General features: G+C 48.3%; 3 protein-coding genes, 1 long non-coding RNA gene and 1 other non-coding gene across 22 annotated transcripts; 2 read left to right on the top strand and 3 right to left on the bottom strand.

The window, feature by feature from the left end:
- Positions 1-14,342: 14,342 nt before the first annotated feature.
- TRNAG-CCC (transfer RNA glycine (anticodon CCC)) lies at positions 14,343-14,415 on the bottom strand. The gene has a single exon. It is a non-coding gene; the product is annotated as a tRNA-Gly (tRNA).
- Positions 14,416-81,194: 66,779 nt separating this feature from the next.
- SEMA4D (semaphorin 4D) lies at positions 81,195-204,431 on the top strand. Of its 10 annotated transcripts, XR_009008680.1 has the most exons (22): positions 81,195-81,371; positions 121,747-121,895; positions 122,029-122,184; positions 154,078-154,143; positions 166,262-166,628; positions 168,018-168,163; positions 171,046-171,108; positions 172,831-172,929; positions 176,408-176,501; positions 177,149-177,262; positions 178,072-178,223; positions 179,252-179,427; positions 179,510-179,666; positions 180,666-180,888; positions 181,665-181,780; positions 187,037-187,209; positions 187,298-187,341; positions 190,703-190,912; positions 198,558-198,767; positions 202,443-202,540; positions 202,922-203,180; positions 203,911-203,995. XR_009008680.1 is itself a non-coding variant. In XM_057548863.1 (21 exons), the coding sequence occupies exons 5-21, from the start codon at positions 166,523-166,525 to the stop codon at positions 202,943-202,945; spliced, it is 2,205 nt and encodes a 734-aa protein (XP_057404846.1). In that variant the 5' UTR covers positions 81,195-81,371; positions 121,747-121,895; positions 122,029-122,184; positions 154,078-154,143; positions 166,262-166,522; the 3' UTR covers positions 202,946-204,032. The 10 variants fall into 10 exon arrangements, 9 of the variants coding, with proteins under 9 accessions (XP_057404846.1, XP_057404845.1, XP_057404847.1 ...); XM_057548863.1 differs by having other exon boundaries at positions 202,922-204,032; XM_057548862.1 differs by lacking the exons at positions 202,443-202,540; positions 202,922-203,180 and having other exon boundaries at positions 203,911-204,431.
- A 990-nt stretch (positions 204,432-205,421) lies between these two features.
- SECISBP2 (SECIS binding protein 2) lies at positions 205,422-245,573 on the bottom strand. 9 transcript variants are annotated; one of them, XM_007193408.2, is made up of 17 exons: positions 245,438-245,573; positions 244,298-244,446; positions 238,871-239,120; positions 238,501-238,624; positions 236,992-237,221; positions 233,655-233,736; positions 231,869-232,074; positions 229,845-229,967; positions 228,449-228,538; positions 226,994-227,126; positions 219,126-219,292; positions 218,282-218,420; positions 216,526-216,649; positions 215,704-215,924; positions 207,340-207,494; positions 206,809-207,001; positions 205,422-206,357 (listed from the first exon to the last, which is right to left on the bottom strand). In XM_007193408.2, the coding sequence occupies exons 1-17, from the start codon at positions 245,471-245,473 to the stop codon at positions 206,254-206,256; spliced, it is 2,526 nt and encodes an 841-aa protein (XP_007193470.2). In that variant the 5' UTR covers positions 245,474-245,573; the 3' UTR covers positions 205,422-206,253. The 9 variants fall into 9 exon arrangements, with proteins under 9 accessions (XP_007193470.2, XP_007193472.2, XP_007193473.2 ...); XM_007193410.2 differs by having other exon boundaries at positions 231,869-231,960; XM_007193411.2 differs by having other exon boundaries at positions 231,869-231,957.
- Positions 245,574-247,569: 1,996 nt separating this feature from the next.
- CKS2 (CDC28 protein kinase regulatory subunit 2) lies at positions 247,570-252,878 on the bottom strand. Its single transcript, XM_007193407.2, has 3 exons — positions 252,690-252,878; positions 249,169-249,296; positions 247,570-247,901 (listed from the first exon to the last, which is right to left on the bottom strand). The coding sequence occupies exons 1-3, from the start codon at positions 252,746-252,748 to the stop codon at positions 247,849-247,851; spliced, it is 240 nt and encodes a 79-aa protein (XP_007193469.2). The 5' UTR covers positions 252,749-252,878; the 3' UTR covers positions 247,570-247,848.
- Positions 252,879-253,278: 400 nt separating this feature from the next.
- On the top strand, positions 253,279-256,938 carry LOC130708456 (uncharacterized). Its single transcript, XR_009008677.1, has 2 exons — positions 253,279-253,593; positions 256,592-256,938. It is a non-coding gene; the product is annotated as an uncharacterized LOC130708456 (long non-coding RNA).
- The last annotated feature ends 29,956 nt before the right edge of the window (positions 256,939-286,894 follow it).

Raw genomic sequence — 286,894 nt, 5'->3', positions numbered from 1 at the left:
AAATCTGGATGTCCAGCTTCTCTTGGAAAAGATGAAGATTTGGCCACCGTGTGCCTGCAGCCACAGCCCCCCCACCACCACCCCGGTAACCACAAGGTGGAGGGGGGCACTGGGACCCCGAGACTGAGCACTGCTGTTCAGTTCAGCAGAGGCCCCCCCATGCCCCTGCAAAGACACCCAGATGTTTTGTTCATGTATGCTACCTGCTTGTCCCCTTTGCATTTGCTATCTCTGAGAAGAAACTGAAGTTTGAACAGCAAAATATAGGGGCCAGGCTCTTAAAAGATGAGCTCAACTGGAGTGTGCACTGTTTGTGTCCCAGATTCTGCAGGACGTGTCTCTGATGTTGGAGCGATCTGCATTGGCCCCTTTCCAAGTGGTCCAGACCTTGCTCTCACTCCCCCGACACCCACCCCATCCAACCCCTTCTCTAGGCCTTCTTGAGTTTTAAGAAGAGTGTTAGGTTTCTTTCCTAAAAACTCATGGATGGTGGGGTGAACAGCAATAACTCAGTGACAATACTACGTTAACTCGGTGAAGAAACCAAACCTTGGTGCAAGACACAAACCTATTACTTAAAACCAGCAGCGTCATGGCAAATGCATCCCAACATCTAACGGGAAAGGTACGGTGCTGTCACCCTTGCGCCCACCCACTGCCATGCCCCGGTAGCGGTACAGCCCACCCCCCACCCCAGGTGAAATTTGAGAGCTGTAGATGTGGAGGCTTCAGATGACAGCTGGGACAGCAAGCAGAAAATGGAAAAAGGGAAATCCCCACATAGCACATGTGACATGTGTGGTCAGTCCCCGTGTGGAGAGGGCTTTCTGGAAGGAGCAGTTATTCTTGGGTGAGCAATTGCATAGCGTGCGTGAGAGTCACATTAGCTCAGTGAAATCCCTGAAATAACTGGGGGGGGGGGATCATTCATGCATTTGGTACTTTGTCTATCATGAGTAGGAAATGATCTGTGATACGTGTCACAGCCATAGTCAGTGACACTAGCTGAGAACCCTGACAAGCCACGTCTGTGCTGTCCTTCCAGGATTAGCCATGTGCCCAAGTCTTCTGAACCTCAGTTTCGCTCCCTATGAAATGAAGATCTGCCCTTTGCCCTTCGTGAACCTCAAAGGGCGTTTCTAAAGGTCACAACTGGTCACCATTTGGCTCACATTTGGGTTTTGTTTGGTGGGCAGTGTTCTAAAACGACTCACAAATTCAGGTCTGACTTGTTTGTTTGTGTAGGTGGGAGTGGATGACATGCACTTTCCATATCACTCTAGACATCTCCCAAATATCACATTAGGCCTGCTGACACATTTAGTCCCTGCCTGGCTCCAGTAGGCATTTGAGTTTGGGGTAAACTTTCACCAATATACAGCTAGCTGGAATGCTGTGGTCACCTTTCTGAAAACATTAACACGTAGCATATTATAGATTACTAGAGCCACCGAACTTCCTAACTGAAAGCCCTCCTTTATGTTCTGAAAGACAATTTAAAGTGCCTAAATACCCAGAAAGGGCAGTAAGATGTTGGAGGCTGCAGTTAGCAGAACAGAGCTCGAAGCCAGTTTTTGCTGCTTACTTTACTTTACTTTGACCTTAAGCAAAAAGTTAGTGAATGGTTTAAAGTGTTCCTGCTTGTCAACTCATTACATCTACTTTTCTTAAGTTCTCCTAAAGAACTGCATTCAAAAATGTATATTAGGGACTTCCCTGGTGGTCCAGTGGTAAAGAATCTGCCTTCCGATACAAGGGACGCGAGTTGGATCCCTGGTCAGAGAACTAAGATCCCACATGGCAAGGGGCAACTAGCCCCTTGTGCCACAACTACTGAGTTTGCACACCTGAACTAGAGAGCCTATGGGTGGCAAACTACAGAGCCCACACGCTCTGAAGCCCACGCGCCACAACCAGAGAAGAGAAAACCCGCACGCCACAACTAGAGAGAAACCCAAGTGCCACAACGAAGAGCCTGTGTGCCACAATGAAAAGATCCCACATGCCTCAATGAAGATCCCGTGTGCCTGCAACTAAGACCCGATGCAACCAAAATAAATAAATAAATAAATAATTTTTTTAGAAAGTGTTTATTACAAGGAAATGTTTATTGCAGTATTTCTTTTAATGGTGCAACTCAGGAGCTACAATAGAGGCTGAGTGTTAATTCACGGTGTAGGCGTAGAGGAAACATTACAAGACCATACATAAAGGTTTTGAAGAGTATTTCATGGCATGATAAAGCCTCAGATGGAACTGGGAAAAGCAAGATTCAGATTTGTGTGCTTCTGATTGTGCAGAAACATTTAGTGCACGTGACTATCGTTGTACAAAGAAATCAAAATAGAAATGGTGGTTATATCTCAAAGTAGTGATATTATAGATGATTTTTTTTTCTTCATGATGCTCTTCTGCAATTAGACATTCTGCAGTTCAGTTTTATATAATACAAATTCAAACTCCTCATGGATAATAACCTCATCAACCCGACTCCTGCTTCGGGCATCATTCCGAACGATTTTTGACCATATGGTAACAGATCAAGAAGCCAGCCATCCGCGGGGCTGTGCTTCTAGGGAGGGAGAGGCAGGAGCAAGACCTTTGACTCCTCAGCTACTCATCTTGCCATTTGACGCAGGTCTGTTCCCAGCTGAGTGAAAATGGTGATATTGCACTCAGAGGTTAACTCTGGAATGACTGGGATGGAGTTTCAGGCCACACACCGGAGGCACGCAGGAGGGCCCAGCAGGCAAATACCTGGGCAGGTGCCTTTCTGCAGACAGGCTGTTCACCAAGGTGTGCATCTTAGCAAGTAGCAGTGGATAAAGTTCTTTCACTCCTTCTTTGGCAAAAAAGTCTACTTTCCAGAAGGAATTACAGCAATAAATTAGGAAAATTATTTCCATTGTTCACATAATATATCAGGAATTCCAGAAGTTCAAAATATTTAAGTATCCTCAACCTATTTTGGACTCTTGTAGGTACAGTTCAATTATTCAGTGTTGAATGTCATTTATTTGAAAAGAGTGGGGCAACCCTTGAGTGTGTTCTTAGTAGTACTATTGATATTAAGGTTTTATTTACCTAACTTGTATAGGACTTGCTATGTGGCAGGCACTATTCCAAGCACTTTGAAAACATCATTTAAAACTCACTGTGACCCTCTTAGGGAGGTACTTTTGTCACTATTGTCGGCTGAAGAAGGCAGTGAGGTTAAGCCAGGAAGTGACAAAGATGGGCTACGACCCCAGAGGGGCTGGCTATGGAGCTCCTGCCCGTCACCAAGAGGGGTGAGACAAAATTCTCTGTAAAACCTTTTCTAGAGCCTTTGGGGAAAACCATTTGGTCCACGAAGGATAAGGATATCATCTAATGAAAAGAAGATTTCAAGAAAATATTTGGCTCGCCTTAGGCGCCCCTGTCTGACGGTGCCTGTGGTGGATTTCATGATTGCAGGGTGCCATCTGGTGGTCAAGGAGAATATAGCTGGATGCCCTGAAAAGGAGCCTCTTTACACCTTGATCTAAAGCCTTTGTGTTTCTAGGGAGCCTGCAGACTCTGGTCACACACTTCTGTTAATTTGCAGAAGCAGCGGCCCCATCAATGTGCAGCCTCTGAGAAGTCAGGCAGGTCTAGAGGATGCTCCTGTAGGCTTTGCTACCGGTAGAGATGCAGGGGGGGACACACAGAGACACACCAACAAAGGGGAAATCAGAGCCAACCACTGGGAACATTGTGTCAGCTGTAATACTCCTGCCCACCTTAAAGATGGTAAAACTGAGTTTCAGGGAGACTAATGGCATGCCCAAGATCAGACAGCTAATCACAGAGCTGGGATTCTGACTGCCCGCTGCCAGACCTCATGCAAACCTCCTGTTTATGCCACTGCACTGTGGGTAGAACCTGGGATCACCGCTAGACAGCTACTCTGAGACACAGCCCATGTAGCACTTAGCCATGCAGGGGGGGAAGCCCAGTGGCTCATATACCTGTTTTCCATTCAAATTAAAAATGCTCTGAATCTCCCCAGGTCCTCTGGTGTTCTGAACTCCCCTCATCAGCCACACGAAGTGAAATATATGGACTATTTTTTTTTCTTACCAACTCATAGGCAAATTTAAACTTGAAGGGACCTACAAGGTACCTTTCTCCAAAATAGTGCCAATTCTGAGCACGGACAGAACCCCACAAGACGTCCACCTCAGAAAAGGGTAGCTCCACGGACTGGTGCACTCCTGACTCATCCGCCTCCATCTGTGATCATACTTTTGGCAGTAATAGCAGTGCCAGCTCCTTCATCTCCAAAGGACTCAGCTCCAACCCAGACCTGCAGCATCAGCTTTCCCCAGGAGCTTGTCAGCAGTGCAGAGCCTCAGGCTGTGCCCAGCCCTCCAAACTGGAGAATCCTCATCTTAGTAAGATCAGGGTGATGCCTGTGGCATGCAGGTGTGTGATGCGCTGCTGGAGACACTGGCCAAGGGTGACGGACGTGAACCAGGCCAAGAGACGGGGTGGGAGAGGGGACTTACCTGCCCTCCAGGTGGCAGGAACACCAGGAGGGCACTGCAAGGTGGACAGAGCAGCACAGGCTGAGGACAGGAAGGACAGCTAAAATCAAGGAGCCATTCTGGACTGTAATGGGTTTGGGATATTTGAGGCACCCAGCAGAGGCCACAGTGGAGCAGTGGTGGACGTGGGACATCTGAACTGGATGCACAGCCTCGAGACTCATCAAGGCCACGGCCATTTGCCAAATGACCTCTGAATTGGAGAAAGGGGAAGGTGGCGAGTTGCTAGCCCCCCTCCCAAGTCCACTCCCCCTTATTCCACGGAATAACGTTTCTCCTTTGCAGGGGGTCTCCCGGGTGGACGTTGCATTCCCGATCTCCCTTGGTCACCAGACCCTGCTCTGGCCAACGGAATATGAACTTGCATGTCACTTGCTCAAACAGGAATTGCTTTCTATCAACGTCAGTTTTTTCCTCCCTGGGGCTGTGGTGCAAGAGGGGAGAGGGCAGCATTGGGACAGTCCTGGGTCCCCACCTGACCATGTAGACCCAGACTGTCATTGTGGAGAGAGACATAAGCTGTGTTCGGTCACTCTGTTTTGGAGATCTTTTTAAACTTTTTAAATTTTGACAAAACTTCAGACACAGGACAATTGCAAGCATAGCACAACAAAGCATTCCTGTGTATCCTTCACCCAGTTCCCCCATGTCACTATATTTGTTTCATCCTTTTCTCTCTTCCTCAAATATACATATTTTTCTGAACCACTTGAGGGTAAGCCTCGGGCACGCTGCCTCTTCACCACTGTATATGTCAATATTTCCTACAAACAAGGACATTCTCCTAATTCCATAAACCATAGCAAAACAATCCAAATCAGAAAACTAACGTTGGTAGAGTTGAAGCTACCGTCTAGTATACAGACCACAGTGCAATTTTGTTGATTGTCCCAGTGATGTCCTTTACAGCAAAGGAAGCCCAGGATCACAGCACCGTCCCTTGTCATGTCTCTTCAGTCTCCTTTAATCCGAAATCGCTCCTTAGTCTGTTTCATGACATGGATCTTATTTGACATCAAGGTCTTAAGAGTTCAACCCCTGATGCTGCAGACTGTCCCGGGACTTGGGTTTGTCTGCTGTTCCCTCATGATTCGATTCAGGGGATGCAGGTGGCAATGTCTTGTCCTCCTCCGGACAGGTATCGTTACGTGCTTTCATCGGTCTGTTCTTATCCATGGTCCCATATTGGTGGTCATTTGATCAAGGTGGAGTCTTCCATGTTTCTCCAACATAAAGTCACCATTTTACCCTTTGCAATTCATGAGTGCTCTGCAGGGAGATGTGGGGGGTCATTCAGCAGTTTAGACAGCACAGTAACTAGTGCAAATGAGGAAGCTCTGCTGACTCAGCAGCAAATCCAGGCTCCTTGGCCTGAGGACAGTCGTTAGGAATCTTATACATTCACATCCCTCCCTTGGTATTTTGGATAGGCAGGAAATATTTCCTAGTTTCCCTGGACTCCCATTAAACTTTAATATTAATTTTTTAATAACCCAGAAGGGAGCCTGGGTGGTGTACTTCCATTTTGCCAGAGAAGTCCACAGCAGGACGGGCATAGTTTCTGGACAAGAGGACTGGGAGCCGCTCTATCCCTTAGGATGCTTTCACCCTCCACAACAGGTGATGCAACCCCGAGGGACTGAATGGGGCTGCCCCGCCCAGCTGCTCCCTTTGTCCTGAAACCCTGTAGGGACTGAGCCCTCTTTTCCAACAGTCCCACCTGGAGACTCAGCCCCAGTGGGAGGAACATTCATGCTGGCCCAGGAAGCGAGGACAAATGAGGAAGAGGCCGGCAATGCTATCGTATCAGGTGGCTAAAGCCCAAACGCTGGCGCGGGGCCCAGGCTTCAGCCCCCGCTCCTCCACCATCCCCTCCCCACTCAGCTCCAGCAGCCTCTGCTGTTCTCCAACTCTCAGCACATTTTCAGGTCACCTCTGCTCCTGCTGTCCCCACCTCTCCCCTCCCACACCTCTCAGTGAGGCCTGGCACAGGCCAAGTCAGGACACTCTGCCCCAGGGGGAGGGGGTTTCCTGGCCTCTCTCCTTCCCTGATGGTAACGCCTCCATCATGGCGATGATGCGCTTGGCCTTTGACCTTCACACGTCCCTGGATCACATCCCACACCTAGGCATCTCCTCCTGCAAAGCCATCCAGCCCAAGTCCTGGTTGGAAGGGAAAATCTAGTGTCTTGCTCACCCTCGGGCACCCACACACACGTGCCTTCCAGGGCACAACACCAGCCTGCGTGACCATGTGTGCGCAACATGACTGTGTGGGTGTGTGTGACAGAGACAGAGACAGAGACAGAGAGACAGAGCTAATGCTCGCAACACAAAGCACATCAGCCCACCAGGAGGCCAGGCCACCTGCACTCAGTGCTCTGCCAAGCAGTCTGCAGGACACTGTTGGCTTCTGAAGTGCAGCCCCATTTGCGACCCCCAATAACCCAGAAACCCTGGGGTTGGGTGCAGAGAAGACCCTGTCCAGCAGCCGGCTGAGAGCAAGCCTCTGAGAAAGTTCGACTGTCCACCACATGGCCACTGCCCTCCCCAGCGCTCAGAAGCCAATATGGTCCAGGGCACTGGTCAGTTCCGAGCCCGGAGGCCCTCCCTGTTTCCATGGCGGGGGAGCATGGGCCCCTGAGTCCCACTGCTGACAGAGTTTCCACGGGCTGAACTCCGCAGGGTCAGAAAGCATTTCCTAAGGAAGATCCATGTGTCCCAGAACAATCCTCACTGGTCTTCCCCAGAGGCCAGCTCTGCTTTAACCCAGAGGACATGAGCAGGCAGGCAGTCCTGCCCACCTTGGCCATAATCATTAGTTGAGCACGTACTACGCTCAAGGCAGTGAGCTGGGGCTGGGGTTGGGCAGGACACGGGCTCTGACTGCAGGAAGTCCACGCCCAGCACCCCCAGCCCTGCTGATCATCACCACCTCCCTCTTCTTGCAACCCCTGACAGGAGCTCCCCAAAGCCAAGGAGGCAGGCATGGAAGGGGGTGAGGAAGAGGCTGGAAGAGGCACAGGTGTCAGGTGAGGGACAGGCCACACTGCTCCCGCAAACACAAACTCACAAAGTTGGATTCAACCTGGCAGGTCAAGGAGGGGACGTGTGAACGGGGGTGGGGGAGGGGTTCTGCCCTGCCCAGGGGAAAGATAAATCTCTGGATCAGCTTCTCAAACTAGTGCCTGATGGAACCCTCCCCGGGTAGAAGGGATGGTGGCAAGAGACATGCTCCATTTTTAAATAGGTTTGGGAAATGTGGGGTTAAAGGAAACCTGGTGCTGCCCTGCAGGATTTATCAAAGCTGTTACTCTATCACAGGGTATCTGGAATCTCCGAGAGGGAGGTGAGGGCCTGCCACAATGCCAGACTTACTTGACCGCAAACCCTTTGTTGTGGATCATACAACCAGGGTTCCATGAGGCACAGCATGGGGGTACAGGTCCCCAGTGTCTCCCAGCCCTGACACTGCAAGAGGTTTGTCCCCGGACGTCCCCATCACCTGGGAACTTGCTAGAAATGCAAATTCTCGACCCCACCTGGACCTCCTGAATCGGAAACTCTGGACATGGGATGGGCGATCTGTTACAGCAAACCCTCCAGGGGATTCTGATGCCGCTCCAGGCGGTGACACCCTTCTCATGGAAGCTGGGATCTGGCAGATGGGGAGGAGTTCTCCAAAAACAGTAACAAGGAGTAAATGAATTTTAGGGGCCTTTCCCTTGAGCTGATAGTAGGTGGCTGAGGGGCCCTGCCACTCTGCGGGGTGATGCACTGCCCACCCCCTGGTGCTGGGTCCCTGTGGCCACTTCCCTCCCTCATGCAGCCAGTCACTACCAGGACCAGGAAAGCCTGGGAGGGGTTCTTTGCGCACTGGACACCATGCAGGGATGGAGACTTTCCCTCCCTCAGGGTCAGGGTGGCAGACCTCAGTTCACATGGGCTCAACCAGCCTGGAGCTCAGCCTGAACCCCAGCTTCTGTCTGTGGCGTGAGGCTTGTGCAGAGAATGTGCCCAGTGAGAGGGGGAGCAGAGCCGACCTCACCCGGGCCCCCAGACACAGATGTCACCACCTCAACACCCCCTTCACCCCACGCAAAGCGCACGCTCTGATGGAACTTTTATTGCTGATAATTGGGCCAAACTAAGCAGAAGTAACATGGTGACCCCTGGCAGGCTGCTTCTGTCGGAGCTGCTCAGGTCACATCCAGGGGACAATCTGAGGCTAAGGCCAGCTGTCCACTCCCCATCCCCACGCCTCTCCCCCAGGCCAGGGGCTGGCTGCATGATCACCCCACAGCTCAACTAACAAGGGCAGGGGGACATTTTGCAGACTTCATGGATGTTAAAAACAAAGACCACTCTAACACCTTCTTGATCATTTCTTAAATCCCAGAGGTTTCCAACAAGGATTCCCTCCACCCTCAATCGTATGACTTATTTAGAAATTCTCCCCTTAACACAAGGGGTCTGATATTTGGAGAGCGTTTCTCATGATTTTGGTCTAAATATACACACATACAATTTCAAACAATAGCTTTCACTCAAATTTTTAGGAGCATGTTGGGAAGTACAATTTATACCCTGATGCCCACAGACATATTTGAACTCACCAAGGCAGGGACAGAAATAAAGGCAGGGGGAACACAGTGGTCCCACCACAACCTGCCCAGAGACCTCCACGACTACCGCCTTCAGCTTAGACCGGGTGGCTCCAAGCCTCAAGTCCAGCCAGCACATGGACCCTCCCAGGTGGTGACACTGCCACCCCAGCAGGACTTGGGATGCAGAGACCGAACAGCCTAGATGTCTGGGAATGGCAGAAAAGATAAATTTAAAATTGCACATTCCAGGTCATTTTTGTGAAAGCAGGGCAGTGCTCCAGAAACAGGTGGGCAGTTCTCACCACGAGTGAACTTCACATTCAAGGCTCTGGCCTCTGTGTGTGCTTAATTCGAGCCCCTGCCCCAGCAGCGAGGTCCTCTGGCCCCTGAGGGGCCGGCCAGGGGCACAGCCTCCATTCCGCCTGCGAACCGTGGGCAGAGCGGGTGGGTTGGCGGCAGGGTCCCCATGCCTCCCCTCCTCTGTAGGGGAACACCTGGACCTTGGATTTTGTCCACCGTGAATGGCATCACAGAATGTGTGCGACTGGACTAATTCCTGTAAAGTGGCAATGTTGATGGCATTCACGTCACATCCTCCTAAAGGTTTGGAGTCGTTCACCTGAATCCAACTGGAATAGACTCTCCCTGAGTCAAGAAGGTCCTTCTGTGATGATATTTCCTTTCTTTATGTCATTCACAGCAACAATAATAGAAATAATAATGTCAGCTGAGCACTTACATATCAGGTGCCGTGCTGACCGTTTTACATTCATACTCTCACTTAATATTGATAACAGTCCAGTAAGGTAGCACTCCTATCATTACCATACCAATCAATGGGGAAACTGAGGCTCATGGTGTTGTGTAATGTGCCCAGGGCCCCAGCAAGTAGTCAGGACTGAGCCCTGGCTTCTGACCCCAGAGCCCACCTCCCTTCTTTTTTTTTTAAATTGAAGTATAATTGACATATAACACTGTGTAAATTTGAGGTGTACAATGTGTTGGTATGATACATTTGTATGTTGCAATATGATTACTATAGTATCATTGGTTACCACCTCCATCTTGTCACATAATTATCATCTTCTTTTGTGTGTTGAGAACAGTCAGGATCTAGTCTCTTAGCAACTTTGATGTTTAAAAAAAAAAAAAAAAAGCCCACACTCCTACTTATCTTGGAGTATTGCCAGACTCTAAGTTGGAAGAACTCTTGTTTGAATGCATAATCAGAAGCGAGAGAAGCTGGGTGATCATTCGTTCATTCATCAAATAGTGTGAGAAGCTGGTTAGACATGTGTCAGTGAAAGGAAGGGCCACGGTGCTGTCATGAGCAGATCTAACACCACGGGGCTTGGGGATGGGGAGTTCATTTCTCTCTCAGACGAGCTCTGAGGGAAGCAGGCCAGTGGGACCAGGTTAGTCCTGGGTCATTTTCCACCATCCCCTGCAGCAGTAGTACCCAAAGTGGCTGGTCTGAAACTACATAAGAAACTTGCACCAAACATGAATCAACACCATGCTTCCTTCATGGAGAAAGTCCTGTTTACAAAGAAAGCATTACCTGAACTAAACAATGTACTTGGCAATGCAGTTGCTCTGCATTCTGGCACTAGCTCCTTCTCTCCTCGTGGGTGTAGCAGTTACAAACTAGTCCAAGGAGCATACTTTGTGTGGACCCCACGGCACCCCTGTCCACCTGGGATTGCCACACCCTCTGCCCAAGCTCACAGGTCACTTCTGCTCCTGTATTCTGTGGGTGCAAACTTAGACATATGTCACAGCTCACTGCAAGGCTGTGAAAGATGACCCACGTGCTGGATCAAAAGAGGTCACGTGGCCCAATGGACCTGTGTCCAGGTGGAGAAAAGTCCTGAGGATCCCTGTGTCTCTTACCTGTTCCTTTCTGCATGCTGGCCTGTGGCTTCCCGCTGCACATGGGTGTGGAGGACATTTCTGTTCTACTTTCCTTCTAGTCACCTAGGAAGATCACACTTCCTGCCACCTTGAAGTTAAGACCCTAAATCCAATGACTGGTGTCCTTGAAAGAAGAGGGAACTTTGGACACAGCCGCACAGAGGAAGAGCCCACGTAAAGACAGAGGAGAGATTGGAGTGATGCAGCCGCAAGCCAAGGAACACCAAGGCCTGCCAGGAGCACCAGAGCCTGGAACAGATTCCGTGCTGAGCCCCTAGAAGGAAGCAGACCCACCAACACCGTGATTTCAGACTCTGGCCTCTGGAACCTGAGAGAATAGATTCTTGTTGTTTAAGCGGCCCAGTCCATGGTACTTTGTTACAGCAGACCCAGTAAACTCGTACAATCCCTAAAGGACCTTGTGGTGGTTTTAAAACATGTCCAAAAATTCTAGACATGACTTCCAACAAAAGATGGAGCCCATTCCCCTCAGCTCAAACATGTGACTTGCATCTGAGGAGCAGGACATGGTAGAAGAGATGCCACGTGTCTTCTGAGGTCAGGTCATGATAGGTGTCCCTGAGGCCCCAGCCACCGTGCTCCGAGGAGGCCCACACCACAAGGGGAGGCCACACGTCCTGGCCAACAGCCCCAGCAGAAGTCCCAGCCGAAAGCCGGCGTCAGCCTCCAGATGTGGGAGTCGGGAATCGGAGATGACCAAGCCACAGTGACCGCCACCCCCTGAGGAGCCCTGAGAGGACGCACCCACTCGGCCAAGGAGCCCCAGACCACAGGGGTGGTGAGCAAAGCATTGCTATTGTTCCATAGCACTTGGCTTGGGGATATTTGTTATATGGCAGTGAAGACCTGAAGCAAGGACCCACCATGGAGAAGAGAACAGGAAGGACCACAGAATTACGATCATAACAGGTGCACGGGGGAAATGACAGGACATGCGGAAGAGCCCAGACTGGAGGGGAGAGGAGGCTGCCAGCCAACATCCAGCGTGCAGAAACACAATCCAAAGACAGACCCCCATTCTCAGAAACCCTACCACCTAGATCCAAGGGAAGGAAATGCTCTCCTAGTGGCCCCAGTAACATGGATGTCTCCTCTCTCACAAGGAGCCAGGAGTAAGAAAGAGCCTCCTGGGTGTCCCCACCTCCATCATGCCTAGGCCAGACTGGCCCAGGAGACAAGGCATGTCTGCCCCACAAAGCATGTATCAGGTGTGAGCTATGTGCTTCCAGGGCAGAATCAGGCCATCCACGCACAATGCACAGCACAGTGTGCTGGGTGATTTGTAGCCTGACCATCCTGGTGACCAACTCCTCCATGGGCAGAATATCCTATGAAGGTCTGCAGCTGGCCTGGGGCCCAGGGACATTTAAGCGTAGAGAGTAAAAGGCTGAGACACATACACTTATTTATTTGTCTCTGGAAATACTTTATGGCAGCTTACAAATAAACACACAGTTCTGTGCTGCAAGGTGAAACATAACTACAGTGAGAAATCCGAGGCAAAGGAAAGCAGAGAAAGACTGGTAGGTGGCGGCAGGGGCAGCCCAGTGACAAAGGACAGAAACAGGCCCAGAGGAAGAGCCAGGTAGCGTCTCCTGTATGCCTAAGTGCCAAACATGACATCGCACAGAAACACAGAGACAGAGAGACAGAGAGAGAAAGAACAACACAGACAGACTCTCCAAGAAAACCAGCCCTAAACCTCGACCCACCTCTTTCCCCAGGATCTCAGAAAACCATTCAAGGTTAAGTCCTACTGAAAAGGGACTGTCCCCCTGAGACAGGCCAGCTTGAAAGATGGATTTGATTCCATCTGGATTCCAGAGTGTTAGGGAGACTTTAGCAACATGTCTCAGCCTTGCTACACTCTTTTAAGTGAGATGAATTTCTCGTAACGTTTCCCAGAAAATGAGTCAACATGGAGTCCTGATTTTCAGGCGGTGTGTTATGGAATCCCAAATGCTTAAAGTCAATGTCACACAAAAAATAGTTTGATGGAGCAGCAAAATGACAGCCATACTTCTTACCACCCTGAGCTGGAGGTGTCCCTTAAAGCAGCGGTCCCCAAACCTTTCTGGCACCAGGAACCGGTTTCGTGGAAGACAATTTTTCCACGGACCGGGGTGGGGGGGGTGGGGAGGGGGATGGTTTCAGGATGATTCAAGTGCATTACATTCATTGTGCACTATATTTCTATTATTATTACATTGTCATATATAATGAAATAATTATACAACTCACCATAATGCTGACAGGAAGCGGAGCTCAGGCGGTAATGCAAACAATGGGGAGTGACTGCAAACACAGATGAAGCTTGGCTCACTCCCCCACCGCTCACATCCGGCTGTGCAGCTCGGTTCCGGTACCGGTCCGTGGCCAGGGGGTTGGGCTCCCCTGCCTAAAAAACATCCTTCATTTCTCAAGTAACAATCACCAGGATTAATGTTAAATGGGTCCAGATCCATCTTATTCCAGATCAGATTCATGGCAGGTGTTCAGGAAACGACCATGATTTCAATTGTTATTGTAAAGAGCATTATTTAAAAATCAATGTACTCCATTTAAAAAGCATCTTCTGTCCACTCTCACCACTTTGCTTCAACATTGGAGGTTGTTCGATTTTCTGGGGCTGCTGTAACAAATTACCGCAAACTCAGTGCCTTAAAACCACATATATATATTTTTAATATTTGTATATTTATTTATTATTTATTTATTTTGGCTGCGCCAGATCTTAGTTGAGGCATGCGGACTCTTAGTTGCGGGATGCATGAGGGATCTAGTTCCCTGAACAGGGATCGAACACGGGCACCCTGCATTAGGAGAGTGGAGTCTTACCCACATTTAGTTTTTAACTTTTTATTTTATATTGGAGTATAGTTGATTAACAATGTTGTGACAGTTTCAGGTGTACAGCAAAGTGATTCAGTTATACATACACATGTATCTATTCTTTTTCAAATTATTTTCCCATTTAGGTTGTTACATAATATTGAGCAGAGCTCCCTGTGCTATAGAGTAGGTCCTCCTTGTTGGTTATCCATTTTATTATTTTTTTTTTAATATGTATCTATTTACTTATTTGGCTGCGCCAAGTCTTAGTTGCGGCATGCAGGATCTTTAGTTGTGGCATGCAGGATCTTTTAGTTGCGGCATTCAGGATCTTTAGTTGCGGCACTTGGGATCTTCAGTTGTGGCACGTGGGATCTTTAGTTGTGTCATGTGGGATCTGTTCCCTGACCAGGGATCGAACCCAGGCCCCCTGCATTGGGAGTGCAGAGTCTTAACCACTGGACCACCAGGGAAGTCCCTGGTTATCCATTTTAAATATAGCCGTGTGTACATGTCAATCCCTTAAATATAGCAGTGTGTACATGTCAAACTCCCTAACTATCCCTTCCCCCGACCCTTCCCCCCACTGGTAACCATAAGTTCATTCTCTAAGTCTGTGAGTCTGTTTCTGTTTTGTAAATAAGTTTATTTTTATCATTTCTTTTTAGATCCCTCATATAAGCCATATCATACGATATTTCTCTTTCTCTGTCTGACTTACTTCACTCAGTATGACAATCTCTAGGTCCATCTATGTTGCTGCAAATGGCATTATTTCATTCTTTTTATATTTATTATCTTACAGTTCTGTAGAGTAGAAGTCTGACACAGATCTCACTGGGCTGAAATCAAGGTGTGGGCAGGGCTGGCTCCTTCTGGAGACTCTTGGGGAGAATCCATTTCCTTGCCTTTTCCAGCTTCTAGAACCTGCCCACATTCCTCAGCTCACCCCCCCTTCCTCCATCTTCAAAGCCAGCAACTGTGGCCCAGTCCCTCTCACCCCATCACTCTGACCTCCTCCTTGCCAATTTCTTCCCTTATCAGGACGCTTGTGGTTACACTGGGTTGACCTGTATAATCCAGAATAATCTCTTAAAGTCACTGGTTAGCAACCTCAATTCCATCCACAAACTTAATTGCCCTCGGCCATGTCAGCTAATTCATTCACAGATTTAAGGATTAGAACATGGACATTCTAATGCCATGATTCTGCCTACCACAGAGGTCCTTGAGAGAAAAACAAATAAAAGGCATATAGATTGGAAAGGAAGAAATAAAACCAGCTTTATCCACAAAGACATGAGACTCTGTGTAGAGAAATCTAAGGAATCTACCAAAAAAGCTGCTAAAACTAACACGTGAGCATAATGAGGTTGTAGGATACAAGGTCAATATACAAAAATCCATTGTATTTATATATACTAGAAGTACAATGTATTGGAAATTTTTGTATGCTAGAAATACAATGAAAAATTGGAAAATTAAAAAATTTTAAATCCCACTTACAATGATATCAAAGAATATGAAATACTTATTTCATATAAGTGTTTATATAAATTTATATAAGTTTATTATTAAATTAAAAGATGCACAAACTATAAAACAAACCTGAGAAAAATTAAAGAAAATTCAAATAAATGGAGAGATATATCATGCTCATGACTTGCTATTGTTATGCTGTCAAGTCTCCCCAAATTGATGGATAGATTTGGTGCAATCCCAAACAAAATCTCAGGAGTCTTTTTTGTAGAAATTGAGGAGCTAATTATAAAATGTATCTGAAAATGCGAAGGACCTAGAATGACCAACCCAATTTTGAAAAAGAAGAGCGGGTTTAGGACTCACACTCCTGATTTTAAGATGTACTATAAATGAACAATTACCCAGGCAGCATGGTAATAAGGTCTACGGGAAATAGACATATAGATCAATAGAAAAAAAAATACTTCAGAAATAGACCCACTCATACAAGGTCAATTAATTTTTGGCAAAGGTGCCAAGGCAATTCAATGGAAAAACTGTAATCTTTTCAACAAAAGGTGCTAAAACAATTGGCTATCCCCGTGCAAAAACAAAACAAAACGATTAAACTCAACCCCTACTTCACACCATATAGAAAGACTAATTTGAAATGACTCATAGATCTAAATGTAAAAGCGAAAACTATGAAACTTTTAGAAGAAAACAGAAGAAAATCTTGGTCTCCTGGGGTTAGGCAAAGATTTCTTAAACTGGACCCCTGAAGCATGAACCATATATTTTAAAACTAAGTAAAATAGACTTCAACATTGAGAATGTTTGCTCTTCAAAAGATACCATTAAGCTAAATGAAAAGGCAAACCATAGACTATGAGAAAATATTTACAAAACATATAAAAGATTTCTACCCAGAATATATGAAAAACTGTCACAATTCAATAATAAGAAGATAACCCACTTTTTTAAAAGGGCCAAAACAATTTGGACAGTTCACCAAAGAGTATCAGATGGCCAAGAAGCCCATGAAAAGATGCTCAACAACCTTAGACATTAGGGAAATGCGAAGTAAAACCACAATGAAATATAACTACACAGCCACCAGAATTGTAAAGACTGATGATGCCAAGTGTTGGTGACAATGTGGAGGGAGACACTGGAACTCTCCTGCACTGCTGGGGGGAATGTAAAACGGCACAGCCACTTTGGAAAAACCATTTGGAAGCAGCATCTTATCAAATTAAACATATATGAATTATCTGACTCAGGAATTCCTCTGCTATGTATTCATTAGAGAAAGGTGAAAGTATATGTCAACACAAAGACTTGTACGTGAAAGTTTATAGCAGTTTTATTCATAATATCCGAAAGCTAGAAACAACCCAAATGCTCATCAGATGGTGAATGGATACATAAATTGTCATATATCCGTACAATGAAATGCTGTTCCCCAGTAAAAAGGAACAAATTACAGAATCACTTGACAACATGGATGAATCCTAAAAGCACGATGCTACAGAAAAGAGGCCAGACACAACAGATCACACATTGCGTGCGTGAAACTACAGAAAAGGCAACCACTGACAAAAGCAGATCAGTGGTTTCCAGGGGCTGGTCAGGGAAGAGGGCTGTCTACAAAAACGTATGAGGGAACTTATCAGGGTAATGGAAATGTTCTATATAACAACTGTGGGGTGGTTACAAGACTCTATGTATTTGTTAGAACTCTGGATTGTGGACTGTATTGTAGACTAGATTGTGTGTAAATTATACCCCCCATAAAACTGACCAAATAAAGGGGGGAAAAGGTTTAAAAAATATTCTTAATTTAGGGTCAGTTTGGAGAAAGTTGAAAGGACACTCATTTGAGGATCATATTAAATTGAAAGGTTTAAACTTTAACAACAAATCAGTAGTTTAATGTTAGGGCATCAGAAAAACTGGGGGCACAGCACCATCTAATGGTAGAATTGTGTATTTAAAATATAGTCTGTTGAAAGATGTTAATGTTATACGTTGACTTGAAAAGGTCTAATTAAAAATGTTTCACTTAATGCCCAAAAGTAAATTTTATACCATTTAACATCTGCTAGTAGTAAAAAGTTGAGAAATCTAAAAATCTAATTTTGAGCGGCAACCGATATCATACTTCAAAGACATTCTCATTTTAGTTAGAAGCAAAACAAAATTGCCTGCTATCACTATTATTTAACATTTTTCTGGAAGTTTCAGCCGATGCAGAAGATTAAAAAAATAAATAAAACAGGAACAAGACATACAATTATTTAAAAGGAGAAAATAAAAGTATTACAATTAGAAGATAATGGAGTAATGTACTGAAAACTAAGAGAATCATCTTAAAATTCTTATAATGTATGAAGTGATGATATAAGAATAAAGAATAAAAAATTAATATCTCATCTTTTCTATAACACAACAATCACAGAATATAATTTATAATGGAGAAAGATTCCATTAATAGTAGCAGAAGTAACAGCAACAAAAATAGAGAAAATACCTATAGTTAATCCTAAAAGAAGTGTACAGTGCCTAAGGAAGAAAACTATCAACATTTACAGAATGGAGTACAAAAAATGTTTGTTATGGTGAGACATATATTATTTCTTGATGGAGAAACTTAGTAGAATATATATGTCCCTTCTCTTCAATTTATCTTATATGTTTTATAGAACTTCAGTCAAAATCATCACCATATTGTTTTTGGAACTTGTTCATATAGTTAAAGTTAATCCAAATACTACATATATACATATCCATAAACAACAGACCACAGTGTATTGCATGTTTTTTTTTCTTTGTATATTTGGCATCATATGGAATGCAACTTTTTGCAACTTGCTGTCCTGAGCACATAATTACCACTTTGAGATATATTCATGTCATTGTATGTGGTATTCTATCACAGGCACGTACCCCAGTTTATTCATGCTCCTGTGGGTGGACATTTACATTACCTACCCTTTTACGATTATAGATGGTGTGGCTCTTCTCCTGTCTACTGATGCACATGTGCACACATCTGAGAGCAGACTTGCCAGGTCACAGGCACGTGCCCATTTAGCCTCAGGGAGATGAGGAACTGCCCTCCAAAGGGTTAGTGTCCTCCCACTCCCAGCCATAGAATTATCTCCTCTTTAAAGTCTAGATATGCTCTATGGACTGAATTGTGTCTCCCAAAATTCATATGTTTCAAGCCCAATGGGATGGTTTTGTATGGAGCCTTTGGGAGGTGATTAGGTTTAGGTGATGTAATGAGGATGGAGTCCCACGATAGGATTAGTGTCCTAATAAGAAGAAACACCAGACAGCTTGCTTTCTCTCTCTTTTCCATGTGAGGACACAGTGAGAAAGCAGCCATCTGCAGCCTGGGAGAGGGCTCTCACCAAGAACTGAATCTGCCAACACCTTGATCTCAGACTTCCAGCATCCAGGACTGTAAGACAGTTAGTTTCTGTTGTTTAAGCCACTCAGTATTTCTTTATGGCAGCCTGAGAAGACTAATACAATATATCTCAGCTATGTAACTATGCATTTTGTTGGTAATGACTAAAATATTACTGCTTTAATTAATAAATTTTCCCAAAAATTTTTTCTTATTTCAGTCAGATACATAGTTTGCAAAATGTTGATTCCATAAATTTTAGATGGCAATGACATGCCCATATCAATATTATTATTTTTTAAATTCCATTAACTATATCATGTCTGAAAATGTTCAATTATTTTTAACTATGCAGTCAAAAATATTGCAGATTTTTAGGACAGGGATAAAGACGCAGATGTAGAGAATGGACTTGAGGACACGAGGAGGGGGAAGGGTAAGCTGGGACAAAGTGAGAGAGTGGCATGGACATATATACACTACCAAATGTAAAATAGATAGCTAGTGGGAAGCAGCTGCATAGCACAAGGAGATCAGCTTAATGCTTTTCGACCACCTAGAGGGGTGGGATAGGGAGGGTGGGAGGGAGACGCAAGAGGGAGGAGATATGGGGATATATGTATATGTATAGCTGATTCACTTTGTTATAAAGCAGAAACTAACACACCATTGTAAAGCAATTATATGCCACTAAAGATGTTAAAAGAAATATTGCAGATTTTTTATCGTATTTACTAAATATTTTTCATTTGCATTATCAATATCCTTCCATAATTTTTGTCCCCGAGTATATGTCAAATGTTTTATTGTATGTAACCAATTCATAATGTGCCTTTATGTTTTTGCATTGATGACTACAAATTTTCTTTCTTTGAACCATGAACTTACCAGTACATTACTGCCAATTCTGATAAAAATGTGTTTGATAATTTCAACTTTTAATGACTTTCAAGCAACAGTTGCACCCAACATTTATGACATTAAAAGCAAAAATAAGCCACTCATTCTTTTTAAATTAGCAAGCATTTCATGCCACAAAAAGATATTGTCTGTTTCACTGTAAGGTATTGCAGGCTATTAAATTTTTTGTACCAATTACAAATTTATTCCAAAACCCTTCACCAGAAATATGAATCTCTTCTCAATGCATCCAGAAACATCAAGTACTCCACCAGCTGCATTTTTTTTTCTTGGAAGGAGTCCTTCTAGGACCTTTCTCCTGCTGCCGCTCCCTCAGGGTGCCCACTCTGCAGCCTTGGTCCACAGGACCCTCAGGGCACCTCAGGTAACAGGTCATTGTGAACATTCCTTTACCTCTCTCTTACTTCCTGGACCTCCTGTTTTTCTCTTTCTTGACTTGTTCCTTCATTTTGCTGGAGCATATTCTCTAGTAGCTTCCTGAGAAAGGGTATCTGCAGAGCAAGTTCCTCAAGAACTCGCAGGACTGAAATGTCATTTTTCCGTCCTCCTCCTGACTGCTTGCCCTTCTGGGTCTAGGGTCTCTGTTGGACATCATTTCCCTGAAATCTCTGCAAGGCACTCCTTCACTGCCTGTGAGCCCCTGCCATATTGTTGGGCTTGGGTCCCATTCCTCCCCCTCACTGTAAGGTATTAGGATTGTTCTTGATCTCAGTGTTTGTTTGCATTTTGACATTCCAAGTTTTGTGCTTTGAGGAGGGTCTTTTTTCTTCCATTTTGCAGGGCACTCAGTGGGTCCTTTCAAACTGGAAACCCAAGTCCTTCTGTTCTAGGAATTTTAAGTGATTTCTGTGATAAATTCCTCTCTTTTCTCTCACCTCCACTAGTGGGGTTCCTTTGTTCAGATGTCAGATCTCCTGGAGTACTCTTCTAATATTCTTCATTTTTCTCTCCCATCTTCTTCCTAATTTTCTTTTCAAGTCTATTTTCTTGGAGATATCCCCTAGCCTCCTTCTATCACCTCCACTAAAACTCTTCATTTCTACGTTCATATTTTTTTAGTTTCCAAGACCTGTTTTTATGCTATGAACATTCCTTTTTGGTTTTTACCTGCTTTGATTTCTTAGGAGCGATATCTTCCTTTATTTCTTTAAGAATACAAATCATAGTTCTCAGGAAATTTTATTTTTATTTTTACATTGTTTGTCTTTTCTCCCAATTGTTCCAGCCCCCACCAACAGCCCCCTGTGCTCTTTCTATTTACTTTGGTTTCTGTTTCTTTTGTTGGAAGCTTTCTGTCTTCAAATGTTCATGGCCCTCTGACCTTAGAACAAGGTACAAAAACACTCACTGCAAAGTCAGGAGTAGGGGCAGGGACACTTACTCAGCTGGTGGGCTACTTGTGACTTTCAGTCACCTGGGCTATTTCATCATCTTTTTTCTTGGGCTGCTGGATTTTTCTGGAGAAGGTCATGGGGTCTCCTGCCTGGAGGGTATACCTCTGGCTGCCAACGTTCTTGTACTCTTGTGGAGAAAGGGGGCAGGTGAGATGACATTTCAGTATCAACCTCCCTCAGCGATGCCTGCATCTGAGTCCAGCCTCCCTCACCTGGTCCTCTGCAGGGAGCAAACTTTCAGACATTTCCAGAGCCAGGGAGGACGATCAACGAGCAGCAGGGCAGGAGGGCAGGACTAGAGGATTTAAATGGCTCCCCATACAAACTTTCTAACAACCCTGCTTCCCACTGCACCCACTTCCCCACATCAGCGGCGTCTGATGCCTCTGATTCCTAGTCCTTTCTGCATTCCAGTGTGTGAATTAGACCCGCTTCTCAGCTGGCTCCACATTGCTGAGCAAGAATTCAGCTTTCTCTGCACTTCAGTTACCCCCTTGTCCATCTTATCACCAGCATCCAAGATGCAGTAACTGCCATTTGCCTGCTTGTCTCTGTGTCCCTCAGGGTTATGCCTTCTGTCTAACCCTTTACAGTCTTTTTTTTTGGTCACGCCGTGCAGCTGTGGGATCCTAGTTCCCTGACCAGGGATAGAACCCATGCCCTCAGCAGTGAAAGCGCAGAGTCCTAACCACTGGACTCCCAGGGAATTCCCCTTTACAGTCTTTCTTAATTCTGGGGAGAAAACAGAGGTAAAAGTAAGTGCATCATCTTGTTTTCATACTTTGGATAACTTGCAATACCTTGTCATGAAATAGTTTGTTTTTCCTGAAATGAAAAGATACAGCTTGTTAATTTCAAGCAAAACAAGTGGCTTACTTTTGTTGTTGTGATACAGTTGTTGGATGCAATGTGACTCAAAAGTTATATGGTTAAAGGTGGAAAGTGTTAAACATTTATTTTATCAGAATGGGCAGTGAGAAATTTCCTGGCTCAGAGAGACAATTTGTAACCATCAATGAGAAAACATGTAATAACATTATGAATAAGTTACATATAATAAAGCATTTGGGGAAAAGCTAATCAAATAATATTCATAAATCATATTAACCTTTAACAACCACCATCACAATTTAAAAGTTTTGCTGTGTAGTTAAAAAAAATTTGACATTTTTAGACACAATACATTTAATAAGACAAAAGATCCTATTGATATGGGTATATCACTGCAATATAAATTTATGGAATCAGTTTGTTGCAAAATATATATCTGACTGAAAAAAGAAAACAATTTGGGGGAAAATATATAAATCAAAACTGTAAAATTTCAATTATAACCAATAAAACTTTAACCTTTTGGCAAAAAAATATGTCATTTTAATAATTTACTTAAAATATAAAATCTAAGATTTTCATGGTAAATTAATGGTTTTGTGACACTGTAAGGTATCTGAAACAATATAACAAACTTTATTGTCAGTGCTCATAAAATATGGTCTCAGAGTGAAATATTGCATCCATGTCTATTTGATCCCGTCTAGGCGGTGGAGTGCAGTATTGCAGGAAAAATATGGAGTTCCAACCAGCAGATAGAAAATACTAGGACGATTTGATCTGACATTAGCCATAATGCTGCATTCATTTATCTCTGAAAAATAAAATTTAAAAGTACTATAAATCAAATAATTGGCTTTAACTTTTCTCAATAAGCTTTATATTTACTACCATATAGCAAGGAAACCTTGCTATATGAGGATTAAATAACATATGTAGAAAAAGGGAGTTAAAATAATGTGAAATGGAAAACAATGTTGGGGTCTGCAGACTGACACTGCAAAGATAGTTCGGTGGCCCTCTCCAGCCTTTTGGATTCCCTCCTACAGGAATTGTGAAGTTGCAGTCATTGACTATCAGAACAGGAAAACTTTTCTAGAGATGTGGCTTTACTGGAAGAAAGTTCCAGTTGTTAGAACAAATGGATCACCCTGAGGAATGGTCAATGTGATCAAACATACAAAGCAGAATATATTCGTGAAAACACAGCACAGTCTATCAGAGCTCTGAAGGACCATGATATTCCAATCAAAACAAAGCAAAATGAAATATCATTTCAAAGAGAAAAACCATCTGGTGGTCTGAAAACATTACACGAAAATGTATGTGTTGTGTGATAACAGAAGTGAAAAGTACACTGAACCAAAAGTTCTTCCAAGTTACTGAGTCATAAAAGGTGGCCAAATGACAGACTGTGGGCTGAGGGTGAAGGAAAATTGATAAAATTAAGCCAACTAAATAAACCTTTCATTCCAATAAGCAATTCTCACTGATGTATTCGGTCATTTCTGAAGCGCAGTATTAGAGTTAAGCCTTACTGAATGTCATCACAGTTAATTCGGCAGAATCTGAGCAAAGTCCTATCCCAGGATCAATGCTGTGATGTCAGAAGATTCTCGGTGAGTGTGCCCTCGGGTACCCAAATGACTGTGAAGGTAGGCAATGGTCCTTAGAAGACTGTGCAGCTTTATCAATCCAACAAGGTGCAGACGTGGGACAGGTAGTGACAACCAGGGCAAACCAAAGACGGTACCAGTCATTTCAAAACTTCATTGGATTATGTGAACGTAATTAGAATCTTTTGCTAAATGTTTTGCACTACTGACTTTATCACTCCATAAACAATATATATATTGCTTAACGTTTATAGAGTTCAGTTTATTTAAAAGGTTAAAGACAGAATTTTTTAATTTTGAGTGTCTACATTGATTTATCCATCCTTCCACGTTGCCATGTCAGACTTCGTGAACACCTGACTTCTCCAGCCCTGAGTCCGCCAGCTCCATTTGCAGGTGGTTCCGGCCACCTGGACTTGTCTCCTCTCTTCACACCACGTGCTCTCCCTGGCCCTCGGGCTCTGCGATGCTGATTCCTCTCTCCGGCACACTTTACTGATTCTCACTCAACCTCCAGGCGTGATTTAGAAATCCGTCCCCTGCTGAGTCTGCCCTGACCCCGGGTCTGGGACAGACTGAGAGTTCACACCGTGCTCTTCTATTAGAGCCCAGTTGTGCTGGGTTTTCTTTCATATTGTCCATCTCTCCATCTGTTTGTCCTGGTTATGAGTGAGTCACCTGCATGGCCAGGTGGGAGCTCAATAAAGATTAACCAGTGTCTGTAGGTCTGTGCTGCTCAGTCAAGACACTGCCAGCCTGGGCACGGGACTGGGTGTGGAGGGACACCTCTCCCTCTGCCAGGTCCCGGAGGTCTTTCTGAACAAGCTCCATCCCATCCAGAATCACGGAAATGGTGCCAACTCTACCTCCAAGGACTGCTTCCTTCATCCTTCCAACTCAGGGAGACTGCCCTCTCATATCCCTTTGTTCCCTCTAGATACCCAAGCCTGACTTAGGGGTTCTTCTAGAAACTCCCATCTTCCTCACTGACCAGCTATGTTTGACTACCTAGGCCCAGTATGTGTCACTGCCCACATCTCTCCTGTACCTCTGTCTTAATCTGCTCAGGCTGTTCTAACAACATATCATAGACTGAGTGGTTTAAACAACAGAAATATATTTCTCACCATCCTGGAGTTTGTAAGTTTGAGATCGGGGGGAAGAGGGGGTGAGAAAACTCCCTGGGGTCGCTTTTCTAAGGGCACTAATCCCATTCATGAGGGCTCCATCCTCATGACCTAATCACCTCCCAAAGGCCCCACCTCCTAATACCATTACACTGGGGGTTAAGTTTCAACATATGAATTTGGGGGGACACGAAGTTTGAGACCATAGCACCCTCCCTTTCTGCTATCCTTCCTCACTTCACGGGGATTTGTGTAATTCCCATGGGCACCTTCTGCCTCTCCCAACTTGCTGCAGGATTCACTCTGGTGCTGAGTTACCTCCAAATGCTGCAAATCTGGTCAGGTCATGTGCTTGATTGTTCTCTGGCTGACTAGGTCAGGCTGGGAGTGTTATCCCCAGCATTCCCTTCCTGTGGTTGCAGGCTAGTATTCTTCACTGACTTCCTGAAAATCTGTGTGATCAGATAAGGTAATGGAGAGACTTGGAAGTACCAGAAAGTTCCAGCTTGCCCTACCTCTCCTCTGTTGCTGCTGATCACCAGACGCTTCATGGCAAACCCACATAGGAGCCACAAAGAGACAGTGGCATTGCATCTTCCTCTGTGGGCTCCTCTTCGAGGTCCCACTTTGGAATTGCCTGCAAGCCCCAACTTGTCCACCCATGCACACCTCCAGCAACCCCAGACCATGTAAGGTCTCATTCCCTGTTCCATAACTTGCATAGTCGGCTTGCATTCCTGACTCATTCTTGGCTAACACAGGTCATTCTGCTAACCACATGACAGCCAGACCAGAATACTTGAGGTTCCCTGAAGTACTTGTGCTTATAAGTATGCTTTCCTTGCTAACTGGAATTCTCAACCCCACCCCCTTGAACCTGGCTAACTCCTGCTCACCTCCATAACCCATCTTGAGAGCCAATGTCTCCTTGATATTTCCTCTGGGAGAAAATACTGTTGACCAAGAAGAGAATATCAATATGGCCCTTTGGTTGCAAGCAACAGAAATCGAATCCAACGAACTTAAAACAAACCAAAACCATTGGAAGACCATTTGGCAGATCATAGTCATGGAAAAGCTGGGCAGCCAGGCCTTGGGAAGCCTGGGGTGGTCAGTAGAAGCCACATAAGCCAGCTCTTTGGGACATTCTACAGGACGGCTCAGCTCTAACGCTTCCCCACTGTGTGTCAGCTCAAGATGCAAACTTCCGAGAGGGAATCTGACTGGCTATCTGGGGTCCTGTGTTCACCCCATAATTAGGAGGATCAGTGTGTCTGCCCCTATGGAGGGGACAGGGTGCTTCCCCTGCCCAAGGAAGGGTGGAAGAGATCATCAAATGTTTACCATAAAGAGAATGGCTTTGGAGGAGCTTCCTGAATTGACATTCCAACTCTGCCACATCTACCCCAAGAGAGCTTAGGTGAGCCCTTTTGCATTTCTGAGTTTCCTTTTCTGTTTAATACATGTGCAATGCCTGCCATGCGGAGTTAATGAGAGAAGCAGAGGGCGGCGTTACTTCTGCTTCTTGTGGTGGCCAGTGTGGTGCTCCATGGGCTGCAGCACAAGCTTGCCTTCCCATCAGCAGAGGGATGACTAATTAAGACAGCACTGCAGATGGGACTTCCCCGGTGGCCCAGTGGTAAAGAATCCGCCTTCCAATGCAGGGGACGCGGGTTTGATCCCTGGTCGAGGAACAAAGATCTCACATGCCACAGGGCAATTAAGCCCACACGCACTGCAACTATTGAGCTCCTGCGACACAACTGCAGAGCCCACGTGCCCTGGAGCCCCTGCACCACAACTAGAGAGAGAAATCTCACACGCCGCAACAACAATAACAACAAAAGATCCCACATGCCTCAACAAAGATCCTGCAGTGCCGCAAATAGGACCCGATGCAGCCAAAAAAAAAAAAAAAAATTTTTTTTTAAAGAAAAAAAAGACAGCACTGCAGAAAACTCAACCAGTAAAGAGAAGACTTGAGATTCATTTCCATATGCAAGAGAAGAGCTGGGGAAACATGAGAAAATGGGTGGATATGAAAATAATGGTTTTTATGTCAACCATTAATTAATTATAATTTGCTTAGCAATGTTATATGGTGTAAGAGATTTGATTTTATTGTATTGAATGGCTGGTCTCAGAATTATTTCATAATCTGTTCTCACCACTCCTATGCAATGTCTCTTGTTCCATCGGAGATGTTTTTAGTCACGTGTAACAGAAAACCAGAGCCAATGTGCCTAAACTAAGAGCAAGAACACATTGTTTCTCTGCACACAAAAGCCCAGGGCAGAGAGGCTTCAGGCCAGTGTGACAGGAGCTCTGCCCCACCTCCCTGGGACATCATGGCCCTGCCTCTCTCCATGGGTTACCTTCCTTCTCTAGATGCTGCCTCATTGGAGCAAAAAATATGGCAGTTGTGTTACCAGAGTCACAACCTCACATCAACCATCCAGAAGAAGCAGGTCTGTGTCACAGAATTTCCAAAACTCCCTGAGCTCCACTTGTGAACAGGGACCATGTCCACCTGTGAACAGTCACTGTGGTCCCTGGCACAAGATGAAATATTGACCTTGCCAAGAAGCAAGATGATGGTGGAATTAGCTTCCCCAGAATCACATGGATTGATGGTGGAAGGAGGGAGGGATGAATAGATGCTAAGGAAACAACAAGTAGGTGTGCACAAACACTCGGCTTCTCAGGTGAAATCTTGGAAACAGTAGCCATGTCCTCACCTGGGAGCTTGTTAGAATGTACCCCAGACCTGCTGACTCAGAACCTGCATTTGACAGGATGCCCAGACAGTGAGAGTGCAGCCCGGCCCTGGAGGGGACAGGAAGGTGCAGAGGTAGACCAGTTGACCGACATGAGAGTAGACGGTCAATCTTAACAGTACTAATTTGCAACAGGGGTGAAGGCAAGGTCATCAACCAAGAGAGATGTAAAGAAAAAAAAAGTAGGTCCCTGGAGGAAAGTAGAATGGTTTAGAAAACACTGGCAGGAGAAGGAGAGACAGCTGGCCAGGGCCACAGACATGGAGGACTCATCTGTACTAAGGACACATGGCAGTGAGGACTGTAATTTTGTCCCCAATCCATGAAGCTGGAGATTTCATCAAGCAATGCACACCATCTTAATTCCAGAAGTAGAAGCGGGGTTATTGGATGCAAGTTTGGGAAGGTTGCAGAGGAAAGGCAACACGGGCCTTAACTATGCTGGCAAAACCATGGTTAAAATTAGGCATCAATTCTGCAGGGAAAGAACTCACCAAGAACTCACAAACTAGAAGGGTCATTAGACCAAAGGGCTCAGCTATGTCAAGTAAAGATCTTCTAGATCTAAGGAAATGAGAGTGCTAGAACAGCAGGGGTAACACAAGACATGGTGCCTTGGATCTCACAGCTCAGAGAGGAAGCAGCTGTAGGCGATGAGGTTCAGCAGTTCAAGGGCACTGTTGGGGTGAATAAAGGCTTTCAGAATTAGGGAAGCCAAGGAACATTGAGGCCTGGGACTGGTCTTCAGCATCAGGGTGCAAAAACATAAGAGGGGACGCACTTTCCGGGATGGGCCTCCATTAACCAAGACTGAATGTTTCAGATGCTGGATGCAAAGTGGTGACCATGACAGCCCAGGTCCCTGACTTTGAGCAAGTCACTCAGCTTATGACCAGTAGCCTGAGTGGTACAGGTAGTGACCTGATCTACGGTTTATTTTTCATGGTGGAAAAGCTGTCCCCTTCCGAGTTCTCACATCATGGGACAATGCCACAAGAACGGTCCATTCAGGGCTCACATTTTGCACAGGTGTGTGTGAGTGTTTTGTGTGGTGTGTGTGTGTGTGTGTGCTAGCACACACACTTAAGCACATGTGTGTATAAAAGAAAGAGAACGAGTGAGCACGGGTGTGTTATGGGTGGGTGGGTAGGGGACAAGGTACTGCCACTGGGATAGGCCATCCCACCTGTTGTCTTCAAAGCTTGCTTCTAACTTCGCCTTCTGCATCGAGACGTAATATGGCATACATTAAATCAGGGCTGAACAATATCAGAAGAAAACAAGTCCACTAGTGGAAAACAAGAAAGTGCGCTGGTTGGGGGAGAGGATGCCAGCCTGGGCGTCAGTCCCCCTGAGGCCCACCCACCTCCCTCCCTTCCCACGGTTTAGTTCTGGGGACCGCAAATCCCTCTGTGCCTACACTCATGCCTGTGGGGTTCTGACACTCCCAACCAAATGGGCATGACTTCTACACAAGATACAAGAACAATAAACTGTCCGCTGCCTTATTTCAACATTGGGTAACATTGTGTCAGCCATGGATCTGATGTTAAATAGAATCTGATGTTAAATAAGGGAGCTCTCTGTACACTGACTGTTTTGGTTTTGGTTTTGGGTTTTGCTGCTAAATGTTCTCATTTAATTGTATTCCTTTCCAGAATCGTGCTGTGTTATCTATGCCAATTTTGATATAGTATTTGTAAGAGGTTAATATAAATACAATCACACACACAAAACTCAACAGAAAATGTTTCAAACTCGTTCTGATTTGAAAACTGTGGTCAGTGTGAAGGTATCCAAGAGAAATAACTGCCCCCAAATTAAACGACAATGTTGTTTACTATCATTTTCCTGAATTCTATGTATTGTAAGAGACAGCTAAGTATTCTTAAAATTAAATTTTTCAAAGAAAAACTTAAACTGCTCATATTCCCATCTTGGCACCAACGGTGTTTTCCTTAGGTTTTATACATCAGTTTTTCATGCTTGTAATCACGGTGTGCTTATCGTTTCACTGGAACTATGAGGGCATTTTGCCATGTTTGCCATGTTTTCATGGCCTTTGAAACTACCCTCTTTACTGTTCTCCAATACACTTGGGCTGCCCCCATTGTTGACTTTGCCAGCCAATTGAAATTGTTCCCCTGTCATAGAGAACGCCACAAAGAGCGTCTTCCTGCAGTTATTTTTTTCTTTCAGTTGTTTCCTTGGGATAACTTCCCAGGCACCACATTACTGGGTCAAACACTGTGAATGATTTCCATGGTCTAGATAACAGGCTTTCGAGCTGCCATGCCAACCGTGGCCCGGCCAAGCGTAAGAATGAGAAATTGGAGGAGAATCAAGTGCCCACAATGGAGAAGCAGCCAGATGAAATCTGGCAGAACCACACCCAGACCCCAATGAAACTCCTGAAAGAACACTGGAGTGGACTCTCTCAGTACGTGCAGATGTGCCCACTAGCAAGTCAAGGTTCTTATTTTGTTTTGTCTTTTTTTAAGAGCATCAAATGGGACTCCTACACCTGATTACAACTGAGTGAGTGAGGATGATGGTGTGTAAGCCCGTTGACAGCACTGAATAGGAATCCAGGGAATAGAACGAAAGTTTGGATTTTACAAGGCACTTTTTTTTTATGTTCAGCTTGTATTTCTACACTGATGCACCTGAGCCTCCTTTAAAGTTTCCTAGAATATTCGGCAGCCTAAGCCTTTCCTTGGAACCCCACAGCTGCACACCTGGGCAGCCCCACTCTGCAAGGGGACAGAGATTTCCCCCACCTCATCCTCCTGCGGTCAGCAGCCTAAAAGGAGCCGCTTAGCCAGCGGGCCATGTCTCCTCTAATTCCCAAATATTCCTAAATCCATCCATTTCTCTCCAACTGCACTGCACACCCCAGGTCAGGAAACCATTATTTATCCCCTGGACAACTGGGGCAACATGTCTACTGGTGTTTACACGCTCACGTTGGAGCCAGAGTGACAAATAACAAATAACAGACACAGATCTGATTGTGGCAGCTGCCTGCTCTAAATTCTTGATCAGCTACCCAGGGTGATCAGATATCAGGGATGGGGGGACTCTCTCTAAACTTATTTAGCAGGGTTCTTGCTAAAATTGGGCTAGAAAGGTCAAGGACAGAGCAGGGCAAGGCCCAGAGGAGACTGTCTAAAGTTTGCTCAAGGAGACAATCTGTCACAGATCAGCCAGAAGTCCCCTGAAGGTTCTGAGAAGGACAGGACTGCGAGAGGTGGAGGGTCCCTGGCCCCCGGCCACTTGTCATCCTCTCTGGGTCCCGTGGTCTCTGGTGTCCACTGGCCTGAGAAGCTATCTGATGTTCTGCCCTAGCTCTGAAAGCCAGACCCAGATCCAAGACATTTCAGCAGGAAGCTCCTTCTCCAGACTCCTTCAGCATCAACTCCAGGATGTGGGCGTCGTTTGGCAAACTGGGTTTTGTTCGGTAAGTGTGTCACAGGGGAGAATTGGTTTCCCAAGGCACGTGGACCCCTTCAGGCAGAATTCAGGGGCATTTGGGTGGACCCGCCTGCTCCCCTTTCTCCAAGCCCCTCCCATAGACACAATACCTCTCCTATGAGAAACGCCCCAAGTCCTGGTTCTTCAAGAAAAAAAAACTGGCCTCTGTTTACCACGCTTTGTCCCTTCTCAGGCCATTTAAAATAGCAACTCTCAGTGCCTGCACCTCTTCTGTTGCTATTTTTCTCCTTGACCCTCATTGCCTTCTATCGCTTTCCATAACCTGCTCCTTTATTCTGTGTACTGTCCCCGCACCTGTGAGAATGAGGGACCTGCAGGGCAGCCATCTGCCTGAAAGGCTCGGGGCTGCATCCCAAGATTCAGAAGACTGTCTGGCATAGGAGGTACCCAGTAGATATGTGTCCCATGGATAACTGCCCAAGGCCAGCTGCCACACTTGCAAGGTTTTCTCTAAACTGTTTGGCATTTCTGTGTTCCGTTTCTGCACTGAGTCAGCCTAATGTAAGTAGACGTATGTTTAGACATAGCTTCCCTCCCCTCTGCTTGTATGCAGGTCACCTTCCCTGTGACTTGAGTTCCTTCAGAATAGAAGGTTCTGTTGCCAAGGTCGACACAAATGGCCGTGCCAGTTCAGGCGGGTCACACAGTCCCTGAGTCTAGATTTCCTCATCTGAAGACCGAAGCAGCTACACCAGAGAACCCTCAACACCTGTCTGCTACTGTGAGGCTTTGATTCTGGAGGAAAGATTCCATAGAGCAAATGCCATGGGACACCTGGACCCTTCCAGCTGTGAGAAGTACTAGAATGTTTGTGCAGGAGACCAGGGGAAGGGGCTGGAGGGGGACGGACACAGGCAAGGAAGCCGGTTAAGACAGTAACTGCAGAGGACCCAGCTCCTCCAGGGCAGCAGGGCCAGAGAGAGCTCCTGGTGGTTACCAGGAGGTTACCTGGTTACCTGGTTAACCACCAGGTTACCTGGTGCTAAGAAAAGCCCACCTGCCCCTCCAGGTCTGGTATCTCCTCTGGCAGAGGACCGATGGGGATTGGCCGTTGGTCACACTGTCAGGGAAACTAATCGGGACTAATAAACTCCAGCTCCAAAGTCTTCAGGTTCAGCTCCCACATACATCCCTGTTACATTTTGCCCTGCTTTAAAATATCCTCTGTCATTTCAGAAACATCATTACGACTATGATTTTTAAAGTGTTGCTTGTAAAATTCCCTGGCACGTTGGAACAGGTCGTGAGGCCAGGCCAGAGTTACCGGGTCCTCCCCTGAAGTTAGGTGTGTGATGTCACCGAGGTCCCACTGATAAATGGCAGGAACAGTCAGTGAGTCCATTCTCCTGCTGCTACTACAACCCAGAGTACAGCCTGAATCTTGTCCTCACTAGAAGACAAAGGGCTGGGTGAGAGCTTGCGTGATGCACAGCGACCTCAACTAGTGGCTGAGCTGGGCCCCCTGCAGGGTCAGAACACCAGCACCAGGCCAGCCGCCCCTTCCTGCATCCAGATGACAAGCCCGCCTCCACCTGCCTCTCTGCTCACCAACCAGTGGGCTAAAAGCCACTGAACTTCCTTGGGGCTGGGGTGCAGACTGTGAGCCCTGGACTGCCCTTAGTCCCATATGCAAATCCATCCATCCTTCCAGAACCACCTCCTCCAGAAAGTAGACCCCAGGCCATCTCTTGTGTGACTGGTCCACACAGCATACAAGCTCCCTCTGAATAGCACCCATCCTGCAGGTTGCTTGTTTCCTTGGTCCTGTTTTTTAAACTAACATTAACTGAGCTCTTCTTATGTCCCAGACTCTAACAAAACATATCAAGTGTACTTTCTTGTTTAATCTTCTCATACCTATGAGAAGGCACTAGGGTCCTTACCTTACAGATGGGGAAACTGAGGCCTGGAGAGGAGAGAGATATGCCCCATCCTCTCACTGTTTAGTCAAGATTCAAACCCAAATCAGGACAGGAGGAGGAGAAGCAATCTCGAGAATAGGGGCAGGTGTTATGGGCCAGTGCTCAGCACACAAAGAGATGGCTATGGGCACACCTGGAGGTGTGAATCTATACAACAAAACAAAAAACAGCATTAAGAAATTTAAATAAGGCCTAAGTAAATGGAGGGATATACCATGTTTATGGACTGAAATTTTCAATATTGTAAAGATGTCAATTCTTTTAAAATTGATCAATAAATTCAATGTGATTCCAATCACAATTCCAACATTTGTGCGTGTATGAAACTTGACAGCTGATTCTAAAATTCATGGCAACAGAGCAGCCATGAAACTTGAAGGTGGAAGGACTTGTTCTACTGGACCTTGTTCTACTGAGATTTATTACAAAGGCTTGGGAATTAAGCCAGTGTGATATTAGCACAAGGATTAAAAGAAAACAGGCTGATGGAACAGACTAGAAAGCTCAGAATGACATAATACAAGTATGACCCTTGATTTCTGAGGACAATGGTACTGCAGCTCAGTGGAATCTTTCCAGTGAGTCGTACCAAGGCATTGGGATCAAATGTGAGCCCTGGTCTCTGCCTCACATGGTTGGGGGTGGATGGCTGAGAAGCTCTGTGTAAAAGGCCAAACAATGGAGCTTTACGAAGTAATACAGGCTGCCTTCAAGACCTCTGGTCAGCAGGGGCTTCTTAAACTGGACATAAAAAGCACTGGCCATCAAAGAAAATGCTGAACAACCTGGATTGCGTTGAAATTTAGAACTTTTGTTCATCAAAAAAGACCATTATAAAAACAAAAACAGGCAAGACTAAATGATAGTGTTTGAAGATGGTGCTGAGAGGGTAAGGAAAGTAAGGAAGTAATTATCATGAACATCTGAGCAGCCTGCGGGGGGAATAAGGAGATGGTGGTGGGCAGGGGGCGGGGTTGGGGAGTGGGGGGCCCTCAGAGGCAGGCCAAGTGCAGTTTCTTGAACCGGGTGATGGTCATGGGGTTTGGTTTTTCATAATTAATGACCGCATGGCTCATAAGTTTTCTGAACTTTTCTGAACTTGTATCATTTCACAATAGAAATATACAAAAATACATGTATAATATCTCGCTGTTTTAAAAATTCCACTGGCATGGATGAAGTGGTTTATTTTTTGAAATAGGTGGTAATGGTATGTGCGCTGTATTTTTAAAAGGAGAAAGTTCTTCATAGTCTATAAAATTCTTCCCCAAAGTATCCCAATGTCCCCCGCAGGAAGCTCTGGAAGGAAGGTGCTGTCACAGGCACGATCCTCAGAGAAACGCTGAGTGCAGGGCAATTGGGTTGGAGCACCCGTGGTGAAACACCTCTTGCCCCGTTTACGTCCATCTGCCTGGTCTCCACAAGGACTTCGCAGAAATGAAGATCAGCTGATGAAATTAATCATGCCCGTTCATGACTGCTCCACCCTGCACGCTGCAAGACTGCAGTGAGACGCTTCTCAGCAAGAAACAGTGACCAAGGGACAGTCATCCGTGCAGGGGATTCTTCACCCTCGTGCCTAATTCTTCCGGTCAGCGGGCACACAGTCTGTGGAGGAGGAACAACACAGAACAAAAAGTGCTAGTCCACACTGGAGAAACCCGGTGTTCTCAAGGACACTGTGACCGAGCACAGGCAAGGCATGCCCAGCGGGTGCAAGGAGCTGGCTGCAAGCTGGGTGCGCCCAGGTCAGCAGGCAGGCAGGGCGTCCCGGATCTCTGCATGGACACAGGCCTTCCAGGTCCTGTTGGAACAGCCCAGAGTTTCCTGGGGGGGCAGTGCCAAACCTGGGGTAAAGGTCACAGAGCAAAGTACTGAATGAAGAACCCCGCCACACACCCCAAATGATTAACGAGGAGAAAAGCCTTGCTCTGGCCCCAATGTCCAAAAGGACTTTAAGACTAGGAAACTTTCATGGTGTTTTCATCATCTCCAAAGCCCAAAGAAGTAAGCTCAAAGATCAAAGCCAAAATTTACTTGGCTCTGAATTCAAAATTTGCTTAGGAGTTGGGCAGGGGATGAGAAATAATTTTTTATGTATATATTTTAGGGGAACTGAACTTTCGTGGGTGTTACTATGACCTGAGATAAGAATGTATAAAGTAGGGAAGCGGCAGTCTGCATTCCCCTCACTATGGAAGGAAATGAAAACATAGTTACTCTTAAAGCATAACCTGAAAAAGACTGACAACTGTACCAATTTAAAATAGAAAAAAAGAAACAAATAGAAATGTTTTAAAAGGCATGCAGGAACAAGTGTTGATAGGGATGTAGAGCACCTGGGACCCTCATACACCACTGACGGGAAAGTAAAATGGCACAGACACTTTGGAAAACAGCTTGGCAGTTTCTTTAAAAAGTTAAACATCAACTTATCATATGACCCAGTAATTTCACTCCTAGGAACCTACCCCAGAGATATGAAAACGTTCGTCCACACAAAGATTTGTATGTCAACGGTCAGAGCAGCTAAATTCACAATAGCCAAAAGGTAGAAACAACCCAAATGTCCATCAGCTGATGAATGGACGAATAAAATCTGATATGTTCACACCATGGAGTATTACGCCATGACTAAAAGGAACAAACTAATGATTCATGGTACAACACAGATGAACCTAAAAACCATCATGCTACCTGAAAGAAGCCAGGTGCAAAAGACTACACAGTGTATGATAGCACTAATATGAAATGTCAGATCCCTAGAGACAGAAGGCAGATCCACGGTTGACTAGGGGAGCAGTGGCAGTGAAGTTTGACTGCAAATGGGCACAAGGGATGTTTTAGGAGTGCTGGAGCTGTTCCATTATGGGGATGACTGCATAACTCTAGAGAATACTAAAATTTATTGAATCATACACTTAAAGTGGGTGAATTTTATGGTATATAAATTATGCCTCAATCAAGCTGTCTTTCTGAAAAAAGAAGTAGAGTAAACCAATGAAAAAGGAATGGATTATTCAACAAATACTGAGGGGATATTTGTTAAGTAGTTAAGGAAAAGAAAACAACTTACATTTTGACTTGTACTGCACGCACCAAAAGACACCTAGTTTTATATTAGCCAAACCATAAAAACAATTAGGTGAAAAAAAATGGTTAATAGGTTACAAATTTCAATGTGAGAAAAAGCTCACTAGGTAGAAAAGCAATGGAAAAATCCATGAAGGATGAGAAATACTGTATTTGACTGTGGAAAAGGTTTATGCTTGTATGTAGACAAAAATATATCAAATGAAGTTGGGAGACAAATGACAAACCAAAAATATATTTTTGCTACAAACATGACAGGCTTCATTTCTCTAACATTTAAAAATAGGAATCAGTAAGAAAAATACTGACCATTCCAAGAAGAAAGTACCCCATCATCGGCACACTACCTCCACCCAGCATGTCCTGTGCTTCTGGCACAAACATTTGTTCAAAACCAGCCTCAGAAGAACACGGAGTTCCTGGTCACTGAGGGCTCTGACCACACCAAAGGCTGGGAGTGGGGACAGCGGGGTGACCTGTGTCACCGAGCTCTGAGTCAGCCACGATGTCCCATGCTCTCCCCGAAGACCCCCGGCCCTGGGAATTAAGGGCTCTGTACCACCAACATGCGAGAACCACCTCGTGGTAAGGAGGCACTTACCAAAAAGTGTAAGGTTTCAAGCCTTATCAGTGTTTTCGCTTTAGCTTAAGTTGTATACTATTCTGTCTAAAGACAGAGAAAGAGATGGGAGGGACAGATTCAATGTGCTGGGTGTTCATCTGGTTTAATACATTTGGGGAAAGAAGAGAGGATTAGAATATGTGGCGGAGGAAGGCAAGAACCCTGGGAAACTAACCGAAGCTGGCATGAAAGTCTTCACCACACTTTCAACTGTGTGCAAGAAAGCTCACGTTTCTTTATTTTCTCCAGACCCATTTAAATCTGGCTGTGAGCTATCATTCCATGGGCGATAAAAAATTCAGTCTCCCTCCCTTCAGGCACACTCCTTCCCTCCCCCTACACTGGGTGTGCCAAGGTCTCGGGGACTCACAGGCATGGATGTCCCTTCCCAGCATGCACCCAGCCTGGGATGCAGGCCAGCATCACCCTTTGGTGAAGATGGAAGCCATGTCTGCCTGGGGCACCATAAGGTTTTCCTCAGAGACCTTGTCACTCTGCAGGGTGCCGTCAGGATCTGGGGCATGGGTCTGCACTAAATCATGGCCCCAAAACCCTCCCTGCCCTCTCTCTTCTCCTGGACTCTCCCTCCTCCCATCAGTCCACCCAGCTTCAGCTGTTCAATGAGGGAAGGATTTAAAACACATACGCACATACACTGCCCCCCTCAACACACACACACGCTCTAAGCCACTAACTCCAAGTAGTGCCCAGTTTCCCCCTTGCAAAAGGTGATAAGGCAACATTAGGACTTGATGTTTTGCTTAGAACAGGGGCGAGGAAAATGGAAAGGGAACAAGTAAAAATCAGTATCTGATGGATGATCCTAGCATTGGCACTGCCTGAACTCCATGGCAGATTTCAATCCCAGAACCCCTATCCCCAAACCTAGAAAGGAAACAGCTGTTATTTGGTTACTTCATCCTGCACTTTATAAAGGGAAAAAAATGTGTGAGGCTCAGAGGAGAACCAAGGGTTTGATGGGAAAAGCTCCAGAAGAGCATCGATAGACTCCTTAATGTCCAAGAGGCTTAGTGTTGAGAGAAATGTCCGCTACCTTTGGTGTCTTATCTAATATCCAATTTACTTTCCTTAAGGGGGTTAACAATCCCTGTAGAGCAATGGTTCTCAAACATGAGCGTGCATCGGAACCCCTTGGGGGGTTCATTAAAACACACTTGCTGCCCCCGCCCCAGAGTTTCTGACTCAGCAGGTCTGGGGCAGAACCTGAGAATTTGGAGACCAGACTTTGAAAACAACTGCTCTAAACAAGCACGACTCTCACAGCTGGTAAACAACACATTCTAAGTTAAATCAGATGTCCCTAAAATTTGATTGCAAACTCAAACTCTCCTAAACATTTAATTAAAATCACAAGAGGACAGTATCAGTTGCTCTTGAATGTTTTAAACAAACAGCAGGTGAAACATTTCCACACGCATGATGATGATTACAAGTATAATCAGCACATGTAAATATTTACAGAAGTGGCAAATCCATGGATCTCAATTGGCCTTTTCACGATCTCTATTCCAATTCTGATTTCCACTTCTATTATTTCTATTCTCACTTCCTCCCAGGGGCACAATTTGACTCTGCCCACTGGAGAGATGGGTTGCAGTTTCAGAGCCTGAAGCTGGCAGAAGCTGCAGTTGCCTCCTGAAATTCAGTGACTCAGGACAAAAGAGGTAAGCGTTGGGTGCCTCTTCCCAAACAATCCTCCCTGAGCTGTTCATTACCTGGCTAGAAAGGCCCCTTTGTATAGTTATAGTTAGTGTGCTACAGCAGAAACAACCCTGACCAATTGGATTGGCGTTGAATTGTGTGCCCTGGTCTTTCCTCCTCTATCAGTTTCTTCCCAGCGTCTTAAGCAGCAGGGTGCTAGAGCCAGCTCCTACTCATCCCACGAGCCAGTGGCTGGATTTGCAGCCATCTCATGAGCTGGTTGTTAAATACAGCCATCGTGAAGAACTAGGTTATATAAACATAATTAAATTATATTAAAAACAAAGGTAATGGGGCTTCCCTGGGGGCACAGTGGTCAAGCATCCACCTGCCAGCGCAGGGGACGTGGGTTCGAGCCCTGGTCCGGGAAGATCCCACATGACATGGAGGAACTAAGCCCGTGCGCCACAGCTACTGAGCCTGCGCTCTAGAGCCTGCGAGCCACAACTGCTGAAGCCTGAGTGCCTAGAGCCCGTGCTCCGCAATAAGAGAAGCCACAGCAATGAGAAGCCCGTGCACCACAACAAAGAGTAGCCCCCGCTCACCGCAACTAGAGAAAAACCCTTGCGCAGCAATGAAGACCCAACGCAGCCAAAAATAAATAAATAATTTTTAAAAAATCAGTAGCCCCGAAAAAGTTATTAAAAGACAAAAAAAAAAAAAAGATTGGTTAAAGCCCATGAGGTCACATCAATGCCTTACAAATGTGGAGAAGGAGTGGGGGACCGGGGTCCTGTTTCTGGCCCATGAGTTGGGAGGTGGGAGGCCTTGGAGAAGACCCCCTTCACCAGCCTCCTTTCCCTCCAGGAGGGGATTCCATGTGCAACTCAGAGGGAAACTGGGTGTGGGGGAAGTGATGGGCTAGAAGGAGCAGGGTCCTTGATCACCACTGAGCACAGCACCAAGCCCTGGGATCACCACCTTCAGGGCTTCTTCTGACAGAAACTGAGTCAATTCCCTGAAGTGGAGATTGTTGTCACATTGTAGATGGAAGGGTGAAAGATTTGGGGCCCTGGGGATCCAGGAGCTGGGGCGGGGGAAGTAGGCAGACACAGCAGGGAGAAGGGCAGGGAAGGAGGAAATGTGTACTGGGCGGGATGTTGCATGTTGAGAGCTGGGCGCTCGCAGCATGGGCTGGGAAGCCCCAGTCTGTTCCTGGATGTGTACCCAGAAAACCCACACTGCTCACACAGGCAAGTGGCCCCCAAGGGCACTGGGGCTGAAGGACCCTGTGGGTGTTCACAGGGGTACAGACATCTGGGTTAGTGCACAGTGAAGGACAGAAACCTCTCAGGGACACACGGCCTGGTCGGAAGAGGCAGTGGTCTTTCTCCCTGCGGAAAGTATCTGACACCTCCCAGCCCAGGTCCTTTCCTCCAAGACATGTGGGGAAGACACACGGCTGCAATAGGAAGACGTCCTTCTCTTTTGCTCAGATCACTTAATAAATGCAGCTGATAAGCATTTGCCGTGGAGAAAACACACAGGTTGGGGAGTGTAGACCAGCAGGCTTGCTATTGGGGTACTGAAGGCTCACGCTAAAATGGAATTGTCGTTTCACTTAGGGTGGGTTTGTGCCCATTTCTTCCCCATCATCAAATGAGCTGGGAGCACACACATCAGACCAGACCAGTCAAGTCTTCTGTTACATCTTAACCGTAGTATTATTATTACTATTACTAAACGCAAGTTCAGGTACTCAATGCACAATGAGGCCAAACAAACCAAGACGCTGGAGTTTGGAGCAGAAAAAGGTTTATTGCAGGGTCGAGTAAGGCAAATGGGGGTGGGGTAGGGGGGTGGCTTGTGCTCAAAGTACCCCAAGCTCCCTGAAGGTTTTCTTGTCTTTTTTTTTTTTTTAATATTTATTTATGTATTTATTTATTTTTGGCTGCACTGGGTCTTTGTTGCGGCATGCGGGATCTTTAGTTGTGGCATGCGGGCTTCTTAGTTGTGGCATGCGGGCTTCTTAGTTGTGGCATGCATGCGGGATCTAGTTCCCCGATCAGGGATCAAACCTGGGCCCCCTGCATTGGGAGCACAGAGTCTTACCCACTGGACCACCAGGGAAGCCCCTCCCTGAAGGTTTTCAGCATATCATGTTTTAAAATTTTTATTTTATATTGGAGTTTAGTTGATTTACAATGTTGTGCTAGTTTCAGGTACAGCAAAGTGATTCAATTATATATAAACGTATATCTATTATTTTTCAGATTCTCAGCAAAGCATTTTTAAAGGCCAGGTGAGAGAAGGTGGGTGGCAGAGTATGTGATCAGCTCATGCACAGTTCTCTGACTGCTTGATGGTGAGGTAACAGGGCAGTGTCACAGGGGTTAACATTATCAATCCTTAGGCACCAGAAGGTCTGGGGGCTACGTGATCGTGATCATCAAGTAGTTAATTTCTTCCATTTGGTGGTGGTTTTTAGCATCTGAAAAACTCAGGAACTATGCATCAGATACTATTATCTAGGTACTTCAGACAGGAGCTAAAGCAGAGGATATGGGAGAGGGGTCTGTCCCCAGGAAGGCCCCATGGGGTCCTGCTCGGTAACATCACCATCATCATCATCATTATTATCCAGCACAGTCACACACATACATCCACACATTTTTACAGATACTGGGGAAGCAATAGTCATATGTAGCTATAATTTGGGAGAAGGACACCAAAACATAAGTCCAAGGTTTTCTCCATATCACAATCATGACATATTACATGTTACATATACTTTGTGAATTCCCTGAATCCTTCCTGGAAAGAAGCAGGTATCATAGTCTGGGTTCCTCCGAAAGCAGGACCTGAGACCTAGCCTTGAATGCATGCAGTCTTTTTGGAATGTGAGTCCAGGAAGCCCAGGGGGAACATGAGCCTGGGAAGGGAGAAAAGCCACCAAAGACCCATTCATGGGCAGGTCACCATCATGGATGATGGGGCTCGTTCCCACTGGGGACCCTCTGAGAAACCGTGTGGAGAGCACCCAGGATTGTCCTGTGTGTGTGATGAAGTGGATTGTTCCAGGGTCGCTAATGTCCCTGCACTTCCGTGTCCCACCTGCCTTCAGGGGACATTCCCCTGGATGCTGGGAATGCTCTCATGCAAGGAAGAGAGAGACATGTGCTGGAGACGGGACACTGCCCACCTGCTGCAGCTGCAGAACTCAGGTGGACCATGGGGATTCGGGGTGAGACACCGACAGCATCAGCACTGGGTTATATAAAAACCAACGAGGCACCAAATCAGTGGTCCTTTGAAACAGGCTGTTTGTTTCAAGGATGTAAATAATTGATCCCAGCCTTCTCTCATTGCCACAGTGAGCCACTCCAGAACTATCTGCTCACATTAATCCACCTGGTAGGAAGTAGGCAAAGTTTGTCTCAGGCAGCATCTGCTGCACAAGCAGGGGGTCTTCAGGCTGTCTGGGGAGATGAGCTCCAAGGGCAAAGTTAGCAGCAATCCTCTGCAGAGTGAAAAATGGAAAAGTTGACCTTCTCCAAGAGAACAAAAGCAACTCTATGCAACAACAAAAACAAAAAAGCTGCAGGCTCTCCCACCCACTGTCTCAAGGTTGAGAGATGTGAAGCATAGTTTCACAGTCTTAGAGAGTTAGGACAGACTTCAGTTAAACAGGGTAGGATCATCATTAGCTAGCTCCCTGGACACCCCTAAAATGACCAATAAGGTCAGGAAGATATAAACCTACATACACCCAACCAAGGACTTGTGTCCACATATACAAAGGACACTGACAAGCCAATAAGAAAAGAGCAGACAACATAACAGAAAAAAGGGGAAAAAATTTGGGTAGGCACTTCATAAAACAGGACAACTCGGTGCCCAGTAAGCAGTGAGGATTTAGAGCAACTAGAATGGTCTTGTGTTCCTGATGGGAATGTAAATTGGTTCAACCACTTTGGAAACCCCCGGGCATATCTACTGAAGATGAACATATGCACACTTTATGACACGTCCATTCCACTCTGGTGTATACTCAGAAACGTGATCATAGTCACCCAAAGACTTGTCCAGCGCAACACTATTCATAATAGCTAAAATAACCCTGTGTTGTATATTTGAATCTTGCTAAGAGAGTAGAGCTTAAAAGTCCTCGTCACAAGGAAAAAAAAACTTGTAACTATGTGTGGTGATGAATGTTTAAACTTAGGTGGTGATCATTTCACAATATATCCATACATCAAATTATGATGTTGCACACCTAAAACTGACACAATGCTTTATGTCAATTGTATCTTGATAAAAACAATAACTAAAAACTGAAACAATTCAAGTGTGCATCAACAGTAGAATGGTATATATATAATTGAATATGATAATACACTAGATCAATTATATCATAAATTATTTATAAACCATAAGATTTATGCACAATAAATAATATAAATTATATATCACATGGTATATATAGTATATATCATTTATTATATAGCTGATATCATATTATGTAATTATACACACAAATATATTTTTATACAATATATAATTTTTGTACAAGTATATTATATTTATTTATATATTTAAGTGATATTTGTATTATGCATACAGCATAGTCACACGATGGAAGGCTTTGCAGCAATAAGAATGGATAAACCCAACTGTTTGCATAACCACCTGGGGGAATCACACATGATGTTGAGTGCGAGGAGCCAGACCCAGGGACACACTGGGATTCCAGGGACAGGCCACACTAAGCTCTGTGACCACGTTCTCTTGCTGGGGGGTGACGTAAGGCTCATTCTCAGGAGAAATGAAACCAGAGAAATGAGGCAGGGGATTCTGGTCCTCCTTCCGAGTCTGTGGCTCTTAAAACTCTGTGCATCTCTCACCTTGGTGAAAATAAACATTAACTTTTAAAACACTGTGAACAAATCAGCTCAGGCAGTCAACACCGACTGTGGGATGCCAAAAGCAGGCGGCCTGAGCGGCCAGCAGGACCCAGGAGGACTCCGGCAGCCCCTGCCCCACAGGAGGCCAAGGGGAAGGCAGCCCTGGTGGCCGGACGCTGGGGTAGGACATTCTCCCAGCATGATGCTGCAGTGCTTGCGTCTCAGATGTTGTTCACCACCCTCATGGGGGGAGTGTTTCTGTCCTGTCCACTCAACCTCATTTCAAAGACCATGTGTGAACATCTGACCAAGACATACAAAGAGATGCACTTGTCAGCAAAGGTGGCACCTTGGGGTTTGAGGACACAAGGTGTATGTATACACAAGGGAAGGAGGAGCATTTAGCTCTCCCCAATACACACGTTCACACGCATGCATGTACAAGTACATGCACACACAGGCATTCACACACATGCACACAGACACACACTCACACATAAACAATGCACACATATATATGCACACACGCACACACAGAGGCATGCACACACATGCGCGTGCACACATAACACATGTACATGCACACCGACACACGTGCACACACACATGCACGTTTGCATGCATACACAAGCACATGCTCACACACAACACACATGCGCATGTACACACAACAGCACGCACGTGACACAGGTATGCACGCACATACACATATACACACTCCCCAGCTGCACCGTGCATGTGCTCTAAGGAGCAACATGATGGTAAGGGTTTGCAGTCACACGTGGCAGACCCAGGAGCAGGGCTGACACACTGGTAGACCCCAGAACCCACGTTGAGTGGGGCATCCTGTGGCACTGACCTTTTTTCAAAGACATCATCCTCCCCAGTTCACTGAGGGACTAGCCAAGGCTCCTGGAAGTGACAAGCTCAGATCTAACAGCTGTGAGGGGCAAGGGACCAGTATAGCATTTTCCTTGGCCTTCTCCCCTCCCGCTGTCTCCCTGGCCGCAGGTTCCAGGTCAAAGCCAGCCCTGTGGCCCATGCAAGGAGAAGCAGCAAGGGGAGTAGGGAGCCAGTGAAGTATCAGCAGGAGGAGAAGGTAATGAGGGCGAGCAGCCTGCGGGCATCACACCGTCCTGCCCGACCCACCGGACTCTCACTCCCTGGGGGTGCCTGCCTCCCTCGAGCGCACCAGCTTCCCTGAAAATCGGAAAGGCTGACCCTGCCCGGGAGAGGAGCTTGTCACTACCAAGTCCCTCCCTCTGCTGATAAGCTGCAGACAGCGGGTCCCTACACCTTCCCGGCTCACGACGGAAGCCCTGCCTCACCCCTCCCACACCCAGGGCCCACCTCTAAACATCTCGGCACACCTGTGAACATGCAGATGTTCGTGGAACCAAAGCCAAAATGGTCTCCTGCCCAGTCACTCAGCCATCTCTCGCTGACCTGCAGCCCCCCTGCCCCTGCGGGGTCTCAGCTCTGCTCTCTGTGGAAGGTTGAAGGAGAGTCTGTACCACACACCCACTGGCCGTCCCTTTTGGAAGGGACCTCACTGCCCAGCCTGACCACCTTGCAGCAAATACAGCATCATGGCCATCTCCTGGAAACGGTAGAGGTTCAGCAATTTGCCAAAAGACTGCAAAGGAGCGCGGTGCCCAGCTCTGCCTGCTAAGCCCACAGTTAGCCCCCGGGGACAGGGAAAGGGGCACGGCAGGCTATGGCAGCAACTAGAGGTCTTGGCTGGGCTTCTTGTAAAGGATATGGCTTTGCCTCAATTTAGAGGTGAACCTCTGCTCCCTACATTAATACAACATAAATGCTTTGTAAGAGTATTAAGCTAGGAGGGAACCCTGTGCCTGCAGCCTGGGCCCACCCAAGAGTGTGCACCTCTACGTGGAGCGGGGATGCTTTTATGGTTCTAAACGAGCAGGCGCTCAGAGGCGGCAGCAGGAAGCTGAGCACCGTCAACAGTGGCAAAGACTACTTCTGTGGACCTACTATGTTCAAGAAAGTGCTGGGTCCTGTGGGTGAGACAGGAAAACATGATTCCTGCTCCTGTGAGCTCAAAGTCTAGAAGGAGAGAAAAGGCAGTTCCCTGAAGTGTAAGACCACAGGGGAAGCACGTGACTAATGGCCCAGATCATGCGGTCACAGTTATTTGAGGTGTCTTGCCTCCTTGGGGCTCCCACCAGCTGCAGGGGAGGAGGTCAGTCCTGTCGGGGCCCCTGCAGCTACTTGCACAAGAGCCCTGTGTCTTAATGCCCACTGTTGTCTGAATTTAATAAGAAAGGCTTATTTTGTTCCAAATGGCCCCATCTCTTTTAATGACCACTCTTCAGAGGGCTCTGAGACTTTACTATGAACTATGGAATTTATAGTTTAAGGGAAAAAATAGGTGTCCATGTGGAACACTCAGCCTGTGGCTTATGAGTCAGTTTTTGTCTTGGACACAACCCACTACTATTCTAGGTAACAGGCAAAATTGTGTGTCTGAACTTCCTGTCCTCTTGTGGGTTATAAATGGCATGAGGGCACTGAAACACACTTGTGTGTTTTTGGAAGAGCGGGAATTGCATTTTATTTTCCTCAATATGATGAACGCCGTAACAAAGAGGAAACGGCCCAGAGTACCAGCCAGGGGAATTCTGTCATCGTGCATAACCCAACACCACTGTCTTTCCCATCCTGATCACAAATGGTATCTGTTTACAACAAAAAGTCCTGGGCTTTCCTTTTGCTTTGAAGACAGGAAACAAGAGGAACATCTGGATTATAGCTCAACACCCCACAGAGGTTTGTCTGCCATCTGCAATGCGGGGTCTTTTCCAAGGCTTTTTCCTGGTTTGGGGCCCCACTGCGGACAGTCACTGAATGTCGCTCTAACAGGCCAGGCAGAGGGCCTGCCGCCGTTCTCAGGGTGAAGCCCGGGCTCGGTGCCCAGCAACCTCAGCTCTCTCTGCACAGAAAGCCTACCCGGCTCGGCCTGATTGTCTCTTCAGAGTGTCTCTCCGGAAGCCCGGATGGGCAGGCACAGCCTGCAGGGTACTAGGCTTCCAGACAAGCCAGGACATATGGCAGTCAGAGCTCAGAAATGACCACGAAACTGAGATGAGCTCTCCCTGCCCTGCAGGCTACAGAGGCCAGTATGCCAGGCCAGGGGCCCAGCACTGGTGAGCCGGCTGTCCTGGGACAGCCCGTACCCACCCACCGATGAGAAGAAGTACAGATACTTCAGGGGGTTGTTACATGAGAAAACAGAGACAGCCCCAGGACTGGGCCTGGCCTAAGTCAGCATGCAGTAGGTGTCTCCCAAACTGCTTTTCTTAAATTGCTTTACTTATTTAAAACATAGAGAAACATACGTATAGATGTGTTACATACATATATATGTTCATTTTTTAAAAAGAAAAGCTAAAGTTAAATACAGATAAGCTGACATTAAAAAATAAAAAAGAAAGACGAGAGAAAAAGAAAAAGAAAGAGAAAGAAGAGAGAAAAAGAAAAAAGAGAAAGGAGAGAGAAAAAGAAAATTGTTGTATTTTCACCTCCCACATCTATTATTTCTAGAAATTTTGTCTACTTTCTTCCTGTCTTTACATGTAGACACACCTATATGTGTGAGGGGTGTGTGTGTATGTGTGTTTGTTTCTGTGTGTGTGTTTTACCTTCTGTATTTTCACATAAGGTCATGGACATCTTTTGATGCCATTACATTACATTCTTCAATGTTAGTTTAAATGCCTATGTAACCCCACCTAATACAGATGTGTCATAATTTATCCAACTAATACCCAATTCTGGTATTCCCTCTTCTTTTCCTATTGGTCCACTTTGAAACCATCTTTTGTTTTAACTTTTACTTTATATTGGAGTATCATTGATTAACAATGTTTTATTAATTTCAGGTGTACAGCAAAGTGATTCAGTCATACATATACAAGTATCTATTCTTTTTCAAATTCTTTTCCCATTTAGGTTATTACAGAGTATTGAGCAGAGTTCCCTGTGCTCTACAGTAGGTCCTTGTTGGTTATCTATTTTAAATATAGCAGTGTGTACATGACAATCACAAACTCCCAATCTATGCCTTCCCCCACCCTTCCCACTGGTAACCATAAATTCATTCTCTAAGTCTGTGAGTCTGTTTCTGTTTTGTAAATAAGTTCATCTGTATCATTTTTTTAGATTCCGCATATAAACCATATCATACAATGTTTGTCTTTGTCTGACTTACTTCACTTAGTATGATAAGAAACCATCTTTTTAAATCATCCTTTATCTGATGAAATCAAAGTCTGCCCTCATGCTTTTATCCAGAGTTCCTGGCTTTGTTTGCTTAGGACTTTTTGTTCATTCTACTATAATACCAAGTGAGCTAAGTAATCATCTACAAATCCCTCCATAAAGGGAGATGCGGGCCGGCATCCCTCTACTTACTGCACACTCACCAAGGCCTGTTTCGTGGGCACTTGGTGCATTTCTTAGAGCTCCTCCCTCGCCATCCTCTCCTCTCTGCCCCACGCTTGCCTGGACTTCTCTCCACCGCAGGTGTTCCCCGCCCCCTCGGGTCTCAGGCCTCCTCAAAAGCCTACATTTGAGTTCTTTGGAGTCACTTTATGACATCTTGGCGGCCACTGTCAGGACTTCCTTCCTGATGTGCTGACGGACACCTGGTGTCTCTTCCGATTCGCTAGTCACTTGAGGCCCCCTCGGCAGTGAGTGTGGGCATCCACGGGGCTGCATTCACTTTTCCCTCTGCAGACGCAGAATTTGGGGTCCCCAGGGGCTCAGGGGCTGCTGCCTGGAGCAGCAGCTCCTGGCTGCCATGAGGCACCGAGAACACATCTTCTGCCCACAAGGCTCACCTGAGCGCAACCTTCCAGGAACAAAAATGTGCCTGTTAGAAATGTAACAACTGTCAATAACGTGTAGAGATCACAGTGTGAAGACTGCAATTTTTATCTAAAATGAAAATTAAAACTATCATCCTCTTGATTAACTATTCTGCATTTATTTCCACCCTGAAACCCAATAAAACTCAGACATATACAGAGCCCTACATACAAACACACACACACACACACACACCCCTACACACACAGACTCGCACACCCATTGTGCTCATCCCAGGCCCTGCAGGAATGCACCTCACATGGTGTGAGCGATAGCGTGTAGACAGCACTATCTCGGCAACAGCCCTGACTCTCAGGAAATGGGGTTCCTCAGGCCCAACAAGCTGGAGGCTTCCTGGAGGAGGGGACGGGGCTGGCCCTGAGTGGGTGGGGAGAGAGTCACCATGTGCCGGCCGGAGAGGAGGGCAGTGGACACCGGGAACAGCATGAGACACTGGCCTGACAGAGGGGCGGGTGCTGGGGACCCCGGGAGCCTAATGGCCCACTGGAGACTGAGATCTGCGTGAAACGGAGCCCTAGAGATGTTTAAGCAGGAGTGTGCTGGGTAGAAGGCAATGTTTTCAATTTCCAATATTGTTTCTGGTATTGTCCATTTTAACTGTCATAAATCATAATCCGAGCAAGCATGTGCACAATTAAGTTAACATATGTCCATGTATGTCCTGTGAGCACTGGAAACACACACAGTGCTCACCGTCTACATGAGCAGGGCTTTGCTCTCACACCATCTTCATTAGCATCCCTTCCCTATTCCAAGCAAATAGCTTAATGATTCATGACAGGAACTTCCCAAAAGACCCATCAGCTCTTTGATAGAGAACATCCGCAGACAGTTTGCACACTGAGATTCTGGGAATCCTTCACTTTGCTGCCCCATGAATCCCAGACCCAATCCTAATGGAACCCACCGTAAATCAGGTGTCCGATTCTCATTAGATTCCTCCCTTGCCGCCCCTGGGCAATGCCCACGAAGCTCTGGGGGTGTGGACCTCCTTCCCCTCAGCAAGAAATCCAACTCTTCTCACCCACAGCTGGTGGCGGGGCCATCTGGGGGGTCTGGCATCCAACCCCTGCATGGAGATCGTGACTGGAATTATATCTTTACAAGTTGCTAGTTAATAAACATTACTTTTCAAATCATAACATAGATTAAACATTATTTTATTAATCATCAAACGTCCCCAAATGAGAATAAGGCAAGAAAAAGAGGACACTGAGTTCTAGAAGCCATTAAAGAACAGAGCTAAAAATGAAAACCAATATAGCAAAGGCACCAAAAATAAGGAAAAAAGGAGACCCAGTTAACTGGTAGAAAGCATTTCTTATCATTATCTCCCAAGCTATAAAGTGCAAGCGAGCTGGAGGCTGCTGTTAAGATTCCCTGGATTGAATCATTTCAAAGTCCTTGCTCTGCCCCTGAGTCTATTTCTCAATTTCCTCTCCATTGTCAGCTGTGTGGATTTTTCATTAAAACAACAGCTTCTGTTCATGGATGACCTGTTATGTGCTGTAATAACATCAACATGCCATTGCAGAGGTGGAGCTGTCACCTGGGCCATGGGAATCCTTTCCACGCCCCCCCCCTTCCAGGTATGAAACCATAGACACTCGCCACATTAGAGCTCAGCCTTGAGCATGTTGTATCCTTGACAGCACCAGATGCCACATCTTGTCAACCATCTGAGGTATTGCCACTACTTATCTGTCACTATGGCAACAGGAGAGCCCTGGGAGCAGCCTCAATCTCCCAAGCAGCAGAGGTGCCTCAGGCTACCTAGGCCAGCCAAGGGTTTGCAGGGCTTGGGATGCCACTGGCAGGCTGTGGAGCCATGGGCGAGTTCCCTGGTCTGGCCGGACCCCCTGTAATGAAGATGAGACAGTGTCACTCACATCATGAGCAAGGAAAGTGTCTGACTGGGGCCAACTTTAGTAGATGTCAGTGTCACCATCCAGGACTGCTGGGCATGGGGCCTCTTGGGGCCGACATAAAGGGGACCCACCTCCACCCTCGTGCAGGGCACTGAGGGAGGGGGCCACCGGGGTGATGGAGCAGCTCTGATATGGTAACTTTTGACTGACACTCTCGGGCTCTCTCACATCAGGTGGCCAATGGTGGCGCTGATAAAGAGAACATGCCCAGCACTCAGAGGGGGCCTGTTGTGAGCCGCACAGAAGATCCTGGTCAGGAATTCCGATTGTAAATGGCCACCTTTGTTACCAGCATTAATGCAAGCCATCCAGCACCATCTCTCTTCTTCTCCCTGCCCACTGAGATGGGTAACTGCCCCAGATAGCCCAGCACTCAGCTAGAAGGCTCTCACACACCTCAGAGGGGAGGTGTAATCATTTCCATTTTACAGACTAAAAAACTGAATCTCAGGGAGGTCAGACAGCTCTCAGGCCATTCGATGGCAGAAGCCAGATTCAAAGCCCATGCAGTTAGGACTGTCGGATTAAATACAGACCCCCCAGTTAAATTCGAATTTCAGACAAACAGCAAATAAACTTTACTGTAAGTACATCCTACATATTGCATGGGACAATATTTTTTTCCGCTATATCTGGAAACCCCATCGTGATTGACGTTGCTCCCACCGCATTTAAAACACATGGCTACTAATAGGCACATGAAAAGATGCTCAACATCACTAATTATTAGAGAAATGCAAATGAAAACTACAAGGTACCACCTCACACCAGTCAGAATGGCCGTTTTTAAAAAGTCTACAAATAACAAATGCTGGAGAGGGTGTGGAGAAAAGGGAACCCTCCTACACTGTTGGTGGGAATGTAAGTTGGTGCAGTCACTATGGAAAACAGTATGGAGGTTCCTCAGAAAACTAAAAATAGAATTACCATGTGATCCAGCAATCCCACCCCTGGGCATATATCCAGACAAAACTCTAATTCAAAAAGATACATGCACCCCTATGTTCATAGCAGCACTATTCACAATAGCCAAGACATGGAAGCAACCTAAATGTCCATCAACAGATGAATGGATAAAGATGTGGTATAGATACAAATATACAATGTAATATTACTCAGCCATAAAAAAGAATGAAATAATGCCATTTGCAGCAACATGGATGCAACTAGAGATTATCATTCTAAGTAAGTCAGAAAGAGAAAGACACATACCATATGATATCACCTATATGTGGAATCTAAAATATGACACAAATGGACCTATCTACAAAATAGAAACAGACTCACAGACATAGAGAACAGACTTGTGGTTGCTAAGGAGGAGGGATCGTGGGGGAGGGAGGGACTGGGAGTTTGGGATTAGCAGATGTAAGCTATTATATATAAGATGGATAAATAACAGGGTCCTGCTGTATAGCACGGGAAACTATATTCAATATCCTGTGATAAGCCATAATGGAAAAGAATACTAAAAAGAATGTATATATATGTAAACTGAATCACTTTGCTGTACAACAGAAATTAACACAGCACTGTAAATCAACTATACTTCAAAAAACATAAAGTGATAAAAAAAAAAATAGGTGGCTACTCATGGGCTAGGATGTCAGCACTGGTTGCTGTCTGGGTCGAGCTGTGTGTGCCGGAACCCCAGGCTGTCTGCACCCCCATGGAGGACAGGTCAAAGCTCCAGTCAGAAGCCGTGAGCCAGCCAGAGAACGGCCACCAGATATTGGTGTCCCCGTGCACAATGGCTACGAGCATCCCAGATCCAGGAGTGATGCAGGCTGACTCCTGACAGAGGGGAGGGTGCTATCCCCAGAGCTAACTGGAAAATGATTCCTCCGACTAGAGATGGTCCAGGCACGTCAGACACCTAGGCCTGCCTCATTCGGCTGGAAACACAGCCCCCAAAGACGAGCTGGACTGAACGCCTGGCATTGCGTGCATCCGTTCTTACCTTTCTAACCCTGACCATAGAAGCCAGGACGCATGGGGCAAGGATGGCTCCTATCCAGGAACTTGCAGAGAGGCCAGGGGCTCCAGGAGTAGCTTTCCTGTGCATGAATTCCTGACAGTTCCATTCCTAGCAAGAGAAAGTTCCTCACTGGCAGCGAACCCAGTCTAGGATGACCCCTGGTCATCCCATTCCCACAGAGACGCCCCAACCGGAGATGAGCAGATTTAAGTCAGACGCTCCAGGGGCAACCTATTCAGTGCAGAAAAGAGTCGGGACCGGGCTTGCAGGTCCCAGTGTCGGGGAGTGGCCTCACTGGCTGAGCCTTAGCCCCCTGGGAGCCTGGCGACCCTCTACCTATGTTCTGGAGGTGATGAAGGGTAGCTGCCTTGAGGGCTGGGGAGAAACAGGACAGTGATCCGACTGGTCATCCAACCTAACACTTGGAGACGGAATATTCACCCCGATAGAGCATCTCCAGTGAGGACCTGCAGACCAGAGACAGGGTGCTGCTTTGGACTTGGGGTGCAGGGAGGTGTAAGAGAGCTCCCTATTTATCGTAACAATGGACAGAGGCTGGGACTGGAGCTCATGTGCGGACACTGGACATTTTCTGCCCATTCTCAGAATCTGACCCTGAAATGCCTGGCAAGTCATCACACAAGGCTCCAAACAGTCCTGCCTGCCCCAGGTGGGGGTGAGAAGGACTGGTAATAGGATGGGCTGGAGGGCCAGTGTCAGCTGACCTCAGGCCACCAGCTACCCTGAAGACCGACAGAACCCCTGCTGCAACTTTCACCCTGTGCCCCGTCCTGCCAGGCTGGAGGAAGTCAGGACAGTGTCACAGGGGTGAGGAGCTAGCTAGAGGTGTTGGGCCTCAGTGTCTGCCGTTTGGATGCGTGCCTGGAGATCCACCAAACGATTTGACCAACTTAGAGCAAGATGGGATACAGGGGAAAGAATGGCCCTCGCAGATGGTGGTGGGGTGCAGAGGACACCAGGAGTGAGCCTGAGGTTGATGAGGGTGCCCCAGGAGCAGAGCAAGTCCCACAGACAGGGTGGCATTAACAGCAAGCAGGGGTGCTGCCTGGGGCTCACAGAGCTGTGCAGGCCGTGATGCTCTTCGACGTGGTGCTGCCGTGGGCCAGACCCAGATGAGGGCTTCTTCCTTCCTCGTCTCCCGACCTGGGCCTGAGCCTGGCCTCCTCACGCTGCTGACTGGATCAGAGCCCAACAATTGCCCAACCTCAGAAGCAGGACTTGCACGGGGAGGGGACGACCAGAGAATCAGCCCAAGGCAGAGTGGGCTCCCTGCCTGCCAAGGGTGGTGGCCAAGTGGGACACCCCAGGGTGGAAGGCTGGCCCTGCCTGCTGGGGGTGGAGGGTAGAGGTGGGAGGAGACAGGAAGAATGGTCCCCACATTTTCTGATCATGCACCACTGTCAGTGAAAAGATGAGAGCATAGATATCTGTGTATATTATTACATGTAACTGTAACATTACATGTATTTGTGTTTTACATACATTACAACACACACACAAAACCCTTTAATGGATGAAACAAAGCTGAAAAAATATTTTTGAATGTTCTGCTAAAAATGTTGGTCTTAACCACACTGGTTAGTACTCAGTTGACAATACACCTGTAGGGCAGTGTTTGCAGTAGTGACTCCAGGTGTAAATCCCTCTTTTACATAATTCTTGCTACTGTAATTTTGGGAGAGGCGCCCTGTGAGATCTAACAGACAGTAGATGTTTTCACGCTGTCAGCTGCCTTCTCTTACCCTGAAAAATCCTGAGTATAATCTTCACTCTGCAGTTTGGAGCCATCTGTCTCTTAGTGGGGGTGGGTGCAGTTGGATGAGATGATGAAGCCCTGGATCCCACTTAACTGGGCACCAGCGCCAGGGTGGGCACACACTCCCAGCGTCTGCACCAGGCAAGATTTTTATTCTGTAGATAAAAAGTGGAAATGGAAATGAAAAGTTTTCCATGTGAACCCCCAACTTTGGAGAGCCCAGACACAGCAGAGAGCAGCCACCCCCACATCTCCTTGGCCTGGGAGGTGAAGGCAGGCAGATGTGGAGTGCAAATTGCCTGCAGCCTCCTTATCACCTCATGGGAATGCTGGACAGTGAGCCCCCAAGGACTCCCACTGCAGACACGCCCCAATTTCAGCTCCAGCTCCCATGAGGTGAAGAGAGCATCAGTTCCCAAATCACTCGGCGGGCTGAGGGCTGATGTCTGCATGGTCGTCTGTGCCCAGGCTTCTGCTTCTGCAAAGCCATCTCTGTCTTCACTGAGCCCTCGGAGCTCACCACATGGTGTGTCCCCCTACCCACCCCGCATGGTGCTGCCCTCTGCTTGCACCCGCCCGCCATTCATACTCTTCTCCCTGTGCCCCTGCTCTCATCAGGAACAGCTTAGCCTTTCCATTTATTGTATTGGTTTGTGCATTTTGTTTAAACTCCTCAGGCTTCCATGCCCTGCCCCAAGGATCTCATCAAGGGATTTTCCTCTGGTTCCTCCCGTGGTTAGCTATTCCCCAGGATGGTCCCACTGGTTCTCATCTCCTGGTCCTCATGCTCTGTGCAGCACTGACCTGTGTCACCAGTAAGACACTGCAGATGTGACTGTGTGTGACCTCCAAAGCTAGGTCATGAAAGACGTTTTCTCTGTCTGGTAGCCTTTGGGATCCCTTGCTCTAGGGGAAGCCAGGCACAAACCATGAAAATGTTCAAACAGCCCTATGGAGAGGCCCGTGCAGAGAGAAACGGATGCCTCCAGCAAACAGCCAGCATCAACAGCCCAGCCATGTAAGGATCCACTTTGGAAGTGGGTCCTCCAGCCACAATCATACCTTCAGATGAGACCACAGCCTGAACCACCCAGCTAACTACTCCCAAATTCCTGACCCACAGAAACCAGAAGAGATTAAAAATGTTTATTGTTTTATGATTCAAAGTCTTGGAGTAGTTTGTTTTACAGCAATAGACAGCTGGGGGATTCTACCTACCTGATTAAGAGAAGGAAAATTTCATACTGTTACATACATACATATCTACATACATGTATATAGAGGTTTTTTAAATGGGATCATACTTCACCATATGTATTACTTAAGGTCTTAAATAAGTCTTGAAATCTGCACAGCTAAACAAGATAAAAGTGTATTTCATGGACACATCACCATCCATATGGGTGCTATTGTTTGGGGGTTCTCCTCCGAACACAGGTTCATGGACTCAAGTCCTTGCCCCTGGTGGCTGCATGTCTTCAACACAGGTGTCTCCAACTCAATGGGCAGATGAGGAGAGAGAAACCAGGGGAGGTCACATCCATTTCTTAACCCTGTGGACCAGAAGTGATACGGGTTGCATCCACTCATGTTCCATTGGTGAGAACTAGCCACTTGGCTAGATAGAAGTGGGTGCTGAGGAATGATGCCTTGGCTGGAAGCCCCTTCCCAGCAATAGCTCGATCCCATAGAATCTTTGTGGTCAGCTATCTATCTCTGTTGTGTTCCTTTACTCTTGTTTTTTTTTAATCAAAAAATTTGTTATAGGCTTTGTGGCAGACAGACTTTGAGATGACCTCCAGTGATCCCTGCCCACCTCCTGATATTCACATGCAATCCCTTCCCCTGGAATGTGGGGAGGACCTATGATTTGCTTCTAACCAACAAAATATGGCAAAAGTGATGAAATGTACATGATTATGTCACATTAGATTATAACATCAGTTTTACCAGCAAACACTCCCTAGCTGGCTTCAAGGAAGCAAGCGGTCATGTGGGGAAGATGGAGAATGGGAGCCCCTCAGTCTGACAATACAGAAGGAACTGAATGTTGCCAACAACCATGTGAGTGAGGAGGGAGGTCCTTCCTCAGTCGAGCCTCAGATGAGACGGCAGCCCCAGCTGACACCTTGATTTCAGAGCACCAGCTAAACTGTGCCCAGACTCCTGACCCATAGAAGCTGTGAAATAATAAATGTGTCTTGTTTCAAGCTACTAAGTTTGCAGTATATTGCTATGTAGCAATAGATTGCTAATGTAGGCATCTTTCTGTGTCTGGGCATATTTACACCCTTTTAAAGTTGTGTGTATCCCAGGGCAGTGGTACTATACTGCATTTAACTTGTCCCTGCACATAGAGATGAGCTCCATTATTTTCTGCCCTTGCACACAACATGCAGGGAAGGATCCTGTGTATCCTTGCAGCCCTGTGTGTGTGTGTGTGTGTGTGTGTGTGTGTCTGTGTGTGTCTGTGTGTGCGTGTGTGAATGACTCTTAGAAAGCTTCAATAATGGGTCTGCACTTGGACAATTTTGGTACATAAATGGCCAAATTGCCTCTGCAAAGGGGCATGATGGTGGTGGAGAGAGTTTCAACAATGAAGATGCTGAGAAGAACGTTCCAGTTGGAGGGACTTGGCGAGGCCAGGGGGCACATGGGGAGAGCCAGCATACCTCTAGAGAAATAACACTACCTCCGAGAGAATGAAGGAGAGGGGCCCAAAACTGCAGGTGCAGCCAAGTTTGATTCCGGAGCTCTTGAACACAGACCGACAAATTGGAAAATAAGACTGGAGGCTGTGAGGGATTCATGGAAGATTTCATCAAAGTTGGAAAATTAAAAGTTGACAGTTTTCCCTCTGGATCATCCTGGGTTCAGATTCACATTCCTGGAGTATTTTTTCCCCCTCAGGGGAAAAGCCCATGAACAGAACTTTTGACTTGATTTACCTTCATGTTCTCTTTGGAGGGATAATCTGGATGGATGAAAAGAAAATTATTGGGTGAAAACTCACAAAAGATTTAAGCAGGACATCCATACAGATGCATTCGGGAATTTCATGGAAGCCTTTTGGAACAGCAAAATTCCAGTCTTCTCTTCTTGGTTAAATCTTTCAGATGTTACCTGAGTGAAGTCAGCCAGTCCTGAGTCAAGGATTTCGAAACCCAAGACAGACTGGTCAACTCAGAAGCTTTGCCCCTGTCCCTGGCAGGTGAGCTGCTGGAGGTTTGCAGGCCTGTGCTGGTGGGATGTCTCCCTGTCACTGTTCCACGTGCTGCCCCCCGACTGGCTCTAAACTGTTATCCCTGCTCTTCCTCCACCTCCCCTCCCTCCTCCTATTAGTTGTGAAAGCTGAGAAACGGAAGAACCGGTTAAGCCTTTGGAACCAATCGCTTCCACTTACGTCTTCAGCTTCATCGGAAATTACAAATAATAAATCATTAATGATAATGTGTGGGTCAAAGGAAACACCTGACAAAAGACTACACAGGTTGTTGGTATGAATCATCAATAATAATCACAGTGTCTGGAGTTTCGGGGCCTGGAGCTGGGTCCTCCGAAACCAACGTGTTTAATGGCCCCACTCTCCATAAATGTTCACTCCCAAGCTTAGAAGGCACCACTCCATGAGGACAGATGGTTCAGAACCCCTCTCCCATCCCATGTGCGGCCTGCAGAGCAGACCAGCCTGCAAAGAGAATCAGCTGAGGAGAGACAAGTTCCAAAACCACAGGGGGTCCAACTTGTGCTCCGGCCACGTTTCTACTCTCATGGAATAACACCCACTATCCCGCCATCTTTCCTAATTCTCACTGTCTCTCATTCCTCTCTCTCTTTCCTTCTCTCTGTCCTTAACCTTCTTTTGAGTATTCCTACGGCAGTAAAGCTTGAGCCAGCAGTTCAGGCTGAGATAAAGTGGATGGGATATAGCACACTCACTGAATTTCAGGAGATTCGGGCTTTTTCTCCTCAATGCAAAATGATTATCTAGCTCCCTGGATTCATCTTGACTTTTTGCTGACATTAAGCGGACTGTTTAAATCTTTATTATTTTAAAATGACCAGTGTTGGAGAGGATATGTAGAAAAGGGAACCCTCATTCACTGTTGATGAGAATGTAAACTGGTGCAGCCACTGTGGAAAATAGTATGAAGGTTCCTTAGAAAACTAAAAATAGAGTACCATATGATCCCGCAATTCCACTTCTGAGTATTTAACCAAAGGAAGTGAAATCACTACCTAGAAGAGATATCGGCACCCCCATGTTCATTTCCCATTTTTCATAATGACCAAGACATGGAAACAACCTAAGTCTCCATCAAATATGTGATGTAAATATATACACAATGGAATGTTACTCAGCCATAATAAAGAAGGAGATCCTGCCATTGGCAACCACATGGATGGACCTGGAGGACTTTATGCTAAGTAAGATAAGCCAGGCACAGGGGGAAAAAAAACCTGCAGGAACTCATATGTGGAATCTAAAAAAGTTGAGTAAACAGCAGCAGAGAGTAGAATGGTGGTTACCTGGGGCTGGAGGCGGGGTGGGGATGGGGGGTCAGGGGGAGATGGGGTCAAAGGGTATGAAGCTGCAGTTATATAGGATGAGTAAGTCTGGAGATCTAATGTGTAACATGATGACCACAGTTAATAATAACATTTGAACACTGGAACTTTGCTAAGAGAGTGGGTTTTGCACCCAAAACAGTAACTATGTGAGGAGACGTGTTAATTAGCTTGACTGTACTACTCATTCCACAGTGTATATGTATATCGAATCATCTTAAATATATACAATTTTTGTTGTTGTACACCTACAGTTTTACTACAACTTTTGTTTAATTTTAAAAGTAAAATAAAATGTCCTTAGTTCACGTGGAGATTTCAGGGGCATAATGAAAAGCCCAAATGTCAGGCATGTGAGAATTGTGTCACCAACATACACTTCTATACATAAGACAGCCTAGAGATTAAATCTCGTACAAAATAGTGTCCCTGTCTGCCCTCCAGGGGCTCCAGGTAACCAGGAAGGTGTCGGTAAGCAGAAGAGGTAGGCTCTTCACCTCCCAGGATGAATCCCACCGTGCCCGAGCCTCTGCCCCGCTGGGCTGGGGGTAAGGCATCAGGAAGGAGCAGGGTGACTCAACTCCGTCTGTCCCGGAGACCCCGCCTCCAGTGGATCAAGTGCAGCCACGTCCCCGTTCTGACTTGTGCTGCTCTCACCACTCATCTCCACTCATATGAGGCGGCCAGGATGACGCTCGGTGAGAAGTCCGCCGCCCGGACCACCGCTGCGCTGGGAAGGTTGGGAACAGACCCCAAGGGGAGAGCGCCTAGAGGACTTCCTGACTCATGGGGGAGCCCCTGGGACACCCACGCAGTGCCTGCCTGAGCCCAGGGGAATATCAGGAGGGGACCCACCCAGCCATGCACAGAATCACGAAAAGTAAGAAATGACTGCTGTGTTCATCCAGGTATTTAGGTTTGTTTGTGACACAGCAATGAATGACACAAAGTCCAGTCCAGCGATTTAAGTTTGCCTGGCTTGAATGTACAGATCCTTCCAAGATTTTCTCTGCCAGCCCTGCCCTCTCCAAAGTAGCTTCTAGATGCTGGAAGGGCGGGCTGTGGGAGGAGGGGCCGGGTGCTCTGGCATCCAGAGATGGGTCTGTTTGCCCAGCTCCGTGAGGCTCAAGTTTACCCCACCCCCTACCCCTGACAGCCCGAGGTATCTTCTCTGCCCCGCAGCAGCCCCAGTGAGCCCCCTGCTTCACCCCCGCTACGTCCCGTCCCTGTGAGATGGCCTGAGAACTCTGGCTGGGGCTGGCTCTCTTCCCTTCCTGTTGTCTGGTGCACACAGCAAACCTCCCAGTTGCCCCTGTTACTCAGCTGGCGTCCCAGCCCAGCGCCTCTCCTGTGGGGCAGCCAAGACCACGACTGGAGCGGTGCCTCTCACTTACACACTGGGCCCTGGCTGGGCGTGCGGACATCCTCTCTCTCTATTTCTGTCTCTCTGTGTCTCTCTGACCCCCTGTCTTTGTCTATCTCTCTCTGTCGCTCTGCCTGTCTCTCTTTTTCTCTCCCTATGTGTCTCTGTCTTTGTCAATCTCTTTCTCTCTCTGTTTCTCTCTGTTTATCTCTCCGTGTGGTTTCTCGGCTTGGCGCCCTCAAAACCCAGACTTCTGACATGGAAGCTGCCAGAGCGAGGGTTCCGAGAGAAGCGGGCACAGCTGCCTGACCTCTTCCATCAGAGCCTCAGACGTCACCCAAGGCCACAGAGACTCCCGCAGCATCAAGGGGAGGGAGCACAGACCCCACTTCTCGGCTGGAGGATTGTCAAAGAATTTGCGGGCATGTTTTAAAACCACCAGACTGCCACCCTTCCAGCCGCCCCAGGGAGTCGTAGGGGTCCCCAGGAAGAGGAATCTCCATGAGACCCAAGATGCTGATGGTCCAAAAGCCCCACACATCTCCCACTCTTGGCCAGTCCTCTCACCCCAGGACGGAGCCGGACCTGAGAGGGTAAAACAAGTTTCAACAGATCCTCTCCTGCCTGCACATGGCTCTGTGATCTGCGGGGCAGCTTCCAACCTCCTCTTCTGTTGGGAGGTGACATCCTCCAGCTCCCCTCCCCACCCCGCTCTGCTGACAAACAAGATTTGCAGAGAGAGGAGTGAAAACCACATCAGTTTAAGTTAGTTGAAAAGGAACAAATATGTCTGTGTAAAGTAACACCTACTCAGGCTGAAATTTTGTAAAAATATTTCCCAAAAAGTGGTTTTTGCTACAAATATGAGAAAGGCCATCTCAGAGAGGCTGAAACAATAGTGGCATTTAGTGGTGTCACAGAAGAAAAAGCCAGAGCTGGTGCCCTAGCTCAATGATGCCATCTGAACCAGACACGTCCTGTCCTTCCATTTCATTCCCAGCACAATGGCTTTTAATCCTCATGCTAGTCACCTAGTTACAAAATAGCTCTCAGAGCTCCAGGCATTGCACCAGCATCCCAAACTGGAAGGAAGGGACAGGAGAAAAACCCTAATGAGACTCCAACTGATTTCTTTTTACCTCTCATCATGCAGAACAGGGTCCCATGCACCCCTTAGAACAATCAGTGGCAAAGGAAACAGGTTTTGCTGTGACTAGTTTAGACCAAAGGGGTGTGAGAAATCTACCTTCTCTGAGATCAAGGTCTCTCTGTCTGCTACCTAAATAAAAATTTGGGTTCTTCTGGTGGGAAAGGAAATGAGGAAGAGACACTGAGAAGGAAAAGTGTCTTCTATGGGGGTTCCCAGATATTTCAATGCTTCCTATTTCAGGCAGGGTGTATGTTTAGAGTTCCCAAATAAGGTCAAATCTTGATTGTCTTTGGAATTAGAGAAGGAAGAACATGAGTAGGTAACAGTAGCCCAACATTTGAATCCCTCAACCCACACATTCTTTTTGAGATCTAACAACATAAAGAAAGATAATGCAATGAGTTTCTACACAGTCACCACACCACAGAACCTTGCTGATGCGTTGCTATCTTCCCAGCCCCCCTCCAGCAGGTAAGATGAGTGCCAGGTGGATGGAGACAGGGCCACAGCAGGAGGAGAAGGAGGAGAAATGGCCCGGGGGATCGAACAGCTGCAAGAAGATATGCAACAGTTGAGAGTGTGTGGAATTACTGGTCTCTGAAGCTGGTCAAAACTGTCACTCACTGAGTCCATGAGTTTCATAGCATTGGATTCCATTTGACCTTGAGGAGAGTTTCACATCACATGGAGGTCATGAGTCCCTCCAGGATCTCTCCTCCTTCTTCAGAACCCAGTCTCACTCGACTGCCCGGCAAAGCCTGGCTGGTCTCCCCTTGGGCCTCATAGCCTGTTGTTGGTACCTCCCCTCTGGTACTGAGCCCCTGAGAAAGGGCCTTCATCTCATCAGCAAGGTCACCCACCAGGCACTTGGGAATGTGGTCGCCTCTCTAAAGATTCACAGTGCACTGGCCCAAAGTGTCCAGGCCTTGCTCTGGAGCCACTGGGTTTACCCCAGTTCAAGGTATCTGGACAGGGCAGACGTTCTCACAGCACCCGCTCTTCCGCCAGGAGAAAGCATCTACGCAAGGCAAAGCCAAACCACCTCCTGCAAGCAGGTTCTCATCCTCCACGGTGCAGCCACAGATGGGGTGCCAAGTCACCCACAAACTTGCCAAGTCCAAAAGCCCTCCTGCTCCCGTCCTGTTAATTCCCCATCATCCCTGCTCCTCTGCTCTCTGACCCTCCACCCTTGGGGAGTGGTCAGCCAACACAGACAACACTGAGTGCCTCACGTGTGCAGGCACCAACTCGGCACAATGCAGGACACAAACGCAGGTTAGAGACGCCGGCTTCTTCTCCCTGTCCTCTTCTCCCAGCTCATCTTACTGAGGATGGAGGTATCACCCGGGGCTAGTTCTCAGCCACTTGTTCTCTGAAAATGTGGGGTTTTTTTCCCCAGATCTTGCTTTGATCTGTTCATTCCCAGCAGTCACAATCATCGTACATCTTTCAGCTAGAATACTGGACATCTTAGCAGCATATCCAGAATCGCTACTTTTCTTTTTTATAAGTTTTCTCTCCTTATTGATATTCTTTATTTGGTGAGACATCCTTCTCATACTCCCCTTGTAGTCTCTAGACATAGCTTCCTTTAGTTCCTTAAGCATATTTTAAATAGCCAGCTTAAAATATCTGTCTAATAAGTTCAATGTCTGGGCTTCCTAATGAATAATTTCTATTGTTGACCTTGTGTATGAGCCTTCTTTTCTTGTTTCTTTGCATGCTTCCTGTTTTGTTGTTGTTGTAGTTGTTGCTGTTGAAAATGCATTTTAAATCATCTAATGTGGCAACTCTGGAACTCTGATTCTCCTCCCCTCCGTAGGGTTCATGTTGCCATTTGTTTGGTGACTTTTCTGAACTTTCTGTAAAAACTGTATTCTTTGTCATCTGTGGCCACAAATTCTCTGTTCCATTAGTTTCCCTTAGTCAGCTGATGACGGGACAGAGATTTCTTTAAACACCTGGAATAAATAAGCCCCCCAGTCTTTGCCAAGGGGCTACACACTTGAGAGCCAGCCTTCAACACTCAACTGGGCAGCTTACAACTTTGCCTTAGCCTTCACTTCCTGCTGGCACAGGGCCTCAGAGTCAGCCAGAGGTGAGAGCTGAGGGCCTCTCAGGTCATTTCTGAGCATGCACACAGCCCCAGGCATGTGCACAACCTTGCGTCTGCATAAAAACTACCCAATGTAGTTTAAAACAATACCAGTTTGTCTGCTGTATTTCACAATTTCCTGGGTCAGGAATTTGGGAGGACTCAGCCAGTAAGTATCAGATAGGGTGTCTCCTGAGGTTATAGGAAGATGTCAGCTGGGGCTGGAGTCATCTGCAGGCTCGAATGGGCCGGATGTCCCCGTGACTCATGCACCTGGCCGGCTGTTGATGCTGGCTGCCAGCTGGGCGCTCAGCAGGGCTGCTGAGCCAAGCTCCTCCATGTGGCTTCTCCCTGTGGCTTGGGTCTCCAGAGCATGGACACCCCAGAGGGCCCTGACTTCTTATTTGGGAGCTCGGACCCCAAGAATGAGGGCTTCCACAAAAGTGGAATGAACGCTTGGCTTTTTATGACTAGCCCGGGAAGTCACAGAGCACCACTACAGCCAATCTCTATCCATTAAAGCAGGCAGGAACCTGCCCGGATCCAAAGGGAGGGGACAGAGACACCCACCCTCCATGACGGGAGGCCTGCCAACAACTTGGTGCTACGTCTTCAAACGGCCCTGCATGGCAGACACCTCCCATCCTCGAGTTTCTTTGTTAGTGTTACCTGCCCAGAAAGGCCATCTCTGGATAGATCCCAGTCTGTTATTCTCTGTCTCCTTCCTGGTTTATTTCCATCCTGAAGCATGGCATCACTACATTCTCTTGCTTGCATCTGTTCACTTCTAGTTTTCTCCCCTATCATTTTTTTGTGGGGAGGAGGAGGTAGGACAGGGATCTTGTCTGCTTGTTCAGCCTTGTCCTCCCAGCCAGGAGCACAGTCAGTGCTCAGTAAAGATACGCAGAAGGCACGGAGGCCTATCCACTGAGGACATTTTTGAACTCAAGTCTGGCCCACACATAGCCCCCCTGAGGATTTCCCTGTCCACATGTGGAATCACTAAAAGTAATTGTGCAAATCCCAGCACAAGGATTGAGGCAGGACAGATATGCCTCACCCCTTATTATGCAGGCTCTTTACTCAGTGCAGGCTTGTATAGCAGGATTTGTCTTATATTTTACACAGAAAATAACCTAGTATTCTGTTTTTACCCTCCTGCCAATCCCATCCTCTCTGTCCCATTTTAGACCTCATATACGATGTCCCTGCTTTGGGAAAGGTATTTCCCTAGGTCTAGGGCCATCTGTTCCATCACATCCCCTGCTTCCAGAGCAAGAGACCCTCCCAGTTGGTCTGAAAACTTCCTCCCCCTTCTCACACAGTGCAGGGAGCTCTCCTGGGAAGCATACGGGGGCATGAGGACCGGAGCTGTGACCATCCACTGGTGAGGAAATGAGATTCACACCCAGAGGACAGGGGTCTTCTAGAGGCAGGACATAGAAAATAATTTTCTTCCAGACCAGCTGCAGACCGCAGAGCCGAGATGGCCTAGTTCTGGCAAAGGGGATAAAATCCATCCCTTTCCAATTTCCTGCTCAGCACCATGCTTCCCTGCTTCCCTGCTCCCCTGAGTTCAATGCTTCCGAGAAGACCAATTGCTTCCAAAACTGAACCCAAGGCCAGTTTTCACCCTCAAGTGGATTCAATTATTTCTGAACAGCTGATGATCTTGGGGACTCCTCCCCTCCCCCCACCCAGATGGAAGCTGGGTTAAGCTTCACTGAGACTCAACAAAGCACAAAAAGGAGGTGATTTCTCCACGAAAGGGTTCACTCCAGGCCCAGGTCACGCCATCCAAGCCTCACGTTGTGTACGGCCAGGTGGAGGTACAGCCACACCTCACCCTGGGGACAGGCGTGCCAGAGTCTTTTTCCATGTGGTCACTGTTTTCCCTTGTGGTATCCTCCATCTGAGACTCACAGTCTCATTCCAGAGGCCAACATTTTGTCACCACAAAGATCAAAGATCCATTACCATCTGGTCAGAAACAGGCAGCATTTTAGCGCTGTCAAGGGCAGGAAGACGTGTCCACAATTAGACAGTCATCAATGCCAACTCCCGAGGGCTGGCATCTCCACAGAGAAAGTGCATCCATCCTTCTAATCTCCAGAGTTTCAAAATTGTCCATGATGGATGGTGTCTTTGAGGCTAAACCTGTGAGCAAGCTGACAAAGAGAAGCCCCGGTTTGCACAGTCATGCACAGTGACATCCAAGAGCCACCAATGATTGTGCAGAGATCAGGTTCTTGGGGGTGGGGCTGAGCTGCATGGGGAGCCTGGGGGACATGGGCTCGGAGTGACGGCTCCCTCTGAGGGCCTGGGAGGCAGGTTCTCAGCAGGCAGCAAGCCCTTAGTTTTCTTCCTAAAGGTGTTTCGGCCTTCCAGTGACACAGCTAAGACCCAGGGAGGGTGTGAGGGGAAGTGTCTGTCTCTCCAAGGGGCTAGACAGGGCTTTACAACAAGTTATTCTTCCATCTGAGATGATTCTCAACTTTGGGAAGATCTGTTGGAGATGCTGTTGGAGAAGCGTTTGATGGCCAAGTCATGGGTGGACATGGGTGAGGATGGGGGAGAATTCTCTCTGGGTCGGATATGCCTTGGGTCCAGGCCAGGTGGGGAAGCTTAGGTGGTTTGCTATGCAGCCAAGCCCTTTCCTTGGGGGCAATCCCCCAACAAGGGGAGGATGGGCTGTGACTACAGCGACAGCCTGCAGCCCATGCCCCGAGGCCGGCAGAGAACAACCCTCAAGGTGGCAGTCCCTGTATGCAGACACTCCTGCCCAGGAGAAGGGTCAGCCTCTGTGGGACCTCCCTCAAACAGGTCAGCAGCCTGCACACAAGACTTCCAGCAAGTCTTGATCAGAACCCTGTACCAGAGCATCTCAGATTCAGCTCCACCCTTCGGCAGGGTTTCCCAGGCTGGCATGGTTCCTCCGTTGGAATTATGAGATCTCCTGTAGCCAAGTGTGTTTGGGAAATGCTGGGAGTATCCCAGTAGGCTTCACCCCCCAGAATGGTTGAAACTGGAGCAGGTGACAGCATGAGCACTGGCCAGGGCGGGGCAACGGAAACCGTGTATTGATGTGAAAGTCGTCTGGCCACCCCTGAAAGCATCTGGCAGATTCTTAAGAAAGGAAGCACTCACTTCACCTATGAGCAACAATCCCCTGCCCCCACCCCCACCCCCCAAGGAATTCAACCAGGATAAATGAAAATACAGGTAGCCTGGGATGAATTCACATTGGAGATGAAATCCCCTGCAGAGCCCACTTTCTTCCTCTCATTCCACAAGGGAGACGAAAGATGCCGAAAATGCAAAAAGGTTGTAAAGAGATGGTTCCCCACATCTCTGGCCAGCGCTCTCCCTTCTCCTGGTGCTCCTAGGATGCCCATCATCCCAGAGCCTTCTCAGACCTGGATGAAACCTGCTGTCAAAGAGAGAGGTGGTAAGATTCCAGCACACAGGCTCTTAGCCTTGAGGACATAAGCTCCTCATGGTGGGTGGTGACACCATCCGAGGGAGGAGGCCTTCCTGCCTTCCTAAAGCTCACTCCTGAGAAGCGGGAACCCTCAGTGAGACGGAGGGCCATTCCCTGGGCCCCTGGGCTCAGGCCATCTGGGCAGAATGGCCCCCGGCAGGCCCAGTCTTTCTCAGCACCGACGAAAGGAGGACAAGGAAGAATGTTCCAGTGAAGGGAATCTTGCTTCAGGAACCAGAAGGAGCAAGTCACAAGTAGCTGGAGCAGCAAACCCTCTGAAAGGCAGCACCTGGTGGGATTGCCATTCATTCCCTCATTTCACAAACAGCACATGCCTTTGGATATAAAGATGGGGCGGGGCAGGAAGAAAAGAGGGGACCTGATTCCAACTAGGGCTAGCTGCAGTTTCAGACAATTAAATGAAAGCAAGAGTTGGTAACTGTGCAATGAAAATAAACATGTAAAACATCTATGCCCCAAAAGTGTGCTTTTCACAGACCACAGGATGAATCTATTTTCTGCTCTGAAAGAATACATTACTACAAGTTGACATTTTTAAAGGGGAACACTACATGTGGTCCCATCATGGGGATCCTCTTGGCTTCCAGGACTATTTGGGGGTGGGGACCAACAGGGACCGCTCTCCAAAGCAGAATGGGCATCCCAGGGGTGGGGCAGGTACCTGAGCCCTACATCTCTCCTGGAAAATACATTTAGACTGATTGCTTCCTCCTCTCTGCACTGGATTTGTTCCAGAGCAAACTTTTGCTTCGTTCTGCATCTCTGCAATGAACAGAGATGGCTGCCTGCCGCATCCGTACTAAAAATCGTTGTGACTCTGGCCCTCTCGGCCTTAAGTCCATTAACACATCCACAGGGCGGCTTTGCAAACCACTTTACTTAATGAGAAAGGAGAACAGTTTTCTGCCTCATAGGAGTAGCTCCACACTGGAATGAGCCCACTCTCTGCCCATTTCTCATGAAATACATCCAAGAACAGGGAGTCTTCCTTCAAATCCAGGTGTGTGGCATTTATAGCCTGTGAAAGGTAATATAAGTACTTCAATGTTCTGTCTGAACTAAGAATATTTGTGGTTGAAGAGGAAAAGGCTACAGATGGGAAGGTTCTTTGTTAAATATTATTGTATTAGAGGGGAAGAATATTTTGAGGGTGTCGGAATTTAATCCTGCTTGAGTCTCACCCACCACTTTCATGTTACTCACTACAGGCATCGGAGGAAATAGCAATTTTTCTGAACTCAACATTATATACCAAGAATCCCAATACAGTATTGTATACCGAAACCCAGTCCGTATTAAGTCTGGCAGAAGCCAATTCATTTCAGAGAGCTCTTGGAATGTGACAGTTTGAACAGATTGGGGTAACAGATGGAAGAAATCACCATCTGATTTTGACATGATGCGGAGAAATAGAATTTGATGAACAATAATTAGAGAAGCCACATACAGCCAGAGAAGACTAGGTTTAAACAGTGAGTTCACTGTAAGCCAGATATGGGGAGGGGGAAGGGTAAGCTGGGACAAAGTGAGAGAGTGGCATGGACATACATACACTACCAAACGTAAAATAGATAGCTAGTGGGAAGCAACCTCATAGCACAGGGAGATCAACTCGGTGCTTTGTGACCACCTAGAGGGGTGGGATAGGGAGGGTGGGAGGGAGGGAGATGCAAGAGGGAGGGGATATGGGAACATATGTATATGTATAGCTGATTCACTTTGTTATAAAGCAAAACTAACACACCATTGTAAAGCAATTATACTCCAATAAAGATGTTAAAAAAAAAATGAAAAGGCTTAAGCATGGAATGGGAGAGAAACCTCTGAGAGGGCAGGGAAATGAATTCTGAAATAGAAAAGAACTATTGCAAAGGCTCACTGTCTTTCTAGAAGACTGTGTGCTAACGTGCAACATTTCACACCTGGTATCTTCTAAGGTTCTCAAAGAATCCCTGAGCTCAACATATTAACTGTTTCTCTAAAGTTTAAAACTCACCAAAGGATGCACAGTGTGCCTCGGGGTACATAGCTGAAGGGGGTACAGAAGGGGGCGTCACCATATTGGTAGCCTTTTTTGTCCTTCAGGTGGGTATTTGCTGTGTTCTTTTTCAGTGCTTTTTGTATGCTTGAAATATGTCATGGTAAAATTTAAATATTCGACTATGGAGTTCATCCCAGTGCATGGCCCACACATGTGCTCAGTTGAAACAATGCCATTAGTCATTATTAGGTTTGTACATTTTTTTTGGCCGTGCAGCTTGTGAGAGATCTTAGTTCCCCGACCAGGGATTGATCCCGGGCCCTCGGCAGTGAGACCACAGAGACCTAATCACTGGATTGCCAGGGAATTCCCTAGGTGTGTACCTTTAGGTGATTGTCCTGCTAACATAACTGAACTCCTGCAGACTCTCAGGAAAATCCTTTGTTTGGGTGTTTGTGGCTCCAGAATCTGGACAGAGCACAGAGGAGGAGGAAAGGAGCAAAGATGCACCCAGTGCAGTGCGTAAGCACATGAGTGAGGAGCAGCGGGAGGCGATGCTTCTCTAGACTTGTAGGAGCTCGGAGTCAGAGACATCTGAAAGCATGATGGAGGGTTGCAGCTAAATAAACAAAGCCCCAGTTTCACCTGGCAGGCAAATGCCTTGAGTCATTAAGTAGTATTAGGTACATTTAATTTATTTAATTACAAACACATGCGGCATGAGAGCGTCCATATTATACCTAAAGAGCACATGGAAACCAACAACATAAATACAAGTATCCTTGTACACATGAGTTTAAATTTTCTAGGTGATCAAATTGCTCCGGGGGTGCACATGGGGGAGGGTGTAGGGATCCTGTCAGGAATGCAGAACCACGGGGGTGACGTGTGCCAGGATTTCACCTTTCGCTGTGCAAGCTGAGAGTCCGAGGAAGGCCACTGTCTCAGAAGCCCAGGGAGGGGCAGGCCTTGGGAAGGACAGATGGATGTGAAGGGGAAGAGTGCAGACAAGCTGGAACCCACATCCCAGTATTGATCCACATCTTGCCCTTTCCGTCTCCAAGATGCCAGACTCAGCAATGTGGGTCATCTCAGAGCAAATCATGCACCCAGCCCAGGGGATGGAGAAGCTGAGGGAGGATCTGGCTGATGCTGGAGCAGCTGCAGGCCTGACCACTCCTCTCCCATCCCATCCCGGCAGCCACGCCAGCATCTGGTTGGCCCTGCCCCCCTCCCCTTCAAGCATACGATGTCTCCGTGATTTAATCCCTGCTTCCAAACAGTGTGGCCCACACTAACCCTGCACAATGTGGGGAAGCTTAGCTAAGGGGACTCCATAGCTGTCCATCACGTCACCCTATCCCACAGCCCGCTGGAGCCCAGCCTAAGGGCCATGTCCCATACTCATGCCACACCCACAGCTCTTGACCCGCACGATGCTCCCACACACAATTAGCTCCAGGAATCTTTCCCTGTGGCTAAAACAGACCTGCACCTTCGAAGGCAGAGGAAGGCCAAGCCAGCCGCCTAAATCAGTCAGCCCAGTCCTCATTCTTACAGATGAACAGACAACCAAGAATTACTGGGCACCTGGGAAAACCCACAATAATGAGAGAGAGGAACTGACTGACTGTGGAAAAACCCTGATAACTCAAGAACGGAAGAGAATGTCACAGAAATTCTAAGTAGATTCCTCAGACGTTGGAGAAGCTACTGAAATCATAAAAAGGAACAAACTGCTATTGAAATAATTAGGTATTTAGGAGAAGTGTAGTGGTGTCTGCAATTAGAAATGCATGTTTCAAAATGAGACGGATTAATGGCTGGATACCCAGATGAATGGATGTGTGGACACAGAGTGGTCACATGTCAGTGGTGGAATCTGTGGTAGGTATTCATGTGTTCGCCATCCAGTTCTTGAAACTTCTGTCTGTTTGGAAGTTTTCATATGAAAGTGTCGGGGAAGAAATGAGCAACCAGGAGCCTGGGAGAAGAGGTAACAATAGTTGAAAGGTGTCAGTAATGTTGGAACCTTGAAAATGGATGGATGAGTAGTGGTACCAACTTAACAGAGAGAGTAGGTCAAGACAGTTTTGGCATAGAACCCAGGAAAGTCTCTGGAATCAGAGACCTCTGAACGTGGAGGTGACCAATAACTGGAGAATTGGGCGAAAATCTAAGAAGAAGTGAGACTCCCACGTCCACTCCCCATTCTGTTACCTTCTGTCCTCTGCGATGCCAGGGACAGGGGAAGGCAGGGGCACAGAAGTAGAAATCTACCGTGGGGGACAAGAAAACCCTCTGGCCCTTCTCTGCCCCAGCCTGAGAACGGGCAGCGGGCTTATCCTCACCCTGTCCAGGCAGGAGATCAGAGGGCTCTTTCCCAAGGAAATGAACAGCCAGAGAGAAACGATTTCTTGGCACAGAAAGCCAGGGTCCCAGAGAAGTGAGTGGTGTGTCTGCCCAAGTACCCTGCAGTGAAGTTCTCAAAGGGCAGTCAGGAATCCCTGGGCTGAAAGAAAGAAAGAAACAAACCAACCCACGTAGGAAAAGGAACTCGGAGGAAATGGAGACAATCAGGTAGCGTTCAAAAGGTCCCCCCAAAACTAAAATTAAGACCTTCAGAGAAAAGATGATAGTGTATCCATGAAATAAAAACAAGATACTATAAAAAAAAAAGGAAACTTCAACAGTAAGAATGAGTTCTTGAGAATTAAAATTCACATAGCCAAAATGAAAAAGGTAACAGAAGGGTTTGAAGAAAAAGTGGAGGGAGAATCTAAAAGTAAAACAAAAGGCAGAAGGATGGATAGTAGAAGGAAGAAGTTAAGAAAATTAGAGAATCAATGCACGAAGATTAATATCTGAATCATAGGAGTTATAGAGAGAGGAGAATCAGAGGAAAGGAAATTAGTTAAGAATTAATTCATAGAGTTTTTCCAGAGGGATAAAACATGAAAAACACCCACGTCTAGGCATGTCATGAAATTTCAGAGAACCAGGGACAAAGAGCAGATTCCAACCAGTTCCAGAGAGAAACAGGCCACGACAGAGTTCTGAGAATCAAGATGGCCATCATCCATGGTACCAGGAGCTGCCATAGAAGCAAGCAAGGCCTTTCAAATGTCCAGCCTAGAATTCTGCTCTGACCACACGTCTCACTAAGGCCACTGGTGGGTAGGGGGATGCTCCAGCAAAAGGAAGGAGCCAGCTAAGAAAGCAAGATGTGGGCCAACTGCAGAGGGGAGCCAATCTGGGGGAGAGGCAGTCTGGACCAGCGACAGGAGGACCCGGGCCTGCTTCATGCCAAGATTGAGACAGACGGCAGCCGGCTCTGAGAAGCACATCTCCGGGAAGAAACGGGGGTCACAAGAAATGAGCAGCATCAAACTAATGGAACAGAAAATCTCTGTTATGCTGGAGGCGTGTGCTCAGAAGGAAAAAGCATCAAAAATTCTGGGAAAACAAAAAGGGGAAAACAGCAAGCTGAGCAGTGGCATGAATTGGAGGAACGAGTCAAGGGCAAGGGCAGGGTCTGCACCTCCTGGCCTCGGGGACTTTTCCCTTCGAGGTCAAGCCAGTGGCCCAGGACGACATTTCCCTCCCTGGAATGGTTCTATCCATCACTCATTCTTCGGGGAATGACAGCTACAGACTTGTGATCACATACATGTTCCTTCTGGTTATTCTGTTTTTTCAATCAACCTATATAGATCCCAATACAGAAAATTCAAAATGTAAAAAATAACCCCATGACAAGTGGATGGGGAAAAGAGAAGGTGGAGTAGTGGGAGGAGTGGGATGGGCATTTATTTCTCATTTCAATCAAATGAAACAGCTTAAAATGAGTGAGAAAAATAAACACTCAAGCCCAGCGTTTGACAATAAACAACTGATAGAAGACCTCAAATAGCACACATAGTTTTTAAATTTAGGGGGCAACAAGAGACGTGGGGGTAAGTGGGTGCAAAGTCATCTCTCATCCCAAGAAGCCATTAGCTACCGTCTAACGCTGATGAATCAGGAAACAGAAACATAGCACCTTCTGTTAGAGTTTACGGAGGTAATTAAGAGAATCCAAAAATGGTTTCTCTGGGGCTTGAAATAGGAAGCAGGGTGAGAATTTTCTTTAAAATGTACTTCTATGCGGTTGGATTAAACTGTTTTTACCCTGTCCATGTGTTACTTTGATAGCGGTTTACAATGAGTTTTAAAAGAATGAAGTAGGGCTGTATGTGTGCACATTGAAGGGTGTCCATGAGTGAATTGCAGAATGAAATTTAATTGTACAGTCCTATTTACAAATAAATAACAGAAAGCAAGAGAGAGAAATTCATACCAGACCTTTTAAAAGAATATGTACATATTTACATGTTTGTTTGAGGGGGAACAAGGCCTGGAAGAGAAAGCACCAAAGTGCTAAAATGATTGTGCTACAAAATGGGGGGAAAAGGAGGGCTGTCATCTCTTATTTTGTTTACTTCTATTTATTTTGACTCCTTTTGAGATGTTTGCATAATAACTTTAAAGCATAAATAGATGCAGTTCTACACCGTAGAGGGCTTTCTGCTGAAACTAGGTTGCACTAGCATCTCCTTCTAAATGTCTCATTTACTCTTGCATTTTGCCTCAATAATAGAGAATTTCGCCTTGATTTTGGTCAAAACTCAATCTTTGCAAACATACTCTCTTTCAAGATGATTTTGGTTCTGTCAAATAAAACACCACCAAGCACTTTGCAAGCAGGCATGAAATGCTGGCGTTGGGGAGGGCTGTCCTGTCTCTGGAGGGGAGCATGTGGACAGCCGGATGGTGGGGGCCAGGACGGTGGAGGGTTTGATGGTCTCATAAAGCTTAGACAACGGCCTGATTTGAAAACAGTTTTTATGTCTGTAATAAAAATGAAAATTCTTTTGATTTCTGCTAGCAATTCCGGAGTTCTTAGAGAAGGATCTTTCAGTTCAGCTTCTTCATATAATCTTTCAAAACTGGATCATAACGGGTAGGTTATTGTCATTTGTGGGCATGTGGTGTTTTCATTCAGAGTGGACTATTTCCTCTATCCTGCTGGGGAAATAAACAACACAGTATGCTCAGCATTCAGTGAGTGCCTCCAACAGATATGATGAAAGTGAATCTTGGAGCTGCTGTGAGAGGAATGCTGTCAATCTCCAGAAGGCCTAAGTAAACAGTCGTAGACAGAGAAACCACGGGGATAGATCAATGGCAATGAAGTCCTCGACTTTTCTCTTTGTAGACTAATTCTTTGTACCTTCTAAATCCCTGATTAATCAGAGGGGAGTCTGGATCACAGAGTTCCCTTTCCCCAGGGTAGTCAAGGTGGGCATGAAATTGAGGGGCCACCTGCAGTACTCGGGGCAGGCGGCTTACCCATCATGTGGTCTGAGCAGTGCCTGGTTTTGCACAAAACCTTCTGACACATCTGTGTGTAGAGAGGCACCACCAGGAAGTCCCAACACCAGGGTCCAAATCCTTCCTTAGAAGGACATAACCAGTGAAGAATGAACGAAACCGACCTGACCCGGTTTCCTGTCTGACAAATGAGGCCAACATACCCTGCCTGCATGTCTGTACTGGGAAGCCCGAGCCCTGGGGTGTCAGGAACACAACTCCGCCTGCCGGTGCCTCTGCCCATCAGGAATGCTCCAGTGGAGGTGGGACGCTCGCCCAACCCTCTAGCGAGAGCTGAGTGCACCACCATATTTAACTACATAACACTTTTCTTCCTTTTCCGCATTTTGTATTTTTGATTGAAGTATAACTTATGAACATAAAAGTACAGAAGTCCTCAGGGCAGAACTCAATGAATTTCGGCATATGTATATACTCGGCTGACCACCACCCAGGTCCAGATAGTGAATGTTTCCACCCCCTGTGGTATACAGACAGAACATATGGTGTGGGCTTTTTTGGGTCTGAGTTCTTTCTCTCAGAACTATATCGAAGAACCATGTCTTCATCCATTTCGTTGCGTGGAGTTCCTTCCTTTTTCACTGCTGAGTAGTATTTCATTGTGGGAGTATACCAGGATTCCTTTGTCTTTCTACTGTTCATGCTCACTCGGATCATTTCTAATTTGGAATTATAACAATAGAGCTGCTATGAGCATTTTTGCACGTGTGTTTTGGTGAACAAATCCGTTCAATTTTGTTGGGATTATACCCAGGAGAGGAATTGCTAGGTTACAGAGCATATGTACATTTAGCTTTTAGTCGCCCTGTGGAATATTTTTCCAAAGCAGCTATTTCATTTTACACCCCCACTAGCAATGCATGAGCGTTCCAGTTGCTCCACATCCTCACCAACGCTTGACGTTCTTGATTCTAGATATTCTAGTGGCTGAGTAGTGTTCCACTTACATTTTTTTATGGCACTAATTACACTAGAGTGTGTACGGCAGTTTCTAATTGTCCACCCATATCTAGTTCCCCTACCTTAATGTAGTAGACTTTCAGCTGGGCACACAGTCACTCAGTTAGCAACTACACGTCTAAACCTTCCTTGCAGCTACACGTGGTCCCAGGACTGAGTTCTGGTCGATGGTGTGGACAGGGGTGATCCGTGCCACTTCCTGGACTATTGAATTGCATGAGCATGCCCTTCCTCCCTCCAGTTGGATGGGATGGCAAAGCTGCCTACAGTCATGGTCTGGTCCTCTACCTCTGGCAATGTTACGTAAGAAGTAAATAACTCCTATCTTGGGGAAACCACTGTGTTTTATGTCTCTTTATTGCAGCAGGAAACGCTGTCCCCAGAAGAATGCTCTGTGATGACTCAGTTACCCTCTGACTCTAATACAGCTGGACGGTGTTTTTGTCTGTTCAGCAGCATCTGTCCACCAGGGTGCTGCTTCTCACCCAGCCCTGAGGTTCTGTGAGATTACTAACCACACCCCAGCAAGGACGTAGGCGGGTGGCTCAGGTCTGACCGCTGGTGGTTCTCCAGCCCTGTCCAGGGTTATAAGTTCATGGGATGGGCAGGAGACCCAACAAAGCCAACCAAAGTCCTTCCATGGGACGCGTAGTCTGGTGAGAAAGAATCTTTGTCATCATTTTGCACTGAGTCTGCCAGTGGCCTTGTGGCAGGAGAGTGAAACCAATACCCAAGCAGAACCAGAGTCAATCAGAGAGAAGAAGGAAAGGAGTCGGTGAAAGGACGAAGGCCACCAATGGTATCTCAGCCCCTGGATCTAGCTGTACCTGCAGTACCTTTAAATGTAAGTGAGCCTAGAGTTTGAGCTGAACTTGTGTCACTTGCAGCCAAGAGTTCTGTCTCCTTCATTAATGCAATAAACGTGTTTGAGGGCAATTTTATACAAGCATTGTGCTAGATGCAGGGGATCCAAAATTCCTTCCCTTTAAAATGGTAATTCTTAATCTGGATAGACTTTGGAGGACCCATACGGATGGAATCCACGGGAAAAAAAGAACTACGTTGCCTCCCCACCCCACTAATCTCTAACTGACATTAAGAAATTTAATTCAAATATCAATGCAGGCAACAGAATGCAGTCATGTTAGCCAAATGTGCAACCTGCCCCCAGCAGAAATCACAGATATTTTCACATCACGTCTCAAAATACTGGGCAGCTTTGTCACGACTTCAGAATTACTAGTTATCAGGCTTGCTGCTGGAACATGTTCCTCAGTGTGTAAATAACGAAGCAAATGGATCACATTTCGAGATATTTTGATAACCGGATTTCAGTATAATAGGTTTCCGTTCTAATCCTGTATTTTACTTTATGCATTTCAAAGCATATTCCGAAAAGAGGTCAAGAGTTCACTAAGCTCTAGGAGCTCAAAATGAAGACCAGACTAAAAGAGAAACACAGCAAGAAACAATTGTAGCAAAGCCTGGTGCAGGCGGTGATTGAGAGCCATGTAAGGTGACATCACAGCAGGAGGGGAGGCTCTGCTCTGCCCAGGGTGTGGGTGGGAGGGTGGGGTTGGAGAAATGATGCTCCAGCTGTAAGGCCTGATGGGCCTCTGCCAGAGGCCGCATGTCACAGGGAAGTGCTGTGGCTCGAGCAGCTGGTGGCGTAGGTGGCCCTTGGGGGTCGGGAAGGCGTTGCTGCTGCAGGTCAGTTGAGGACACCAGCTCTGGTTAAAGTTAATGGTCAGCCAGGGCAGCAGGCCAGCATCCTGTTCTGCGTCCCCGATTTCCACTCTCCCTTGTTCCAACTGGGGTAGCGCTCAGCGGCTTTCACCAACCCTGCTCTCAGGAATATTTACACTCCATGAATACGACAAAGGAAGCCTTGATCAACCACGCTTTTCATTTAGCAACAGGGAAAGTGCTGGGGAAGAGTGTGCATGAGGCCTAGATTACACCCCTTAACCAGAGCGAGTTAGTACTTAGTGATCTGACAGCTAAAATACTGCTCGAGGCACACAGAACAATGAGGACGGCTCCAAGGCCTTCATTTATATGCTGCTGCTGGAACGCAGCTTTCAAGAGATGAGTGCTCCTTGTTACGTGGGGGTCCCAGGACGGCAATGGCACAGGAAGATACTGGGGGCCCCGACCATTCCCTCTGCAGCTGAAGAAGGTGCTCTGATAATGAGGTGCCCAGTGGAGACCCGTGAGGACCCTTCCTCTTAGGGAGGCTGCCAGGAAATGGGCCTTCTCTGGAGTGGGGGAAGGAGCAGGGAGGGGTGGGGCGACAGTTATGCCATCAGCTGCCACAGCATGCTAACAGCGGAGGTCTGGTCCCATGCATCCCAGGAGCACTTTTCGGTCACATTCAAAGGGTGGGAATGTAAGCTGGGGCAGCCATTATGGAAAACAGTATGGAGGGTCCTCAGAAAACTAAAAATAGAGTTACCGTATGATCCAGCAATCCCACTGCTGGGCATTTACCCAGATGAAACTCTAATTCAAAAAGATACGCATACCCCTATGTTCATAGCAGCACTATTTACAATAGCCAAGACGTGGAAACAACCTAAATATCCACCGACAGGTGAACGGATAAAGACGATGTGGTACATATATACAATGGGACACTACTCAGCCATAAAAAAGAATGAAATAATGCCATTTGCAGCAACATGGATGCAACTAGAGGTTATCATACTAAGTGAAGTAAGTCAGAAAGAGAAAGACAAATACCGTATGATATCACTTATATGTGGAATCTAAAATGTGGCACAAATGAACCTGTCTCCGAAACAGAAACACACTCATAGACATAGAGAGCAGACTTGTGGTTGCCAAGGGGCAGGAGGTTGGGGGGGGATGGAGTGGGAAGTTGGGGTTAGCAGATGTAAGCTCTTATATATAGGATGGATAAACAACAAGGTCCTACTGTACAGCACAGGGAAATATATTCAGTATCCTATGATAAACCATAATGGAAAAGAATATAAAAAAGAATGTATATATATATATATATATATATATATGTATATATGTATAACTGAATCACTTTGCTGTACAGCAGAAATTAACACTACATTGTAAATCAACTATACCTCAATTTAAAAAAATAGTTCAGATATGTGAGGGGATAAAAGGACATAAAAGTTTAAGAGAGATTACTCCTTGGCGGTAAAACTGAGAAAGTAAATAAATAAATAAATTTTGGTGTTAAAGAAAACAAAACAAAAGACATTTCCCTGGGCCTGGAAGAAAGTGGGCAGAGGTTCCCCAGACATCACCTCAGCCCCCAGGGCCCGTTTCTCCGGGGGCCACAGCCCTTTGCTTTGCCAGCCCATGTGCTAAGCCCTTGTTCACAGGCTTGGGCTCTGGGGCTGTGTACCCTTGGCTGCAGGTGAAACGCATAGGGCCAGCTCTTCTAGAAAACATTTCCTCCTTTGCTCAAATACTCCCCGTGTTGGCAGTCTTTAAAACTGCTCCCAGCCAACCACACACAAGTTCCAGTGCGCACGGAGGAGCAGAGGTGGAGAAATGGGTGTTTCTCATGTCCCTTGGGCCATGGTGGAAGCCCAGTGTAGTGGTGCAGTCTAAACTGACACAGTTTCTTATTTTTTTTATTTTTAAACTGACACAGAGTTTCTTTTCATGTGGGATTTAAATATCACCTAGGCAGTCACTGTGCTCATCCACACGGAGATGCATCAACCTTCTGACAGGAAATGTAGAGAGACTTCACAAAACGTGACCTAAGTATCCAAACATTTGGCATTTCTGGGGAAGCTGGAAGACAAATTGGTGGAAAGGATGTCTTTGATGTGTTTCAGTTTAGTATTGGAGGCGGGCAGGGAGTGGGTCAAAAGTGACACAAGATTACCATCCCTGTGCACAGGGCTCCTTTGGTTATTCTTCTGAAGGAGTTTAAAATGTCCCATAATAGAATGTAAAACATCAACAAGAACGAAAAGACAAACTGGGTCAGTTTGTGTGATCCGGATGAGTCCCTCCCAGGTGCTGGGTGGTGGGAAAGTGCTGTCATCTCATTGAATCCACCCCTATCTCCTTTATACAAATGAGGAAACAGGCCAAGAGAGGTTTATTTTGATTGTCGAAGGTGCTGAAGCCGGAAGCATGGGCTCCGGGTCAGGCGTGCTCAGTCAGTCTCTTCTTTGCCTGGCCACCCTTTGCTTTGTCTGAAGAGGGAGCAGGCAGGGGTGCAGCTGCCTTATTAAAGACAGCGTGGCACGGTCTAACAGCTGAGAGAGGTTCCAGGGGTCAGCTCTTCTGCAGGCCCCCTCCAGCGGTTTACCGTGGTGGTCCCAGAACCTGTCTAGACGCTGGCCCTTTAGGACGTGCTCCTCTGGCAGGCAGATCTGCCAGGAAGCACTCACAAGTGGGAGGAAATCGACTCTCTAATCTAATTTCCACCCATCTGTCCTCGTTCTGCCCTTCATAACCCCGCAGGGTAATCCTTCTTCCCGGACAGCTTTGCAAATATTTGGATTCCACCATCCTGTGCTCCACACGTGGATCTTCCAGACTGAAGGCTCCCCATGTGTCAACTAATTCCATCCATATTACCAACAACTCCTACGGCCTGCTGGTGGCCGTCCTTAGACCCCAAGCAAGGGCACCGTGTTCTGGATGAGTCGGACTAGTGAAGAACACAGGAGAGTACTGCCCCAGGTCTGCAACACTGGCTTTTACCGATCCAAAGAACGGGTCCCTTCTTGGGGCCTAGGATGCCGTTAAAACAGCCCTGCCCTAATCTCTTCCCATCAAGTTTTAATCCAAATTAGATGGCGAACACAGATTCACAGACTTCTCCCACTGGAAGACAGCTTGGAAGGGACATCTCCCCCATGTCTTTCTCATACAGTAGCCAACGATGAATGTGGGCCACATGGTCCTGGGGGCTTTACCCAAGATTCTCTCCTCCGTGCTCAGCAACCCTTGGAGAGATACTCACCTTGGGAAGGGCGGGACAGGGTTCACAAGGTCACCCTGGAAGCATCAGAGCCAAGACTCAAACCGGAGTCTATCAGAGTCCAGATTCCAGGTCATGATCTCTACCTACAAAGGGTGAGGGGGTGAGCTCCTGGCAACCCCTAACTGCACCCTTGGCACTAGCTTCACCATCTTAGTTTTGCTGGCCCCGCTTCGGTGTACTGGCCCTAAGGCCTGCCTCTTGGACTGTCAGCATGGAAAGGTAACTGGCCCCTGAAGGGAGTGAGGCTCTCGGGCCTATTACTGATCATTTAGGAATCGCTTCATTTTAAAACACTCACCCTGGCTCTCAGTGGCTTCTGGGCATCAGGAAAGCGGCCTCAGGTGCCCTGGGAGTGTGCCTGCAGCCTGGAGATCTACGGCCAGGCCTCGCGACAGAGCTCCCTGACTCCTACACATGGGGAAATCCTGGCTCGTTCATTGGGAACTGTACCCCTTTCACTGGACAGCATCCCTCAGCAGGCCTACTGGCCAGGCCAGCCACCTTCCAGGCCTGTCACTTCTTTCTCCAGGGCAGAAAGGTTTGGAGCAGCCTTCGGAGGGTACCTAGGTCCTCAAACCTGTGGGTTAGTATAAATGTGTGTCACCAGGGGTGTAGCAAATGGTGAACACGAAACAGGCAGTTGGCATGGGGGCAAACAGAAGGGCTGCAGCAAATCCTAGATTGGTACCAGCCTGCTTTACCCTGGAAAAATAGCAGGAGGTTTGGTTTGGAATATTCTTATACAAATCAGATTTGCTTGGAAGCAAAGGAGCAAGTGTCCTGGGAGCCCACATGCTTTGTCCACACAGTGTGCAGGTCAGGTCCCCAACACAGCTGCACCAGGGCCTGGGGGTTCAAGAAATCCTGGAGATTTGGGGGAGCCTGGAAAGGGTGGGGTCAGGTCAGGCTCCCAGATGGGGCAAGCTGCTCCATTAGCAGGTGGTGAGGAGGGGTTAACTGGGCACTTCATCAGAACCTGTGTTGGACCCAGCAGAGAACTGGCCAGGACAGGGGCTAGCCTCTGGGAGCCTGGAGGGTAGGAGACGAAGGTGGGAGGTGGTGAGGGAAGAGGACAGAGGGAAAGTGTGGAGGTGGGAGGGAGGTGAGGTGGGAGGTGGGAGGTGGTAGGGGCCAGCGGGGGAGGTGGGCGGGGAGGAGCAGAGGAAGGTGAAGAAAGGGGCGGGAAAAGGGGAGGGACGGAGAGGGTAGGGGAGAGAGGAAGAGGGCGGGGAGCCGGGCGGGGAGTAGGAGGAGGCAGGGGAGAGGGGGAGGGACGAGAGAGGAGGCGGGAAGGGGAGGAGGGGAGCAGAGGAGGGGCCTGCGCACCGCCCCGTGCCCTCCCTCCCGCGCCGGCCTCCGCGCCCTCGCGCGCCGCAGCATCCCCGCGCCGCCTGGCCGCGCCGCCGCTCCGCTCCGGGCCTGAGAGCCGGCCGCCGCCGCCGCCGCCGCCGCCGTAGCTGTAGCCGTAGCCGCCATTCCTACGCCCGCGCTCTCTGGGCCGGGCACCGCTGGTCCGCGCGGCCAGGACGCACCGCGCCAGGTAAGGGCCGGCGAGCAGAGGGAGGGCGCGGGCCGGGCAGGTGCGTGGGGGCGGCGAGACCCTCCCCGGGCTGGTCCCCGGAGCCCTCCCGGAGCTCCCGCCCCGAAGCCCCGTGACTCCTTCCCGGACCCCCGGACCCTCACGGAGTCCCGTTCCCGGAGCTCCCTGACTCCTCCCCGGACCCCTCCCGGAGTCTCCTCCCTGGACCCCCAGGACCCCTCCCCTCCTCGGCTCACTCCCTGCCCCGGCGCGCAGGTGGCTCGGCGGCGCTGGGGCGGCGCTGGGGGCTCGGGGCGCGTGGCCAACCCTGCCCAGGGGCGGGGGCGGCGCGTTCGGCCAGGCCCGCCGCTCCTGTCCACCCGGCCCCCGCCCCACTCCGGCCGTTCGGGCCTGGCCAGGCCCCGCGGCTTCTATTTCTGTCTCTGAGGCCGCGGATCCTGGGCGCTGGACCCGGAGCCGCGCACTCAGACAGGTGGGGCAGGTCGGGGCCCTGGTGATGAATGCTGCAGGCCTCGGCTTCCTTTAGGGTTTTGGCTGCGTGATTCTAGAACAGCCAAGGAGAATCAGCAGCCTTAGCTCAGGGCTGCACCTGTTGCAGCCGCTTGGTGAGCTGCAGGAGGCTGAATCCACTGGGGTTTTGCCAATGCAAACATGGAAAGGAGAGTTGGGTCGTGGTGATCCTCTTCGTTTATTTGATTTAGTATTGGAGGTGGGGTGCATGGGAGTCTGGAGGTGAGCAGTTCACCTAAAATGAGGCCTAGGCCTCATTGTCAAGGGCAGGGACCTGCTTTCTGGAGCGTTTGCCATGCGAAGTTGTTCTGCTTTTGATTTGAAAACCTCCCCTTGTGTTAAGCACATCCAGGACTTGGGGACTGTGGCCAAGTGCCTGGCTCCCCTGTTCTGAGTCTATTCAAATCCAGTAGGCGCCACCGAGCGGAAGTTTCCTTTCCAAGGGGTAGAGTGACATCCGTGACCTGTCACCTCATATCTGCCCCAGGCCTGGGGCCTGCCTTCTGGCTGCCTGGGGGCCGTTATTTGGGAATGTTTACTGTGTCCCAGAAACAGACTGCCTCGGCCAGTGCTGAGGCCAGGATTCTGGTAGAGATAATGCCCCGATTGTCACTTGAACCGTTGGTGTCTGTGCATAACGTCTGCAAGAATAAAGAAGAATAAAGCAGGCCTGCTCTGAGTACTCCAGGCACCAGGTCCTACCAGGGATAAAACCTACAGGAATGAAGGAATGGTGAGGGACACGCTGGGGCATTTCTGTGGACGAGGACTGTCCCCCCCCACCCCCCAAGAGGCTGGACCTTCAGACTGAACAAAAAAGTGTTTGTAGTACAGCCAGCAGGTAAACCAACTAAAGAAATAAAAACTAATTGCTGGCACTGAGAGGCAGCCCTGCCCAGGTCCACTCTTGCACCGTGTTTCAGGACCCCGAGCTGGCATGGGAACTGGCTCCCTGTGATTGTTGGAAAATGCAACCTTTCAGAGACGCCTCCACTGGTAACCGGGGTGCTCTGGCAGGCTTGCTCAGGGTCCCGGCAGATGGTGCATCCACCCTGGCTCAGGAGTAGGGGGCAACGCCACACCACACAGCTGTCCAGCGGGTCTGGGGGCAGGGAGATGACCTTAATGACATCATTCACTCGTGATCTGTTCCCCTGTGGGTCATCCAAGGCGGGTTTCATCTCAAGTGCCTTCCCCACACCAGGCAGGGATGTCTAGGCCAGTGCTTGGGAGTGCACACTAATGGCTGGCTCCGAGTGACGGGGGGGGAGGACCATCCGCTTGTGCCAGCACATAGCAAAATCAATAATGTGTTGCAGAGATCAGTGGTTTTCTTGCTGGTCCTCTGTGCTTCTAGAGGGAGCCTGCCTCTCCCACACTGAGCATGGACAGGCCCAGGCTTCCCGCCCCTCCCTCTGGGTTCCGTTTCTGGTGGGGGGGATGGGGGGTTCGGCCTGGATGGTGGCCAGGAGCCTCTTCCTAACCCCTTGTTCTGTGTGATGAGCCTGGGGCCGGAGCTCTTGGGTTGGCAGTTTGGACCCATGTTCCCTCCCCACCACCAGGAGTCCCCAGTGTCCCTGGGTTAGGCCCCTGCTGCTGTGTAAATGAATTGGCTTTCTGATTGTTCCATAATTTACAGCAGCCTTCCCCTCATGCTAAGAAGTTGTTTGACCAGAAGAACTCCTGGGAAGGTGATGTGGCAGGTAGTGGCTCCCAGTGCCCCCAGTCCCCCATCCCCAGGCTCTTCTGAGAGTGATAGCAGTGGCCACTTAACTGTCCAGGCCTGCAGGGCGCTGTGGGGTGAAGCTGGCCATGTAAGAATACACAAACGAACTTGCCGTCAGTTGACTGTCGAGGGTGGTTGCTGGAAGAAAGACTACCGTCCTTCCTGGGGCTTGGCAGGTGCAGCCTCCCCAGCGCCACCTGTGCCACTGGGGCCCGTGGCCACTTGGGGATGTCTCGGGGCGTCACCCGAGAGCAGGCCGGTCGGGCAGGCTCCTCTGCACTGGAGACTCAGCACAACTCATGGCCATTTCAGCCTGCCTGCTGTCAAGAGGTGATGTGGGGAAGTGGAGATTTATTAAGAGGAAATAACTGTTGATTCAGTCAAGTGGAGACAGCGTGTAAGTGGGCCTCATCTGGAGCTGGGGGTGGCGTTTCTCGGTACGTCAACTAAGGTGATCTCTGGGATAGGCAAATTGGCTCATCCCAATTCCTTGGAGTGGCTCACTTTCCAGCTGCCTGACCCTTCCCGAGTGCATGAACGTTTACCTGGCAGGGTAGTACCTGGGCCAGGCATCACAGCAGCCCAGGTGTCGTTCCCCCATAACTGCCTTCCAGCGTGCCCTTGTGATCCTCCAGTGGGACAGGGTCCCTTATTTGCTGTGAAAGTCTCAAGATGCTGTCTATGAAAGTAGAGACTGCACCCCCACCCCCACCCCCCGCCCCGGTCGTTTCTGCATAGCAGCCGGGATTGCAGGCTTTGAACAAAATGCAGTCAACCTGCGTTTGACCCAAGAATCACTCCTTTCAAAAATTATGGTATTTATGAGACAGTTGGACATTTGTTGAGTGAATGATGATTTTAAAGGATAATTATATTCCTTAGTAACAGCATTGAGGTTACGTTGAAGCAATCTTTAGCCTTTAGTGATAGATACTGGAGTTATTTGCAGAGGAAATGATACAGCATTTGAGATCTGTTTCAGATTAGCACGGGTGGGGGTGGGGTGGGGTGGTGGAGAGGCAGGTTGTCCATGGTTGGATGGTTGTTGGCTCTGGGTGACCATACCTGAGAGTTCGTTATTCTGTTCAGGCCACTTCTGTGTATTTTTTTTTAGTTTCTTTTTTTTTTTAATTATTAGCACCTTTAATTATTATTTACTTATTTATTTATTTATTTATTTATTTGGCTGTGTTGGGTCTTCGTTTCTGTGCGAGGGCTTTCTCTAGCTGCGGCAAGCGGGGGCCACTCTTCATCGTGGTGCGGGGGCCACTCTTCATCGTGGTGCGCGGGCCTCTCACTATCGTGGCCTCTCTCGTTGTGGAGCACAGGCTCCAGACGCGCAGGCTCAGTAGTTGTGGCTCACGGGCCTAGTTGCTCCGCGGCATGTGGGATCTTCCCAGACCAGGGCTCGAACCCGTGTCCCCTGCATTAGCAGGCAGATTCTCAACCACTGCGCCACCAGGAAAGCCCACTTCTGTGTATTTTTGAAATTCTTTATCATAAAAAAGTTAATTATCTAAGAATCCCATTCCCCCCCCCCCCAGAATGCCATAGGATCCTTCACTTCATGAAATAGTTGAGGTTTACTTTAAAAGAAGTGCCTATGTATTAAGTGAAAACACTGCTCCTTAGTGTAGACTGTATGGAATGATCCCTTTTATGCATGTGTAGGTAATAAGGTGTAGAAGCATCTGGAAGGACAGATGCTGTGTACTGAACAGATGATGATGGAGTGCCACTGTGGATGAGTGGGGCAGGCACTGCTCCAGGCTCTCAGGACATAGCTCCAAGCAAGAGTGATGGTCCGGCTAGCAGCAGGGGTGGGAGGGAAGGATGTGTGTGTGCATGCGAGTGTGTGTGCTTGTGTGCTGAGGGAGGGTTGAGAAGGGGGAGGGTGGGAGGAGCAAGGGGAACCTATCCTTTCAACCCCATGTACTTCTGTGTGGTTTGTTTCTTTTACAGTGGGATTATTTTTGTAATGATAAAATGTATTTTTAAGAAGGGGTCTCCATTAGGAAATAGAATAGCCTATTTTAGGGCTTCCCTGGTGGCGCAGTGGTTGAGAATCTGCCTGCCAGTGCAGCGGACACGGGTTCGAGCCCTGGTCTGGGAAGATCCCACATGCCGCGGAGCAGCTAGGCCCGTGAGCCACAGCTACTGAGCCTGCGCGTCTGGAGCCGGTGCTCCGCAACAAAGAGAGGCCGCGATAGTGAGAGGCCCGCGCACCGCGATGAAGAGCGGCCCCCGCTCGCCGCAACTGGAGAAAGCCCTCGCACAGAAACGAAGACCCAACACAGCCATAAATAAATAAATAAACCCAAAGTTTTAAAATAGAATCATTTAAATTCAGTATAAAAAAAAAAAAGAATAGCCTATTTTAAATATTAAATTTCTGAATCTAAATTCTAAATGGATTTGACTGGTAGGAATTCATGTTCCTACACAACTTAATAACGGATGATGTGGCTTAAATGAGGCATTCAATGAATCGATAGTCACTGATGCTCCGAGTATGTGATCTGTGGGCCATGAAAAAGAGACATTGATACCCTGACCTCGGCAGTAGCGGAGACAAGACCCAAACCCTGAAAATTAAACAGCAGCATCATCTCTCAATGGGGGCAGTAAGCTGAGGGACCCTCCTGGGCCTGGGCCGTGGGATGGGGAAGGCCCGCAGCTCAGACCCACCATAGTCCTGTTTTAAGTGGAGAACCACATTCCCTTCCATGGGACTTGGCCCAGAAACAAAAGCAAAGACGGTCCAGGGCCTCCGTGGGTGGATTTCCACTGCTAGTTGGATGACCTGCCACTGTGGGGCTGTTCCACACATTTTTAGCAGTTGCTGTTTTTTCATTTAGTAGAGGGTATGTTAAGTCACTTTAATCTATACCAACAAAAAAGCATAAAAATCCTACATCCACAAAGTAAAAAAGTACAAGTTTTCTGGGATCCTAAGTTTTCTTTTTTTTTTTTCTTTCTATTTTCCTGTCCTATTGCAAGAAATTTGAGTTGCTTAAGCACCAGAATATAATCTGCTTTGATCTAGCATTTGGGTGTTGTTTGGCTCTGACGCGTGTTTTGATTTTGTTTGCAAGGACACTACGTTCCCGGGGGCCTGCCCTGAATAAGGGCCTCAGCTGGACCCCACTTTGTTCTCACCGTGTGTTTGGGAGTTTTGTTTGTCGTTGTTGTTTACTAGTATTTTCCGTGGCCGTGGGAGGGCACAGCCAGGCCTGAAGCAGAGTGGCTCTGCTCTGAGCCTGGGGTCTTGTCTGTGTGGCCGTGAGACGCCTGCCATCAGAACGGGCTGTAAATACACAGTCCATTTTCCCATTGAGATCAGACATGTTCCTGGCATCTTAGTGCTTCCCAGAGGGCTTAGGGATCTTGCCCAAGTAGAGCTGTGCTGTCCGGGCATTCAGGGCACACAGGAGGTCTGTGTGCTTTGTAGGTGAGGTCCCATCATTCATCTTTCTTGAGGTGAAGGAATTAGATACCTTTAAGCCGCCTTTCCACTCGCAGATTTGTCCACTTCATGGAGTCTCACCATTTCCCCCAACAAATGTTTATTGAGCTCCAATTGCAGCAAGAAACCAAGAGACAGAAGGCTCTCCCAACTTGGCACTTATGGTCAAGTAGCGGGTGATGGAAGGCTAAGGAGAAGAAATAAATCAGAATGTCATGCATTGGGGCCATAGTGCTATTGTGGGGTCCAGGTGCTCGAGGGAGCCAGCAGTTTGGGGGAGTGTGAGATTTGAAATCAGGTGGCTGGTGGGCTGACGGAGGAGGTGAGGAGTGACCCAGGGGGACATCCCAGCACACTGTAGGAAGACCAGAGGGCGGGTGAGGCTGGAGCGGAGGAGCAGCTCCATGCAGGTGGTGGGTCTGGCTAGATTCTGGTATGTTGTGAAGATGGAGCCAACAGAATGATTGGAGCAATAGAGGGGTCCAAGGTGACCCCAAGATTCTTGGCTCGGGCAACCTGAGGGATGGAGTGGGCATCATCCTGAGATGGACTCTCTGTGGGCAGAGCAGTTGTGGGGAATTCGGGAGGGCGGCTGGCTCTCCAGATAGTACCTGTGAGCTCCTTTGCTGTCCATGTGCTGGCGGTGAGGGGCTTTTCAGGCAAGTGAGGCTGGAGTTTGGGGGAGTGGCCTGGGCCCGGCAATCGACCTGGCTACTGCCGGCACACAGGTGTGATTTTTAAAGCTGAGTCAGCACAAGATGGCAGGAGAGTTGGATGGATGGAGGAGAGGAGAGGTCCAAGGTCAAGGGACCAAGAAGGAGTACCATCAGGGCAGGAGAAAGCCAGAGGTGTCGGGGACATCCGGGGCCATGGGCAGATCATGCATGGGGAGGAGGGGCTGCCTGGCCAAGGAGTCCAGTTAGGCGAGGACTGAGAATTATCCTTTTTTTTTTTTTTTTAATTAATTTATTTATTTATTTTTGTCTGTATTGGGTCTTCGGTTCGTGCGAGGGCTTTCTCCAGTTGCGGCAAGCGGGGGCCACTCTTCATCGCGGTGCGGGGACCGCTCTTCATCGCGGTGCGCGGGCCTTTCTCCATCGCGGCCCCTCCCGTTGCGGGGCACAGGCTCCAGACGCGCAGGCTCAGCAATCGTGGCTCACGGGCCCAGCTGCTCCGTGGCATGTGGGATCTTCCCAGACCAGGGCTCGAACCCGTGTCCCCTGCATTAGCAGGCAGATTCTCAACCACTGCGCCACCAGGGAAGCCCTGAGAATTATCCTTGGAGAATTGACCTTAGCAACATGGAGGTCATCAGTGTCCCGATGAGAGGTGTAGGGGAGTGGTGGGCCAGGAAAGGGGGAGAAGGAGAGCTCAGGACAGCAAGAGTCGGTAACTTTTTCGAGAATTTTGCTGTGAAGGGGGCGCTGAGAAATGGGGAGGAGCTGATGGGTGTAAGGATTTGAGAGAAGCCTTGTTTCAGGTTTCTGTCCTGAAGGGAAGGACGGAGTAGAGGGGAAGAGTGATGAAGAAAGTGGGCTGGGGCCCTTGCCCAAGTCCTCCGATAGGGACAGGTGGGAGGCCAGCTGTTCCCCCCGCAAGCAAACTTTCATTGGCTCTAGTGCCCCTCTGCTTGGCCCTGAGGTGTGCAGACAGGGGAGAGGAGCCAGGGCCTCAGAGAATGGTTATGGAAGCTTGTGACAGCAGAGCCTCTGAGTACGGCAGTGGGTGCCCAGGGGTGATGGAGCGCTCTTGGGTGGTGAGCACAGAAGGCCTGGAGAGCTGAGTTTGCTAGGCTCCTGGGCAAAGGGTGGATGCCCTCCTGGCTGAGAGGACACCTGTGCAGGGCAGGAGAAGGGCGAAGGGGGACCAGGTCCACTGGCCTGATGGGCCTGGCCAGGAACAGAGGCTGAAAGTGGGGCTGTGTCCTCACAGCCAGAATGTGAACATTTCCCTCCTGATGTTAGCCTGGCATTTCCTATACATAGGCCCCAGCCACTAGCGAGGATCTGCGTGTTATCTGCAACACTGCCTTAATTCCATATCCACTGAACGCTATGTGAATGAGAGAGAGAACCCGTCTGCAGGAGTGGTTCCTATGCCAGCGGCATCACATCCCCCGAACTTGCCACAAGTGCAGGTTTTCACCTCTACCCCAGACCCCCTGAATCAGAAGCTCTGTGTTTTAATAGGCCACCCAAGGCTGGGCTAAGCACAGCCTGCCCTTGTGGGCTGCACTCTGGAGGGCAGACAGGAGGACAGAGGCAGGGCTGTGGGCCTCACTCTGGATGTCCATTAGACTTGGGGTGTTTGCCTGTAGAAACAATGCTTCGTTAACCAGTTATTATTGAGGCATAATTTACGTACAATAAAAGGTCTACTGTTTTAAGTGCCCTGTTCAGTGAGTTTTGACAAAGGTACACAGTTATGCAACCGCCACCATAAACATGATGGAGGCCAGGAGTGGATGAACTCTGGCCTGCAGGTCAGGTGCACCTCACGCATTCATGCACCCACACCATCCCTGGCCACTATCAGCGGGAGTTGAGCAGTTGCAACAGAGATTGTTTAGCTGTGAGCCCTCCCCAAATTTCCTGTTGCCTCTTTGCATTCAGCCCTCCACCCAAGCAATCACTGATCTGCCGAAATTAGACTGTTATGAGATTTGTTTCTTTAAGAGTTTCAAAATGGAAGCATGTATTGTAGACTCTGTGTCTAGCTTCTTTCCCTTGGCACGTTTTTGAAATTTGGTACACGTGGGCGTACCATGGTTTATTAATTCATTCACCTGTTGGTGGATGTTTGGATTGCTTCCTGTTCGAGGTGGTTGTGAATAAAAGTGCTGTGAGCTACAACTCAACACAAAAGGATAAAGAACCAGTTGAAACATGAGCGAACGTATTATTATCTCCAAAGAAGGAAGACAAATGACAAATAAGCACATGAAAAGATGCTCAGCATCATTAGTCACTAGGGAAGTGCAAATCCAAACCTCAGTGAGATACCACTTCCGTCTCACCAGAATGGCTTTTATCAAAAAAAGAGGAAAATAATAAGTGTTGGTGAGCATATGGAGAAATTATAAATTTCATACATTGCTTTGAGAATGTAAAATGGTGGAGCAACTTTGGAAAATAGAGATTCCTCCAAAAGTTAAATGTAGAACTGTCATATGACCCAGCAATTCTACTCCTGGGTAAATACCCAAAAGAATTGAAAATAGATATTCAAACAAAAACTTGTATACCACTGTTCATAGCAGCACTGTTCACAATTTGGGAACCAACCCAAATGCCTATCAGTGGATGAATGAATAAATAAATGTGGTCCCTCCCGACAATGGAATATTACTTAGCTGGAAAAGGAATGAAGTACTGACATGTGCTGCAACATGGATGACCTTTGAAAACATTATGCTAAGTAAAAATAGTCAGACACAAAATGCACATGTTGTATGATTCCATTTATACGAAATGTCCAGATTAGGCAAATCTACAGAGTCAGAAAGCAGATTAGTGGTTGCCAGGGCTTGGGGCAGGGGAGAATGGGAGCGACTGCTTAATATGTATGGGCTTTCCTTTGGAGCTGATGCAAATGTTCTGGAACTAGATAGTGTTGATGGTTGCATACCCTTTAAAATGGTTAAAGTAGTAAATTTTATGTTATGTGTATTTTACCACTATAAAAAAGATATAAAAAATGCTATATTCATTCGTATGCACATCTGAGTGCAGACAGGTGTTCTCATTTCTCTTGAGTAACTATTTAACAGTAGAATTGTGGGGTTGTGTGGTAAGTGTATCTTTAACTTCATAAGAAACTGGCAAACTGTTTTCCAAAGTGGCTGTATCATTTTACAGCCCTACTGCTAACGTGCGAGCACAGTTATTTCACGTCCTTGCCAACACTTGCTGTTGTCAGTCTTTTTAATTTTAGCTATTCTAGTGGGAGTTGTTGTGCTGGATCATAGACATTTCTAGTTGAGTATCTTTTCCTGTATTTAGTAGCTATTTGTATTTATTCTTTTACGTTTTTGTTCAGATCTGCCGACTTTTAAATTGGGTTATTTGTCTTCATATATTTGAGTTCTAAGAGTTCTTTACATATTCTGGATTCAAGTTCTTTGTTAGATATTTGTATTGCAAATACTTTCTCTCAGTCTGTGGCTTACCTTTTTACTTTATTAATGATATCTCCTCGGGACTTCCCTGGTGGTCCAGTGGTTAAGAATCCGCCTTCCAATGCAGGGGACACAGGTTCGATCCCTGGTCAGGGAAGTAAGATCCCACATGCCGCGGGGCAGCTAAGCCTGCGTGCCGCAACTACAGAGCCCACACACTCTGGAGCCCGCACCACCACTAGAGAGAAGCCCGCATGCTGCAACAAAAGATCCTGCACATTGCAACTAAGACCCAACGCGGCCAAAAATTAAATAAGTAAATAAATAAATATTTAAAAAAATGATATCCCTCAAAGGGCATACATTTTTAGTTTTAAGTCCAGTTATATCAATTATTTTTAGTAGTTTAGGCTTTCTGTGTCCTATTTAAGAAACTTTGCCTCGCCCATAGTCATAAAGATTTTCTCCTGTGTTTTCTTCTGAAAACATTATGGTTTTATTTTTTATGTTTAGATCTGTTATCTATATTGAGTTACCTTTTAACTGGAAAGAGGTAAGAATTGAGGTTTATTGTTTTGAGTGTGGATAGCCAGTTGTTCCAGCACCATTTGTTAAAGAAACTATCCTTTCTCCACAGAATTATTGGCATCATGTTTGAAAAGTAATTGAGAATCTGTGTGGCTTTGTTTCAGGCTCAATTCTGGTCTGTTTTGGCTTATTCACCATTGGCCCTAGAACCACTCTGTATTCATGACTTGCTGTATAGTAATTCTGGAAGTCAGGTAGTGAGACTTCCAATTGTACTTCCTTTTCAAAATTGTGTTGTCTAGCCTAGATCCTTTGCATTTCCATATAAATTTAAAATCAGCTTACCAGTTCTACGAAAAAGCCTGCTTGGATTTTGACTGGGGTTGCATTAACTCCTTAGATCAACTTGGGTAATGTAGAAATTTTAACAGTATTGAGTCTCAGTCAATGATCATGGACTATCTTTCCGTCTGTGTTTGCCTTCCTTCATTTTTCTTAGCAGTGATTTGTAGTAGTCACTGTAGGTCTTATACATATTTTATCAAATTTATTCATAAGTATTTTATGGTTTTGAATGTTATAAATGGATTTAAACATTTTTTATTTTCTAATTGTTTATTATACTATAAAGAAATACAGTGGATTTTTATATTGTTTATTCTATCACCTTTCTAAATTTACTTATTTGTTTGAGTAGCTTTACTGTAGTCCTTCAAGATTTTTGCACAAAGATAATGACAGTTACAAATAGGGAGCATTTTACTTCTGTCTTTCCAATTCAAATGCTTTTTATTTCTTTTTCTTTTATTCCATTGTCTAGGATGTTTAACAGAAGTGGTGACAGTGGGCATTCTTACCTGTTCCCAATCTTAGGAACAAAGAACTTGTCTTTTCATTAAATATGATGTTAGGTGAAGATTTTATGTAGATGCCTTTTCTTTTTATTTATTTATTTATTTTTGGCTGTGTTGGGTCTTCATTACTGCACGCGGGCCTTCTCTAGTTGCAGCCAGCGGCGGCTACTCTTTGTTGTGGTGTGTGGTCTTCTCATTGCGGTGGCTTCTCTTGTTGTGGAGTACGGGCTCTAGGCACACGGGCTTCAGTAGTTGTGGCAGGCGGGCTCAGTAATTGTGGCACGTGGGCTTAGTTGCTCTGCAGCATGTGGGATCTTTCCGGACCAGGGCTCAAGCCTGTGTCCCCTGCATTGGCAGGCGGATTCTTAACCACTGCGCCACCAGGGAAGTCCAATGCCTTTTTTTTTTTTTTTTTTTGAGGTTAAGGAAGTTTTCTAGTTTGCATGGAGTTTTTATCAGGAGTGGATGTTGAATTTTGTTATATGCTTTTTTCTGTATCTGTTGAGATAATCTTATGGTTTTTCCTCTTTTTTTTCCTTAGTAAATATGGTGAATTACATGAGTTAATTTTTGAATGTTAAACAACCCTGCATTCCTGGCACAAACCCCAGCTGGTCATGATGTATTATCCTTTTTATGTACTGCTGGATTCAACTTGCTACAATTCTGTTAAGGTTACTTATAACTATATTCATGAGGAATATTGTATTCTTTTCCTGTAATACCTCTGTCTGGTTTCTGTATCAGGGTAATGTTGGTCCCACACAATGATTTGGGAAGTGTTCCCTCTTCATTTATTATTATTTTAAGAGTTTGTGGGCTTCCCTGATGGTGCAGTGGTTAAGAATCCGTCTGCCAGTGCAGGGGACACGGGTTCGAGCCCTGGTCCGGGAAGATCCCACACGCTGCGGAGCAGCTGAGCCCGTGCGCCACAACTACTGAGCCTGCGCTCTAGAGCCCATGAGCCCCAACTACTGAAGCCCGTGTGCCACAACTACTGAAGCCCGCGCACCACAACTACTGAAGCCCGCGTGCCTAGAGCCCATGCTCCGCAACAGGAGAAGCCACTGGAATGAGAAGCCCACACACTGCAATGAAGAGTAGCCCCTGCTTGCCGCAACTAGAGAAAGCCCACACGCAGCAATGAAGACCCAATGCAGCCAAAAATAATAAATAAATAAAATAAATAAATTTATTAAAAAAAAAGTTTGTGTAGAATTGGCATTGTTTCTTCCTTAAACATTTGATAGAATTTATTAGTGAAGCTATCCTGGATTTTCTTTATGGGGAGAGTTTTTAATTATGAATTCAGTTTATTGATATAGGGCTATTAAGACTTTTTAATTCTTCTTTTTAATAAATTTATTTATTTATTTTTGGCTGTGTTGGGTCTTCATTGCTGCAGGTGAGCAGGGGCTACTGTCCGTTGCAGCGCATGGGCTTCTCATTGCGGTGGCTTCTCTTGTTGCAGAGCACGGGCTCTAGGAGCACGGGCTTCAGTAGTTGTGGCACGTGGGCTCAGTAGTTGTGGCGCACAGGCTTAGTTGCTCCGCGGCATGTGGGATCTTCCCAGACCAGGGCTCGAACCCGTGTCTCCTGCATTGACAGGTGGATTCTTAACCACTGCGCCCCCAGGGAAGTCCCTCTATTTCTTTTTGAGTCAGTCCTGGTGATTTGTGTGTTTCAAGGAATCTGCCCATTTCACCTGAGTTGTCAAAGTTGTTGGCATAAGATTGTTTATAATATTCCTTTATTATCCTTTTAATGTCTCTGGATTTGCATGATGTTCCCTCTTTCATTTCTGAGCCTGGGATTCTTTAAGGAAAAAAAACAAAGCGAAACAAAACCCCAGTGTCTGTCCCCACACCTGCCCAGTTACATCAGAATCTTTTGGGGTGGGAGGGGGGGCATGGATCCATGGTTTTGACAACTGCTCAGGTAATTCTTGTGCAGCCAGAATTGAGAACCTTTGACGCAGAGGAAGGAGGGATTAATCTTTACTTACTGGTAGTCCAGGCAGGCCTCCCAGAAGGGGGAGAAGGAGGATCTGAGAGAGCAGAGGAGGATTTGGGTCCTGGGGTCTGAACACAGGGTTTGTTTGGAGAAGAGCAGGCCAGCAGCCTTGGCGGGGGCTTTAGGTTTGGTGTGGACCGTTGGGCCTGCAGGTGCAGAGGGCATTCTGTATGTGCCAGATCTTGGAGTAAGCGAGAAATGGGAAGGAAAGCAGCTGGCCAGGAGACAAGACCTGGAACACCAGACCACACAGCTTAGACTTCCTTCTCTGCAGGGTTTTTTTTTTTTTTTTTTTTTTTTAAAGATATTAGCCATGTGTTTCTTCTTTAGGTCTTTTTTTTTTTTAATTTATTTTTATATTTTTATTTTTGGCTGTGTTGGGTCTTTGTTGCTGTGCGAGGGCTTTCTCTAGTTGCGGCAAGCGGGGGCCACTCTTCATCGCGGTGCGCAGGCCTCTCACTATCGCGGCCTCTCGTTGCGGAGCGCAGGCTCAGTAGTTGTGGCTCACGGGCCCAGTTGCTCCGTGGCATGTGGGATCTTCCCAGACCAGGGCTCGAACCCGTGTCCCCCGCATTGGCAGGCAGATTCTCAACCACTGCGCCACCAGGGAAGCCCTGTTGTTTGTTTTTAAGTGAGATCTCCTGAGGTATAATTTGTGATCAGGAAAGTTCACCCATTTTAATGTCCTGTTCTATGAGTTTTGAAACATAGTCATGTAACGACCACCAAATCAAAATATGGAAAATTTGCACAATTCCACAGATTTCCTTGTGTCTCTCTGGAGTCAGGTCCTTCCCCCACCTCCCCCCACCCCACCCCCGCCACCCAGCATTCACAGATCTGTTTTCCGTCCTTGTAGACTCTTCCAGCATGTTGTATAAGTGGAGTGATACAGTGAGCACCCTTTGAGTCCAGCTTCTTTCACTCTGCCTAATTGTCCAAGGGTTTTAGCAGTAACTAATGCGATCAGATCCATGGTTAGTGGTGACTCTGGCACCTGTGGTTTATGAGCTGGAAAGGCGAGGATGGAGACAGGGAGGCCGTTATGGGAAAGAGTGACCTAGTGATATTTATGGTAAATGACCTGCCAAATGCCTTCTATACCTGTCTCATGGAATCCTCACCACGGCCCTATCAGCCCTGTTAGGACAGTTCTTCCCTCTTTTACAGGTGAGGATGTTGAGAATGGAGAGAATAAGAAATTTATGCACGGGGTCACTCAGCCAAGAAGTGGTGGGACCAAGATGTGAGCAAGGGGGCGGGGGCCTGAAGCCAGCAGCGAGGTGCAGTCTGCATACACAGCTCCTGATGCACTCACCGAGGGGTGGCCATTGGTCGAGGTGTTTTAAAAATTTTAAAGATGTGTGAACCCTCGGCCATGGCTGTTCAGTGTCTAGAAGTTTATCCTAAGGAGTCACGGATGTAAGGAATCATTTATTAGAAAGGGTGCCAGGTGTTGATAAACAGAAAACCCACATACCAGCTGAAAGCCACTGACAGATGGTCAGGGATGAGGAGATACAGTTAGGCTAACCCATCTCTAAAAATAGTAGTGTAAAATATGACTAATTTGATGGGGGATCAACATATCACATCAGGTGCTGAGAACCGTTCCTAAAGCAGTACGTACAGCGAGGACCTATAATTTGCCTAGAAAGCACTAGATAGACTGTGTCCAGAATAGGAGTCACGTGGTTAGTTGATGATGTGCATGTCTCCAGTTTTCTGCAGCAATAAAGGAAAAATACAGAGAAAAATGGAAAAACACAACTTCATATCACATGTGCGGATACACACACGTCATATGCCTTGAGAGTCTGACACGCGTTTCTTAGACTTGTTATACCTGCCTTGTTTAAAAAGCAGGTGGGAGTTCTGTTTGTTGTTACTTTTAAATGAAAAGCATACTGTGGGAAGCAGACCAGCCACGCTGGCCTTTCCAGACAGGGCGAGAGTAGCTGCTTGGGTGGGGGTGAGGGTGCGTGGCTGTCCTGAGCCACGCGCAAGGGGTGGGCCCGCCACTCTCCTCCGTGCCCGGCTCCAGCGAGAGCCCATCCTGACGGTCGGCATGGGGGTTGGCCGCGAGGTCCTGCCTAGGCCCTGGGTGTGGTGTGTGCGGCCTCAGCAAGGCCTGATCCGCTCGTGAGTGGGGTCAGCCGCACCGGTTCCTGGGGGCTGTGGGATTACAAAATGAGGTGACAAGTGAAACATCCCTCCTTGGCAGACTTTGCACCGGGATGCGCATGGAATTCAGTGTCATATTTAAAACCAAGCTTCAGAGAGGTTTCAGTGCTTGTCTAGCGTTGCTGAGAACATTTTCTTAGAATGTTAAAACCTCACGGCAATCAGGGAGCCTGGCAGCTTTCAGACCCTGAGGGCGGCTCACATTAAGACATGCATTTGTACTGTGAGGCAGCATACCTGCATACGTGTGTGTGCACACGTGCATACAGGCGCGCACACACACACACACACACACACACACATGCCCCGCTAAAACCAAAGTTTTCCTCAGCAGGGCACTCACCCCTGACCACGTATGATGCTCTCTGATATTTTGTTCAGTTGCATCTTATTGAAAACTGTGTTTTCACCCCCCACGTGGAAAAATACGAAACCGCATTTTGTCATCTGGCCCTAGGTGTGGCTGCGTGGACATTTTAAAATTTTGGCATTAAGCAAATGTGTGCGGGCTACGTATTATCATTTTATTTCCCACGTCAGCCAGTGGCTGTGGTGCCCTCATCCTTGGTTTCTGTGAGTCGGGGGCTGCGTGCAGGTTGGAGCCTGGAGTAGAGGCGATGCCCCCGCCTCTGCAGCAGCTGCCACGGGGCCACACACGGGTGCCAGGAAACTGGGTCAGAGCAGAGCTCCTGATCCACAGAAGTGGATCCTTGGCGGGGTCTTTGAAACCTGACGGACTGGCTTGCGTTTCAAATATGGGATCCCTCGGGCCTCCCTGGAAGCAGGGCGGCCTCCGTTATGTTTACGTCCCTTCCCACTTGATGGACAAGACCACCAAGGGAGCAGGGCTTGGTTTTCCCTGGCAAACCCGGGAGGGGGTGGGAACACGGTTTTTAAAATAGATGCTCAGTGCTTAGGGCCTGGAGATGCAGGTCCTCTCTGGTCTGCACTGATGGCTCTGTAGCTCCCTGAACCGGTGGGCATGGACTTTCTGTCCTGGGACGAAGGCACCACTTACAGTGAGCAGAAGGGACAGACGCCCGCTTCAGAAACAAGCGAGACCCAGAGCACGCTCGCTCTCCCCTCTCCCTGGGAGAGGAAGCAGCCTGTGTGCGCACCAGCCCTCTCCCAAGGCCCAGACTTCTGCTGAGATGTTTTATATCAGGACTATTTTCAGGCCTTGACTAGCATTTATGTTGCAGTCCCTAAAGACAGGAAAACACTTTGTCCAAACACAGCCCCTTTTGTTAACCATATCAGGTGTCAGCCTCTGCAGACCGCTGGCTGGGGGCTCGGGGAGCAGTGGCCTGGCTTCTGCCACCAGGGTGATTTTCATGAGCTTGGCAGCAGCTGTTAGCTGCACCGGCTGAGAATGGCTGGGTACTTCCCGGAGCAACCAGAGCCAGCCGGGTGCTTGTACCAGCCTGGCCTGTGCTTCTCTTTGCACTTTGGCTGTCCAATGCCTGTCTGTTGAGAGCTGAAGGAGGATGGGTCTGTTGGAAAGAAATGTGCTCCTAAGGCTGTGATGTCACAGTTGTCTTCTGCCCAGCAGAGTGACCTGTGTGTGGCCCTGGGCCTGCCCTCCTGTCCTGGGGCACCCTCTCTCCAGGAGAACAGCCCAAACAGCAGCGGCCGATAGACAGTGGCACTCACCCTCTGAATTCCAGGGTCAGAGTGAGCTTGTCGGGGTCAGGTCCCACCTGGGAGAGGCCACCTGCCTTCTGGCTGCCCTCTTTTCATGGCCGCCCATCACTGGCTGCTTGGCAGTGGGTTCCCTTGCCCAGCTCGGTGTGGCCTCTCTTCCTTTCCCACCTTGAAATGCAAGGGAAGGTCACCAACAAAACAGAAGCAGCAGCAGAACCGTCTGGCCTGCCCCTGCTTCTGTTTTCATCTTCCCGTTTTCCTTCTTCCTTCTTCAGTGAGATGTTTGCAGACTTTACAGTGATGCACACATGACCTTGCTTTGCTCACAAATGGAGCCCAGCTGTGTGGTGCCCAGAGCACCACCAGCCCCGCAGCCCTTGGGCCCTTCCGACACTCCTCCCCGAGGGTACTGTCCCCACTGATTGCAGCAGAGGTGCATTCTGGCTGGGTTTGGATTTGCATACACTGGGTTCTGGAGCACACCCATGGATGTCCCTCAGCTCCTGTGTGTGGCCGGCCTCGGGCCCTGCAGCACACCCAGGGTTCTTCCTTCTTCCCCGCCCTCCACCATTCCGTGGGGGCCGTGCACCACAGTTCACGTGCCTGCTATGCTGTTGGCTTGGTTTCTGGCTTGGGCCATTATGCATGTAGCTTGTGAACATTCTTGTCCCTTTATTCTCTGTTCAGGACGCCCCTGCTGCCATCTAGCCCCTTGGGGTCTCTCCTTGCCACCCTCTGCCTCTTCCCACCTGGCGGGCCCAGCAAGGCTGGGTGGAAACCTCCCTGGTCATTTTAACATGGTGGTCCTTCTCTGTTCCACCGTTCTGTCTCACTGCATTGTGCCCTCTCACTCTGCTGTGCTGCTGTTCACGCCTTCGGTGAGCAGGTGACGTGCTCTGCGTGTCCCAGGCGCTGTGTTTGCAGCAGGGGATGGGGATGTGGAGGGAGAGCGCATAGGACGTGGTGCCTCTGGCTGGACGACAGCGCATGGGCACGCTGACGGGGGGTGTGTCCCGCCAGGGAGGGAAGCTTGGGGGTGGGTGTTGACCACCAAGGATGGGCTTGAGGTCTCTAAGTCAGGAATGCTGAGTCGGAACTCAAGAACAGCAGTAAGCAGCCGAAGCTGAGTAGGGAGAAAAGCTGTGGCAGTGTAAGTAAAGTGCATGGCTGTAAATCCGTTAGCATTGCTGTCCCTGAGATGCTGTGTCTGTCTTCCCTGTGGGTGGCCTCTTGACTGCTTGGATCTTGGAGCCCTGAGATGCCAAGTAAGGGTCTGATGGCCTTGCAGCTGCCATGCTGTGAGGAAGCCCAACCCCCAAAGGCCACGTAGCACTGGGACTGTAGTGGGCAGTCCTGGTCTCTGCACCCTCATCGCTAGGACCCTGATGTGTGAGGGGATCGGCCGTCACATGATCACAGCCCTTGGCCATCAGGACTCCAGCCGCGGCCTCAGACGTTGGAGCACAGACAAGAGTCCCTGCTGGGGCCCGTTGGGACTCCCGGCCCACAGAACCGCTGAGCGTGGGGAAGTGTCTTGGGCCACCGAGTCCAGGGTGGTTTGTTACACTGCAGGGGTGGCTGGAACAGAGTGGTGGCTCCCCAGGGAGCGGGCAGGGCCTGGGGGTCGGGTGGGGTTCGCCCGGGACACAGGTGCTGGGTTGGAACCATAACGGGTACAGTAATGGTAATTACTTGAATTTCATCCTGCAGTTTTTCATCGTCTGTGTAGCAAGGAGGCCTTCTGCCTTCTCCGTAAACTGACCGTGAAGGAAAACGTGCTTACACTTCATAGACTCACGGTGTGCACGCGTGTTTCCTAGGGTCACCATAAGAAAGCTTCACAAAATGGGTGGCTCAGACAACAGGAATTTATCTTCTCCTAGTCCTGGAGGCCAGGAGTCCAAAATCAAGGTGTTGGCAGGGCTGTGCTCCTTCTGAAGGCTCTAGGATAGGACGCTTCCTGCCTCTTGCAGCTTCTCTTGGCTCCATGTGTCCCTTGGCTTGTGCCCACATCACTCCAAAGTCTGTCTCCATCTTCACGTGGCCTTCTTCCTTGTGTCTCTCCTCCATGTATCTCTTATAAGGACCTTTGTCAATGGATTTAGGGCCCACCTAGGTGACCCAGGATGATCTCATCTTAACTCCATGATCTGAATTATTGATACATCTGCAAGTATTTTTCCAAATAATGTCACATTCACAGGCTCTGAGTCAATGTTCTTTGCAAGCTACTGGAGCACATGAGAAGGCAAGAGAAATACTGTGTGGGGCTGGGAGGAGGCGGGTGGCCCTGCTGGGGTGGGGACTGGCCTGGTGGCTGGGTGCAGGGAGAGGGGGTGTGGACTGGGGCTGGCAGGCATTCACCTTCTCCAGGATATAGTTCAGCGAGGCTTTATCAGCAGGAAAATGGAAACTGCGGCTGCTTTCTGCATTCGTGGGAAGTTATAGAAACGAGAGTGTGGTGGAAACTTGCTGCTTTGTTAAATAATTTTGCATTGACTCAGAGGGGAAACAGGAAAGGGCCTTCTATCTTTTTATGTGGGTTTTTATCTCTGCTGCTGGAACCTTTTCTTTTAAGTAGCTTTTCTACGAAAATACCCGTTGAATCTTTAGTGTGAACAGGAAGTCAGATATGCTGACTAACTTTTCCTTTATTTTAATGGCGTTTTTATTGTTTTGAAAATGAAGAAAGCAAGCCAAGAGTAAAAGCGACCTCCTCGTGCCCAGGGTACATGCCACTGCCAGCTGCATTTCTGAGGTCTTCTCTGTGCCATTTACATACACACATATGTGCGTGCACACACCTGTACACATGCATATAGATGGTGGTTTCCCAAAGATGTGGTCACACCTTAGAGGGTTTTGCAACTCACTTTTTTCACTCAGCACTGTGGCATTGACACGCGTGCTCTGCATTGCACCGTGAGGCTGTGCATGCACGAGTCTCTGAGGACAGTGTACCCTGTGTCCCTTACCCCATGATGGAAATTTGGGTGTCTCTCTAGTCTGCCACATCCTTGACAATTTTTCTTGGTGTACTCCAGTGAGTATTTCTATAGGAGTCTTAGAATGGAAATGTTTGAGTCAAAGGGTGTATGCACTTTTAATTTTGACCGGAGTGGCTGGGCTGTCTGCCAGGACAGCGTTGTGCCCCCGAAGCTCACAAGAGTCTCTCTTCCCCCTCACCTCCCCGCCCCGGAGCATTACTGGTGTGTTTAGTCCTCACCAATGTGATCAGGAGAAGGGAAGGTCATGGGTCTCTGACCCCATTGCTTGTTTGTGGTTTATTAGTTGTTTGCATTTTCTCCTTGAAGCACCTGACTTTGGTCTTTATCCACTTTATTATTCACTTTAGTAGAAATTGAGCTGTTGCTCTTTTGCTAATTTTATTGATTTGGGGAATTTCTTTCATTTTAGAGTATTCTGGAAAATAAAAGCCTATTTAAAAGCATTTCATCCGTAAGCTTTTTTTTTTTTTTTTTTTTTTTTTTTTTTTTTTAATTTTATAGCTACTGTATTTATTTATTTATTTATTTTTGGCTGTGTTGGGTCTTCGGTTCGTGCGAGGGCTTTCTCTAGTTGCGGCAAGTGGGGGCCACTCTTCATCGCGGTGCAGGGACCGCTCTTCATCGCGGTGCGCGGGCCTTTCACCATCGCGGCCCCCCCCGTTGCGGGGCACAGGCTCCAGACGCGCAGGCTCAGTAGTTGTGGCTCACGGGCCCAGCTGCTCCGTGGCATGCGGGATCCTCCCAGACCAGGGCTCGAACCCGTGTCCCCTGCATTAGCAGGCAGATTCTCAACCACTGCACCACCAGGGAAGCCCCGTAAGCTTTTTAATAGATACAAATGAACTTTGATTGGAGACCCGTGGGACCATCGCCTGCTTCTGTGGTTCGTCTGGGGGGTGGGGGTGACCTGAGCGGTCCGAGCCTTTCATGTCCATTGCTCTGGGACAGGCATCAGTCTGCTTTGGCTGTGCCAGCCTGGCCACCTGCCTGCAGGACATGCAATGGCCCCCATGAATGGTGGGGCCCAAAAAAGAAATTGGTGATATTTGGAATTGGCTGTGTGTGTGTTCGTGTGCATGTGTGCCTGTGTGTGTGCATGTATTCCTGAAAAATAGTGCACAGCAGAACTGGAGGATTGCATTCCAAAAGGTTTTCATAGATTTAGGAGTCTCTGCTCACCAGGAGGCTTGTAGAACTAGTTTTCTATATATCATTTTGATTGTATTTTTAGCCAGATGATAAAACTCACCTCCCCACACCCCCTCCACGCTTCTTGCTTGTTTAGAATGACAATGCACAAGTGAAAATTCATCAAAATGTCATAAGTAATGCAGCATGTTTTCCTGGGAGGCAGTTATGCGCCCCAGACAGATGTTGGGCTGTGTGTCCTGTTCGCACACATGGCTTTTCACTGAACCCTTCATAGGGTGCCGTGTGCTCATAGAGGCTTTCTCTCCACAATAATGTTCTGCTCCAGAGCGGGGGTGGCCCAGGCTGGGTGGCATCTTGGACGCTGTGGCCCTGATTGTATCAGTCAAGGTTCTCCAGAGAAACAGAACTAGTGGTGTGCATGTGTGTGTGTGTGTGTGTGTGTGTGTGTGTGTGTGCATAGAGAGAGAGAGGTTTATTCTGAGGACTTGGCTTTTGTGACTGGGGAGGCTGGCAAGTCTGAAACCTGCAGGGAAGGCTGGAGACTCAGGCTGCCTGGAGGCAGAATCCCTCTTTCTTGGCGCAAGATCAGTGTTTTTTCTTCTAAGACCTTCAACAGATTGGATGAGGCCCACCCAGATTATGGAGGGTAATCTGCTTTACTCAAAAGTCTACCAATTTAAATGGTGATGTCATTCAAAAAATACCTTCACAGAAGCCTCTGGAATAATTTGGCCAAATATCTGGGCATCGTGGCCCAGCCAGGTTGACGTGTAAAATTAACCGTCCTGATCAACACCCCCAAGTGCCTCAACCCCATGGCGGGTTATAGATTAGGTGCATGAGCTTGTTTAGGGTGTACAAGGACGAGGGGTGACCTGCTCCCTGAGCAGGCAGGGGCTTGTGGCTCGTTCCCAGAGGCCACGGGGCCCAGTGCCAGCGCGGAGGAAGGTAACATTTCTTGCATCCTGATGGCGCTGGGAGCACAGCTCTGGCCTGGTGCAGGCTGAGCCCCATCCTTGCGGCCTTGGGGCCTCATTGGGACTGCTCCTTCATTCTGTCACCTCTGGCCCCATGTTTAGGCCTGAGTGACTCCTTAGGTGCCTCTGGGGAGGATACTTGTCATCCTCTTTCTATAAAATGCTTCATTTCCTGACATGGACACGGTGGAAGTATTTATTAGCTGAAAGGCTTGGTGCTCCGCATCCTGGTATTTTCTTTTTCCAGCAGAAACCCTTGTTTGGGTCATGGTCTGGCTGTCCTTTCCTGTCCTCCATGCCGCTGAAGTTGACCTGTCCGCCTGGCACGTTCTTATCAGGCCTCTTGGCTGTGTTGTTAATTGGACGATAAATAATCACAGTGAAACAGAAGAAAAGCAGTGTGGTCCCCAGGCAGGCTTGGCCTGGTCCTCCAGTTTCTGTAGGCTTGGAAATGACCTGCTTGGTGGATAAGGGAAGGGAGACCAACAGGAGCTCTGTAGGGTTCCCCAAATTGATGAAGGAAGATGGCTCTTCTCATTCTTTTCCATCGGGTGCACTGTTTGAGGCTAATGAATGAATGAATGCATGCATGCATGCATGGGAGAGTGGGCTGGTCCCAGAGGTGGAAGGGCTTAGGGTGGCAGGCGGGAGCCCGAGGGGCATGGGTGCCAGGGCTGTGACCCAGGGTTGGGCGGCAGGAGGGAACGTCACTTCTAGGCCTGGCACTCGGTGTGTCTGGTGGCTTCTCACACACCTCTGAGCCGGCTGAGGCCCAGAGAGGGACGTCACTAGGTTCCCGGGGACCCGCAACCTCTCCTGGTCTCTGGGTGCGTGGGGCACGGTGCGGGCACAACTGCCCCCAGGCCTCTGAAGGTTCCCACGAAGCGTCTTGTCTCGCCATTTGTTAGAAAAGCGCGGCCCACCCTGGCAGCCGGGGGGCATGCCTGAGCGTGTGGCTCTCCTGGTGCTCAGGGGCTGTCGGGCCTCGGTGGCGCCCGAGCCTGACCCTCTCCCAACCCGGGAGGCCAGCTGGGATGCCAGTTGGGATGCCGGAGAGCTGGCGCTGGAGACGCCTGGTGACAGCGGCGAGTGCTACAGCAGTGTTTCAGCTCTGTCTCCCCCTGCCCCCAGGTCCTAAGGCACCAGCTGTTCCTATCAGAAGCGCCTTCTGGAACTTCTTAGGGTGGCCCGGTGGGACGTCCAGGGGCTCCCCAGTGACAGACCTGAGACCAGATCTCTGGTCTTGACACACTGTGGAAAGGTTAGCCAGGAGGGATGTGTCAGTGAACAAACATTCTTTCTGACTTTTTTCTCTTCTTTGAGGGACACAGGTCTGTAGGTAGGGGCTTGGGAAACCAGCGGCTTGATCGTTTTTCATTTTTCAGCCCTGTCCTCAGTCAGGATGTTCTGGGAATCAAACTGGAAAGAGATGACGAAGTGTATGTAGTTTTTCAAAAATGGTCCATGTCTGCTGAAGCTTGTGTTCTGCAGGGAAGATGAACGGTTAGAGGCCTAACCACAGAGAAGGAAAGAGACGCTAATTTAAACACAGTTTACAGAAATTATTTACTTGGCTCTCTCATCTGTGTACACAAGGAATATTGCTAGAAACTAAGAACTTGGAAACACGCAGATAGATTTTTATTTTGTTTGTCCAGCCTAATCTTTGTGGTGTTCTTATCTGGATCAAAATGCCAATGATTTCTTGACTCCACCACCAACGTGGACTTTAAATGAGGGTTAATTACCATTCAGAAGCTTGTGATGCAAGCTTGTGAGCTGGGCGAATGAGTCAGGTTGTGTTTGTTTTTGGTGTTTATAGATGCCAGGTATCTAGAAGCTGCAGTGTGCATTTGGACATCATTGGGGTTCAGTCTGTTGGCAACCAGTGGGAGTGGTGGGAGGACCCTGCCCAGAAGCTGCAAAGTGGCTAGAACTTTTCTGAATCAGGAGCATGGGTCACACACTGCAGCTGCCGGGACCCAGAAATACTGCCATGGGGGTGTAACCCCCCTTCTTTCTCTGCCCTCTTCTCTTCGTGATCTCAAGGAGGAGATGAGGAACAGGGTCCAAACTTGTCACTGACTGATTGGGCCAGAGTCTCCATAGCCCTCTCTCTACACGCAGGTCTGTTTAAGGTTCTGGTCAGCTCAGGTATGGCTAAAAGTGCAAAATGCTTCTTCAGACGATCGATGTATTTTACCGACTTTTTGGTTGCCTCTCGTGGGAAGCAAAAGCATGATTCTTTGAAAGTCCAAAGGATTGGACAAGTTGACTCAGGGTCTCTGTCTGGTTTGTGATCACATTATGAACAGACCCTGTCCCATGTGTAACGGAGCCTGCGTGCATGGTTCATGCAGGGAAAGTCTGGAAGCCGCACGCCAGACCAAGCAGCACAAGTCTGCAGAGAGTGATCCGCAGTTAAAGCTTTAACCTCCTGCTTTTAGAACTCCCTTTTATTGTTTTATTTTCATACAAGTACACTTTTGTAAATCTACTTTTCTGATAAAGTTGTTTTAAAATAGAATTTACCGTTTTAACCACTTTTAGTGTGCAGTTCAGTGGCATTAGGTACGGTCACACTGTTGTGCAACCATCACCACCATCCACTTCAGAACTTTTTCATCTTCCCAAACGGAAACTCTGCGCAAATTCATTAAACACCAACTCCCTAGTCCCCCTCCCCCAGCTCCTGGTACCCACCATTCTACTTTCTGTCGCTATGAATTTCGCTACTCTAGGGACCTCAGACAAATAGAATTATGGAGTATTGTCCTTTTGTGTCTGGCTAAAAGTGAAGTGTTTTTAAAAACATTTGAATCAAATTAACGTAGTCCTTTTACTCTTTTTTCCTTCATATTTTAAATTATTTTATAGTAAAAATGATTATTTTGGTGTACAGTTCTGTGAGCTTTAATACATGTATAGATTTATGTAACCACTTCCACAATCAGGATTCAGAATAGTTCCATCCCCCCAAATTCTCCCCTGTACAGGCAGACCTCGGAGATATTGCAAGTTCCGTTCCAGATCACTGCAATAAAACGTATATTCCAGTAGAGCAAGTCACATGAAATTTTTGCTTTCCAGGTACATAAAGTTATGTTTACACTATACTGTAGTCTATTAAAAGTGTACAATCTCATTATGTCTAAGAAAAAAACAATGTATATGTACCTTAATTTAAAAATACTTTATTTGGGGGCTTCCCTGGTGGCGCAGTGGTTGAGAATCTGCCTGCCAGTAATGCAGGGGACACGGGTTCGAGCCCTGGTCTGGGAGGATCCCGCATGCCGCGGAGCGGCTGGGCCCGTGAGCCACAATTGCTGAACCTGCGCTTCTGGAGCCTGTGCTCCGCAACGGGAGAGGCCGCGATGGTGAGAGGCCCGCGCACCGCGATGAAGAGTGGCCCCCGCTTGCCGCAGCTGGAGGGGGCCTTCGCACAGAAACGAGGACCCAACACAGCCATAAATAAATAAACAAATACTTAAAAAAAAAAAAGAAAAAATACTTTATTTGTATCATTTTTTTAGATTCTGCATATAAGCAATATCATATGATATTTGTCTTTCTCTGTCTGACTTACTTCACTTAGTATGATAATCTCCAGGTCCATCCATGTTGCTGCAAATGTCATTATTTCATTCTTTTTAATGGCTGAGTAATATTCCATTGTATATATGTAGCACATCTTCTTTATCCATTCGTCCATCGACGGACATTTAGGTTGCTTCCATGTCTTGGCTATTGTAGACAGCGCTGTTACGAACATTGGGGTGCATATATCCTTTCAAACCATGTTTTCCTCTGAATGTATGCCCAGGAGTGGGATTGCTGGATCATACCGTAGCTCTATTTTTAGTTTCTTAAGGAACCTCCATATGGTTCTCGATAGTGGCTGTACCAATTTACATTCCCACCAACAGTGTAGGAGGGTTCCCTTTCTTCCACACCCTTTCCAGCATTTATTGTTTGTAGATTTTTTGATGATGGCCATTCTGATGGGTGTGAGGTGATACCTCATTGTAGTTTTGATTTGCATTTCTCTAATAATTAGTGATGTTGAGCATCTTTTCATGTGTCTCTTGGCCATCTGTATGTCTTCTTTGGAGAAATGTCTATTTAGGTCTTCTGCCTAACAAATGAACTTATTTACCAAACAGAAACAGACTTATTGACTTAGAGAACGAGCTTATGGTTACCGGAGGGAAGGGTGAGGAAAAGGGATCGATTGGGAATTTGGGATTGACATGTACACACTGCTATATTTAAAATAGATAACCAACAAGGATCTACTGTAGAGCACAGGGAACTCTGCTCAGTACTCTGTAATGACCTAAATGGGAAAAGAATTTGGAAAAGAATAGATACATGTATATGTATAACTGAATCACTTTGCTGTACACCTGAAACTAACACAACATTGTTAATCAACTATACTCCAATATAAAATAAAAATTAAAAATAAAATTAAACATTTTTTTAAAGGCAAAAAAAATACTTTATTGCTAAAAAATGCTATCATCTGAGCCTTCAGCGAGTTGTAGTAGTAACATCAGAGATCACTGATCATAGATCACCATAACAAATAGAATAATAATGGAAAAGTTTAAAATATTGTGAGAATTACCAAAACGTAACATAGAGACATAAAGTGAGCAAGTGCTGTTGGAAAAATGGTGCCAATATACTTGGGTCAATGCAGGGTTGCCACAAACCTTCAATTTGTAGAAAACACAGTATCTGCCAAGGGCAGTACTGGTAAAATGAGGTATGCCTGTATTATCCTTTATATTCACACCTCCCATCACCCCTGACCACATACAACTACTGACCTACTCTGTCCCTCTGGTTTACCTGTTCATGAACTTCCTATAAATGGAGCCATAGAGTGGGTGGCCTTTTGAGGTTGGCTTCCTTCTTAAGCATAACACCTTTGAGGCTCATTCAAGCTGTTGTGTGATCGACAGTTGATTTTTTTCTTGTCACTGAGTAGTAGTCCATTGTACGCTTGAATAGAGCTGCCATAAACATTCATGTGAGGGCTTTTCTGTGAGTGTATGGTTTCATTTACTTAGGATAAATACCCAAGAGTGGGATTTCTGGGCCATATGGTAAGTGTGTGTTTAACTTTATAAAAACTACCAAAATATTTTATGGAGTGTCTGTCCTGTTTTACATTCTCACCAACAACCTGTAAGAGTTCCAGTTGCTCCACATTCTCACCCATACTTGGTTTTGTTAGTAGGTTTTTTTTAATTGAAGTATAGTTGATGTACAATATTATATGTTACAGGTGTACAGTATAGAGATTGACAATTTTTAAAGGTTATACTCCATTTATAGTTCTTATAAAATATTGGCTATATTCCCCATGTTGTACAGTATATCCGTGTAGCTTATTTTATACCTGATAGTTTGTACCTCTTAGTGCCCTTTGTCTGTATTGCCCCTCCCCCCAACCCTCTCCCCACAGGTAACCACTAATTTGTTCTCTATATCTGTGAGTCTGTTTCTTTTTTGTTATAGTCACTAGTTTGTTGTATTTTTAGATTCTATGTGTAAGTGATATCACACAGTATCTGTTTTTCTCTGACTTATTTCACTTAGCATAATGCCTTCCAAGTCTATTTATGTTGCTGCAAATGGCAAAGTTTCATTCTTTTTATGACTGAGTAGTATTTCGTTGTATGTGTGTGTGTGTGTATATATATATATATTTATACCACATCTTCTTTATCCATTCATCTGTTGATGGACACTTAGGTTGCTTCCATAGCTTGGCTGTTGTAAATAATGCTGCTATGAATATTGGGGTGCATGTATCTTTTCGACTTAGTGATTTTGTTTTTTTCAGATATATACCCAGGAGCGGAATTGCTGGGTCATATGGTAGTTCTGTTTTTTAGTTTTTTGAGAAACCTCCATACTGTTTTCCACAGTTGCTGCACCATTTTTTTAGTCATTCTAATTTGCATACACTGTGTCTCCTTGTGGTTTTAATTTGCGTTTCCTAGTGACTAATGGCATTAATCATTTTCTCACGTACTTATTTGCCATCTCTATATCCTCCCTGGTGAAGTGTCTCTTATTTTATTGGGTTGGTTTTTTCTTCCTGTTGAGTTTTGGGAATTTTTCCTATGTTCTGAACACAAGTTCTTTGTCAGGTTTGGGGTTTTCAAATATTTTCTTCCAGTCCGTAACTTGTCTTTTAATTCTTGTAACAAAATCTTTCACAGAACAAAACGTTTTAATTGTGATGAAGTTCAACTTACCAATTTACCATCATTCATAGGGAGTACATGGAAAGATGATTCATTTTCTGTTACTGATCTCGTATCCTGTGGTTTTGCTCAACTCACTTGTTAGTCCTGAGAGCTTTTTTGTTGTTGTTGTAGAGTCTTTGGAATTTTCTACAGAGGCAATCATGCTGTCTGTGAAAAGGCCATTTTATTTCTTCCTTGCTAATCTGTATGCCTTTTATATCTTTTTCTCGCCTCATTCACTAGCCAGGCCTCCAGTGCAGTGTTGAATAGAGGCAGTGAGAGGGGACATCTGCCTTGTCCCTGGTCTTAGGGGAAAGCATTCAGTCTTTCATCACTGAGTATCATGTCAGCTATAGGTTTCTTCACAGATGTCCGTTAGTAGACTGTAGAGGTTCCCTTCTATTTCTAGTTTGCTGAGAGTTATGATTGGATGCTGATTTTTTTCAGATACTTTTTCTACATAAATTGATATGCTTGTGTGTTTTTCTTCTGTAGACTGTTAATATGGTAGATTACATTGATCGATTTTATATATTGAACCAGCCTTGCATTCTGGGATAAACTCCATTTGGTTGTGGTATACCATTTATATATATATATATATATATATATATATATATATATATATATATATGTGTGTATATATATATATATGTGTATATATATATATGTATGTATGTATGTATATATGTAGCTGGATTAAATTAGCTAATATTTTTTGAAGATTTTTGCATCTATGTTCATGTTGGTCTGCAATTTTCATGTGCTATTTTTGTCTGGTTTTGTTATCAGGGTAATGCTGGCCTCATTTAAGTTGGGAAATGTTTTTTCTTCTGTGTTCTGGAAGAGCTTATGTAGAATTGATGTTCTTTCTTAAATGTTTGGTAGAATTTGCTGGTAAAACCATCTGGGTCTGGAGATGTCTTTCTCAGAAGAGTTTTAAAGTATGAATTCTATTTTTTAAGTATTGTTCAGGTTATCTATTTCATCATGATGCGTTGTGGTAATTTGTGGTGGTTGAGAGATTGGATCATTCCCTTTAAGTTGTTGACTTTACTTGCAGAGTTGTTCGTGGTATTCCCTTATTATCCATTACTGTCTGTGAGGTCTGCAGCGATCACACCTCTCTCTCCTGGTACTGGGATTTGGGAATGTATTAGACCTAGTGTCTGAAATGCAGCCTTTGTTTGGAATGGGGCCAGCATCCTAGCTGAAGGCATTGCCCCCGTCTCCCTAGGCTGGATTCCCTGGGTTTCCATGGTATCTTTAGGGAGTAGCAAATGAGGTGTGTTCGGAGGAACTTTAAGGCTTTTGGGCAGCATTTGGTGCCCAGGGGTGGAAAGTTAATACACGGCACCCCAGTGACCTGCATGTCTTCTTGTGTTTCCAGAAGCATCAGTTTGCTGCCAGGGAGCAATTTCACACGGCGCGGCGGCGGGTGGGGGGGGGGTGGCGGGGGTGTGTGGAATCTCGCTAAAGGGTGGAAGAGATTCCCCCCTTGTTCATGGTGTTTAAGGGGATTGTTCCAAGTGGTGTGTCTGTAGTATTGACTAATTTATGTTTCATCTATTTCTAATCAAGGCCACAAACTGGGTTACCTTTTTTTTTGTTTTTTGGCTGCGTTGGGTCTTCGTTGCATTGACTTCTCTTGTTGCGGTGCATGGACTCTAGGCGCGCAAGCCCAGAGCACAGGCTCGGTAGCTGTGGCGCACAGGCTTAGTTGCTCTGAGGCATGTGGGATCTTCCCGGACCAGGGTTCGAACCTGTGTCCCTTGCATTGGCAGGTGGATTCTTAACCACTGTGCCCCCAGGGAAGCCCCTGGGTTGCTTTTAAAACCCTGGTAAATTAAGGCCAGTGTAGTGGTATGTTTTAGTTAGAGGTTTAAGTGGAGACTGTTTAGTGGTGGTCGTTTATTTGGCGGGGATGGAAGATAGTTGATAGCGTGTCCTTCTGTATGATACTTTGTCTTCCTTCATCAGGAATCCTAAAGTAAACATTTTTAGAATGACGAAAGCTGTGGGGTTTGGGCTGCTGTTACAAAATACCACAGACTGGGTGGCTTATAAGCAACTGACGTTTATTTCTCACAGCTCTGGAGGCTAGACATTTGAAATCAGGGTGCTGATGTTGTCGGTCGGGTAGGGCCTGGGTTCAGGTCTTGGACTTCTCACCGTGTTGTCCCAAGGTAAAATGGGCGAGGGACCGCGCTGGGGTCTCTCTTATACGGACACGAATCCCATTCATGAGGGCTCCACTTTGATGTCCTACTCACTTCCCAGAGGCCCCCCTCCTAATACCATCATGCCGGGGGTGGGGGTAGGATTTAACATATGAATTTGGGGTGGGGGGAGACGTAAACATTCCGACCGTAACAGTTTCTGACCCTGATATTGTGACATCTTCCTAAGTGAGAGAAAGGGTCATAGTTGTTTAGTAATTTGTCAAGCAAGATTAATTTTGCTTCATTTAATTAAAAAAAAGAAAAACTGTGTCACACTGGGCTTTAGAATAAGAGAGGCATTTATGAGCAATAGAAAGAAAATAGGTTTTTGCAAAAGCAGAAGGGTTTGGAAACCTGTGCAGGCCCTGGCGAGGTTAGGGGGCACAGAGTTTCCTAAATGATTGCAAGTCATTTGGAGGACCGGGCCTGGCACAGTGACCGCCCTGCTTTAGTCACTGTATCACAGTCCTGTGGCAGCTCAGTCTGTCCTTCTGCTGCGTGCCTGCTGCAGGCTGGTCAGGAAGTTCCAGGTGAGGGGCCGTGGCTTGGATACTAGCCACCAGGACAGCTTAGGTCTTTGGAGGGCTGTTTCCAAAAGTGGGGTGGGGAGCCTTTCAAGAATTGTAATTCTTCTAGGTGTGATTTTCCCCCTTACTATAAAAGTAGCACATGTACTGTAGGATGTACAGAAAGGAGGGGAATTAAAATCAGCCCCTCCTGCGAGAGAGTTTGGGTATAAACCCTTTTAGCCCCTGCAGCCCTAGTCTCCTTTGGGGCTGAATTGTGGGCACCACATGCCGGCGTGGTGCCTTGGGGGGCGTCCCACGTGAGATCCCAAGACCGTCTAGTTCTGAGGTCTCAGAAGATGGGCAGCTAGGCTGCGAGGGCGTGAAAGTACGCGGAGGCACGCTCTCCCACCCGTTCCCCGTGTCCTTGTGTCCTTGTCCGCACGTGGCGCCAGGAGGGAGGCAGGCGCCGGGGCACAGGTGGGGACATGGTGGGGAAGGAGTGCCCACTCCTTTTCACGGAGAGTGTTCAGCTTTGACAGCTGAGAGGGGGAGCCCCTGTTAATTCTTACCTGTACGATTAGCTCTGCAGATGAATCATCCTGTTTCTTTCCAGGAGTTTGGTGACATTTTAGTTTCTGTTCTGATTGCTTGTAAAAGAGTAACAAAACCCTCTTTGGGCCGTGTCTTCTGGAGCTTGTGGCTTAGAACCTAAGAGTTACATAGTAAGGAGAGGGCAGTGGAAGTGGAGCAGCATCCTTGCAGAAGGTTCCGGTAACAGGCGTGGTGTTCATGTGTCATCGTCATGTGAACCCAGCAAGGAAACCTCGCGTCCTGGCAGTTACCTCCTTTGGTGTCACATGAGAACTCACCTGAAAACGCCGACCATCAGGACTGCAGATGTTGCCATATACTGTCCGGGGACTGGATATGAGGGTGTTGATTAGTGCACACAAATTACAGTGAAAAGAGCACAGTTTGGCTGTCACCAAGGAACTCATGCATGCATGTGACCAACTCAGGCCTTGAGACGGATGTTTCTCAAGCGTGGCCTTGTGCAGACGGAAGCACATGCCCTCTCGACATGACACAGCATGTGTTCTGTACAGAAGGAACCTCACTGACTCCCTGGGCGGTCTCAAGGAAGCGTGTGCCCCAAGAACGGTCTCTCCTCTGACCTCTGAGGAATATGGTCTGCTTGGTATCAGCGTGTCTGAGCAGGTGTGTGCAGGCTGGAAGGGGACTTGGGGGGTGGGCAGACCTGGGGTAAACCTGTGTGGCTTGCTAGAGCGTGATTCTTTTCAAAGAAAGAGAAGGCCCCAGGTGCCCCCCTCTCTCTGACGTTAGGGGTTCTTAGAGATGTTCGAGAAACCCTGGAAAGAATTCTAGTTTGGCAGAAAGAAAAGGCATTTCTGAAAGTGGATTGGCGTCCCTGTTCCTTATTTTCAAGGCTGTGTGAGCACAGACCTAAGTGATCAGCATGTTTTTTCATTTGAGTAAGGGGGAATCTTTCATTCCTATCATTCAGCAATCTATGTGTCAGCTGCATTGGTACATGCCTCAGCTGGCTGCAGTTCCTTGCTGGGAATGTCCCACGCCTGGGAGGGGCTGCTGGGACACTGCTGGGTCTCTTGCTGGACGTGATGCTCCAGGACCTGCGTCCCTTACGCTGTCGGGACAAACCTCCTCCCTGCTCCCAGCTCCCCAGCTCTCCTCATCCCCCACTCCCCTCTGGAAATGCAGGAGTCCTTCTTGGTACCACTTCACCCTTCACCTCACTGTGTACCATTGCCGGGTCCTGAGCCCCCTTCCCTCCCAAACCTCACAGTTCTGCCCTCCCTTCTGTCCACCATGGACTTTGGAATGAGCATCCTTTGGATGGAACATTGGAGCCTGTGGGGTTTGTCTGTCTTGGTACAGCTCTGTAAGTTGTACGTAATTGACAGCCATGAAGACAGTCCTCGCCTGTAGACAGGCAAATGAATTCTGTCCAGTGGCAGGGCAGTTGACTTCCTCCCACGGAAAAATCCAGTCTTGTGCCTGTTGGAAGTTCATTTCCATATTTCTTTATTTTATTTATATATATATATATGTATTTTCTTTTAATTGAGCTGAAGTGCACATGACATAAAATTAACCACATTACAGTGAACAACTCAGTGGCATTTAGGACATTCACAGTGTGTGTAACCACCACCTGTATCTAGTTCTAAGACCTTTTCATCACCCCCTGCGTGATGAAAGTGGTACTTCACTGCTGCGTACCACTAAGCAGTCACCCCCTTTCCTCCTCCCTCGGCCTCCATATAATCTTGTGCCTTCTTTGAAGGCACTGTAATGTCTCCTTGGTTCCTCATGAATAATGAGTTAAATAACATTTTTAACATGTGGTCATTTTCTTAAATGACCTTTTAACAACCATCCGCCCTTGGCTGAGCTGCCAGCCCTTCTCACTGGGTGGTGCTGGTTTTCAGTCCTCCAGCGCCTCCTGTATGTCCTCCGTGGCATGCGGTGGGCTGGGATTTTTTTTTTTTTAGAATGAGAATCTGGTCATGGAGGGTAGGTGAGCACTTCACGTGTGGACTTCGCTGGTCTTGTCTGGGGCTCTTGGGTGATGTTTTGAAAAGAAGTCATCTTCCTGGGCTGGTGCTGTGTGCCCTGCCAGGTCAGTCAGCATGTATTGATTAATTATCACAAGTCCAGTGCTGTGTTGAGCAAGCCAGATGTTTACAGTTGTGGAGAGGGCATAGTGCCAAGAACAGAAATCCCATGCATTCGGAGCCAGGGGGCTTGCGTGCTAGGTGTCGTCATCAGCTGAGCAGAGAGCAGGACCCTTACCCCCTGAGCTCTCCGGGCCGCGTGGTAATGGCCAGGAGTTGGCCCAGCCTGTCCCTCAGGGGCTGAGGACTCCCTGGCACCCCATGTTCCCAGCAGACCTAAAGCACGGCCTCCACGTGTGAAGGTTGAACCCCTAACTGGCCCGAGTCTCAGTCAGTCTTCCTCGTGGGGCCCTCACTCTGGTGCGACCTCAGGTTTGAACTCGGCCCTCAGTGACCCTGGCTTTTCCCAGTCCCTTGGCCATGTGGGGAGGGACCTTTCCCTGCTGTCCAAAACCAACTGCAATAAGCAGGTGGTTGTGACCTTGAGCGGAAAGAGAAAGGTCCAGCCTTGATCGTGGGAACCCCCGGAGTAGTCCTGTTGAACAGAGACAAACCCCTGTCTGCAGAAGGGACTGGATTATTGGACAGAAGATGGCTGGTGTGAGCTCAAGATTTTCACCTCAAGAAGGCTGTTGGTGCTTTTGTAAATGGCCAAGGACAGCTTTCAGTTCAAGGTGTCGTTGGCTTGTTTTTGCTTTAAGTGATAGGCATTTGTTGTTTTCTGTTGGCTGATGTTTGGGGGCATTTTCACTCCTTCAAATTTAAGACATTGCATCATTGTACCAAAAAAAAAATCTATTTTGTAAAGGAAACACAGCTCTCGTGTTACACGGGTATCCGCGAGGAAGCAGCGTCTCCACAACCTATCCGACGGCTGCTTGTTGTTGCTCACATCAGTGTTGTCCCCCTCGGAGGTTGTCCCCCCCCTTCCCTCGGAGTCCCCCATTTCTCTCCTGAAACCAGCTTTGCGGGTTTTCCTATCGTAAATAACACATGGCTAACGCCGTTCGTTTCTGTGAGGAGTTGCGGCACGACACCAAAGTTTTGGAGGGACGTTAGTGAAATGTCCCAACATCTGTATTCATGAGAAATCAAGTTTCAAGTATTTACAGCACAGTGGTGCAGAGCGATTTCTAAGCGTTTCCCTTTGGCTACACAGAGAACGTTGCAGCCAGGGTGGCGTGTGCGTGTGTGATTTCAGCACCTCCCTCTGCAGTTTGGGTCTCAGTAGGCCCTGAGGGTTTCCCTTCCTAACCCAAACCGAGTTTAATCAGCTGCTAGGAAAAGCGGTTTGCTAAAACTCATCCTACCCTTCTGTTAAATCTGATCCATTAATTCATTTGTTGCTGAAGACACATGTTGACCCCAGAACTTTCTCCAGGGTTTGTACACTGTGGTTTTCTATCCATATGCCATTCTCCAGTGTAGGAGAAAAACTCAGGTGGATGCACTTTCTAAAGGTTTATTCTGATGGTTTTCCTCATGTGTCAACACACCTCAGGTAGGGCAGTGGGTATCACCATTTACCTCCTTGGTTGGCTGAGGAGGTTTGACTCAGAACCACAGCAATCTGCTCAAGGTCATGTGTCCAGAAAGACACGTATGCACACTCTGGTGCCAGTCTGGCCCTTTATATACTCTCATTTATTTAATCCTCTCTTTGGGGATGTTTTCAGTTTTAGGCTATCGAGAGGCTCCTGGATGAGAACTTCTGTGTGTGCGTACCTGTCCCTGGTTCTTATCGTTACCCGTAGCTAGCATTGACTTTTGTAAGGTTCCGGATGTTGCTTCTTGAAGAGGCTTCCTGTTGACGTTGGGGAGGGACTCATACCTCCTCACCACCATTGAGCCTTATCATTTTTTCTTTGTTAATTGTGTAGGGGGAGAATGGCATCTTGTGTTAATTTGTATTATTCTGATTACCAGTGAGATGAACACTTCATTTCACACATTTGGTTGCAACACGTTTAGAAGAGAATCTTTTGTGTTCAGGAGAGCCGTGACCAGTTCAGCAGTGACCGCCCCCCGCCCAGAGCATGAGGGCAAGCATTTGTTGGTGGTGGGAGTATTCCCGCCGGGAACTTCTCTCCCTGCAGGGGCCTGGGGAGCGGGGGTCCTGGATACACTGTGTGTCGTGCTTTGGATGGCCCCATGGGGCCCTGCCCACCTCCTGGAGGGGTGTCAGCTTAAGCAAAAGGTCCCGTGTGCTGTGTTTGATGTTTCCAAGGAAAGGCTGAGTTTTCCACAGCGAGTGGCACACTGGGTGTGCGTGAGTGGTGTGATTTTCCTTTGATGTTGCTTCCCCCTGTTTCTCTTGCCTGCCAGCCCCCAGGAACAGCTGTGACTTGAGGTCTCAGACACGCCCCTGAGTTGACTCCTCAACCAGTCCCTGTTTGTACCGTGACCCTGAACTGGTGGGACGTTATGGAACCCTATGAGTCTTCAGGAAGGTGGAAGTCAGAGGTCTCACCTGTCCATCAGACCCATGTGTTTTGGGCTTCAAGTCATTTGTAATCAGTTGTCACATGGAAAACAAAGCCAGACTTAGTAATAAGAGGCTTTATTAGGAAGGATTATCGTGGGGGAACCAGGGAGGCAGCTGTTGCAGTGGAGAGATGTGTGCCCATGACACGGGCGAGCATGCCAGGGATTGGCAAACTGGGATTTTCCTTGGTAGGGAGGTGTAGACAAGGCTATTAGGACCTGGGTGTGGGGATGAAGAGTGATGGGGTGGTAGATTGGAGGATGTGTCCCGCAAGGCCGGCCTGTTCTCAGGGCAGCCGTCCGAGTGCTCAGCCTCACGGTGGGTCGAGGGAGGCCTGGGGGAAGGAGAGAAGCTGAACCAGAGTCGGGTAACAAGTGTTTTGTTCCGATTTCTCTGTAGGGACAGGCTGTTCCGCCCATCACTGCAAGGCACAGAGTGGAATTCGGGGGCCCGTGCCTCACCTTGCCCTAGGCGAATGGGGCCCCCGTCTTATCTGAGTCATGTGCAGCGCGCCCTTCCAGGATCACAGAGGGATGGTGCGGTCTCCCCGCCGATCGCAGGGCCAGGTGCAATCAAGACGGTCAGGCTGAGCTCCGCAAGGAGTGGGTCTGTCGTGGCGGCAGACAGGTGGCTGCCTCGGCCGCGTGCTTCAGCCACCGGGGCGCTGAAACCTCAGTGGGGCCGCCCTGCCCCGCCCAGGCCTTTCCCGTGGGGACCTGCTTCCAGGGGAGGCGCATGTGAGCTGGGCTGTGATGGATGGGAAGGACCTACCGCACGCAGGAGCGGCTCTGGGGACAGGGGGCCGGGCGAGGGGGCGCTGGCCATCTACGGTGTTGGGCCCTTGAGCTGCTCGGTGGGGCTTGTTCGGGGGGTTGGGGTGCCTCCTGAGGGAGGGCAGGAGCGCTGTGGAAGGAAGGAGCCCCGGCAAGGGGCTTCCTCAGCATCCTGCTCCTCCTGGGCTCTGACTGGGGGGCGTTTAGTAGCCCCGCCCTGATACACGGTTATTAAAAACTCTCACAGATTCCACGACACTTTTGGTTTCTTCCTTTCTTTTTTCTTGCTTTGACTCTCCCCCTCTTCCTCCCCCCCCCCTTTTCTCTTCTTCTGATTTTGGTTTTTACGTTCGTCATTCACTTTAAAACTTAAGCATTGTTGAAATACTAAGCTTGAACACCAGCAGTTTCTCACCACATGATTCTGAATGAGGGGCCAGTTTGGGACCTTTGTTATCGCTCACACCATGGCTAGCAAGGCCTGACCCGCCCCCACTCCTTCTGCACCTCCAGGAGCTCATGCTCAGTGTCACGGGGCCAAGGGGAGTGGCGTGGACGGAATCGGGGTGCAGATGACGCTCTTTGCTCCCAGTTCACGCAGATGCCGCACCTGGTCCCTCCTGGCCGGGTGAGCCGCACCCCATGCCTGAGTCCCGGGGGCCTGTTGCGTGGCTGGGACATTTAGTCTGTGTGTAAGATAGGGGGTAAAGGGTTCTGGCTCACGGTTTGCCCTGCTCACGTGTCCCCTTTTCTCACTCTGTCTCAGACTCTGCCATCCCAGACGGTAGTAGGAAGCCGCATCCCAGTTGCTAAAGTGTTTGGTGACACCGATCGTCAGGTAGGGGATGAAATCCGCCTGCAGAGCGCGGTTCTTTCTAGAAGTGGCTCCTGCCCAGGTCTTGCCGTAGGTGTTCCTCCATCCGTGAGCGGCTTCGTCTGTTTGTTACGCTCCTGGTACCAGCTGGTGACTGGAGAGCAGGGGAGGGAAGCTGGTGTCAGAAAGCCCAGGCGGTTCTGCTGGAGGGTTCACAGTCTGTCTGGGAGCTGCGGCTGCAGAGGCCAGGGCAGGAGAAGGGCCGCTCGAGGCCGCGCTGCGGGAGCAGGTCCAGGAGGGGAAGGGCCAGGGCTGCAGAATGGGGTTGCCGCCCAGCGCTGGCATGAACGCTAGCTCCAAGCCTCTTCACTTTCCATCCATCACTGCCTTTGTTGCTGCTCCTCCCCTGCGGGGGCGTTGGCAACCCGGGACCTCCAGTCTCACACCCTGGCAGTCAGATCTAAACTGGATTTGAAGCTTTGGCACCCGCTGTGGCCCTGGAGGGCCATCTTCAGCTCAGGGTCCGCCTTGGGCACTTCTTGAGCTTTCGTCGCCTTTACTTGCTCTGATTAAGCCAGGAGAGAAGAGAGCTTCTGAGGGAGCGATTCTGTTTGTTTGGGCTGGGAGCCAGCAGCCTAAGAATCAGCTTCCAGAAGAGCTAACAAAGTGAGCAGGACCCATGCTGGCAGCTCTGGACCTGGCAGTGGAGGAGGGTGGTGGAAATGTCAGGTGCCAGTCCCGTCAGTCACACCCCGAGCTGGTGGGGGGGGGGGCTATGGCCACTTTAGACCCGCAGACGTCTGTGCATGTCCCGGAGAGAGACCTGGATTAAAAGTCTGTCCAGACATGCTTGCGTTAGAAGGAGTTTCCAGGAGTGACTTTTATTTTCAGTGTGTACACAAGACATTTAAGTACCACGTCCTCTCCAGACGCCCGTCCTGCTGATGGAATTGTTCTTGGAGGGAGCGTTCGGTGTTTGCTCCCCACGCTGCTGGCCCTGCCCGGATTCCCCGGCCCTGGGAACTGCCCCGCCCCCATGTTAGGAATCTCCCCTTGGCTTTACCTGTCACATTGTAAATAGACGGCTTACAAAAGATAATTGAAAAGGAACAGCTTAGGAAGATTAAAAAATACTCTAGAACTTGTGTTGAAGTGAAGAAAACAACTCATTTCTGGGATCAACTTTGCCACTTGGAAGGGGTTCGTACGGAAACGTCGTGCGGGTGGGTTCTCTGGGTGAGGATGGAGCAGGTATGTCCTTGTGTTGCTGCTGCGGGCCCGTCTGTCTCTGTGACGAGAGTCCCGGGGACGTGCGGTGAACCAAGGTCAGCCTCTGCGAGGAGCTGACCGCTGGGATTGTGTGTCCTCCCATGAGAACGCGGACCAGGTGGTCTGGGAGGCCTGGCTTCAAGGCGTGGGTCTGTTGGCGGTGCTGGGGCGCCTACCTTGGGGACGTCACCTGCCTGCGGGCTTCCCCCAAGCATGGAACAGGAGGCGCCGCGAGGAGCTCTGCGGCCTCCCAGGATAGGGTTCCTGTGGATGTCTGCAGGGTACAGTTTTATGTCTCATCCGTCACTTTTTCCCCCTTTGACTCAAACTCTTAAAACCTGGTGGTCCTGCTTATGGTGAGAACTTGAGTGCAGGAAGTGAATTACTCGGAGGGTTTTTGTTTTGGTGCTGCCTCGTCGTAAATCCCACATTTTTATTCTTACCAACAGCGCGCTGTGCGTGCTGCCTGGGTACCAGGGTGGCCCCCAGAGGCAGGGGGCTCCATGGGCATGAGATAGAGCACCTGCCCGTCGGAGGTGTGCTTTATTTTTAGCAAATGGCATTTAGTGTCTTGCAGAGCTGAGAGCAGGATGACTGTAGATGTAATTAAGTGACTCTGAAATGGGAGTTAATTACTTCTGCATGTGTCAGAGGGCCAGGGAGGGTCTCTCTGGTCCTCTGGCTGCAGCCCTGTGAGGCTGTCACCTGGACAAGCTCCCAGGACCAGCCCTCGAGGGCATCCAGGGTCCTGTGGGTGCTACTCTAACTAATGGTGAGTGGTCTGAGCTTTTAGTCTCTGAGACTGGCCTGAGGAACTGAAAGTTCATGACTCTTTAATGTAAAAATTACATGCAAGGAACTTTATCCTAACGCTGATCTGTGCATGGTATTAGCCCAAATGTGTCCTCTCAAGGCCTACAGAACAGACTATGTTACAGGAGCAACAGGTCACTGACAAGAAGGCATGTATAAAGCGGTGTGTCCAAAAGCTGCTGTAACAGGACGGAGGGCTTGAGCACCGCCCAGCTCAGGGGCTGCCCTGGTCAGTGTCTAGTGAGAGAGCACCCGTGGGTGCTGGTGCTCTGTCCTTCCTGCTAAGGACGGGGCTCCAGGGAACCAGGACCAGGGTGGGCAGAGGGCTGCGTCTAGGACCTCCCTCCATAGCTGTCCCCAACTCTGATCTTGTCGGGTCCATTCATAGTGACTGGAAGCTTCCACACCTCCAGCCACACCTGGGCCCGTGCTGTCCAGTGCTGTGGCCGACACCACACGGGGTGAGGAGCGCTCCACGGGTGGCCGGTCAGAGCCGAGCAGCGCTGTGGCTGTGGAGACCTAGCCTCGGAAGCAACGGTAGGATATCCTGTCCACGACCCTATTAATTATGTGTTGAAGCGATTGTGCTTTCGATGTGTATTGGGCTAAATAAAACATATTATTAAAACTAACTTCACCTATTTGTTTTTACTCTCAATGTGACCTGTAGGCACACCTGAAATCATGCACGTGGTCACGTGTGCGGCCCGCCTGGTGTTTCTGTGGGGGGCACAGATCTCGGCTGTTCTCTGATAACCCTCTGGGTTTGGGTTCCCGCTTCTGTCAAGGCCCAGCCCACAGGCTGGGAGGCACAGATTAGGAACAGGTAGGTGTATCAGGCGTTGAGAATACCTTGAAACCAGCTCTAAGTGCTATTGTTTTTGCATTTCTGCAGACAATTACACATAGACCGCTGGGCCTCATCCAAGAAATGGGTTCTGTGCTCAGATGGTGTTTCTCCTGCACGGGGAACCGAGCACTTGGCCTTGCTGAGCACGCTGCTCCCCTGAAAGGCTATCCCAGCTCCCTGTCATTCAGGCTGCGCCTTATCCGGACTCCCTGTTTTCCGGGCTCCCTGTTTTCTGGCTCCCCGTTGCCTGGGCTTTCGTCTCCCTGATTTCTGTGGATGAAGAAACGTGCAGTGCATCTGGCCTGATCTTCCACTTACAACTGTGGCCTGTGCGTGCTGGTTGGCGTGCCGAGCCTGTGTGTCTGCGATGGCTTTGATGAACTCCTGCCACTGATCTGGTGGGAGGAGGGACCACCGTTTAACCCTCTTCCGCCCCTGGAAGCCCCGCTGACAAGCTGGTGAATGTGGGCTGCTGTTTGAGTAGCTGCAGGGCACGTGGCCCGAGTCCTGGGAGAGACCCACAGGCCTTCCCACATCTGGCTGGGCTATTTATATCCCACAAAAGCCTGTTTTTCTCTGAAAAGAGTGAGCATGTGGTGATGCTGTCATGTGCATGGGTGAAGCCAGTGAAACAGCCTTTCAGTAATCTCCTTTCTGGTGCGTCTGACACGTTTTCACGGCATGCACAGGCTTCCGGGTTCCACATCTGCCCTGCCCTGTGGTGTTCGTGCACACTTGGAGTGCGGGCAAGCTGTGGCCCCCAGGGCGGCCCCGCGCCCATGGCAGGAGGGCACGGCTGGCCCAGGGTGTGGAGCCCCAGCTCTCCCTGATAGCCGGGGAGGGACAGGTTCCTCTGGGGCCCATCACTCGAACAGCATACTGAACTCCTGAGCTGTGCCCCACGTGCTCTAGGCACCGGGCTTTCCACAGTGGAGAGAGCTTTCTCGTGTTGGGGAGGATGGACCACAAAGAGGATCAGTAAGTCAGATATGGGGGGGTGGTGAGATGGTGGTGGGTGCAAAGAAGAGAAGTCAAGCGGAGAAGGGGCAGTTCGTTGAGAAAAGACAGGAGCTGGGCCTGGGTTTGGGGAGGAGTGTTCCAAGCAAAGGGGACAGCAGGTGCAAAGGTCCTGAGGCAGGAGTGTGCAGGAGGGACAGGTGAGAGGAGAAGAGGCAGGTAGATGGTGAGTTTATCTGTGCTCAGGGACGCTGAGATGGGAGCCCTGGGAGCCAAGGGTTTGGACAGGACCACAGGCCTCTAGGAAGAATGGACCCTGGAAGGTAGAACAGGGCACCCTGTTAGGAGGCTGTGAGGTGATCCAGGGAGAGACGTGGTGGCTTGGGCCAGAGTATAGCAGTAGGGGTGGGAGGATGGCCCGATTGGGCATTTATTTGGAGGTGGAGCTGAGGGGACTTGCTGCCAGGTTGGATCGGGGATGGGGTGGGGACCGAGGACACACCGAGGTTTTGGCTGAGCAACTGGAAGGATGGAGGGTCCACTTACAGGCCAGCTCCACCCGGGCTGTCTAGGAGGCATCCCTACCTTGGGAGACGGGGAGTGTGGCTTGGGGACACGTGAAGTTTGGAGGGGAGGAGGCCCTAGGAGCCTGCGCCTGGAGTTGGTGAGATGTCCAAGGAGTGGCCCCGAGGGGTAGTTCCCAGCTGAAGCTCAGCAGCGAGTTCTCCCAGAGAGCAGACTGCCTTGCCTGGAGATGTCCCTCAAGCAGGCGTCCATCGGTGAGGCTGGCCTGGGGGGGGACACGAGGGTGGGCCCCTGGGGTGAGATAGCCCTTGATGGGAGACTCGGACAGGTGGCTGTACGGGAAGGAAGAGGCTGTGGGTGGCACGCGGGGGTGTGGGTCTTGTCCAGCTGAGCCCCTCGGTGTGAGTGGCGGGGCCTTAAGCTGTCTGGAGGCGGGGAGAGAGCGGCAGGAATGTGGGTGAGGCAGACCCCCCCCTCCCCATCCCTGGCATGGCTGGCTCTGAGGACTCTGCCCAGCTTGGTTTGGAGAGGAGAAGGTGGGTTTGGAAAGGGGGTGTCTCTATCCTTCTATGTAAGCCCTGTACAGATACTCTTCATGCCTTCATTGCCTTGTTTTGCTGCCTCGTTGGAAAGACATGGCTCTCCAGGGTCTCGGATGGCCCATGCCTTTGAGTCAAAGGGGGCACTCATTTCTGCAGGAAAATGCCATGGGCAGCAAAGTGTCCTCACTAGAACCTGAGAGAGGCCCAGCTGTGTTCATTATGGAGACAAGATCGTGTGTGTTTGTCTTCTTGGCCATGTTTGGGGCGGGGGGGGGGGCGGTGGGTTAATTACCGACTGGTCAGTGTTCATGATGAACTTGGATCAGGCTCCAAGATGGCTTTTTTGGTTCTATGTAGTAGGCTGAAGAATGGCCCCCAAAGAAGTCAGATTCTAATCCCTGGAACTTCTGCGTGTTACCTTTTCTAGCGATGGGATCTTTGCAGATGTGATTCAGTTAAGAATCTTTGCAGGAGGAGGTGATCCTGGGTTATCTGATGGGCCCTAAATGCCATCACACGTGTCCTTATGAGAGGGAGGCAGGGGAGATGTGAAAGACTAGAGGAGAAGGTGATGTGAAGATGGAAGCAGAGATTAAGAGTGATGTGGGTGTGATGGCTGATTCTGTGTGTCAGCTTGACTGTACCATGGGTGCCCAGATACGTAGTCAAACCTGATCCTGGGCGTGTCTGGGTGGGATTAGCATTTGGATCTGTAGACAGACTAAAGCAGATTGTCCTCCCCCGTGTGGGAGGGCCTCATCCAATCAGTTGAGGGCCTGAATAGAGGAGAAAGGCGGAGTAAGGGAGAATTCCCTCTCTCTGCCAGGCTGTCTTTGAGCTGGGACATTGGTCTTCTCCTGTCTTCAGAGATGGAACTTGTCCCCTCGGCTCTCCTGGGTCCAGCTTGCTGACTGTAAATCTCAGGGCTCTCCAGCCTCCATGGTCATGTGATCAGATTCATTATAATAAATCTCTTTCTCTGTGTATACACATCCTATTGATTCTGTTTCTCTGGGGACTCTGACGAATACCGTGGCCACAAACGAAGGAATGCCACAAACCACCAAAAGCTGGGCGAGGCAAGGAAGGATTCTCCCTCAGAGTCTCCAGAGGGAGCGCGGCCCTGCTGACACTGTGATTTCAGCCCAGTGAAGCTGATTGCAGACTTCTGGCCTCCAGAACTGTGAGAGAATAGATTTCTGTTGTTCCAAGCCACCCGGTTTATGGTCATTTGTTAGAGCTGCCACAGGAAAAGAACACAGCCAGTGTAAACAGTGCTACCGTAAATACCCCAGCCACACGCATGGGGCTGTTATTCAGGCGTGGATTTCAGGGAGTGGCACTGCTGGGGCAGGGTGTGTGTCTCTTTGTTTCATAGATCGTGCCAGATAACTTTTCAGAAAGATCTAGCAGCCCGTCTCTTCCCTGCTTGGATGCGTGTATACCCTGATCCTGCGCGCGGTCTCGGCGGTGGGCATGAGCAGTCTTTTCGACTTTGTCAGTCTGAGAGGGGCAGAGCTGCAGCTTTGTTCCTTGACATGTGTCTCCTTGAATCTGGTGAGTTTAGGATCTTTGCTCAAAAGATCCCTCCGTCTGTGAAATGCCTGTTTGTGTTCTTTGCCCCTGTTTCTCTCAGGGTGTTTCCCCCTCCCTTATCCATTTGTAGGGGCTGTTTATTTGTTACAAATGGTGTTGATTTTCTGCCTAGAAAACATTTATTCCCAGTTCTGTTGTTTGCTAATTACTTTTATTAACGTGTCATTTGCCATCAAGATTAAATCATTTTATTGTCGAATATGTCTTTCTTTCCTTTTATGACTTCTAGGTACCCATGTTTGTTAGGAAGATTGCACAGTCTGTCTCTTGATTTCCTGGCAGGTATTTTATTGTTTTGTGTACAAATTCTGCTCTTGAGCGTGTCTAAAATGCTTTTGCATAATATAGAGTAAGATGCTTGAGGAAGGGGAGTCCGGTTTTATTTCCTTCCAGTGTACCAGCACTGATTATTCAGTAATCCATCCTTTGATCAATGAACTGAACTTCAGCTCTGTGGTATAGTATGGTCTCATGTAAACTGGTTCCCTTCAGGGATTCTCCATTCCATACCACTGGCCTGTTTGTCTTCCATTTTCCACCTTTACATTGGTAGCAGCTGTATGTACAGTGTGTTTCGATAGCTGATGAAGGAACTCCCCCCACCCCTTGCTGAGCTCTGTGTTCACAGTGAGATGTTACACGACTATTCTTATATATGCACTCATGACTGTGTGTCCACATTTACGTGCGTCTCATGGCTCCTGGGCAGAGGAAGATTTGGGTGGACACACGGTGGCTGTGCTGCCAGGGGCAGTGGGCACAAAGGTATGGTGGAGGTTGGAGGGAGGGCCAGGTGGAAAAGGACACAACGACCATCGCATTGCATAAAATTACCCCTCTGCGCGTGCAGAATTTTTAAAGATCATTAAACAAGTGAAATAGTAGTGTCCAAGGGAAAAGGCACTAAACAGAGAACAAGTTTATCATGGAGTGAAAAGATAATACATTGCACTGGCTCCACCATTGTGCCGGGGACTTGCCATGGTGTGGCTTTTCTCTGGGTGTGGGTGCTAGTACTCTGCACTTGGTGGGGCGTGTGTGTACGTGGCGGGGTGCATGTGCCCTTGGAGTGTGTGAATGCGGCTGTTCCCAGGTACCCCGTGTCTGACGGCTGCCCTCAGGAGCTCACACCTGGGCACTGACTCGGGCCCTCTGAGCAGCAGTGCTCTGTTTCCCCATGTGTCCTCTGTGTCCCCCAAACACCCTCTGTGCCCAAGCTCCCACTGTGCTGCCCAAGCTGGCCTGACTCTACCCACACTGGGAGCCTGGTGTGGTCAGGGTCTGTGCTGACCCTCTTGTGGCCCTAGCCCCGCCCACACTGCAGGTGGAGGTGTGCCTTGAGCTGCACGCACCTCACCCCACACAGGATGACAACAGACTCACATAAGGAAGCTGGGCTCAGCAGAAGAGGGGGTGAGGTGGGGCGGGGGGAGGGCGTAGGTGCTGCAGGCCTGGGGCTGTCCTGTCACTCTGCCTTGCCAAGGTCCTCCTCTGGCAGCTGCTGGTGGCCCAGCCTGCTCCTCGGGTGGCAGCCATGGGTGGGTGGGGTGCAGGATACACTGTGCAGGCGGGCTCATTTGTCTCCCAGACACCTGGGTGGCTGGAGGCTCTGCGGGAACGAGTGGACCGTGCACATCTGCTGCGCAGTCAGTGGAAGGTGAACCAGGAGGCTTCCTGTGGGTGGAGGGCCGGGAGCCGGCCCCGTGGGAAGGAGGGAGGAGGTTGGGGAGCAGTGGGCGCTGCTGCAGGGGTGGCGTCTGCCCGCTGTTAGCCATGCTCCTCCTGGGCGACTCGGGTCCTCTAGACTCGGGCTTCGCTGCTCGTGACAGGGTTTGCAGGCAGTCCTGGCACACCGAGGGGTGGGTGTTTGCCTGGTGCACTTGAACCAGGTCCCAGGGCTGATCCAGGGTCAGTGCCTGGTGGTCTGTCTGCTTCCTTACTGGGAAGGGGTGAGGAGGGCGGGCCAAGGACCCCGGCCATGCCAGGCAGTGTCTAGTGCTGATCCCCTCCAGGCCTGCGTGGATCATAAACCCCCACGAGTGGGTTTTGACACAAGAGCTCGAGGTGGGGAGGGTGGGTGTGTGGTGCTGATTCTTTGCCAGCTGTTGGGTGCCTGCAGAAGTGAAACTCATCTGTCTTTCCAAATTTCACCTTGGACTCCGTATTTCCAGCCAGCAGAGGAGGTGGCCCTGGCCGGGCAGTTTCTTCTGATGTTTCAGATCGCGCTGGCACTTGCCTCTCCTTGCTGCAAGCACCCCGCTCCGGAGATTCTGCAGGCACTTGGCTTCCTTATAACTCCTCCTGTGATGCTGTGACCAAGTAAGAAGTTCAGTGCTCCTTGCAGAGCTGTTTACATTTAATAGACACTGGGGAGCTTGAGAACATGAAGCCACTCCTTCTGCGCCGGTGGGGCTGTGGGTGGGTGCCGGGCAGCTCCTAGGCCTCCGTCCCACGGAGCCCCTCCCATTGCTGTGGCACTGACCATGACCCAGGCCACACAGGGGAAGTAAACCTAGTTGGGGCCCAGAGACTGTGGCCGGCAAGGGTGGGAAGGACGTGTGACGCGCTCCCGGTGGCCTGACCGGGGAGGGGGCATTAGTAACATGCGAGCTCGCCAGCCTCGCCTGTGACAGTCAACAAGTCCATACCTGCACGGTTCGGGCATGTGCACATCGAGCTGCGTGTCCAGTGGGGAAGAGAGGTGTTTAAACCCAGCTGTGGGGCGTGTGCCCCGGGAGGCACTGTTGGTCCCCCACGTCTGCCTCCTTCCTGCCCTGCTGGGTGATAGCCCCCCGCGTGAGGAAGTCACCCTACTGCCAGCCCCCAGCCCTTTGTCCCAGCGGTGGAGCTTGGTGATGCGTTGCTGATCAGAGGCCACAGTTTAATGGGATTTTAGTGCAGGTCCAGGTAGGAAAGCTGGAAACAGAAAGCACTGGCCTGGTGTGGAGGTGGAAATGGTGAGAGCGACCCAGGGGTTATGCCCACAGGAAGCAGCCTTGATGGCAGGTGGGCTGAGGGGACCAGGCATTTGGGACCCTACGGTCCTGAGAAGGAACCCCTAGTTCTGGGCGGGAGGTGATTTGTGCCCTCTCACTCTTCCTGCCTCTGGGCTCCCTTTGCCCCCTTCTCGTGGCCGGGGCATCCTGACACAGCCTGGCCCCAGGCACTGTGGCCAGAGCCCAGGGTCACCCTTTCAGTATCAGCATTCTGACCACATCTCTCTTCTGGCTTTGGCCCTGATATGCTGGGCCCTCGCCTCAGCACCTTTGGGTTGTCTACCTGGAAACTCATGTTTCCCCCAACTGGATGATGGCCCATCCGCCACTCATACCCCCAAAAGTCCCCAGGGTGGCCTGTCCATTGCACAGACCCCCCCTGAGAGTACCCAAGATGGCATGTCCACCGGGCAGACCCCCTGAGCGCCCCCATGATGGTCTGTCTATCATGGCCTCCTTTTTTTCTGGAAAATCAGGGACATGTTACCCAGAGGGTATTGGGCCACATTTGAAGGGTGTGGAGGATGCCCTGAGTGGCTGATATGTGGAAGGTGCCCGAGCAGAGGACAGGGCCAAAGGGGTCAGCGTGGCTGGGAACAGCAGTGTGTAGGGTGTGTGCAGGTGAGGGGCTATAGGAGAGAAGCCCCATGTCCTGGGTGGCCCACACAGGGAGGGTCGGGTCAGAGGGCAGGTGATGAACCACTGGGCCTCCGTTGTCTGTCTGGACTGTTCTTGGTGAGACTGAAGGCAGGCTGGTTTGTCCCTGGCGCTTTTCCTCACCCTAGCTGGCTCTTGGCAGCTGTGACCAAGGCCATGCACTGACTGCAGAATTATTATACGGAGCATTCTTGAGCCAAATAAGGTTGAATTCATGCTTAAAATTGATGCTAAGATGTGGTGAGCTTGAACATGGGTCAGCTGGTTTTCATTTGACCTAAATTTGTGCATTTGGTTCTTTGCTAACTTTTTGTAAAGGTGCAAGTACCTGTAAATAGGTTTATAAAAATAGACACTTCTCTTGCTGTTTACCATAAATTGAATTGACCCATTGATGCACTCTGGGGCCTGAGGTCTGCGGTGGGCTGCAAAGATCTTGAGATTGGTCTGCTGAGCTAGTGCTGATCATAGGAGCACCTTTTCAGTGGAAGCGGAATTAAATTTTGCATCTCGTTATTTGTGGAAGGCAAAGGCTGCCGTTTGAAACCCTTAGTCTCTTGTTTGGTACCTTAATTTTTTTGTGAACTCTTTAATCACAGAAGAAAAGTGTTTCCTCAAGTGTTTCTTTTTTTTTTTAAGATACAGATTTTATTTTTTAAAAAATTTTAATTAATTAATTAATTAATTAATTTGTGGCTGCATTGGGTCTTCGTTGCTGCACACGGGCTTTCTCTAGTTGCGGGGAGTGGGGGCTACTCTTCATTGTGGTGCACGGGCTTCTCATTGCGGTGGCTTCTCTTGTTACAGAGCACGGGCTCTAGGACACGCGGACTTCAGTAGTTGCAGCACACGGACTCAGTAGTTGTGGCTCGTGGGCTCTAGAGCGCAGGCTCAGTAGTTGTGGCTTGTGGGCTTTAGAGCGCAGGCTCAGTAGTTGTGGCGCTCGGGCTTAGTTGCTCTGTGGTATGTGGGATCTTCCCGGACCAGGGCTCGAACCCGTGTCTCCTGCATTGGCAGGCGGATTCTTAACCACTGTGCCACCAGGGAAGCCCCCAAGTGTTTCTTTTAATATTACTACTACTTTAAGAAAATTGTCTTCAGAGCTAATCATCTTTGTAGGCAATTTATAGACCAGAGTGGTTTTGACTCTCAGCAAACAGACCTTAAAGGATTCAAAGAAACCCTGTTCTTTAAAACAGATAGCTCATATATTATAAGTCTATGAAAATATTCTAAAATTGTAAAGCATGTTGCAGACTACAATACATAAATTATATATAATTCTAGTCAATGAGTATAAAGAATATTTCAGTCCATTGCCTCAAAATATCTGTAAAGCCAGAAACGTTCGTGTTTCTCATGAACAGAATAAAGTGCTTTCGTAATGCTGGTTTGACTGGAGCAGCTTTTAACTCATGATGGGATGGATTAATATTTTCCCTAATTTCATGAGCCCAGCTCTGTCACTAGCTGAGGGTCACAGTCACCTGGCTCCATCGGCCAAGTCACGGAGCATGTCTTCTTGGACTTCTGATGGGAACCATCACAAGGCCCTGGGAGGCTCTGAAAGTCGTCCCCAAGCCATCCCAGGGCGTGGCGTTCCCAGAGCCCATCCCAGCTGTGGCCCTCCTGCTTCTCCTGCGTCTTGTCTCCAAGCCTGCTGCTCAGGGCATTGTCACCAGAGGCTCTGAGGGGGAGGAAGGTGTGAGAGGTCACGGGACAGGTGCCTGGGATCAGGTGGGGCTGCTCCCTGCAGAGTCTGCATCACCGCCCCTTGTCACAGTCTTACTGCATCTAGCGCAGACTGACCCCCTCCCGCTGCCTCTGTGGCTCATTAGGAACCGTCCAGTTAGAAAGGGCAAAGGCCATCGTGCTGGCAGCTTCCTGGGCGCTGTTTGTTTCAGCAGGTGGGATGGACCTCGTTGCTGCGTTTAAGGGATTTTAGAATTGAGGTCTGGGACAGAGCAAGTTGCTGTCCTGCCCGGGCAGGGCGTGGACCTCTCATACAGTGTAGCTCCGTCCGTCAGATGGGTGCGGCCAGTCCCAATCCAGCTTATGACTGAGACTCCGACACCCAGTATGCGTGGTAGTCGTCTGTGTCTGCCCACATCACAGCCCAGCTTCCTTCAGCCCAGGACTTGTCAGCCAGTCCTCCGTCCTGGTGACCGCATAGCCAGAGGTAGACACCAGAGTCTGTGCCTGTTGCAGGCAGCACGTGTGGGTCGGCGCCCGCTGTCACCAGATACCGCTGTGTCCCAGGCCCGTGTCCTCCCCTCATGGAGCCCAGAGTTGCTCATGGCAGCAGCAGAGGTGCAGGTGCTGCATTTTGGGGAAGGGGGAGGTCGGTGTGGTGCTGGGTGCCGGGTGGAAGCCGTGTCTGGGAGGCTGAGCCTGCGGTGTCTGCCCATCTCCTCGCGTTTGTTCACGACCATGTGTGGGCACCACCATCCCCACGCTGTGCCCCCTTCCGGGCCCCGCGGGGGACGGCCAGTGCTGCACTGGTGCTCGTGTGCCCCCACCCAGCCAACCCCACAGACGGCGTGGCGGTCCCAGGGTGAGGCCCACTCGTGGGAGGATGTGCCCGGGGGCAGCGGTCGGGGGACGAAGAGGCGCTCCTTCACCAGCACTTCTTCCCGCGTTGGTGTTTGGCCAGCGGTGCGGAGGTGCTCTGCACGCACCACATCCCCGTTCACCCTCGCTGCCACCTTGCAGCCACCACATGACCAGATGCCGCGACTCTCCCTGTTTTCAAGGCCGGACACTGGCTCTCGGAGGGGCTGAGGGGCTTGCCCGGGGCCCTGCAGGGGAGCCAGGAAGAAGGGCAGCTCCCCATCCTTGCCCCGGAGCCCAGAGGCCCTCGGTGACTGCGTGGCCAGGCCTGTGTGATCCCTGGGCACCGAGGGGCCTGCCCTCAGCAGGACCCCTCCCCCCTCCCTGCAGGGCTCTAAGGGCCTTTCTCCTTGGGGACAGGAGCTCCTGGCTCCTCCCTCGGCCTGGGCTGGCCCTGCCCGCCCCCCTGAATGAGCCCACACAGGAGAACAATCAGGCCCACATCGCTGGAGCACAGCCGGCCATTGAAAGGGACAAGAATGGGGCAAGCGTGTTCCACGGCCCGAGGGAGGCTCACTGCGGGGCCTTGTCCCGCTGCTGAACGGCGCCTTGTCGTGGCCCCAGTGGGCCCAGCTGCCCGCGGCCTGTCCCTGTGGCCCCACCCGGGCTGCACCCTGGAGACCCAGGTGTCAGGACAGACGCCCTGGGCAGCAGAGCTCCCCGTGAGGATGGGGCGGCCGGGCCAGACCGCATCCTGAGCGCTGTCCTGCCCGTGGCCAGGGTGGGGTCAGGGAGCCGGCTGGCAAGTGTGGCCCCGGGAGAGGGGAGGCCGCTGGGCCGGGCGGCAGGGGCTTGGCTCTTTAGGATTTGCTGCCAAGAGGCTCAGCATTTTCTTTTCTTCCTTTCTTTTTTCCGGGTGGTATGATTTGTTATTTACTACTAGAAGAATCCAGAAGGATCTATAAACTACCGGGTAGAAGAATGTATAAACATCAGAGTATGGTTTTTTAGTTCTGAGTGCCTGACATGTGGCACCTTGTTTAATCCTCTCAATAATTGGGATGAGTTCCAGTCATCCCCATTTCATTGACAAGGAGATGTGTACAGTAAGGCTGAGTACTTAGTGCATCCCAGCATTTTCTTATTATTCGTGCCGATGGGGTTTTGTTTTCCCGCTTCTCACGGCTCAGTTGAATGGGAGCGGGCTGAGTAAGCAGGCAGGTGTCCTATCCCCCCACCCGAGTGACCAGGGCCTGAATGACCAGTCACTCTTCTAGAGGACTGGAGGAGTTTGTCTGTGAGAAGTCCATCTGTCCATCCAGTAGGTCAGCAGGCGTCCAGGGCTGAGGCTGTGATGCAGGGCAGGTACTCTGCTGGCCAGGACAGGCTCCTGGGTCCTTTTCCTGGGCAGCTGATTCAGGTCCCTGTGGACGTGTCACAGCAGATGTGGATATAGGGCAGGGAGTGTTTGTCACCTCCCTTTATTGTTTGGATTGCTTAGGTCTCTTGGTTTCTCCCTTTCCTAGGTGCTTGGTAAGAAGCCGATGAAGGCCGCGGGCCTTGAGTCCAGTAGGACTCAAGTGTGTGAAAGTCCGAAAACTGGGGAGGGCTCTGTCCCTGGGGGTCCGGGACGGGGCGGGGTGCGGGGTGGCCAGAGACACACCAGAAACTGCCGTGCCAGCTTGAAAAAGCTGCCTGTGCTTAAGGGCCTCATAAAAAGAGACAGTGCCCAGGAAAGTGCCCAGGCTGGGAACTGTGGAGGGAGAGTTCTGAGATTAGAATTAACATAGGAATAGGGCTGTGAATGGGGGTGTTTGTAATCCTTCCAAAATTGGGATAAAATTTGCATCTGAATGACTCATCAAGTCAAGATTACCTTGGAATGTGTGGTTTCCTTCTTATTTTCTAGTTCCTATTAACAATCATTTGCATTTTTATTCAACCAGCATTCTTAAAATACATGCTACTTTACGATTGCCCTCATCCTGACTTTTCCTAGCCTGGATTTCTGTGTTGGCATCTCCAGCAGCTCTGTCTGACCTCATGGAGGGTGTGCAGGAGTGGCGGTCTCCCCTCTCAGCCGCCCGCATCCAACACGGCACCTACGTGGACTCTTAGCTCTCAGGCCAGCTGGCTAACTCAGCCCTGAAAGGCAGATGGGTCTTGTTTGGACTTTCCAGTATTAAAAAAGTAAATCTTAATTACTTTTCAGTATCAAGAAATTGCGAGACCACCTAAAAACCTAATTTTTTTCTAGGAGAAAGATCAGGAGTTGTGCCCTGTAGGGCCACATTACTGAATGGCAGTAGGGCTCTGCTAGGGGGTCTGCAGGTCCCTAAACACGTCCACATTCTAGTCCCTGGAGTGACTGTGTTGCCTTACACGGTAAAGGGACTTTGCAGATGTGATTTAAGTTAAGGATCTTGAGATAGGGAGATTATCCTGGTTTATCTGGGTAGGCCCTCAATGTAATCACAGGATCGTAATAAGAGAGTCAGAAGGGCAGAGAGGAGAGAAGATGCTGTGCTGCTGGCGTAGGGGAGGAAAAACTTTTCCTCTGCTCTTAGGTTCGGTGATTGGGGCCTGTGAATTAAACTGACAACAGATTAATGGGGGGAAAGGCATACAAAATTTAATATTGTTATATGCACAGGGGGCTTCACACAAAAGAAGTAAAAACCCAAAGAAGCACTTAGACTTGGGGCTTATATATCACTTTAACAAAGGGCAATAAATTTTGAAGTGACAAGACAAAGCCAAGGGGGGTTGGGTCCCTAGGGATAGTAAATTGTGGGAAGGTGACTAGGAAGCATATGGTAGATAAAGGATGTTTAGTAAGGTTAATTATGCAGACTCATCTCAGTGTCATCTCCGGTACACTTTTACAGAGAGAATTTATGTCCTGCTTTTAGGCAAATGGGGGAGGGCAGGGAGCTCTTCTTGTATCTGCTGTTCTCAGTTGCCTTCAGCTCAAAATAAACCTTATGCTCAAGTGGGCTCTTTGGCCTGTGCTCTTTACTAGCTTTAAGGTAGAGGAATGAGCCACCAGCCAAGGAATGCAGGAGGCCTTTGGAAGCTGAAAAAAGGCAAGGTAATGATTCTTCACAGAACCTCCAGAAGGAATGCAGCCAGCTCTTGAATTCTAGCCCAGTGAGTCCCATGTCAGACTTCTGACCTCCAGAACAGTTGGGATAATAAATTTATGCTGTTTTAAGTCACCAAGTTTGTGGTATTATTTTACAGCAGCCATAGGAAACCAATGTAGGTCCGTTAAGATGTGGTTTTGTGCCAAGAGGAGCTTCACAATCACCTATGGAGACAAGATAAACGAAACCATTACTGAGCAGCAAAGAAAATATAAAATCTAGTGTGAAATTGTGTCATGTAGACCAGTGGTATTCAAACTTTAGGTAAGAAGTACCTAGAGGGCTTAAGCAGACGTAGCTTGTGCAAACTTGGAATGCTGTTGGGGGGCCGTGAATGTGCCCGTGGACTCCGCTGCTGCTACTGCTGGCCTGGCATGGAGCTTTGCGTCACTTTCTAGACTGCAGGTGCTGCAGGGGTTTAGAGCAGCTCAGAAGCGGCTGGAAGTCCTGCTGGCTTGCAAAGGACAGTAGGATTTAACAGTAGGAGGGAAGGAGGAGGTGGTGTGTCTCGGGGGACTTGTACAGTGGGAGCTGGGGCTCTGCCCTGACCTCAGCGGCACTGAGAAGGAGCCCCCTGCTCGGGGGCAGGATCCGTCATCCCTGGTCCAGCATCTCTTCCTGTCCAGGGACCTGACCGAGTGTGCACTGTGCATGAGGCACTCATGCGTTCAGGGCCAGGTGAGCAGCCATGGGCCCCAGGCATGCAGGTCGGAGAGGACAGAGGACAGTGTGAACGGGGCAGGAGGAGCGCCTTCCCAGGTGCCCAGCAGGAGAAGCGAGCAGGGCCCTGCGGCCAACCCCCTCCCTGGTGCTCGCCGGGCTGCTGCTGGTTTCAGGTGCAGGGCCCAGCAGCCTGGCTCTGGGTGCCTTGGTGCCCCCGTGTTCCCAGTCCCGGCCCTGCCTCTGGTTGGATTATGCCCTGTCACAGACCTTCTTTGTGTCCTCTCCAGTGACACAGTTTAGCTTATGTGACCTTTTAATTCAACAAACTACCCCAGTTGGACTTTAGATTCAAGCCCCTTCTTCTGCTGTGGCTTGGGACCTGGGACACATCTTTTCCAGCTTATATGTTTCTGTGGGATTTAGTGTCTTAGCCCCTCAATGGGGCTACGGGTTTCGAGAAGCATCTGTGTGGCTCTAGATTAGCTTTGTTTCAGCCAGGCCAGCGGATTCGTTTCCTTTATGGATGTTTTTGGCTTGTTCTATATAATTTCCTGAAAGAAGGTCTGAGTATTACACCAGCACCCCCCACCCTACCCTACCGGTTCTTACCGGGTTGGGTGTGCAGGATACCGTACCCCTGGATTCTGTGAACTTGGGTTTTGGTGGAAGTGCCCTCTCTGGGGTGGGATTTGGCTGTACTCTCGGCTGTGTGTGGGGAGGCAGGTGGGTTTAATGCGGGAACAAGCTTTTGGAAATGGTTACACTTTCCGCCAGAGGTACTGTTGATATCGTCCCCTAACAGGTAAAGACTGTATCAGAAACTTTTCCCAGACCCTACCCTGAGGGAAAGTCTCTTTCCCAACAAACCATGAGAACCGTGACCCAGTCAGGTCTCCTCCTTTTCTTTTAACCAACAGCATCCGTGTGTAACTCTGTGGTCAGCTCTTACCCTGGTCTCTCCAGGGTTCTCAGTCAGCTCTTACTTTATTTCAGGATACACACATGCAGATGCACACCCACACTCTACACGCACCACACACGCGCCACGTAAACCCACGTACACCACACACTGTGCACACACCACAAAGCACTTACAGTGTACACGTATCACACACACCATACCCACACACTGCGCATACCACCTACGAAAACATGTGTTCCAGCTGACCTTGGGTCTCTGTCAGCCTGGAGCGTGTGGCCCAGGAGATTTTGGTGGGAAGAGTGAGCCTCAGTCTACAAGGTGGCCAGAAGCCTTCTGCTGATGTCCTCACTTCTTGAAGTCTCCCGGAGCCTGGCTGTCACCAGGACCATGGCCCCTGACCCTGCCTGGCGCTCAGCTTCCCCAGCCTTTGATGGGAGTGGAGCATCTAGGGAGTGGGAACCTGGTGGACGTGGGACAGGCCTGGCTGGCTGGCTGTGTAGGCTATCGGAGCCCACTTTTCAGAAGTATCATTATGTCTCTCGGCCAAGGTCTGGCCTATCTTGGAACTCAAGCGCCTGGAGACGGCTCCTAGCCCTGCTCCCACATGGCAGTACTGGGTGAGCTCTCTCCACCTGCAGAGGTCCATTCCGGTGGAGTGGGACCGGCGGAAGGGCCGAGTCAGTGGGGACAGAGGTACTAGAAGAGAAGGGGGCTGCTGGTGCTCCAGCGCTGTCTCAGATGCTCCAGATGCCGCCCAACCCTCCACCTCTCTCCATGTGCAGGGGAGCTGTTGTACCTCTCCTGTCGCTCTCCTGTCCTGGAGAGAAGAGGTGTGGAAAGGTTGAGGACCGAGTATCCCCAAACACTGGTGTTTTCTTGTTAGTTTCAGCTCTGTACACCTTTGAGTGACTGCCTCGTCGGCTCATGGTGCCCCTGGGTGCCAGGTGCAGTGCTGGGTGGTGATGGTGCACCTGGCTGGGCCACCGTGGAAGGGCAGCAGGCGGGGGTGTCTGAGGCATGTGGGCTGAAAGCCTTTTTCCCTGCTGGAGAATATACTATTATATCATATGGATAGATCACATTTTCTTCATCAGTGGACACTCGGGATGCTTCCACCTTTTGGCTTGTGAATAATGCTGCCATGAACATGGATGTGCAAACATCTGTTTGAGACCTCACTTTCAGTTCATTTGGCCGTATAAGTGGAAGTGGAATTAATAGATCATGTGGCAGTTCTGTGTTTCATTTTTTGAGGACCCTCCACCCTGTTTCCCACAGCAGCTGCACCATTTCACATTCCCACCAACAGGGCACCAGGGTTCCACATTCTCACCAATGCTTGTTTTCTGTTTTTTTGATTGTAGCCATCCTAAGGAGTGTGAGGGGATTGTCGTTGTGTTTAATTAAAGCCTCAATTTGGAAACTCACCTAATTTTCATGTGGTTATTAAGGATCATTCTGCACCACCAAATCCAAGTCTAGTTTTTGGGACCTGCGAGTCGCCAGAGGGCATCTCATGCTGCGTTGGTGACTCCAGGGAGAGGAGGGAGATCCAGATGCCAGTGCACGGTCGTGGGTGTGAGGCCGGTGTGGCCGTGGCCCTGTCTTGCCCTGCACGGGGTCGGACCTGGCCACGGGCTGGCTGGAGGCACTGCCCCAGGATGCAGTTGAAGAGGACACTCTGCTGACCATCCTGGGACCTTCAGGTTGAGAAGGTCAGGCCCGCCTGTGCTCTGGGGCTTCGCTCTTGTCCTCTATCCCAGGACCTCTCGTTGCCTGTGTGTCACCTTCAGCAGTCCCCACGTGAGGCGGGAGAGTGGGGCCCACGGGAGGTCTGCCCACCTCAGCCTCCACTCTCCCTCAATTCCACAGTCTCTGTGTGGGCAGGTGTGCCCGTGTGGGCAGGTGTGATGTGTTTACGTGCACGTGTGTGTTTGGTCCTTTAGAATCTGTGTCTGTTAGCCCAGGCTTCACGTTGCTCTTGGAGTCCCCCGTGGATGACCAGGCAGCTTCTGCAGGAGCTGTGTGGAGAGTGTTTTCAAGCTCTTTCCTGGGAGGCAGCTCAGAGCTCCCTGGCAGGGGAAACAGGCCCAGGAAGCTGCTGGAGATCTGGTAGAAATGGGATAGCACCCTGTTTCCTGAGGTTCTTCACTCGTCTGAGCAGGACTCAAACTCACCATCCTCACCCTGGCACCAGAATTCCCCATGGGAAGGAACTGTCCTTGAGAGACTAAGGAACTGCAGAGGTGAGGTCTGAGCGGTGAGCAGAGGCAACCTGCTGATCCTTGTGGCCGCTGGAGAATTCTCCGGACAGGGAATGGCAGGGGAGACAGGAGGGGGCGGCCAAGCTGTACAGGGACGTGGGGGGCCCTAGGCGAGGGGTGCAGAGACAGCCGGGGACTTGGGGAACTGAACCCTGGAGTGGGCAGGACCTGTGGAGGGGAAGCTGGTGGCTGTGGTCTTAGGAAGGACCTGGCATGGCGTGGGGTGTGTGCTCCAGTCTTCACGCTTCCGGGCTCACCTGTCCTGGGGTGCGCTGCTCAGCCCCATGGGCTTTCTTTTGGCTTTGAGTTCTCCTTGCTGCCGTTAGGAGAGGACACTGGAGGGCGTTTACTTCCGTGTTTTAGTGTTCCGGGGCTCTCACCAGGGTGGGCATGACTTCATCCCCTCAGATCTGGGCTCCCAGGTGGCCCCAGGGTCCCGTCCTGGCTCTCCAGGTGCGGGAAGCACTGCCCAGAGCGGCACGGGGAGCTGCCCGGTCGGCACTGACCTCACTCCGCTGGCCCTGCCCCCCCGGATTCTGTCTTGTTTGCACAGAGCCCGTGGGCATTTGCACCTGGGTCCTCGTGTGACCGTCGATCAGGGCTTTCTTCCCCCCGGACCGCAGGTGTTACGGGAGCAGGGCTGTGGGTTGGGTGTGCCTCTCACGGGGCTGGCACGACGTGGACCTCTGAGGGTGGAGGTGGAGGGATGGAGAACAAGGCACGGCAGCAGCTGTGCGTGGCCCAGCTCGGGAGGCCCCGCGCCTGGCTGTTGGGGACCGCTCCGTGCCAGCCCCTCCCCCGTTATGGGCTCTGATGGCTCTTCATCTCTTCAGAGGCTCTTAAGCCAGCCACGTAAGACCTCGGTGACCCAACGGCAGCCGCATCCAAGGCTGGCGAGGGCCGTTTGATTTATATTCTCTGAGAGACAGCGTTCTCGGTGACGGCCACGGCTGACTCATCCCAGTGACTGAATGTTTTAGAGTGAAATCAAGGAAGTGATTACTGAGCCAGTGCAGGTGTCTGAGGCGCCTGGAGCTGTGGGCACTGCTCCCGCTGTCCCCGTGTGGGCCTCACTCCGGTGCGCCGGCAGGGCCAGGGGATGCCTCTCCTGGCCTTGGCTTTCACAGGTTGGCTCTGGGGCAACCCAAGCGCCCTCCTCCCTTCCACGGGTCTTCTTACTCTTTTCTGCTGTGGAGTATGAATGTTAGGTCACTGCGTGAGGCAGCTGCTCTCATCAGCAACACCTGTCCCAAGGTGTCCTCCGGTAAGCAGGTGCCACCCTGCAGGGTGACATCTTTTAGGACAGGACATGAGAGTCACAGGCTGAGATCAGTGCTGCTTGGAGGTGTGCGAAAGAGGTGGATTTCCTCAGACGCCAAGGACAAAGCTCCTTCCCTCTCTGATCAGTTTCTTTGGGGAAAGGTTGTTGTCGAAAGAGCAAAACGTGAAATTTGACGGAGTTGGTGTGTGGTTTTTTTAAAAATTAATTAATCAATTTATTTTTGGCTGCGTTGGGTCTGCGTTGCTGTGCGCAGGCTCTCTCTAGTTGCGGCGAGCGGCGGCTACGCTTTGTTGCGGTGCGTGGGCTTATCGCGGTGGCTTCTCTTGTTGAGGAGCACGGGCTCTAGGCGCACGGGCTTCAGTAGTTGTGGCGTACGGGCTTAGTTGCTCCGAGGCATGTGGGATCTTCCTGGACCAGGGATCGAACCTATGTCCCCTGCATTAGCAGGTGGAGTCTTATCCACTGTGCCACCAGGGAAGTCCCGGCAGAATTGGTTTTTTATGGCTGCTGCCCTCAGCAGGATTCGGCGGCTACAGTGTGATGATCTCGTTAAAGGCTTAGCAAACGGCCCAGGCCATTCCGTGGTAGATTTTAATATCATCTCTGACATTAGTGATTACCATCTATCATGCCAAGTGGTGTCATAGTAACCCACGTACTTTTTGAGGCCAGCTCTGTCTTACAGCTCAGAATCCGAGGGGCTGAGGGGTTAAATAGCTGGCCTGGGTCATCACAGCTGGTAAGGGGACCCAGAGCTCAAACCCAGGCAGCTGGGCCCAGCACCCAGACTAATTTACGTCTCTCTTGGTAGGTAAATGGACGGGTCAGAGTTGACGGGGCAGAGCAGCACAGATGCAGAGGGGAGTGTGGTGTGACTGGGACATGGAGACATGGGTAACCAGAGTCGTGCTGGGGATTTGAAGGTGCAGATTCTGGTCTGGCTGAGGACCGGAAGTACTGGAATGTGGCCGTGAGGATGGCAGGACTGCACTTGGGGGGACTCGGGGCCACCTTCCCCTTTGCTGTGGGGTGGCCTAGGGGCCAAACGACTGAAAGAATCTGGAGAAGCTGCTGTTGTTTGGAAATGACATGATTGTTTTTTAAGAAAAGTACTGAAAAAGGCATTTCCTAAGTAAAAAAATTAGAAGATACAGAAAAGTCTAAAGAAAATATTTAAAGATGCCCCAGAAGTCCCCTGCCCAGAACTGAGCACCTCCCGCACCTGGCCCCTCTCCACCTCCGACAGGCGGTCATGGCCAGCTTGCCTGGTGCCCTGGGCTCCGAGATCAGGTGCACTTGGCCCCAGAGAGCTCCCCTGCAGAGGCAGGTAATGCTGCCCTGTTGGGATCAGGGACTGAGCTCCAGCGAGTGCTTGGAGCAATGGTGCCCACACCCTTCTGGGCCTGAGCTTTCCTGGCTATTTTTTTACATGAATGAGCTTACATTTAAGTACTGTTTTATCGTCTCCTCTTTGCATTTAATAATATATTGTGTTCATCCGTATTTGTCAACAAGCATTAACTTGATGGCAGAGCGTGCTGTAATATTATTTATTTAGCCAGTTCCTGATGAGTGTACATTTAGATTATAAATTTTTATTTTCGTTCAAGTGACATGGAGATAAATATTCCTGGGCTGGCATCCTTTTGAACTTGTAGGATTGCTGAGTCCGAGGAAAGAAGCGTGGCAGAGCTTGTTAGACTCCTCCAGAAAGCCAGGCCCAGCTCCGCCCTCACCAGTGAGCAATAACTGTTGCAGGTCCCCTTGGCCTGGGAAGACGTGGTCCACGGGCTGTGCTGCTGGCCAGGTGCCAGGTCCTGCCAGGGTCGGGGTGTCAGGGGAGGCTTTGCAGCCTGGCAGCAGGCACCTCCAGGAAGGCAGTAAATTGTTTCCCACTGAAGACTGAGGGGCTTGTAATCCACTGATGGCGGGTTCCGTGCATGAGCGGGAGGGAGGGAGGGGGGTTACCCAGCGTGGCTCTCCTGGTTTTTGGAGAGAGCAGAGAGATGCCCCAGGGACCTCGCAGGGTAGGGGGCCAGGGCGCCAGGGATAGGCTGGGCAAGCTGGAGCAGGAGCTTCGAGTTTCTGGTCTGCAAGTTGGGAGAGCCTTGTTATGTATGTCCTCGCCTCTGAGTAATCCCCTCCCTGTGGCTGAAATGTTTCTGGAAACTTCTGTCACCCATGGATGCTTTGGGTGTGGTTGCCATCCCAAGCCTGAAGCCTGTCCTGGGCAGCCTCCTGGAGAGCCACCCACTGGGTGCCCCCCTCTGACCACAGGTCAGGGTGAAGCAGCAACTTGGGAAATGTCTTTTCCAAAGTTTTGTAGTTATGGAGTTGTTTTTGTTGTTGTTGTTAACATAGTTCTTATTTGTTTATTTTTAAATTAATTTTCATTGGAGTATAGCTGTTTTACAATGTTGTGTTAGTTTCTGCTGTACAGCAAAATGAATCAGCAATACGTATACATATATCCCCTCTTTTTTGGATTTCCTTCCCATTCAGGTCACCACAGAGCATTGAGTAGAGTTCCCTGTACTATACAGTAGGTTCTCATTAGTTATCTATTTTATACATACTATGAATAGTGTATACATGTCAATCCCCATCTCCCAATTCCTCCCATCTCCCTCTCCCCTTTGGTTGTAGTTATAGAATTTTTAATGAGGTTGTATTGTCAATTGAGTTTTCGGAATGTCCCCTCTGAAACAGCTTGACAGTGAACAGAAACCACATTCTTCTGAGCATGAAACTAGTCACTCTGCATTCACTGTGCAGGCTGCAGTGTGTGTGAATTATTTCATTTCACTCTTATGCCTTTTTTTTAAGCTAGCAAGAAACGATGGGTAGTGTGCACTCCTGCCTGACCTAGTTAGCAAAGTGCATTTATTTGGAAAGGGCGTGCTTCCCGGACTTCCCTGGGGAAAGGCATCTCCTGGAGGTGGGGACATGTGGATGGCCTGGAGATTCAGATGCAGCTGCCGTCCTTGGCCAGAACCGTCCTTTACAAAGTGTCCGCTGGGCTCCTAACTTGGAACAAGTTGAGATTTTGATGAGAAACTGGATTTAAATAAGCCCAGTTAGGCAGATGTGTTTACTAACACGATGTGATCCACCTAGGTCAGGGTCTCCGACATGGGAGTGGGGAAATTTCTGCTTCCCAGCCCTGAGGAATGGCGAGGTGACGTGGGGAGCAGGCCTGGGGTGAGACGGTGGGTTTCAGACACTTGACCCCACTGCTCGACACTGACGTGGCTTCTGAAAGTTTCCAACCCTTTGTACTCTTACCTGCGAATATCTGATGATGATCACGGTTGCTGGAAGGAAGAGTCCCTGTGAGACGGCAGTATATTCCTGGGGTCATAGGTGGCCTGACTCACTCCCTTCCTGGCCCCGCCCTGGGAAGGCTCTTGCAGTGATACTGGAGAAGTCAGCGCTACCCCATGCATCTGCTTGGCTTCTCACAGGTGATGAGTGACGCTCAGACTAGAGGTAACCAGGGGGAGAGGGTGTGGCTGCTGGCTGGGGGGCCCCTGGTGGGTAGGGGGAGCTGCCTCCAGACCTGCATCAGGTGGTCGGGTGCCTGGTGACCATTGCTGCGGAAGGAGCTGGGCCACCTTGGCTGTCGGTGCCCTGGATTGCGCTGCTTCCTGGGCCTGAGATGAATGACTTCCACCCAGGGGCCCCTCCCTGCCCCTCCTTATCAATTTCCAGACCCAGGGCTTTGGGGGGCTGTGAGGCACCCGGAGGCTGAGAAGGACGCCAGGGGGCTGATGGAAGGTAGGCAGGGCCGGGCCAAGCCAGCCCTGAGGGAAGCCCCATTGGCCGCTGACAAGGGCAAAGATCAGGACGAGAATTCTGCTTTTCCTGGTATCCCCACAGCCAGCCCAGGGTTGGAGCTCATTTTCTGCTCTTCTGGGAGCACTTCCTCGCTGGGGGCGCCCATCACCCCACACCTGGAGGAAGGGCTGGCGTGAGTGCTGTCAGGGTCCCAGTGCAGGGGAGAGCGCCGTCCTGGTAGAGGCGGAAGGCCGGGCAGGGCTGAGAGCTGTCTGTGTCTCAGTTTCCTCCTGTCTGGAATGAAGGGCCAGGTCCTTGGGGGCTCTGAGGGTTTACCGGGTTGGCATGTGTGCAGCTCTGAGGGGCGTGCCTGGCGTCTGGTCCAGGATCCCCACCGTCTGCTCTGCTGCCCAGCGCCCACCTGGGCACCTGCAGGTATGCCCGGCCCCCGTATCTTTGCCTGGACTTGGCCCTCAGCAGGTGATCACAGGCCTGCCTGAGTCCCTCGCTGTGTCCAGCATGCAGTGACTCAGGCGTCCCCAGCAGGGACCTGACTGGTGGCACTGAGTGTAGAGCCCAGAGGGAAGCTGTGGCAGTGGGGGTGGCAGCGTCCTGAATCTGTGACCGCTGGGAGCATAAGGAAAGTACCTTCGTGGGAAGTGATGCCCACACTGACCAGGAGCATCTGTCTAGACCACGTCCTTCTCTGTGGTCACAGGGAAAGCAGAAGTGCCTGGGTGAGGCCTGGCCCACAGCCAGCTTTGCAGATAAGGGAAGCACCTATTCCCAGGACCCGGGACCAAGCCACTTTTGTCGGAGGCCAGCCCACCAGGCGCACACTCCCACCCCAGGGGGCAGCAGCCCACCCCGAGGGACCCAACGGACCCACCTGCCGGACCCTCCGCAGGTGGACATTTGCCCCCTATGAGTTCCTGCTCCATGTCCCATGACATGAGGATAGCAGGGGTCAGGTGGACCTCCTTGGACGCAGCGGTCATCAGGGACCCGCTGGATGAGAAAGGCCTGACCCTGTGTCTCTCGTGGGACTACATGCTCACGAGGAGGCCCGGCACCTCGCCCAGGCCTCGGGTTGGTCTTAGCAGGGGTCGCCCAAGGAGGCGTGGTTGTTCCGGGGGCGGATGGCACAGCCAGATGGCCGTGCTCCAGGTCCAGTTCGGCAGGAAGTGAGTCCTCCAAGCTTTGGCACCCTCAACAGAACGGGGATGTTTGATGTGTGCACACACCCCTATTTTCTATCAGCTGAGTAAGTCTGATGGTCAGAAAAGAGATTAGTGCAGCACAATTATTCACATTTACTCAGCCTTTAAAACCATATGCATCTTACCAAAAAGGGTCCTGAAATGTTAGAAAACCAAGTCCTTTCCTCCGGTTGGCACTGTTCTAGAACCACATTTGGGGTCCCCTCTATTCCATCCCTGCATCCCATCCCCGTGTCCTTTGTTGCTGGACGCGGGTGCCCAGCATGCGCCAGGGGGCGAATGTGTGCAGCGCTCAGAGGCCTTTCCCTGACCGGGCACCTGGTGTAACTGCGGCCGATGCTGAGGAAGGTGCCTTGCCCCTGTGCCCCGTCATTCTGGGCCCAGTCATTCTGGGCCGAGATACCGTCCTCCACCGGGACAGGTTGGCAGGACCCTAGCGGGGGGGGGGGGGGTGGAGCTGGTGGCCTCGTGTATGTGGTTTAAGGATGTTCAGAATGTCATGTAGATTTTTCAGTTAATTTTGGTTCCCATGAATGGGGAGGACAGACCTCCTGGCTAGAGACCCCTCTCTCTGCCTCTGTTCCTGCTTCATTCCTAACCCGCTCCCTAGCAGTGGTCCCAGAGCAGAGGTGCCTCCTGGGGGCGGCAGGAGACAGAGCGAGGCTGGTTAACCCCTCAGCTGGAGTTTTCCGCCTGGAAGATGACGGTGTGACGGTGATGCACCAGCTGCCGCTTTTCCGTGTCTCACACGTTCTGAATCATCTGGAAGGTGACACAGGGCTCAGAAACGGAACGCCCTGTCCGCTGTGGAATTCCATCTGATGAAAGGACAGGGCCTTTGCGGGCCCCGGGGCCATTAGACTGGGCTCCGGGCAGGTTGCAGGTTGATAGGACCCGGGTCCGGCCAGCAGTGGCTTGTGAAACGTGGGTGGTCTCTTCCGTGTGTGGCGACTTCAGAGTGAATTCCTGGACTGTGGGGCGTGTGTGGGTACTTCAGATGCCTCGCTGTGACTGGGGCTTCGCTTCACACTGGGAATTCTAGCGGAGGTGACTCCCAGGCACCTTCCTGCCATGTGGAGGGATACAGGCATTTGATTTTTCCAATATGGCCGTCTCACTGGACTCTGTGCCCTTCTGACCTTCCTGGCGGCTTCCACAGCACCTTGGGGTCAGACAGACAGAGGCCCCTTGGTCCACCGTTGACTAGGTGTGGGCTGGTGTGGTTTGACCACCGTACAGAGGCAGCAGAGTCTCAAAATAACAGGCTTTGCTGCAAGGTGCTCAGCCGAGCCCAGGGCTGAGTTGGCGTTCCTGAAGTCCCCTTGAAGGGGTGTGGAAGCCGGCGGATCAGACTCAAAGGTTTGTGCGAGGGGTATGTGCACAGTAGAGAACAGTTGGACGTCTAAAGTCAATACTGAGGTGAAATTGAGCCCAAGATGATGGGATGTGGCTGTTGCTTTGTGTCCTGCCAGGGTGAGGAGACCTGGGGCTTCACGGCACTTTTGCTGGAGCGTGTGGGTTCCCTAATGGGTTTTGCCAAGCTGGGAGGGAAGGCCACGTCCGGGGAGGGAGGCAGGATTGAAAGGAGAGGGCCTCGTGTTGGCTCCGGCCTTTGCTGACTCGAGCTGGATGATGGCCTGTGGTCGAGCTGGCCTGACTTTGTACTTCTGCTGTGTATTTTTAAGGAATCACTAGATATGAAGGCAGAGAGAGTGGCATTTTGTGGTTTGGACTTAAAAAAGAAATCCCCGCTTGGGTCTGGGCTTGGTGAGGCTCGCAGGCCCGTCCCTCCCGCCTTGGCCGAGAGGAGAGACCTTCTTGTCCTTCTGCAGCCGGGCTGGGTCTGGGGGCCCTGTGCAGGGCAGGAGGCGTCTGCTTCCCTGGTGCAACCGCACGTGCTTCCCGGAGGACACTCGGAGGGGGCCGTGAGCACCTGGGGGTGCAGGATACTGCCCCAGGCAGCCCTGAGTGCAGCCCTCCGCCAGCCCCAGAGTCCAGATGGTTCTTTCTGGGCAGATTATGTGACGTCTTCACCAAATGGTGAAGAGAAGAAACCACTGTTTCTGAAGTGCCAGCCGTGCGGCAGGGACGCCCCTCATCTCTGCCCTGAGTCCCTGGAGAAGGAAGGGTGGGAGCTGCCGGCTCTGGGGCAGAAGGAGCACCAGCTCCAACTGGAGACACGAGGCTTCCCCAGAGAGCGGTTTCTGTCCTGCTCACTGTGCCGTGCCCGCCCCACCCCCGGTGTGATGCACCGTCCTGAGCCCCGGAGGTGCTGACAAGGCCTCCGGGTAATGCGAGACCCCGGAGGGAGGGAGTCCCAGCTCTGATCTTGGCTCCAGGCCAGTTGTTGCATTTTCTGAGTCTCTTTCTCTGCAGCAGCAGCAGCACATGAAACCCATCTCCTCAGGGCTCTGAAGGATCCGGAGGTTGCTGGGGAGTGGAAGTTACTGCCTCTCCCAGAGGCAGCAGGGGTCCGCACGGCTGCGGCCCCGTTATCGGTGCCAAGTCTCTTGACCCACGCCGAGGGCTCCTTCAGGTGTCCAGTGTTTATGGTCAGGCATGTGCACACCCCAGAGAGCTGCACACGAGGGACGTGAGTGACCTCCTGTCTCATGGTACCGTACGTGCCCTGGGTCACTCACAGTGCAAGGGGTGAGTGCGGCAAAGCGTGGGTGAGTGCGGCAAAGCGTGGTAGAAACCTCCGTCGTGAGTGATGCTGGTGGAGTCTGGCAGGAGTGCCTGCTTTGCTCTTGTGAACAGTCACTTTCTCACCTTTACCTTTTGGTGGGACGTTCGCTATTCTTCTTGCTTATAACTTTTCACAGGACCCAGTAAGCGAAGCTCAGTCAAGTCCAGGCATGCATTCTGAGGGCAGTTTTCAGGCTGCCCTGGCCCATGAGCCAAGCTGTAGTGACAACCAGGATTTCCGGGGGTGGGTATGATGGAAATGTACCCAGCAGGGCACAGCCGGGGTGCGTGGAGCAGGAGGGCAGGGTCACCCTGGGAAAGGCAGGCAGTGTGGTGGCACTTCTGCTGGTTCTCAGCCCCTGAAATCACATGGACTCCGGGTGCACAGGGGGCTCCAACCAAGATGTCTGTAGGTGAGTCTGGGCCGCGTGCTCTCAAAGCCCTGTAGGAGGGTGGACAGCGGGGGTGGAAGGGGGTGCGGCCTGAGGGGGAGTCCTGGGGTGGTGCCCACACACAGTTTGGGAAGAGAGGGCAGAGGTCGCTCTGGGGCAGCCCAGTCAGGCTGTCAAAGAAAGGGCTTGATCGAGTTTGGAGTCAGATGGACCCAGAGTTTAGACCTTTTCAGGTTCATGGAGCAGGGGGTGGTAGTAAAAGCTGACGTCGTGGCCGTGCGTTTTAGAAAGAAAAGCTTTAAATCTAGGCAAAATCACAGTTAGAGCTAGCACGGGGATTGGTGTTGGCTTGAAAACACCTGCTTCTCCCCCACACTCGTTTCTGCTAGGATGTGGCTGAGTGTGGCTGTGAGGTTCTGGTGGGCCTTCCCCAGCACTGGGGAGTGTCCCCACTGTGTCACAACAGCGCAGTGTCGCTTGTGTTAACACTGATTCAGTGTGCACTCTTGTAGTATGTATATGTGCTTTACAACTCGTCAGTCATGCTGCTTCCTCTGCAGAGAGTAGCTGAGGAGGTGGAGGGGCTGGGGGAGTAGCTGGGGAGGAGGTGGAGGGGCTGGGGGTGTAGCTGGGGAGGAGGTGGAGGGGCTGGGGGAGTAGCTGGGGAGGAGGTGGAGGAGCTGGGGGAGTAGCTGGGGAGGAGGTGGAGGGGCTGGGGGAGTAGCTGGGGAGGAGGTGGAGGGGATGAGGGAGTAGCTGAGGAGGTGGAGGGGCTGGGGGAGTAGCTGAGGAGGAGGTGGAGGGGCTGGGGGAGTAGCTGGGGAGGGTGGAGGGGCTGGGGGAGTAGCTGGGGAGGAGGTGGAGGGGCTGGGGGAGTAGCTGGGCAGGGTGGAGGGGCTGGGGGAGTAGCTGGGGAGGAGGTGGAGGGGCTGAGGGAGTAGCTGGGGAGGAGGTGGAGGAGCTGGGGGAGTACCTGGGGGAGAGGGGGTAGTGACTTATTGTAGGTCACACAGCTGAGAAGGCGCAGCACCAGACCTGATCCTGGGCAGGCTGGCCTCAGAGTCCGCGCTCTGGCCACCACGGGAGAATAAACATGGACTGAATTAAGGCATCTAATTTGCTTGAAAGAAGTATAAAAAATGTTCTAGATGTTGACTGTGTAATATCATAGAAAATATGCCTTTTCAAAATACCTCAACTCATGGAAAACTGAGAAGTGAGTCAAATGAATGTTATGAAGGTTATGTGCAATATTTCCCAGCAGAAGGAAGCAAACCCATGAGCATGATGAAGTAAGTGTTTCCTGGCCCCCACCTATGTAAGGAGAGAGCCTTATGATGACCCTCTCACGGTGTCCTCTCTGTGCCACCCGACCTCGGCAAATAGGCTCTGCATTCTAGAAAGAAGGGCTTCTAGCTCAAGTTTCGCTGGTTGTTAAAATCAGTCTTTAAAAATGAATTTTAAGTAGGGAAATTGACAACGATCTGAATGTCCAACATTATCATATTTAACTATGCAACATCGCATAGTCACAAGTTGGTGCTGGGGAACCCTGGATCACGTGGGATGGGGTCACATGCAGAGACTCATGGGGCACAGTTCATGCTCGGGCCCTCACTTCCTCTCCCTGCTCCCCAACTCAGCCGCCCACAGGCTGCTGGTCCTTTCTTCTTTCTTGAGTTCCAGGTGGTCTCTGTTCCTCTTGCTGCATGGCTGTGAGCCTGCCTCTCCCACTTCGGGGTCTGCGGCACTCACCTGCACCAAAATGCTTTCCTCTGTGTCTGAGTTTTCTTAGGATAAATAGGTCCAACAGAACGTTGGAACTGCTGGAAATGATGTAAAGTCTGTTTGCTGGTCTTGAAAGCTTCCATTTTAATGAAATGACTTTAGTAAATTTCAAAAAGGGAATCATGTTTTAATAGTTACGATAACCTGTGTTTTGAAATTGCCAGAAATGTTTTCTTCTCTGACCTTTTGTTTTCTAATTTTTTTTACATTGAATATATTTTACTTTTAATATCGGATTTAAAGTGTTTTAATTAGGAAACCACATGCTTAAGATAAGAATTCAAATAGTACTAAAGAATACACATAGTAAAAAATGAAATACACCCCTACTCCAGACCAAAGCAACTCTCTAGTCGCTCACTGCCAGCAGATCCTTGGATTAAGGGCTGATCGAATCAAATAGTTTTGAGTAAATTATGTGCATGCGCAAATGGTTACATACCCTGTGTCTGCACAAATGAGAACATATTATAACACTGTGGGGAACCGTAATTTTTACTGAACTAAGTATCTTGGACATCCTTTCATCTCAGCGATCGCTTTATTTTTAACAGCTGCATAGTATTCCATCCTGTAGATGTGCCACAGCTCATACACAAACCAGCGCACACATGTGCAGTGTGCATACATGTGTGCATACACACAAACACATGCATGTATGTGCCCACATGCGCACGGACTGATGGACTTCTAGGTGTTTCCAGAGTTTTCCTGTCAGCAGCCTCGTACTGTACTTGGGCATCTTGTACACGTTGGGGGTGTGTCCAGCTGAATTCCTGGTGGAGAACTGCTGGGTCAGGGGGTCTGGACGTGTCATCTTGGCAGGTGTCACCCAGTAGCCCCCAGAGAAGTTGCCCCAGTGCATGTGAATGCTGCCCCCGGCCCCTCATCACCGTACATTTTAGCCAGCCTGTCTCGTTGCTGCCCTTCTCAGAGGTGGGAAATGGTGTCTTGCACTAATGTGCAAACCCACCCCAGACAGGGCATGTGGGTGGAGTGCTGATTGAATCTCCCCATTTCACACTGCCCAGACACCTCCAGCGTGGGCTTCTGGGCTGAAGTGAGGAAGTTCAGCAGATGAGGCTCAAGGCTCCTTCCCCATCCATAACCGCAGAGGCAGGGGCCCTGCTCCCAGGAGATTGTGGACGTGACCCCAGGCAGACCCAGGCTCTGAGCTCTGAATTCCCTGTGAGAGGAGGAGGCTGGTAGAGCCTTGGTCAGGGGGAATGGGGAATGTGCTTATGCATGCTGGGGGCCGAACCCTGATATTTATGTCTCTCAAGGTAGGTAATTAACAAGTTAGGTATAACTGGCTCCGCTTCACAGGTAGGAAGAGTCGTAGTTGATAGTTATGCAGTGCTAGGAAGCTGCCAGACACTGTTTTAAGCTCTTCACATAAGTTACTCATGGATCTTTACAGCAACCAAATGAGGTAGGTACTATTATTATGCCCACTTTCTGGATGAGGAGGCAGAGGCACAGAAAAGCCCAGTAACTTCCCCAAGGACACACAGCTGGAAAATGGAGAAGCCAAGCCTGGAACCCAGGTCGTTCTGACCCAACAGCATGTCCCATGCCTGGCCCCATCCCACTGTGTCTTTTCCACGCGCTAAAGAGAACACTGGGTTACTGCTGAGGCAAGGGGCCTTCAGAAGGTGAGGTCACATTGGCAGAATGTAGGCAAGATGCATGCAAAATGAAGACCCCCTTCACCTGGGCCCTGCACTTTTGTCATAAATGGTCATGAGACAGCTGCCATCGGGGCATGGGCCTTGGGGCTCCCATGCTCTCCTGCAGGATTGGGGGTGTGGTGGGAGGTAAAGGCCAAGTTTCTCCTTTGTGTACCAGAGGGAAACACTTATCTCTCTTCTGATTGATTCCATTCCTTTCTTTTGCAAATGGACTGTACATTATGTGCGTTATAAGCAGGTTTGCATAGTCAGAGGAGATGTGTAGTCAGAATGATATGGTTAGTAATTGCATACAGAGCATGTCTTTTGCATTCTTCAGTATGGTGATAACTAATTATAGCCTGTGGGTTTTTATGTTGGGAAAGGAGAAAAATTGCTGTGGTAAAGGGTGCAGACAACTGGGGGCCCTCAGGGCCTCTCGGTTGACTGAGCCAGAAGCGAGTATTTTCACTCAGGAACCTGGGGGCTAGAAGCTCTTTGATGGAGGGTAGATATGGAGACTTGGCTTGAAGGGAGAAAATGAGGACGCCAGTGTCCAAGTGCATTGTGTGAGGTGATTAAGACACACACACAGGTACCCTAGCCTGCTGTCACTTGTTGCTCAAGACCATGAAATTAGGGTGAATATGATACGCGCCTTGTCCAACCACAGAACAAGCAGCTCTGGGCTTTTATTTATTGAAGTGACAAAGACTTATTGAATCTCTAGAAGAGAGAAGTTTTTTGGTTTTAAAATTCTTAGTATTCACATTGTTTATCTAAACCTCTTATTTATGGGTGACTCACTTTCTTTTTTCCTTAAGAGTTCTCAGCAGTCCCCAGGTGGCTGCTGGGCCCCGCCTGCCCATGTGCTAGGAAAGCCCCGTGTGAACGGGTAAATGCCATAGTTATTGGGTTTGCCCATTGCCGTCCATCGGTTGTGTCAGCTGCTTGCCCAGAAGAGCATTTAAAACAGAAGACATAGGTTCTGTGTCTTGCGTGGGTATAACTTTTTCCAGGACACTTACCTGCTTGCTCATCTGAAGATATTTTTGCTTATAAATTGGCCATCAGAAGGAGTCGCTTCTGTGGGAAAGACCCAGACCCAGTCTTAGGCAGTACATCACAGTGAGGCCGGGTGAATCCTAACCATTTCTGCCTGTCACTTTGAGGTCTTATCTGCTGACTTGAGCTGTTGGGCACTGAGGGGCCCTGGGTGGCCCTGGAAACTGTGTGCTTGGGTGGACATGTAAGAGTGGGGTGCAAACTAGTGTGTGGGCTGCAGGCATGATGGTCCCACTCCCTGGGGGGCGGGGGCGCTGTGTGGGAGAGATGGGGCATCAACGGCGTTTCCAAGGAGCATCTCCTACTTCTCAGCTGTCTTCAGAAAAATGGCAATAATTGTATAAACCCTTGAAGCAAAAGAAAAACATAATTCCAACCACAAAAAAATGCTAGAGCTTGATTCTGAGGTTTAAAAAATATGTTGGATCATTTGCAGTCGTAGAGTTGCCAACATCCATTTAACCAGCCTCTAAACCTTCATTAATCCTACACTGTGACCTCTGGTTTTGCAATTCTGATTCTCTTTGTCTGATAGTTTGTGATCTTACTGGACTTGGGGATTCCTATTTTGAGGGCTCTATCCTGCACTGGGAAGGGGTAACAAATACAATATAGAAACTTGCTATACCACTGTGGAAATTCTTTGTTTGGCTTAAAAATAATAATCAAAAACAAAGAAAAAGGGAATTAAATGGGTTTTTTAGGAAATCATTTTCTCGTGAATATGTTATCTGTATCTCTTTTTCCTTCATCGCCTGGTGCCTTTGGATTTCAATGAAGATGAATTCTAAAAGATACATATCTGAAGTCAGTAGCCAGTAGATGATACTTTTCTGATTGATGGACTCTCAGCTGACAGTGACTCTGGCTTGTATTTGAAATGGCTTGTTCTGCAGGGAAGTGGTGGTGGTCAGTGGTTGGGGACCAGCTCCAGCACCTGGGTGACCAACAGGTTTCACTTCCTTTGTTCCTGGGTGAGCAGTTGCACACTCCCTACCTCCTCCTGTTTGCACAAGTGAACAAGTGCCAAGCCATCCTGGGTCAGAGAGTCAGCTGCAGGGCTCCAGAAGCGAAGGCAGGAGTTTGTTTTCAGTGCCTTTCCAGAAGTGATGTTGAGTTTATGTAGACAGTTTAACTGTTTAAATATTCTCATTTCCCATTATTTTCAGAGCCAAGATTTCTGAAGACTCCTTCCTAGAAACAATTGGGAAGTTTCGAGAGGCACAAGATAACAGGTAAAATCCCTTTGTTTCTCAGTCCATCTCGCAGATTAGCAAAGCTGACACCTTGTAGAAGCCTCAGTGGGATCCAGCCGAAGGTTGGTCCTTGGTCCCTGTGCTATCTTAGGGGCAAAGATCTGGACTTGGCCGCTGCCCCTTGGGGCTGGCTTGAGGGAAGCCTACAGGGCAGTAGGGGCACTGCCTGTTTGTTTTTCTTCCCCCACTGCCTTTCTGCCCCGTGCTCCTTCCCCTGCCCCCTTTCTGGGCTGCAGGCGCCTGGTCTAGGCACTAAAATGCTCTATCTTCTCTTTTGGGGATGGGGGTGGTCATCAGTGATGTCTGGTGTAAAAAGATGGCTGTCCATGTCATCTGCCCTGAAGCTGAGTCATTTTGTGATTAATCTTAATTTTGGTCAATTAATACGTGGTCAACCATGTATTTCCAGTTTTAGAGGAAAGAGAAATGCCAGTTTAATTTGTAAAAACAAAAGGTAAGCCCCTCCCTCCCCTTCATCCTTTTATTCTACTCATGTATTGTGGATTAGCTGGCGGGCTTGTCATTTCTGCTAGCTTCTCCACACACCTGCTGCCAGCGTAGTCTTTGGTGTCTGCCGTGCGTGGCAGTCACGAGGACTTGTTATGCCAGTTTTGGGGGGTGGTTTTAATGAACACAGCTTCACTTCTAGGGATACTTAGCACTTTCTGTGTTTATTGTCTGGTTATATGCATATACATTTTTAATTACCTGCTCTGTTTGGCCAGGGCTCTGTAGTTTATTAGGTCTTTTCTTTCTGTAGTTTATTAGATCACTGCACTTATTAGGAATTCCAGTCCCTGGCATTTATGTTCCAAGTGTTTTTTCCTAGTTTTTTACCCCTAGATCGTTTGTCTTTGGATTTTGTTTGCTGAACACTTTATTTTAAAGAAATATTTTGGAATCTTTGGACATAAGGTAATTGAAAACAGGGGTGGTTTCTTCTGTTCAGTACTATATTGAGTTGTTAGAGAATTCCAATGTAAAAGTCTAAGAGGATGGACTCTCACTTTTACCTTGTGGTCATAAAAAGCATGAAGTATATGCAGGAAAAGAAGCCACTTCTCATTTTTATGTAAATGCAAAAAGGGCAAAGAAATGGCAAGAATAGACTTCTGTTACTTTTACCTTGTGGTCATAAAAAGCATGCAGGAAAAGAAGTCCCTTCTCATTTCTATGTAAGTGCAAAAGGGCAAAAAAAAAAAAAAAAAAGGCAAGAACAGACACCAAGAAATGGGCTGGGTTGTGGAACATTACATACCACTGCACAGGTTAATGTGCTGGATGTAATATTTGTTCACTGACTTGAGTCTAGTGTAGAGGAGACATAAATTTTTAATGTATTAATTTGTTACAAACCATTATAAACATTATTCATTGTTTTAAAGGCAAACATTAAAAAGTGAGTTCCCTGGTCGTTCTCCCTCCCCAGAGATAATCACTGTTAACAGTTGGATGTATGTCTGTGTCCATGTGTGTCTGTATGTGCGCCTGTGTGTCTCTGTGTGTGTGTGTCCATGTGTGTCTGTATCCTTGTGTGTCTGTGTCCGTGTGCGCATCTGTGTGTGTGTGTGCGTGTGCGCGTATGTGTATGTGGACTGTCACGTCCTCCCTGGACACACGTGGGTCATCTTGGACTGCTGTTCTGCCCTTGCCTTTCCATGTGGTCAGGGTGCTGTGTGCTTCCTGGTGGTTCCTGCCTAGCTTCTTCCGTGTCCTGCACATGTCTGTTAACTAGCCCCCCCCCCCCGGTGGAGGTACATCCCTCGTGGGCTGTCCTCGTCCACGTGGCTCTGCACACTGGGCTGGTCCATAGGATAGCTGCCCAAGACTCGCTAGGAAGTAGGAGCCATTTGGAAATTCAGAATCGCCCTCAGAAATCCTCCAACCCTTCACCAGCACCCCTAGCAGCAATCTTAAATTTCTCTGTCTTGTGGGGGATAATTAGGTATTCTATTTTAATTTACATCTCTTTATTACTGGAATTAAGCACCCTTGGAGTTACTTTGGAAGGTAGGAGAGTTTTATAAGGTAAGGAGAAAATTAAGAATGCAAATCAATTCCAGTTAAGGCAGAAATTTTCAACGGTATCATTTACCTAAGTTTGCTCTCTGTACAGGTCAAACTGGGGACTGAAGCACCAGTTTCAGTGGCATTTAAAATATCTCCTGGTGCACACCGTGTCCTCCAGCCCTTGGGAAACAAGCCTGGGGGCACATCTGGAGCTGAGCTCCCTATGACGCCAGCAGCCCCTGGATAACAGACATTCCTCCCTGGGGGTGGGCCGACAGGAAGAATCAGGCCAGGGGAGGAAGGTTATTTTATATTCCCTGGTGCTAAGCTGTCCGGGCTCAGAGACACATGCATGCGCACGCTATGCGAGGGTGCCACATGCCCTCCAAAGAGACAGTGCGACTGTCAAGGGTAGAATGATGTCGCACAGGTGGTGTGATCCCTCCCTCCTCTGGCCTTTGTGCTTCGGGGTCCCTGCTGCCCTGCACCTGCCCTGCGTACGCCCTTCTCAACATCATCACTGCTGATTGTCTGCTGATTAATTGGTTGGTATGTGCATCTGTCACCCTGCCGCCCTTTTTCTCCTTCCTGGCTTCCATCGGCACATTTGTGACACACACGTGCCTGGGTTTAGGTGAGAGAACGAGGGTTAAGGTATGTCGGGACGTCCTGACCAGCTTGTTTGCCCCTGCGGGGCGGCTGGAGGGGAAAGCCGGTGTCCTGGACACTTTTCCATTGGGGAAGTGGGGGGAGCGTCCAGCTGGACTCAGCTCTAAGGCTGAGCCTGGCTCCTGGGATCCATTCTAAGTTCTGGGGAAACTGAAGTTGAAACAAAAACCTGTTTGTTGTGTGTGTGACACAGAGAGCTTCTGAAACATGTTCCTGATTCCTGAGGGGGCAAGGCCATTTGGCAAGGTGGTGACATCAGCTCCACAGCCAGAGGTGGGGGAGGAGAGCCCTGAGGGTGGGGAGGGGAGGGGGGAAGCACAGCCTGGGGCTGGGGGATTGGGTAGGGAGAGGAGCCGAGGGCGGGGTGCAGCCTGGGGGCGGGGCTGGTGACTGGGGTAGGGTAGGGGAGCCTAGGGTGGGGGACAGCCTGGGGATGGGGACACTGGGCACCGGCAGGGCATGGTCTTAGGGTGGCTCTTGTGTTCTGTGCTTCTGGCTGGGAGGGGAAGGTATATTTAGCTGTGTGTCTTCCGCTGTCCTGGCCACAGGGCCTAGAGGGTAAGTGGGGCTTCACCTGCCCTGTCTGGGCAAACCCCATAGACAAGAAGCATCAACAGGCTCCCCCAGTAGTCGTCCACAGCTGTCACCTGAGCTCCCCTTTCATGGGTTTCCAGGGGATGCCAGTGGGGACACTTTGAACATTGGTTTAGCATCCTGTTGTTGATGCCAGCATTGACGCCTTACATGGGGTAGTGAGTGGTGTCCCCTCTGTGACCCTACAGACAGCTGGTCCCAGAAAGGGAAGCCAAGGTGTGGGTAAGCGTGACAGACCCCAGACAGTACCCTCGGCCCATGGTTCCTGCCTTAAAGGACCCTAGCCTTTCGTCACCGGTCACATCTAGGAATGCAGTGCTAGGTCGGGATTTCTGTGCCGCCACAGAGAGCACACACACTGCATAGGCATGCACATACACACATGTACACGCACACACACAGGCACACATGAACAGACACAGATGCACACGCACACACCTACTCATATGCACACACCTACAGGTGTGTGCATGCATGAATGAACACGCATATACATAGATACATGTATACAAATGGCACACATGTGTACACATACATACATGAATGCACACATATACAGGTCACACAGAGATGCATACGTGCACACATATACTCCGATACACACTTAAAGGTGCACACATATATGTGTATACATGCACAGGTACACAATACATGTATGCACACACACAAGCGTACGTACACAGATGTGTGTACGGTTTCATGAAATAGCCCTTACCCTGTTTTCTCTGCCCCAACCCCCTGACTTGAGTCAGGGTCGCTCGAGTGGAAAGCTGCCGCGTGACAGGCACTGACAGGCCCCTGAGTGCCGGGTTCAGAGACCCCTCTGGGTTCCATTCTCCTGACATTTAAAGTGGGGTCATGCACTCCTCCTGAACCAGCACAATTATGTGTAGGTAATGGGTGTGACATTGTATGACCCTGTCTTTCTAATGGGCTCCTGTCTCACTGTGACACTTTCACAGGGGGGAGGCCAAATGCACACTCCTGACACTTGGCTCCCAGCAGAAGTGCCCACGAAAGCCAGAGGGTGGGCGCTTTGTCCAGTTGTTTCCATTTGAACATTTAAGGCTTCGATTCTTAACGCGACAGCGATCGCCGAGCCAGTGTTCCCGGTTGAGTGCACCGTGGCCGTGTGTCTGTGTGAGTGTGCTGTGTGCTTTGCTTAGCACTTTTAAATTATATGGAACAATGCACGCTTATTGAAAAAGAACAAACATCAAACCCTGCCAATGTCATAAAGCAAAACATGTATCCCCCACACCCCTTCCTCAGAGAGGAGTCGCCTGTGTGTGGCATGGACCCTCCTGACCTTTGGCTATTCATGTGGATTTTTTTAAAGACCATTTGGGGACGAGACGCAGGGTCTGATTGAGGCCATCAGGAATCTGGCGCCTGCTGATGAGATGAAGACAGTTGAGAGCTGGATGAAGCCCATGCTGGGTAGCTTCTGCAGAAAGAGCTCGCGCCTGTCCTCGGGCCGCCGTGCGCAGGGCGGGCCTGGGAATGGCCGGGAGTGAGTGGCCGCCTGGCTAGTTCAGCGCCCCCCCGGCTCCTTAACCACAGTGTCTGGGTTGGTACAGGCTCAAGGCGATTAAGAAGAATGTTTTCCCTTCTCACCTAAACCAGTGTGAGCAGCCCATGTGAACAGCGGCCATTCCTGCAGGTCCCGGAAGGAGAGAGACTGGCCCTTCCACCCGCCTCTGCTGAAACTCACTGGGCCCATTTGTTAGGGCAGCTCAGCCTTTCCTGGAGCTGTGAATCCATTCTAAATTTCTGTTCATTCTGGCTGTGATGTGTGCGAAACTTTCTGTCACTGGGGCCTCACTTTGGTTCTCTCCAGCTCTGGCCTTAGTCTTCTAACTGCGATGTTTGTATTTCCTCTGGTTCTGCCAGCCCTAGAAGGGACCACATCGTTGAGCATTTTCAAGCCCCTACTCATGAAGAAAATAAAGCAGGAGGAGGATGGAGGTGGCCTTGGGGCCAGGGTGCACGTGGGAAGGAGCCAGCTACCAGGAACTCCTGGGTGGGGAAGCGGGGTGGGGGGGTTCGCAGAATGTTCTGGAGGAGGGAGCGGCAAATGCAAAGACTGGGGTTGGGGGGTGATCTGTGGCGAGTGAAGGGACGGGAGGCCAGGTCCCCTTGCTGGGCACTGTCGAAGCTTCATTTTACACTAACTCCTGTTCTGCTGCTCAGGGCACTTCTGCCGCTTGGTGAATAATCCTATTTCTGCAAAACTGTATGAACCCCAGTGTGGTTGCATAAGCACACCTTGCTCTGCCTGGTCCTTGGGACGCCTGCCTGCAGGGGCCCATGTCCCCTGCTTCTCCACCCACTGAACTGCTGTCTTCCAGGCTACAAAGAGTCAAAGCATTGATTTCTTTTAAAAATTTAATTAGCTTTTATCAGAGCAATTAATGCGCATGATCTTAACTTGAAATAATTACTATACAGCTTATGAGAGAAAACAGGTGCTCCGGTCTTGTCGCTTTGTCCCTGAGACAGTGGGCTGCAACTGTTTTAGCCATTTTGGGTAATATTCCTTCAAAGTGCTTGTACAGATATTTCCTGCATTTGCTATTGTAGATCCTGTGTTACCATGGAAGGTGAGGACTGGGGTTCTCTGACATCCTCCTTCCCTCACACCTCCCCCACCCTCCCAGTGACGTTGCTCCACAGTTTTTGTTATTGATGCCATGTCAGCATTGCTCAAAGCTGGGCCATAATAAGTATGCTTTGATCACATTTCCTTTCAAGTTTCACTTTTGCTTTCTCTGGGGTTAGTAACTGCTTCATTTTGAGTGTGTGTGCTTCATTTTTTATCTATGAATGTGTTACTAACTCATACTCAGGCTCTGCCAGACCTGTAACCCTCATATTTCAGTGCACAAACCCACGGTAACTATGCATGATCTCCCCTGCACCCTCTCGGCCTCTGTCTCCTGCTCCCTGCACCCCTTCTCCATGGAGCACACCCTGTCTCTTGTCCCCCAGCTCTTCTTCCTTCTCAGGAAGACCAGGGAAACAGCTCCCTTGTTTTGGTGGCGTGAGTCCTTCAGTAGCTTTCTGAGAAAGGATGTAAGGGAGGTAAAAGTTCTAAGAACTTTCATGCTTGGGACATGTTTCTGTGCTACACTCAGATGATTGATAATTGGGTTTGATTTGAGAGTCTGCATGAGCAATCCTCCCTCTTTGAGACTTTAAAGGCATTGTGCTGCCTCCTAGCTGTTGGCGTGGCTCTTGATAGGTCGTTGTCTGGAGCCCGTTGTCTCTCTGGAAGCTTTCAGAATCTCCCCCTTTGTCTCCCAGGGCTCTACTGCAGTCTTTCTTCATTCATTGCACTGCTGGGCTCTTCCATTCTATAAACCTGTGGGTTTTTTTATTCTGGACATTTTCTTGTTGTTATTTCTCTGATAACTCCTTGTATTCTCACTCTCTTCTGGAACTCCTCTCAGTTAGACATGGGTCTCCTGAATCCATCTTCTAGCTTTCTTCTCTTTTCTCTCCCTGTGTTTATCTCTGTCACATTGTTCAACTATTAGGAAACCTCCTCAATTTTATCTTCCAATCCTTCAGCTGAACATTTTGTTGCCTTAATCAAGATTTTAATTTCTAAGGTCGCTTTCATTTTCTCAGGTTTCTTTGTGACTTCTCCTCTCACAGGCTCCGGTTTCAGCTGTTTGTCCCCAATGGCAATTAATTACTAGCAGTGGTGTGCTAGTGAACACAGCCATTATCAAACACTAAATTATGTGGACTTAAATAAATTGTATTAAAAATACAAGTGAAGGTAAACATACTCAAAACCCACCGCTTCCTATGCATTTTACTACTTCCTGTGCTATTACCTGCTCTTGAGGCCACGTGCCTGTTGTATCTGTGTGGTGGCAATACCGTGCCCTGGTGTGCTAGCGTGCATGTCGTCCTATCTCTGTGTTCAGTGACATCATGTTGGAAGCTTGAAAGCAGCATTTACACCCCAGGGGTCGGCATACACTACAAAGCAGGGCACCCTGCCCCCTTGGAGAGCCAGTTGTTAAGCTTTGCCAGTACACCACTGCTTTTGCTCTTCTGTTTTCTTTCTACTTTCCCAGGTTTGTTAACATCCGCATGGGCTATCACCCTCTCCCCATTTTTATCCATATGGGTTTATGTCCTTTTAGGGCGTCAGAATTTTACTGGGTATGAGGAGGGAGTTGAGATAAATCTCTGTGTTCTGGGCACCAGTTTCCAAAGAGGGATTCTCCCATCTGCCACATCTGGGTTCTAAGCCTGGTTGCATTGTGTGTCATGGGATGTCCCAGAGGAGTGACTTGTATCAGCGACCTAAGTAGGAATTTGTTCTTGCCGTTGGATCCTTGCAAAGCATTTCCCTCCAACAGAGACTGGACTCCATGCTGATGTTTGAGGGGAAATGAAACATCCCAGTGGGCCTCACATCTGTGCCCCGCAGCCAGAAGGGCACCCCAGGCTGTGGGCAAACTGGGACAGGGCCTCACACATGCTCCTTTTGTGCTCAGGAAAGACCTCTCTGAGCTGGTGTGTTGTGGGTTTTTTTTAAATGAACTTTCTATTTAAGAGCAGTTTTAGGGGCTTCCCTGGTGGCGCAGTGGTTGAGAATCTGCCTGCCAATGCAGGGGACACGGGTTCGAGCCCTGGTCTGGGAAGATCCCACATGCCGCGGAGCAACTGGGCCCGTGAGCCACAACTACTGAGCCTGCGCGCCTGGAGCCTGTGCTCCGCAACAAGAGAGGCCGCGACAGTGAGAGGCCCGCGCACCGCGATGAAGAGTGGCCCCCGCTTGCCACAACTAGAGAAAGCCCTCGCACAGAAACGAAGACCCAACACAGCCATAAATAAATAAATAAAAATTGAAAAAAAAGGGAAAAAACTTTAAAAAAAAAAGAAAAGAGCAGTTTTAGAGTCATAGTGACATTGAGCAGAAAGTACATAGAGTTTCCATATATCTTGTCCCCTCCTCCACATCAACATCTCACTCCAGAGTGGTCGAAATCCTCTGAGCTCTGCCTGTTCGCCCCTCACTCAGCTCTGACCCTGGCAGCCACTGAGCTTCTCCCTGCCCTGATTTGGAGCATTCCTAGAAACCTTACCTGTTTGGGAGCTTGGAGCAGAGAAGCTTTGGGGAGGCACTGCCAGTCACTGATCAATTATACAGAGAGAAAGTCTTCTCTGGTAAATTAATGAGACTGTGCCGTGGGATTTACGCACGTGATCTCTGGTACAGATACATTTGGAAATGTTCTGAATTGCTTTGCCAAGCAGTGGGAAGACGTCCTTGCAGATGGGCCAGAGTCCACATGTCCAGAAATGGCTGGGACAGAAAGGTGGAGGGAACATGAAACAGGAGAGGCTGGATAGAAGGTTGTGTGCTTGGGTTTAATCTGAGTGAGAAATGTTTCACGTAGGGAAATGATATGCTCTGATTTACATTAAAAACGTTATTCTGGCTGCTGCTGCTGTTTGGTAAATGCGTTACAGGGAGGTTGTATCTGTTTGGAATTGTATCTGACTGCTGGTAACAAAGATCTGAAAAAACAGTAATTTAAAGAGATTAATAGTTAATTATCAAGTCTAGAGGTAGGCAGAAGAAAGCAGTTGTAAAGTCTCCAGTATGTTGTGAGGGTCCCCAGTTCTTCTGGATTTCCACTTGGCTGTTCTCAGAATGAGACTCTTATCTTCATGTTCACAAGGTGGCTGGCAGAGCTCCAGCCATCAAATTTGAGTTCCAGGCAGCAAAAGGAGGAAAGGCTGAAGACAAAAAAAAAAAAAAAAAAAAAAATGCCAACACTAGCTGAGTCAGCCTCCTTTAGAGAGCTTTCCTGGAATTCCTACCTAATAACTTCTGTCCACAGTTCTTGGGCCAGAACTGCCACCAGGGGAGCTGGGAGACATGGTTAGCCGGCCACACTGCCATCCTAGGTAAAATCAAGATTCTGTTAGTGAGAATGAAGGGATGTGGATGCTGGGACAGGAAGCTAGCAATCTCTACCCCAGGCGGCAAGAACGGAAGCAGGGTAGAGGGGTCGGAGGCTGTGGAGAGGTCAGGGTGGGGGATGGGTGGGGTGGGCACGGCTTCGATTAGACTGGTAGTGGCGGAAATGGACCCGGGAGCGAGCTAGGCGGGTGTCTGGTGCACCCCGAGCCAGCAGCATCATCCACACGAATAGCTCTCGCCGGGGCCTGGGCGTCCTGCGGCTGTGTAGGATTTCTGCGGTGTATTTAGCGTTCACTGGACACTCTGGGGCTGTTTGCTGAGTGGGTCGCATCGGGAACACCTCGCCTGGCCTGGGCTTCTGGAGCCACCTTGTACCTCACGTCCCTGCTAAGGGCAGGAGAGCAGAGTCCCCAGCCAGGGCCCCGGCCGAGGGTGACGGTGACCCACACGGTGGGTGCCTCTAAGAGCTGGCTCCGCAGAGAGTGAGTGAGCACTCACGGCTACCCCATGAGGCAGCTCTCTCTCTTCTTCCCCTCCTGGCCCCCTCGGCCTCCTGGTGCATCCGGTGTTGTGTTTAGCATGGATCGTGCCTTTGCCACTGGGTGTCTGGGCTGGCCGTCCCCCTGGGCCCCCAGCGCAGGGCTTGGCCTGCAGCCCAGTGCCCATCCTGTAAATAGTTATGTTGGCAAACGGCCATGCTCATCCCTTCACACGTCATCTGTGGTTGCTTTTGAGCTACCATGCTGGGCTCGCATAACTGGGACAGAGGCTCTAGGAATCAAAAAGCTGAAAATAATGCCCATCCGGCCCTTTGTCGAAAAGAGGTGCCAGTCTCCACCCAGGATGGGCCAGTCCCTGGAGGAAAAGATGGACTCAGTGTGCTCCCTGACTCCGCGGGCCAATAGGCGTGTTGGGATGGAGGACAGATGCTGGGTGGATGGGGAGCCCCGCCAGGCAGCCTTCGGGCTGGGAGGAGGAGGTGAAGAGTGGGTGCCTGAGCAGGGAAGGTGGGCAGGCAGGTGAGGCTTGGCCCCTGGCGTCCGGCCCTTGCCCAGCGTCTCCCCAGTGGCAAGTGCTCACCGTGAAAGTCCCCCAGGAGTCCTCCCTTTGTGAAGTGGAGCGGGAGTGGTAGTGGCCCATACGTACACATAAAGAGTAAATAAAATAAAAATAAAAAGGCCCCAGAGCATTGTGGAGGGTGAGCCGTGCTCCCTGCTAGGCTTTGGGGGCCAGAGAAGGACACCAGGGTGTGAGAGGTGACTTCCCAGGCAGACTAGGAAGGAGCAGGGAGGGCTCCCTGGAGGCAGCGACTTAACCAGGTAAACAGGAAGCCGGACCTTCTCCCCAGACCCTCCTGGGAGGTTTGGTTTGGCCTGATGTGTCAGAGAGCAGCAGGGCAGGTGGCTGGACAGGTGCTGCCCTGTGGCAAATTGTGGGGTTCCCAGGGAGACGGAGCTGGGAGAGGACGGCTGCAGGGGGAGCAAGGGAGCTGGCTGTCCCTCGGGCGTCCTGAGGGGTGGTGGTCAGGATGCTGACAGTGGTGGCGGGGGCAGGGGAAGGTTCTAGAGAGGGAGGGCCCGGGGGTGTCAGTAGGCCTGGTAGACCTGGAGGGGGGTTGGCTTGGTGGGGGTGGAAGGAAGAGGAGGAGGTGAGGATGGCTGACTCCCAGGGCCTCCGGGGGAGGGGAGAGGGGTGTCAGGGCGACAGCCGCTTCACCGTGTTGCAGGAGAGGGTACTCAGTTGAGGAGCAGGTTGTGTGCCCGTGGATTCCCTGTGGGCCCCGCAGGGCAGCACATCTGCAAAGTGCAGTGGTTCTGCTGTAGCTTAACTGTGTTCCCCAGATGTGGTTGGCAAGTGTCCTGCCTCTGTTCAGGCCGACGTTTCGGTTTAACCTCTCCCTGAGAAAGCGGGGACAAGTCCATCTCACAGTCTCCCTGGGATCCTGGTGGGGCCTTGGGTCAGTGGCAGACCCTTATTGCCCCAATTCACTGATGTGGTGTAGGGCTGTCCTGCAGCTCCCCGCAGGGACACTTGCGGATGGTGCACGGGGTTGAGCAGGCGGGAGGCCGGGACTCCAGGCAGTCGTGGGGCAGCGTCAGAGCGTGGGTGCCAGGAGATCTGAGGATCCCCAGCCCCGCAGGTTCTCTGTTCAGCACAGGCCTGTTCTTTCCATGAGGTGCTTCTTCTCGGTGACAGATCAGAGCCCATGACCAGTTTCCATGACATGCAGACTTTTACGGTGAGGCTGGAGGAGCGAGGCCATCGGGGTGGCCCTGTCCCCTGCAGGAGGTCAGCTACTCCTGCACGACCAGGACATGCGTGCGTGCATCTATATGCATGCGTGCATACGTGTATGCTTGCACATATGCGTGTGTGTGTGTGTCTGTGTGTGTACTCTCACATTTCAGCCTCCGCACAGCTTTCCAGTCTTTAGTTCTGGCTGTCGTCCTCGATGAGTATTACAGGAATTGGGAAGCCAGAGTCTCCGAGGGAAACTGAAACCCCGGTTCCGTTCCCTACCTTCCCATTGCATTACCAGCTGGACACAGCACCCGCACAGGGAGGAAGCTGGGCAGCCAGGCAGGCATTTGTCTCCCTGGTCTGGGTCCCTGTGTCTGTCCTGCGTTCTGGGCCTACCTGAGGACCAGGAAGCCCTGACGCCTGTAACTCTGTCTGGGATGCGGTGTCTGTGTGGGGCTGTCCCCACAGGAAGCCCTCTATGTCCCCACCACTCTCTTCTCCTCAGCAGACAGAGTCCGTGGCTGGGGATGTGGTGAGAGCAGAGCCGTGGGGGGGATATTGAGCAAACAGAAAGCAGGCGTTACTACGACACATCCTGACTCGTAACCCTTCCTTTTCACTTTCTTCCAGGATTTCTTCAGAAGGCCGTGGAGAAGCACGCTGTTTAAGAACCAGGTGGCCTCTGACATTTGCAGTGGTGAGAGCAGCTCGACCTCACCCAGAGTGCTGAGCAATGCGGGGCCTCGGGGCTGGCGCTGCCCACCAGCTCCAGGCTGTGCTGCAGGTCAGGTCGTAGCCCTGCAGCTCTGAGCAGCGACCGCCCTGACACCCACCGTGGGCTCGCCTGCCCGCGGGCATTTGCTGCCGAAGTCCCCACTGCGGCCCCAGCCGATGAGGATGTGCGCCCCCGTCGGGGGGCTGCTCACCGCCCTCGCCGTGGTGTTTGGGACAGCGGTGGCGTTTGCACCCATACCTAGGATCACCTGGGAGCACAGAGGTGAGGGCAGAACCGTGTCAGGCGCTGGTGGCATCTGAAGGGAATGGCCACCCTGCTCCCTGCTCGTGGTGTTGAGATGCACGGGTGCCCTTTGCTCTGCTGGGTCTGTCCTCCTGGCACTTGCGTGTGGGCAGACGGCCTGCACCGCCGCTTCTGGGGAGATGGTCTGATAACTGGAAACACTCGCAGGGCTTGTTCTTGGCCTTCTGATTTGGCTTCTAAATCAGGGGGGGCCCTGGAAGGAAGTTTATCTTCCTTGTGCCTGGTGACGTTTGGTGCACACTGCCTGGGCACAAACCACACCAAGTAGTATCAATATTTTGAGGATATTTAATTATGTGTAGCTGAGCTTCAGGCCAATTGTTTTCATTTGCTGTTTATTAGTTTCTCTTTTGTTTATTTCCTCTTTTGGGAGCTGTGTCTTAGGAACCCCTCCGCTCCAGTCTTTCAGGCTCAGTGTTCCTGAGCGAGGTGTGCTTGCAGGGCTTGAGCTGTCTTGTGCAGAATTCCAGGCAGTGTGTGTGCTGGGAGAGTCTCTATCCTGTGTGTATCTTTCTTCAACAATGGAAAATTAGAAGAGCAGAAAGCGTGAACACCTAACGCTTCAATAAAATCAGAGCTTGGTGATAGATGGAAAGCCAAGTTTAAAATTGATGCTGGGATGGTCAAAAAGAAGAAATAGCTCCTTAAGAAATAGTGTCAGTACATTTATATTACTCCTAAATAGCTCACCCTTAAATTCCTCATATTCCTAAATAGCTATTGATGCAATTACCAAATAAGTGAAAAAGTCATTTGTTTCTCTGCTTTTTAAGTTTGTGGTGGTTATCCTTGGAAAATGCTTGGGTTAAGGGGTGTAATCGCTGAAATAGACTTTTTTAAAGGCTTTGAGGTAAATGATTTTTTTCTGAATAAGAAAATGCTAAATAGTTATATTCTTTATAAACCTCATCTGTGGACGATTAAATACACATAGACGAGAGTTTGATGGGAGGGAGAGGGAACCACAGTGGTCAGCAGTTTAAGGTGTCTGGCCTGCAGTCTCCTGGGAGGTCACAAGGTTACACTGCAAAGAGGTCACGCTGCCTGAAGGTCATGTTCCTAGGAGGTCACGCTGCTGGGTTTGGAACTCAGCTGGGCTGGAGGGAGCAGGAAGGGAAGTCAGGCCACAGCACCGGGAGAGAACAGTGGCTCTGGGGCCTCACACTTGGTGGCGGCCTCCGCCCAAATTGCCTGAGTTCTGGCCTCGGCTGGGGCCTGTCCACTGTGGCAGCAGACCCATGCATGGCCCTAGTGAGACAGCCGCGCACTAAAAGGGGACCAGATGCTCAGGCTGTGTCCAAGCTCAGAAATACCTAATACGGTCTCCCCCCACCCCGCCCTCCCCAGAGGTGCAGCTGGTGCAGTTTCACGAGCCGGGCATCTTCAACTACTCGGCCTTGCTGCTGAGTGAGGACAAGGACACCTTGTACGTGGGCGCCCGGGAAGCCGTGTTTGCCTTGAACGCACACAACATCTCCAAGAAGCAACATGAGGTATGGTGTGGGCTCCCCGCTCCCCTGCTGTCTGGGCCACAGACCCTTTCCAGTGCTTTCTCTTCACATCCACACACCGGCCTGCCCCTGGGGTGTCGGGCCCGCTCTCGGCTGTGGAGTCTGCTCACCCCAGTGGCCAGCCCCACCGACGTCCTGTGCATCTAACGAGCAGCCTTCCTACCCACCAGGGCTGAGGGCCTGTCATCCTGAAGCTTCTTTCCCGCCCTGTGTCCACGAAGCCCCATCTCAGGGTGTCCCCTGGCAGCCTCCGTCCTCCCCAGGCTGGCAGTTCACCCAGGGATCACCCTCTTTTTATCTTGGATTTTTGAACATTTTATTACGGAAAATCTCAGGCACACACGGGAGCAGAGGGAGTGATACGATGAACCCTGTACCCATCGAGGCTTCTGCAGGCCGGGGGTTCACCCCCATCCCATCCACGTCCTCCTCTTCTGCTCCCTCTGCGAGGCTTCGCGAATCCCAAACACATGTTCTTCATCTGCACATGTTTCCCTGAGCATCTCCTAAAGGAAGGGACTCCTTTTTTCAAAATAACCAAAATATCGTTATTGCATCCCCAAAATCAATTTCATCAAATAGTGTTCAAATTTCACAGACTCCCTCATAGATGATGTTTGACTATTCAGTTTGATCAGGTTGAACTCAGGCCGTCTGTGTGGCCAGGCACTCTATCCGTCGTCGAGTCTCCATTCCTGGGAGCCGCCCTGGGTCTACGTGCTGGGAGAGCCACTCGCAGTCCTGTCCAGCCCCCAGCCTCAGTCTGGCTCCTGTGAGAGGCCGGACCCTCCACCCAGGCGGGCGTCCTCCTCCTGGCCCTTGACCGTCGCAGTCTGGAGCACGTCAAGGATTGCAGAATGGGACGTCCCGCCTCTACCTTTCCTTCTCCATCTGTGAGCTGGAATATCGTCTGTGACGGGGAAATGCCCGTTGCCAGCTATTCACATCTCCCGAGGCCAGTTCCTTTGGACATGGCAGGATCAGTGCTTGAAGTCTTTGCCTTTATTTACTAGTTTTCCAAATAATGAGTAAGTTCTCCCCAAAGGGAGACAGTGGGTTTTTGGACTGTTTTTGGTTTTTTAGTATGACCATGACTCGTGGATTTCAACGTGTTTGAAGTGCCTCAAGCCATTGTAGCCAATGCTCGGACTGTCCCCTCCTGGCCTCTGGCAGCCTCTTCTCTGCTCCTGAATCCTTAGACACCACCCTAGTGGTTGGTGTAATTTTCTGGTTCTCTGGAATCAAGCCGGCCCATGCTCACCTTGTGCCTTTTCTGCCCCAGATCTCTTATTTTTTTGTTTCATTTTGTGTTAATCTCCAGAGTCAGGCATAGTACTTAATTTCTGTTTCACATAAACGAGATTCTGGTCATCACCCTGTGAAAATAAAGTGTTTGAAACACTAGGCACTTAGAGCAGAGGGGTGCTAAGGCCCTGCCCTGCTCAGCCCCTACTCCCTGTGTTCATTGAATCCCCTTCCTCTGGGCCTTACTCTCCTTTCCAGCAACTCGGGCTAACACTGCCTTTCAGAATCTCGTCTTGGGAACATCGTGGTTCCACCGCATGCTTGTGCCGACCTGCAGGTGCTCAGTCAGAGCCCCCGTTGCTCTGTTAATGCCATCACTGTGGGTAACCGAGAGGCTCTGGGCTCCGTAGATGTAAAAGAGGAAAAAAAAGTGAAAGGGCTACAGCCAAGCTTCAGTGAAAACGCCCGTGATCAAGGGCCTGTCAAGAGTTCATGTTCCCGTGTCCTTATGCATTGCCTGTAGATAATGATGAAATTGTCTACATTTTAATTTCTAAAGGAAGTTGCTATTTGAAATGGGACTTTGTTCTGCTTTCATGTGTCCTGATTAGGACTTCCATTTCTCTGAAATCACATTGCTAAGGGATTCACTTCACTGCCATGGAGAAGCACCGTGTGCTTCCTGACCTCTGAGTGCCCGACGGCCAGCTTTGATTCTCTGGGAGGAGATATATTATATTCTGGCATCAATGCTGGAATATCACACGGGCAGATGGGGCATCTTGGGAACAGTGAGGCAGGAGCGTGGGAGCCTTCTGTGATGCGGTGCTGTTGCTGAGGGTGGGGCGCTGAGGCATCTGCCAGCCTGACTCGTCCACCTGGTGTGGAGGGAGCAGGAGCTCAGATCTCAGCGGGAAGACACCTGACCTGAGGGAGCCCCGTGGCTTCATCACTTTCACCTGCTACACCTGACCTGAGGGAGCCCCGTGGCTTCATCACTTTAACCTGCTGCCGTCACATAAAATTTAAAGCATCATAACCCTGCTGTTCCACTGATAAAGTAAACGTCAAGACGTTTTACTAGACTCGAGAATCAGTTTTGAAGGGATGAGAAAACCCACTTGATGTTTGAAAATGCCTGCAGTTTAGGGAATTCCCTGGCCGTGCAGTGGTTAGGATTCTGCACTTCCACTGCAGGGGGCACGGGTTTGATCCCTAGTCGGGGAACTAAGATTCTGCATGCCATGCAGTGCGACCAAAAGGAAAAAAAAGAAAAGAAAATGCCTGCAGTTTATGCTTTTGATAAATAATTGAATCCTCCCCACTTTCAGTCATTTAGTTTTTGCAGGTTTCTTCAGCAAATCGCAGTCATCTGGGAGCCGCCTTCCAGGCCCCCTGGCTGCAGCATGCGGATCACAGAACTTTCACGAAGCGCCGTTGCTCACGGGTCCCAGCGTCTGCTCTCTGAGCCTCGCTTTGCAGTCTGAGATGTTAATGTCCCGGGAAATACCTGTGCTCTAAACACCCCCATGTGCTTTGTAAACTGTATGTTTTTTATACCAGTATCTCCTTTTAAAGGGGGAACATGCACTGAAATGGACTCTGGTTTTTCCTCACAGGCATATTGGAAGGTCTCGGAAGATAAAAAAGCAAAATGCGCGGAAAAGGGGAAATCAAAACAGGTAATTTCTTTGGCAAGCTTCAGAGCCCACCCAGGCCTGTCTTACTTGTTTGACTCTCCCGAACGCCCAGAACTCTGTGGTGCAGCCCAGACAGGTTGCCCCGCCCTCAGGATGCTCCCAGGCTTGCTCACGTCATCGCGACTCATCCTGCAGGTTACCTCCCTGTTCCCAAGTGGTGAGCCTGGGGCTCTCAGTGCAAGTGCCAGACATACTAGGCTTTAGAAAAGTACTTTAAAGTTTATCTGAATTGGATTTATTCAAATGGCCTGAAACTTTGACTACAGAAAAGGATGTCTGGTGCCCGCTGGCCTGAAGGTGTACAAGTGCAGGTTTCCTGCCCTCCCTGAGCCCCAGTGGCCTGGAGGGGTTTCTGGATTGTTGACAGTATCTGTGCCTTGAGATTCTGCTCCTTCTCTAGGAGATACTGGGCATCTCAGTGTGGTGGCCATCCGGGAAGCGCTGGGCTGAGTGTCCGTCTCCCTCCAGAGCTCTGGGTTATGGCTGCCACACACTTGGGCTGCCCTGCCCTTAACTGGTGCTGGGCCGATGTCGGAGTCTTGGAGTATAAGCGCCCCATCTTCCTTGGTAGTTGGTTAAGACAGCTGAGTTATAGTCAATTTCTGTAGTCGTTGGCTAATTTCAAAGCAATTAAAATTAAAAAACAAAAACAAAAAATGTTTTGGCTAAACTTTTTTAGCAAAGTACTAAACACTTTCACCAAAGTCACTGAATTCGAAATGAGGGAACATGCAGGCATCGCAGTGTAATAACAGGTGTCGCAGGGAGTTGTCTTAGAGCTAAATTAGAACAGGCACTTTGGCTGACCCCATGTGGAGGCCATACAGCGGACAAGGGTCCCTCCCAGTTCTTTCAGGGACGATGAATTACTTCCAACCAGTTTCAAAACAATTACGGCAAAAAAAAAAAAAACCTTTCCCGAGTGGAGATAATTTCAGATGTTAGCACATATAATCCAAGTACATTTCAGCCTAAAATAGTGGGTGGGTTCTTCAGTGGCATCTGGTTTTCCTGCGGAGCCTTTCTGATGTGGAGCTGGGCTCGGAGCTCCTCATTAGTCCTGCCTCTCCCCTGAGCTAGGCGGGCCGGACACACCCCTCTCCTGAGAAGCACTGCTTCCAGTTGCGCGCACTGGGGCGTCGAGGGTGGGGTCCCCCAGAGATAGGGAGGGTGGAGGGAACTCTGCACAGCACACACCCCCTCGGGCCTGCCAACGCAATGAATGGTTTGTGTGTTCAGTGAGAAGTAAATGCGTGTTTCCCTGTGCCGGGTGTCCAGTAAGGTTTGAGGTCAGCTTTCATTGCTTTTTGGCTGATACATCTTTGCTGAGTATAAATCAGCAATCAGTGACTGAGGTGAAATCTGTTTGGCACTTGACAGCGGCCTGTGGGCCCTGCAGAGACAGAAGCACTCTGGCCAGCCGCAGATTTAGGTTTGTGCAGGGGTGGAGCCGGTTCTCCTGCTCCCACCGTGCCAGGCAGGGCAGGGCTGGCCTGTGCAGACGGATGGCACCTGAGGCCCGAGGTGGAAGGGTGGCAGTGAATTCACGGTCGGGTTGGTCATCAGTGAGCCGTGAGGAGCTGCTGTCGGGCGTGTGCTTGGCTGGTTCATGCTCTAAAGCCGGCAGGCTGGACAGTTGGGATCGCGGAGGGCGTCCGGTGGAACCTGCACAGTGGCTGACCCGTGCGTTTCTCTTCCTTGTAGACAGAATGCCTTAACTACATCCGAGTGCTGCAGCCCCTCAGCGCCAGTGCCCTTTACGTGTGCGGGACCAACGCGTTCCAGCCAGCCTGTGACCACCTGGTAAGGCCGCGCAGGTCCCCTGGTGAGCAGTTAAAGCAGCGTGGGGCTCGAGGCAGCGGCCAGTGGTCGCCACTCTGCAGTCTGGGAGGATTTTCTCCTGCCAGCTGTGTGGGGATGGGGGAGGCCCATGGCTCCTCAGAAGGCCTCCGCCCACTCCCCGGCCTCCTCTAAGCCTTCCTGTCTGTAAACCACCATGATTGAGGGCATGACCGGGTGCAGGACTTACAGGACCGCTGGCCCATAGTGCAGAGCTGGCAGTGGGGGGACCTTCTGGGAAGGCCAGTGTTGACAGAGAGGAAGCATCAATGTGCCCTGATCCAGCATCTTGCCTATTTCTCCTTGTCACGTTTTGTATTTTGTGAGGGAGCCCTGGCTATGACATGGGCCCTGGTCAAGTGGAAAACTCAGGACTTCTGCTCTTGGATCCCTTGTTCTTGGTTCATATATGTTACGGACTAAATGTTTGTGTCTCCCCAAAATCCATATGTTGAAGCCCTAATTCTCCAAATGTGATGGTATTTGGAGATGCAGCCCATGAGGAGGTAATTAAGGTTAAACGAGGTCATGAAGGCGGGGTCCTGATAGGATGATGGCCTTATAAGAAGAGGAAGAGACACCAGAGCTCTCGAGCTCTCTCCCTCTGTCATGTGAGGTCACAGCAAGAAAGTGGCTGTCCGCAAGCCAAGAAGAGGTTCCTCACCGGGAACCAGCCGTGCTGACACCCTGATCTCGGGCTTCCAGCCCCCAGAACCATGAGGCAGGAACATGTGTGGTTGCAGCTCCCCCGACCCCTGTCTGTGGTCGTCATGGCAGCCCGGGCTCACTAGGACGGTGTCTGCTGCTCTGGTCTTGGGGCACCACCTTCAGTGTTGGCTGTTGGGGTACAAGTTGCCCACTGATAGGCAGTTCTGGAATTCTTCCCTCTGAGGAGTGACAACACAATGCCAGTTTGCTGAGCGGCTTTAGAAGCAGGACGCATGTCTCCGTCACCTGCATCATGTCCTTGACTCTCCTTGAGCCTCGTCAGTTGTCAGTAGGGTCCTTTGGAGAGGGCCCCCCACTCTTACACCGCCCTCCCACCACTCCTGCTTCCCTTGCTGACGGGGAGCCGGAAGGAGAGAGCGGATTAGATAGCAGCATCTCTCTGGGAGATACTCTTTTTTTTCAGATAATCTGATGAGCCACAAAGAGGGAGGAGTGTTTTAAATGCACTTGAGGATCGATTGGGAAGCACATTTTCTAGTGTTTGTCCCTATTTAGTGAGTAACTGTCAAGTGTGAAGTATGCTGAAGTGGCAAGCTTAGTTTGCTTCAACCCTAAATTCATTGGAATTAAAAAAATGTTTTCCAAGCTTGAGTTGGAGATACATGACAGGACAAAGTATGGGCGAAGTAAGGACCTGCTTCAAAAACCTTGTATCTGCACACAGACCCCTGAGGTGGGGTCCATACATAGGGTGGGTCTGCCGGGCTGTCTGTGTCCACAGACTCTGGTGGCAGAGGTTGGGATCCGGGTAGGGGGTGCGTCTACGTGTTGAGATCTTCAGTCCTCATAGACAGACTTAGTTTCTTTTTCCTTAGGTCACATTAGTCATATTAGAAACATTTTGCACGTGAAGGGATTTCCTGGCTAAACTCTAGTTAGAAGCTTAAGGTGTGGAATTGAAACTTAAATTCCATAGATATGTCAGTTGTTGAGGTAAGGGAATCATATGTTTCATTTAAATCTAGACCTATATTTTTTCCCAATATTTAAAAAAAATTTCAAGCCGACAGAAAACTTGATCACACACATGTGTTCTAACCACACAGATTGCACGGTTGGGAGCATCGTATGTGTGCACAGGTGTGAGCACACCCATGACCCCTGAATGCTGTCACATGCCTCAGAATAATGACATTTTCCTACAATAATGCCGGGTTTGTCATTATATCTAAGGAGATACACAATAATTTTCTAATGTCATCTAACCTCCAGTCCCTGTTCAGGTTTCCCTAAACATCCTCTTGAAATGCAATCAGTGAATCACATCAAGTGGGGTGCACTGTCACCCCAGTTCACACCTCCTTAACCTAAGAGGTGAAAAGTCTGTATATTGTTTCCACCAGCCTGTTAGAAATGTAACTGCATCTTTCCCATGCCCCTGAGCCCTCTCTGCTCTGTCTGTGACGTGTTTCCCTCGCTCTGACAGACAGCAGGGCTACTCATCCACCCATCGCAGTCTGGGTGTCCATCTTCTTAAGCTTTGCCAGGCTTTCAGGTGGAAAATGGTACCGCACTTTCATTGCCTTGTGCTTCCTGGGTTGCTGGCAGCTCAGGCATCCTTTCTTTTTTTTTTTTTTTTATTATTTTATTTATTTATTTCTTTTATTTTTGGCTGTGTTGGGTCTTCAGTTCTTGTGAGGGCTTTCTCTAGTTACGGCAAGTGGGGGCCACTCTTCATCGCGGTGCATGGACCGCTCTTCATCGCGGTGCGCGGGCCTCTCCCTATCGCGGCCCCTCCCGTTGCGGGGCACAGGCTCCAGACGCGCAGGCTCAGTAGTTGTGGCTCACGGGCCCAGCTGCTCCGTGGCATGTGGGATCTTCCCAGACCAGGGCTCGAACCCGTGTCCCCTGCATTAGCAGGCAGATTCTCAACCACTGCGCCACCAGGGAAGCCCTCAGGCATCCTTTCTTGTCTGTGCTGCCGGATGGGTTTCTTCTTCTCTAACTTGCTGTGCTTTGACCGTTTTCCTCCTGGAAATGCTTTATTACTCATTTGTACAAGCTTCTTGTATATTCAGGGATGGAAATGCCTCATCTGTCATTTTGCAGACATTTCCCCCACTTTGTCACTGTCGGTCTCTGTCTCATTCTTCTGTGGACAAACGCTTCCCAGTGTTTTGTGTACTGGATCTGTCCATTTTTTCCCTTACTTGGCTTTGGGCTGTCTTGTCAGGTGAGGAGAGATTATCCCAAGACTGAAATTGTCACCCATACTTTCTGTTAGTGCAGCACGGTTCCGTTTTTAATATTTAAATCATCGATCCACCTGGAGTGTGTTTCGACGGGTGGAATGAGGTAGAGATTCTGCTCCTTTTTTCCTATTATCTGTTTATTGGATAGCCTGGTCCCCCGCTGCTTTGAAGGCGTCTTTGTTGATATTAAAGTTCTGCACGTGGCCTTCCAGTTCCTTCCGGAGCACATCCTGTGTTTGGTTCGCCCTGGCTGTTCTACGACCCGAGAGCCATCGGCATTGCCGTCTCCGTCCTATAGGAGAGTCAACTGAGGCTCCAAGATCTGGAGGCGCTCTCGAGGGTGTCAGAGGGTGCCAAGGCACCAGCGTCCAGACCTGGGACCAGGTGGTAGACCGTGCATGTGCTCTCTCCTCTGTTCCCCCAGAAGAGTGAGTCTGTAAGTTAAATGGTCCCACAAAGATATATTATGACTACAGAAGTTCAGACATTTTATGGTGTTCTTTCTCTTCATTCAATTACAGAACTTAACATCCTTTAAATTTCTGGGCAAAAATGAAGATGGCAAAGGAAGGTGTCCCTTCGACCCAGCACAAAGCTACACGTCCGTCATGGTTGGTGAGTCCTGCTCTCAGAGTCTGTCCCTGGCTTAGCTCTGCTGGACCCCCAGGAGGTCCCGTTCCTCCTCCTCCACAGTGGTCTCCCTCTGCTTCGTTCCCATATTCAGTATCCTCACAGAAGGTACGGGAGCCTCTCCACAGACCCGCTGATACAAGCTTTTGAATTCATTGTTCAGTAGGATAACCAGCCACCTCCACAGTCCTCAAGTTAGATTTGTAGGAAGAGATTATTTTATATCTGTCATTTGTGCAGATCATCTGGATCACTCGGTCACATGGAGTTAATGCTCCCGTTTGAGGGACGTTTGTGACTGAGCCATGACCTGCCTTGGAACGGCCTTGTACACCCAAGGCGAGCAGGCCAGGAGCCTTGTGTGCACCCACTGTTGTGTTTGTTATTTTACTGGATGCAGGAGTTACTTGCGTGTGTTACTCATTGCCCCTAACAGTTTAACATGGAGCCTAAAATTACCCATGTCAAAGAAACAAAACAGAAGACTCAGGAAGCAGAAACACGCGCCCAGAAGCAGGGCGATAGTCTCTCCGTTTCCTGGGAGGACCTGTGTTAGCTTGGGAGGAGAATGTGGTGCTGAGCGTCTGTCCCCAGCACTAGTGTTGATTCCCTTTTCCTCTTTCCGCCTGAAGATGGAGAGCTTTATTCTGGGACGTCATATAACTTTTTGGGAAGCGAACCCATCATCTCCCGAAATTCTTCCCACAGTCCTCTGAGAACGGAGTATGCGATTCCTTGGCTTAACGGTAAGAAGCAGGTGGCGTCATGGAAGGTGTGTTTCTGCTCGGGTTGGCTTCCTCGCCGGCAGAGCCCTCACTCGAGTTCTGCTTTTACTGGCTCCCAGCCTCACAGGAGGGCATCTGCAGCTCACCCTCCTGTGTCCCGGGGCTCACGTCAGCCCCGGTGCAGTAGGGATGCTTCTGGAACTGCTGGGGGCTCCACAGCCAGCATCCACGGGCTTCTTTGCTTTCTTCTCTGCTAAGAGAGCGCTGTTTCAAGCCTGCCTTTACCCCTTCTTGAAAACGGATCTGGGAGGCTCAGGACGGCGAGCTCAGGCTCATTACATCAGCATGTGATGTTATACCATTATCTCTGGACAGCATGTGTCCATGTTGGATTCACGGTCCAGATGGCTCACAGATGCTCACAGGGGACTTTTCTCGTGGGCATCGGCCAGCCAGCCAGAGCCTTGGGGCACCTGGATCTGGTGGTCAGCAGTTTGTCTCTTTTAGGCACGTGCTGTTTAAACTGGCAAATGCATATCTTCCAGTGGGTCTCCAGGCTATGGTGGGATCTAGCTCCCTGGGGCCCCCAGTTGGGGGCCTCCCAACCGGCAGGCCCAGCCCTCAGTTGTTGGGCTGGACCGGGAGGCTGTGCTTCAGAACCCCCATCTCGGGCATCTCCTTAGGCCAAGGAGGGCAAGATGGGCACTGTCATCATTCCTGGGCCCTGGCGTTTGTTTGGGGTGTGGCATGGGCATCCTCCCACATCCTCAATAAAGGGTGCCCGGGCCCTCGGTGTGCACAGGCATAACCAGAGCGTCTGTTCCCTGCAGAGCCCAGCTTCGTGTTTGCTGACGTGATAGGAGAGAGCCCGGAGGGCGGGGACGGCGAGGACGACAAGGTCTACTTCTTCTTCACGGAGGTGTCTGTGGAGTACGAGTTCATCTTCAAGCTGATGATCCCACGGGTAGCGAGGGTCTGCAAGGTGAGCCCCTCCCCCCCTTTTCTCCTTGGTCCCAGCCCTCGGCGAGGGCATGTCGCCCAGGTGCCACACTTCCTCCGAGATGTCCATTTCCCGACCACTTTATTCTTCCACGCCACAGATGTCAGTGTGGACGGGCCGAGGGCTCGGCCCTTTGTCCTCCCTGGAGACCGCAGGAGCACCCGCCCCGCGTGTGACGATGCCTGTCCTCAGGGCTCTGCTCTTAACACACCTCCCTCAAACCTCCCCCAGCTTATAAGGAGTTAGTTTCTCTGTACTGTGTTAACCAAATTCTGTTGGAATTGGGGTTTTTCCATTCCAACGTAGAGATGGGGAGGGGTGCGTTTTCATTGTGTCCAGAATAAGTAAAGATACGTCGATTTCATGTTCTTCTGCATCCAGTTGTAAGAGTTTCAGTATTTCTCTCCAGACCAAGTCATGTCAGGGGTGTTTCACGATTGCTGCTTGGTGGTCAGTTCACTAAAAAGTGTTTCGGAGAACCTGGCAGGACCAGAGCACCTCAGCAGATAACTTGGGGGCTGGAAGGAAGTGAAGATTTGATCTCCCACAAGGAGCGCCTTTCGGGGGAGACCACGCTTACACACATTGGCCTGAGACAGATTGGGTAGCCTGTGTGTCCACCAGCCCCTGGCTCTGCCAGTCACTCACGGACGGGTTGTGAATCTGGAGATGCACATGAGCCAAAGGGCCAAAGCAGTGAACATGTGCAAGGATGGCAGGGGTCTGCTGCATGACACAGAGTGTGGGCAGAGTCGAACAGTTGTTCTAGCTGCAGTTGGGAGACTGCTCGTCGAGAGGGTTTTGTTGGTTTGGTTTTGTGCTTCAATCGATGACCCGAGCTGGCATGAAAGGAGTTGCCGGCGTCACTAGTAGTCTGCAGCCTGCTTTCCTTTTCAGCCTTGGCTTCCTTTCATTCAAGCAGAGCTGCTCTGGGCCCAAGTACATCACTTATCACCTGCTCACGGGGGGAGTCTGCCCTCCTCCTACCACGTGTGTCTTTGGGGTTACAGGGGGACCAGGGCGGCCTGAGGACCTTACAGAAGAAGTGGACCTCCTTCCTGAAGGCCAGGCTGATCTGCTCCCGGCCGGACAGCAACCTCGTCTTCAACGTGCTGCGAGACGTCTTTGTCCTCAGGTCTCCCAGCCTGAAGGAGCCCGTGTTCTATGGGGTCTTCACCCCACAGCTGTGAGTGCCCGGGTGGGTGGGTCGGGGCTGTTTTCGCTGCACTCCCCGCTTCAGGGCAGTCACGCCGCCCCCTCCTCCCCAGGAACAACGTGGGGCTCTCGGCCGTGTGCGCCTACAACCTGTCCACAGCCGAGGCAGTCTTCTCCCGTGGGAAGTACATGCAGAGCGCCACGGTGGAGCAGTCCCACACCAAGTGGGTGCGCTACAACGGGGCCGTGCCCACACCGCGGCCCGGGGCGGTAAGTGGACCGGGCTCTCCCCGCGGGGAGCGGGCGTCCACCCGGCGCTGGGAAGGGCCGTGGGCACGCTCTCCTTTTCCTGGCTTCTTCTCCTCGGTGTGTTGTGTAACAGCTGTTGCTACAAACCGCCCGAACAGGAAAGCTCTTCTGGCTAGCACCAGCTGTTCTGTGGGACTAACATTGCGTAATAGAATTAGAGCTTTTTCGTTTTCTGTTTCTTGCAGAGAAACACACGATTTCTTGGCAAAGGGACGAGCGATACTCTCCATTCGTTAATATGAGTCACATTTTATTTTCTCCTAAAAGCAGTGAATTTTAGGTAGAAATGAGTGTGGGTGTCTAGGCCAATGCGGCTGCATCCATTTACTATGTGACTGGTGAGCTGGGCCACGTGCATGGCCCATGGGCGGGGCTGTGACCTGGGAGCGTGGCCTGGTGCTTGGAGCTCACTCCCCCAGGGTGGTCCCCCTCTCTGGGGTACGCCTCTGCTAACACAGGTCATTTCCTTTCATGCATATCTTTGAGCAAAAGGTGTTCACCTGTGGTCGTGAATTTTGGTTTACGCACATCAAGAACTAGGACAGAAAAAAGGATCCTTTGTGCTCTTGACCTTTATGCTATTTATATTTAGAATTGGACTATTTTTAGCCATTTTTTTGAGGCTTCTCTTCTGGGAGAGCTATGGAATGATAAGTGTGTATTTTTCAATTTCAAAAGTGTGATATGCTTTTTTCATTTATGAATGGATGAAAATTACTTCATTGACTATGTAACAGGAGACACAATTGTGTCTTGTGGACAAAAAGACAGTTGCATTTCCTCCCTGCTTTATAACTGTGTCTTCAGATTCCTGGGGAAAGGTCACCTCAGTGTTTCCATTTTTTCAAGAAATGCACCGTGTAGTCCTAAGTTCTTCACCTCGGGGAAGCCTCCCCTCTTGTACGGAGCGCGTGCCGTGTGCCCGTGCACCCCGCGGTAACGGGTGGTCTGCTCCTGCAGTGCATCAACCGGGAGGCGCGTGCCGCCAACTTCTCCAGCTCCCTCAACCTACCAGACAAGACTCTGCAGTTTGTCAAAGACCACCCTCTGATGGATGACTCCGTGACCCCGATAGACAACAGGCCCCGGCTGATCAAGAGTGACGTGAACTACACACAGATCGTGGTGGACAGGACCCGGGCCCTGGATGGGACGGTCCATGACGTCATGTTTGTCAGCACAGGTGGGTCCCGGGCCCTGGGTAAGAACATGGGTGAGTCCAGCGAATTTCTGCTGCCCGGAGCCAGCATCTCCCCCAGGTGCCTGAGTGGTTTGTTAGAGCATGGAAGGGTTTCTGAGAAGTCACCACGCCTGGATGGCTCCAGATCTCTGTGACCATCAGAACACCTGGGGCACTGGTTAAAAATGCGAGTCCTGGCCCAGATCTAGAAATTCAGGTGTGGTAGGTCTGGGCGGTGCAGAGGGAGGCTGGTGAGAGCCGGCACACGGGCACGTCCTGCCTCCCTGCCTGACACCTGTCCTGACCTGCCGTGGGAGACACACCTTTCCTGGTGGTCCGTAGACTCCGACACAAGTCTTCTGGAATGGTCTTGGCAGCCAGGCACAGCAGCAGCTGGCGGGCTCTGTGGTCAGCTCTGAGTGCTGCCCAGCCGCCAGCCTCCCCTGCCTGGGGCTCCTGGCACGAGGATGACACCCTCAGAGGCCAGTGCAGCCCAAGAACCATGTCACGTTTGTTTGGAGGACACGGTGTCGACTACTCTGATGTCAACAAAGGGCTGTTTATTTTTCGGATAAAAATGGGATAACCCATGTCAGTCCAGTTGTTTATTTTGCCGATGGCTTTTCCTTCTCCGTGTCTAATGCAAAAGCGTCATCTGTTTCTAAGCCTCCTACCGGGGGAAGGAGCGGGAGGCAGAAGGGTGACCGCTGGCTGCGTGGCTGACAGTGCCAGCACCGCCCTCTCCTCCTGGGGAGTAACCTGCAGCTTTGACCTTGCAGACCGGGGTTCCCTGCACAAAGCCATCAGCCTTGAGAACGACGTCCACATCATCGAGGAGACACAGCTCTTCCAGGACTTCGAGCCTGTCCAGACCCTGCTGCTGTCCTCCAAGAAGGTAAAGTGACTGGGTGGCCGGCTGGATGGCCCCGCGTCTCGGTGACCACAGGCTGGGCCGGGCTGGGCCGGGCAGGCCCCGTCATCCATCTGGCCTAGAGGAGCCGACCTTCAGGCGCTTATAGAAAGTCCTTCCATGAGCTGTGGGGTATGGGGTGCAGGGAAGGCAAACTGTGTCCTAAAAGTTGCAGAACCTCACTGAGTTGTTGGGACCAACGTACGATGCCGTCGGGGGGCTCACTGGCCTGTGAAAACACTTCTGGTGCCGGAACTCGGTGAGGGTGAGACCCAGCCAGCGGGTGTGCCCTCCGTGCAGCTTCCTCGTCTGCACAGAAAAGCGTCCTCTGAGTAACGGCGCGCCGTGTCTGTAAAGCCCCGTTTCATGGGGCGCTGTCTCTTTCACCAGGGCCGGCCCGCTTTGTCCGTACAGGGCCAAGAGTGAATGTTTGAGGCTCTGAAGCCTGTGCTGTCGTAGTTTGAGAGCAGCCGTGGGCAGTCCGGAAGCAAGTGAGCCCTGTTATGTTCTCCCAAAGCCTTATTTACAGGCACTGAGCTTTGCAATTTGTGGAATTTTCATATGTCACAAAACATTATTCTTTTGATTTTTCTTCAACCGTTTGAAAATGTGAGACCCGCTGTTAGTTGATGGGCTGTATAGAAACAGCCAGCGGGCTGGATTTGCCCTGTGGTCCACAGGCTGTCCCCTGCTGTACATCCAAAGTGGCCTTTGGGAAGCGTGCCGCCCGGTTTACAGCCGGGGTGGAGAGTGAAGGGCAGAGTGCAGGCCGGGCACCGGCTGACCTCGTCCACATCCTGGCTCCAGGTGCGTGACTGTGAGTCCCGCCTCAGTTTCCTCATCTACACGATGAGGGACGGCCGACCCTGGGACTGTCCCAGCCCTGCCCTGTGACTCCCCATGCCGTGACCCCTGGGCTGACAGGCTCTGGTCAGCATCAGAAATTGGTAGCCTGGCCACGCATCGAATTCCCCTCCACTGCAGGCCCACCCATCGCGTGGCCTCTCCCACCTGCACCCTGTTTGTAAAGCCTTGCTTGGGAGCACCAAGCCAGGCTGTCCTTGCTTCGTATGGTGTCGCCCTGTTGCTGAGGTTTTCCCTTTTGACCCATGACACGCCTGGGCCACCCTGTCTTCATGCTGGAAAGAGCTTGTTCCTCCAGCCCCTCAGAACATCCTCCCTGCCCTGGCTCCGGGTAGGGGCCTCCGCCCGGCCCGTGGGGCCCAGGCTCACTCCTCCCTGGGCTGTGGGCAGTAGGAAGGGGCTCCCGATAGCCAGGCGAGAAAGAGAAGAAGGCGACCTCTCGGTCAGGCGCGTATTTGCAAACTCCACACAGGGTCCTTCGTCCTCTCCCCGTCATCATGAGCTTGAGGAGTTGGATCTGGTTTTCAGACTCGTGTAGCAGGGTCACTTCCCCTCTTGGCCGCCGCAATGTGTGTTTTCTCGCTCCAGTTCTAAAAGGGAAGGAAGACGAAATAGCCTAATGGGGTTAGGCTACCAGACATCTGTACCTCTCGGGTGGGTGCTTTTGGCCCCCTTTCCCCTGGGCCCACCTGCATCGTTGTTGAAACAAGGAAGCCCGGGAGCCCTTCTGGCCACTGCCGCGTTGCTCAGGTGCTTCAGCCAGGCTGGGGCAAGCACCCTCAAAGCCTCCAAATGGTCGAGTACTCATCAGAACCAAGGCCGGGCCCCCAGTGCAGACACGTGGTGAGAACAGGGCTCGGCTCTGCTCCACGACACCATTCACAGACCCAGCTGGCCCTGCCATCCTGAACCCAAGTCTTCCAGGGCATGTGGGTGCCGATCCCATGGGAGGGATGGGGGAAGGAGAAGGGAGGGAGGGGGCAGGACCCCCTGTGGGAGGTCTGACAGGTGAGTCCTGTGCTCACCTGCCTGAGGTCAGGATTGGTCATGTGGCCGGGGGCGAGCCATGCAGGGAGCCTGGCACCCCAGGGAGGGAATTGCCTGTTCCCACAGGAGCCCCCACTGCGCTGGGATGTGGTTCAGGTGCCCATGGGGTCCCACACCTTCTCCTGGGCTAGTGGGCTCAGGGTGGCTTCAGAATGCTGTCCGTGCTGCCGTGGCAGCAGGAAGCGGCTGTTCGGGGTAAAAAGACACCCGCTCCCCCCTCCCCATTCCCCACCAGCAGCCTCTTCTGGGTCGATCATGCCTGGCTCTCATTGCAGAGAACTGACGAGCAGCTGCCACAGGGCTGGGGGAGCACAGGAGGGGCTGCCAGGGAGGGGGGTGTCCCTTGTCACTACCTGCTCTCCCCTGACGAGTGCATTTGTTTTTTGTTTTTATTGTGGTAAGTGTACATCATATAAATTGTACCACTTTAATTATCTCTGAGTGTACACTTTAGCACCATTAAGTACATTCACATAGTGCAACCCTCATCCCCATCCATCTCCAGAACTTCTTCATCTTACAAAACTGAAACCCCAAACCCATTAAACACTGACTCCCCCCTTCCTCCCATTCCCCAGCCCCTGGCACCCACCATTCTCCTTCCCGTCTGTATGTGTTTGACTACTCTAAGAACCTCGTGTTGATATAAGTGGAATTCTACAACATTTGTCCTTTTGTGACTAGCTTATTTCACTCAGCATAATGTCTTAAAGGTTCATCCATGTTGTAGCAGCTGTTCATCCATGTTCAGCCTTCCTTTTCAGGGCTGAGTAGTATTCCATCCCACGCATCCACCACATCTGGTTTATTCACCCACTGGTGGACACTCGGGTTCCTTCTCCCCCTGCTGCATGAATAGCCGTGTTCTCCAGTCTCTTGTGCGTACATGGCAGGCGTGCTCTGGGCCCATGGAGCAGGCTGAGTGTGGTTTTCCTGGGGACACTCTTTGATGGTGAGGTGCCACCTGTACAGCAAAGGTGGGAGCTCCTCCAGCTCTGGCCATGTCTACCCACAATCACCCACCTGTGTACACAGAGACCGAGATGTGACTGAGAGAGCCCGGTGCTGCGGCCGAGGGCACAGTCACCCAGAGGGCGGGGACCCACAAGGGGCCAGCAGGAGGGCACCTGGGCACGTGCGTGCTCAGCAGATCTCACAGGTGCCGGGTGGTACCCGGCCGGCTTGTTTTCTCTCACAGAAGAGCTGGGGTGAATAGTACAGGGGTCCTGCGGCCCTTCCCCAGCACGCCTGTCTAATTGAGGAGGTCCACTGGCACGGCGCCTGCACTCACCTCCACACGCCCAATCCCCGCGTTCCCACGACCTGCGTTTTGACTCCAGGGCCCCCCGTGGCCTCCCTCGGTGTCTGTCTGACGGCTCCCCTCTGCCCTTATCTTGGTGACCTTCACACATCTGGAGAGAACTGATCGGCGTTTTGTGGACGCCCCTCGGCTTGGGCATATCTGATGTTTTCTCGTGTTGAAATTGGGGTTGAGCGTTTGGGGAGATGACCACTGTCTCGGGGACATGGATTCAATGACTTCTCAGAGTTACTCGGTTTCTCCTTCCACGTTGTCCCCACACCCTGTGGTCAGTGGGTCCGGTCCACCTGGGGGGCGGGGAGCTAAGCCCCAGCTCCTGGAAGGAGGAGTTGAAGAGTTTGGGGGCCGTGTTCAGCCCCCGCGGCGGCTGACACTTATTTGTGGGTGACCTTGAGGCCACACACACACCCCGCTGCCTCTCGCCCACTGACTTGCACGTCCACCCATGGGCCTTGCCTGCAGCGCTTGCTGCCGTGGGATCTCAAGCCACTTTTCTGTTCCCTTCCCGTCCACATTCGCTGGAATCGGTGAGGCCCTGCCCTGTTGGGGAGCGAGGGCTGGAGGCTGGGCTGAGCAGGCTGTGGTGCAAGGAGGATGCAGCTGCCTGCAGGGGTCACGTGGGGCTCCCCAGGCCACCTGCTCCGCTCTCCGTGAGTGTCCGAGCCCTCACCAGGGCCCCTCCGTAGGACTCCACTGAAGTTGCCCACTTGGCCGGTCTCCCCAGGAAATTTTTCCTCACCTCTGAGCCACGCGATCCCAACTGTGATGCAGGGTGTCGTCCTGATTCCTTCTTAGGAATATGGGCTCACCTGGCCTCATCTGCCCACGTCTCTGCCGACATGGCCAGGCCGGCACTGGGCCTGACTCTCTCTACCACCTGTCATCACAGTTTGACTCTGTTGCACAGGGGACTGCCCTCTCTCGGCTGTGCTCACACACGGGTGGGTCTGTGACCCCTGGGCCTTCAAGGCATCACAGGCCAGGAGATCTGGGGTAACGCCAGGGCCTTTGCACTCCAGCGAGACTCTGAAATTAATTCAGAACATGTCCTCAGAGGATAGAGGCTGTGTTTAAAATACTAAGCTCTGTGTAAACGTGGGAATCTTTTGACATTAACCAACGGCCTTCCTAGAACGTCAAGGTGAGACAGAGGCTCATCAGCAAAGGAGAGGGAAAATGCCGTATCTGAGTTGCCAGCCCTAGGTCTGCTGCTGGGCTTCAGGTGGACTCCGTGGGGGAGCCCTCGTTCTAGCTGAGTTCCGTGAGAAAATCAGCCTGCCGCAACCGCCCGTGCGCCCGGCTCCCTGCCAGTGCTGCGGGCGCTGGCGGCATCAGCCTGAGGGTGGAGACGTCCCAGGCCCAGCACTCCAGAACACGGAGTAGCCTGCTTTGCTCTCTGCTTCATAGTGTGGCTGTCCGTTTCCCCAGCCGCGTTCATTTCTCGTAAACGTAGATGCGTGAGAAACGAATGCCTCCTCTCTTGTTTAACTCTGTTTACTAGAGCTCTGTTCACTCTCCACCTGCGTTCACTGCGGCCCCGCTGGATTCACACACTGACACGGGCATCTGTGTGCTGGTGCTCGCGTGTTGCAGGCACGAGATGGGCTTCGGAGGCTGTGCCCTTCGGCCTCTGGTCTAGTGAGGCTGGGAGGGCAGTCGGGAGTGTCAAGCTAGTGGGTCTTCTTGCGCACAGAGGGGGCAGAGGAGGTGCAGAGATGCACTGCTGGCGGGTAGGATGAGGGTGGGTGCTCGGACGGGGGAGGGGAGGGATTTGGACCAAGGCCCAGCACTCTCTGAGTTAGCCCGTGGATTCCGCCCGAAATCCACCCGTCTGTCACGACGCTGCAGTGCAGATTTGTCTTGGATCTAACCTGGCCTCGTTCCACTTCTGCCTCCAGAAGCTCGGGACGATGCTTTGTCATCACTCCCCATGAGCTAGAGAAGCACCTGGCACGTGGAGGGCTGCCCCCACCCAGTGCCCACCGTTCTCATCTGTTTCACACCCACAGGGCAGAAGGTTTGTCTATGCCGGTTCTAACTCGGGCGTGGTGCAGGCCCCCGTGGCCTTCTGCGGAAAACACGGCACCTGCGAGGACTGCGTGCTGGCCCGGGATCCCTACTGCGCCTGGAGCCCGGCCGCGGCCGCCTGCATCGCCCTGCACCAGACCGACGGCCCCAGCAGGTACCGGCCCCACTGCATGCAGGCGCTCCGCCCAGCCCCCTGGCGTCAAGCGCATGCACTGTGTAACCTGTGCCCGGTTGTCTTGCAGGGGTTTGATTCAGGAGATGAGCGGGGATGCGTCCGCTTGCCCCGGTAAGTTGCTCGTCCTCGCTGCCTTCTCTTCAGGGACGGCCAGGTCACGTAACCATTTCATGATGCTTTGCTGGTGTGGCATTTCGTACGTTTTGTTTTTCTTTCTCGGAACAGAGGTCAAGTAATCTCGTGGCAGACCCCGTGATGTTTCTCTGTCCCTTTTATCACAGAACAGGATGTTGAAGCCACGCAGAGTGTATTTGTTTACTGGAAGGCGCTCTCCATCCCAAACTGTGACGTCTGCTCTTGAGATGCATCCTCTCTCTTCTGCTTAGCTTGGGGCGCGTTAAACAAAACCTACCCCTCTTGTGAACGGGAGGGAGGAACTCATGAGAGATTAGTCCCCGTTCCCCTCGGGGGATCCCACCCCTGCCAGGAGGTCAGGCATGTCCGAGCTGAAGGCAGGCGTGCCCTGGGCTCCTGCCCTCCCATCCCTAACCCGCTCGCTAGCTGTCATCAGTTAAGACAAGTTTAGGAGGAGGGCGCCAAGGCCCACCGAACGGCTAGCACACCCGGCAGCGGCTAGCAGAAGCCCGTTGTTTGATAAAGCGCCGCCACCAGAAGGCACAGCTGACCGCTGCCCAGCCTCCCCGGCCTGGGGAGTTTTCTCCTGGGAAATCAGGGTGCGAAACAGGATTTCTTCTGCTCAGAGTTGGCTTCAATTTCTTTGTCCCCAAGGGCTGCCATTGGGGTCTTAATCTTTGCTCTTCCGTCACGCATGTCTTTATCTCCTTGCTGTTCTGGAAGATTCCATGTTGCTCCACAGGGTGAAACTCTTGTGTCCTCTTGTGAGTGTTACCCTAGTTTTGAAAGAAGTATCGAGCAGGGTTGTTGACGCTGTGCACGTTTATTTTGATGTTCCAGATAAAATTAAAGAAAGTTACCTGCAGCATTTTTTCAAGCACGGTGGTACAGCAGAACTCAAATGCTCCCAAAAGTCCAACCTGGCCCGGGTGGTGTGGAAGTTCCAGAACGGCGCGCTCAAGGCCGAAAGCCCCAAGTACAGCCTGGTGGGCAGGAAGAACTTGCTCATCTTCAACCTGTCAGAAGGAGACAGTGGGGTGTACCAGTGCCTGTCTGAGGAGAGGGTCAAGAACAAGACAGTCCTGCAGGTGGTGGCCAAGCACGTGCTGGAGGTCAAGGTGGTCCCTCGAACTCCGGTGGTCTCCACCTCGCCGGTCACACGGACAGAAGGTAGTAGGATCACCTCCAAAGTGTCAGCGGGGCCCACCCGAGGCTCCTTTCCCCAGACCCCGGCCGTGCAGGCCACCACGCCCAGTGCCATCGCCCCGCCGTCCAGCCCCGAGGGGCCCACCGGCACGTCCTGCGAACCAAAGATTGTCATCAACACGGTCCCCGAGGTCCACTCGGAGAAAACGATGTATCTCAAGTCCAGTGACAACCGTCTCCTCATGTTTCTCTTCCTCTTCTTCTTCGCCCTCTTCCTCTGCCTCTTCACCTACAACTGCTATAAGGCCTACCTGCCTGGACAGTGCTTAAAGTTCCGCTCGGCCATGCTCCTGGGGAAGAAGCAGCCCGCGTCGGACTTCTCAGACTGCGAGCAGAGCGTGAAGGAGACGCTGGTGGAGCAGGGCAGCTTCTCCCAGCAGAACGGCGGGCAGCCCAAGCCGGCCCTGGACACCGGCTATGAGACAGAGCAGGACACCATGGCCAGCAGGCTGCCCACCGACCGGGAGGACTCGCAGAAGATCGACGAGCTCCCGGTCCGGGACCGGCCATTCGACGTCAAGTGCGAGCTGAAGTTCGCCGACTCGGACGCGGACGGGGACTGAGGCGCCCGCCACTCGCTGGGAGGTCTTTGTGTTGCCAGTTCAGTCCCCCGTCCAGTGCTGCGTAGGTAGCCGTCGTCAGCAAACCTCAGTCTTCTGTGTCTTTTCTCTTGGGTCGCGCTTGTGACTTGGTTTCTCTTTGTCCTTTTGGAAAACTGGTGAGCATCGCGGCCGGCCTGCTGGTCGGTGGGGCCCTCGGAGTCGTGCCTGCAGGCTCGCCCGAGGCCGCTCTGCGGCTGGAAGACGGCCAGGCCGCCACTGGCCCGGGAAGAGTTGGGCCGTGAGCGTCCCCTCCTCATAGCAGCCACTGAAAGAGAATTTAATTCCAGATTGGAAATGACGTTTTAGTTTATCAGATTGGTAACTTATCGCTTGTTGTCCAGGTTGGCACGAACCTTTTCTTCCACGTAATTACTTTTTAGGATTTTTGCTTTAATTATGTTGGTGTGTTGGGTCGTTTATTTTTTAAATTACTAAAGCAGATGTTTGAATATTTGGAAGATGTACATCTTCTGGATTTTGTTGTATATTAGGGTAAAGGTATGGCTTATGTTGCTTAAGATTCTCAGGGATAATCTTACTTTTGCTAAATGCATTCTTTTCTGCTTTTAGAAATGTAGACAAAACCATGTCTTGAGCACATGTCCTTTTTTCTTTTTCTTTTTTTTTTTAATTTTGTTCCTTAAGGGAAGTATTGTTTTCAGAGAGATTTTTTTTCTGTACCTTTTTTTTTTTACTCTTGTTTTAACTCTTTTGAGGAGAAGGCTGTGGAGGAATGTCCCATGACACCGGGCAGGGTTTGGAGGGAGAGATGTGGGCCCCAGTGTGCTCTGGGTGGAGCCGGGCCGGCCCAGAGTTGAGGGGACAAGTGTGTTACAATCCAGTGCCCATGGCCACCGGTCAGAACCTCCTGCCCAGACAGAACGTTCACCGGGACGTCTTGGCCATCTGAACATCTCCTTTTTCTTTTTGCTTCCGTCTCATGCCCTCTGCCCGCCCAGACTCTCCACTTGGCCTGACCAAGCTGTCCCCAACTGGAAGAGAGCAGGGCGGCCGGGGACAGCCAGGCTGGCGAGCACAGCGCCCCTCCCACAGATGCCGCCGCCGCGGACCTGCCAGGCCTGGCGCCCTCTCAAGGTGCAAGTGGGCGGCACAGTCTAACCATCACCGACGTCACACTCCATTTCCTGCTTTCCAGACACCCACATGGAGGAGCCTTTCTTTCCGTGGCAAAGAGCAATAAACTCTTGAGTGTGTGTGTGGCCTGTGTGGACGGTGTCATCTTCCAGCATGATAGGATTCGACCGTTCTGGTGTAAACATTTGTGTTTTATAAGATTTACTTTGTTTTTATTTTTCTACTTTGAATTGTATACGTTCGGAAAGTAACCGAATAAACAAAAGCTTATATCCTTGACGCGGGCGCGTGGTTCCCTGTGGCTCTCCCGCCACCTCCCCGCGCGGCCTGGGCCCCTTTCTTTCTTGCACTTTGGTCCCCTTCTCTGGCATGTGGTGTGTTCCTGACGACTTCTGCCTCAGAGCCCTCTCTCTTTTCTGTCCTCTGTCTCGCAGCCTCATCTCCTCTGCCCTTTCCTCCTCCGGGGTCCTCTTCCCTGTCCTGTCTGGTCCCTGACTCATCTTCCTCTCCCCGAAGCCCCTGGCCGGCCTCGGGCCCGGGGCCTGACAGCCGCCTGCAGGTCACCTTGCTGCCGCCCTTCCTCAGCGACCAGGCCCAGCACGTGCATGCCCTGGGGACCTTCCACCTCTTCTGCCATGCCACAGGTGAGCGGGGCAGCTGTCCAGGTGGGGGGCGGGCAGTGGGGGCCTCCTCCACGAGCACGGCCTTCCTGGCTGCACCTCTCCGGTGGTCCCCAGCGACACTAAACTGTTACCCCGAGGCTGTTCCTGGGGACAGCAGGGCCCGACCAGTGTTTCCTCAAAGGGCCAAACTCTTTGGCTTCGCCGGCCATGGTTTCTGTTGCAACTACTCAGCTGTTGCCTTGTAGCTTGAAAGCTGCCGCTGCACGGGCACCAAAGTTTATTTACAAACTGCAGCTTTCCAATTGCTGGTATATAGGGTTACTTCTTTGTCGGCTAACAATTTGGGTTTGATGTATGTGGCGTTTGGAGATTTAAAACATTAACCGTAGAGCCTCCAGAAATGGAATTGTTTTAACAACTTGCTTCAAGATGTTTAAACGCAGAAAAGATTGGGAGTCTAGCGTGCCCCCTCGGATGTAGGAGGCGTTGGCACTGTGTTGGATGGTATTGGGATGGGGCGTCAGCCAGACCCACGTTCCGAGTGTGTCCTGGGCTTTGGGCAGCGCCCGGTGGCCCGGTCTCCCCAGGGTGCCGTCTTCTAACTCATCAGTAGCTGCGGGGAGAAAACACGTGGCACTTTCCAGGCCTGGCGGCTTGTCCTCTTTGCTCAGAGGCGAGGAATGAAGTTAATGAGGAGGACAAGCAAATCTCATTTTTTTCCTGTTTTTGAGAATTTAAGCAAGCTGTGAGAAGCTGCTGAGTGTTATGCTGCTGCCTGATCCCCTGTGGAGTTGGCTCACAAGACTTTGAGTGGCTCTGTCCACTTGTGACCCCGCACGTGTGGCCACTGGTGACTCCTGCCTGGGCCTCGGGCAGTGGGCAGGGAAGTTGCCTGTGAAGGGGACTTCTGCAGACAGACCTGCAAGGGGCGGGTCCGTGTGGCCCCGGGTCACCTGGGTGCTGCTCTCGGCCACTTGACTCCCTTGGGACAGGGGCCCAGGAACTGCTTCAGGCCCCCAGGCCCGTCCCACAGCGGCAGGGTCCTCCACAGTCACACTGGGGAACCTTCTCGGTGGTGGGAAGGCGGGGAGGCTCGGTGCTGGGGACACCAGGGCCCCTTGCTGGCAGACACAAGCCCTCAGGGACCCCTTAGCTGGGCCTCTGAGGACCCGCCCCTCAACAGAGCAGTTTCGTGTCTGCACTCGGGGAACCTGCTCTTCCCGAGGGCAGCCTGCTATTGAGGGGCAGAGTGGACGAGAGCATGTCCCTTCTGTCTGAGACCCCACGCAGGCCTGGTCCCCCGGCTCATCCTGCCGCAGGTCACTGGGTTGGGTGTCCCCAATGACACGTCCAGATCTAGGCAGGCGCTGGCTGCCCTCTTCCTCTAAACCTAGCCCCGTAGCCAAAGCCGGTTCACTGTGCAATGTGGGTGTTCAAGTGTACAGTGTTTAAAAAGGCAGTGTCTCTGGCCATCCCCTCCCCCGAGTCCCGGAAGGCACCAGAACTAAAGAGCAAGTTTCTTGTCAGGCTGCGGCTCTGCAGAAATGTTGGCTCCTGTCTCTGCCTGCAGGCATCTCCCCGTCCAGGTTGCTCCCACGTGGCCTCGGCCTGAGTGTCACTGCAGAGCTGGGCTTAGGAAACCATCTCACAGTGGCTCAAGCTCTGGCCCAGCTAAGGCCAGGTCGGCTTCTCACGGTGGGCATGGCCTCGCGGCTGGGTGACTCTGAGGGGCTTCTCAGCTCACTGTCTTCTCTGCATCTCCAGATCATGCTGGTGGAATGTGTGTGTGCGCCTGTGTGTCTGTATGTTGATGTGTGTATGTGTGCATGTGTATATGCGTGTACATGGGTATGTGTGTGTGCTTTGTCTGCTGACATAATCTGTGTGCACACTTGTGTGCATGTATGTCTGTTCTTGTGTGGACATGTATACACACATCCACGTGTGTGTGTGTGTGTGTGTGTGTGTGTGTTTCTTTTTGGTCCAAAGCACTCTGCATGATATGCCTTGTGGCCATGCTTCCATTCACAAGCCCTGAGTCTTGAGTGTGAGGAGGAAAAATTCCAGGTTCTGGGGTGGTTCTCCTCACTGCTGGCTGTCTTCCATTTGAAAGCGATGCATGTGCACAGTGGAGAGTTAGGAAAATACTGACAAATATAGAAAAGGGGTTCTGAGCTGGAGAAATTACGAAGGCATTTAGTCATGTTTCACTTTTCTGAAATAATCCATGCTCCTTGTGGGAAAATTAGAATAGTACAGATAAGCAAAGAAATCTCCCACTACGTGCACATGAGCACATTTACCTTTATTTTGGCTAAAAATACAGATAAAACATACAGGCATATCTCGGAGATGTTGTGAGTTCAGTTTCAGACCCCACAATAAAGTGACTATTGCAATAAAGCGAGTTGCACAATTTTTTTGATTTCCCAATGCATCTAGAAATTACGTTTATGCTATACTGTAGTCTATTAAGTATGCAATCACATTATGTACCCTAATTTAAAAGTACTTTATTGCTAAAAAATGCTAATCATCAAGCAAGCCTTCAGCAAGCTGAAATAGTAACGTCAAAGTTCACCAACCACAGTCACCATAAAATTATAATAATGAAAAAGTTTAAAATGTTGTGAGAATTACCAAAATGTGACACAGAGACACTGAGCAAATGCCGTTGGAGAAATGGCGCCGATAGACTTGCCCGATGCAGGGTTGTCACACACCTTCAATTTGTAAAAAACATAGTGTGTGCAAAGTGCAGTAAAGCGAGGCACAGTAAAACAAGGCAGGCCTGTACGTGTAACAGCGATTGATAATGCGTCCATATGCATGTCTGTGCAAAGCGTGTGTCTGCACATGCACCGTGCACATATATACAGACAGAAATAGATCTGTATAATTTTTTAACAAAAGTAGAACTTCTCTTCACCCTAACGGCCCTGCCCTCATTCCTGATACAACTATTTTTCTATGTCAGAGTTAGACCTGTGTTGTTTTTAAAGCTAAGAATGGGTCCTCTCTACTTTGGGTGACATTTGCATATTCAGGTTTTGGATGGCCTTTCATGTTTTAACTACAGTGTTAGAAATCAGGGCCCTTTAAGCCACCGGGGTCAGAGGGGCAGAAGCGGCCTGGGCCTCGGAGCTCCTGCAGCGACAGTTGGTGCAAGTGTGCGTGTCAGGGCTTCTGAAAGGCGAGGGTCAAGCCATGGGGGTATAGTGGACCCGTGAGTTGGTCGTTTTTCCAGGAAGAGTCAGGACGCCCCTCCACGCTGGGGCAGCCCCGGGCCCCTGCTGGAGTCTCAGTGCTTAGAGTGTTTGAAGAAGTGGTTTCGCCAGAAGCGCTGTCTGTCTTTTCTGTTGTTTGTGATAATCCACATGCCTTTACGACGCGGCAGTCCTGGCCCTGGGCTTCTGGAAATCTCTGTGTGCAGGAGAGTCATCTGCAGAAGAGACTCTCCCGCGACCCCGTGAAGTTGGCAGCCGTGCAGGCATCTCCCACTCCTTCCGACATGGCCCACGACATTGTCTGTAAAGCGCCTTTTGCCACATGAGGTCCCAGGGTTTAGGATCTGGATATTTTGGGGGTCACTCTTCAGCTGACCACAGCGCCCCAGCACCTGTGTGATGGGCTTGAGACACTTTGAGGAGGAAAGCCGATGACCTTGGGGTGGTGGAGACCTGGAAGAGCCCCTTTCCTCTCCCGGGCAGGTTCTCTTGGTTTCTGTACAGGTGTGAACTCTGGGCCACGCCGGGGAATCCGGAGTGAGTGTCCTTGGTGCGTGCAGCCTCTGGGTGCTCGGAGAAGAGCCCCCCCCAAGGGGTGCACCCGGCCACCCAGTAGCTGGAAGGACCCTGGGCGTGAGTATGGGCGGTGGGTTGGCCCCAGGGCCACTGGTCTGGGGTCAGAGTTGACCACACGGAGGAGGACGCCTGGAGGAAGGCCTGGCTGCCTGGAGCTGCACGGACGGCAGTGGGGCAGCTGTCAGGACGTGGCCTGAGGACTTAGGGTGGGTCCCATCACGACCCCCTCCAGCTGGGGACTCTCAGGCCCTCCGCCTCTAGGATGGGCCGGCTTCCCTTGGAGAGAGGCCATTGCTCGGAGGGATTCTAGTTTTGTCACACAGTAGAGTGAACTCTACACCAGTGGGTTTCCTTAGACGGTGTGGGTCGAGGTGCGGGCAGGATGGAGCCAACAGTCCCGCAATCCTGAGGTGGGCTGGGACCCAAGACTCCTGGTGGCCCCGAATTTCCGAGGAGCAGGCCCCTGTGGGACAGTTGGGTTTGGCCTGCTGCCCCGGGTCCCCACGGACGTCATGTGGTGGCCCTGCTGACCGGTTTTAACTGTCGCTTTCCCTCTCTCTTTAATCTCTTCTGCATTCAGAATGAGTTGGATAGTTTTAAAAAAGAATAAATGGAACGTAAGTACTTTAACATATGTAATGTTTTACTACCGTTAAATACACATTTAGAGAACATTCAATGGTGCTTGACGCTGTCCTCACCGTGGAGGTACATGTGGTTTCTGTCCTTGTTTGTGCCCAGGCAACCATGGGTCGAAGGAGAATTTGGCTGCTGCGAGGTCCTGGCCCATGTGGTTCGGGGTGACGAATCATCCCCAGCTCAGGCCACCCGGGTTCTTTGTCCCAGTGTCAGTCATGAGAACCTTCCAGAGGCTCCTGTGACCCATGTTCGTGGCCCCCGTCCTGGGGGGCTCGGAGCGTGGCACCACTGAGCAGGGCAAGGGGATGAGACCCGACTTCAGTGTCTGAAATTCAGAGACAAGTCTCCCGTTCTTAATCAATAATGCCTCGCGCGTGTCAGCTTTTAAACTTAGACTCCGCCAAGGTGCCTGCTGGCCAGGGAACGACTAAATGGAACATGGTGTCACCAAGTGCATTCAGTTAAAGGGAGGAAGTACCTCTGCCCGACTGACAGGCACCCAGGCACATGCACACAGACGTGGGGCTGTGTACGTGTGCGTGTGCGTATATGTACAAGTATGTCCATCTGAATGTATATGGAGAGTATGTATAGAGTTATCTATGGGTAGAGTACAAAACGCTTTGTTTTGTATATTATACAAAAATTTATATTATGCAAAATTATAGTGATAGAACAAAACACCAGAAATCCCAAAAATCCTGCCCAGAAAACAACTAAACAGACCCCTGAGGGCTCGTCCACTGGGCCAGGAAGGCTGGGGGCTGCTGTGTAAAACGCTTCTGAACAGCTTTCAGGATTCTCTCCAGAGCCTGTGTAATGTGTCTTTCTTCCAAATAGCATTTTATTTTTATCATAAAATCAGTATTTGTTTGTTGTGGTGAATTTGGAAACTTCAGGAAAGTATGAAGAGCAAAACCCAGTCACCCCCAAATGTAACCAGCTGCAGCCCCCCTGGCACAATGGCCGCTTTTAGGCCTTTTCTCACGTGCATGTGTCCACACACAGGTCCACACATACACAATGTACTTACATATTGTCTTGATTTAATATAATGTTATTGTTATTTTTTCGTGTTGCTAAATCTTAAACGTGATTCCTGATCAGTGACAACACGGGTGGTTGCCACAGCGTTCAGGGGACCCCTTGCGGGACATTTCCTAATTTCCAGTAGAAACGGCTTCAGTGGGTTCTGATCATTGTCCCGGGATTCATTCCTAGGATTGTCCGGTTCAAGGGTCTGACTCTCCCTTCGGAGGAAGGTTCTTTGAGGATCCTGAACGTGGTGGGTCACTGATGCAGGGACTGCACAAAGGTGAATAGGTCCCAAGTTGGTCACACGGGGACCTGACTGGCGACGAATCCATCAGAAGTAATCATGTCTAAACTAGAAGTCTCTCCCCCTTTTAAAAAGCCCAGCACGTGACAGAGAAATGTCCACCCACCACCGTTCCCACCTGGCCGTTCCCACAGGCTCCCGCACGCAAGCACACCCCGATGCCAGCTGTTTCTGTGCTGGTTTTTAACCCTTTGGCTCTATCATTTGTTTTTCCTGCTCAGTGAACTCCAGCCACAGGCACATGTATTCCTTGTACTGCTGACCATCCTGCATGAAATCACGTTTTATGTGATTTCCCAGGTTGGCGGGCATCTGAGATGGAATCTAGCTTTTAAAAGCTGATTCTCAGGCAGGGTTGTGATCAGGCAGGGCTGCTCTGGTCTAGCTCAGCCTCACAGCCTGCCTGTCCAGGGCGGTGCTGTCCACGCGGAACAGCAGGCACTTGTCAGGGAGCTGGGTCCCTGGGCAAGGAGCCAGAGGGCCCCCCTCGTCCACATTGTTGGGGTGCCTGCCTGGCAGAGGCAGTTAGGGTAGCAGCATGGGCTGGCAGGGCCTGGCCCAGCACCGCACCATCCCCGCCCCAACCCCGTTACTGGGAACAGCAGGAACAGAGGGCCTGTTCGTCCCCCGGGGCCCACAGGGAGTAGGGCCTGCACCCCCTCCTGCCCGGCTCTGAGCCACCTGGGTGCTCAGGGCAGGCGGCGGCTGCTTCTGTCTAGGGCCTGGCCTGGCCTTTGCTCTCCCAGCTCAGCTCAGCTGGGGGTCTGCACATACCCCAGGAAGGAGCCTAGTTGTGTCAGCTGGGTGTTTTCATCTGACCTTGTCCTGTCTTCAGCCACTTTTGAGTGGAAGCCAGCGTGTAGGCAGATCACAGTGGAGGCGGCCTGGCTCGTTTGTTCTGAAGTAGGGACGGGAGTCGGGCCCGTCTCAGCACAGCCCTTGGTGCCCAGGGTGAAGCCTGAAGCCCCAGGCTCATGCAGCTGCACTTTATGGATGGGGAAGGTGGCCCCATCAAGGAGGTCACTTGCTGAGGCTGTTTCCGGTGTTGGGACCAGAGCCCAGGCTTGCTCCAGGCTTTCCACACACTGGTCCCCACAGCCCACCACCCCAGCCACTGTGGAATGAGCACGGGATCTGCGGGTGGCTCGTGTACAGGACCCTGCCATGCTTTGGGAAGGGGGCTTCTGCCTGGGCCCTTCCCCTCCTCCGGTCCACTCTCCTCCAAGCCCTTATTTTGTAAGACAGGCCCTCAGCCCTTCTCGGCACCCTGGCGCGCCTGGGAGCTCCAGGTGGCAGTCCCACCCCTGGGCGTGGCAGCCCGGCCAGGCCCCACTGGGGTAAGCTGTGACTTCTCGATGCCCAGGGAGAGGGATTGGCCCAGCAGAGGCAGAGCAGGCCGAAGGTGGTGGCAGCAGGGCCGGGTGGGCAGGTGAAGTTCCCAGGCCCAGACCCTCTGTGCCGAACAGACATCCGCCCCAGAGCTCAGCCACCAGGCACTCCAGCGGGGTGCACAGCCTGGCGAGAAAGGGAAAGAGGGTGCCCCACGATGGCCTAGAGTGTGTCATGGGGACACGGCCACGCAGGTGTGCTTTGAAAAAGGCGCCTGAGCAAGCTCAAGGAGCAGGGAGCCACGGGGCACAAGGCACTAAGGTGTCTGTACCCCTTTGCTCCCAAGGGTCACTGGGGACCACAATGGGGAACCACCCCCAGGCCTCCTCCAGGGGAAGGACAGGGACTTATCAGAAAGCTGCACTGTCACTTTGAGTCCAGCTGGGACGAGGCCCCTAATCTGGGAAGCCCCCATCTCCCGTGCCAGGATAGTTCCCATGGTTCCCATGACCCCTAGTGGGGGTCCTGGTGGTGAAGATGGTCTGTGTGCCCCCAGGTCCTGCGGACGTTCACTTTCTCTGGGAGAAGAACGGGCGAGAGCTGGAGGTGTGTGTCCCCGCGCAAACCCACGCGCTGCCTGATGGCAGGGCCCATGTGCTCAGCTGGCTGCGAGACGCCCTCCGGGAAAGCGCCGAGTACCGCTGCTCCGCACTCTCCACGGCGGGGAACAAGACCTCCAAGGTGCGGGTCACCGTGACCAGACTGGGTAAGTGTGCTCTCCTAGCCTCGACTCTTCACCATTTACCCTTGTCCCTCGAGCAGCAGACTTGCATGGGAACATTTCAGTCTGGAGATTACCTGTAGGGTTTCATGAAGATGGATGAGTTAGCTTTTCACTGTCTGCCTCATTGGTGCATGCATGTGTGTGTGCACACACACCTGCACACGCACACACCTGTACCCGTGTGCACACGTGAATGCATGCTGGCTGCCAATCCCCCGTCCTCCCAATAGAAGACTCAATCTTTTTATTTTTTTGGCTGCATGGCTTGTGGGATCTTAGGTCCCCGACCAGGGATTGAACCCAGGCCCTGGGCAGTGAGAGCGTGGAGTCCTAACAACTGGACCACGAGGGAATTCCCTGTGTTACATTATTAGGTTGGCCGACCCCATAGTCTCTTATGATTTCCCCTCCTGTACTTCTGTTTCCCACGTAGGTAACCACTGTGCCGATTCCTACTTGCTTGGTTCATACTTGTCATTAATTCCGCATCAGACCCTGCAGTTCAGTCCCCAGTCAGTACAGACATACTGGCGTCCTGTGGTCAGCACCCCCAGAACCTCTGCACCAGGAGCCAAGTGCCTCCCTGGGACTGGCCCTCTCCCGCTGAGGCTAGAGATCCCGTTCCTCTGATGCTGGATCTCGTGATGTGTTTCCCGGCGTTCCTTTCTTTCTTTGATTTCATTCTTCCGTGAAGTGTCTCTTCTGGCACACTCAGGGTGTCTGGGGGGAGTCAGCGTTTTGAGAGCCTATGTCTTTTCTCCATCTGCACACTTAGAGAGTCCAGCAGGGTAGACAGTTCTGGCCTGAAAATCATTCCCTAGCGTGTGAGGCTGGCCCCGTCTTCTGGCTCCTGAGAGCCTGCCAGTGACCCTGTGTGACCACTGTCTTTCTGAGTGCCGTGCAAGTGCGTGCCTGGCTAGGCCCCATCACACGTGCAAGCCCCCGCCTTCACTCTCGGAAGCGTTCAACACTTACTCACTTTTCTCCACTTCATTTCCTGTTCTTTCTGGAACTATTTTCCAAGATGTTGGGCTACTTGGGCTGGTCCTCTGTCCATCTTCTCTTTCCTGTCACCTCTGCTTCTATTAGCTTTTCTCGACTTTATCTTGCACACCTGTTAGTTTTCATCCCACTCTCACACTTTATTACTCTGAGGTTTTCATTCTGTTCTGTCGTGAGTGCGTTCTCCTCTTGTCTTGTGGATGCGGTGTCTTCTCCCCTCTCTGAGGGTTATTGAGAGGATTTTCCAGTTTTCTTTTCCCTCCCAGTTGCCCTTTTTTGGTGGTTTTGTCTTAGTTTCCCTCAGAAGTCTTGGGACCCTTGATTGTTGGTTACATTTAAGAGAGGGGCACAAAGATCCCTCCTACGAGGCCCTTTCTACCCAAGGTGCGGTCTTTGGACAGGCAGCATTCCTACTACTTGGGAGTTCGTTAGAAATGCGGAGCGACTCAGAAGTCCTGGGAGCACCTCGTGTTAACTTCTCCAGGAGATTCCTACGTGCACTAGTGAGGAGGCTGGTCTGCCCCGCACCCGTCCACTGTCGTGCGGAGGGCCTCCGGCTACAGCCCACACTTGGAGCAGCAGGCCGTCCAGGGCTCAGGTTGGGCCATCAGTGAGGACTTAGGTTGGCAAGAGGCTGGGGCCTCATCATTCAGTACATAAAGCCCACCATCCTGTCTGCCTTCCGTGCGGGTACTGCCCAGGTGACCCGTCCTGTGCTCTCCAAGACCACAGTCTCTTCTGGAGCAGAGGGAGGGCAGCGCCCCGGCCGTGCAGAGGTTAGGGCCCTGGGGGCCACGTGCTTCTGCTTCTGCACAGCCTTTGAAGCGGCCTGCGCGCCACCTCCCTGTTGCCCAAGCTCCCGAGTGTCTGCCCGCTGCTGGCCTAGGACCCTGGGTGCTTGGGTCTGCTGATTCTGCCGGGGCCGTTTCCACCCGTCCCTCTGCTCCTCAACTTTCAGGTTTTCGCGGTTTCCTCTCCTATTCTCTGTCCTTTTTCAAGAGTTTATATGTAAATGTACACATTTTAAAAGGTCCTTTGTCCTTTAACTGGGGGTTACAGAGAAAAGGAAGTTACAAATATTCGCTCCCACCTAGAACCTCCGTTCCTGTCATTTCTGTAAAATGCCCTTGCCTGTTGCTGTCAAGATAAAATGAATAATCTTGTCATAAGCGTGCCTTACAAACTGTGACCTCTTATCCAGAAGTCAAGTGAACGGTACTATCAGCAAATAGCTAAGTAGGAATAGCCAGAGAAGCAACTATGCAGTTGGGGCCGTTACTGCTTGACCTCATCTAACTCAGCTGCCTTATGAGGAAGGTACAGCTCACAGATGATGAAGGTTAAGTGACTCACCCAAGGTCACACAGCTCACCAGCCAGTAAGGAGCAGGGCTTGACTTTGATGGCAAGAAAATTTATACCTGAGTCACTCTACAGACAGTAGACCCCAAATCCAGGAGAGGGCATGAGCACAGTTAAGACAGCTCAGTTATTTTTTATCTCCCCACAGACCCCACCATGTTTACTGAAGGTACGGGTGGTGGTGGGTGAGGATGTATTAGAAGATGAAATGTTTCTTTTGGGATTCGGATTCCCATGTGTTGAGTCAGGAGCCCCTGCAGGGCCCCTGGAGTGAAGGGCCACTAAGGGCCCTCCTCCAGAACTCTGGGTGCCTCCCATTGTCGTCCTGGAGTGGGGGGCAGCTCCAGCCGAGGGCTAGTTGTGTGGGTACCATCACCACTGGGCCTGCTCAGCTCTGCTCAGGGTATGAGTTCGACTTCCTGTCTGAAGGACTCAGGTCTTTGGAACCCATTTCTTTCTTGCTTTTTTAAAAAAAATTTATTTTGGCTGCACCAGGTCTTAGTTGCAGCACGCGGGATCTTCACTGCGGCACGTGGTATCTTTAGTTGCGGCATGCTTGCAGGATCTAGTTCCCCGACTAGGGATCGAACCCGGGCCCCCTGCAATGGGAGCGCGGAGTCTTCCCACTGGACCACCAGACCAGGGGAGTCCCTGGAACCCATTTCTGAAATTAGTCACATGAGCTGTAGTTGAAAGCAATGACGGGGTGCATTTTTATGTTTACAAAGAAAAGCTATGGGTCTCAGACTCATGCCACCCTGACAACCCCTACAAGTGACTCACTTTCAAAATTCAGGATCAAACACAAAAAGAGGGCAGTGCGGGGTGAGTAGCACGTGATGTAAGGGGACGCCGGACCTCGTTACCAAGCAGGTTTCTGAGCCTCAGCTCCCCGCCTCACTCAAGGGAGGCGGCAGCAGCCCCTGCCCGCCCCGAGCCCCAGAATATCTGCATTGCCCATGAGGTGTGGGGAGTTAGCCCCTCTCCTGGCTGCACAGAAAGGGCCAGTGAGATGTGGGGCTGGGGCCACCGTGACCTTGGGGAGCAGCTGCCGTGGGAGGGGGTGGCCCGGGGAAGGGTGGGCAGGGGACACTGACTGTGGAAGCCCCTGCAGCCAGGAAGGCGAGGCCCGAGGGGTAAACGCCTCACCCCTGCCCACTTGGCTGCCTCAGCCCGGCTTGGCCCAGCAGGGGGGCGTCACCTAGCTCACAGCACAGCCTCGGTGCGTGGAGGGCCCCCGGGGGACCATGAAGGCCGGCAAGCTGAGACCTGGAGCCCCGCCTCTGTCTTGCAGAGGCGACCCAGCAGGAGAGGTGGACCAGAGAGCTCGCCACCTGGAGGGCCGTGGTCGGGGAACACGACCGCATGATGCAGAGCTGGAGGAAGGAGTGGGTACGTGGCTGGGCCCGAGGGAGGGCAGGGGTCTGGGGGGTCTGGGGGGGTCTGTGCTGCCAGTGGGCCCCACATGCTTCCTGCTGGCCCACTGAGCAGTTCTGCTTTCTGAAACCTGCACTCTTGCCACCCGCAGCCGTCCAGCCTGGAGCCGATCCCCGGAAGGGAGTCAGCGCAGGGTGGGGCCCTTACAGGAAACCGAAATCAGGCAGGGCCAGCTGGTTCTGGCGAGAAGCCCCCACAGCCACCGCGACCCCCAGACACAGCTTAGCACACCAGGCTTCCCTCCCGCGGGACCCTAGACCCCACGGGGAGCACACGGGAAGGGGACTCGAGGCCCTCCTGTTCTGCCAGGAACTCGAAGTCCATGTTTTCTTTCAGGAACGCTGTAACCAGGACACCTAGCCACCAGGAGGCAGTGCTGGCTCCAACCCCAAGCTGACCTTGCTGTCACCTGCCATGCAGCCCTGGAGGCCCCACGGCAGTGAGCTGCCTCCCTGCTGCTGGACGAGGCCATCAGGGCTGCTCAGTGGAGAACACGGAGCCCTGAGTGAACCTGCGACAGTAGCCGAAACCTCTTGTAATTAGGTGCTTAGATGGGACAGAATGGCCTGTCTGGCAGAAACAGGAAACCAAAAAGGTATAACAAACAGGCTACAGACAGAAACTCTGGTTAAGACAGCAGTGTGCATGACGGTTCCTCTTCCAGAAGCACTGGTGTTACGCTCCACAGGTCACCCCTCACAATCTGATTTCATGTCATGCAAAGGGGCCGCCCCCTGCCCCCTAAACGGCCCAGTGTTAGCGCAGCCCCCTCTCGACTGCTGGCTTTCCTGCTGTGGAGCCTCCTTCGTACTTAGCCACTCGGCTGTAAGGGACAGGGAAGGGCAAGGCTTCAAACGACAAGAATTTGCCTTAAACCTTGAGTGCTGAGGTCCAAACTCAGGAGCTAACAAACAAACGTGGATTGAAGAGACTCTGTGTTATTCCTCACTAATGTCAGCGCTTCGGCCTGTTTTCTGAAGCTCCCAGTGTGCACCTGTGCACCGGTGGCCAGGGCCTGGGCACCGAGCTTGTGTGAGGCGGAAAAGCCAGCAGGTCAGCTGTGTGCATCTCCCAGGTCACAGTCACTCTTCTCACAGCGGCGCGGGTCTGATAAGGCTACACTGTACACATGCTTCTGGGTCCCTAGTTATTCACGCTGCACCTGGAGACTCTGCTGTGTGTGTGTGTATAAATGTGAAGGCCGAGGCTGCTCAGCCTGTAACCTTGCAGATACTTCTTGTTTGTGGAATGACGTTTTTTAATGGAATGCCGGTCTATCATAAAGCCAAAACCTCTGTTAAGTTGTACTTCTCTTGTGACCCTAGCAAGTGGATGTCTCCTCAGCCTCACGACCACAGCTGTTTCCAGACCCCCTTGTTCTGAAGCTGGGTACCTTCGTACAAGAGCAGCACACATTTCCAGCCAGTCACCTAGAGGATCCGTTCTGAACAAGGCTTCTGAGGATGGCTGGCTTTGGGGTTAAAGTTGTCCTGTTTGCCCACCCAGCTGCTGGCCCACCTTGCAGCAGACGCCGAGCTGGCTCACGGACCACCACGCACTGTACAGGGTTCTTGGTGAAACCTCCATCGGCTCTCGCTGCGGTTCTCGTGCGGGTAGGTTCCAGCCGCCACAGCTGCGGAGTGGACGGCTCCAACACTGGGGCCCTTCCCTTGGTGCTAGGATTCTTCCTCAAGTTCGGACACGGTCAGAGCACCTTTCACGCCCAACAAGACAGACACTTCCAGTTATCGCCACATCAACACGCAGGGTCCTGGTGGGAAATGTGGTTACGAGGATGAGTTTTCTCTGAGCTGTTGGAAAAAAACAAAGAGTTCTTTCTGCGTTTGCTCAGTGAAGCGTGTGTGTCCTTGGGAAGCCGCCTGCTTTCTGTGGCACCACCAGTACAGAGTGGGTCACGGTGTCACCTGCAGCAGCGGCCTCTGTCAGGAAAGTGACGCCATGACCAGGGCAACTCAGCATTAAGTCACGTAAGTGAACCCTCTCAGGAGCTGAATGAATGTGATGTTAAAAACCCAACGTACTTTGTTCAGCTAATCTGAACAAATACCACAGACCCAGAGGCCTTGGGGGCTCTGGACAAACAACGTGCATCTCTAGCAGAGATTTCTTAATGATTTTTTGATTTGTCAGTTTTATAATTCTAGACTGCTGAATGCAGCTGACAAGCTATTTAACTTTTTCTCCCTAAAAGTTCATTTGGAACCTTTACTCTCAATCTTTTCAAACCTACTGTAGTTGACACGGGGTGGGGTCCTCCCTGCTATTCCTCCTGGTGGCCCTGAGGGAGAAACCTGTGACAGGATGGAGGGCTTGGTAGACCAGACTGCATGTCCCTCATTTAAACAGCTCAGAAAGTGTATGGAAAAGCAGGGCACACACCGGGAACAACAGATGAGAAGACAGACCGGTGCTTCCCACAGACGACCTCCACCTCGCCGCCAGCCCTGGCCACGCAGCGGGCCATTTCCGACTCCTTATTCCACTTCTGTCACAGGTCACTCACTCTCAGAGGTACATTCGGCATGACTGAATTAAACTAACAGTATTTTCAAGCCCACACGATACCTTGCTTGCTTGACAAGTGCAAAGCAGTGAAACTCATTCCTGCCATTTCCCGTGACCAGCCCGCCAGCAGGCTGGACCGAGGCGGGTCCAGCAACAGTCTCTAACGGTTAGTCGCTACTTCGAGACCCAAGAGGCCTGAGCGCAGCAAACCTCTCCCTGCTCAGTCCCCTTCAGTTCAAAGAAGAGTGCCCAAAAGACACGTATCAGAACGCAGGACCACTGATTAGACCAAGATGACTGGAGTCGCCAGTGAAATTAAATAATCACTCTTTATTCAAAATAAATAAACCCTCTTACTTACAGGAAAATATGAAAGTAAACTTCTATCCTTCTGGCTTCTAAGACAGAAACCACATTCAAAATATGTTCACTTACAAAAGAAAGAAAATATTTGTAGATTATGAAAACTGAAATTTAGGAACTTCAATATACATTTGTTTCTCTGCGAAATAAAGAATAAAAGGAATAATTCATGTCAAAAGGTCACAGGTTAGAGAACCGATTTTCCTCCTGAGGCTCATTTTAGCAAACCCTCCAAGTACCCCCAAATCTTCTGGCTGAAGAGCCACAACCTGAGAAAGGCACCCCTCCCCACCCCACCGCTCCTGCGCTAACACTGGCCCCCACAGTGCCCGTCCAGCGGCTTCTGCAGGGCTGTGCTGGTCACCGGGACTGGGAACATCAGGCTGGAACCCCGCCGCCTCCCAGCCACGTCACCTCGGGCCCCCGCTGCTTTCCACAAACTAACTTGGCTCCGCTACTCTGCAATGGAGAGACGTTCCCTTAGCAGCAGAGTACTCCGAGCACCACCTTTTCCAGCATTTTCCAGACTCATATTGCACTCAGAGGGCCAAGGCTGCATCCCGAGGCTTTGTGAAAAGGTTTCCACCAGCATACCAAGTGCCCGTCCACGGGACTCGCAGCTTTTGGATGCCTACAAACACTGCTGGTTAATTTCCCAATTAAACAGTCATACAAAACACACACTAGGTCAACGAAGAACTGAGAAAAAGAAAAAGACCCCGAAGTCTTTCAGCCCCTGCCCCCTTACCCCAAATACACAAACACACAGGAAAGAATTCTTATAAATTCAAGTTCATCATCTGAGAGGTCGAAGCCTTCAGCGATTCCTCCAGTTCCAGGGCACACTGAGTGTATGCTTCCAGATGGTTTCTCCAGATTTCAACTGGAAACAAGAAAGCGCACAGCTGATGGACAGGCGGGGACAGTCAGGGAAGTCTCTTGGAAAGCAAGCAGCATGTGGCCTGCCCAGCGAACCAGCTCCCTAGATGGGGCCCAGCAAGGACTCAAGCCCAAGCCCCCAACTGCAGCCCCCTCGCAAGCAGCATCAAACACCTTGGCGCACGCCGGCCTTGACAACCGCCCGCCAGGGATACAGCTGTCCTCAAGGATGCCCTCTGTCTGGGTGCCATCTGACCCGAGGTCTGTCTGAGACATCCACTGAAGGGCCCTCCCAAGTCTGAGACCACCTCTTAAACAAGGGCCGGGTCTTAGCGGGGCCTTCTGCAGCCGGTCCTGCCACAGTGGCCATGCTGCTCTCCTGGGCACCCTTTTTAATCAGTGTCAGTGAAGACTTAGAGGAGGCTCAACCCCAAATCCAGTCCCCCAGCACTCACTGTAGCGTGGCTCCTCTTTTCCGGCAGGGGCCAGGGGTCTGTCCTCTGCAGAGCAGCTGGGGCCCTGCGTGGGCGGGCTAGCGGGTGCGAGGGGCCCAGGCTCTCCCGGCAGCTCCCAGCGCGCATTCTCCAGCATGGTCCTGTACGCCTGCCGGGCCGCCATCGTCAGCTCGACCATCTTGTGGAACTGGTCCTGGGGCAGAAACGAGAGCACAGGTGACATCCCCTGCAAACTGGCGATGGCGCCCTCCACAGGGAAGCAGGGTGATGCCCGCCTGCGGTGCTGCCCGAGGGAAGAGCAGGTGCTGACCTCAGGCCTGCTTAAGGCTCCTCTGTGGCAGCAGTGAGCCCGGAGTTAAATTCAGAATCACACTTCCATGCTTTTAAGGCAACAAGGCCACCAACGCTGCTGCCTTCAACACTGGGGCCCCTGAGGCTCAGGGCTGCTGTGCTGTGGAAGTGCAGACAGCCACCATCCCTCCCGACTCCCTTCCACGAGCAAGACAGGCCGGCGCCCCCTCGCCATCTCACCTGCGCCCCATCGTAGCTAAAGATCCCCACCACGCTGACAGGAACAGCCTTGTTCAGACTGCGCCCCAGAGCTTTGCGGTTGAGAGCAAACACAAAGGGGATGTTCTGCTCACAGGCGTAGTCAATGATGGTGTGCAGGGTGTCGTCCAGCCCACCTGGTCAAAGGACAACGAAAATGACAAGGAAGTGCATCACACGAGCATGCTGGTGGCACTGGCCACCAACGGCTTTTCCAGACAGTGACACTCCTGGCTATTTCCTTACTCAAGCCAGTGTCCCAGGCCAGGTTTCACCGGGAGAGAGCCAGTCACTGCGGTGCAAGTATGCTATTACTTCGGCCACATGGAAGACATCAACTCTCCAAGAGAGACACTTCTAAAAGCAATAAAACATGATAAAACATGTCCACGTTAAGTCAACAGCTGGTGCTGGTGCTGTGCGTAATGGAAAAATGAAGTCTTGGTAAGTATTTGCTGAATACCACGTGCCACCCTCGGTCTAACGGCCTCGTGTGGACTGGCTCCTATATCCTCACAAAACCCTGAGGGGGAGGCTGCACCCCGCTTAGAGGTGGAAATCCAGAGCCCAGAGAGGTCACTGAGTACCTCCAACCCTGCCTCCCAGCGAAGCACCAGCCGGGCAGGAGTGGGGCGGGGGTGGCACCGAGAGCAGAGAGGATGAAGGGAGCCCTGCCTGCGGGTGACATGCCTGTGGAACCAGAAACCCAGCAGCACTGACGAGTTACCACCAACAGGAGGATCACATCTGGGCGTCTGTGCACGAGTAATGCAGAAACCACCAGTCTGCACACGTGCATCAGCCAGCTAGAATGTAAAACGGAAGAAATGACTCTATATATGACAACAACCAAAGACTACAACAGGTGGAGATAAATGTGGCAAGGAACGTGAGATTTATAGAGCAACTTCAACATGCTAGTGAAACACAATAGAAAATCTAAACAAAAGGCACCTATGCTCTTGGATGGAATGATCCAATATGATCACATGTCAATTCTATGTTAACGTAAAACTTTTTATACTGTAATTTACTCTAAGTGGGATTTTTTTGAGAAATAAAAAAATATTGGGTTGGCCAAAAGGTTCGTTCTTTTTTTCCGTAAGATGTCTCTAGTAGCACTTAGCTGTCTTTAACTTCATTTGAAACAATTTTGTTAGATTGTATTGTGACAGCTGTCATATCAGCATGCATTTAAAAAAACTTATCGAAATTGGTGAATTTTTGTGTAGCCATTTTAATATTGAAGATGGAAGAAAAAAAGCAACATTTTCGGCATATTATGCTTTATTATTTCAAGAAAGGTAAAAACGCAACGGAAACGCAAAAAGAAGATTTGTGCAGTGTACGGAGAAAGTGCTGTGACTGATTGAATGTGTCAAAAGTGATTTGCAAAGTTTTGTGCTGGAGATTTCTTGCTGGCTGATGCTCCACGGTCGGGCAGACCAGTTAAAGTTGATAGCGACCAAATCAAGACATTAATTGAGAACAATCAATGTTATACCACTCAGGAGACAGCCGACATACTCAAAATATCCAAATCAAGCACTGAAAATCATTTGCACCAGCTTGGTTACGTTTTGCACCAGCTTGGTTATGTTAATTGCGTTGATGTTTGGGTTCCACAGAAGTTAAGCAAAAGAACCTTCTTGACTGTATTTCCTTATGCGATTCTCTACTGAAATGTAACGAAAATGTTCCGTTTTTAAAACATTGTATTGGGTGATGAAAAGTGGATACTGTACAATAATGTGGAACGGAAGAGATTGTGGGGCAAGCGAAATGAACCACCACCAACCACACCAAAGGCTGGTCTTCATCCAAAGAAGGTGATGGTGTATATATATGGTGGGATTGGAAGGGAGTTCTCTATCATGAGCTCCTTCTGGAAAACCAAACGATTAATTCCAACAAGTACTGCTCCCAGTTAGACCAACTGAAAGCAGCACTTGAAAAACATCCAGAATTAGTCAAAAGAAAATGCATCATCTTCCATCAGGATAACGTAAGACTGCATGTTTCTTTGATAACCAGACAAAAACTGATACAGCTTGGCTGGGCTGGGAAGTTCTGATTCATCCGTCGTATTCACCAGACATTGCACCTTCGGATTACCATTTATTTCAGTCTTTACAAAAATCTCTTGACTGAAAAAATTTCCATTTCCTGGAAGACTGTAAAAGGCACCCGGGACAGTTCTTTGCTCAAAAAGATAAAAAGCTTTGGGAAGATGGAATTATGAAGTTGCCTGAAAACATGGCAGAAGGTAGTGGAACAAAAGGGTGAATATAAAGTTGTTCAATAAAGTTCTTGGTGAAAATGAAAAATGTGTCTTTTATTTTTACTTAAAAGTCAAAGAAATGCAGGGGACACGGGTTCAAGCCCTGGTCTGGGAAGATCCCAAAAAAAAAAAAAAAAAAAAAAAAAAAAGTCAAAGAAACTTTTTGGCCAACCCAATACACAATATGAGAACAGCCTTTTGAAAAAGGAAACTAACGTCAGGCTAGCATCGCCAGGTATTAAAGCTTCCTATAAAACTACAAGAACGTAAACGAGGGGATGAAGAACGACAGAATGGAAGGTCCAGAAACGAGCCAAATGCGTGGCACTTGAGCAGGTCGGCAAAAGCACTCTGAAGCACCGGAGAAGGTGCAGAAGGGACAGCGAGCGGGTCAGCCTCTGCAAAGATCCATCTTAGACTAAAACGTATTCAACCTAAACAAAAATGAAAACATGGAAGAACCAGGAAAAAAACAGAATTAAGAAAAAAAATCTTTAATAACCCTGGAGTAGGAAGGTCGATGAATGACATAAAACCTAGATGCAATAAAAACAAGAATAAAAAATACCAATATGTACACACCTGAAGTCTCTGCACGGCCAAAAAAGGTTTAAAGAGAAACAGGCACGTGACAAAACAAAAATATTTACAACTCTTACCCAAAGGAGCTCTTATTTATTAAAAAAAGGTACACATAAATATAAAAAAGACTGACATCCTAAAAGACAAATGGGCAAAGAATAAACAATTTACAGAAAATGCCAAGCCCTTAAACAAGCGGAAAGGTGCTCAACCTCCCTTCACAAGAAAATGCTAACAGAATCTTCCCAAGAGGGTGGAGAGGCCGGGAGGAAGCAGCACGCCCAGCTGTGGGGGCTGCAGTGTCCCTGGGGGGCAGCGTGGCATGTGCGTTAACCTCGTAAGTGCATAGGCCGTTTCGCTCTAGGAATGTACCTACAGAGATGTTCAGTAAGAAATGACGGTGTGTGGACTTTCCTGGCGGTTCAGTGGTTAAGACCACGCTTCCACTGCAGGGGGTGTGGGCTCGATCCCTGGTCAGGGAACTAAGATCCTGCATGCCGCGCAGCGTGGCCGAAAAGAAAGAAAAAAGAAAAAAACTACACTGTGAAAGGTACATCCTTGTTTACGGCTACAGAAATCTGAATGCAACTGAAGTGTCCATCAGCCCAGGACTGCGCAGCCAGAAGAATGGGAGGGTCCCGAGCCAGACTGATACTAAAAAGAGCAAGGGGTCTTCCCTGGTGGCGCAGTGGTTGAGAATCCGCCTGCCAATGCAGCGGACACGGGCTCGAGCCCTGGTCTGGGAAGATCCCACATGCCGCGGAGCAAGTGGGCCCGTGAGCCACAATTACTAAGCCTGCGCGTCTGGAGCCTGTGCTCCGCAACAAGAAAGGCCGCGATAGTGAGAGGCCCGCGCACCGCGATGAAGAGTGGCCCGCACTTGCCACAACTAGAGAAAGCCCTTTCACAGAAACGAAGACCCAACACAGCCATAAATAAATAAATAAATAAATAAATAAATAAAATTAAAAAGAGCAAGGCACAAATGGGATCCAGGACACCAGATCACACACACACACGGACTATCAAGGACACATCAAAATATGGCAATGGTGGTTGCCTCTGGATGGTGGGAAGTATCTGGGGGACTTACTCCCAAAGGAAAGTAACAAGCACTGAATCCTGCCCTCTTGCATGGAGAGCTCTTTGAACCTAGCACCTGGAAGGTTACAGCATGGCATTGCCCCGGTTTCTCTGCAAACTGACCAATTCCTGAGCGAACACACAACGTCTGCATGAGAAGGAAGAATTTCCCAAGATCTCCTATCACCTGGTATCTAATTACATATGATTACCTAATCTTCTTTCAAAAGAGGAACTTCTCAAATGCACATCCTACTGCTCTGAGGGAACTGGGAACTCATTCTGCAGCTGGTTTGACTGGGCATTAATGGTTAAGCCCCACATCCCTTAAATCTGCCCACCCCCCTGCCCCAGATCTCCCTGAAGAGTATCAAAGAGGATGAGGATGAAATCTCTCGGGATATAAACTTTAAAGAAAAAACAGTTCTGGGCAGGCGGTGAAAAGCGGGAGACGGGACCAGAGGTGAGGCGATGGCTGTGTTCCTTACAGTGAGATATTTTCAGCTTACCATGGGAGGCTGACCGTGTCTCTTCAACATCAGCCCCATGGCCTCTCACTCAAGGGTCTGTCTCTGCCTTGTGTCCACCCCAACCCAGGAGCTGGTCACAAAGGCTGTTACAGCAGTGTGCAGAAAAGAGCTATAATGCGCCCGGCCCAACCGCTGCCATCCATAAAAAGGCCAGCTTACTTGGTTGACCCTTCACTGGTCCCTGAATTTGGGCTTTGGGAGGACCCGTCACCCCACCTGGGAAGAGTGGCTACTGTACCCAAAATGCATGTGAGGATTTCACTGAACACCAGATTTCCTTCTGTGAGTCTGGAATGTGGGGACATGCCAGGCAGAGGGTGCCCATGTGACCAGCCCCAAGGAGCCTCCCTCGTAGATGACATCCCACTCCACACACGTGGTCACATCTCGTTTTGAGGGAATTCAGCGCACCCTCTCTGACTCCCCCGGGAGAGGACACTGGAAGCACGCACTGCTCTCCCCGACACAGCAGCCAAGTCGAGATGGTTTTGCTCAGCCGACGGTACTCGTGAGAGCTGAAAACATCGCCAAGTGCCGACTTCTCAAAGTTCCACAGGAAGACAACTTAAAACAAGCAAGTGCTCCATCAGGTAAACAATTTCCATTTAAAGTTTAAGTTCAGAATTATCAGGCAAATGCCACTCGGAGCAAATACAGTATTTTAACATAATCCCAGGCTGTAATACTAAATTTTACCTTTAAAATAACCGCAATCTATTGGCTATCTTTCCCAAGGAATAAACATTCCTAAAACACATAATCGAGTTCTTTATGCTTCAAAGCAAAAACAATGTAGGGATGGATGATTCAACAACATATTTTAAATGTATAACAAATCCTTGAGATGCCCATCAGTACATTCTTAGCTCCATTCTCTGGCACAGTCAGAGGAGTGGGGGCTTAAAGAAAGAGCAAGGTGGACTGCCAACTGAATACACACATTCCCGTTTCTTGGTTTGTCTTTTTTTTTTTTTTAATTTTTTATTTTATTTTTAAAATTTATTTATTTTTGGCTGCTTTGGGTCTTCGTTGCTGCACGTGGGTTTTCTCTAGTTGCGGCGAGCGGGGGGCTGCTCTTTGTTGAGGTGCACGGGCTTCTCACTGCAGTAGCTTCTCTTGTTGCGGAGCACGGGCTCTAGGTGCGCGGGCTTCAGTAGTTGTGGCACACAGGTTCTAGAGCGCAGGCTCAGCAGTTGTGGCACACGGGCTTAGTTACTCTGTGGCATGTGGGATCTTCCTGGACCAGGGCTCGAACCCATGTCCCCTGCATTGGCAGGCGGATTCTTAACCACTGTGCCACCAGGGAAGTCCCCGGTTTGTCTTTTAAAGGTGAAAATCCACAGGAGAATGCAAGATAAGAGCAAAAAAGTTTTGGAAGCTGAAACACAAACAGCTGACTCAGCTGACCTAAGCCAACAATGGGAAAACACCTAGACCCAGCCATTTATACCCTAGAATTCAATCCCCAGAGCTTGGCAGCTAACTGGCAGCACCGGGCACTTCAGAGAAAGGGTGAAGTTCAGATGAGGTGACAGCAAGTTGGTGTCCAGACCCACTTCACCCAGCTGACATGCCAGTGCCGGGCCTCTGGTGAGGCAGGGTGGCAGGTCTGTGGGACACTGGGACCCACACTTCTAACCATGGGCGTAAGGAGAAGGTCACAGACTCCCAGGAGGAGGTAAGAGAGTTCTTCCCCAGGGAATACGGAGTCAGAGCGACAGAGCAGCAGCCCAGCTGTCATCCTACAGCAGAGGTTCTAGCTTGGTATCCACAGCAGCAACTAAGAACTTACTAGAAATGCAAATTTTGGGGCCTGCTGGACCTGCTCAGGAAGAAACTGGAATCTGTGTCTTCACCAGCCTCCTGGGTGACTCTGATGCTCACTACAGTTTGAGAACTACTGCCCTCAAATGCAGCTCAAAGTCTTTAAATGCCAGCCCCGCCCCCAGATTTCTAGTCAGCTTTAAAGGCTGTTAAAGACAAACAGGGGACTTCCCTGGTGGTCCAGTGGTTAAGACTCCGTGCTCCCAATGCAGGGGGCACAGGTTCGACTCCTGGTCGGGGAACTAAGATCCCACATGCCGCACGGTGTGGCCAAAAATATTAAAAAAAAAAAAAAAAAAAAAAAAACAGATAGCAGACACCGGTATCTGCAGAAACCTCCACCATGAGATCAAAACAGCAAACCACCTGGGAAGGGAGGCTATGCAGGGAGAAGGAACCTTCACATCACTATTATTCTCAAGGAGGAAACACATCCACAGAGCAATGGCAGCTGCAACACACAAAGAAACTTCAGAGAACAATAAAAATAGCTCCCAGAAATTAAAAATAATAGCAGAAATAAAAAACTCTATAGAAAGATTGAGACATAGCTGAAGAATCCTTACAGAAAACAGAACCAAACGAAAGAGGTGAAAGGAAGAAGAGGAAAAGTCACAGGAGGACAGCAGTGCAGGAGGCCCAGCATCTGAGCAACATGGTTCCAGGAAGAGGCTAGAGAGGACCGACTGTAGGGAGATCCAGAGCACAAACCCCACAGCACGTCCCAGGACTGAGGGCACTGCCTGCAAACCGCCCCACCTCCTGGAACCCTGGGAACAAGGCATTTCCCACAAGCTTCCAGACAGAAGGGAGAACAGAGGGGAAAAGGTCAGAAATCAGAAAGACTGGATTTCAAGCACCATCTTCTAAATGTGCTGCCATGTACCCTTTCTCTCATAAGCCACTGGGGGATGTGCACACCCCGAGACAAAGGAGTGCACGGGAGCCACTAAACACCACACCCCAACAGGAGATGGGGGAGGCCGCCCCCAGGACGACAGCTGCACAGGAAGCACAGAGCCCGGAACGATTCCAGAAGAGAAGCTGCAGAATGCCCAATGCACCCACTGCCTTAAGAGGTTCAGGCGGCTGGCTGAGAGCTTGAGGAGGGATTCATGTCAAGCCCAGCGCCTGCCATGGGACTGTGGTGGGGACACTGCCAGCACACAACCAAACAGGCAGGTCCCCTGAGACCCCTTTCTGATGGCTGGGACTGCACCTGCCCTGAACTAGGATGGGGACGAGCCCACTGGGCTGGCAATGAGCAGATCCAGATCCAGCTGCTGCCCTAGTGCCCCTGGGTGCTGCAGGTAAGTCAGGAAACCTCAAGTCTTCAGACTGGAACAGCAACCGGAAAAGCTAAGGGCTAGGATCTGGACTGGATCCCTGAAAGTCCAGTTCCAGCCAAGTGGAAGTTTACACTGAAGGAGAGAGGATCAGGACCAGAGAAGGACTCCAAACACTTACACGAAGATGGAGGACCAGTGTCTAAGTGACGGCATTCTGCTCTTAACTGACAACCCCTCTGCTGCACAGCCTGAGGAGGACACAAAATGGACCACCCAAGGGCCAATGGGAGGTGTCACAGACGTCCATCTGTCGGTCACCTCGCCCAGCATATCACATCCCGAAAAACAGAACCAACCTTCCAGCATCAGTAAGATGGCCAAGTGCTTGGAAAAACCCATCTTTAATCAGTGGACAGATGAGTTAGTCACAGACTGAGCAAGCACATTTAAAACGGACAAAAGCCCAATGCAGGGACCGCCTAGCTGCCAGTCACAAAGCCTCTGTAGTGTGAGTGACCAGTGACCACAAGAGGCCTGCGCGGGCCAGCTGAGCCACACTGTGAAGACCACAGCCTGCCTCACAGAGGAATGCGCTGGCTGATCCGATAAACTCTGGAAACAAATTACTCTATTAAGAGAAAATGAAACCAACTGAGCTGCCGAGGCCTCGGTGCCCCTTAGCCGCTGACGGGTGTGTGGTGGCCAGAGGGCGTGTACTGCAGCGGGCCACACGCCAGGGACGACACAGCGCCCTTACCTTTCGACTGTATCTTCTCACAGTTGGGGGAGATGATGATGCATTTCAACTTTTTGAGCTTCAGATGTTTGAGAACTTCCCTCAGCCCCAACACAAGTCGGCGTTTGGTCTTAGCCTTGACTGGATCTTTCTGGTACATACGATCTTGGAAACGAACCAGCTCTTTCAGCAGGTCCGTAACACAAGCGTCAACTTCTTTACTGAGCATCTGGCTGCAGTAGCTGAAAGAAACATTAGACACGGTCACGTTCCCACTGGCTGTGACACTCCAGTGCGCGGCTCCTGGCACACCTCAGATGAGGCGGACAGCGTGCCCCTTTCAAGGAATCACGCTTTGAGAGCCATACTAGCCAAAAAGGTGGAACTCCTGATAGGATTTTACGGAAGGTATGGATGGAGGCATCCTCTCCAGCCCCAACTACAAGGGACAAAGACCTCGGGGCCCCATGTCCCCAGGGCGGCCACTCCTGGGCACCTCTCCTCATGTAAAAACATGTTTGGAGAGTCTACCCTGAAGAAAAGTGGGAGGGAAGGAGGCAGAGCGCCCTAACAAATTACGTACAGAAATTACACAACGAGAGGGAACCCAGATGCAACGGGCTGTCACCTCACTACCCGTTCCCCCAACCACAACTTGGATTCAAGGGCACCTCTGGCATCACGGCACTAGGACCTCTCGGGAGCAGATTAGGTAGCCCTGGCATGTGTTACAACCAGGTCCTAGCCACCTTCCACCGGGAGGATGCAAACATCCAAGAACTCAACGCCCAGTGTCAGAGTGAGCACAGTGCCCCAGGCCCCACAGCTGCCCGGCTCACTCACTCCCGGAACCGCCGGCTGTGGATCTTGGGGCAGGCCTCCACCTCCTTCTGGGGCTCAGCTCCCAGCCGGTCTTCTGACTTGCTCTCTGCCACAGAAGCACAGGACACCGACTCTTCCGTTCTCCCTGGAGTTTCAGAGGAAGAAGTCACAGCATGGCCCCTCCGGGGCTCACACACAGCCTGCGGGGACTGCGGCAGGGAACGCTCAGCAGGGGCAGTGTCGCCAGAGCAGCCCGAGCCGGCGGCACACACCCGCCACATCCAGACACGGCCACCGGGCGTCACAGCAGGCAGACGAGTGACGGGAATGGCTTGGGAAATCAGAAGAACCGGGCGACTCTCTGCACTGCCTAGAGGTGCCTCCCCGCCCCTTATTTAGTTATTTACTTATTTTTATTGTGGCAAATATTTCCAAAATTTACCATTTTAACCGTTTTTGGTTTTTTTGGCCACACCACACAGCATGTGGGATATTAATTCCCCAACCAGGAGTGGAACCCGAGCCCCTGGCAGTGACAGCGTGGAGTCCTAACCAGTGGACCACCAGGGAATTCCCTAACCATTTTTAAATGTGTGGTTCAGTGGCTAAATTTATTTTTTAATTTTGAAATTTAACCTGAAGTTCTTATCAGTAAGTTTTAAAAACCAGTTTATTAGTTCTCAATTTTTTTGCACTTAAATGCTTGAAACCATTCCTTTATCAAATAACCCTTAAAAGAGAAGCTGAACATCTAAACTGGGAGAGCCACAATAGGTGTGTTTAAACCCATCAGACAGGATTCAGTAACAGCTTACAACACTCAAATTGTTACTTCTAGACACTTCCAAAGTGCAAGTGCAATAACATCACCAAGGGAAGGAGTTCACCCACCACGAAAGACAATGTCCCATGGCTGGCCTCTCCACCACCGAAAGGCGTAGCTTGTAAAACCCCTGGCAGCCTGTATGGCAGGAGCCTCTAGGCTGGGTGGCAGTGGACCCAACCCCAAGATCCACCCCGGGGAAATGCCAGCAGGAGGGGTGCTCACGTTTCCTATACACATCCCACACTGCCACAGCACCTCTGCTTCTAATGGCCCCAAAGTGGAAACGCCCACAATGCTCACATGCCACCTGGCACGTTTGTACACCTGGATGCTATGCAGCAATGACAATCGGGAACTACCTCTACAGGCCACAGACATACTGCTGGACAGAGGGGCACACACTCCAAGATTCCACTGGAACAAAGCCTGAAAGCTCACGGGTAGGGCTGCAGACAGGGCTGAGGCCTTGCCCGGGAATCATGGGGACTGTGGGGCTGATCCACTTCTGAACTCGGTAAAAAGCCCGCAAGCTATATGCTCATGATTTGTGTACTGTTCTGAATGTATAATTCACTAAAATGCTTACTTCACCCACTTTTTGTATGACACCACGTCTCACACACTTGTGGGCGAGCAGCTCTGCAGTTAACGGTGTTAATTCTCATGGCACTTCAAATTGCGAGGACCATCCAACGCCACACAGATCAAACTCAGGGGCCTCACCCCTCTGTCCCTCTCACCCCTGAGAAGCAGAGACAGCTCCACCTGCCCCTAGGGACGTCCTCTTACTGTCAAGTTAGGAGACTGAAAACTTCTGCATTCCTGAGGCCCAACGCCCACGTGCTTTTACCACACAGGGACAAGGGCTGGGCAAAGCCCAGACAGGCGGCTGTGCATACGGCCGCCTCCGCTGAAGGATTCTTTAAGCAGCAAGCCAACAGAACTCGGTACCTGAGGGGTCAGGCTGCCCGAGGGCCTGGTCGTCACCACCGCTCTCTCCATCTTGCACATCGTCACTGGCAAAAGCTGGGCTCACAGCATTTTCTTGGAGACGCTGCTGCTTTCTCTCCTGCCGCTCTTTCAAAATAATCTTTAAAATTAAATCAACGATCAAAACACCTAAATACTTGTACTTAAAAATAAGCTCTTCTGCAAAATAAGCCACCCAAGTTCAGCCAGTTGGCACTGTGCCTGTTTGTGCCCTTACTCCCCAACCCCCCCATGGGTGGGCCCAACCCTCTCAACCACAGCCCAGGAGCAGCATGTTCCCCCTGGGTGCACAGAGCAGGGCATGCGAGAACTGGGCTCTGATGCAACTGTGCAGCTCAACTGTTACCTGGCCCCAGGCAAGACACGCCTTCCTCAATCTGACACCCACCACACTCCACAGGCTGCTTTGAGAGTTAAATCAAAGAACGCGTGCCAGGAAGTGTCCAATATTTACCAAATCTGAGCATCAGACAGATTGCCTTGGGTAGAATGAGGGTAAACAATGTGAATGAGAACATAGTCCCCCCATTTCTGGTTTTCAGTCCATGTCACTCCAAAGTATTAAAATAAATAAATAAGGCCTCCCCCTCCAGCAGCTAAGGCACCCTGCTTCGCTCGCTCTAGCACCCCACGTGGGAAGAGCAAGGGATCATCTTTCAGAGAATCGTGTACCCATCTTGACAAGAGCAGGTTCAAATGAGAGTGAAGGTTAAAATCTAAAAATGTAAGAGTCGAAAGGAGTAACACAGATACAGGAGAGTCTGTAGGTTTTCTCGCGCCCAATTTCAAACAAAACACCACACACCTTCTTCAACGAGGTTGGCTTCTTGGCCTTGGGGACCTCCCTCTGCTTCCCCTTCTTCATCAGGGGGGCGCTGGAGTCTAAGGGGTTGTGCGGGGTCTTCACCTGGCCAAAGCTGTGGCCCTTCTTCCCTGACATGGAGTCTTTGGAGAGGACGGGCACTGCTCCGACTACAATACAGGAGGGACACATGGCTCAGGCTGCCGCCCGCCACCTGCCTGGCTCCAGAGGGCAGGCTCGCTGCAGATCTGTCTCAGGGGCTCCATGTGCTGCCCGCCCATCCCCACAACCTTCCTCATCCTCGTCAAACTGTCCCTTAGAGAACCAGCTTCCTATCCCTGTAATCAAATCTCCTATGTTGCTCCTATGTTGTAATCAAATCTCCTACGTTGTAATCAAATCTGTAATCAAATCTCCTATGTTACTCAGTAAAGTCTGATGATGTGTGGGTCTCATTTTTTGATTAAGAATTTTTCCGGGTAGCTTGTACTTAAGATGCCTTTTACTCCACCATTTGCAGTTGACACTGCCTTTGCAGAAGTTGGCCACTGGCTTTCCTATGCATACCTTCTACCTCACTACCTTATAAGGCCCTCATAAGATCCTAGTAATATTTCAAGTTGATTCTCTTGAGTTTTCTAGACATAAACATACTTTCCTAAATTCCTTGCACAGTGTAAATACATGACCACAATCACTACTCAGTACACTTCCACTGCATACTATGGTTCTGTTCTACTTCCCACCTTGTTTCTGTTCCCAAGGAAACAGTTAACTTGTTCATACTTTCCCCCTACTTTTTAATTAGGAAAATTTCTAAACACATACCAAAGAAAAAGAGAATGTATAACAACAAACCCGCGTACTCACTGTCCAGCTTCAACAACCATCAGTATTTTTCCAAATATATTTTACCCACCCTCCTTAATTTTGGAATATGTTTTTAAAGTGCTGTGTAGACACAGGGGTGACTCCTGGAAAGGCAAGCCAAAAACAAAATAAAAACAAAAAAGAATTAACTAAGCAGAGACATCAACAACCACACACGGCAGGGAAGACAGCCACCAAATTCAGACCAGGGCAGTTCCTTAAACAAAACAAAAAAACCCCATCACAATCACTACTCTCAGAAGGAAAAAATCAAATCCAGAGTTGCTACAATATATTAACTAAAACATTCAGTATTCAACAAAAAATTTTTCAAACTTTCAAAGAAACAAGAAAGTGTGACCCATACTACAGAAAAAAGGAAGTTAACAGAAACTGTCTTTGAGTGCTCCCAGCTGTGGGACACAGCTGACCAAGACTTCAAGGCAACTATGAGAACAGATGAAAACACAGGATTTCAATAAATACAAATAACAAAGGAGAAAGGCTCAGCAGCAGATTTGAGATGGTAGAAAAATCAGTGAACATGAAGATAAATCAATAGAAACTATTCAATTTAAAGAAAAATTTTAAAATTTTAAAAGATTGAAAAAATGAAGACAGCCTCAAGAGACCTGTGGAGCAAAAACAAGCATACCACTATACATATAATGGGAGTGCCAGGAGAGGAAAGAGAAAAGACAAAAAATATTCTGAAGAAATAATGGCCCTAAATTTCCCAAATTTGATGAAAACTTTAATCTACAAAGCCAAAATAGGATAAATATAGAGATTCCCACCTAGACATATCATAGTCAAACTGCTGCAGGTGGAAACAAAGAAAAACTATGGAAAGTAGCAAGGGAAAAACAACTCATCACAGAAAGTGGAACAACAAGACAAGTAATAGTGATGTCTCACTGGCAACAATGGAGGCAAGAGGGCAATGGAATGACATTCAAAGTATTGGGAGAAAAAAAACATCAACCAAAAATTCTATACCTGGCAAAACTATCCTTCAAAAAATGAATGTAAAATATAGATGTTCCTAGATAAACAATGACTGACAGAATTCGTTTCTTAATTTACTTATTTATAAGCAACCACTTACTTTTTTATTTTTAAGAAAATAATATTTTTAAAGTAAAGGAAAAAATCAACAAAGGAATCAAAATGGTACTCTATATTTGTTTAACACAAAATAAAGCAGTTAAGGATGAACAGAAGAATAAATAAGACATGCAAGAATCAGAAAAAATTAGCAACAGCAGTAAATCCAACCACAGTAACAATTACATTAAACATGAATGAGTAAAACACCCCACTCAACAGGCAGAGATTGTTAGCCTGGACAAAAAAGAAAGCTCTGACTATATGCTGTCTACAAGAAACATATCTTAAAGACACTGTCTGCTAGGTGGCCAGGGCTACTCTTCCCTATACTGCTGGTAAAAACATTCACCTCCTCTTTAATCTGACCAGCCAGTTGGGAAGGCCTGACTTGGGCTCCAGAATAGACATAAGCCTCCAAAGCCCTTAGACTTAAGTTGTGTTCTGGCAAGAAAGCCCCACATAGGGGTACTTGGTACTGGCTCATCTAAAATAAAGAGGAACCCTGAATTCCTCTTAGCTAATTTTTACTTTTTCTGGAAAGAATGGTTCCATTACTGATGTCAAAAAGGAAGGTGATGGACATGTCAGTATTTGGGCATTCCTGGGATCTCTGGCCAAAATGTCATTTCAATACTACCAAAATCCCAACCTTACAATCTGACAACCTCAAATACTTAAAAATATCATCTGATCGAGGGCCCCCACTCCTTGCAAAACTGTTTATGTACTTCATACACAACTGCATCTAAAAGGTCCAACTTGAACCTAGTTGCAAAACAGCCATCTCATATAGCCTCAGAGGTAGTTCCCTCACTTTTCCTGCTTTTACCTTTGACTGGAGATCTAGAAAGCTCAGTCAGTAGTTTACACACTTCCCTGAAGGCTCCCCAAGAAGCTACATTCTTCAGAATCAGAGGTTGGCCAAGCACTTTGCAGATTTCTCTGGAAAGGCCAACATTGCAGGCCTTTACCAAACAGAAGACGAGCTGAGAAAAGCAACTCTGAGGAATATCTAAGAAGGCAGTGGTCCCAAGTTTTGATATATGTAAGAATTACTCACACATGTGTTGTATAAAACTGTGGATCCTGAGATGAATAAAATTACCAAAATCATTGAGACAAAGAAATTTAAATACAGACTGGATACAAGATGCTAGCAAGAAATAATCATTAATATTATTAGACAGGAGGATGGCAGAGTGCTTCAATTAAAAATAAAATCACCATCAATTAGAGATACTGATGTATTTACAGGCTAAATGACCTGATGTCTACAAGTACTTCAGGAAAAAAAAGTAGAGTTCCAGATGCAACAAGACTGGCAAAATGTTAACTGATGGAGCTGGGTAATGGGCACATGGTGGCAGTATTCATCATATTCTCTCTACTTTTGATTATGTTTTAAATTTTCCACCACAAAAAAGTGAAAAAGACAAAACAAAACCAAAAATCCCACTGTGTGCTTGTTAAAAACACCTACTGCCCTTCCCATACCAAGTGGTTCTAGTGTACCACTTCTGAGATGTTCCTGGAACCTGCACTTTCAGCTCGCTCCCAGGCAGTACCATTGCTGGCAGTCCTGGGGATACTGTGTGAAAAAGAAACACTGGGTTCAGGGACACACTGTCAACTGGTGCCTCAGCTACACTGTACTTGGGCTAAATTAACTGCATTCAGACATTTTAAATTTGTACTCTGGGCTTTTAATAAAGGTCACTATGAAACTCACTAAAATTTACTTCTGCTGTAGCCATGAGAAGGCTATTTAGGAAACTGCTGACTATATCATTCAGCAGCCCATATAAACTCATCTGCCGGAGAAAGAGTGTTTAGAATTTTCAGCTTCAAAAATATCCCACCTCCACCCCCATCAGAATGGCTAAAATTAAGACCAACAACATCAAATGTTGATGAGGATGTGGAACCAGGAGAACGTTCATACATTACTGGTGAGTGTAATATGGTACACAGGCAGTTTGGAAAACAGTCTGGCAATTTATAAATAAATACCACGTGGCCCAGCAATTCTACTCTCCCAAGAGAATTTTAAAAAGACAATCAAATACTTGTACATGAATATTCACAGCAGCATTATCCACAACAGCCAAAAAGTGGAAACAGCCTAGATGTCCATCAATAGATAAAGAAATTGTGGTCAACAGAATATGATTCGATCACAACAAACACTGGTGAAATAAGATACATGAACATGGATGAACATCAAAGACATTAAGCTAAGTGAAAGCAGACTGACACAAAAGGTCGCAAACTATATGATTCCATTTATATAAAATGTCAGAATAGGCAGATCCATAGGTAGTTGCCAGGGGCTGGGGAAAGGAGGAAAATGGGGAGCTTAATGGGTAGGCGTTTCCTTTTGGGGTGATAAAAATATTAGGAACTAGACAGAGGTGATGGTTACAACACTGTGGATGTACTAAACGCCACTAAATTGTACAGTGTAAAATGGTTAATTTTATGCTACATGAATTTCATCTCAATAAAAAACAAAAAGGAACTACTGACATATATCTACAGTGTAAGTAAATCACAAAAATATTGTGTCAAGTGAAAGAAACCTTACACAAAGAAGCATATACTAAGATTCCACTTACATGAAGTTCTAGAACAAGGAAAAACTAGTCTATGGCAGAAAAAAAATCAGAACCATGGTTGCCTGCGGGTAGCAGCAGAGAATGACTGGGATGGGAAGGGGCTGAGGAAAATTTCAAGGGTGCTGACGATGTTCTACATAGCCAGGAGTCTAGGTTACAGTTATACATTTGCCAAAAGGCTTCAAATGGTGCACTTAAGATCTGTGCATGTCACTAAATGCATATTTTACCTCCAAAGGAAAAGAAGAGCCATAAATAAATACTGAACTCTAGTAAATGATATGCATGCTGTAACACTTGGGGGTAAAATACAGTGGTGTCTGCAACCTACCTTAAATGCAGCAAAAATAAAAAACAACATATTGATGAATGGATAGATCAGGGTCAGCAAACTTTTCCTTAAAGGGCCAGAGAGTAAATATTTTAGGCTAATGAGCATACGCGTATTGCCAACACTCAACTGCCATTATAACTCAAAAGCAGCCACAGATAATACTTAAATGAACAAGTGTTGGCTGTGTTCTAATAAAACTTTACAACCAGCAGCCAGCAGGTCATAGTTTGCTGACCTCTGGAAAAGTTATGTGACTGAAAAAAATTAGGGAATGAGGGGCTTCCCTGGTGGTGCAGTGGTTGAGAATCTGCCTGCCAATGCAGGGAACATGGGTTCGAGCCCTGATCTGGGAAGATCCCACATGCCGCGGAGCGGCTGGGTCCATGGGCCACAATTACTGAGCCTGCGCGTCTGGAGCCTGTGCTCCGCAACACGAGAGGCCGCGATAGTGAGAGGCCCGCGCACCGCGATGAAGAGTGGCCCCCGCTCGCCGCAACTAGAGAAAGCCCTCGCACAGAAACAAAGACCCAACACAGCCATAAATAAATAAATAAAATAAATTAAAAAAAAAAAAATTAGGGAATGACTGTACAATCTAGATGGTGAGTACATGGGTGGTCACTGCATGATTTTATTCAGCTTTTCCAGCTGTTTGAAAATTTTCAAAAGAACAAAAATGGTACCTCCCTCCCCTGAAGAGACAAATCATGTTTATCCTTTCTGGGATTAACGCCATAATAAAATCACCATCAGTTAGAGATGCAGATTGAGGTATTTATAAGTAAAATTACATGATGTCCACAAATTGCTTTAAAATGCTTCAGAAACCAAAAAAAGTAAGCTTCTTCACCATTTCCTTGGATACCTATTTTTCACTTTTAAAATAAATAAATAAACTGCCTCAGAGGGAAACATATTTAAAAGACTATGGTGGCAAATGTGCATTATTTCTCTGTATGACATATTGCCAATTTTAACTATCTTGGCTCTAAGAGGTGTTTCAGAGGAGAGAATGACTGCATCACTACCGAGTCAACACTGCCACCCGCTGCGTTCCCATGGACAGGCAGGTAGTTCATTTCAATCTGGTGAAGCTTTATAACCTGTACAGGGCACTTACATATCATAAGATTTTCAGGTACACCAAGTCGTCACATCAAGTGGAAAACCCATAAACCCATGTTTTGTTTTGTTTTTTTAAATGTGTATTTATTTATTTATTTTTGGCTGCGTCAGGTCTTAGTTGCGGCACGTGGGATCTTTCGTTGTGGCGTGCAGGGTTCTCTCTAGTTGAGGTGCACGGGTTTTCTCTTCTCTAGTGTGGTGCGCAGGTTCCAGGGTGCTTGGGCTCTGTAGTTTGTGACACATGGGTTCTCTAGTTGAGATGCATGAGCTCAGGAGTTTTGGCGTACGGGCTTAGCTGCCCTGTGGCATGTGGGAACCTAGTTCCCTGACCAGGGATTGAACCTGCATCCCCTGCATTGGAAGGTGGATTCTTTACCACTGGACCACCAGAGAAGGCCCCAAAACCCACCTTTCAATAAGACCTATTTCTTAAAATCATCATACTTAAATAACTTTACAAATTTTGTGATAAAATACATATAACATAAAAACTATTATTTTAACCGTTCTTCACTTCACAATTCAGTGGCATCAATTACGTTCACAACGTTGTTGCAACCATCACCACTACCCATATCCAAAACTTTTTCATGCCCCGAAATAAAAATCTGTCCCCATTAAACAATAACTCCTCATTCCCCACTCCCCTCAACCCCTGGTGACCTCTAATCTACTTTCTGTCTATGACAGAATTTCCTTCCTTTTTAAGGCTGAATATTCCACTGTATGTATATACCACCTTTTGTTTACCCATTCATCTCTTGATATACATTTGGGGTGTTTCCACCTTTGGGCTACTACGAATACTGCTGCTATGAACACTGGTGTACAAGTGTCTGAGTCTCTGTTTTTAATTCTTTTGGATACATTCAGAGGAGTGGAATTGCTGGGTCACATGACAACTCTCTATTTGGCATTCTGAAGAACCACGGGACTGTTTTCCAAAGTAAGTGCACCATTTAACATTTCCATCAGCAATGGTTCCAATTTCTCCAAATCCCCACAAACACTTATTTTCCACGTTTCTGATGAGAGCTATCACAGTAGGTTTGAAGAACTGCCTCAGTGTGGTTTTAACTTGCATTTCTCTAATGACTACTGATGTTGAGCATCTTTTCACGTGTTATTGACCGTACGTATACCTTCTCATGGAGGAATGTCTTTTCAAGAGCTCTGTCCATTTTTTAATGAGTTACTGAATTGTAAGAGTTCTTATATATTTGGATATTAAATCCTTATAAGATATGATTTTCAAATATTTTCTCCCATTCTATAAGCTGTCTTCTCATTTTCTTGATACTGTCGTTTGGTACACAAAAGTTTTTAATTTTGATGAAATCCAATTTATCTATTTTTGCTTTTGTTGCTTGTGCTTTTGGTGTCCTGTCTAAAAATTCATCACCTAATCCAAGGTCATGAAGATTTACCTCTGTTTTCTTCTAAGAGTTTCAAGTTTTAGCTCTTATATTTAAGTTGTTGATCCATTTTGAGTTAATTTTTGTATATGGTGTGAGGCTGGGGGTCCAACTTCATTGTTAAGCATGTGGAAATCCAGTTGCCCCAGGACCATTTTTTAAGTGACTGTTCTTTGTCCTTTTAATGAACTCAACAACCCTGTTAAAAATTCACTGGCCATAGATATGTGTGTTTATTTCCAGATTCTCAATTCTATTCCACTGGTCTATATCTATCCTTATTCCAGCACCACATTATTTTGATTATATATAAATAACTTTTGATTACAAGAGAAAACAGTCACAAAATAGTCTACTGAAAAAGACTTCAATCATTTGTCTGAAACGAAAAGACTCTTTTACCTGAGAACACCACTGGTTTGGAGGACTGCTTTGCATTCTGGGAGTGCTGCTTCTTTTCCAATGCGGTTAGCATTCCTCCCAAATCCAACTGTACTGGAATTTGGCTCTTCTTTCCACTACTTTTAAAATTATTCTAAAACGTTCAAAAATCAGAAGTTTATTTACAATACTATATTTTACAAATTGTGCTTTTCATTTTGATAAAAAATCATATAATTAATAAGATAAAACAGATATAGGGGCTATAAAAATCTTAAAATTAAAAAAAAAAATTAAAGTAATTAAAACCCCAGTCAATTCCAAATTATCTGCCAATATTACCACCGAGGTTGTTTATTTCCTCCTCCTCCTTTCATAACACTGGTTTAATTAAACCACTTACACGTCTGCATCTCCATTGTGAATAACAGCATACATCTACAGATAAGGAACCAAGACTTGCATAAAGTCCTTGGCTACGAAAGTTTATGTGTGAGGCTAGCTGGTTGGTACTACTGCCTCATTAACACCATTCGCTCTCCAATTGCCTAAGTGAGCCAACCAAGTGCCATGAAACCATGGAGGCATGACCAAAAATTTATACAAGTCCAAACCACATCCAGCAGGTGAGTATTATATTTAGGCACGAAGTCAGATACACTCTAAACAAATGTTATTTCTGAAATCATTCTGATTTGGGTTTTGAGACTGTATAAGGCTGTACGGACGTGTTGTCTCTTGTGCTTTAGCACCTCCACTCCTGCCCCCCGCCACCGTTCTCTTCCCTGATGCCAAATTCACGCTGGGTGAGGGCTCATGGCAATGGTTGAGTGCTGAGCACAGCACAGGCAACTACGGAGACCTCTGCAGGGATGGAAGACGACCAAATTACAACATAGGAATGCAAAGATACATGGGTTTAGAATTTTACTTTTCACAAATGTGAAAATAATCACCCCACTTTGAAAGGCAAAATGATAATGAACATGCCCAAAGGATGTAAGTTCTCCATCTAGATTATCAACTACAAGTTCATTCCTGAATCCACAGTGGGGCTGAGGCATGAGGAGAATCATCTCTTCCTCTGATCCTGACTACCTGAGTGAAATGCTGGTGGCTCTCTGTTTTCCTCCTGTCAGACATCACTGCCTCACAAAAGGATTCTTCTGTTTCCTGAATAAACTAAGTCAACGTTTTTTCTTTAAATCCAAGTTAGACAGGCAGTTTGTGTTCCCCTCCTTTCTGATACAGCAATGGCAGTTACCAAGAGTCTAATTTCAAAAGTGACAAAGCAGTTTTAGCTTGAGAGCAACTTTGTTTCAACATACTGGATGTGGTTCCCCAATGAAGGAATGAATCAAAACAAAACCACCTGTGCCCGTACACAAAGAAGTCTGGAAAGCAGTTTTTCTCAAGAGTTTAGTTTAGCAAGAAAAGTTAAGCCAAAAGCAATTGTGGTTTCAATCTAAAAATTACCTGTGGCTGCTGTTTAGACTGAAATTTCGGTGACTCTACTCTGTCTCTTCTTTCAGATGCAACTGCCAGATTGGGAAACTCCTCGGCATCCTAAGTAAACCACACACCCTTTAGCTCTTCGCAAATCACAATTATCAAATAAGCCCAACTACAGCCTTTTCCTTGCTCTTATTTTCTTTCCATAAAAGTATCCTTATAAAAGTGCTCAAAGGTGTTATAAAACAGTCAAAACAAAAACAAAAACAAAAAACTAATGTAAGTGCTTCGGCTTTATTTCACTCTTAGAACAAAGTTAAGGACTGCAGTTTGAATCTCCCTGCTCCAGAGAGAGAGCAGGGGCCTCAAGGATGCGGGTTCACCGAGCAGTCTACGAACTGCCCCAAGCACCCTGGCACAAGAGTGTTCAAGCACCCATCCTTCAACTATGCTTTTCTTTAGGGAAACCATCAATCTGGACTCAGGAGATGTAAGCATCTTGTCACATGTGCTGATCCTAGACTAGAAAAAAGAAACGAAGGAACAGGTCTCTAAACAATGTTTAAATCATTTTAAAATGTCTTATGTGCTTCTGTCAACATTTTAGGGACCCTGGAGAAATTATGTGAAAAATGTGGGCAGAAATAATGAGCTATTTGTTGGCCCAAACAACAACGCCTTACCGCAGTCATAGGTTTTCAAACATGCAACCCCATTACTCTCAAGGGAATGTTCAAAAAGCCCTGGGAGCCCCTCGAGTTTGTGGGAACCCCTCGGGCTTGACCCTAAGCTGGCTGCCTGCGAGCACTGCTGAGAGACCCTTCTGCCAGCACCAGGAGCCAGGCTGCTGAGTCTGGTACTGCAGACCCATGAGAAACATAATCAGGATCCAGGACGGCTCCTTGGAGAACAGGGACATTCTTGGGAGTATCACAAGACAACAATTTAAAGAGCACTTTCGGAAGTTCATGATATTCTCTTCTTGACCAGGATCCACAACAGATCTACAGTATTCTAAGTTTCTCTCAATAGTGGAGCACATTATACCAAAACATCTAGATAGAAAAGGAGGCCCTGCAGAAGCCAGCATGCCAAAGCAAAGAAAAAAACAGGCTAGAAAATACTGAGGGGTATATATTAGTAGTAGGGCATACACACCATTAAACTTCAATACAAGTAGTTTTGTCTCTAGGCCATTCATTCATTTGTTTACTGAGTGCCTGCTATGAGATGGGCACTGAGCTGGGGACACCAAAATGAAGAAATCAAGAAAACGGGTGACAACTATTTTCTTTAGCACTACAATTATTAAAGAACATGTTGGAGAATTTTCACTTCAGCAACCAGTATGAACCCATATTTCTATTAAGGAATACCCATTTATTATCTCAAACAAGGTGAGTAATAAATGTAAATATACTTCAATCCTTGGTGGCTCTTGAACTGTCAGGACTTCATATTTTGATTTAGACTTTTCTTTCTTTTTCCTATTCTTTCTTGAGGCTTCATTTTGCTCAGGATCGTCACCTTGTGATGCTCTGGACTAGAACAAAAAAAAAAACAAAGCAAAAATCATGGGGTTTTAGGACCATTTTTAAAGTCTTTATTGAATGTGTTACAATATTGCTTCTGTTTTATGTTTTTTTTTTGGTTTTTTGGCCGCAAGACATGTGGAACCTTAGCTACCCAACCAGGGATCGAATCTGCACCCCCTGCACTGGAAGGCGAAGTCTTAATCACTGAACCTCCAGAGAAGTCCCCCCATTTCTGTTTTTTTAAAAAAACTGAAAACAAAATAAACATCTTTATTTATTTATGATTTCAGGAGCCCTGAGGTAGAACAGACAGCAGGTTGTTAATGGAGGCTCCTAGAGGGGTGGGACCAAAGGGCTATGGGTAAAGGACCTTTTCCATAATTAGATCCTTGTAATATTACAGGTGCTATTTCAGTAATAAAAATTCACAATACAGAAAGTTTTAGAGGGGAAAAAAAGAAAAAAACATTATGACCACAATGCAAAGCCATCTGGGTCATAAGATTACAGAAGATCATCATTTTCTCATCTTTATTTTGGGACTTCTCGAAAATAAACTTTTCTTACACCTCTAATTAAAAAACAATTTTTAAAAAGATGCTGAGAAAACAAAACAAAATCTGTTAACTCTTAAGAGTGTTAAAGGCTCGTTCAGGGCTTCCCTGGTGGCGCAGTGGTTAAGAATCTGCTTGCCAATGCAGGGGAAACGGGTTCGAGCCCTGGTCTGGGAAGATCCCACATGCCACGGAGCAACTGGGCCCGTGAGCCACAATTAACTGAGCCTGCGCGTCTGGAGCCTGTGCTCCGCAACAAGAGAGGCCGCGATGAAGAGTGGTCCCCACTTGCCGCGGCTGGGGAGGGCCCTCGCACAGAAACGAAGACTCAACACAGTCATGAATAAATAAATAAATAAATAAAAGAACATGAATTTCTTAAAAAAAAAAAAGCTAACTGGGCTATTCATTTCAGTAACAGTCAAGTGGTCTTAGTTTGCATTAAAAAAAAAAAAAAAAAGCTCGTTCAGATGGTGACTTGGTGTCCTGCTGTGCAGCCTGCGCCCCGACGCCAGCGGGGCCTTGGAGCTGGCCAGTCTCCATGTGTAGTTGGAGGGGCCTCACCGCCGCCTCCTGTGTTTCACAAGTATGTGCATAAAGCTGTAGGGAACAGGCACACAGGTCTGACTTCACCATTAATTGTTACCAGCACAGATTCCTCAATCAACCAAGCATAAACACACAGCTCCTGTTTGTGTGGGATGGTCTAAGACACTTTGGCTATCAAAAAGTATCCTAACACTCAAAAAGATAGGAAACCAGCACTAAACAAATACGACCGTATTTCAACTTAAAATAATTTATCAGTACACAATGAAAATCAAAACCAAAATCTAGCCCAGTAAAAAAGGTTCTTCAAGAAACAAATCTAGGGATTGAAAAACAACAACTTAAAATTATTTGAATTGAAAGGAAAAAATGGATTCTGAAATGCTATCTTATAGTAAGTAAGCTGCAATTAACCAAGAATCAATTAACATACATGATGATCGCAAAATGTGGCACACAATTATCTTGCTACCGGTACCTGGTAGGTAAAAGCAATGTAAAATCAACAGACAAAAGACTGCAGTATTTTATATACCAGAGCCTAAGCTACTGCCAGCATCTCTCTTGTAAAGAATTCAAAATGGTCCACAGATATTTTAAGACCATAGGTCTAAAATGCACATCCTTACTTGTGTATAAAAGCTACCACTTGTGTCCCTAAACTGTATTCAATTCAAGTACTGAATACAACCAACTCAGATTAGTGCCTACAGTACCGAATGAAACACTTTCAGTTAGGATTTGAGAAAAAAAGAAAGACAATCCAGTGGTACAGAAGAGCAACATAATCAAAGTGTAACACGTACCTTTTTAGTAGGATGGACAACATGTTTCTCTTTGTACGAAGGCTCCGAAGATAAAACTTCAGAAGATGACATACTACCATTTTTAGGATCTGCTGATGAAGCAACCATCTTTAGGTTTATCATGGAAGTAACATTTTTAGGGGCTGGTGACAGTTCTGTAGATAATGTCTGCCGAACAACATAACCCATTGGTGTCCAAGATAATTCTGCTCAAAGATAACCAAAATTGTTGAACAATCCCAACAGTAAAAAAGAAATTCCTTAGAAATTCCAAGCATGCATTACATGAAGTACTCAAGAGCATGGTTAAATTAAGGTGTTGTTAAGAACGTTCTCTTGGAAACTACAGTATCCACTAAATTTGTTTTTCTTCTTGGAACATGCATGCTGAATTAACTTTTAAGGGGAACTGCCTCTCCTAGCAACTGTTCTTTTAACTTGGAGGTGCAGGTGGTAAACAAAAAAGTTTCCATTAAAAAACAATAATCCACAAATACATCCACGTGGCAAACGCACAGAAATAATGAGCTAAAGATCAAACTGTGGCCCTACTAAACTTGATGTGTACCTTTAACATCCGAAGTCAAAGATCACTAAACTTCAGCTACCACAATAACTGGTAATTTATTTCTTTCTGGAACATAGGCATAAGTATGGCAACACTACTCCGTAGGTGCCCATGAAACTCTATATACAGACAAAACAAAAGGACATCCATCAGGACACGTGCAGATCACGTCAGCAGCCTGTGGCTACCCCACAGTGGGGTGGCAGACTGTCCTTGTCACCACAGAGCTAAGCATCTTCACAGCAGTTGCTGAAGTGAAGGTCTTTTATTGAACCACGTATGTACCAAACATGCTAACGCAATAGAAAACACACCTGTGAATAAATCTAGAATGATTCTGTAAAAAGGTCTTCTGTTAGTACAAGCTACTCACAAAAACTCCAAAAGCAGAACCTACTGAACTCTCTCTGAATACCTCACTTCTGGGCCAGGCCAGACCAGCAGTTCTCAAAGCTCTGAGACTCCTAGGACCCGTTCAGGGGTCCACAGTCAACACTGTTCTCCTGATAACAGGAATGTGCCATCTGCCTTCCCCACTCTCTCTCTCCCATGAGCGCAGCACAGTGGGGTTTTCCAGAGGCTGTACGACAGAGAACAGTGAAACAGGTGAATGCCGAAGCAGATCTCCTGAGCCAGGCGTTAAAGAGCTGCTAAAACGTAAAGGCTGCTCTACTCTCCTGACTAGTTCTTTAACTGTGGAAAACAGTTATTTTTTTTTAATTAAAATGTGCTATGTTAACCTGTAATGGGTTTACTGTTACTTTTAAAGTGAATTAGTAACTATTTTGTATTTCTCAGTTTTAATTTCAGATATTACAAATATTGACAGTTACTCAAATAAACAGAAATTCTTTGGGGTTTTTTAAAGGGTATTAAGGAGGTCCTGAGACCAAAAACTGAGAGAACCACTGATATAGGTAATGCTTACGAAAGTAATCATTTCTGAGTTCATAAAATGTCTCACTTAACCGGACAAACATTTCATTTAGAAGTCTTTACTTGTATGTAGTTTACACTCCTTGTGCATGGATGTGGGATCTCGTTTGCTTACTTCAGTCGTCTAACAATGAAGCCAGTTTATCAACCCATCAGCTGCCTTAAAGAAGGCTTTAAAACAAAAACATTTCAGTTGCACTAGACTGAAAATGAACTAAGAAAACAGACAACAACAACAGACAATTTTTATTTTTTAAAATAATATTTGGTAGCCACTCTTACCTCTCGTACATGAAGAGGGACTGGTAGCAGCATTACCAGTTACAGATTCGGTCCGATTATTATTTTTCACCACTACTTCACCCTAAAACACAAACCAGTTCTTTTCTTACTATTTCAAAATAAAAGTAATCATTATTTTTGAAATATATAGCTTCCTTCGCCATTCTTAAAACCTGCAAAACATACGCTAATTAAAAATTCCAAACACATAAGTACATAACGTGAAAAGTTAAATTACTTTCTTCTGCCAAATCTCATTCCCTAGAGGAAAAACCACCCACCGTCTACAGCTTAGCTAGCATCCTTCTATTTCTTTGCTTAGGAGATAAACATTTGTGTATCATTTTAAATGGATCTCCATAATGGGATCACACCACACGCAGTATCACGTAACTTAGGAAAAAAAAACCCAACATACAACCAACAATTTCCAAGTCAACACAGATGTACCTACACGATTCTTAGGGCCGAAGTGCCCACTGTGAATGCAAAAGCTGTCGTTCACCACACCCCCACACCAAGGCTCAAAAAATCCATGAACATGCCCACAAAAACAAATACAGGCCTTCTAATACGTACTCCTTTTCACAGACAGAAAGCTGCCACATGCATGGAACAAAAGGCACCTAACGACACTTGGGGACAAGTGAGTACGTTAAGAGAGACCTCAAAATGACCAGCAGCCAAGGTGAAAGGAAATTGATAAATTCACACTGAATGGATCTAAAATAAATTCTGAAGTTCCTATGTTTCATAAATTTACCCATTTTACCATTTCTTTACATCTAAGCCTAGTTAAAAAAAAAAAAAAAAATTGTTCAGTGGCCAAAATAGCTGATCGCTGAATATGCCTTGTGCCACTTCTCTGCCTGGATAGTAGAAGCCTGGCAACCTCCAAGAGCTGTTTCAGAACGATAGAAAGAACATGCTCCTTAACTAGGACAGAAAGCCCCCATTTTCATTACAAACAGAAATGAAGCAAAATCCTCCACGTGGCACCCGTTGATTCCTGGCCCCATGGTAGAGCTCACGAAGGGCCTGGAAATACCTACTTCGCCCTGGGCCTTCCTGCCCCAGGGCCTCCCCAGAGGACCCACCACTTCCCTACAGACAGCAGGCAGGGCTTCCTGGGCGGGCAGGTGTCACTTGCTAACCTGCAAATTCCAAATTACTGCCTGACAGAGGCACACCATACAAATCTTGCAGGAGGTGCCACCCACCCCATCCCAGGAGTGCGGAGCTGTCTGCTTCAATCTGCTGCAGGACTGAGGCCCAACCTCTGAACAGAATCTCGATAATTTCCTTTTGCTACCACCAAATGGATGCAAAACAAGGCTGACTGGGGAAGTGAATTTTTATTTTCAATGAAGCGTTTCTGGAAACTCCAAAGGCATGGGGGAGGTGGGGAGTCTGGCAAAGAGAAAGATGCCATTCTCCCTTCTATTAGCACCTTTCTCAGCTTCCAAAACACTGGGCTAGTCCTGGAGGAGGTGATGTGGGGTCAGCACGGCTCTGTGGAAGTGACTGCACACTGAGAAACAAATTCTCTTCCGGCCCCATCCTGTAGGCTGCTGTGTTCTCTATGGGGCTCCAGATAGACACAGTATGTAAAGGCAATTATGTTAACTAAAAAAAAATAAATTCATCAAAGGAGAAAATAAAATAACATAAATGATTAAAACACAGCCTGTTCTTTGAGTAAACGTAACTTTTATGCTCACCAAGGCCAATGAAACACTAGAAATGGCTTACTTATTCAAGAATCGTTAAGTAAATTATATGTATCAATACCAAAGATTCAATGCAACAGTTATATCTTCAAAAAATATTTAATGACATGGAAAAACTACCACAAGTTTTTAAAAATTCAAACACAAGCTTGTATCATACATGTGTATCCTAAATTGAGGGGAATGCCCCTCAATTCCCACAATGTACCATTAAAAAAAGAATAAGTGTCAAACATGGTTTTCTCTTGGTTGTACAGCTTCAGACAATTTTTTTTTTCTTAATATTTTTCTGGTGTTGAAAGATGTTACTAATACCATCAGGAAAAAAAGGTTTCTTTTAGAGGGAAAATGGGAAAAAAAACAAAAAAAACACTCCACACATAATTCAAGAGTGTGAATATATAAAGCAATGAGTATGTACACCTCCCCACATAGCATGACATGCCTTACTTCTGGTCCACATATGCAGTACTCATATGTAACAAGTGACCATGACATAAAGTGTCATGCTTCCACTCACCCTGGACCCGCTGTACTCTGTCCTACTTTTGTACAGCGCTCACGGGCTTGCAATTATCCACTGACCACCCATGATGAAAGCATGGAGCCCCTCGACTACTCAGCTATTCCATACACACAGCCAGGGCCCAGAAAGCAGTCACAAAGCTGTCAAACGAAACCGTGATTCTTCTACATCAGTCAATCGGCCTTACTTATCACCACTGTGTAAAAGGAAAACACCAAGGTGTAATAGTCTAAGGGTCAACATGTGGGGAATGATTTATTTTCTGCACATTATAAGCCACTACCACCAAGTCTTCAGAGGCTTTAGTATCCAGGCACCCAAGAGAAGTACTAGGACAGCAAATGGAAATCCTTTTTCCATTCAAGAGGTAAATGAACTGGTGAGCTCTGTTTTCTTCATTGTTTCTTCTTTCTCCTTACCTCCATACTGGGATGGGCCCCAATTTGTCACAAGCCATTTTAGGGACTACTAACCCAATAAAGTTTTTTCCTGGAAGTCTCAAAATCAATCTGTTTGAGAGGAAAATGCGTCAATTTGATGGAGTAAAACTTTGAGATCAAATGGTGAATACAGTGCAATTTAAAATTATTAGGCACTGAATGCACTTATTGCAATGACATTTTCCGTATCATTGACAAGACAGAGGTGCAGATAAAGAGCCTGGAAAAATCAGAAGTTACACTATGCAGTTTTAACATTACTATTTGATTAAAAAAAATCTTTCCCTGTATTGGAAAAAAATGCTACCAGAATGCAATGGTAGAAACAACATTTTCACAATGGGCTGTGGAAGCAAGAACCCATGCTAGAATCTTCTCCTCCTGAGACACTGCAATGTTTTCTAGCCACCAGATATGAAGACACTTGCTAAGTGATTCTCTGGAAAGAACAGCCACACCAGGTGTTACAGCCTGACTATAAACAGTTCAAACAACAGAGAAAGTCACCTAAGCGAACTGAGAGGCCCCTCCCACACCAAGATGTGAAGTGTAGTGTTTGAAGTGATGTCCTTGCATCACTATCCATCACTGAGGAGAAAGGAAGAAAGAAGGGAACAAAAAGAGCAGGAGGCTGCACTCACCTCTGCTAACACTGCAGCAGGTTTCCCCACTTCTCTTAGAAGAGAAACGTCAGTAGAGGCAGAGCGTAAAGGCCCCCACTTGAGCTGCTTTTGTATCTCTGGTATCTCACTGTTCTCTCGACCCTGCAGTTCAGGAAAATCCAACCTGGTAAATTCAAACTCAGGTTTGGACGCAGATCCACTTTTTTCAATGATTCTGGATTTCCTGTCTGTTCGTTTATAATAACCATCTGTATTTACAGAATTAAAAGTAGGGGTAAAAATTTAGATGTTGTCTAATGACCTGTACTCACACTTAAATTGCAGAGTAGAAAGTCTATTGCTATTGATGCAAAAACACGTTATTGTCCAAACAGCCTAATTTTTTGTAGTGTTGTTAACCTTCTCTGTAACAGTGGAAAACATAAATAACCATGGGGGCCACCAAGCAGAAAAATGAAAACACACTGCAAATTTTAGGAGTAATTCTAAAGTGGATGAAATAGCTACCTTAACCTGACTGTGCAGCTGGGCATTTCAATTATTCTTAATACACACTTTAGAGATTTGTGAGAGTAAGGGGACTCTTACAAATTTTCTTTAAATAATAAAATTTCCATGTTTTAGTTTGCTGGAAGAAACTGGAGAGAAACAAGTAAAATTAAACTTATAACCTCTTTCCCATCTTTCTCCTTCAAATGCAAATGAATGATGCTACAGGTTACAATGCCATAAAGCCCCAGCATTTTTTAAATTATTTAATTGTAAGGCTGGAGTTATTACAGTTAACTGTTCAAATTTTCTTTCACATTACCATGTACCAGATGGTTTATGAGTGAAGTCAACACCAAGAGAAAAAGTTACATATCAAGTAACAATAAATTACACATGTAAATAAAATGACAGACCATTCCCAGTAAGTACACTATTACAAAGGTTTTAAGTTATTATATAAACAGACGATGGCTGTGATCAACGTGCAATAGTAAGTAATTTACAGGAAAAAAACAAGACATCACGTATAATCACTAACTTTCAGCCAGAGACTGGAACAGCAGTTTTTAAGACCAGAGCAGACATGTCCTCTGAATGACTGTCCCGCCCCAGGTTTGGTATTGTTTAGGATGGGATTTAAACCATAGTCAACTCTCCCACATATTAAAAAGTGCCCCAACAGAATACCAGAGAAGCTATTTCAGGGGTGAACGTGATCAAATATAGTACAAGGGATGTGACTGTAATTCACTTTTATTTAACAATTCTTTTGAGGCGGGTGATTATCACCTACTTGCTATGTGACTTTACAGAAGTTCTTGCATAAAACAAGGTAATAACATGTTAAGGACACATCATAGAGCCCACACAAACAAGTTCCCTCCCCGGGAGGAAAGGCCCCCAGGATCCCACAGGAAATCTGATGGCCTCAGTTTTTCATGATGAGTAAGCCCACAAAAATAGTTCAAAGAACAGAGACGTTTCTGGGGGTAGACAGGGTAGGAAGACCTAACATACAGAGCATGTTATTTTTACCTGATTTCAAACTATTCTCAGCATGAATGGACATACGAGGTGAACTTTTAACTGATTTTAAATCAGATGATACAGGTCCATCAGTCTTCTTAGTGTCAAACTTCTGCTCATCACAGGTTTTCTTCTGCAGAAAACATTAAAAAGTAAACATAATTAAAAAGTAACATATTAAAAAGTAACATAAATTCACTATAAAAAAGGCTCAAATTTACAAATTCATAAGTACAACTCAACCATTTTTTAGAAAGGTTAGACCATATCAAATTTTAAATATCTCAAAATTTAAATACCTTAAATAACACGCAAGAACTTACCAGTTCTTTATGTTTTAAACACTAAAGTGACCAACAAAACCAAAACATTTACAGACCTTAAACAGAGCTTTTGTGTCTTGCGGGAGAGGGCACATGTGCTTGTTTCGTGGCTTCACGGCTTGAAAACCTCCGAAACAACGGGGTTGGTTGTAATCATACTGGGAGCCAGGCACTGGGCAAACATTTCGTGACGACTCCAGGGTGTAAGGAGAATAGCCATACGGATGAAGATGGATCTCAGGAGATAAATACTGAGGTGGAAAAGTTGAAGCTCCAAAAGCCATATCTTCAGCATAGAGTTTCTGTCTAAATAAAAAGGGTAAATTTTAGTTGCAGATTTCATACCACAAACCAAGGAGCTTAATATTTTGTAATAAACAAATTTAAACTTTTTACTATTTTTGAGGTCATTTATTCTAGCAATACCTCAAATTAAAAACCATATAAAAAAGATGCTGACCTAGTTCTGTTTTTTTCATTACTTATCTGGAACCTCCATGAAAGGACCCTATTGTAAGGAACATTAGAAAAACCCAAGGATACTCCAGCAGCTTTCCACTCTCATGCTGTCAAATATTTGGAAAAGCCTCTCTCAGCAACCCTGGCCAAAAGAGCCGTCCATACCATTCTCTCGGCAGAGGGAGTTTTTTACTGCCCATCCAACTTCTACCCCAACAACCTGCAGGGCCTGCCTCCTGAGGCCCCCAGCTGCCCACAGACAGCCTGCCCAGCCCCTTCCCTGCTCCAAGCCCACTGCCACATCCTGTGCTCTACTGACTCTTGGGGCTGGAGTTGCAATGGGGACACTACGCACAAGGTAGTCCAGGAACTACACATGCTGCTAACAAGATGCAACTATCTGTGAACACTGCTACTGCCTCAACTTTCTCAAGCTGCTAGGCTAAACCGAAATATAATTTAACATTATTTTTTTTTTAGCAAATTTGGTATACAGCCAGAGGTTTCAACCATTTTGCAATGAAAGTTGATACAATGACAAAATGCTAAGCAGCTGAGTTAAATACAAATCACGATCTTCTCATTCCCACAAATAAGCACCAGCAGATGTTTCTGTGACTTTCCAGAGCTCCAAATTATCTTGTAGCAAATCAATGAAATCCCAAAGTGTACTGGTCCACTGAAAGGTGGGAAGGGCCAAAGCTAATGATGAGACACCCTATATGATCTTCCGACTGGGCGTAGGCACCACTGCTAGAAGTCATGTTTCTACTCTGCTGCAAGTAAGAGTCTGCACGGAAGAAAGAAAGGAGTTGCTATCTACAGGCTAGACCTGTAGCACACTGATGAGAACGCTCACTGCTTTCGCTCCCATGCAGCACTGAACTGCCTGGAATCCCTATTAATTCATGACATTTTATAATAAGGTTAAATCTTGTAAGATCTTTTTCTTGTAAGCAACTGATTCTAGTAATGAAATATTCCTGATTAAAACCCCAACGAACCCTTTTACTGACCTTTATCTGCCCCACAGAACACCTGGCCTAGTGCTGCTCTTTGCTGAGAAGAGAAAGATTCAAAGCTTCATCCTGCTCCCCAAATGCTAACCCTAGATGTGAATCTCTGTTTTATTTTGTTTGATGCTCAGAAAATCTAATGGAGGGCAGATGAAGGTGAAGAACCAGTTCTCCACAAAAGAAGATAGGCAAAGAAGATGGGCTGAGAGCAAAAAGAAAAAAAGTTTAAATGACTATTCCAAGTCCAAAAAATGGATAAATAAACAAACCAATGAAATTCAGGTAAAGAAGTAAAGAGAGGTGGGAGGAGGCATGATCCAGTAGTGGTTTTGAAGGCTGTTGTCACCCAGAAAACTTTTCTCCTGTGAATCAGGAGACCTCGGTTTGGGTCACAATCTGGTTTCCCCCTTTGGACAAGTCACTTGGGTTTCTATCCCCTCATTGATCCTTCTTCCTCTGGAAAGTTGATATTTTTCCTTTCCATCCCAGGTAAATATAGTTACATGCAGAGAGCAATATACAACACAAAACTTCAAAGAGATAACCCACGGCATCTGCGGTTGGGGCTTCAAATGGCTTGTCTCTAAAGTTCCAGTTGCCACGAATCACTCAGACGGCCCTTAACCACAGTAATACACTTCCTCTATGCCCCACCGTCTCATCTGCCCCCTCCTTTTGCTATTAGCAGCCCCTAACCTCCCCTGCCAATCTCTCAGCTCCACTTCCCCTTACCCCATCACTACCGACAACCACCAAGTCTCCCAGGACCCTCCTTCCTGCCAAGCTCAGTAGCCTCTACTGCATGGTGTCTACTTCTATCACATCACTTGAAAAGCTCCACTAGCCTGCACTTGGCAGCCTCTGCCCTCTCCTTGTTCTCACCCATTTTCCAAAGGTTCCTCCATGGTGTGGCCTCCGCTACACTCTCCCTATCTCATCTGGCAGACTCACTCTGAGTCAGAATCGCTCCTCGTTCTGCTCAGGACTTCACTTACAGACTTCAATTCCAACACTTTCACCACCTCCAGGCCTCTGTCTCCAACTTACAGGTCATTTCCACTTAACAGTTAGTTCACTTTTCCCCCATCTGGCACATATAGCTCCAAAGCATAACAACTGGTCCCCAAACCAGCTCCATTGCCAACTTATGCTCTCACGAATAATAGCAAATCTTTGCATGTATTCAACTGGAAACTGCTATAGCGTCTTTTCACCAAAACCCATATGGATAACCACTGAACCCTTTTCTCTTGCAGCAGGTCTCCAGGTATTTTCTTCTCTATTTCCAGTGCCTAGAACCCAATCAAAACCTTCAAGCCCCTCTCCCTTAAGTTGAGCCAGAAACCAGGAGTGATTATCATGACCCCAACCAAAACACCCCCAAGAGCTCTCTATTTCCTACCCAACAAACCTAACTTTTCAGCTGTACCATGTAGGCCAATTGACTAGTGGCTTCCCCCCTAACAATGGGGCCTTACTCCTCTACTGTCTCCCAAACATATCTTGCATCTGGTCCCCTCTAACCAGGCCAGGACCTGTCAGGAATCCAGTCACTCCTCCACCCACCCACTTGACATGAGCCACACTCTGTGGAGAACTGGTGATTCTCATAGATGAGAGGTTTAACTTAAAAGCATCCATTGGCACTGTGATTTTTACAGTATACTACAAGATACTGAAAAAGCTCAAGTTTACCGACAGTAATAGTAGCTTTGGGGAATACAATGAACTCAGGTCAGAAGAACTGAATGCTAATTCTGGTCCTGGTACTACGTCTCTGAGGAACTTTGGACAAGCATTTCTAGTCTCAGTTTCTCCTGTGTAAAAATAACACTACAGCTCCCTGCCATGCTTGTGGCAAGCATGAAAGAAATGAACACGTTCAGTAATTCCCAAACAAAACACATATGTCCTCATGCATGTGTTACACAGGATTTGTCACAAAGCAGGTACTATGACAATCAACAAAGCCATCGTCCAGGGATGATGACTGGGAGCAGAGAACTTAGTTTGCATAACCTCTATTTGTTCATTACACCAGTAAATACTCACTACTTCTCAAACATAGCCAATTCTATATACCAGAATATTTCTATTGATATTTGTCTTGTCTATAACATAAACCTGGAGGAGACTGGTAGTTCGTGTTCTTCCATCTCCACCAGTTCAAATCTATACATAAGACAAAAACAGGAGCATAGCTCATGAGACAGTCTTTCTCCACTCAGGAACTAGTGCTTTTCCATATAATAGCCTTTCACTAATGAACTCCAAATGAATAAATGAAGTCCCTTGGCAAGCACTGCTAGAGGTACTAGAGATGGATATTCTGTAAAAGGTCACTCCTTTAAGGACATACAGAATTAGGTTGCTATACTGGAATAAGTAGGAAAGAGGACATATGTTTGTTACAGAAAATTCTACTCCTTTTTTCAAGGCAGCAAGAGATCTCCATTTAAACAAAATCTGACTATAGCAATGCAAGTCTTAACTTATATTAAACTGACTAGATAATCACTTCTCTACTGTGTAAAGTCTCACCATTTCATCCCCACTTTAAAGGGGATGAAACTCATTCTTTCTAAACTTGCCCTTTGGTTTCATGCCTCCTTTGTCTTTAATTGTTTTCTTGCCAGGAAAGAATACTGTCAGTCAACCTTTTCAGTGGTTATAAACAATTAAAAAAAAAAAATCAAACCTATAAAGGGATAAGGGGTTAAGAAACATAATTTTAAAATTCAGCATTTAGCATCCTTGAGCCTCTGATTAGTCTCAATTCATGTTACTGCCAGAATGCTGCTTTAGCTATACAAATATTTTCCACCTTTATTTTGGGTCACTAGAATTTCACCCAGCAGATGACTTAAGAGCTCTTGTCACTGAGTGCGATACATCTTGTATTTTATTATGTGAGCCACTCAAGGCAGGAAATGACTCAAAAGAGACGCATGCCAACCTCCCTTTTACAAAGGATGAAATTACAATGGAAAACTTGGTATTCCTACCAAAGACCTTCAGCGCATTCAGGCAGGACTTCAACTTTTGCCAAAAAATATAACTTTCCTTATTTCCTAAATACACCAGACAACCCAATGATTTTCTTATTCATTCCAACTTTCATTCTTGTGAACACAGTTCTAGAATTTGTATGAAGTATAAACTATTTTCAATTATACCATGTAAGTATGGGGAAAAAAAGGAAATAAGTCTGACCCAACAAAGGAACATAAAGACAAGGATTTTTACATAAGCATAAAGGTGATTCATGCCTTAAAATTAAACCTACAAGTAATCCACACAATTATGTGCAAGGCTTAACACTTATTTTTCTAAATTCAGCTAATAAATGGAAACCATTTTGTAAATACCTAGAGAATAAATCCTGAGAAGGAAAAAGAACATTTAAAGGACAATATAAGCCTTCTTTCAACTCAAATCTAGAAGAATTTATAACCAAAATTTGTAGAATCCATCTCCATAGGACATGTATAAAGCAAAACAGATAAAAGCAAAACTCAGCAATTTCCAAAGACTTATCCACAGAAAGCGGCAGCCATGCTTACTAGGCCCCACTCCAACACTGAGCAAGATTTTTCAATGTTAAGCCCTAAAACGGAGGAGCATGTTTATTTATTTGGGCTTGTCTTTGCCCAATTTCCTCTCACCCACTCGTTCCTGCCATTTCGTCTCCCATCAGGTACATGATACAGTTATAAACTGTATGCACAAATGAACTGCATTTCCCACTAATAAATGCAATGCAGTCTCCACTTTCTGTGTCAAAAATAATCAAATGAATATGGAGAAAGGAGAGTTGAAACTTCAGTTTTTGGTGTGGGACACAGTTAAGTTGTGCTACTGGCTCAGACCCTTCCTGGCTGAGGAGCATCTTCCCCAGTTGCTCTGAAAATGTTAATGTGTTAGCTGCAGCATATTTCAAGTCTAATCACCATTAAAGTCAGGCAACAAAGTCCCCAGGTAAGGCAAGACATTCAGAAGCATACATACTCAGGCACTGCTAATTCCTGGACACATGGATAGTACGTCGTGGCTGCACAGCTGGGAAAAACACGTGCTTCTGAAGACTCTGACCATGCCACACTGAGCCCAGCAAATTTAGGGACAAATGGTTTGACATCTGCTGACAACTTGATGCCCTGAGGAAAAAAAGGGGGTTTTGGCTACCTTCTGAGATCAACCAAGTGGAAAAAAAAAAAAGAGTCCCTCCTTTCTCGAAGCCCCAGAAATGCTAATGCTGTTGTCCAAATACGTCTGCCTAGCAAAGACAAGAATTTGTTTGCTAACAATTTCTCCGCACTTTTTCACTAGAAAAAGCAGTCACCAAATATTAAAAATGAAAAATAAGGACAACCAATTAAAGTGAGAGTAAAAGTCAGCCCAGACTGTATAGTTAGAACCACAAGTGACAACGTTTCCTTAGCTTTAACGTAGAATATGGTAGTTTACTTCTCTCAGCTGAGTTAGGGACAATCGAGACTATCAAACTTAACTGTAGCGCTCAAAACACACTGCGGAAGTTTATTTCCATTAAATTTCCCAAAGAACTTAAAACTGTTGCTTTTCACTCAGCGAAGCACTAAAAGTTGTTTTGTTGAAACGCAAAAGTAAGCGTTGCTAGAAAATCTTTCTATCGCCATGAGCCCTTGGAATATGAATATTAAAAAATTTGTTGGGCTTTTTTTCTTTCAGTTTTTACATCTGTATTGATAAATTTACTTCCACTAACAACTTATAATCATGGTTTTTAATTTGTGTGAAAGCCGATTTATGCGATTGCCAGGGCTCCTTCTAGAGGTACTCTGAGCACGTCGAGCAGACTTCCGCCTCAGAAAACGTTACTAACAAGCTGCTTTCAACACTCCGCTCCTCACCAGCAGTGCGGTGAGCCGGAACGGTAGCGCAACCCCTCCGCAGCCTCGGGACGAGAGGCGGTTTCCCGTCGACAGCGTCCTTTCTCACCTTGTTTAACCGCGGGCCGTGTGGGCACGTCCGGGGACTGGGGACCGCGGCCGCCCACCCCGACGCCCCCGGCCCTGCCCCCAACCAGCCTCCGGGCCAGGCTAATCCAGCTCCTACCCAGTCCGGGCAAAACCACCATTTGGGGGAGCCCAGGGCCGCCAGCCTCACCTCGCCCGCGGGCTCCCGCGGCCCCTCAGACGCCATGGCGGGTGTCTGGGAAGAGGCCTGGCCAGGGAAGCCAGTGGTCCGACGGCTGGCGGAACCGAAGCGCGACACTCCTCTTCCCCGCTTTTCCACCTTCGGAGCGGACTCCAGGAAGTGCGTCACAAAAACGCGCCCCGGCCCCGCCCTGCTTCCGGCCAGAAGTGTGCGCGGCGACGGCTTTGGGCCTGCGCGAGGTGCCCGGTTGGGTGACCGTCTGGGCTGCCAAAGCACAGCGCGTGCGAAGTGTGGAGTTACAAGAGACTGTCTCTGCAAAGACAGCGGACAACCTCCGGAATGCGGTCGGCCAGGCCTGGACGAGGGGACGGTGCACAGGGTGGCGGGCACCTGGAGCGGGGCAGGGGTCTGTAGGGAGGTTGGGGACTTAAGGGAACCGCATACCCTGTAGTCCTACGAAGGGAGAAAGCCAACAAGATTTGGCGTCTTAAATTTCCAGGAACCTAAAGCAGTTTGGAAGTAACCGCGGACAAGAATTTCAGAACTGCTCAGTTCAACAGACAGCTGTTGACCACTAGGGAATGTGCTGGGAAAGCTAGAGATGGAAAAGTAGGGTGGAAGTAAGCAGCCTCCAGGGCAGGAGGCTTTAGGTAGGATGGGAAGTGGGAGACACGGAGTGAGGAAGGGGGGAGGGAGGGACAGTGCAGAGGCAAGAACTCCTGCTTACTTGAAGAGTGCAAGCTGTTTGACCGATAGGGGTTAATTAGGTTGAAAATCTTAAACTGGAAGCTGATTGTAGGTTTCCTCTGTTGAGTGACTACCAGGTATTTCAAGCAGTAAATGCAGGCAGCTCCAGCTCATCTCCTGGTGTCCTTCTGTGCAGATCCCACAGGTCAATTAAACATACTTGGACACACCCAAACCTCCAGAGGGGGGAGAGGTTGAGCATTATGCAGCGCACTGGTCTGTACTAAATACAATAGTTTACTTAACGATTCTGGCATGCTTCTGTTGGCCTAACCTGGGACCTCTAGCCAATGGGTGGGTCCCTGGGGATGGAATAAGTTCTAGGCTCCTGCCCATCACCACCTTCAGTGTTTATTGTGCTCATTGTGTAAAGGCACCACCCTTTTCTAAACAGAGGGGCATAGAGGACCACCACACTGGGGTCTGGGGTCTTATGCTTACTGGCAGCTCACCTAAAAGGTTTCTCCAGCAAAAAGCAATGAAGATAAAAAGCCTCTGTTTGCATTCACTCTAAAATATTTTCCTAGCAGCTAAAAAAGCAATTTAATAGACACAAAATGCACACTGAAGGAAGGGTGCTTTTTACAGTGCTTTTGAAGTTTTTAAAATGCTGATATTCTATAGAAAACTGTATCCCCATTTGGCACATGGAAAAGAGAAATGGGGTTAAATGGTTTCTCCCAAGGTAACTAGGTGTGGCAGTACTTACATAAGTGGAAGTAGCCCAGAGTATTAAGTTGGGTTTCTTTTTGTTCAGTTGGAGATTCTAGACAATTCTCTAGGAAGTAAATTAATGACAAAGCTATAAAATTTACCTTGGCTCTATTAAACTTACCCCTAGTTCTTAGTGTCTTCATAAGTGAATTTAAATGGTACCCTCATGATTTCCCTGGTGGCGCAATGGTTGGGAATCCACCTGACAATGCAGGGGACACGGGTTCGATACCTGGTCCGGGAAGATTCCACATACCACGGAGCAGCTAAGCCCGTGAGCCACAATTACTGAGCCTGCGCTCTAGAGCCTGCGTGCTGCAACTACTGAGCCCACGTGCTGCAACTACTGAAGCCCGCACGCCTAGAGCCCGTGCTGCACAAGAGAAACCACAATGAGAAGCCCGCACACCACAACGAAGAGTAGCCCCACTTGCCGCAACTAGAGAAAGCCCATGCGCAGTAACAAAGACCCAACGCAGCAAAAAATTAAAAATAAATAAATAAATTTAAAAATGGTACCCTCAATCACACCAAGCTAATGGGTTTAAACCCACCTAACATTTTATTTCTATAAAGTGAATTTATTTCCTCAGGACTAAAATTATAAAACTGAAATCATCCAACATCCTCAATAGTCACAAATTAACCTTAAGAAAACAAACCTCAGTAACTTCAAACAGTGATAAATGCAACATACAAACTTTATTTAACAAAAGTAACAGGTAAAGTCAAACAGGCACTTACATTAAAAGAAAATCTGACTAGAAGAAATTTTAAACACCTTACAGTAACCTACTTGCAGTTGCACTTAACTGAGCTCTGTTGCTGTGAAGAATACAGCTCATGCACAGGAATGGATGAACACTTTGTACATTTTTCAAGTATTCACTGAATACTACCTTATATACACATATACATTAAATTTGAAAAAGATTTAATTGATGATCCCCAGATATACTTCATTTTTGTTGATCTTTTGGAAGAGGTCGTCTAAAGAGAAGAATGTGTGGTTCTGTAGAAAGAAAATGTTTTATATTATTTTAATATTATATGGTTAATTTTCATTCAACAAAAATTCAAAGAATTCTCAGTTGAACCAAAATAAAATAAATCTATGGTCAATTAATGTTACTTATTGAGGTATCTGAAATAAATTTTGCTCTATGTCACTGTAAACAGTAAACAGAAGAAAACAACCTAACAATGAATATTCCCCCAGTTTTTACACACCCTGGAGAAAAGGGCTGTTAAGTAAAGATGCTATTTGAGAAGGAGAATGGTTTCTATCTTTAGAATCTCAATTCCAGTGAAAAGAAAAAGGTTTTCTCTTGTTTGGAAAAGACACTTAACACCTCATTCAAAAAATGCAGGTCCTAGGGGCCCATCCCTGTAGATTCTGTTTGGGCAGGTGGAGGACTGACTATGAACCTATAGGTAAGGTCCTCAGTTGCACTGTATTATCTGTAGAAACACCTTTTTAATATGATTATATGCTCCAATCCCAAGAAAGTTACAAGTCTTAGAGTTTTTGCTGCTACTGCTGCTTTTAACAAAAGCAGAAAGCAAGATAGCTTTAGTTTCACCTAATTCAGCTTCTAAGACTTCAAATTTTGTTCAAAGCAGTATATGTCCTTTAGCTAGATTTACTGATAACCCAAAAACACAATTTAACACCACAAAGTTTCTTAGTCTGGTTTACAAATAGTTACTAACAGTAATCTGGAAAACTCTCTGGTAAATACCACGTAATAGCATAAGCACTCAAGTATAACAGGCAGCACATTTGAGTTCACTAGCTATGTTATCTCATTTCATCTTAATGTGGTAGATACTAATTGTCTAAAGGAAAAAACAAATCACTTCAAATTGCATCAATTTCTATACACAACTTCAGGACACTCAAGTTGTCTTACATTAAGTTCTTAGTTTTCAAAGAGGAGATACCAGAATTCTAAATATATTTATGGCAAAATACTTCAAGATACTACTAGCAATGACACGCATTTTAAAACAGAATATCCTTTTTTTTTTTTTTTTTTTTTTTTTTTTTTTACTAAATAGGTTATTTTTGCAGTTCAGAAGAATGCATTATTTTCACTCGTGGTATTTTATTTACTATAAAATTGGAACCCTCTCTATGGAGGTATCAGTCATTCAGAAACAGTCAAGCTTATCAGAGTTACTTTGGGATACCATTGAAACGTCAATATTAATAAAACAATTTTAACAACCACTACTGTTTTAATTCAATTAGTGCTTCCCTAAATAGCAAAACTTACCTGGCTCATGAATCATGTAATGAACCCAGCCTAGACTCTGTTGGACACCAAGTCTCCTCCACTCCTCTTCAGACATCAGATGGGTTTTGGGTACTTGTTTGGAAAGTTCTCTGGGTAACATGACATGCCTGTTAAAAAATATAGTGAAATATTAGTGCTCTAAGTGAATATGCCTTTCCTACAATTATGGTCACTTTATACATGCATCTTTAGGATACCTACCCTGTTACATTACCATTAGCATCAATCTTAAAGACTACTCTCTACTACCTTTAATTCTGCTCTTGATGGCCTGTGTTCAAATTAGAGATTAGAATACGCAGTCCAAAAGTGGGAGGCATTTTATTTATGATTAACTTTTTTCCCCTAATAGAGACTGCTTGCTAATTGTCTCAATCTTCTTCAGGAATAGAACCTCAAAAACTAAGTGGGACACATTGTTATCCAAGACATCCCAGCCTCCCCTGCAGCTACCTCTGGTCACATGTGACTAAATCCTGCCCAACAGGATATAAGCAGAAATTATGCAACTTATGGAAAGTATCCTCGAAAGAAAAGAACATGCCCAATTCTCTTTTTTCTCCTTCCTGTTAGTTATGAAGCAGATTGATATGATCAGGGAGCTAGAGAAGCCATCTAAGACCACAGAAGTGACTATAAATTAAGAATGGTCCCCGATTTTAAGATGTGTCATACTAGCCCCAGGTAGCTGGGGTGGGGGAATCTAGCTTGTTACAGTTAATTTGGGTTTCCTATTACTCTATAGATCACGAACACTAAATGCACATATACATGTGCCTGCTACCTAAAACACAGACATTCAGTTTTCCAATAAGTTACTGGCCTATATCCAAAACTTTAATCAATTTTTAAGGAAGGCATGCAATATTCTTCAATGTCAAACCGTCAAGAATAGGTACAATTGGAGCTTTGAAAAATTCTTAGAAAACAAATATGCACCCCCACCGACTTCTTATTTAATTACAATTGAAAGGATCTTTATAAAAATCAAAATTCCCAGGCTCGTATTTAATCACTTCCAGCAGCAGTAGTTTTATACCGTCATCCATTACCACCAACCAAATTTTTTGACCAGTATTGGATATATGCCTGCAAATTTGTTGGCTGGGGGGTAAGAAAGGAGCAGTCTGGTCACAGGAAAACTGAACCCATTACCCATAATAAGCACTAAACTGTCATCAACTTAAGTTCTAGTCTGTGAGTGGTTGGTTAAGTACCAATTTCCTATAATTTGCCTAACAAAATCAAGCCTTAGAACAGTTGTGTTACGTTGCTTGCTGGCCACAAGGCCACCAAGTCAAATTATGCTTACTATCATAGTTTGTAAAAATTTTACGAATTCCAGTGAACTACATGATGATTCTTAGCAATACTTACCAGCTAGCTCACTGACTCTTGAAATACTGCTTTAACATCTACTTTTAAGGCTCTGCAAATAGCCTGTTACCTTATTTCTACCTTCTACATAATTGTTGATTAGTCTCAAGAGAAATGTAAAATGCAAACTAGCTTTTGTACTCATATTATGTATGCCGTACAAAATGTACCAATATATGTTTAGATATAAGTCATATACCCTACCTTCTCCATAAACCATGGAGACAGGCTAACCTTCATCAGGACTTGATTACGAGGGAAAAATGTGTAAGTAGCTTCAAACTCAGATGGGAAGTCTACCTGTATTTTTTTCTGCATGGATATAACTCCTCTATATATTTCTAACTACATGTAAGGAGAATTGTTTCCAAAAATCTAACATTTCAGTACCAAGGGCTTATCATGGAGGGTGAAGAGGGGGTTAAAAAAAAAAACCATAACAGTACAAACAACAAAGGAGCTACTAAGATAACACTGCAAGATACAATTAAATTTCCCTTCTCTGGACATTACTGTCCTGTTTGATAAAGGCAAGTGGCTTGGTCAAGAAAGACCAGATTTAATTAATATTGGACTAGATATTAATTAGATTAATACTGGATTAGATAGTAATTAGATTAAAATTGGAGTAGAATATATCACTTCAGATATGAGAGGATTTTCTTCTATTCATTACTACACACAAACCACTTAGTCAATTAGGCTAAAATCTTGTTGATAGCATAGACTAGTTTACTTCGTGCTCATCAATGATTATGCTAGTATACTGAAACCAGAAAACGGAACTACTGCCAGGAAAAGTCCTGAAAAGTACTACTCGGAGCCAGACATGTTTCACAATTAGTATTTTCCCAGATTTTTAGAAAGATTGTGGTTTACATTCTGTCCATTACTGGATAACCCCTGCTGGACAATGCAGGTATTACTAACCTGCAAAGCTGCCCAGAGAAATCCTCCGTTTTTCTCCAGAGAAAGATTTACAAGATACTAAGAAAGAATTACAAGATACTAAGGGGAGGGAAAAAAAGAGGCCACCCACTGTTATATCCTTTCTAACTCAAATAGCATTCTTGGAAATCTAACGTAAAAGGATAGGAGGCAGAAAATAAGGTCACTATTTGGCCCCTCCTACAAGTTGGTAGTTTCCCAGAATGCAGCGTCCTAGTCACCACCCAGGAGAACTGGGTGGCGCTGGTCTTTGAAGCCACACCCCAGCTAAGTCTCCTGCATACATTAAGGCTAATGTTAAGTGTTTCTTCCCTCACACAATCCAATTTGCTAATCTTACACATTTAGCAACTATGCTCTAGTGCATCACATAATGATGCAAAACCCAGAAATCCCTCAAAGCCAAAAATTTGGCCGATACACACTAGCAGAAAAAAATGCCCCAAATCCATTCGAGTTCTCAATTTTGTCTCAAAAGGAAACCCCTTTAATAATAACCCAAGAGGGTTAACACGCACCAGCCCCTGCCGAAGTCGCCATACCCAAGACACATTTCGAATCCCAAGGAAGCTTATTTTAGGGGGACTCCCCCACAAGCTACTTTTTAGTGCCATTAACTTCAAATGCGAGAAAAAGAGAAGTGTTGCTCTGGCGACTTTACCTGAGCAAAATTACCCTTCCGACAGCCCTTCGCCTGCTGTGACTGGGAGTGGGACGTTTGCCTAAGTGCGAACTAGACCTAAGTTCTTAGGAACCGCTGCGATTCGGGCTCTCGGCGTTGGACTTCAGCTACGCCGGGTCCGCTTCGGCCCTCGGCCCCTTCCCCTTAAGGCAGCAATTCTGCACCAAAAGCGGCCCCATCCCCGCCCCAGCCTCGTCCTCCTCACAGACAGGAACAAAGGGCGGAAGCCGGCCGGGCCGGCCCGCCAGGAGAGGAGAAGCGCAAGCTCCCGCCCGGGCGGCCCGGCCCCGACACAACCGCGATTCCCGGCCGGCCCCCGGGCTCGACCCTGACCCTACCTCCGGCCCCCGGCCCCGAGCTCCGACCCAAACCTCAGCCCGACGCGCTTCGACCCCGACTCCCGGTCCTGGCCCCTGGTACCCTCCCCCCGGCCCGAGTTCCAGCTCAGGCTCGGCCGGGGCCGCGGCTAAGTTAGGCCGTCCGGTCCGCTCACCGGTACTCGTAGTGCTCATCGAAGTACTTGTCCGAGTAGTAGATCTGCTTATGGGCCATCCTGCGGGAGGGCGGTGGGCAGCACGGGACTGGAGTGACGAGGCGCGAAGAACGGGCGCAGGCGAGCGACACGTCCTCGTCAGGTGAAGGCGACGACTCGACTGAGACCAACCGACCGTAAGCCAAACGAGTCCGGTTTGAATCCGACAGCCCGCCGCTGATTGGACGACGGTGTTGACCAATCACCTTCCGCGCACTCTGCGGATAGGCCGGGACCGGCTCCCAGCCTATCGTCGCCGCCCCTCCGCGGCGTTCGCACCCAAGATCAGCCAATCAGAGACCTGTTGCGAGGTCGGCCTAGGAAAGAAGTGGATGATTGGCGTGGCGTGGGGCGGGGAGCTCCCTGACGAAAAGGGGAGCAGCCAGGGATGGGCGGAGCCGGGACGTTAAGGGCCATAGAGCGCGTGCGCAGGGGTGTAGAAAGTTCCAGGTCCGCGGAGCCGTTGGGACAGCGAACCTGCGGAAGGGGTAAGGTATCGCGGGGTTTGGCGAGGCCGGGGGGCGGGGGCTGCCCGACGAACGGCAGTCTGTGCGCAGGCGCACCCTCCCCAGACCCGGCTCCGCGTCTGAAGTCAGTGGGAGGTGAGGAGGGCCAGCCCGTGTTCCTAGACTGTGGGAAACCCAGGCGTGGGAAGCGTGAGGGGAGGAGTGTCACCGCGGGCGCCCAAGGCCGGTTTGTGGGAGTAAGGACGCGGAGAAGCCGAAGTTGTGCCCAGACATGAGGAAGACGTCCAGATGTCTCACCGCAGCGATGCGCGCCGCCGGGATGAGTGCGACGTTCCGGAACTTCGCCACGGAGTGCTGCGTAGATGGCGGTGTGGCCATGGCCCAGAGACCTATGTTAGGTGAAAACCGTCTTCCCACGCTGTTTGCGCACTCCGACAACTCTGTAGATATGCGTGTGTGCGTGCATATGGGAAAATAAAAAGATTACTACAATAATGATGTTTAGTAGAGGACAGAGGGATTAAAAGTGGTTAGCAAAAATTATTTTGGCTTCTTAGCATTGAATCCTAGTTTAAAATACAGGTACGTGTAGGGAATTCCCTGGCGGTTCAGTGGTTAGGACTGGGCGCTTTCACTGCCGTGGACGTGGGTTTGATCCCTGGTCAGGGAACTTAGATCCGGCATGACTCAGCCAAAAAATGAAAAGATGTGAATAACCCGTTAAGGGAGATGAGTAAGGAAGTCACTAACTTTTTGGTGGAACCTGGGAAAGAAAAACTTACTACGAGGTATATTTTTACAGAGACCATTGTGGAAAAATCTCAAACACAGAAAAGTAGAATAGTAATATAATCACCTACCATATACCAGTTGCTCAGCTTCAGCTATTAACGTTTGGCCCATCTTGTTTCATCTATTCCCCCTTTTTCCTAGAATATTTTTAAAGTGATCCCAAATATAATGTTATTTCACTCAGAGATAGTATTTCTGTGTATGTCTCCGTACACGGTATACGATCTCAAGAAAAATTTTAAAAATACTTAGCGCCGTGTCATTACTACACTTATGATTCCTCGTTATTCTCTGATAGTTGTTTTCTATTTGCTCTCTCCGTCTTTCCTTCATCTGCTTCCCCTTGCTTGTCTTCCTCAACTGGCTCAAGAAGCCAGAGAAAGACTGAAGAGTCCTATATCAATTAACTTACAACAGTAATTGAAAGTCCAACTCTGTGGTAGTGACAGCATAACTTTGTGAATAGGAAAAAACAGAACTGTATACGTAAGGGTGAACCGTATGTATGGTATATGAATATTTCAACTAAAAAAAATAAATAAAGCTCTAGCCCCGAATGGCTTTACAGAAAAGTTTTACCAAGAGTTTATTTCTTAATTATAAACTCTTCTAGAGCAAAAGAGTTTATTCTATTAGGCAAGAATAATGTTGATTCAAAAAAACAACATGAGAAAGGAAAGTACCTGTACCTTTCACTCAAATAGATACATGTAAAAATCCTAAATAAAATGCTGGCCAACTGAGTCCAATTGTGTTTTTTAAAAGGATGATATACTATCTTCAAATGCAAGGATAGTTTAATATTAGAAAATCTGTTAATGTAATTCACCACATTAACTGTGTAAGGGAGAAAAAAATCCTCTCAATGGAAGCAGAAGAAAACATTTGCTAAAATTCACCACTCTTTTATAATACAAACTCTTTGTAAACCCACCACTCACCAGTGATAACACTTAGTAATTAGGAGTAGGAGGAAACTTCGTTAACCTTGTAAAGGTGTCTATAAAAAACAGTATAATTCTTATGAGGAAACATTGGGAGCATTCTCGTTAAAATGTTCTATTATTTCCAATTATATTGAACAATGTACAGAAGTCAGCCACCACAATTAAGAGAAGTTTAAGGCAAATTATTTGGAAAGAGAAATAAAACTGTCGTTTGCAACTGATGTAATTATATGTCTAAGATTAATATCCAAAGTCTGTTGCATTCCTATATAGCAGAAACAACTAGAAAACCTATTCAAAAAGAAAGTATTAGCATCAAATTCACCTACCTAGGAATAAGCCTAACAAAGGATATACAAAGTGCTGATATGCAAAATTATGAAATTTTGAGAGACATAAATGAAGACTTGAATAAATGGACAAATATACTATGTTCATGCTTAGGAAGACTCAATATGGTGAAGATATAAATTATCTCCAAATTGATTGTCAAGTCAGTCTAATTCCAATAAAAATACCACATTCAAAGGACTTATTTGACTATAAATAATATGGATGAGAAAAGGGCCAAGAATAGCAAAGACACTAATGGATTCTAGTAGATCGTGATTTATTAAGAACCTATAGTAATTAAGACAGTGTAGCAGTGGCTTATAAAAATTAAGATAACTTGATAGACAAACTGACTTTGGGATGTAATAACCAGCCCAGTATAATGTTCACTGCAGTTTTGTTGAAGTTCTAGATACTCTGTCATTTTGAGGATGTGTGCACTCTTTTCATTACTAATTTGCTAAATTTTTATCATAAATACACATTGTAGTTCACCACATACTTTAAAAGTTTTTCTTTTTTACATTTGATTATTTTTTTGGAATTATGACTAAGTTATAAATATCATAGATTAAAGGATATTAGTATTTGCAGTCTTAAGGAAGAGTCAAATAGCAATATTATTGAAAACTAAATAGTTGAAATAAAATATTCAATAGGTAAACTGAAAGTATTGTGGATACTAATGAAGAACAAATAAGTGAGCTAGAACACAGGGTTGAGTAACAGTCCCAGAAACCATCAGTTAGGGATAGAGTGGAAAACATGAAGTAAAAAGACCTGGAGGCTAAAGGGAGAAGTGACAACATTCGATACAAGAGTCCCATTTGATACAAGGGAGAGAATAAACAGGAGAGGAAATACTATGCAAATATAATGGCTGTGAATTTCCCGCTTTTAAGGAAAGATAAAAAAGACTTCAGATTGAAAGGGCTTATAGAGTGCCAGAGAGAGATTATAGTGCAATTTAAGAACATCAAAGACAAAGGAAAGTTCTAAAAGCTTCCAGGGAGAAGTTGCCAATCACACCTACAAAGCAACAAGAATAGACAATAACAATCTCAAAAGCAACACTGGATTCAAGAAAATGTATTACTGTTCACAAAGTGTTGAAAGAAGGAGTAGAATAAATTCAAGACAATTTGGAAATAAAGCAAATCAGTAACTTAGTACATTTATTGTTGTCTAAAAAAGCAAAGTCTGAATTTATCTAATCATATTGTTACTATTCTTATTGAAACATTTTGTCACTTTTTCATAGGTGAAAAACTGGGTTCTGCTTAAGATTTTTGTCACTTATTACTATGGAATCTTTCTTTTAAAGGTTACCAAAGGATGTGAATGGATGAAGAGAGTAAGCTGTGAAAGAAAACAGCTTTTAAGAGCAACGTTTCTCAAATTAGTTTCCACAGATGGGAAGGATCCTCAAGTTCCCTGCCAGGCTGTTTAAACTTTGCGCTTTAAGTCCATGGACAAATTAATTCTGCATCATCTATATGACTTCTTAATTTCAGAGCCCAAGCATGTTTTTTGTTCCTATTAGTCTTCCTTTAATTGTGTGGACCAATGAGAAACTAACAGAGTTAGAATATGTCAAAGGAAAACAAAAGGTACACTACAGGAAGGTTTTTGCAGCTGTTAGAATAAAGTAATAAAGGATTTGTCTTCTGTTCCTGATCACAAATTCCTGAATGGCTGGGGCGGGTGCGGGGCCGGGGGAGGCTCCCCTTGCTAACACCACCAAGCAATTCTCTGACACCAGCTGGATATTCTGCAATTCATATCAGTGCTGACACTGTCTACCTGGAGATAGCATCAGATCCCACAGGTTAAGGCTCAGTCGTACAAGACTGCCCCCGGCCCCACCACTCGCACACTTCAGACACCAGTCACAAGCCCACTTTTGTTACCTGTGCTTCTGATCGAACAAATACAAATAGGAGGTTCCTACGACCCCCTGCAACTCAGGATGCCAATCGCAAGTCCAGATTGTCGCCTGAACTTCTGACCAACCAGCTGTGGATCAGAGGTTCCCACAACTCCCTCCTCAGGTTTAATTAATTTGCTAGAGTGGCTCACAGAACTCAGAGAAACATTTTACTTCCTAGATTACTGGTTAATTATAAAAGGATTCAACTCAGGAACATCCAGATGCAAGAGATGCACAGGGCAAGGCATGGGGAAAGGGGACAGGGCTTCCATGCCCTCCCTGAGCTCTCACCAAGCCTCCACACGTTCACCAACCAGAAGCTCTCCAAACCCCGTCTTTTTTCTTTTTTGGGTTTTCATGGAGACCTCGTTACACAGGCCTGATTGACTAAATCATTGGCCATTGGCGACTGATTCAGCCTCCAGCCCCTCTCCCCTCCCCGGAGGTCAGGAGTTGGGACTGAAATTTCCAACACTCTAGTCCGGTGTTTGGTTACACTGGTAACCAGCCCCCATTCTTATGTGCACTCCGAAAGTCACCTCATTAACATAGGAAGACACCTTTATTGCTCTCTGGTCTTTGTAAATTACTAGCGTTTTAGGAGCTCTGTGCCAGAAACAGGGTCAAAGACCAAATAAGTATTGCTTTTATAAATCACAATATCACAATATGAAGTATCCCAATGGGATTGGTAAGTCATGCTGCCCTCAAAAAAACCCGTCTTTAAGACTATCATAGTGTGTTGACGGTGATGATTGGTTTCAGCAAAACATCTATCACATTAAAGTCAATTTAATTTGTATTTAAACTGAAGTTAGTTTAGCTTGTATTTGACATTTTGATGTCTTTGTTTAAAAGGTATAAGCCGTATTCTATTTTTGTATATTTAGGTATATAACATTATAATAAAAATATGTGGGGTTTTTTTCCCCTAGTATAATGGATATAAAGTTTACACTGGTGACTGGAGAGATTAACTTCCCTTCAAAAGTGATCTGTACACTTCTTACGTTTGAAAATCTCTACTAGAATGTGGGGATATCTCCCTCTGGTCGGCTGTGAGCCACAGCTCCTGGGATGCCCTTCACCTCGTGGTCTTGATGCTGAAAACTCAACCTCTGTGCACTGGTGCTGAATTAAATCTCAGAGATGGAGTTTTGGGTGAAGTAGAAAAGAACACCTGCATTGCTTTGCCAGGCAAAGGGGGACACAGTGGGCTTGTGCCCTGAAAAACTGTATGTCCCAACCCAGGAAGATTTAGTGAGTTTTATAGCAATGGCTGAAGGGCTGATAAGGATCAGGGTGTGTGCAGAGCCTGCACTCCTTTAATCTGGCCTCAGGTGGTCTCCTGATGAGCTTCTTTGGTTTCTTTGATCTGGCCTCAGGTGGTTTCCTCCCTTGTCTCTGCATCCCCTCCCTTCCCTGATTAGCAACTGTTCTAATCTGTCCTTTGGGACTCAGGGAAGGTAGTGGAGGTTGGAGTCTATTCCCTACAAATAAGAAACGGGGAAACAGAAAGGCTTCCGTGCCTGGGAGCCCCATAGTGTCCTGCTCATTTCAGTCTATGTGGGCAAAGCCTCCTGGAGCTCCGCTGCGTGCAGACTACTAGGCTGTGTGCACAGGCACTAGCTGCATCCTGTGTTACCTCATGCAAATCTTCCCTCAAGACAGAAAAATTTCACATGAAGTCCTACCAATCAGAGTTTTAGAAGAACGCAAACACTTGAGGGCTGAGGGGTCACCTCAGTTAAATAGATTTTCCTACTAGTTCCCAGCTGAAACATTGCATAGTTGGAAGAGGTTTTGATTCGGTGGAGGGGAGGAGGAGGGAATAAATTCTTTTCACCTGGAGAGGAGGGACGAATGCCCCAGGTAAACTTCATGGAGAAAGTGATTGCTGCTTCCAGAGGGAGGGGTGGGGATTTGCCAAACAGGAAGAATATTCTGGACCAACATTCCCCTCAGAAAATACAAAAAGACCTAATAATCCTGGGGCCATGAACAACAGACCTCGGTCAAGGTACTGTGAAGGCCTTTAAAAGGAGGCGGAGGAGGACTGGGGTAATTGTTCATTTATCTGCGCTTTGCAAGGTGCTGGGCAGTGCAGAGAGCTGCAGAGCTATGTCTCCGGGAATCCATGACCTGGATGCAGTGATGTCCCCATTTCTGAATCTGTTAAATGTTCCAGGAAGTCATCTTGCTATGCCAAGTCATATGCAGAAAGTTTTTCTTTATCTTGTTCTGATAGTTTGGTAAAATGTGTGACAATTTTCCACACAAGTTACTTACTAATTACAAAGGGGAAAATCCTACTTACAAAGAGGAGAAACTGGACAACACCTTAACCAAGTGATCGAAGGTACATCACCCATAAGAGCAGATGGAAATCACATGCCTTCAGATGTGGGACCACCACCACTTAAGCCAAAAATATGCAACCTAAATCTACCAGTGAGGAAACATCAAACGGAAATGGAGGAGTAGTCTTTAAAATAAATGAACTTGTATTAAAACTTGTTAATATGAAACACAAAGGTTGAGGAACAGTTCCGGATTAAAGGAGGCCAAAGGGATATGACAACTAAATGCAGTATGTGATCCTGCACCAGGAAGAATAAAAAAGGCTACAAAAGATGTTTTTGAGACATTTAAAGGATGGTAGATCATATAAAGTGTCGAAGTTAAATTTTCTGAATTTGATAAGTACACTGTGGTTAGGTAAATAATGTCCTCATTCTTAAGAAATACATACTTCAGTATTAAGGATAAAGGAGCATGTCTGCAACCTACTCTCAAATGGTTCAAAATTAATGTACAGGGCTTCCCTGGTGGTCCAGTGGTTAAGACTCCACGCTTCCGCTGCAGGAGGCTCAGGCTCAATCCCTGGTCAGGAAAGTTCCACATGCTGTGAGGTACGGCCAAAAAATAAAAATAAAAAAAAAAGGCATGTACTGTTTTACTATATATATCTACATATCTTACATACTATATATATTTTTATATATAAAACACTATAAGTATATACATACAAATACAGTAATTTCCTCAGAATGAGGACATTCTTTAATGTGTCTGTGAGTGTATGGAGAAAGAAAGAGAGAGAAAACGATAAATGTGATGGAATGTGAAAAATTGTGAATTGAGGTAATTTTGAAAAAAATGTGATTTGGGGGTAAAGGTTATATGGGAGTGTTTTGTATTATTCTTGCAATTTTCCTGTAAATTTGAAGTTATTCCAAAGTAAAACATTTTTAAAAATCAGCATGAATTATAAATTTAAGCATGGTTTTATAAAAAATAACAGTAACTATATGTGCCCCTAGAAGTTCCTAAGTCAAAGCTAGCATAGATTTTGGAGATTTAACATGGAAGCACTTGGCTAGTGGACCCCAGACAGGTTCTGGGTCTGCAGGCCCTGTATTCTGTCCTCAATGGGAGCTGAAAAATTCTGCTGCACTTCTTCTCCATTTCTGGTTGTATTTTTTTTTTTTCGTTGGCTGCTCAGCATGTGGGATCTTAGTTCCCTGACCAGGGATGGAACCCATGTCCCCTGCATTGGAAATGTGGAGTCTTAATCACTGAACCGTCAGGGAAGTCCCACCTCTCTGTTTTTATACTTGAAAGTAGAGCCCACAAAATCTCCCTTCTTCCTCAGAATACTTTAAATCTAAGAAGAAGTGAGGAGGCCACAGGACAGAATGGTCTCAGGACCCCTCTGTGGACCCTTAGTGACCCCCCCAACCCAATGCCCTTTCCCTCAACTGGCGGTCTAACCCTGCCAGCAAGTGCCCAAGGGAGCTGCCAGAAGTGCCTGACCCAGGCCAGGTTAAGGGAGCATCAATGACTGTGAATGTCAACTCCATGTTCCCCAAGCTGCTTGGGTCTACAGCCCACACCCATCCATGGGACTTACCAACATGGGGAATGTGATTTTCCCCATAACTGGTTCTGATCACTAGCTCAGGGCTGACTGGATTATTGCTCATGGCCCCAGGATTATTAATTTTTTTTTAGTTTTTTGAGGGGTATGTTGGTCCAGAATTTCCTTCCTGTTTGGCAAATTCCCACTACTCCCTCTACTCCAAGTGAAATCAGTGCAGTCCTTCCTTTCTGTTTCCATAGATCTTTCTACTTTCCCCCACTAGCCCTGTCACAGACATCTTTCATTTGCGGCTATAGAACCTGGGACCCTAACCCTCAACCGCCTGAAGATCACGTGGCCCCATATGAACAAGCTGTCATCTCTCCTGGAGTCTGGATGTTGAGAGAGACTGAACAGAGCTGAAGCAAGTCATGCAGTGGCAGTTGTCCCCAAGTCGTGGGCTGGGTGTCCTTCCCCAAGCCCCCAGGCTGCCCCTCTTCTGTTCTCTGATCCTGTGAGTGACCTGGGGGTAATTCACTTTTATAGATTTAGCCTCCAAACAACCAAAATGACTTAAAAAAAAAAAAAAAAAAAAAAGACTTTCAGCAGAAGTGGATTATAGGCCTGTGGGACGTTGGAAGTGTTAGCTGCCTGAGAAGGGCTGTGTCACCGGCTCCTGTTCTGTGACAGGCAGTGCACGGCAGAGAGCTGGCCTGTTGAGCCATTGCCTGCGGCTCCCTGAGGCTCTAGGTCTCCTGACAGAGCTCGAGACCCCATAAAAGGAGAAGGGAACTGCCAAGATCACAGGGTTCCACGATTGTTTTGGACTCAGGAGCTGATTTAAAATGAGAAAAGAATGCCATGAATCTCAGTTCCCCTGTGAGGTAGGAGACAAATCTCAGGGTCTTTCCTTGACATCCTGAAAGCATCCCTGAAACTTTGGCTTTGAGATCTCTGCAAAACCAAGCCTCAGAGATGGATTTTACAGGTTCCTGAACTAGATTGCCAGTTGAATTCACTATCTCACCAGGTTTCTTCCTTGAAATTACAGCATTAATTTGGAAAGGATGGGTTCCCAAAATTGGTATTGGTGTCATCGGGGCAAGTTGGAAGACTCAGAGGACCCCAAGTCCTCTTAAGTATCCCCTTCCCCTATGCTTCTCTAGCTCGACGAAGCTGCCTCTCCTGTAGAAAAACATTATCCTCCTGCTCTAAGCTTCCCAGGATTCATACTTAACCTGCCTGGGGTGTGGGTGCATTGTGTTGTGTGTGTGATTGGGTGTGGTATATGGTGTGTAGGTGGGGTGTGTGTGACCGAACCAGAGTAAGAAAGAGGAGGAATTGCAGGAGTTTACTAATTTATACTTGAGGAAAGAAATTTTCTGAGCGTGGGAGGCTAAGAAGGGCAAAACCTAATTTTGGATAGGACGACATCGCTTCTACGGATGTCCTTATCAGAAGTTCTGCATTCAAGGTGCTGGCTTGCAGCTGGTTACAATTCCAACAGTTTCCTGGGTTGGCTAACACAAACTAGACCAAATCCTGGCTCAAACAAAGGAACATTACAGGGCCAGAAATCTTGGCATAAAATATATAGGAAGGAATTTAAAATGTCAGAATAGAGGCATACAGATATGGACCTATTGTGGGGACAGAATTCCCCTATGATCATGGACCCCAGGGCTCCAAGCTTCCATCCTGACTTGGGCTCCAGCTGATTCACCTGGCCATAAGGCAGTTGTACCCAGGAACATTTGTTGGTTTGCAAACTGGTCCCCTTACACAGAGGGCAAGGAAAGACTAAAGAAAGAGGCAGAACACTCCAGATTGGTAGGTGACAGTAATAATCAAGGGAACTTACATAGGAGTCTGTCTTGGGTGGCCGCAGACCAGTAGACCTTCACACCTGCCCACAAGAATCTTAAGAGTGTATAGAGAGGCCTTACCTGGGTTCAGTCATATTCAGTCCAGATGGTCTCAACAACACATTGCTCTCTCAAGACTAAGTCTCTGAAACAGCTCCAGCTGTGGGAATGGTGGATGGAGTGTACATTCCAAGGACAGGGGAGTGGGTAAGGAACCTCATTGCCAGGGTCCTGCTCTCGCATCAACTAGAAGGCACGTCCTCTCGATGACCTCCTCCAACAACACTGAAGCATGACAGGAAGGTGGTCAGTACTGAAATGGGCCTGGCAAGTCCGTGAAAACACAAGGAAGCTTCTGGAAGACATGGGATTACACTGTTCCCCTCCTAGGGTGCCTGTGTTTCCACTCTTTCATCTCTCTCCACCTGAACACATGAAGCATATGGCCCTGTGACTGACTCACTGAGAATTCCAAATGAAAAATAAAGGAGTTTGGTGTAAGAATATGACTGCACTTAAGAGAAATACACATTTCAGGCACTGTGTCCTTTTTAGGTGGCTCTGATGGACAACAGAGATGGACAAATGTCTTCCAAGTAGGCGTTGTTTGAGTAGAGCACCTCAATGTCCACTTCGCCTGCAAACCAAGATGGCCTGAGCTTCAGATCTGGGCCTATTCCTCGTAAAAAGGAAAATGAGTTAAGAGACCAAACGAGGTTAAAGGCTTTCTTCAGCTAATAGGCGCCCAGTGAGCACCGCCCCCCCCGCAACTGGAGAAGGGTCAGCATTTTTATAGGACAGGAGAAAGTTGAGTACACATCCTTGCCGTTTTAACATAGGCAGCATTTTCTATTTTAACCAAAACTTGGGTGGGGGGTGGTTTCCTATTTTCATGCCCTTTGTTTGGAGTTGTTGGTACAATCCTGATAACCATTTACCAGCTACTGCTTTTGCTAGCCTTGTGGTCCACTGGGTAGTTTAAGTTCATGGCACAAGGAAAGCAGGTAGTCAAAAAGAAAGAAAGTGGGCAAAGGGAGAAGGCAAGTGGGGAGTGGGACCCCTCTGTCATGCTTGTTTCAGTCCTTACATGGGTCCTGTCATCTGTCAGGTACTTGGAAGGACTGAAATTGGAGGTCTGCAGGCAACAGGACTCGGGGCAGGGACATGAGACTATGCTGCTTGAAGAGGCCCAGAACCCAAGAATACAATGCTCAGTTTGAATGCTAATCAAGGGGCCCTTTCTATAGGAGAGACTCTTAACAATTAGGGGGTCTGGATGACCAATTATTAAAAGATTCTTCTGCTCCCTTGGACTCAAAAACATGGACTTCTATTGATACAACTCACTTGGCCATAATCAAGTGTCCAATTTGCCAGCAACATAATCCAATGTGTAGCCCCAACTGGGTACCATATCTTACTCTGGATGTGATCTCGGAGAGGCAGCAGTAAGCGGTGGCGTGAAGCGAGATCTTAATTCCCTGAACAGGAATGGAACCTGGGTAGCCTGGATGAAAACCAGGAATCCTAGCCACTAGACCACCAGAGGCTAGAGGTTAGAAACAAAGTTCCCTTGACTCTTACCCCCATTGAAAGCAAGAATATTTCAAGCAGGCAAAAACTGTAAAAACAGGTACAAAGTTTATTATTAGAGACACAGCATAACATGTGGGAGAGCACACAGAGAAGCAGTTTGTTTACTTAGGAGAGAAGCAAGGCAGAAATTCACACCTGGAGAGAAAGGGTGTGGGCGTCCTCTCTAATGAGGAGGAGAGCGGTAAAGAGGTGATTTAAATCCCTTGTACAGGACAGTTACCTTTCACCAATTATCTTGTTTCTTTCTTCACACCTCACTGGTCCTAGGACCCTCCCCAAGATGCATGCACAACTTTTTGCTAAGATGGATCCCACCAAAGAGGCCTGTGGGTGCATGTCCACACTTATTATGGGGTGATGCCCCCTCCCTTTTTAACCTCCAAGGAGCCTTCTTGCGCATATGCAGACAGGGAAGCTTTCCTTGGCCTCAGGATTGGTCATCTTATCTCTTTACTTCAGCAGAGCTCAGCTTCTGCTACTTGCTTTGTCCTTGGAGTGTCTGGGTGAGAACAAAGCTTCAATTCTACTCCACTTGACAAACACCAGCTGTCCAGCCCAGGGACCCATCTTTCTCCTACCTCAGATGCAGTTGCTAAATGTCATTTTGGGTTGTGTTCCATTGGGGAGCAGGTGAGTGTGTTGGTGAGAATGTTAGTCAGCGGCCTCTTGGTTAGGCAGAGATCTGTATGGAAAGATGGGTCTATATGTGTGCTGGCAAGACAAGGCATCTCCCACTTCAGTCCTCACTCCAGGTGATTCTTGGTCTGCAATCTATGGGACTTTGTCCCCCTGACCACAAGAAGGGCTGGTAATACATATTAGAACGACAACATCTTTTCTCTCAGGAAAGTGAATCTTGAGATGAGAGGCAATTAGAATGGCAGCAAACTTAGGTGACAACATAGGAATTCTCGTTACTGAGATCTTTGGGGTTGCTTTGGTTTCTGTCTCTCTTGGATGATTGTCTAGATTGACCAATAATTATTTGAGTCACTAACACCATTCTAGCAAATGCCATTTATGCTGAAGTTAGGTCAAATTTGGTACCTGTACTAATGTAATTGCTACTTTGTTTTCATTATATTAAAGTTAATCATTTGTGTGTTAGTCTAAACGCACAGACTGTGTATAACATGAGTGCAAGATCAGGGCCTTACTTACTTTTGTCTCTCTGTTGCCGAAATTTGGCCTCTGTACACGGGTGCTGGATTAAATCTCGGAGACAGAGTTTTGGGTGAAGTATTATAGAAAGAAATAGCTTTGCCAGGAAAAGGGGGCCAGAGGGGGCTAATGCCCTCAAGACTGTATGCCCCACCCTGGAGGGGGTAGTGAGGGGTCTTTTAGTGTTCAAGGAGCAGGGTGTGATCAGCTTGCGGGCGTTCTTCTGATTGGTGGGTGGTGAGGCAATTGGGAGTCTGCATTATCAACCTTCTGGTTCTAACCGGTCTGGGGTCTACGTGCTTGTGGGCAGCATACAGTTAACTTCTCCCACCTGGTGGGGGTTTTAGTATCTGCAAAACAGCTCAAAGCACATGGTTCAGAAAATTATCTACAGTCCTCGAGGTAGAACTAAAAGTCCTTGACTTTGTTTAATGGCTAAAGTATTATTACTTTGTCTTGCTTGACTGTTGTCCTTTCTTTCTGCATTTTCTCACTTCTCTGATTAAAATTTTTCCTTGGCTAAAGTTTTTCTACAAAAGGCAGGCAGAGGACATGGCTGGGGGTCTATTCTGGGAAGGCCTCATAGGATCCTGCTCAGTTACGTCTCCAGGGTCAACACAATGCTTGGTTTGTAGTAGGTACTGAGTATCTCCTGTTTTTATTTGCCTCATCACAGGCGAATTCATGTATCTATTATTTAAACACTTATCTCCATCCCCATCTATGCTTTTCCTTCTAATGCTACTTGTGATCAGAAATGGCCACACAAATCTAAGCGAGAATAGTCAGTGTGGAAGGTTTTGAAGGCTTCTGATGAGGTTAAGTACAAGGATTTCATGCGATTTATTTTCACTGTCCAGAACTTTTACTCTGAGTTTCTACCAGCATGCTGCTTAGTTGGGATTTGCAAGACTAGAACCTTCTGGGAGGGTGGAGAATTGCTAGGGCTGCTCTAGAAGTGGAGAGAGCTTGTTGGTGCCTGGATGTGTTATACTGAGTAGCTGGGTGGGAGAGGTGCCCTGTTGGGAGGACAGCCATCTCCTTGGAGCGAACCTTGAATATCAGTGCCTTTTTCCCAGGTAGTATCAATGGAAAATCAATTGTCCAAGAGTCGTGGAGGCAGGTGGGCAGCCTGTGATATCAGCCGAGGGCCTTCTTCCATCCCAGGCAATGTTCATTGTTTTATAGTTATAGTTCTTGGTGCTTTTCTGGTAGCAGCTGTAGCATTTAGAGATAGTCCAGAATGAGCTGGTCCAAAACTTGATTCTGGTAACCAGGAAAATGAGAAAGTAGGAACTATTTATAAAGACAACAACCTAATTCCTATTTGTAATCATTATATAGTATTATAAATTACACATATTTTAAAATTTATTTGCACTTAGGCAATGCTTTTACCTAAATCCATTTTTTGTGTGTTTTAGAGTCCACTGCTATATACTGATAATATTCCAACGCATCTGGCATTATTTTGTGCTGTAGTTACGTTTAATAAATTAGTTATTGCTAGCTTAGTTATGCTTTATTTTTATTTATTTATTTATTTGGCTGCATCGAGTCTTAGTTGTGGCATGTGGGCTCTTCGTTGCGGTGCACAGGCTCTCCAGTTGTGGTGCGCGGGCTCCAGAGTCCGCAGGCTTAGTTGCTTGCGACATGTGGGATCTTAGTTCCCTGACCAGGGATCAAACCTGCATCCCTTGCATTGGAAGGTGGATTCTTAACCACTGGACCACCAAGGAAGTCCCCAAGTATGCTTTAATATTTACTTTTTTCTGAGTGTCCAATGAAGCTTTACTTCTAAAAACACCTACCAGGTTACTGCTGAATTGAAGAATGTCAGCAAGGGTGTGGGAGCAACACTGTCACAGGCAGCTTCGAGTCTGGCTTGTGGGTCCAGGGTTTGCGCAGGAGACAGGGATAGCCACACCTGCCAAGTGACTCGTTGTCTGTCTGCCGGAGAAACAGGCTCAAGGACAGGCAAACGTGAGGTTGGCCTCTTCAAGTCCAAGTGAAGCCCAAGTTCTGCAGAGAAGACCGACGTGTGCTATTTTATACGTGACGTTGACTTGGGAAACAGGCTATTCTTTTCAGGAGACCAAGTCAGGGAGGCACTTTCATGTGCACTTAATTTCAGATCCTCAGGACCCATGGGTATTTCCCATAGAGAAGGATGTCGGGAAGGGAGCTCTCCACGGGCACGGCTGGGATGGTAGATGTCTTTTGAGGGAGGGGTTTATGAAGTTATGCTCTGAAGATCAAGGGTCACCGAGACTCAACCCTAGTGTGCACCAGAACCATTGGAGGATGTGTTACAAATGCAGGTTCCTGGGGCCCCTCCCAGGGATTCTGATGCAGCAGAGCCCAGGAACCCGTATTCTTAAAAAGCTCTTCTGTGATTTTGGGATGTGGGTGTTCACTGGATCACACTGTAAGAAATGCCATGGGTGTGAACTAAGGCAGTGACTTTATAGATTTGTACTCAAGACTTTGTCTAGCAAGTCTCTTGTTGGCCTTGGAATATGATCAACAGTCAGTAGGGGAGGGACACGGGAGAGGCAGTTCCTTCTGCAAGGTCAACAGTCAACGTAGACTGGAAAAGCTTACAAGCTGCTTCTGTGCCCTCTCCCAGCCTGCTGGCTCTTCATGGTTTCAGAGGGCAGGTGGACAGCCTGAAGAGGGTGAGAGCGAGCACTGGAGAGAGCAGGGAGGGTGATGTTTATCCACTTCACTACCCGATGTCCTCTGTGGCCCTTGGCCTCATGTCTCTCTTTGCCAGCCGGCTCCTCGCCTACTGGATGATACAAACAACAGTCAGAAATATTTTGCTGGCCTCTAATACATTTTCAGCACACATATGATAGCGATCACAGCTCTTCTGCACACTTTGGGCGGTCTCAGATTGCACATGGTTGCTTTTTAATTCACTAGATAGAGATTTTAAATTTATCTTTTGAAAAGTTTGGTGATTTCAGCGAGTCATTCTGATAAACATAAACAGAAAGCCAACTAATCCCTTCCCAACTTAGACAACTTTGATAGCTTAGTCAATGTCCTTGGTGTAATTACTTCTCCTGACAGTGGTTTTCCCTTCAATTTCAAGGAGAAATAGAAATGCTGAAGAATATTTTTTTTGAAAATTAAATGGGAAAAACGTAATATTTTGAGTCCTTATCAGGAAGATATAATGTAAAAGAAACATAGGAATAAACTTATTTTAGGAATCTAAGTAACTTCGAGTGGGAAGTTTCAAACCCTACCAGCAATGAGTCATGCATGCAGTGTTTGTAACACATTATTTCTGCAGTGACATTTAAAATTAAAAACACTACCTGACAAATGCAATATGATCCTTTTTTTTAAACAATATGGTGCATATATATTTTAAGTACTAAGGCAAATACAAATGAATATACTAAGATAGGTTAATTCTGCTAATTCAAATAACTTTTCACAGAGTATTAAAGGATAATCTGCAAGTTTAATTCTGTTTTCAGAGGAAGCTTTTATATTAAAATATTTTAGTGTCATTTAAGTTACTTTTCACAATCATTCTAGAAGGTAATTCTAGATAAGCATATAACCCAGTTAGAGGGTGACCGGAGCTGAGGGGTTGCCCAGGATGGGGACTTTCAATGCTAAAACAGGGACAACTCCAGGCAAACTGGGAGAGTTGGTTACCCTACACCCAGGTGGGAGGCTGGGTGGGTGCTGGGCTCCCAATTCCTTTGTGGACATCTGTTGCCTTCCCAATGCCAGAGGCCTGCCATGGGGGAAACATTGCGAGTAAGACAGACAAAGGCATTATTCATACTGAGCTTCCAGCTTCCATTCTACTGAGCGGTCAGACAGTTAGTTAAACACAGAAACAATCAGGGCGATTCCAGGTAGAGACAGATGGAGGAAAACCAACCTGGTGATGTGACCAATGGACAGATGGCGGGTGCGCACTGATTTAGAACAGGTCCCCAGAAAAGACCCCACTGAAGAGTGGCCTTTGAGCAAACACCTGCTTAATGGATAGGGGACAGTGCAGGGTGGGGGGGTATGGGCGGGGAGGGTGGGAGCCAAGCACCAGAAATAACAGGACGTACGTGGCCCAGGGCCATGGGGCTTGGCGAGGAGTTTGGGCTTTATTCTAGATACAGTGGGAAACCACTGTGGGGTGGCCTGGTGGGGTTTGTGTTTTATATGTCTGTTTGTTTTTCCTCACATGGGTTCTCCACACGGCTAAGGACACAATTTCAGGGTGCACCACCTTGCTGGGACAGGCCCACAGTAACCCACAGAAAATTTATGTTCTCAAAAAAAAAATATTGTAGGCCTTCTATACTAACACAAAGAAAAGCCTACTCTTCATAAGAAGGTATTTCCAGTGCTTGAGAAAGAGATATTTAAGTGACGTCCTCGGGTGGTTTAAGGAAAGTCTGCTCAGAGATAGGTGACATTGAACTAAACCGTCAACACTCTCCTTCTAAAGCCTTATATAAAATGTGTTTGGGATGAAATCTTGATCGTGTCGCCTTCTCCCTGCATCCTCTGCAATTCTGGGAACAGTCACAAGAGGGTTTGCTGCTCCTCATGTTTATAAGCAGTGGCTTCAGAGATACCCATTTCTTTCTTTTCTCCTTTTTCCCTTCCTTCCTTCTCTCTCTCCCTCCCAACCTCCCTCCCCCCTCCCTCCCTGTGTTCCTTCCTCTCTCCCTTCCTTCCTTCCTGCCCTCCCTCCCTCCCTTCCTGCCTTCCTTTTTGCAGGCAGTGTGCACTAAGTAACTGTTAACAACCGGCTCTGGGGGTGGAGGAAGCCCTAGCAGCATTTGCCCCCATTTCCTCGGTGTAAATCCTCCCCCAGTACCAGATTTCAAGCTCCAACTGTTTAGCAACAGGCTCACAGGATTCCTAATAACTAACATCGGGTCAGTTGCAGCACGTGGCTGGTTGTAGGGTGCGGGGAGCGGGCTGGGGCTCAGGGAGAAGACTGGCCAGTCTCAGGACCAGGTAGCTGGAAAAGCGTTATCTTTAAATGTGGGCTTTTCTCATTAGTAACTTTTAAAGTAACAAATAAAGTAAGAAAAAAAAAAAAACTAACGGACAGCAGGAAAGGTAGAAAACAAGAGAATATGTTTTATTGACTCCAGTGTTAAAGATACTTACTGGGGGGACTTCCCTGGTGGTCCAGTGGCTAAGACTCTGTGCTCCCAATGCAGGGGGCCGGGGTTCGATCCCTGGTCAGGGAACAAAATCCCACATGCATACTGCAATTAGGAGTTCACATACTGCAGCTAAAGATTCTGCATGCGGCAACTAAAGATCTCGCACGTGGCAACAGAGATCCTGCATGCCGCAACTAAGACCCGGCACAGCCTAAATAAATAAATAAATAAATATTAAAAAAAAAAAAACTTACTGGGAATTCCCTGGTGGTCCAGTGGTTAGGACTCCACGCTTTCACTGCATGGGTTCAATCCCTGTCAGGGAACTAAGATCCCGCAAGTCTCAAGTTGCAGCCAAAAAAAGATACATTCTAAGAAATGAGACTTGTCCTGCTGAAACCGCACAACTCAGATGGGAATTGAATCCATGAGCCGGGACTTGAACCAAGCCAAACCCAGACTGGGACTTGAAACCACAGGCTAGAACTCAAACCCAGCCAGAACCCACTGTCTTTTAATTGAGATCACACACCTGGTCTCAGGACTTAATGAAGCTCAGGTTCTTTTTGTCTCATAACAGAAAGAATTCAGTGAGAGACAAAGTGATAGGTAAGAAGTGGATTTATTTAGAGAGAAACACACTCTACAGACAGAGTATGGGCTATCTCAAAAGGCGAGAGGCCCCGAAATATTGCGTGGTTAGTTTTTTTTTTTTTTAATATTTATATATTTATTTGGTTGCATTGGGTCTTAGTTGCAGCACACGGGATCTTCATTGCTGCATGCGGGATCTTTAGTTGTAGCATGAGAACTCTTAGTTGTGGCATGCATGTGGGATCTAGTTCCCTGACCAGGGATCAAACCCAGGCCCCCTGCATTGGGAGCACAGAGTCTTAGCCATTGGACAACCAGGGAGGTCCCACGTGGTTAGTTTTTATGTGCTGGGTAATTTCATAGGCTAATGAGTGGGGGGATTATTCCAACTATTTTGGGGAAGGGGGTGGAGATTTTCAGGGATTGGGCCACTGCCCGCTTTTTGACCTCTTATGGTTGGCCTCAGAAGTGTCATGGTGCTTGTTTGTGTGTCATTTAGCATGCTGATGTATTACAATGAGTGTATAATGAGGCTCAAGGTCTACTGGAAGTCAAATCTTCCGCCATCTTGGACCTAGTTGGTTCTAACCAGTTTATGTCTATCCTCAAGGGCTATGTCATTCTTTCAAAGGTTGTGCCCTGCCCCCTTCCCTCCTGCTTCACTTCCTAGGAGTAAGCACTACTGTAAACCTCTATCGTGGGCACTTAATATGGACCTCTAATGAAGTACAACACTGTTTTAATTTGTCATAATTATGTTAGGGGAACCACTGACCAAACCCTCCCCCCCAACCCTGGCCAGGCCCGATAGTAACCACTTGCATGAGTTATCTTACAACAGGAGGTCCTGGTAAGGAATGTGGAACTAATGAGCTAATAACACAAATTGAAAGAATTCAGGAAAGGTTAAAAGGAGAGAGGAGACACCAGTCCGTATGTTCTACCAACCTCCCAGAATCCTTCTCACTGGAATCCATCTTGGCTGAGTGATGCCCACGTCACCAGGAAGGACCCTGAGTCAGAGTGAGTGGCCAGGGACGACCTGGAAACTAACCCCATTACTGTAAAATTCAAGAATGTGAACCACGAGGCAGAGCAGTTCTCCTGGGTTCCGCCTGGGTGCCTCTTACCAATAAAGTCTCTTGCTTTGTCATCACGTGTGTCTCCTCGGACAATTCATTTCTGAGTGTCAAACAAGAGCCCACTCTCGGGCCCTGAAAGTGGTCCCCCTTCCTGCAACAATTAGGCTTATTTCAGACTTTGTGTTGGTGGTTCAACAGGTAGCTGAAGCCAGAGAAGAAATTTAAGAATGGAACGTCTGTTTAATTTTGATATATTACATATATTTGTCATTGCCAAATAAATATAATGTCTTCAGTATGCTGGGTGAAAAGGAAAATCTTTTAATTCTTTGATTTTCCAATGACTTTGACCCTGAAAACTGGGTGCATGTGAAATTTAAAATTAAAAAAAAATGAAAATGAAGGGAAGAATACTGGAACAAAAGGAAAAAGTTATTTTCATGTTTCACAGAATACCATACCTCTTTTGAAAGTGGAAGTCAGCCCTTGGTGGGACCTCACAGTGTGACCCAGCATAATAAAATAGTCAAACAAATAGAGAGGGTGGGGCAGACTGACTTCAGAATGAATGGTTCAGAGCACAGGTTCCCAGGGTGTGGCCCAGAGCAGCAGCAGCAGCACCTGGGAACCTGTTAGAAATGCAGATTCTCAGGCTCACCCCAGACTTGTTGGATCAAAAACTCTGGGGTGGGCCCATCAACAAGTGTTTTAACAAACTCTCCTGGTGAGTCTGAGAAACACAGGGTCTCAGGGAATCTTTTTTTTTCTCTCTCTCAGCTGCAACTTTTATTCTCTCTTCTAGGCTGGCCTGAGACCTTATGTTTTGAAAGGCGGTTTTCTTCCTCTACCTATTCTTTTTTTTATATATATAAAATTTCATTGTGAAATAAACCTTAGATGCGAAAGACAATATTTACTGTATGTGTAAAATTAAAAGAAGAATGATAAAATCAACACTCACACTCCTAATGCTCAATTGAGGAACTAGAATATTATTGGTAGAGTTTCCTGATGCATCTTGAAGCAGTGCTTTTTGAGGTAGAGGGTATTGGGCAGTAAGGCTCTATTTTTTTTTTTTCTTAATGTCTCTTCTTTTTTTATTGCTTCAGACTCTGGTATGAGTTAGACTTAAACCATTTCAAGGAAGAAACATAACTTTAATTTAATGTATAACTTCTAATTTGTGTTCTCATTTACAGTGTCCTCATCCTCAGTGATGTTCTATATGAGACAGTTCCTTAAAAATTATCTTTGTAAACTTCAGAGTCTGCACTGTTGGTTAGTTTCAAGGTCAAAACATATTAGTTTTAATTATCCATTGGCTTCCAATTTTTGTTGTAATTCATAATTTCTTCATTAAAATTCAAAGATTCAGTCCTTTTTTTTTATAAAAATGTCTGGTACTTAGGCAAAGACTGATTAAACTAGCTATATAGGCATTAAAAGTTAATACCTTTTTATTTTTACCCACATATCAGTAGTTACCATGGTTACTGAGAAGGGTCCAGGTAGTGCCAACTTGCAGATGTGTTAATATGCTTTCCCTGGCTCAGTTTCTCAGTTACTACAACATTACAGTAACTAGTTTCCAGAGAAGGCTTTTTTTTTCTATCCTAGATTAATTTGGGGAATTTATTATCTCTTATTTCACACCCTTGATTCAACCAACTCACCATGCACAAAAGCGTTGTTACAGCTGCAGTGGGGCCGACCAAGGTGACCAACACAGACAACTTACAAGAATGACACCCCTTCTCTCCTCTCTGTCTATATGTTTATTTATTTTTTATCAGTAACCATCTCATATCAATAATGAGATAGAATCACATTCTCCAGATCCTTATGATCTTGGGGTGGTGGGGGTAGGGCAGGTATCTTTATTACAAGTAACAACCAAATTCTTTTGGTTGCAAGCAACACAAACCAACTAGAGAAATGGGTGTTTCATGCAACCCAGGGGTCAGGATGCAGTTGGAACCAATGACTTGAATGCTTCAGAATTTTGTCTTCTTGTTGTTTCCTCTGATTCTTTGTTGTTGTGGCAAAACGTACATGCCATAAAATTTACCATTTTAACCATTTAATTGTACCGTTTTGTGGCACTAAGTACATGTGTATTGTTGTGCAACCCCACCACCATCCATCTCCAGAACTTTTTCATCATTCCAAAGTGAAACTCTATGTGCATTAAGTTCCCTATTTCCCTCTCCCCCAGCCCCTGGTAACCACTATTCTGTATTCAATCTCTATGAATTTGACTGCTCTAAGTACCTTACATAAGCGGACTCATACAATATTTATCCTTCTGTGATTGGCTTATTTCACTTAGCATAATATCCTCAAGGTTCATTCATGTTGTAGCATGTATTAGAATTTTCTCACTTTTCCAGGCTGAATAATATTCTATTGGGTGGATATACCATATTTTGTTTATCCAATTCTTCCATTGATGAACACATGGGTTATTTCCACCTTTTGGCTATCGTGAATAATGTTGCAATGAACATGGGTGTACAAATATCTGAGTCTCCACTTTCAATTCTTTTGGGTATATACCCAGAAGTGGAATTTCTGGATCATAGGGTAATTCTATATTTAATTTTATGGGGAATCACCATACTGTTTTCCACAGCAGCTACATCATTCTACATTCCCACTCTCAGTGCACAAGAATTCTAAATTTTCCCACATTCTTGCCAACACTTTTTTATTTTCTGTCTATCAAGTAGCCATCCTAATGGGAGTAGAATGGTGTCTCACTGTGGTTTTGATTTGCATTCCCCTGATACTACTGACATTGAGCATCTTTTCACGTGCTTATTGTATATCTTCCCTGGAGATGTCTATTCAAGTTCTTTGTTCATTTTTCAATTGAATTGTTAGCTTTTATTGTTGTTGAGTTGTGGGAGTTCTCTATATATTCTGGATATTAATCCCAAACCAGATATATCATTTGCAAGTATTTTCTCTCATTCCATCATTGCCTTTTTACTCTGTTATTGTGCACTTTGATGCACAAAAGTTTTTAATTTTGATAAAGTCCAGTTTATCTGTTTTTTCTTTTGTTGCCTGTGCTTTTGGTGTCATATACAAAAAACACTGCCAAAACCAATGTCACGAAGTTTTAGTCTATGTTTTCTTCTAAGGGTTTTATAGTTTTAACACTTACATTTAAGTGTTTGATACATTTTGAGTTAATTTTTGTATATGAATGTCGGGCCCCAGGGCCGACCACCCCATGTCTCAATGGCATATTGATCATTTTGAGTTAGAGTTACTCAAGAAATGGCTGATGTAAGAGGGACACTTTGACCCTCTTCTCTGTCTGGGAAAGGTGCATACTTGCATCTGAAGGTAAAAGGACACCCCCATCACCAGAGATAGGGAATTTGGTCCAAGAAGCCTGTATAAACAAACTTTGTTATTTCTTTAATTTACTAGCCCAAGCCCAAACTCTGTTTAGATTCTTCACTAATTAAGCACCCAAAGCCCAAGTTTCTTTGTTCCATTAATTCCTCACAGATTTATTGTTTCTTTGTCTAAAAAGTATAAAATTGCCTGCTTTGGCTGCTTATTAGGTCCTGTTTCTATAAAACCTCTGTGTGCACGAGTTAAAATTTGTTTCTTTTCCTCCTGTTAATCTGTCTCATGGCCAGCCACAAGAACTCAAGAAGGATAGAGGGGGAAATCTCCCCCTCCCCAATATGGGGTAAAGTAAAGGTCTCACTTCTTTTTTTTTTGCATATGGATATGCAGTTTTCCTAATACCTTTTGTTGAAAAAACTGTCTTTTCCTGTGATTCTTGTCTTTTTGAAGACAAGCTTCCTCTGCATCTTAGGTCTACATGACAGAAAACACGGCTCCTGAGGATACATATTATGGATCTAGTCAATCAGAGACTGCCATTTTTTTCTTATTCCAGTTCCAAATAATGATACCATAATGGACCACTTATTGACCAATAGCCAGAGGGTTGAGGTCACTTGACTACTGGGGACTCACTGCTTCATTAATTCAACAAATATTTCTGAAGCACTAGCCAGGTTTTCTAGGAACAGAGATACAGTAGTGAACAAAGCAATGTCTCTGTGCTCAGGGAGTTTTCATTCTAAGAATCATGAGAAGGGAGGAAAGGGTAGCTTTAAAGAGTGGGGGTTGGAAAGGCAACCCCATAGATACTCACTGCAACATGTCAATAACTACCTATACCTAACAATATGCCACTCATATATATGCCAAGAATCTTTAGTAGAAGCTGTCATATTCTAATTTTGAATTTCTTTTAAAAAGAGCACTTTTCAGATAAATTAATCCAGATTATATTTTAATTATCAAAAGTTACATAAACACCATTTCTAAGTGAGAAAGACAACTTTTACAAGGCAGAATATAATTAAGTTTTAATGAAAGTACAAGTGAAATGATTGGGGACCGCAGAACCATTCATTTTGAGAGAAATTAATTTTGGTTGAAGAAAAGTCCCAAAAATGAGAGCATTTCAGTAGGACTCTGGGTGATTTGCAGGACTCTGAAAGGCAAGGAGGAACAGGAGACAGTTCCTGCTGGAGAGAATCTCTTGAACAGAGAGAGGGCTGGAGACTTGGAAGTGGGTGGTGTGTTTGGAACGCTTGTGTCTGCCCCATGCACTATGCACACATATGTCTGAGACATCCTTGAAGGATCTCCAGGATGGCTCAGTAGGCAATCCCAGGGAACACTGCTCTCCCTGGAGAAGTGGTGCTCTTATGAGCCTAGCGTGTTTCGGATGGATGGGTACATGTCAGATGGTGTAGAATCATACATTCAGCATGAGGGCTTTGCATTAAGACCTGGGTGGGAACTTTGGTTACACCACTATATGTGACCTTAGGTAAGTAATTTTTCTGGATCTTAGTTTCCTCATCTGTGAAATGTACATTAGAATCAATCTCCTAAAGTTCCAGGGAGGTGTTACATTTTTTTCTTTAAAAATACTGATCATTTATATTGCTCCCAAATAAGGAATTGGGCAGGACTTGGCCATCTCTGCTCTAGGCAATGTCAGCTGGGGCACTCACTTGGTTGACACTGGGGGCCTGGCTGTTGGCTGGTAGCTCAGCTGGAGCTTGTCTGGGGCTTGGGTTCCTCTCCATGTGGGCCTCCACATTGCTACTTGGGCTCCTTATACCATGTGGCTGGATTCCAGGAGAACAGTTTTTCTCTCTTCCTGATTCCCCCCACTCCAGGCCATCCTTCTTCTGTCATTCTCCTGCTCCCCCAACACTGGCCACACAATCAATACAATTGTCTCAGAGTAGTTATTCCCTTGGCTTTTATGAACACTTCCTCCCCATTCTGAGGCCTAATCTGGCTTATTTTGATCTTAGCTTCCTGCTCTGGTTGACATCATTCTTGACTAAGCCAGTCCAGATTCTTGGTGTGTATCTTGGCTGGTGCCCAGTGTCAGCTTTTACATGTTGGATATTAGTTTGATCCCCTCACCCATGATTCTTTGGAACTGATCTAGTATAATCTCTGGCTTGATTCAGTACACTTTCTCCTCCAGTTAATACTGTTTCTCCTGGGTCTTTGCTTCAGTCTCTTATCACGTATATAGGTGTAGGAGTTTGCAAAAACAACAACAAAACAGTGCCTTGGGCACTGAGTAGCTCTAGGGCCACCTGACCTCTCAGCTTATTCACAAAGGCTGCTCCCAGGGCCACCCACTGGAACCTTCTGCCCACCCTCAGGAGAGCAGGGAAGGGGCTTGAACCCCTGCACCCAGTCTCTGCTCCAGCACTGCTTGGCCAAGTGACCCTCAGCTAGTTACTTAACCACCTCTGAGCTTCAGTTTCCAAATCTGTACGATGGAGGAATGATAACAATACTCACCCTGAAAGGTTGTTGTGAGTCAGATCATTGCAAGTGCTGAGACAATACCTGGCTAGAGCCAACTCAGTACTGCCACCGTAGGCTGTTATCATTCAGGTTGTTGTGTGTTGAATTTCGTCATCATGTGGGTCTTGAGGGCCCACATTCCTCCGTCTGCCACTCAAGGGGCTTTCAGTCATTTTCCTCCATTACTTGGTTCAGGGGATGAGAACTCTTTTTAGTGCCTGTTGGTGGAAAAAAAAAAAAACAATGATAAAGGTCAACTGGCTTCTGAGGTTAAGATGGTTAAAGCCCCGTAGCAGATTCTGGTCCCTGGGCAGTGTGTTTGTTTCCTGTGGCCGCGATAACAAGTCACCACAAGCTTAGTGGCTTAACAAACACAAACTCTATCTCACGGTCACACAGGCCAGAATCCCTGACACAGGTCCCACAGGCTAAAATCAGGTGTTGGCCGGGCTGCTTTCCTTCCTGGGAGCTCTCGGGGAGAATCCATTTCCTTGCCTCTTCCAGCTTCTAGCGCCTGTCCATGTCCTTTGGCTCTGACCTCCTTCCTCCACCTTCAAAGCCAGCAAAGCAAAGGTGGTCCTTCTCATGCCACATCTCCCCAGCCACCTTCCATCCTCACATCCCTCTCTCTCAACTGGAGATGTTCTCCTCTTTTAAGGACTCATGGGGCTAGATTCAGCCCACCTGAATAAGGGAGGCTACTCTCCCCATCTCAAGGTCGTGCCCTTAATCACACTAGCCGTGTAAGATAGCAGTCACAGGCTCTGGGGATCAGGGCGTGGACATCTTCAGGGGGTGGGGAAGTGCATGTTTTGTCCTGGGACCTTCTGGACTCCAGTCTTGCCCTGGCAGGAGATGGGACCTCAGGCCAAAGCATTGAATTCGCTTTTCTCCCTTACCTTAGTTGTAAGATGATAACATTGGCTGGTGACATTAAGAGAATAAAAAAGATTGAGTCTGAGAAGGTATCTGGCCAATGCCTGGCCCAGGTCACACACTCCACAAATGCTTCTCCGAGCTGCTCAGAATAACACACAGGAGAACCCTCTGAGAACTGTAAACACCATGCTGATCTAAGTTATTCTGGTCAACTCGGACCAGCCCAGCTTGTAGAGAAGAAATCTTGACTGAGGATATTTAAAAGGATATTTGTTTCAGAAGCAATTTTGAGTTAGCTGGAAGGCAGTGAGTTCAAAAAAGATCAAGTGAATAATCTCACTTTAGAAAACTCATTAAAACTGTGTTTAAAGTAATGAATTTCAGTTCTGCATCCAGCCTGTTACCGCCACGGGTGGACGGTGCTCTTGGATATAGGATCCACATTGAGATATGGTCCTGTGCTGCCTTCCGAACTGGACACGCTGATGAACTGTAATTGAAACCGTCTTCACTCCCTGCTGGCTGAGCCCCAGAAACTTCTCTGTAGGGGACACAGACAGCTTGCCGGCAGAGCAATGCCTGGGACATCAGGCCACAGGTTTGCACGTGGCCAGGCCACATCTCTCTCATCTCTTCACTCAGTAGCCGGCTCTCTCATCTGTGGCTGATTCGGTGCAGGAGGAGGGTTGGAAAGAGTGAGGTAGTAAGCACCAGGTGCCATGGCTGCCTCAGTGTCCCTTCCTGTGTCCTCATTCTTCTCCGTGGTCTCTGATGGCAATTTGGTGCCACTGAACACTTCCAGAAATTACATGTTTTTCCCTTTGAGATTTAAAAATGAACGCACACATGCATACACACTCACGCAAACGCTCACGTACACGACGCACACTTACACACCCCAAGGCCAGACCTCAGGCCCAGAGATTCTGATTTCATTGGTCTGGAGTAGAGCCTCAGTATTAATATTTTTTAAGACTAAACACACGAACAAAAACAAAAAACCGCTTCAAAACCATGAACACAGATTTGTGGCAGGTACTCCATCAAACCCAGATGACAAGCGACATTTTACATCATTTACAAGTGATTTTCAGAATCAGGTCGACAGGGTGGTATCTACTGGCCACAGAACCATAAATGTTAAATGGCAACCCTACAATTTAGAAAAATTGTTTTCGGTGTCAGTGGCCTCCCAGGAGCCCGCTTGATTGGGTACATGTAGAACTTTCTGGTGAATTGAATTTGTAATGATAAGATTTACTATAGTTTAGAACATGGCTGTGCCACTACCTTACATTGGCTCTTCGATGGGGTCCCCATCCTCTGTGTGGGGGGACAAGACAGTTGCATCAGGGAATCCTGCCCTCTGCCCTCTGGTGTGTTTCCCAGTGGAGGGCTCCGAGGGGTGGGAGACCGATGAGGAGGATCAGGCTGCCTCAGTCCCTCTGCTGGTGGCCACGCTCCATCAAGGTGACCCTCTCCACAGGACTCCTTCCCTGGAACCACAGGACCCAGGGGTGGTCATGGCTGTACTCTCACTAACCCTTGTGAGAGTATTTTTACAGAATATCTTTATCAAGCCCTCCTCCAATTGCCTAGTGGATAACTTTTCATCTGCTTCCTGCTGGGACTTGACAGATACCATTGAAATGAAGGATGTGGTTGGCTTTGTCTCTGAGACACACTTCAGGATGTGTGTTGCCAGGTATCCCCCTGCAGGCTGACAAGGGAACATACACCACAGCGATCACGATGGTGGGGTGTGGCAGGGAGTTGGGGCAGCCAACATGCTGATCTTGGGGAGGATGAATAATTAAAATGGGGTGGGAGCAAGCTCAGAAATACATGGTTAGAACTAACAAACCATGGTGTTGAAGGGGGAAAACCAGCGGGAGAAAGTGTTACCAAACCAAACTTGAGTCTGCTTGCCTGTGTACAGTAAAGCCTATTTATTGACACCAGCTGTGGTGAAGGAAAGTGCAGCATTTATTGCAGGGTGCCAAGCAAAGAGTCCAAGTAGCAGCTAGTGCTTAAGAGGCCCCCACAGGATCTTTGTTGCGACAGGCGGGATCTTTAATTGAGGCATGCAGACTTCTTAGTTGCGGCATGCAGGATCTTTAGTTGTGGCATGCATGTGGGATCTAGTTCCCCAACCAGGGATCGAACCCAGGCCCCCTGCATTGGGAGGGCAGTGTCTTCCTCACTAGACACCAGGGAAGTCCCTGGGGGAAGGTGTTTAAAGACAGGGTGAGGGAAGGGAGTTGTGAGGTTCATGATCAGCTCGTGGACGTTCTTCTAATTGGTTGGTGGTGAGGTAATCAGGAGTCAATATCATCAGTCTTCTTGTCCCAACGGATCTGTGGTCTATCTACGTATGTGCCTGTGGGCAGCATACAGTTAACTTCTTCCACCCAGTGGGGGTTTCAGTATCTGCAAAACAGCTCAAAGCACATGGCCAGAATATTACCTACAGCCCTTGAGGAGGACCTAAAGGTCCTTGACTTTGTTTAATGGCTAAACTACTAATATTTTGTCTAGTTTGACTGTTTTCCTTTCTTTCTTCATTTTCTCACTTCTCTGATTAAATTTACTCTTTGGAACTCGGGTAAGGCCTAGGAGGCTAATGTTTTTCTACAGACAAGAGGTAGGTGGAGGGCATGGGTTGGCGGGCTGTTCTGGGAAGGCCCCATAGGGTCCTGCTCAGTTACAAAAGCACAGAACCATTTCTGTGACCTAAAATGTGCACACACACAAAACAACACTACCAAGAGACAAGATCATGGAAATCTAATACACAGCACCTCAAGAGGATGCCAGTGGTGAGGAGGAAGTAGGAAATGGGAGGTACCGGGTTCTGAAAGGGAGGGCAGAATAAACAAGAGAAGCTTCTTGCACAGACTGATGCTAATTATATTTTACAAATGAAAGAGCATGATTAACTCAACTCACTTTTACCCAAGGTTAAAAAAATGCATTTTATAAGGGTAGGCTACCTTGTTACTACTCTTCTGTGGTACTCCACCAATCATGAATTATCTGAATGGGGTTCTTAAGAAACATCTCTCCCAATAATTTTATTGCCTTTGTGTTTTACAGAAGGCTTGATTTTGCGCAAAGAACCTGAAATTAATTCCTCCACTCTGTTATGGCAAAACACATGTTACCATGGTTTCTTAAAACAAAATTTCAATTAGCAGATGGAGCTACTGAGAGGAAAGTGTCTTACTGGTGTAGAAATTTGGAGCAGAATTAAGGCTAAAATAAACACATTTCAAAAAGTCCTACCATTTAGAATTATCATGAATTACTGCCAAGAGTATGGTGGTGTATTAATTATTGTGTTAAACATTCTTAATTTATATATATATATATCATGAAAATTAGCAAATTTAGTATGAACATTTAGTTAACAATATTCTTTATTTTATGAATAATATTTTTAAACTTGGAGAATGTTGGCTAGAAGTAGATGAAATATAGGAACTTATTTAGATTTCACTGTGGAGGATTATAAACTATCGAAACATTTTGAAAATGTTGAAATGAATCAATTGAGGTCATCTAAATCATCATCAGAATTTAAATTATGTTATCTTTGCAGGGTATTTGAAACACTGGGAAATTACAAGGTGTGATATAAAGTCAGGGGTTTGTTATTACTCACAATTTGTTCTCCTGGTGATAGTACAAGTTTAGATGGGCTCCTAGTTGCTCAGAGTAAAGACTACATTTCCCAGCATAACTTGCAGCTACTTGTGGTCACATGGCTATGTCTCTATGCAGTTAAAACTATTTCACCTTCTTGGAGCTTTCCTTAAGATCCAGCAACTTGCATCTTTTGCCGTCTTTATTCATTTCTCCTTGCTTTCTGGAATGTGGGTGCTGCTAAAGCTTCTGGGCTAGGTTTATTTATGTGTAAGAGAAATCAACTTCTATTAAGGTAAGCAAAAACTATCTGGAGTTTGTCACTTGAGGAGGCTAGTTCTAACTATTCCAAAGTTCTTTGTTGAGTCTCAAAGCTTTGAGACTTCAAAGGAGCAGCTGGTGTACTTGACAAGTTCTCACAAATAAATACATTTCCTATTGCAGTCCTAAGTGTCAATAGTGACACTAAAGACACCTGGTTGTCACTCTTCTGTTCTCCCATCTTCTTGTGATACCCACATTGCTCACTATGGAGGCATGGAACATGGCATGAAGAGTCCATAAGGAGCAATGAGCTTGTCTTTCATGTAGTTATGTTTGGGGTCCAAGAAGGCCTTGTGTGGCTTGTCCTGCTGACCTCTGGGATCTGTGGGCCCTACTCTCCCCCTCCTCTCTGCTCTCCAGCCACACTGGCCTTTTTCTGTTCTCTCTATGCTCCAGGTCCCTCTTGCTGCAGAGCCTTTGCGTATGTTGCTCCCTCTCCCAGGAAGTCTCCTCCCAACCGTCATGTCTCTCAGGTTTCAACTCCTACATGACTTCCTCAGGGAGCCTTCACTCTTCCTCCAGGTGAGATATGGTCCCACCGTTAAGTGTGCTTTCAAGGAGGGGCTGTGTCAGTCTTTGCCCCATCATTCTATGCCCGGTACTTAGCACAGGGCCAGGGACTTAGTGAATGCTCAGTGAGATGTTTGTTTGAGAAATGTGGAACAGCATCGATGACTAAAATCATTGTCCTTCATATTTGGAGTGTCAGGGAGCTGGATGAGGAGAGGTGTGCCTTAACTATGCCATACCAGGCCTAAAGTGTTCCAAGTTGTTACACTTTGTGTGTCCAATTGTTATATATCTCCAGGTATACCTATATTCTTATAATGATGATCTTTATTTTATACCAGAATTCTACCACACATGAATATTGAGAGGAGTCATTGGAAATGCAGATTACTGTTGAATGCAACCTAAAAAATACTCTCCCCATCCCATTTTGGTAGCACAGATGTTTCTTACTAAACTCGGTGGTAATATTAGAAACGAAACATATTTGCCAGTCTAGTGAAGAACATTCCCCAACAATGCCTCTGAAGACCAGGTCCCTTTGCTTTTCCTTTGATTTCTGGTGTTACCATGGTGCTGGCCCCATATTAGATATGCACCAGGTATTTTTGAATCAATAGAATGACTGAAAGAATTAGGCTATAAATTCATCTATCTATCTATCTAGCATCATCATTATTGTCTTCAAAATGGATCCCAAAGTAAAAGACTAGCAAAACCATAGAATCAGAGATACCGCTTACCACCTCCTAAAACTGAATCTCTTTCCTGACTTCACCACCCTTTCTGGCTAACACCTTACCCCTTATCTCTTCTTAGCTTTATACTCTAAGGTTACAAAAAATACCCTTGTAAGGGTCATCTCTGTGTTCTGTCCTCCTGGTCTCTTCTGGGTCCAGTGCAATCTGCCACAACTGCTCTTACTTAGGTCACCAGGAAATGCCCACACCTTTTTTTTTTTTTTTGGCCGCGCTGTGGGGCATGTGAGACCTTAGTTCCCTGATCAGGGATCAAACCAGCGGCCCCTGCAGTGGAAGCATGGAGTCTTAACCACTGGACCGCCAGGGAAGTCCCAAGAAATGCCCACACTTCTAAATCCAACCATCCACTCTCTGTTTCGATCTAACTGAGGACCATTGGACAAAGTTGGTTACTCTCTCCCTCTTGTCCTTCTTCTCGGGCCATTCTTTCCCCTCTCCTCAAACCCTAGCTGCTGGAATGCTCCCCAAACTCAGGATTTGGATTGTTTTCTCTTTTCTATCCACACTCGAGCCATGATCTTATGGCTTTAAATACCACAGATATGCTGACCATGGCCAAATTTACACGTCTAGCCCTTACTTTTTCCTTCAACTCTAGATTCCTATATCTGACAGCTTTCTTAACATTGCCCCTTAGACTTCTAATATCTTGAACTTAGCATGTCTAAAACCAATCCCCCCCTCCCTGCCAGGCCTGCTCTGTCCACAGTCTTCCCCATGTCACAAATGGAAACAGCATGCTTCCCATTCACTTGCCAACAATCTTCAGCTTGTCCTTGACTCCTTTTCCACAGCCCACATCCAATCCATGAGCAAATTCCATCAGCTCTGCCTTCAAAATACAGCCAGAATGCCACGACTCCTGGTGCTCTGCTTCTGGCCGGGTCCGAGGCACCGTGCCCTCCCACCTGGACTGCTGCATCACAGTTTAACTTGCCCTCTGCACCTGTACCTGTCTCTGTTCTCCATGCAGCAGCCAGCGTCATCATAAAAGGATGTAAAAAATGTAAGTCTGTTCTGAATGCACACCTTCTCATCTTGCTCAGAGTGAATCCAGTGCTCCCTGTGGCCTCCAAGGCCCTGCATGGCCGTCCCCTACTGACCCTCTGCTTCAGGTCTTACCGCGCTCCCTCCCCTCCCTCGGTCCAGGCATCCGGTTTCTGAGCCCTTCCTTGAGCATGCAAAATGCTCCGCTCAGGGACTTTGCATCTGCCATCCCCTCTACCCTATGCTTTTCTCCTAGACTTCTATCGCAATTTTCCTCGGCTTCTCCGGAGCAGGGCTCCCTCCATGCCCTTTGCTCAGCAGGCCGTCCCTGGACACCCAGCCTGAACTCACACCTCCTACCCATTGCAGCACATCCTGGTTCCACTCTTTGATTTATGTTTCTCATCAGCACCCATCACTGCCTGGTGTACTAGACATCTTACCTGTGTATCTTGTTTACCTTCTCTCTCCTCCACTGCAGTGTAAGCTCCAAGAGGTCAGGGCTGTCCTTTTGTTGTGTTTCCTGCTGTATCCTGGTACCTGGCACTAAATGGGTGCTTGTCAAGTTTGCGTGGTCAAGCAGGCTGCTCTGGTCTGTGTAGCCTTTGAAGAGTCACAGCCACCGGAGCAGCTGCAGAAGCCTGTCCTTGTCTGCACTGGTCTATGCTGGTCTGTCCTGGTCTGCACTAGTTCATATTGGACTCTACTGGTCTGCATTGTCTCTATGGTCTGCATAGGTCTATATTGGTCTGTGCTGGTCTACAGTGGTCTATACTGGTCTTTCCTGGTCTATACTGACCTCCACTGATCTATAGTGGTCTTCACTGGTCTGCACTGGGTGCAGTATTCCATAAGTAATAATCAAATGAGTGAATTAATACAAATGTGATAAGGGATGCTGTATAAGTGACAAGGAGCAAAAGTAAAAATGCAATATATCATTCATGCATTTGTAGCCTAGCAAATCCTTTGGGGCCCAATCTCCCCCAGATGAAGTCACGTTGGACCAGAGCAGAGAGGCAGAGGGTCTCTGTGTTGGTCAGTGGACAAGGAAGAACTGGGCTGCCTCAGCAAGAGCTGGGCCCCGGCTGCTCGTGCCTTACCTTTGAGGACACAGATTTTTGCACAGTTCATATTGTCACACCTAAATGGCCTTTGAGATGCAAAATTCTGCTGACAAATGAAGGTTCTGCGCAATGGTTGGGACCTCTGCCTGCCAGCCAAGATGCCACTCGGCTGCTTTCCATCCTCTCTCAGCAAGAGTGTTCAGTTGTATAATTCCTTGACCAGACTATTGGGCTTGGCATTATTTTATTGAAATGAATAGAAAACTAAAACATGAGAGTGTTCATAATCTTGAGATATCACTTTCATCTCTCATATTGGCAAGATTAATAAGTGTGA

Source organism: Balaenoptera acutorostrata, chromosome 6 (assembly GCF_949987535.1).
Source record: "Balaenoptera acutorostrata chromosome 6, mBalAcu1.1, whole genome shotgun sequence".
In the NCBI taxonomy this organism is placed as follows: Eukaryota; Metazoa; Chordata; class Mammalia; order Artiodactyla; family Balaenopteridae; genus Balaenoptera; species Balaenoptera acutorostrata.
This window is presented reverse-complemented; position numbering and strand designations above follow the sequence as displayed.

Coding starts and splice junctions, on each gene's coding strand:
- SEMA4D (XM_057548857.1), top strand. CDS start 166,523: ATGAGGATGTGCGCCCCCGTCGGGGGGCTGCTCACCGCCCTCGCCGTG. Junction 166,629..168,017: donor GATCACCTGGGAGCACAGAG/GTGAGGGCAGAA, acceptor CGCCCTCCCCAG/AGGTGCAGCTGGTGCAGTTT. Junction 168,164..171,045: donor TCTCCAAGAAGCAACATGAG/GTATGGTGTGGG, acceptor TTTTCCTCACAG/GCATATTGGAAGGTCTCGGA.
- SECISBP2 (XM_007193408.2), bottom strand. CDS start 245,473: ATGGCGTCTGAGGGGCCGCGGGAGCCCGCGGGCGAG. Junction 233,737..236,991: donor CTGCTGCAGTGTTAGCAGAG/GTGAGTGCAGCC, acceptor TTTGTGTTTTAG/GGTGAAGTAGTGGTGAAAAA. Junction 218,421..219,125: donor AGCCAACCTCGTTGAAGAAG/GTGTGTGGTGTT, acceptor TTAATTTTAAAG/ATTATTTTGAAAGAGCGGCA.
- CKS2 (XM_007193407.2), bottom strand. CDS start 252,748: ATGGCCCATAAGCAGATCTACTACTCGGACAAGTACTTCGATGAGCAC. Junction 249,297..252,689: donor GATGAGCACTACGAGTACCG/GTGAGCGGACCG, acceptor ATTTTTTAACAG/GCATGTCATGTTACCCAGAG. Junction 247,902..249,168: donor TTACATGATTCATGAGCCAG/GTAAGTTTTGCT, acceptor TTCTTTCTACAG/AACCACACATTCTTCTCTTT.